The sequence below is a fragment of the Emys orbicularis genome, chromosome 2 (assembly GCF_028017835.1).
Source record: "Emys orbicularis isolate rEmyOrb1 chromosome 2, rEmyOrb1.hap1, whole genome shotgun sequence".
In the NCBI taxonomy this organism is placed as follows: Eukaryota; Metazoa; Chordata; order Testudines; family Emydidae; genus Emys; species Emys orbicularis.
This window is the reverse complement of record NC_088684.1, coordinates 211,286,658-211,565,990: the sequence shown is the minus strand read 5'-3', so window position 1 is coordinate 211,565,990 and position 279,333 is coordinate 211,286,658. Positions and strand designations below refer to the sequence as shown.

The window sequence follows — 279,333 nt, the reverse complement described above, 5'->3', positions numbered from 1 at the left end:
CTCTGTAAAATCAGGATGGAAAATAACTTTACAGGGTAATCAAACTTAAAGAGCCCAGAGGACCCCCCTCTAGCCTTAGGTTCAAAGTTACAGCAAACAGAGGTAAACACCCTAGTAAAAGGTACATTTACAAGGTGAGAAAACAAAGATAAAACTAACACGCCTTGCCTGGCTGTTTACTTACAAGTTTGAAATATGAGAGACTTGTTCAGAAAGATTTGGAGAGCCTGGATTGATGTCTGGTCCCTCTTAGTCCCAAGAGCGAACAACCACCAAAACAAAGAGCACAAACAAAAGCCTTCCCCCCCACACACACACACACACCAAGATTTGAAAGTATCTTGTCCCCTTATTGGTCCTTTGGGTCAGGTGTCAGCCAGGTTACCTGAGCTTCTTAACCCTTTACAGGTAAAAGGATTTTGGAGTCTCTGACCAGGAGGGATTTTATAGTATTGTACACAGGAGGGCTGTTACCCTTCCCTTTATAGTTATGACACTGCTATAAAATGAAATATACGGCAGAATGTGGGTAAAACAGAGCAGGAGACAAACAATTCTCCCCCAAGGTGTTCAGTCACAAATGTAATTAACACATTATTTTTTTAGCAAGTGTCATCAGCATGGAAGCATGTCCTCTGGAACGATGGCCGAAACATGAAGAGGCATATGAATCTTTAGCACATCTGGCACATAAATATCTTGCAACGCCAGCTACAACAGTGCCATGCAAATGCCCATTCTCACTTTCAGGTGACATTGTAAACAAGAAGCAGGCAGCATTATCTTCTGCAAATGTAAACAAACTTGTTTGTCTGAGCCATTGGCTGAACAAGAAGTAGGACTGATTGGACTTGTAGGCTCTAAAGTTTTACATTGTTTTGGTTTTGAGTGCAGTTATGTAACAGAAAAATCTAAATTTATAAGTTGCACTTTCATGATAAAGAGATTGCACTACAGTACTTGTATGAGGTGAATTGAAAAATACTATTTCTTTTGTTTATCATTTTTACAGTGCAAATATTTGTAATAAAAAATATAAAGTGAGCACTGTACACTTTGTATTCTGTGTTGCAGTTGAAAACGATATATTTGAAAATGTACAAAAACATCCACAAATATTTAATAAATTTCATTTGGTAATCTATTCTCTAACAGTGCGATTAATCGTGATTAATTTTTTAATCATGATTAATTTTTTTGAGTTAATGGTGTAAGTTAACTGTGATTAATCAACAGCCCTCATAGTTACCTCTTCCCAACACAGTTTAACACATCATCAGTTATCAGATAACCTTCTGATAACCTCTATCACATGCCTCTGCTTAGTTTCATCCAGAGTAACTCCAACACTATTTTGGGAGGTTGAACTCCCTGAGTAATAGATTTTGTAACCCTCCACCAGCATCTTGACATTGCAACCTTTCCATCTGGTTGTTTGTACACATGCCACATTTACTCTTCTCCTCCTTCAGACCTCACATAGCTCCAAGCTGCTTCCAGTCAGCCTTCCTGCATTCCAACCTGCAGATCTCAGCTTACTCAGCATAGTCACTCACTTCTTTAACTTTAGCAGCCCTTGGCCAGCTAGGTCAGGCAAGGCTGTTGCTTGTGGGGAATGCCGTGGCCCTCTGGGATACACTTTACCTGCACATCAGTTCACATGAGCATATCTACTGGATGAACTTTACAGGTCGGCTGTGCAAGCCTGACAAGTTTAGTTTGACACTGGAGTTTTCCTTCTCCTAAGAGAGCTTCTTGCCAAGGCTGACAAGCCCCACCTGCCCCAGAAAGGTTTATTTTAAGGCAGTCTTTATTTACCTTGACATCCTCGTCATAGGGCCTAAGTGGCATTTTATAGAAGTAGACGTGCCACCAACTACCCCACCACACCCTACTGAGAGATGTTGCCAGCTGGTCCACGACTGCTTATTGAATATTCACAGGTCCTGCGTATCTGCAGGACATTCCTTTATCCACCAGCGGGGATGATGGGAGTTAGTGGCTCCTACAGAAGTAAACATGCACATCAATAAGCCTATAAATTCTCCACAGCATGGATGGTTGAAACCATTCCCACAAAATAAGAACTGCCCTGAACCTTTGTCCATCCCTGAACTGAACCTTTAACTTTTTTCAGATTCAAAGCAGTTAGGAAAAGGGCTCCTGTAAAGGGATGAGCCACCCTCATGCACCCCCAACATGGCCAGGTGTGGCCCTGCAGGTACACCTTGCCTTACTTTACCCTGACTGGGTGTTAACAACTGTGCCACATTGCTTTGACCACAGCAATGAGATGCCAAACACCCTAACACATGTAAGTCTCTCTTTGATGAAGTCCCATAAAATGATCACTTGGGACAACAAGTTAAAGGCCCTTGTCTCAGAGCCCAGGTGCATTCTACCCAAAAGTTCCAAAACAAAAGTATTGGGGTCAGGTCAGACCAATCTTTAGGGAGCGGGGCCAAGGGTCACCATTCCATGCCAGCTGTACTGCTTCTAGTCTCCACACCTGTCATGCTCAGCTTCCTCTTCCTGTTTTAAATTTGGTAGTTCCCTGGTGGGTCAGGAGCTTCTTTGACTATGTTCAGGTGGTTCAGATTGCATTTCCTGGCTGGTCCTTGAAAGGTAATATGCTCTCCTTCACATCTCCCTGTGCATTTCTACCTTTACTGCTAAAGTTGTGAGGCCCAGAAACTATGGTCATGTCTTTGGTGGACCCCAGTTCTAGTCTGAATGGAGATAGCACATGCAATGATGCAATGCATCGTTGGGGTTTACTTGCTTATCTGGACTGCACCAGACCTTCCAAAAAAGATGGCAGAAAAGAGAAATTCTACATCCGACTTAAAGAATGAAGAGTGGAAGGATTGTGTCAGCTTTGAAGGGGAAGAACAGGTGGAGATGGACTCATAAGATCTTGTGATAAAGAGGAAAGACGAGGGAATGTGCAATAAGATGTGGGAGCAAGTGAGAAAAGAGGGACTATAATGTCATGCAGGAGTTGGAGAGGACTCTGTGAAAGTCCTTATAGGTCAGGAAGAATTCTAGGCTGAAGCCTTGCTAGCATGGCAGGATATGGAACAAGTAATGTTTCTGCAACAACAACAAAGAAATTAAAGCTAAACTGCCACAAATTGAATCAACACAGCCTATTCAAAGTGAAACTAATACAGAGAGAGACAGTCTCAGATCCAACTAAACCTGCCATTATAATGTAGAAGACATTCTAGAATTACAGACCATGTTGGTGACTCCACCAAAAAGGAAAAATTATGTTTTAGAAGTCTAGAATAGCAATTGAAAATGGATCAAAGACAGGATTTCCTGGGTCAGAAATCACAGATGGTCTGGTCTATGCAATCAGTCCAGGATTAAAGTTCAGAATTTACTTGTAGGCAGAGCTTAAATTCTCACTTTTCCCATTGCCCTGGGGCTCAGGTCTTCAGCCCCATGGGGCACACCAGGGCTTGCGGCTTCAGCCCCACAAGGCACGCTGGGGCTCCTGTGGGTTTGAAAATATTTACCAGAGCTCCTCTCCAGATGGCTCTGGCTGAATTTAAGCCCTGCTTCTAGGGCAAGGATCTCACATCGCCCAACTGATCCTTCAAATACATTATCAAAACAAAGGCCCAGAGCTCTACCAAAAACTCACAAAGGCAACTCAAAAACCTAGAGAGACTTCACAGGACTTCCTGTGGCATGCAATGTATATTCATCAATGAATTATCTTTGCATCAGAGAGGCAGATTCTGCATTAAAATACCAGCCTGAACTGGCTCCAAGTCAGCTTTTAGTCAGTTTTGACTGGCTTGCACAATGATAATGTTAGAGGAATCATAAAACTTTACTTCCATGATTTAAATGTAGCTGGGCACTGGGGAAGACTCAGTCTGCTACCAGCTCCCAAAGAAGGTCATAATTCCAAGAATAAATAGAGTTCTCCTTCAGAAATTAAGCCGTGTTGTAATAGAGGCTTAATAACCCACTACACAGAGTCATTATCACCATTACCTTGCAACCATTCTGAGAATACACAAATACTTCTCTGCCATTCACTAGGCTTGTAAAGGTTTCACCCTGTGTAAGAGGTCATTTGTTTCATTAACCCCCTCATTCCTGAATTTAATACAGATGAGTCTATATGGTTGCCAGCTAGAGTGGGAAATGTTACATGAGTGGGTGGGACATGGAAGGCCTAAGAAGAGGGACAGCAGCAATGGAGAAACAGGAGAAGGCGTATAAAGGGAGCCCTGAGCAGCAGCCTGCAGAGAAAGGAAGAGTAAAGATGCATAGAGCAAGAGATTCTAGCTGCAGGAGGCTCAGCCTGGGGGAAATGGAAGGGGCAGTTGGGTCTGGCCACTCTTGAGAGTCTGAGGAAAGGACAGCAGTGTTGGATGGAGTGGAAAATGTGAGAAATGTTGGATTCAATGAAGAAAGAAGATTGGCTGTGGTCTGGGCCTGTGTACAATGGAGCAGAACAGTGGGAGGAAAGGAAAAATCAAATGCACAAATACAAAATGAGAAATAATTGGACAGGCGGTAGTACTGCAGAAAAGGATCTGTGGGTTACAGTGGATCACAAACTGAATATGAGCCAACAATGTGATGAAGTTGCAAAAAAGACTAATATTATTCTAGGGTGTATTAACAGGAGTGCTGTGTGTAAAACAAAGGAGGTAATTGACCCATTCTACTTGGCACTGGAGAGGCCTCAGCTGAGGTACTGTGTCCGGTTCTGGATGCCCCACTTCTAGAAAGATGTGGACAAATTGGAGAGAGTCCAGAGGAGAACAACAAGAATAATAAAAGGTTTAGAAAACCTGACCACTGAGGATAGGTTAAAAAATCTGGGCATGTTTAGTCCTGAGAAAAGAAGACTGAGGGGAGAACCTGAGAACAGTTTTCAAATAGGATAAGGAGTGTTATAAAGAGGATGGTAATCAATTGTTCTCCATGTTCACTGAAGGTAGGACAAGAAGTAATGGGTTTATTCTGCAGCAAAGGAGATTTAGGTTAGATACTACGAACAACTTTCTAGCTAGAAGGGTAGCTAAGGTTAGGGTAGGGTAGAGTGGAAAAGGTTACCAAGGGAGGTTGTGGAATCCCTGTCATTGAAGGTCTTTAAGAACAGGTTAGGCAAACACCTGTCCAGATTTACTTGTTCCTGCCTCTCAGAGAGGATGGACTAGGGGACCTCTCAAGGTCCTTCCAGCCCTACATTTCTATGATTCTATGAATTAACTAGAGAGGGGTGAGCTAAAGCAAGGCTGCTGCCAGTGAGTAGAACATGGGAGATGGAGCCAGAAGAGGGAAACATGAAATGAATAAAAGCTGCTGGTTTGAGGGAGTGGAAGAAGTGGTGCAGCCTCAGAGCAGCAGAGAGGCCAGGGACTGACACTAATGTATCCCATCAAAAGCACCCTTTCGATCTAATGCTAAAGGTGTCACCCCTTCAGAGCCAAAGAGTTCAAGCCATTCCAGGATGCTCCAGCATTATAACCTACTTTCATTAATCTCACCTCATTCTTGAAGTTCATCTTGCTCATTTCATCACCCTTTGTTTCAAGTTTGCTCAAACCACATCTTTGCTGTGTTGAGGGTTCACCGTGGTCACCTCTAGTGCTGCTATTTTCTGTGCTTTTCCACAAGATGGTGCTGCTAAACTCCAGCAGCCCTGACTGTGTTGTTACCCGACTACTAATAGTAGTTAATAGTAATCCCTTAACAAACAGGACACCTGGATTTGGAGTGTCTTGTGATGAGAGTAATTTTTGCACAGCTTTATTATTTTTAAAAATATTTGTCTTTATACAAGTAGGAAGAATTAATCTATAAATCCCTCCAATGGAAGAAAAAAGTTGTTAGAAATACTAATTCAAGTACAATTGTAACAGAGCTTGTAATTTAAGTGGTCATTGTCATTCACTCATGTAGTCTTTGGTTACTAACCATGGCGAGAGGCTCACTATAGATGCCAGGTTGGATAGGTAGAAAATTTCTATTGTTCTGAAAATGACTGGGGAGTCCGCTTGCAGCTAATTTAGTACTTGAAAATTCCTAGGAATTACAAAAAAAATAAGTTGCATTAAAAGGCAACACATTCATACAAAGCATTTCCCTTTGTTCCTACCAGAATCCACAGTTATGCAATACTGTGTGGTTTGCTTCTTCTATAGTAAAGTGAAATAAATTGGTGTGCATATTATCTATCCCATTTTGACACCAGCAGAGCTCAGACTGAAATGATTTTTAGCATGTTATTTTATAGTAATTAGGTCTGCATTACCACAAAACAAAGGTCTGCATTACCACCAATAACTGGTATCACCAAGGTGATGCCCTGGGTTCCCCATCAGTTTTGATTCAGTACAAATATTCACATTAGTTACTTTTTTGAAGTCTTGGCTCAAGTCCCCACTGAACATCGTGTACATGGAGTTAATACAGACACCTATTGTGCAACTATTTAGAGCAGGGACTGTCTTTTTGCTATGTGTTTGTACAACGCCTAGCACTATCAGGTCCTGCTCCATGCCTAGGATTCCTACTCAATACTGCAAAATAATAATAATAAAAAAACCATACCTTGAGCCCCCACCTGCTCTTTTTTTTACACCAGCAGCCTATTGTATCCAAAATGTTTTCCGCTCCCCTCCTGACAAAGAATTAAACTCTTCTGTAGAAAGAGAGAAAGGAAACAGTGAATGAAGTAGACTGCCCTCAGACCTAAATAGTAAAGTAGCTTTTGGGCAGTGGCAGAAAAAAAGTGTGTATAGTGAGGGAAAAGGCCTGTATCTCAGGTGTTTATTGTCACTAGTTTGTCAGGGTGGGAGGTGGTGTAGCTTTTGTCTTCCTGTAGATACAGCCTCAGTAAGCAACCACAAATAAAGATCTTTATGCGGTTAATAGGTATTTCACAAGCGTACAGCTTGTGTTTTTGCATCAGTGAATTTGTATGTTTAGTAAAATTTGGCAAAAACAAACACTGTTTACATCTTGTGTAGGACATTATGTTTCAGGGGAGTTTGGCGGGGAGGGGTGTTTTGTTTTTTTGAAGAGCTCTCAGTACACACCCACAAGTTTATCATCTCTTATCAAAAGTCACCGACATCTTTATGGAGGATCTCCATATCTGGGTCAGTGCTCACACTCTACTTTTGCCACCTGACTTATCTTCCACATCCCAGTGGTGGCTCGTGCCAAAATAGGTGGTGGAACTGGGGCTGATGACAAGAGACCCTTCCCTCCTCCAACCCCCCACCCCACAGAAATTACATCTGACTCCACAGCCAACCAACTAAACAATTCTGGGGAAGTTCCAGAAGACAGGAAGAGTAGTAATGCGGTGCCAATGTTCTAAAAGGGCAAGTGGGATACAACAGGCCAGTTAGCCTGACATCAGTCCAGGACAAAATAATGGAAAAGCTGATATAGGATTCAATCCATAAAGTACTAAAGGATGGAAATATAACTAATGCCAGTCAACCTGGTTTTATGGAAAATAGGTCTTCTTGGACAACCCTGATTTCTTTCTTTGATGAGATTACAAGTTGGCTCACAAAGGCAACTGCGTAGATGTAATATACTTAATATTTGTAAGATAGTTGGCGTCAGTACCGCATGGCATTCTGATTAAAACATTAGTACTATAAAATAAAGCACATTAAATGGATTAAGAACTGGCTGACAGCTCAGAAAGGAGAATCAGCAATGAATGAATCTTGCTCCTGTATTTTTTACTTCATACATCTGATGAAGTGGGTATTAGCCCACGAAAGCTTAGGCCCAAATAAATTTGTTAATCTCTAAGGTGCCCCAAGCTCTCCTGGTTGGTTTTTGTTTGTTTGTTTGTTTGCTGATACAGACTAACACAGTTACAACTGAAACCCGGTACTAAGGGGCTCTTTTAATCTAGTGGGGGAAAGGCATAACAAGAAGGAGTGGGGCTGGAAGTTAAAGCCAGACAAATTTCAATTAGAAACAAAGCACAAATTTTTAGCAATAAGGATGATTAAGCACAGTACAAACTACTGATGGAAGTGATGGATTCTCCATCTCTTGCAGTCTTCACATAAAGACTGGATGTTATTGAGTTCACTAACTGGATGAAATTCTATGGCCTGTGTTATACAGGAGCTGTATCTAGATGATCTAATAGTCCCTTTTGCCCTTAAAAATCTATGAATCCCAGGCTCCACCCCTCCCCCAACAGCACCACCACCACCCCTTGGATCCTGAAAATGAGCAGGCAGTTTCCCCTTGCTGGGTCACGCAGACTAACCCTCCCTTTCACCCCCTTGCCACTCTACCAGGGTCATCCCTAGCCATTTGGGTACCCTATGCGGGTCTGGGAGGCAGGAGCTGGGGGGCACTTTTGGGGGCCCCACAGGCCCAGAGTGGCCCCGGGGATTAGCGGGGGGCCGGGAGCAGCCTGCTCCGCTTCCCTTGCCCCGGCCCCAGCCATGTCGCTCGGGGAAGGGGGCTTGGGGGAAGGGATCCCCCATTCACCAGCAGCGGCAGGAAGCGGAGCAGCCCAGCCCCAGCCCACTCTACTCCGCCAGCTCCCAGCCGTGGCACTCCGCTTCCCGCCGCCAGTGAGAGATGGGGGCTGTCCTTTCCCCAACCCAAGCAACATGGCTGGGGCCGGGGCAAGGGAAGCGGAGCGGGCTGGGGCCGCGTCTCTCCACTTCCCGCCACTGGTGAGTGCGGAGGGAGTTTCTTTCCCCACACTCACCGGCGGCGGGAAGCGGAGCACCACGGCTGGGAGCTGGCGGAGTAGAGCAGGCCGGGGCCAGGTTGCTCCGCTTCCCGCTGCTGCCGGTGAGTGCGGGGTCGCTGGGGGAAGAGATGGAATGGGGGTGGGCCAGGGGCGAAGTAGGAGGAAGGGTAAGAGGCAGGGCAGAGGGAGTTGTCCAGGGCCCCACACCCCCGTAGGGACGGCCCTGCCCCTTGCAGGGGGGGCAGGGCGAGGGATAGGGCTGGTCACCGGGGCTGGTGCGTATGCTGCGTATGTCTAAGGATGGCCCTGCACTCTACCACCCAATGTAATGATCTTGGGAGTCATTAAACAACAACCCCCCCAGCTTCCAGGGCACATCTCTAAATTCCTGTATTCATAATACTGTCCCTTTTGAGGGAGCGTCTCTAAATTATAATCTTCCACAAACATATCCTCCCTGTTAATAGAAAAACCAACTAGCTCTTATATACACACACATATACATATATATATAAACAGCTAACAAGTATCTAATAATACATACATGAAATTTTCAACCCATCCAGTACATTTCCGTAAACCCAATGTGTCAACTACCTAGAGAGCAGAGGTTATCAGCACATCACTCTGGAGTGAGGACTAGTCTATACTGGCAACGCTAAAGTGCTTTCACTTCTAATTTTCTTTCATCTTCTGTATGGTTTCATTGTCAGGAAATTTCAGCAAGTTACCAGTGATTGCTAAATTAGATCTGATCCTTCTGCCCATTAACAGCTGAGCTGGAGAAAAGCCCTTCTCCAGAAATGTACTTCAGTAAACCAATAAGGCCTTATACAAATCATGTCCCCTGTCATAAGTCTTTTTCATAAGGTTCTTTACTGGCCGAATAGACCTTTCCACAAGTCCATTTGATTGAGGATAATTTGGACTTGATGTTTTATGATGAAAATCCCAATCTATGGCAAATTGCCTAAAACAGTGTTTCTCAAACTGGGGTCGCCGCTTGTGTAGGGAAAGCCCCTGATGGGCCGGGCCGGTTTGTTTACCTGCCCCGTCCTCAGGTCTGGCCGATCGCGGCTCCCACTGGCCGCTGCAGGCCAATGGGGGCTGCTGGAAGCAGTGGCCAGTAAGTCCCTCGGCCTGCACCGCTTCCAGCAGCTCCCATTGGCCTGTAGCAGCAAACCGCGGCCAGTGGGAGCCGCGATCGGCCGGACCTGCGGACAGGGCAGGTAAATAAACTGGCCCGGCCCGCCAGGAGCTTTCCCCACACAAGCAGCGACCCCAGTTTGAGAAACATTGGCCTAAAATCTGCACTGGAAAATTGCGGCCCGCAATCACTAACGACTTCATCTGGAATTCCATGTCTGGAGAAGATTCCTTTCATGCTGGCTATCACTGACTTACTATTAGTTCTGTGCAGTGTGCAAACTTCTGGATACAGAAAATAGTAATCCTAAATACTAAATAATCCTTTGATTGCCAGATAAATAAGTCAGCACCTACCTTCTTGTAAGGCCTTTGTAGAATTGGATGAGGTCTCAGTGGCTCTGCCTGTTGGCATGGCTTGTATTTCAAGCATGAAAAGTAGTTTCCTACCACATTGGTAATGTCATGATTGATCCGCGGCCAATACCACACCTCTCATACTCGTTGTTTGCACTTCCCAATTCCTAAATGATCCTCATGGATCTTCTGGAGCATTTCTTTTTGGAGGTTCATTGAAATTACAACCTTGTTGCCCTTGAAAATCACCCTATTTATCACAGTAAGTTCATGTCTGCAGTTCCAATAGTCTCTTATACTTGGACAGCAACAGCTTATTTCTTCAGGCCACCCTTTAATTATCATTTCTTCAAGGATCCCCAATGATTCATCTGTCTTTGTTTCCCCTCTTATTTGTTTCTGTTTCCTGTTAGCTACAGGAATTGACTTAACATAGGCTTGCACCTCTATCTCTAAAGTCTTCTCTGGTTTCATAGTGGGAGTCACTGCTCTGGAAAGTGCCTCTGCAGTGAACATGAACTTACTGGGCGTGTAGGTCACAACCAAATCATACTTTTGCAGCTTTATCATAATTCTTTGAATCCTTAAGTTACAGTCATTGAGCAGTTTGCTAAATAACATTATAAGAGGCTTGCAGTCCATATCAGCTGCCATTCTCTGGCCATAAATATACTGACTGAATCTCTCACAGGCAAATATTCCCAAAAGCTCCTTCTCAATCTGTGAGTATCTGGTTTCTCCCTCAGTCAGTGATTTGGATGCATATGCTACTGGTTGCCAACAACCTCATGCTTCTATAAAATCACTGCACCTAACCCAGACTGTGAAGCATCTGCTGAGATTTTAATAGTCCTTCCTGGTGCATAGAACTTCAGCACTGGTTCTTGTATCAATTGTTGTTTTAAGCCTTCCCATGATTCCTCCTGTTCTGCACCCCAATACCATTCATTTTTATTCTCTACAAGTTTTCTCAAAGCCGCTGCTTTGGTAGATATATTGAGTATGAATTTTGCAAGCTAATTAACCATTCCCAGGGGAACTGTTGGACATCTTTCTTTGACTGGGGAGATGGCATTATTTCAATGGCTGAAATCTTCCTCTTATCAGGTTTTACACCTTCGTTGGAAACAACGCCCCCAACAAAAGTCAGTTCTATAACCCCTAACACACATTTCTTCCTATTTCGTTTGAGGTTTGCAGCTCTAGTTGCATCCAGGACTTCCCGAAGTCTACAATCACGCTCCTCTTTTGTTGAGCCCCAGATGATGATGTCATCCATTGTGGCATCAAAAACATTAATCATAGATCATATATATGGTTTTGTGGTACACTTCTGGTGCTAAAGCTATGCTGAAGGGTAAGCGTAATAATCTGTGCCTTCCATATGGTATCAAACGTGCATAGTTTTGTGCTTTCTTCAGTTAATTTTAGCTGCCCCAAAAACCCAAAGCTGCATCCAATTTATTAAAATATTGTGCATTTGCAAATTGAGCCATAATCTCTTCTCTGATTGGTATTTTGAAACATTATCTCTTTTTATAGCTGTTGAGGTCTCTCGGATCTAAGCATATGTGTAGCTGGCCATTACTTTTCTCCACAATGCTTAGGGAGCTCACCCATTCCTTTGGCTCCTCAAATTTTTGTATTACTTGCATCGCTTCCATCCTTGTAAACTCAGCCTTGAGTTTATCTCTGAGTGCATATGGCGCCTTTCTACATGGATGGATAACTGGAGGGACCTGCTTGTTTACCTGGATTGTATGTTCACCCTGCAAGCAACCCAACACTTGAAATAAATCATGATATTCCCAAATGAGTGCCTCATAGCCTCATTCAATATGACCTTGTAGTGAGATCACCTGTTTTACCAGACTGAGTTTTTCACACGCAGGCAGACAGGCCTAAAACTGGTGTCACCTCCTTTGGCACTATAATGAACAGGCGCCTGTATATAGTGTCTTTATGGTGGATGCTAGCAATGCACCTCCCCCTGACTGGTATATTTATTCCAGAATAACCAGTTACTTTTATTTTCGTTAGTCCCAGTTTTGGTCTTATTTTCAGTCTCTCCTAATCTTGTTCAGACAGAATATTAACCTGAGTTCCTGTGTCCAGTTTCAGTGGAATAATTGTTTCATTCACTTTCATGGGCAGTGTCATAACTATAAAGGGAAGGGTAACAGCTCTCCTGTGTACAATACTATAAAATCCCTCCTGGCCAGAGACAGCAAAATCCTTTTACCTGTAAAGGGTTATGAAGCTCAGGTAACCTGGCTAACACTTGGCCCAAAGGACCAATAAGGGGACAAGATACTTTCAAATCTTGGTGGGGGGAAGATTTATTTGTGCCCTTTGTTTTGGGGGTTGTTCGCTCTTGGGACTAAGAGGGACCGGACATCAATCCATGCTCTCCAAATCTTTCTGAACAAGTCTCTCATATTTCGAACTTGTAAGTAACAGCCAGGCAAGGCATGTTAGGTTCATCTTTGTTTTCTCAACTTGTAAATGTTTCTTTTGCTAGAGGGTTTACCTCTGTTTGCTGTAACTTTGAACCTAAGGCTAGAGGGGGTTCCTCTGGGCTCTTTAAATCTAATTTCCCTGTAAAGTTATTTTCCATCCTGATTTTACAGAGATGATTTTTACCTTTCTTTCTTTAATTAAAAGCCTTCTTTTTTAAGAACCTGATTGATTTTTCCTTGATTTAAGATCCAAGGGTGTTGGATCTTGTCTCACCAGGAATTGGTGAGGGGGAAAGAAGGGGGAATGGTTAATTTCTCCTTGTTTTAAGATCCAAGGGTTTGGATCAGTGTTCACCAGGAAATTGGTGGAGAAGTCTCTCAAGGCTACCCAGGGAAGGGTTATAGTACTTGGGGGGGGGATATCCTGGGGGGGAGGTAGACAGCGTTTTCCAAATAACTCATAAATAATTTGGGTGGTGGCAGCAAAAGCAGATCTAAGCTGGTAGTTAAGCTTAGAGATTTTCGTGCCGGTCCCCACCTCTGTACCCTAGAGTTCAGAGTGGGGAAGGAACCTTGACAGGCAGTATCCAGTCCCTGTCATCAGGACTGCTTGATCCTAGTACGTCTATGAAAAACTCCTCAGCCAGGTTGTCTTCAACTGAATGCACTTATCTTTTCTGCATTTGGGATCTGCAGCATTTTGCAAAATGAGTATTTCCCCCACATTTATGACAGAGTTTCCCAAAGGCACCACACTGTTTGGGGCCAGGCTATGATCCACACCTTCCACATAACTGTCTGTACCCAGTCTTCTCCCTAGCAGTTTTTTTCATAGCAAGTGGTTGGACTTTTTGATTTGACCCATTCTGACTATATTTTTTTGTACTCAGTACATTGATAAGCCCTTCTGGTGAATTCAGCTCTTTGGCTTGTGCTTTCAGAGTTTCTGCTGCCCTGCATGTCTGGAAAGTTTTTTTCTAAAATTTAATCTCCTTCACAGAGCAGTCTCTCTCTTAACATATTATCTTTAAGGCCACAAATGATTCTATCTCTAACCTGAGACGGCCAACTCCCAAAGTCACAGGTTTTACTGAGTTTCCTTAATTTTGAGACATATTATTCTATGGTGTCATCAGTTTTTTGCATGCATATAAAAAATTGTCTCTTTCAAAGATCTCATTCCTTTTTGGCATGCAATGTTCCTCAAATTTAGTCAGTATTTTACTTCATGCTTTCACCTTCTTCAACCTTAAAGTTGTTATAAATAGCCAATGCTTCCTCCCCAACAACATGCAAAGAGATTGATGATTTCACTTTATCATTTCTCTCCTCTGCCCCTATCGCTGCTAAATACAATTGAAATCTCTGTCTGAATTTTTTCCAGTTCTCTGCAGCATTGCCTGACAATTGAAGACTGGATGGAGGTTGCAACACAGCCATTTTTTTACTTGCTTCCCCTTCTTAAGCTAGTCAAGCTACTATTATGCTCAAAAAATACCTACAAAAGCTTTTGTTCTTCTCTGATTGCCGCTCCAGTGTGTCTCTGTTTGCTGCTCCACATGCTCCCCTTGCCTCTGCTTTCAGTTGCAAACACAGGAGTTAACTTCAAAATGACTGCAGTTTCCTTCTCATTCAGCACCTCTGACACTGTGCAATGATCTTGGGGTTCATTAAACAACAAACTAGTGAAGGAGAAAGGAATAAAACTTTAATAAAACAAACTAGAGCGCTTCTGTGGGGACTTGCTGTACACAGCTACCACACTGTATTCTCAACCCCCCCAGCTTCCAGGCACATCTCTAAATTCCTATATTCACAATACTGTCCCTTATGAGAAAGCATCTCTAAATTATCATCTTCCACAAACATCTCTATACACCCCATTTCTTTGAAAGCAGAGCGGCCAGCTTCTTCTCTCCCTGTGCCTTAGTTCTTTGCTGCCTGGACCCCTTGTGATGCTCCTTAGGTGGGGTGGAGCCCTGCACTCAGGCTAAATCTGTGCTCATAAATCTCATTCTGCCCCAAAGAGCACTGAAAAGGGAGTCTGTAAGTCTGCTCTGATCTCAACATCGCTTTATGGAGTCAATGGGGTGGGAGGATCTCAACAAGTCTGGTAATTGTGGCTCAAAATGAGGGGCCAATGGGCCAGTGAATTACCAATTCAATCCTCCCCTTCTTTAATGAAACAAAAACTGGGAAAAGAGTGTGTTCTTAACTTGTGCTAATTAACACATGGTAATGAACACATGGTAAAATCCTAGTGAAGGCAGTTTGTAGTTTTAATAAACTCCGCCATCCCTGGAACGGACAGCCAACTGCGACCAGACATCGTCATCATCAATGAGAACTGGAAGAAGATCATCACAGTGGACGCCACAGTGCCCTTCGAAAACAGGACCTGGGCTTTCCACGATGCCCGATCTCGAAAGGTGGAGATATACACCACTCTGGCCGAAACCTTGAGAGCTAAGGGTTACCAGGTTCAGACACACGCACTGATCGTCAGAGGCCTGGGCTCATGGGACCCTGGTAACGAGCAAGTGCTGAGAGAATGTGCAGTCAGTCAATGCTATGATCGGCTGATGCGGCAATTCATGGTGTAGGATGCCATCAGTTGGTCAAGGGACATCTACATAGAACACATCACCGGACAGTGGCAATACCAGGAGGGATGAGCTGGAATGCCGATGAGAAGCACAGTTGAGAAAGTAACTCAAATACTTTCCTGATGGATTGTATTTTCTAAATGGACAGCCTACCCTAAATTCTCAATTACTGAGGGACAATCTTCACTCATTGATATATGTGCTTTCCACAACCAACTCTCTGTATAACTTTTTTCATGAGTAATGTACCCGAATGCATGGATGCTAAATATCTAAACTGTATTCTTAAATTCATTCACCTAAATTTGGGTCATTGCTGATTATGCACTATATGTATCTTATGACTTTAAAAACAAACTTTGTATTTGTGGATGATCTAAGCACTATACCCAGATGTACAGACACTTTTTTCTCCACCTATGTATAATTTTTTTAACATTAGCTTTAATAAAAATTTTAAATATGAGTTACAAGGGGAATATAAACCCTAAACTCCTCCACAGTCTTCAACTTGATTTGTTAACTCGTGTGAAAACTACAAGTTGCCTTATCTTCTCTAGGACTTTACCTTGTGTTAAGCTTGTCCTCATTGCAAAGTTAGCTCAGGTTATAACTCAAGTGTTGCCCCTAACTTGAGTCCCATCCTCTTAACTCGAGTGTGGTATTGCTTTTAACTCAAGTTAGCTGACCCATCAGACCTACACTCTAAAGTTCAAATTAGCACAACTGATGGGTAGCTAACACAACCACTCTGTAGTGTGGACACAGGCTAGCTCCACAACTGGTGCTGCTAGTCTTCCAGTGCCTTCCCACAATTCCCTGGTGTGCCCAGAAAGGACAGAGAAGTTCCTTCATAATTTATTGGGAAATGAGTCATAGTGTAGTTCAGCTTACTGCAGTGCTAAGAATCATGGGGTGTGTCCCCAGAAGTCTTAGTGCCACACACGAGTGAGTTCAGTCACTGCCAGTGTGAACGCAGAAACCTGAGTGTTATGTCACAATATGGCCACTCTCAGTTATGCTGGACTGACTCGAGAGGAGTAACTCCAGTGTAGATCATTCTAGTTAACTTTGCAGCAAAGCTATACCCCTAGTTATATTAATCTAACTCGAGTTAAGAACAAACCATTTTTCCTAGTGAAGACACAGCCAGAGTATAATTGGAGTAGAAGGGATTGATGGCCTCCTGCTCCTAAAAGAGGTCCTCCCTTTTTGGGAAACTAAGCTCACTTTAGAGTGGAGTTTCCCAAACTGTAGTCCGTGGATCATTTGTTGGTAGTCTGTGGAGAGTTGGTTGGTCACACAATGCTTGTTCCTTCCTCATTTCCAGCAGAGAGAGAGAGAATATATTTTGCAGGGGAAGGGGGCGGGGGATGAAATGCAGAGCAATAGGAGACAGTGTTAACAACTTTTTTCAAAATGGTTTAGACACCTATCTCACATTCCAGAGTGCAATCAAGATGAGGGAGGGGTTGTGTGACCGCCTGTCCTGCAACCTTGGGTGCTTCATAATGCTTTGATGCTGTAGCATCCACCTGGGCTGCTCACAAACAGCCAAACAGCATCCAGGTCACACCCTGAGGGTATGTCTACACTACAAAATTAGGTTGATTTTATTTACGTCGACATTGAGCCTCCAATTTAAGCAAGTCGATTTTGCTTGACCCCACTATGCTCATCGTGTCAGTGGAGCGCATCCTCACAAGCAGAGATTGCATCAACCAATGGAGTGCTAGCCAGCGGGGGGAGGCTAGCCCCCAGCCCTGCCCCTTCTTCCTGAGGCCCCACCTCTTCCACCGCCTCCTGCCGGAGCCAAGCTCCCCTTCTGCCTCCCCAGAGCTGCCCCCGCACACACCGTGGCCACCGGCCCAATCTGGCGGCTCGCCCCCATCCCCAAAGGAGCACCGGAAAGGTGGGTGGCGGGTGGCCCCAGCCTCTCCAGCCTGGGGGAGGGCAGGTGGCCAGCCAGCCGCAGCCTCCCCAGCTCCAAAGCATGGGAGGGCGGGCGGCATGTGGCCCTATCCTCCCCAGCCCCAGGGTGCGGGCAGCCGCTGGCCACAGCCTGCCCAGCTCCGGAGCGCAGGAAGGCAAGCAGCACGCAGCCCCAGCAAACTCGGACCACTGGGGGGGCTGGAGTCGCAGGCATGGAGAGGTCAGGGGAGGGGGTGGGGTCAGGCCTGGCAGTTTAGGGAGCCAAGCCTCCCCCAGCCTATGTGACCCGCCGCCCATGGCTATCCCACAGTGCATGGAGCAGAGTGGAACGTTGCCAATCGTGATCCTGGGAGACCCAGCCTACCCCTTGCTCCCATGGCTCATGAAACCATACACAGGCAGCCTGGACAACATTAAGGAGCGGTTCAACCATAGGTTGAGTAAGTGTAGAATGGTGGTGGAATGTGCCTTTGGAAGTTTAAAAGCCCACTGGCGTAGTTTGCGTACTAGGTTAGACCTCAGTGAAAGCAATATGCCCATTGTTGTTGCTGCGTGCTCCATAATATCTGTGAAATAAAGGAAGAAAAGTTTCCTGCGGGGTGAGAGGTTGAGGCAAGTCGCCTGGCAGCCAATTTTGAGCAGCCAGACATCAGGGCAATAAGAAGAGCACATCGAGGCACACTGCATCTCCGTGAGACTTTGAAAACTAGTTTAATCAATGACCCACAGTAATGTGACATTTATCTGTGTTGTTCCTTACCAAGCTGTCCCCCTCTTTGCATGTACTCCCCTGTAAACTACACCCCTGGTAACCACAGTGTGCTGAATGAATAAAGAGCCTTTTCTCCTCAATCCACTTATTTTTATTATGCTCATAAACACGGAGAGACAGCAAAAAAAAGTAAGATAACCAGGGATAAGGGGCTGATAACACTGTAAGATAACAGTGGGGGCTAAGGGAGAAACAGGGACAGCTTGCTTATAATTGCACTGTACAGCTTGCTTATAATTGCACTATAAGTGTACCCTCCCCTGGAGTTGAGTGCAAGGGATACCTGACTTTCTCTCACGCATCCTAGGATGTCTGGGAGAGGAGGATGTGAAACTTGGTGATGATGGCAGCAGGTTCAGCATAGGCTGCAGCAGGACTCTAGCGTCCAGCTGCCTTTCTTGAACCTCAACCAGACGCCTCAACATGTCTGTTTGCTCCCTCATAATCCACACCATCTCATCGTGCGTGTCACGCTCATGTTCCCTGCTTGCTTTCCTGTCCTCGCGAACATTGTGCAGGCTGTCGGACAGTGCAATCCTCCATGCGCTGAGCTCTGTCTTGTTGCTCGCGGAGGCATGCACTAACTCATTGAACATGTCCTCACCAGTTTTCTTTTTCCACCTTCTAATCTGGCAAAGTCTCTGTCCCGGTGTGGAGGATGCACCTATGGACAAGGTTTTAGCTACAAAGAACACCAAGCACAAGGGTAGCATTGACAGTGCATACATTGTTTCTGGTGCAAGGTTACATTTTTTTTTTTTTAAATAAAAAACACCCCTCAATACACTTCCCTGCAAGCCACAACATAAGCAGAACCGCTGGCTACTGCAAGAGTCGGTTTGCTGCTACAGCCATGGTGAGTGAGGCCACGAGGCATGGGCAAGAGGTCCTGTGCTGCAGCTTTTGTTAAGCTATCCTTGGGATCAATGGTTCCAACCTCAGCACAATCCCCTTTCCCATAGCAACCTGAATGGTGCTTGAGGACAGGCACCAGCGTAAAGCCCTGAAAATAATTTGATTGTTACAAAAGCGGCACCGGGTTGGGGTGGAAGGGAGATGAACAGGAAGTGTCCCCCTCCTTCTTTAAATGCTGGCTGCAACACGGGGTGATCCCTTCCAACCACAACCAGGACATGCTTGGGAAAGCGTGGTTGTGTGACCCAGAATTCACCAAACAGGGGCGGATTACTTATCGAATTACTTGCGGTTTAAGGGCTGGCTTTTAAAACTTCCCCCTTTCCCCTAGGTGACTCTGCGATATCACTCTCCTGAGGGTAACAGAGGCCGAAAGGGCGCAGATGCTGCAAGCGTCTGGGTACAGACCTGGTCCTTATGTTGCAATTCTGTGTGCCGCAATGATGCCAGAAGAGTTAATACTGGAGTGGCGCCGGAATGTGTCCTACTGTGGTGGACAAAATAAGGCAGCCCTTCCCAGAAACCTTCTGCAAAGAATTGCAAAGTACCTCCATGAAAGCTTCCTAGAGATCTCAAGGGAGGATTCCCAGGCCACCCCCGGGCACATAAACAGTCTTTTTTGGTGAGCACCCTCGGCTGATTCCACCAGCAGAAGGTTGACTTTCTATTTTGGTGGTTCGGGTTCTGTAGTTTCCGAATTGGAGTGTTGCTCTTTTAAGATTTCCGAAAGCATGCTCCACACCTTGTCCCTCTCAGATTTTGGAAGGCACGTCAGATTTTTAAACTGTGGGTTGAGTGCTGTAGCTATCTTTAGAAATCTCACATTGGTACCTTCTTTGCGTTTTGTCCAATCTGCAGTGAAAGTGTTCTTAAAACGAACAACATATGCTGGGTCATCATCTGAAATGGCTGTAACATGAAATATATGGCAGAATGTGGGTAAAACACAGGGCAGAAGACATACAATTTTTCCCCAAGGAGTTCAGTCACAAATTTAATTAACACATTATTTTTTTTAAATGAGCGTCATCAGCATGGAAGCATGTCCTCTGGAATGGTGGCCGAAGCATGAAGGGACATATGAATCTTTAGCACATCTGGCACGTAAATATCTTGCGATGCCAGCTATAGTAGTGCCTTGCAAACCCGTTCTCACTTTCAGGTGACTTTGTAAACAAGAGGCGGGCAGCGTTATCTCCTGCACACGTAAACAAACTTGTTTCTCTGAGCATCTGGTGTCCGTGCCTTGTCATGGCGGGACAGCTTGCGTGCTCTAACGATCCCCAGAGTCTGTGTCAGCAGGGGCTTTTTGCTCCTGGTAGGTTCAATCATGCCAGATTGGTCTGTGGGGAACAGGCCAGACAAAACAGACACCCAGGTTGGGGGTTAGGTACATGGCTAACAACACTGTCTTGTAAAAAACAAAATATGTTACGGAAACAGTGATGGAGAAATCAACCTTTACCGTGTGAGATGGCCTTCAGGAGTCAATGACCTGTATGACTGCCAGTGGTGAAAGCCGAAAGGAAGCCACTGGCATGAAGACTGAAGTGCTCAACACCAAGACAAAAACCAAACTTGGTTTTTGGAAGTACGGACAATGTACGAAGCAGGGAAGCTAGCTCAGGTCACAGCAGAGATGAGACGCTACAGCTTACACATCCTGGGTGTCAGCGAGAGTAGATGGACAGGATCGGGAAAATTAACAATAGCCTCGGGAAAAACTTTGTGGTTTTCTGGACGGGATGATGGACAACACCATGAGAGTGTTGCCATCCTTTTGAAGAAGAGAGTGGAGCATTCCCTTCTTGAATGGAAATCCATCAGCAGCAGACTTATGAGATCCAGACTGAAAGGGAAACGTAATAATATCCTGATTCAGTGTTATGCTCCGACAAATGACAGTGATGACGAAGTAAGGGACAAATTCTACCTTACACTACAGGCGGAGTTAGAGAGAGTACCACGCCACGACCTAACTATCATCATGGGAGACCTGAACGCCAAGGTCGGTAAGGACAACACAAACAAGGACAGAGCAATAGGAAGACATGGGTGTGGCACTATGAATGAAAACGGAGAAAGGCTTATTGATTTCTGTAATATAAATGACCTAGTCGTCGGGGGAACCCTATTTGAACATCGTGAAATTTACAAGCTGACATGGTGTTCTCCAAATGGCAGAGATAAGAACCAGATTGACCATATCATGATCAATGGCAAATGGTGACGCTCACTGACAGATGTGAAAGTGAGAAGGGGTGCAGATGTTGGCAATGAATAGCACCTTGTAACAGCCTCCATCAAGCTAAAACTGAGAAGTGTGGGTCCACCAAACAAGGGACGTAGACGTTATGATATTGACAAGCTAAAGTCCATTGAAATATAGAAAGCCTTCATTCGGCAGTCAAAGAACAGGTCTCAAGCACTTGCAGACCTTGATGAAGAGGAGGGAATGCAGATGAGGAGATCAACAAGAAGTGGGACAAAGTAACAGCAATTTATAAACAGAGCAATGAAGCCTGTCTAGGCTACATGCAGAAGAGAAGGAAGGAGTGGATTACACCCGGCACATGGAACACCATAGAAACCAGATGAGCCCTGGAGAAAAAAGTTTTAGACATAAAATCCCAGAAGCTAAAGGACAAATACCATGAGCAGTATAGCAAGGCACACCGGTGTAGTAGTAGGATTTTATGTTTGTATTTTATATAATTTATAATGAAGGATAAAGAATAATAATGTAGCATGTATTAAATGTATTGGTGTATGATTTGACCATATCCTGCCAGCCACCATTTTTGAGAATAGCGGAAAGGAATGGCCTAATGAGCCATTTGGTAAAGATGCATCAGCCAGAATCTGTGTCTGAGCTGATTTCAAGGCAGAAACAGACCTTTGAGGGTCACCAATTTGTTGTAGGTTTAGCATTTTAAAATAAGTAAAAGAATGCCATGATTGTTTTCTTTTGCATTGCAATTTGATGTTCCTGCTCAAAATGTTCTGTGTAAATTAATTCTGTTTTGTATGTGAATGAGGAATGTGTGTGTTAAAAGATAAGTGTGAAGGTCATTGCTGAACCAGATGGTCTAGGGAGGAACCAAAGACAGATGCAAGGGCACCAGGAGGCTGCAACACACCCCTATTGAAATGTCAGAGGAGGGCAGATTGACGATTCTAAAGATGAGACAGGCACCTATCAATGGGGACAAGACAGCTGTGATCAAAACCAGCATGGGATAACTCCCTGAGAGACTTGATGAAAGAACAAGATAAAGGATGAGAAGGACAATTTAAGAAAACAAGCACTCGCCAAACAACAATTGATTACAACATGATGGTGCAAAACTCATTGGTCCCGATGAAGGAAAATCATTATATAAACAGGGTGCCTTGCCATGAAACTTTGGGTTCACCCTGCCAAGACTTCCCCAGAGCATCGTGTCGCAACCAACAGAACCCGGCTCCTATCTACCCATGATCAACCTAGCTGGCCACTAGATTGATCCAGACTCTGGACTGGTAACTATAACATCGACTGGCAGGACAGAGAGTGTGTGTGTGTGGTGTGATTGAATGCACATGCTAATTGTTGTATCTTCAATAAATGCGGCGTATTGCCTTTTCCCCTGAAAAAGATCCCGTGTGCTTCTTATAAGCATAACACTCGGAGGTCAAACACCTTGTGAGAGCGGACAAACGGCATTATAGTGATAATCTCGCAACACAAGCAGAGGATGCATCTGCTCGTGGTGAACAAGGAACCATCTACAAAATGACACGACTTATCAGTGGTAAACGGCAGACACCAACAAACACTCTCATCAGGAACAAAGGAAAAAGAATAAGAAATGTGCTGGACAGAGCATTTAAAAGAATTGCTGAACAGGGAGCCACCTAAAGAGGAAGAAAACATCTAGGAGGCAGAAGAAGATCTTGATATCAGCACAGACACCCCAACTAAGGAAGAGATCATTCAAGCCATCAAATCTTTAAAAAATGGGAAAGCTTCTGGCAAGGATAACTTGAATACAGAATTGTTCAAGGTAAACCCTAAATTAGCAGCATCTATCCAGGCCCCTCTATTTACATCAGTCTGGGAAAGGGAAAAGGTGCCAGATGAGTGGACCAATGGGATTATAGTGAAGATACCCAAAAAAAGGAACTTTCAGCGATTGTAATAACTGGCATGGTATCACACTTTTATCTGTGCCAAGCAAAGTATTGTGTAAGATCATAGTCCAGTGTATATCAGAGGCAGCTGATAGCGTTCTCAGAAAAGAGCAAGCTGGTTTTTGGAAAGGGCATGGATGCACAGACCAGATCTACGAAACATAATAGAACAGTGCTTAGAATGGCAACTGCAACTCTACAGAAGTTTCATAGACTTTGAGAAGCTTTTGATAGCATTCACAAGACCAGCTTATGGCGCATTCTGCGGGCATATGGAATTCTTTTCTGTATAATCAATGTCATCAAAAGCTTCGATTTCAACTTTATATGCAGTGTTGATCACAGTGAGCTCAGTTTTGAAGTCAAAACAGGAGTACGTCAGGGGTGTGTCATGTCTGCAACCCTCTTCAACATTGCCATCGACTGGGTAATGCGGCTGTGATGCTCTGTACCTTGTGGGAACACCCTATACCCCCATGTTCATCTTTATAAAATGATTGTGTGGTATCCAATGCAAAGTGTATCATGTTGGGTGTCTTCAGAAGGCTCATACTGCACTGAGCATGGTTGTTATAGTGATGTTATAGTAATTGTTACAGTAAGGTTATAGTAAGGTTATAGGTTATAATTTCATGCATATAGTTATGAGGCTGAAAATGTATCCTCGTGGCTTAAAGCAAGCCCATGCAAACACTCTCCAAGAAAAGAGAGCCAGTTCACACCTCATCAGGACATGGATGGGACAAACCCAGCCCAGCCTTACAGTAACAATGGACTCGAGGGAGTCACCCCCTTCCTTTGGTCAGTTTGGGACTGCGATGAGGTAATGCTCACCTGACTCTGAAGGGGGTGGGGCAAAGCCAAGAGGGAAGAAAGGACATGATAAAAGGGAGAGACATTTTGTCATGCTCTCTCTCTTCCACCTACATCTACAGACAACACCACCACCACGCAACTGAAACGCTGATAAAAGGGGAGAGCCTGACTGAAAAGTAACCAGCCAGCCTGTGGTGAGAAGCATCTACGTTTTTAAGGACATTTAAAGTGTTAAGATCAGCTTAGAATGCATTTTGCTTTTATTTCATTTGACCAAATCTGACTTGTTATGCTTTGACTTATAATCACTTAAAATCTATCTTTATAGTTAATAAATCTGTTTGTTTATTGTACCTGAAGCAATGCGTTTTGTCTGAAGAGTGTCAGAGGCCCCCCTTGGGCTAACAAGCCTGGTACATATCAATTTCTTTGTTAAATTGACGAACTCATATAAGCTTGCAGTGGGCATAACTGGACACTGCAAGATGGAGGTTCCTAGGCTTGTGTCTGGGACCGGAGATATTGGCTAGTGTCATTCGCTTGCAAGTCGCTGGGAGCAGCTTACATGCCAGAGGCTGTGCGTGAACAGCCCAGGAGTGGGGGTTCTCACAGCAGAGCAGGTTACGGCTGGCTCCCAGAGTCAAGGATTGGAGAGGCCTAGTAGATCACCAGTCCAGATAACACCAGATGGGAACGTCACAGCGGTGTACAACAGAAGACGTGCCAAGAAGCATTAAATGGACACTCTTCTCATCCCTTGAAGACCTGGACTTCGCAGATGATGTCACCCTCCTATCACATACCCAACACCATATTCAAGGAAAAACAACTCGACTCAACGCATTCAGCCAGCAAATTGGACTGAAAATCAATCGCAATAAGACAGATATCATGACCTTTAATATTGACTTACCATCATCTGTACGGAGAGAGGATTATGTTCTCACCAATGTAGAAACATTCACATACATGGGCAGCACCATCAGCCAGATCGGTGGAACAAGCCAGGACATCCGGAACAAAATCAATAAAGCCAGGAACACCTTCAGGAGCTTAAATACGGTCTGGATATGATCAAAATACAACACCAAAACCAAAGTCAAGATTTATCATAGCTGTGTACTTTCAACTCTACTTTATAGTGCAGAATGCTGGGGAAGGAGAAAGTATGACGTGTCCAAACTGTCTTCATTCCATACAACCTGCCTCAGAAAAATCCTCTGTATCTTTTGGCCCAGAACAATCTCAAACCAAGATCTATTGACACAGTGCAGCCTAGAGGATCTGAGCACCATCATTGCCAGGAGGTGTTGGAGATGGATCGGCCATGTGCTTCGGATGGAAACTGATTCCATCACCAGAATAGCAATAAGATGGACACCTGAAGGCAAGTGAAAACGAGGCCGCCCGAAAACAACATGGTGTATTGCTGCGGAAGCCAAGCTGAAAAACCTGGGGCACAGCTGGGGAACCATTGAAAGACTTGCCAGAAACAGACAGGAGTAGAGGAGCTTCGTCACTGCCCTAAATGCCAGAGGCATAATAGGAACATGATGATGATGACGACGTACATTTCACCATGATACTATTGACCAACAAGTCACTAATTTTCAAATGCTACCTCACAAGGCATATTTTGTACAAAGATCATTACAATAGTGAGTGGGGTGTGAATACAGGGGAGCATTCAGTCACAACGTATTACATTAAAGCCAGCTAGAAATACACAGTAATTTCTTGATATTATTTTCCATTTAAGCAATTCTTGCAGCTGCCAAAGGAATTAGATGTGTTTGTAAATGAGGGAAGTGGTCCGCACCACCATAAATAAGAGGGAGGCGATCCTTGCTTTTGCAATGCCATGCTAGGCGAACCGGAGACAATCTCCCTATTAAGACATTGTACACACATTGGAAAACCCCTGCTTTAGAGAATTATGTTAGAGCAAAATGTGGAAAGTCCAGGTGCAAAGATAAAACCAAACAGATTATTAAACAACTCGAAGAGTATATTATAGGCACTTTTCTCAGCTTTTAATTAACTCATCCTTCAGTCCCTTTTCATAGGTGTAATCCTCTTGGGGTCAATGTTACACTGGAGTCAATGAACTACTCACATCAGGAAGATCCCATAAATCTTTCATGACCTCTCGGGTCCTTGAGGAATAGCTGGGAGAAAAGAAAACAAAGGAGCAACTGTGTTCAAGTAAATTCAGAAAGAGACACAAGCAGAAGACCAATCACCAGTTGGAAATGGAGAAAGCTAGAAGGAATAAGACACACTAATCCCTGCCTCATGGCATTCGCAGGAAAGTGGTGGTTGTTTCAATATATATATTTTAAAGGCACATTATCATGAGAATTAAATGTCTCTGCTCTGGGACGGACTCCCCAACGAAAACCTTGTACTTCCTTTCAGATTATGCCACACCACATTCACAGCTACAGTGAGCAAGCTACCGACTTACCCAGAAAACAGGAGACTCTGCAATTTCAGGCAAAGGGTTTCTTCAGATCAACTGTGAAGGGGGAGAAAAGGTACAATTTACAAAATGCAATTCAGAAACAGTGATTTTGTATATTTTATACATTTGTTTTATATATATGATTATGCAGATATTCATGTACTTTAATGAGTTTTCTTTCTGCTATTGCTTCACTTTGAAATTGAACAATTTTCAAACATGGGCATAATCAAAATGTTCATGTTTAGTTTTTATTTTATTACAAAAGGGTAGAATTTGCATTTTAAAATTAACTAAAATGTCTGAATCTAGTTGCAGTGACTCCTAACTAATTCTTGTGAGTTGTTCAGTGTATATACTCTAGCACTAAAAGCAATTTCTAGACCACTGGCTTAAAGGTCCTTCTTTTTTTCCCCTATTGGTGTTTTATGTAATTTGTACTTCAGCTTAACAAATCAATATCTATCTGCAATATAACACAACTACAGGGTGGGAAGGAGTTCTCTCTTCTGACTGGAGCATAAAACTTGGAAACAGCCATTATAGATTCTGTCCCTGGTCCTAGCACGACCTTAGACAAGTCACTTAACCCTACTCAGTTTCATTTTCTCCTTTTCTACAAATGGGGATACTTACCAACCTCCAAAAATGTGGAGAGACTTAATTCACTTTGGCAAAAAGCTAGGAAATGCTTGGATGAATAATGCTATTGTTACCTACATTCACATGCAGTCTTTTTATGCTGTGTCCACCAACTGAGCAGCGTAGCCTTCTTAAAATAATGCCAATTAAAATACATCTACTAAAACAGAACATGCATATTAATGTGACAAATTCCTGTCACTCACTTGGCCACTGAAGAAAGAGACTACTGAAAATACAAATATATTTTCTGGACAGCAAGTTAAGTGCTGGTACTGTTAAGTAAGAGAGTCCTATTGCTGATATTCAGGAACTGCATGAACATTGCATTAAAAAGGAGTAGTGCTCTAAAAATGAGTCAGATGCTGCGGTCCTTGCTTATTTTTCACTTAGTCCTTAGTCAATGTTTGCTGGTATAAATACTGTGGGTGGAAGTCAATTGGAGTTTTATCATTTACTTCATTGGGACTAGGATTTCAGTTCTTATGATTTGGTTCCAAGGTTTGAAGGATTTCTGTCACTTATTTTACTAATTAAACTCCACCTTCCTCCCTCCCAGCTGCAGTTTCAACTGAAAACAAACAGCCCCACTGCATGCCCTAAACTTTTATGTAGCGTTGCATAGTGCTAGGAGTGTCCATTAACATATCAGGGAGTGGCCCCCATTTCTGTCCAGTATGGATTTGTAAATCTTTAATGCTAACTGAGATCTGGATCCACCAAAAACCTAGATTTTCAAACCTCAGATGAAACGTGCATTAGAACTGCAAAGACTTCATTCTTATTCAAGTTCCTTTCAAAGACTTCTTTGGTGATACGGTTTCAAAGTTGCCTCTATTTTAGGTAAAGATTTTTAACTCCCCCTTGAGCATCTATTAACATTTGTACCTGCTTCTTCTCAGGAAGTGGAAAATGAACAACCAAACCACAGAAATCTACGACTATTCGGCTCTATATGATGCCTATAGTTATGACGATTCTTCAAAACCTTGCCGTAAAGAAAGCATCAAGAAGTTTGGATCACACTTTCTGCCCACACTTTACTCTCTGGTATTCCTGCTTGGCTTGGTAGGGAACTCTCTAGTCATTTTGGTCCTGTTCAAATACAAGAGGCTGAAGAGCATGACCGACGTTTATCTGCTCAACCTTGCAATCTCAGATTTGCTGTTTGTTTTCTCCCTTCCCTTCTGGTCTTATTATGCAGCAGATCAGTGGGTTTTTGGGGACGGATTGTGTAAAATCATTTCTTGGATCTATCTGGTTGGGTTTTACAGTGGGATATTTTTTATTATGCTCATGAGCATTGATAGATACTTGGCAATAGTTCATGCTGTGTTTGCCTTGAGAGCAAGAACCGTCAACTATGGCATCTTTACCAGTCTTATTGTATGGTTAGTAGCCATTTCAGCCTCAGTTCCAGAGATGATATTTAGTGAATCCTATAAGGAACGCAATCATACCATCTGCAAACCACGGTACCCTGGTAATTCCACAAACTGGAGGATTTTCTCCTCTTTGGAAGTCAATATACTAGGGCTCATGATACCTTCAGTGGTTATGATTTTTTGCTACTCGATGATCATTAAAACCTTGCTGTACTGTAGAAGTGAGAAAAAGAATAAGGCTGTGAAGATGATCTTTGCTGTCATGATTGTGTTTTTTGTTTTTTGGACCCCTTACAACATTGTGCTTTTCTTACAATTGCTGGTAGGCCTGGGTATCATTACAAAGTGTGAAATCAGCAAAGATCTGGACTATGCAATGCAAGGGACAGAAACACTGGCTTTTTTCCACTGTTGTCTCAATCCCGTTATCTATTTCTTTATGGGGGAAAAATTCAAGAAGTACGTGAAGATGCTCTTTAAGAGCTGGGCGGTACCTAGAATGTTTTTTAAACGCTGTGGACTTCTCACCACTTACCACACCGAATCAACCAGTTCATTCCACACACAGTCTACTGGGGATCAAGACGCTCTGTAAAGATACTGCAGTGTCTACCACAGTTACAAGAAAAACTGACAGACATCACAACATTAAAAAGTGTCTCATTTAAGCTGAACAGATGTGCATTTAAAAATAAGCCAGCACCTTAAAATAAATGTACCATAAGCTTTCAGTCCTGCCTCTGGATTTTTTTGAATGTAATGAGAAAAAAAGAGAAAATGTTTGAGAAGTGAAACCTAGGCTAGGCTTTTGGAAATGTAAAATTAATTTTATATTACAGATCAGTGCCAACAACACCTGCATTTACAGTGCTATGCGGTGCCTTTTGTTCTTCATCAGCACCAACAGCGAGCCCCACTGGGGGGGGGGGGGGGGAAGAGGAAGGCGGGGGGGCGGAGATCAACAGTCATCACAAAATGCTTTGGAAATCTTAGCATATTCCAGTTATCGGCATAGGGTTTGTTAGATCAGAGTCCTAGTGTATAATAATTGTCTGTTTTAGCATGCTTTCTCGTTGAATATTTCCTAGATAATACATACTTTGTGTCTAAGAAAACTGAAACAAGATATATTTAAAATCTTGTTGTTCACCAAGATCTAAATTGTACAGTATGTTATACCACATATGTATGCTTTTTTATACAAGTCTTCACACATATATAGACATTTTGAATGAACCTGCCATCATGTTGTTACCTAGAATAGCAGTTTTACATAATAATTAACATGGACATTGGTAGAAATATTTTTAAATAAAAAATGAGTTTTTAAAAAAAAAAAAAAACCTACAATGCATCCTATGTGCATCATTTAAAACATTTTGTTCCTAGTCACGTTTTTAAGTGAAATTACTTTACTTAAACACCCTTTTTAAAAAACAAGACTAATAAGCCTTTGAAAAATGCCCCCTAACAAAATGACATTAAGCAACGAAAGTCTCCAGTTGGCAGGGGGAGAAGCTGCCAAAGCAGGAATCACTGCATTAGGTGTGAGGGAGAAAAAAGGGCCCAGCCAGGGCCATCCCTCCTCCCAACATCCCCCTGGACCCAGTACTGTGCAGGAGAGACCACCTCATTATGGGGGTACTAGGACCATGGGGATGCCTCTTCCTCTTTCTCCACTTTTGACTGGGCTTTCTCTGCCCTGTGCTGTTTGCTCCAACCCTTCCTCTCCCTCACAGTCTCTTCCCCTCAGCGTGACTTAGCTGATCCCCTGCTAACTAAACCTAACCATTTAAAAAATAGTGCCACTATCCTGGCGTTTGCTGCCATCACATGGGTCATTCTGCTGGCGTCCTAGAATCCTTTTCCTACCCTCTCTTTTCTGCTCTCTTTAGATTATAAGCTCTTTGGGGGCAGGGACCTTCCACTACTCTGCCTGCACAGTGCCTAGTCCTCTGGAGCTGCCCTTAGGCACTACTGTAATAAACATAATAAAATGACACAGGATAAGTGACCTGGAAGACCAAGTGAAATGTGCTGCAAGCTGCCTGTGGGAAGCAACAGCAGGGCAGTGCAGGAAGGGGCCACTGCTTTCCAGGAGAGGAGATTGAAGGTAAGGTGGGTCCTGTCTAGGGTGTGTATGTGACTCGAGCTGTTCAGGGGGCAGACGAACCTTTACATGCCCCCCCCCCCACTATCAAGCGATACAATTTGGGGGACAACGCCCATCCCTACTATCTACCCTCTCTCACGAGACAGGCTGTCATAGGATTACCACCTGGAAAGGCCTTCTTCTGGTGTGGGGGTGGTCTTGCAGGCATCCCACCGTCAGTTTCCCCTCTCAGGACCCCTCAAGAAACCTTCTCCAGCTCCAACAGGAACTTGCAACAGGTTAATTTATTAATTTGGACAGCTCAGATCACAAATTGAAGCTCAATACCGTGACTCAAACAATGGCGTAGCCAGGTCCTAAGTGCAGGGGGAGCAAACCTAAAAAAGGAGCCCCCCCTTGGCTCCTCCTCTGGCCACACCCACCCTGGCTCCTCCTTCCGCTCCGCGCCCCCCCCCCCCACTGGCTCCTCCAGCCATGCTGCGGCCATGCTGCGCCCCCCCCCCCCCCCCCTCAGAGGGGCTCGGTCCGGGGGGAAGGGGCTGGGGGCGGGCTGGCGGCGAGGGCTAGCTGGGGCTGGTGGCGAGGGCTAGCTGGGGCTGGCGGCTCCCCCCGGCGGAGCAGCAGGCACAGCCTTCGGGGAGGCCGGAGGGCTCCTCATGGCAGAGGTGGGGGGAGAGCTGCCTGGCTCCGGCCGCATTCCGGGAACCAGGGCCGCCGCCCTGGGGCCCAAGCCGGGCTGGAGCCGCTGGGGCCAGGGGTGCTCGGCCCGGGGCCCGGGACCGGGCCGGCACCCCAGGGCCCAAGCCGAGCCGGGCTGGAGCCGCTGGGGCCGGAGCCGCCGGGGCCGGGGGTGCTCGGCTGGCGCTGCTCGGCCAATTCCAGGACCGGGCCGGCGCGCTCAGCCAGAGCTGCTGGGGCCGGGGCCGGCGCCGAGCCGGGCCGGAGCCACCAGGGCCGGGACCAGGCCGGCGCGCTCGGCCAGAGCTGCTGGGGCTGGGGCCGGCGCCCCGGCGCCCAAGCCGGGCCGGTGCCGCTGGGGCCAGGGCCTGAGCCGGGACGGAACCACCGGGACCGGGCTGGCGCGCTCGGCTGGAACTGGGGCCGGCGTCCTGGGGCCCGAGCCGGGCCGGAGCCGCTGGGGCCGGCGCGCTCGGCCGGGGCCAGCGCCCCAGGTCCCGAGCCGAGTCGGCGCTGCTGGGGCCGGCCGGGGCTGGCGCTGCTTGGCCGGGGCCGGAGGGAGCCGCTCGGCAAGGGCCAGACTGGGCCACGTCGCGCCTCCCCGGAGCCCTCCTCCTCGCGTTCCCTCCCCCCCCCCCCCCGCCCCAGCTGCCGGCCTGCCCCTGCTTGTTTTCAGACTTCCCGCAAACATCTGATTCGCGGGAAGCAGCGGAGGGGGAGGAGCAGGGGGGTGGAGCGTTCAGGGGAGGAGAGGAGAGGGATGTGAGCTAGGGGAGGGGTGGACAGCTGCGGGGCCCTTTTAGGCGGGGCCGGCCCTGCTCAGGTGCCGCTTTTGAAAAATGTGATGAGGGGAAGCGGCTGCTTCCCCTGCACCCCACTAGCTACGCTACTACTCAAAGGATTCTGGCTCCACCGCCTTCTGTGACACCAGGCTCTTCATCAGACTCACTCGTCCTTTAGGCTGGAGGGCTCCCAGGGTTATCCACCAGTGTGCAAAGTTCAAACAAGCCACTAATGCAAACTCTGTCCTTGGGCATAATAGAAGTCTCACATCTCTCCTGGGATCTTTCCCAGCTCCCTGCCTTTGAGCAGGGCAGTGGCCTCTCTTGCTCCAGCGCTTTCTTCTCCCACTACCCAGGCTTCTGGCCTGTCTCCCTGTTCCCAGGGAGCAGCAGTGGGAGCCCCATGTCAGCAGTTCTCTATGCCCATTTCCTGTCTGACTCACCCATCTCTCCTCCCTCCAGGGCCCAGATGCCTGAGGCCTAATTGGAAGTCAGTTGACCTGTCACAGGCACTGGTCTCTTCCCCTTTAAAGGGCCAGTGACACCCTGTAGCACGGGGCCATTCAGTTAAATTCAACAGCAACAGATTTTAAACTGATTAAAAGACTTAAAAAAAAAAACACTTCAGAATTAACCTGTGATACCATCAGATATCACTGAAACCAAGATCTTCACATAAAGATTAGAATATTATATGGGCAATGAGAATTTCCATATAGTATGTTACTGCGCATTAAATATAATGTTTTTCCCGAAGAAAGGCTATAGCCCTTCATGCTTCAGTGCATTAGCAAACCACTGACTACTGGGTTAAGAAGAAACCTCCACTATGGGCAAGTTAATTCATAAGTGCTCAGCTTTAAGTTTCTTGCACATTCTTCTGAAGCATCTCATGCTGGCTACTGTCAAAGACAGCATACTGAGCTAGAAGGACCATGGGTCTGATCCAGTTGGGCAACTCCTATGTTCCTAAGCACACGCAAGACACCAATGATGTATTGGCTCCATGATATTAGCTCCACAGTAAATGCTGATACGCATACATTCATTTACCATTTTTGTAATAAGACTAGCCTGCAAGCAGGACTGCAAGATAGGATTATTCTCTCTGGACCAAACTCTGCAACCCTTATAATCAGGTGAAAAAAGGATGAGCATGCTCTTTTGAAAGGTAAATATTCTGGGACTGATAATGGAATTTGTTTATTGCTGAGAAAAATCATGCACTTGTTACCCTTCATAGTAAAATAGTCATTAGTGAAATCAATGGACTATAAGCAGATGTCAATGGCTGGTAAAACTCAGTTGATGTGGGATTATTATTCATACAGGCTGAAGTTCCTCCATCACTGTGCAATCATCAAATCAAAAGGTTTTGTGCCCAGAGCTCCACCAGGGAATGAAATCCAGGCTCTCACCAGCTGCTCTTCCAGCCTATGGACAGAATAGGGGCAACAGTCCCTCTGCACACACCTTTCTGGAGAGTTTGGAACACTGGATCCACACATATGTGGAATCAACAACCCTTTCCCTAGGCCTGCACCAACCTGCCATTTCAACACTGACTTGAGTAGAGCCTTTTCTTTCCAGAACTCAGAGGCAACCACTTCCATAGCAGTTTTGTCTGACACCTCACACACTCACTCATTTGGGGCATGACAGGGTTTAGCTGGCACAGACTGCTTTGTGTGCAATCTCCCTGCTGGGGTGAATGTCAGCCACAGTAATTAATGGACAGGTGCCAATGAAGTTGACAACCACCGAACTGTTCAGTGAAAAACTGATCCTAGAGAAACCTACATATGTCAAAGCTGGGCACTGTCAGTTTTTCTTGAGGATGGCTGGAGAGTGGTGAGGAGGGAAGGGCACCACTGAATTTGAGCAGAGTAAATTATTCACTGCACCAGCTGGATCAGCAGCCAGAATTCTGTACAGCTGAGGGAGTGGCCTAGTGGATAGAGCACTGAATTGGAATTCAGGCAACAGGAGTTCTATTTCATAGAATCATAGAATATCAGGGTTGAAAGGGACCTCAGGAGGTCATCTAGTCCAACCCCCTGCTCAAAGCAGGACCAATCCCCAGACAGATTTTTACCCCAGTTCCCTAAGTGGCCCCCTCAAGGATTGAACTCACAACCCTGGGTTTAGCAGGCCAATGCTCAAACCACTGAGCTATCCCTCCCCCCACCTGGCTCTGTCCCGGCTAGGTGATCATCCCTCCCATTGGCAAAATAGGGCTGATGATGGTGACCTTCCTCGTAAAGCACTTGGCAATCTGCTGCTGAAAAGCACCGTATAAGAGCTAGGTATTAAGAACAGTTCCAAAAATAAAGCATGGCTTTCAGTGTGTCTCTGTCACTAAGAGCATGAATGAAGAATCACTTTAGCTACACAATAGTTTCCAAGAAGTTCATTCTTTTGTGTCCAGACCTACTGAACCACGAAGGACCATAGCAGGCACTTGAGTGAGTCATTCTTAGACTGGTGTTTCCACATCTCAGTTCCACAGAACACCCATGTGGTGTTTTATGTAGTATTTAATCCTCTCTTCGGTTGACTTGAAGACCATGTGAAAAAGGTACAGAAAACTAAGTGCAGTGGTTTTAGAAACGGGGTTCTGATGCGGTTTTTCCAGAAGCTTGCGTCATTTCAGGCACTCTTTATACAGAAACCGAAGGAAAGTTACAACAATATAAATTTTATTCTGAACCACCAAATTACATTGTACTTGTCCCTTTTGATTTTGCGATGAAGCCCTTTAAGCATCCTAGCACGGGCTCCCTTATTCTCAGCCAGGGGAAATTCCAGCATTGGGAGCCAAGGTTTCCATCCAATTCTTTGTCCTAGATCGCTCAGTTTATACACATATTCTTGTCTCTGTCCTGTCATCTGTTTAGCATGGCTGCCTCAGCAACATCAGGGCTCCTCTGTCACCAGCAGGAGACCCATAACTGTGACACGCCCCAACTCCAGGACAAACATATTCCTTTTCTACCAGGACTCCTAATTCTTACGTTTAGAGCAGCATCTCCCCCCTCCACCATCCAGTTTATTAGCTTGAGTTTAAATATACAGTTATTTGTTCAAGCCATTATTGCTATAAATTAAAAGTTAGTTTTAAATGCTGTTGCCAAATATTGAGAAAAGCACTTAAAATGCATAAAAGCACCTCAATGATTTAATTAGGGAAAGACACGAAGGGCTGATTATAAGCACAAGACTGGAAAGGAATGGTTGATATAAGTATTATAAGATTGCAGGTGCAGAAAGTCTTGTCACCACATCAGAGCCATAGTAATGCGGACAGTCCTATTGTAACACAGCAAACAGTGAAAGCACATGCCACTGCCAGAAATGGAGGCAACCAAGAACACAACAGGGCATTGTTGATTCAGATCTGGACCCGGACTCCAAAGTGTGCTGATCAAGTCTCTTTCTATAACGCACCCGCACTGGTACCACAAATCTGAGCTTCCCTGAACTCGGAAGCCAAACTTTGTGGCTAGGGCCACTTTCTTGTGACATTTAACACACTTTTTTTTAAAGGCAGGTAAAAACCTGCCCCCTCCCATGGGTAAACCTACCTCCCACTAAAATCAGTGCTGAGTGTGTTGTAACTGTATTGCCTGACTTTATAATGTATAAGTAAGCCAGGGCTGGGATTGTTCCATGTATGTATATGGGGTAGAAATCATTTCATCCTCTGCAAAGTACTGAGCACCTGCCAATTCTTTTCTATGCACGAGTCAATTATCACACCTGATAAGCTCTTTCGTACTATCTCCTTATCATGGTTTTGTTTCAACTAATCTCGAAGAATCTGCTTGTGACGTTTCAACAGGTGTTAACTTTTTGCTTCAGAGCAATACAGAGGATGCAGTTTGTGTACAGTAACCACACATTTCAGTTTTTCACATGATTTCAGGTGGCCCAACCTCACCCCCCCCACACACACACACACACTCCCCAAAACTCCCAGGATACTGACATGTGCCCGTTTTTCATTTTATCAGAAATGACTGGGGGGTTTTGTTTGGTTGCTTGTTTGTTTTTTAAATAGAGAGCAAATTCTTCTCTTTGTAGCAATATATCTTAAATAGTTTGCAGTTGTTTACCAGGAACAGTCACTAGTGCAGCGAGTGCTTTCTGTCATTAGCAGGGAGGGACTGAAGTGAAGAGAAAAGCTGAATAAGTATAGACATTACCAAAGCTGCTTTTCTTGCTCAAAATGTATGTCAGTTACACCCGCTCAGCATTTCATGTTAAACTAAGTTACTGGAAGAAAACCCTCTCCACGCTGTGAAATTCACACATGTTGCTGCTGAGTCAGAAGCCAGGCAGTCAACACCTGCAGACATTTATGGCTTGGCTACACTTGCAAGTTAGAGCACATGAAATCAGCCTCGGGTGCCATAACTCCTGAGGTGTCCACACTGGCAAGGCACGTAGAGCGCCCGGACTCTGCGGCTGGAGCACCCCTGGTAATCCCCTTCCACAAGAAACATAGAGCTTGCTGCACCTGGGCCGGAGCGCCGTGGTACCAGTGTGGATGCCCTGATCAATTAATGCGCTCTGATCGGCCTCCAGGAAGTGTCCCATAATGCCTGTTCTAGCCACTCTGGTCATCACTTGGAATTCTACTGCCCTGCCTTCAGGTGACCAACCATCAGACCCGCCCTTTAAATTCTCTGGGAATTTTGAAAATCCCCTTCCTGTTTGCTCAGCCAGGCGTGGAGTGCTCTAAGCGCATCTTTCCAGGTGAACATTCCTCCACGCGCCAGGCGATCCCCGGTATGAAACAATGGTGAGGTGCAGGACCTCATCAGTGTTTGGGGGGAGGAAGCTGTCCAGTCCCAGCTGCACTCCAGCCGTAGGAATTACGATACCTATGGGCAGATATCAAGGGCCATGATAGAAAGGGGCCATGACCGGGACGCACAGCAGTGCAGGGTTAAAGTGAAGGAACTGCAGAATGCCTACCACAATGCGTGGGAGGCAAACCGCCGCTCCGATGCTGCCCCCATGACCTGCCAGTTCTACGAAGAGCTGGACGAGATACTTGGGGGCGACCCCACCTCCACTCCAAAGACCACTATGGACACTTCAGAGGCTGTGGCAGCCCAGAGTGCAACAAGGCCGGAGGAGGAAAGCGAGAGTGAGGGTGCTGAGGAGGAGAGGAGCCCAGAGCCAGAGGATGGCCCGGCATCCATAGATGCATGCAGCAAGGAGCTGTTATCAAGCCAGGAGGAAGGTAGCCAGTCGCAGCAGACAGTGCTTGGGGAAGAACAAACAGCAGAGGAGGTGCCCGGTAAGCAGCTTTTATTTTGAGAAGGGAGTTGGTGGGTGCGGGCTGTTGGGGCGAGGAGGTTTGCAGAAAGAAGGGTTAGGGCTACATGCATGCCTAGATGCGGAATAGGGCGTTGATGTGCTCTCTCACATCGCAGTAATCGGCCTCAGCGATCTCATCGAAGGTCGCATGCAGAAGCCGGGCAATCCGCTTGCGCAGGTTACTTAGCAGAGCTACCGTGCTCCTTGTCCCAGTAAGGCTAACATATCCGCGCCACTGTGCTTTGAGGGGCGGGGGGACCATTGCCCAAAACACAGGACCCCAGAAGACAGTATGGCCCTGGAACAATCAGTCCCTCCCGCCCCTGTGGTTACTCACCATTTCGGGGCTCTTGTGGGTTATGTGCGCTTGCCTTGGGACAGGCAGCGTGTGCTATTGTGTGAACTGTGCTTGTATTTAAGTTCGGCCGAATCATTCCTCTGTCTAGTGTTAACAATGCTGCCTCTGTTAAATGTTGCATTTTGGCTTTACAGATAAAACCTTGAGATCCCAGCCGTCCTTGTTATCAACAGCCGAAAGGCTGCAAAGAATCAGGAAGCGGCTGCAAAGAAGCAAGGAAGACCTTCTGCATGAAGTCATGCAGCAGTCCCCCTTTACTGAAAATCAAAAACTACAGGAGTGGTGGGAGACTGAAAGGAGGGTCTGCCAGGAGAATGTGGATCGCCAGCAACAAACCACAGAGCGGCTCCTAAGCATTATGGAGCGCCAAGCGGACTCGATGCAGGCGCTTGTAGCACTGCAGATGGAGCAGATCCGCACCCGCCCACCCCTGCAGTCCTTGTCCCAAAACTCTTTCCCTTGCACCCCCATGTCACCGCCAACCCAGTTTCCCCAACATCTGGTTTCTTATCACCACCAGCTGCCTCCAACACCTTTAGCTTTACCGCCCACCCCTGCAAACTACAACCCTCACCCACTGCACTCAACCCCCATCACCATGCATTTTAGCCAGCCTGCAGTGCAGCACTCATTGCATGGCACTCCAGACAGAAAGGCTGAATATAATAACAGGACATACGCAAATCTGTGATTGTTCCATTCCCCACCCCGCCCTGCCCCCTTCCCTCCTCCCACACAGTACAGATGTGTTTCTCTAGCAGTTGTGTTTCTTTTCAATAAATGATTTTTTTGGCTTTGGAAACATTCTTTATTGCATTAAGTAAAAGATAGCATAACCCAGACAAGCAACAGGCATTGCTAGTCAGCGCATCATACGTAGCCAACACAGATGCCTACAACATTGGAACCACTGCACTTCACTCCCATGCAGGGCACCAAACATTACTGGTGGCTTTCAGCATCGAATCACTCCCTCAAGGCATCCCTAATCCTTACAGCCCTGCGCTGTGCCCCGTTAATAGCCCTGCTCTCTGGCTGTTGAAATTCAGCCTCCAGAAATTGAACCTCAGCAGTCCATGCCTGAGTGAAGTTTTCACCCTTTCCTTCACAAATGTTACGGAGGGTACAGCACGTGGCTATAACCGTAGGGAAGTTGTTATCGGCCAGGTCCAGCTTCCCATACAGACAGCGCCAGCGGCCCTTTAAACGGCCAAAAGCACACTCCACAGTCATTCTGCACCGGCTCAGCCTGTTGTTGAATCGCTCCTTGCTGCTGTCAACCCTGTGTAAGGTTTCATGAGCCACAGCATTAAAGGGTAAGCGGGGTCTCCAAAGATCACAATGGGCATTTCAACTTCCCCTACCGTGATCTTCTGGTCCAAGAAGAAAGTCCCGGCTTGCAGCTTCCTGATGCTGTCTCCGAGGGCTGGTTTAACTCCTGGCACTCTACATTTGCAAGTGTAGCCATAGCCTTATAAAAGTATGTCACTCTCCTAGGGAGCAATGCTTGACTCTCAAAATATCTCCACAGAAACGTCCTGGGGCTTTTTGTTTGTTTTTTTGTTTCATTTTGAAAATATGCTCAGTCACCTTAAGTAAACACTGTGGAACCAACAAAGCAGAACTGGCTAGCTGAGCCTTTAGAGCAGAGGTTGGCAAACTACGACCCGTGAGCCGGATCCAGCCCGCCAGGGCTTTGGAGCCAGCCTGTGGATTGCCACCCATGGCACCATGGGCCCTGCGCCGCTCCCAGAAGCAGCTGGCACCACGTCCCTGTGGCCCCTGGGGGGAGGGGGTGGCAAAGGGCTCTGTGTGCTGCCCTCGCCTGTGGGTACCTCCCCCTCAGCTCCTATTGGCTGGGAACTGGGAACCGTGCCAATGGAGCTTCGGGGGAGGTACTCACAGGTGAGGGCAGCGTGCAGAGAACTCTGCCCCTCCCTCCCACAGAGGCCACAGGGATATGGTGCCGGCCACTTCTGGGAGCGGCGTGGGGCCAGGGCAGGCAGGCCGGGAGCCTGCCCTGGTCCCAGTGCGCGCTGCTGCCACCCCGGAGCTGCTCCAGGTCAGTGGCGCCGGGCTGGAGCCCGCACCCCGAACCCCTCCCGCACTCCAACCCCCTGCCCTGAGCCCCCTCCCACACCCTGCACTCCCTCCCACACCCCAACCCCCTGCCCCAGCCCTACATTCATGGCCCTGCATGCAATTTCCCCACCCAGATGTGGCCCTTGGGCCAAAAAGTTTGCCCACCCCTGCTTTAGAGAGACCTAGCCAAGATAAAGCCAGAGGTGGACACTTGTGCTTGGGCCTTTGAGTATGCTTGTGGCCAACTTTGAGCGTACAGCTGATAAACGTAACCTGCATACAAAGAAGAGTGGCTATTTTGCTACTAAAGCACCTGGGGAAGGAGCATGAGTATTGCGGGGAGGGGATAACTTTTCCTAATGCTTATGATCCATGTACTCACTGAAAGCAAATAGGGACTTAACACCACAGAGGGAGTACAGGAAAAGAAGAAATAAGGATGACAGACTGAAAGGAACAAGGATAACGAACTCTGTAGTCTCCTATAAGCATGACTGCTGGCACCCCAACGCTTAGCAAGAATTGCTTCATGTTCTGCAGCTTCCCTATCAGTGCAATCTCCCTTTCTGCATTTCTCAGAATAGAACAATCTTAGGGTAAAACAAAAAACACAATGATACGGCAAGAAATCCTCTCAACACTCCAAGCAGAAGATAACATGTTTTAGAAGGGGGGGGAGGTAAGGTAAGGGAGCACACATGCCAATATAACATTGACTTACATCCTTCTCTAGCAGCATTCCACAACTTATCAGTAGTGCCTTCTCTCTACAAGGCATCAGCCACTGGCCCTTAACCTTTTTTACTCAGAGTTAAAGCTGGTTGAAAAATCTGACAGAACAGTTTTCTGTAGGAAAACACAGTTTCATCAAAAACAAAGCATGTTGCAGGAACGTGCCAATTTTGGCCAAATTTTCAATGGGAGAAAGGTTAAAGAATCATTTCTAATTTCCTCTTTTGATAATGTCAAAACATTTAACTTGGCTATTGTTTTGATTAATTTGGTACCAATGTTATAATATTACATATTTCAATATATAATCAAATGTTAAATAAAATGTTGTGTCATCATGAAAACCAAATGTTTTGATGTTTCCCAGAATAATTGTTTTAGAGTTTCTGTTCTGCAGGAAATTTTGACTTTGTTCCAATTTAGAACAAAACAAATTTCAAGCATTGGAATTTCCTGCGGAATGGAAATTCCATTTTCTTACCAGCTCTACCCACAGTATGTTTACTATCATAGAATCATAGACAATTAGGGTTGGAAGGGACCTCAGGAGGTCATCTAGTCCAATCCCCTACTCAAAGCAGGACCAACCCCAACTAAATCATCCCAGCCAGGGCTTTGTCAAGCTGGGCCTTAAAAACCTCTAAGGATGGAGATTCCATTACCTCCCTAGGTAACCCGTTCCAGTGCTTCACCACCCTCCTAGTGAAACAGTGTTTCCTAATATCCAACCTAGACCTCCCGCACTGCAGCTTGAGACCACTGCTTCTTGTTTTGTCATCTGCCACCACTGAGAACAGCCTAGCTCCATCCTCTTTGGAACCCCCCTTCAGGTAGTTGAAGGCTGCTATCAAATCCCCCCTCACTCTTCTTTTCCGCAGACTAAATAAGCCCAGTTCCCCCAGCCCCCTAATTATTTTCATTTCCCTCTGCTGGACTCTCTCCAATTTGTCCACATCCTTTCTGTGGTGGGGGACCCAAAACTGGATGCAATCTCACAATAATGTTTACTAATGTTCATTCCAGGCTGTTTTGAGGGAAGATCAAAGAATAAAAATAGGCAAAGCAGGCAGTGCTGATGGCCTGAGGACCACATAAGTTGGATATGTTCTCAAAACGGATAGCTCTCTTCATGCCTACAGGGGAGCGGGGGGGGGGGGAGGGGAAATCACAAGTGAAACCCCTTCATTTAGGAAGGAGGGGAGCTGGAAACCTAGGAGGAAAAGATGCCAGGTTGGGGACTGAGGACAGTACTATGGTTAGAGGATTTTAGAGTTGCCAATTGCACATTAAATTCACTTTTAAAAATATGTAAAGAACATTAAAAAACCCAGTAGGTCTGACCCTAGAGGAATGGTTAAAAAAACAAAATTTTGGGAGGTTATGAAAAAATTAATGTCCCAATTATGTACCCAGCAAAACAGACAGAAAACAAATACTTAGCTATTTGGGTACCAATTATTTAATACTCAAACAAAACACATTCACCTGGGGAAAAAAACAGAACACCTGTCCAATTTTTTTAATATTAACATTTGGTAGAAATGCCTTATTTGATAAGAGAGTAATCAGAAGTTTTACTCATTTTACTTAAAATCAGCAGAAATAACATATCCGGGGTAGCACAGAGGCTCACTCAGCAATATGGTAAACCCTGTTAAACAGAGATGTCTGATGTATGTTAATGTAAAATGTTTCCACAAACCAAAGCTCGCTGTTACAGTGATTATCATTTTGTCTCTGATATTTACATGGCAATGATTTGTGAGCCTGTTAAAACTTTTAAATAAACAAATTTTAAAAAACATTTTTTCTTTTCTTTTCTTTTTTTAACAGAAATTATATTTTCATCGTTGCTATTCAATTTATACAGCAGTGGAATAATTTTACTGCATAAAACAATGAATGCATTAGCAGTCAGTTATATCTGCCTGCAACAATACAACAGCAGTTAGATGACTCATAGGATAAAAAAATTCTTTCGGACACATCTCTTTTTCAACTGAGAGATAGATTTTCGTGTGGGAGAGCTGAAGAACCAGCAGAGTCCCAGAGAGCAGATTTAGGATTGTTACGTTTTACCAAAAGCCACCCACTGTGTTTTTGTTCAGAAGAATCTGCCAAGCAAATTAACTTTGTTTGCTACTGCTCTGAAAAGTGTCCGCTTTGAAGATTATGTAAAAAATGTGCAGGAAATTTAAGTGATCTAAACCTCAAATTAACTTACATAAAAGATTAAAACATTAGATGGCTTGGCATTTAACAGGTGATTTTGTTAGAGCCTTAGAAAACAAACCACAATGTAAAATGTCAACAATCCCCATGTGATATTTCATTATTTACTGGATCAGCAATCTGATGCAGAATTTATTTTCCTGATATGAAATTTCTATTGCAGGAATGTCTTTGCACACGTACAGTGAAACCACAAACAATATTATAAACAGGATTTTGATAATTTTATTGTAAACCATTTAAAAATAAAATTATTGTTTTTGTCCATATTTGTACGGTAGCCCAACACTATGACTAAACATGGACTAGATTTCCAGTTAGGTATGTGAAAATATCTGCCGGATGTATGTACCTGAATGTCTGTTGGGTGTGTGTGATTTATACATGGGTATCAGATATCTGTGCACATACATTAAGTGCACAGAGATTTGCATGTGTATATCTGAAAATCTGGTCTAGCAAAATCAGAGACAAAGTTCAGTGTAACTAATGGAAAAGAAGGTTAAAAAAACAAAATCAAATGAGCAACATACTCTAGTCAGTAAAGAGGAGATAAGCAGGGCATATCAGCTGAAGGGAATCAATGCATCAGACATGGACATTTCAGTACTCCACTAGGGACCCTCTAATTTTTGTCTATGTTAGTACTTTTTACCTGCTTCTGTTACAATAGGTAACAGAAGAGGGTGAAGCTGAAGCAGCGCTGCAATTTAACTGCAAGTACAGACAGGACTAAGCAACATTTAGGATCTGCTGCACCCTCAAAAAAAGGAGAAAAGCTGAAATGAAAGCAGAAAACATTAAAAAAAAATTAAGATGTGGCACTAACAAGCCCAGTGCCAGTCACTACCTTCACCGCACTGCTTCTGTGCTGTGCAAATCTTTCCCCAGCCGTCATCTGTTGTGTTTTGGTTGTAACCTCTTTAGGGCAAGAACTGTATCTTCCTACATGTCTGTACAGTGCCCAGCACAATTTGGGTTCTACTATAACAGAAATAATAGCCATGACTCCAAATATACAGGGAGCACAGTTGGGAGCAGGAAGGTGCCATTTTTACACAGTCACTCTCTAGAGTGGAGCTGCACTTTGAGAAAAAGATTGCAGCACATTCACTTACATTCTTTTTACAGTCCTGGTCTAAAGTTCCTTTAAAAGGGCAAAATCTGTGTGCTCGGGGCTAGACTATCTCATTGGGGAGGGATAGTTCAGTGGTTTGAGCATTGGCCTGTTAAACCCAGGGTTGTGAGTTCAATCCTTGAGGGGGCCACTTAGGGATCTGGGGCAAAATCAGTACTTGGCCCTGCTAGTGGAGGCAGGGAGCTGGACTCGATGACCTTTCAAGGTCCCTTCCAGTTCTAGGAGATAAATTAAATTAAATTAATGGAGATATCCTATCCTATCACTACTTAGGCTACATCTACACTACAGGGGGGGGGGGGGGGTCGATTTAAGATACGCAAATTCAGCTACGCGAATAGCGTAGCTGAATTCGATGTATCAGATCTGACTTACCCTGTTGTGAGGACGGTGGCAAAATCGACTGCCGCGGCTCCCAGTCGACGGCGCTTACTCCCACCTCGGCTGGTGGAGTAAGCGCGTCGATTCGGGGATCGATTGTCGCGTCCTGACGAGATGCGATAAGTCGATCCCCAAGAGATCGATTTCTACCCGCCGATTCAGGCGGGTAGTGTAGACCTAGCCTCAGGAACATAGGGACGCTGCCATGCCAAGTCAGACCTGTGGTGCAGATTGTCATGAGTAGCACCAGATGCTTCAGAAGAAAGTGCAAGCAACTTCATCCTGGAGTATTACCAGTAGGGTGAACAGAGATCCCAATAATATTGGGACCATCCTGCTATTAGGGGTTTTGTCCTATATAAGCAACTATTACCCCCCCCCCAATCCCGATTATTCACACTTGCTATCTGGTCACCCTAACTATAAGAGCCTTCCCATTGAGGAAGTTTCTTCCTAACACCCCGCCCCCCCCCCCTTCCATCAGTTAATTGTTGGCTTGTGCACTGAAGCATGAAGGTCCATAACTGTTTTATCCTATCTAATGTAACTGTGGATGTTTTTAACATAAATATCTAATCCTCTTACCCCTACTTGCATGCTGTACTGCTCAATGTCTGACATTTGTAATCAGCAGGGGGTTTTGCCAATTTGCATGAACACACTAAACAGGTAATGGGGAAGAACTGAGTACTTACTAAGAACCTCAGGGTTCTCTCCCTTTGAATCAGGTCAGTGTCATTTTCACTGTGAAAACTCAAAAGCCACCAACACAGAAATGAGTGAAAGCCAAAATGCACTGGGTGACACAGCCCTTGGTTTTTAGAGAAATATTCAGGTTTTAAACCACTTGAGTACTGTATTCTATTCCTGAACAGGCCAGCTAGGGCTTTGCAATTGAACTCCTCACAGCTGAATCAGCAATGAAAGCTGAGTATCTTCCGCTGAATGATAGGTGAGAGCACTGAAAAACCCATTGAAGCTAGTGAGAACACAGACCCAGTACAGGATTTACCATGGCGCCGGGCCCATGCTCCGAAGGGGCCCCGGCCCGGCCCGCTCTTCTCCACCCCACGCTCTCTCCTGAGGGGGCAGAAGCTTGGTGCTGCTGGCTCCTGGGGCTCCTGCTGCAGCAGGGCAGGCTCTGCCAGCAGCCCAAGCTCCTCCCCCGCCTCTTCCCCCAGCATGCTGCGTTCCCGCCCCTCCCCCTCTCCCTCCCACCCATCAGCTGTTCGCCCACACAAGGGAGGGGGAGGAGAGGAGCCATTGCTCGGGGGAGGAGATGGAGAAGAGGCGGGGGCGGGGCCTTGGGAAAGGGGGGGGGGGCGGGACATACCTCCTCCAGCCCCGTGCCGTGAGCCGCTCAGGGCAGGGGGCTGGGAGCACCCCCACAACCCCAGCCCACACCCCCAGCCCTCTGCCTGACTCCTGCACACCCCCCACACATCCCCAGCCCCCTGCCCTGACTCCTGCACCCCCCACACATACCCAGTCCCCCCACCCCATGCCCTGATTCCTGCAACCTCTAGCCCCCTACCTTGACTCCTGCACCCCCCACACACCCATGACCCCAGCCCTGACTCCTGCACCCCCCACACATACCCAGGCCCCCCACACTCCAAGCCCTGATTCCTGCACCCCATCACAGATCCACAGACCCCAGTCCTGACTCCTGCACGCCCCCCCATCCCCACCCCCACCCTGAGCACCAAAAGGGAGCTCCTGCACCCTCCCCCCCCACATTCCCACCTGCACCCCTTGCACCAAATGGGAGCTGCCCCAGGTAAGCGCTCCACACCCCAACCTCCTGCCCCAACCCTGAGCCCCCCTCCCTTACCCGAGCTCCTGGCCAGACCCTGCACCCCAACTCCTTCCCAGACCCTGCACCCCAACTCCCTCCCAGACCCTGCACCCCCAGCCCTGTGCTCAGTGCACCCCCACCCTCAGCTCAGTGCAGAGAGAGACTAAGAGAATGGGCTAGAACCAGGGAGAAGGCAGGTACCCGCTCTATGTGGGCAGGGGCGGCGGGGATCCTGTTTACCTCCTCCCCAGCCCTGCTGCGCTTGCAGTTTACTCCTGACCCCTCCCTTGCTCCAGGGACCAACCCTAGCTCCTGCCCTGCTGTGCTTTTGCCCCTGGCCCCTGCCTCACTCCAGCTGGGGACCAATCCTTTCCCCCCCCATACCCCACTGTTCTCTTGCCCCTGGCCCCTGCCCAGGGCCACCCAGAGGGGGGGACAAGTGGGGCAATTTGCCCCAGGCCCCCACGAGTATGTCAGAGGCTCCCCCGCCTCCATCTTCCCCCATCCCCCGAGTCTCAGCTGGTAAGGGGGCGGGGCTGCGAGCTGAAGCCGAGCGGTGGGAACTCAGGCCCCGCTGGAGACACCACACCGCTGCAGCGCTGTCTGGGGCCACTCCTGGACGCAGTGCGCTAAGGCTCTGGGAGGGGGGGTAAGCGGCATGGTAAGGGGCCGGGGCAGGCACCCCCCTGCCCCCATCCTCCCCACAGCCCTGACCCCCAGCTCCGAGCCCAGCCCCTCTGAGCCAGGCACCCCCCCGACCCCATCTTCCCCACAGCCCTGACCCCCAGCTCCAAGCCCAGCCCCTCTGAGCCAGGCACCCCCCTGACCCTATCCCCCACACAGCCCTGACCCCCAGCTCCTAGCCCAGCCCTTCTGAGCCGGGCACCCCCCCGGCCCCATTACCCCCACAGCCCTGACCCCCAGCTCCGAGCCCAGCCCCTTTGAGCCAGACACCCCCCTGATCCCATCCCCCACAGCCCTGACCCCCAGCTCCGAGCCCAGCCCCTCTGAGCCGGGCACCCCCCAACCCCATCCCCCCACAGCCCTGACCCCCAGCTCCGAGCCCAGCCCCTCTGAGCCAGACACCCCCCGACCCCATCCTCCCCACAGCCCTGACCCCCAGCTCCGAGCCCAGCCCCTCTGAGCCGGGCACCCCCCAACCCAGAGCCCAGCTCCCCACCCAGCCCTGGGCAACAGCAGCACCACCCCCAGGCAGCGACAGCCCATTGGCACCAACCATCACCATCACCCAGCAACAGCCCATTAGGTAATTGCAAATGTATACATACCATTAAAGCATTTAATGTTTTTAAATAATGTATTTAGTGTATTTTCAAATTATTACAAATTAATTTTTGAATGTATTTCACTAGTTATTTTTTACATTTCCAAATACATGTTACTATAGTATTGCAACTTTTTTTTATGGAAGGGGCCCCCGAAATTGCTTTGCCCCAGGCCCCCTGAATCCTCTGGGTGGCCCTGCCCCTGCCTCGCTCCAGCTGGGGACCAATCCTCCCCCTCCCCCGTGCTCCGCTGTCAGGGTGGATAAAAATCAATGATTTTTTTTTTTAAATAAAAAAATCGGATTTTTTTTTTAAATCAGATTTTGGAGGAAAAAACCTATCTAAAGATAGTTTTAATTAAGATATATTATGTCTCATCATGGAATAGGGATTATAAATTCCAATTCTATAGTATGAGACAATATATTCATGCAATGTTTAAGAAAAGTTTTGTAAATGAGTTCTAATAGTTCATGGATTAGGGACCCAATCTTATGGGGTTCCACAGGCTTCGTATAGATTATTTAGGTTAATCTTTCTATCTACCCAATGGGACTCAGTGCTCAGTCTAGAACATACCATCAGAGACGCTGAGTTTTGCAGTTCTCAAACTCTGGATTTCTGTCTCCAGAGGTAACATGCTTGTTAACAGCAAAAATGTTTTTAAATAAATAAATAATATATAGAGGTGAGAAATAACAGACCTCAACTCTATTGTCCCTCTGCAAATTTGTGTACACAGAGTCAATCCCTTACCTCTCTTTAAAAGTCAAAAAGTTCAAAAAGATCAACGAATAGAAGATTGTTGGGGGCTGAACAGATCTGGACAAGCAGAAGAAGCCTGGAGATAAATGTGAGAAGCGAGGGACATATGCTTTTTGTTAAAATATTATGTTTGCTGTTGAAGAAAAAAATCCAGAATACTTAACGTTGTTGTTTTAGTTAAATAAAACAATTTAAATGTCTGTCTGGTGATGTTCTCCTCCTAATACAGCATGGCAAGAAAATCCTCCAAATATTAATGATTAACCTGTTGAATTGGAGATAGTTCACCTCCCAATGACTTCATAAATATCTGCTTCAATTACCTTTGGTAAATGAAATAAGCAAACAATCATTCATTTTCTGATATAGCTGTAAAGCTAATCTGAAAAGTTTTCAAAATAAATCACTGTTTAAAAATGTATAGTGTGTACCTTCTAAAAATGAAACCTACATCTATCTCTGAGTTGTGAATATGTATTAAAGTTATAACAACCAACAAGAATGCACTTTTATGTAGAAAATCATGATTAAATCGAATCTTCCTGACTAGTGATTTAAATCATGATTTAAAGCAAATCCACCCTGTCTGCTGTGCTCTTGCCCCTGACCCCTTCATTCCCCAGGGAGGCCCACAAATATGTTTGGCATCGGGCCCACAAAAAGTTAATCCGGCCCTGCACAGAGCGCCCACTGACTTCATCTAGAATTGTGAGTGCTTAGTATCTTTGAAAAACAAGCCTTTTTTCCCCTTCTAAGCATGCATGAGAGAACCACAGAAAATGCCAGTCAGCCCTCAAGGCTGAAGTCTGGCTTTCTTAGGGTTTAGTACTATCCCTCTTATCAATGGAGTATCTAGGTACTGAAGTCCTCTATCCAAACAGATACATGTGCAAGCAACCTCACACTCTTCTGTCAATGTGTCAGAACCTGACTTGGAATTACTGGAGAGAACAGTTCAGGCTCCACACCCGTTCAGTCTGTCTCCTCTCTAGCAAGACAACCAGTGATTCACCAGTTGTGGTTCTGATTTCTGATTAAGATACCCGCTGACTGGGTATTGGAGTGAGACCAACTCATTTTGATACAAGGCATCAGCCAGTCTAGCTAGTTTTTGAGCACCTAAAACCATGAAAGGCACATTCCCTGCACCAGAATTTACAGTACGGGTAAGCCAAGACCCAAGAGAAGTAGGATTATTACAGAGATAAGGTTCTCATGTCCACACACACATGCAGCTTATATACATTTTTAGTTTTGAATAAATGTCCCCAGCCCACATCCAGCCCACAGCCCTGAACTGTTCACCCCTAGCCCACTCCTCTTCTCTTAAGAGTCTTAGCCTGAATTCCCCCTTTCTGACCATGGAAATGTTATCAGAAGCAGCAGCCAAACAGCATGCACCCTCGACCTTTCACTTGTGTTCAGGGCCACCCCCAGGGAGTTGGGTAGAAGAAACTGGTTAAAAGATAGGAAACAAAGGGTAGGTATAAACGCTTACACTCCAAGTATGAGACTAGAGCCAACAGGTGGATGCAGGCAGATGGCAATGTCCGCAGCACAGGCTCATTTGTAAAATTACAGCAACTAATCTTTTGGAGAATCACCCATCATCGGCTTGTGCCTGTGCACTTGAATTACTGCCAGCTTCAAACCAAGTTTACCTCTTTTTCTACCTTTGATTCCACAAAATTTCCCATGACATAGTGTTTGGGTTTTATACTCTTTTCAGCACAAGGATAAAGGTGGTGGCATAAAAGGTAAGACAGTGCAACATGCCTGTCTATTAATAGTAGAGTTAGGAGCGCATGAAGTGAAACCAGATATTATAGGGATAACAGAAACATGGTGGAATAGTAGTCATGACTAGAGTACAGATAGTGAAGGGTATGTGCTGTTCAGGAAAGACAAAAATAAAGGTAAAGGTGGTGGAGTAGCACTGGATATTAATGATGAGGTAGACCATAAAGAAATTAGAAGTGATGGAATGGATCAGACAGAGTCTGCTTGGGCCAAAATCACTTTGGGGAAGAAAGCTACTAGAGGTTCCCCTGGGCTAGTGCTAAGGGATGCTATAGACCCCCAGGATCTGATTTGGATATGGATAGAGACCTCTTTAATATTTTTAAGGAAATAAATACTACTGGGAATTGAGACTTTAACTTCCCAGATATAGACTGGAGGATAAGTGCTAGTAATAATAATAGGGCTCAAATTTTCCTGGATGCAATAGCTGATGGATTCCTTCACCAAGTAGTTGCTGAACCAACAAGAGGGGATGCCATTTTAGATTTGGTTTTGGTGAGTAGTGAGGACCTCATAGAAGAAATGGTTGTAGGGGACAACCTTGGTTCGAGCTATCATGAGCTAATTCAGTTTAAACTAAATGGAAGGATAAACAAAAATAAGTCTGCAACTAGGGTCCTTGATTTCAAAAGGGCAAACTAAGGGAATTAGTTAGGAAAGTGGACTGGACTGAAGAACTCAAGGATCTGAATGTGGAGGAGGCTTGGAATTACTTTAAGTCAAAGTTGCAGAAAATATCTGAAGCCTGCATCCCAAGCAAGGGGGGAAACGTGTAGAGAAGGGTTGCAGACCAACCTGGATGAGCAGACATCTCAAACAGGTTATTAAGAGAAAGCAGAAAGCCTACAAGAAATGGAAGAGGGGATGGATCAGCAAGGAAAGCTACCTCTTGGAGGTCATAAAGTGGGAAATGCTAAAAGCCAAGCAGAGTTGGAACTTGCAAAGGGAATTAAAACCAATAGTAAAAGGTTCTATAGCCATATAAATAAAAAGAAAACAAGGAAAGAAGAAGTGGGACCTCTAGCCACTGAGGATGGGGTGGAGATTAAAGATAATCTAGGCACAGCCCAACATCTAAACAAATACTTTGCCTCAGTTTTTAATAAGGCTAATGAAGAGTTAGAGGTAGTGGCAGGATGGCTAATGGGAATGAGGATCTGGAGGTAGAAATTACCACATCTGAGGTGGAAATTAAACTCAAACAATTTAATGGGACTAAATCAGGGGGCCCAGATAATCTCCATCCAAGAATATTAAAGGAACTTGCACATGAAATTGCAAACTCAGTACCAAGGATTTTTAATTAATCTGTAAATTTGGGGCTCGTACCCTCTGACTGGAGAATTGCTAATATAGTTCCTATTTTTAAGAAAGGGGGAAAAGGTGATCCAAGAAAGTACAGGCCTGTAAGTTTGACCTCAATTGTATGCAAGGTCTTGGAACAAATTTTGAAAGAGAAAGTAATTGAGAACATAAGAACGGCCGTACTGGGTCAGACCAAAGGTCCATCTAGCCCAGTATCCTGTCTACCGACAGTGGCCAATGCCAGGTGCCCCAGAGGGAGTGAACCTAACAGGTAATGATCAAGTGATCTCTCTCCTGCCATCCATCTCCACCCTCTGACAAACAAAGGCTAGGGACACCATTCCTTACCCATCCTGGCTAATAGCCATTAATGGACTTAACCTCCATGAATTTATCCAGTTCTCTTTTAAACGCTGTTATAGTCCTAGCCTTCACAACCTCCTCAGGTAAGGAGTTCCACCAGTTGACTGTGCGTTATGTGAAGAAGAACTTCCTTTTATTTGTTTTAAACCTGCTGCCCATTAATTTCATTTGGTGGCCCCTAGTTCTTGTATTATGGGAATAAGTAAATAACTTTTCCTATCTACTTTCTCCACATCACTCATGATTTTATATACCTCTATCATATCCCCCCTTAGTCTCCTCTTTTCCAAGCTGAAAAGTCCTAGCCTCTTTAATCTCTCCTCATATGGGACCCGTTCCAAACCCCTAATCATTTTAGTTGCCCTTTTCTGAACCTTTTCTAGTGCCAGTATATCTTTTTTGAGATGAGGAGACCACATCTGTACACAGTATTCAAGATGTGGGCATACCATCGATTTATATAAGGGCAATAATATATTCTCCATCTTATTCTCTATCACCTTTTTAATGATTCCTAACATCCTGTTTGCTTTTTTGACTGCCTCTGCACACTGTGTGGACGTTTTCAGAGAACTATCCACGATGACTCCAAGATCTTTTTCCTGATTCATTGTAGCTAAATTAGCCCCCATCATATTGTATGTATAGTTGGGGTTATTTTTTCCAATGTGCATTACTTTACATTTATCCACATTAAATTTCATTTGCCATTTTGTTGTCCAATCACTTAGTTTTGTGAGATCTTTTTGAAGTTCTTCACAGTCTGCTTTGGTCTTAATTATCTTAAGCAGTTTAGTATCGTCTGCAAACTTTGCCACCTCACTTTTTACCCCTTTCTCCAGATCATTTATGAATAAGTTGAATAGGATTGGTCCTAGGACTGACCCTTGGGGAACACCACATAGGACATAGAGGTGAACAGTAATTGGGATAAAATACAACATGGTTTTACAAAAGTAGATCACGTCAGACCAACCTGATCTCCTTCTTTGAGAAGATAACTGATTTTTTAGACAAAGGAAATGCAGCAGATCTAATCTACCTGGATTTCAGTAAAGCAATTGACACAGTTCCACATGGGAAATTATTAGTTACATTGGAGAAGATGGGGATTAATATGAGAATTGAAAGTTGGGTAAGGAACTGGTTAAAGGGGAGACTACAACAGGTCATACTGAAAGGTGAACTATCAGACTGGAGGGAGTTTACTAGTGGAGTTCCTCGGGGATCAGTTTTGGGACCAATCTCATTTAACATTTTTATTACTAACCTTGACATAAAAAGTGGTTGTGTGCTAATAAAATTTGCAGATGACACAAAGTCAGGAAGTATTGCAGGATGGTGGAGGACCAGAATATCATACAAGATGTTCTGGACAACCTTGTAAACTAGAGTATAGAAATGGGATGAAATGTAATAGTGCAAAGTGCAAGGTCATGCATTTAGGGACTAACAAGAATTTTTGCTTTAAACTGGGGATGTATCAGTTGGAAGTGACAAAGGCGGAGAAAGACCTGGGTTTGTCAGTTGATCACAGGATGACTATGCACCTCCAATGTGACGCGGCTGTGAAAAAAAGCTGATGCCATCCTAGGATGCATCGGGGAAGGTATTTCCAGTAGAGATAGGGAAGTGTTAATACTGTTATATACTCTGGGGGGAATTCTGCAGCCAAAATTAAAAATTCTGTGCCAAAAAATTAAAAATTCTGTACACAATATTTAAAATTCTGCAAAATTTTGTATATTTTATGTGTCAAAATAATACAGTTTATTTCAAAATATCTGTCAGCAAGTATGTCAGTAACAATACAGACAACAAAAAAAGATTCAGGAAATATTTTTTGACAAATAGATTCCTTACTAGGCATATTAATACAGAACTTTATAATTCATTTAAACTACAATACAGAAACATATTTCCCACACCCCCAGAAGCATTGCAAAGGCTTGGGAGAGTCAGGGGTAATAGGAGGGGCTGAGGAGCCTGGGAGTGACCCTGGAGGGTTGTTGGCTGTGGGTGGGAGAAGTATGGAACAATTTTTTTGTGGGGAGAAGGATTGGGTTAGGGAGTTGGGAAACCTCCCCCATGCAGACCCTGGCTGACCCCTAGCTTTTCCCATTCAGTCAGGCACATATGCCCTGTCCCGATGTGGGCCTGCACCCCACTCAGCTGCCCCTGTCTCCATGTGTCCCTGCACCCTCACTCAGCCACCCGCTTCCCCCAGTCCCCATGTTCCCAGCACTCCCGCTCAGCCCCTGTCCCAGTCTGTCCCCCCCACTAGCCCGTCTGAACCTCAGCTTATGTGACCCACTGGCAGCCCCATGTGCCCTGCTCTGTCTCTCCCCACCCATTATCCTTTTCTTCCTCACCTGGCCCTGCAGGCAGGGTGCTGTGAGGAAAGAAGCCTCTCCTCCTCTTTATCGGTGCTGGTTTCTCCAGCCATCTCTGTTCTGGTACCACAGCAGCTCCTGAGTAGTAAAAAACATAATGGCAGCATCTCTCTGGCAGAATGTATTTTCTGTGGAGAAAAAAATTCTGTGGGGGACATGAATTCTGCATGTGCACAGTGGCACAGAATTCCCCCAGGAGTAATTATACAAGGCTCTGGTGAAACCTCATCTGGAATACTGAGTGCAATTTTGGTCTCCCATGATTAAGAAAGATTAATTCAAGCTGCAAAAGGTGCAGAGAAGGGTTACTAGGATGATCCCAGAAATGGAAACCTACCTTATGAGAGGAGACTCAAAGAGCTTGGCTTGCTTAGCCTAACCAAAAGACGGCTGAGGGGAAATATGATTGCTCTCTATAAACACATCAAAGGGATAAATGGGGGGGAGGGATAGCTCAGTGGTTTGAGCATTGGCCTGCTAAACCCAGGGTTGTGAGTTCAATCCTTGAGGGGGCCACTTAGGGATCTGGGGCAAAATCAAAATTGGTCCTGCTAGTGAAGGCAGGGGGCTGGACTTGATGACCTTTCAAGGTCCCTTCCAGTTCTAGGAGATGGGATATCTCCATTAATTTAATTTAAATTTTTAATTTATAAATACCAGGGAGAGAGGAATTATTTAATGTGGACACAAGAACAAATGGATATAAACTGGCCATCAACAAGTTTAGTTGAAATTAGATGATGGTTTCTGACCATCAGAGGAGTGAAGATCTGGAATAGCCTTCCAAGGAGAATGGGGGAGGGGGAAGGGGCGGGCGCAAAAAACCTAGCTGGCTTCAAGACTGAGCTGGATACGTGTATGGAGGGGATGGTATGATGAGACTGCCTACAATGGCATGTAGCTGATCTGCAACAGCTAGCAGCAAATATTGCCAATGGCCATTGATGAGACACTAGATGGGGAGGGCTCTGAGTTACTACAGAGAATTATTCTCCAGGTGTCTGGCTGGTGGGTCTTGCCACATGCTCAGGGTCTAACTGATCGCCATATTTGGGGTTGGGAAGGAATTTCCCCTCGGGTCAGATTGGCAGAGACCCTGGGGTTTTTTTTGCCTTCCTTGGCAGCATGGGGCACGGGCCACTTTCAGGTTTAAACTAGTGTAAATGGTGGATTCTCTATAACTTGAAGTCTTTAAATCATGCTTTGAGGACTTCAGTAACTCATACAGGGTATGTCTACACTACGAAATTAGTCGAATTTATAGAAGTCGATCTTTTAGAAATCGATTTTATACAGTCGATTGTGTGTGTCCCCACTTAAGACCATTAACTCGGCGGAGTGCATCCACAGTACCGAGGCTAGCATCGACTTCCGGAGCATTGCACTGTGGGTAGCTATCCCACAGTTCCCGCAGTCTCCGCCGCCCATTGGAATTCTGGGTTGAGCTCCCAATGCCTGATGGGGCAAAAACATTGTCACGGATGGTTCTGGGTAAATATCATCAGCCCCCCACCCCATGAAAGCAACAGCAATAAATCGTTTCTCGCCTTTTTTCCTGGGTTACCCATGCAGACGACATACCACAGCAAGCATGGAGCCTGCTCAGCTTACCGTATGTCTCCTGGGTGCTGCCAGACGTGGTACTGCATTGCTACACAGCAGCAGCTCATTGCCTTTTGGCAGCAGATGGTGCATTATGACTGGTAGCCATCGTCTTCTGGGTGCTCTTTTAGCCGACCTCGGTGAGGTCGGTCGGGGGCGCCTGGACATAAATGGGAGATGACGATGGCCAGCAGTCGTAGTACACCGTCTTCTGGCGAGCAGCCAGGAGACGACAATGGCTAGCAGTTGTACTGCACCGTCTGCTGCCAGCCTAAGATGTATAAGAGAGATGGAGTGGATCAAAACAATCAAGAGACCAGATTTGTTTTGTATTTATTTGCTCCCCCCTCTCTCCCTCCCTCCATGAATAGTGGGGGGAGGGATAATTCAGTGGTTTGAGCATTGGCCTGCTAAACCCAGGGTTGAGAGTTCAATCCTTGAGGGGGCCATTCTGTGTGACAACCCTGTAAGCCATGTTGTCAGTCCCTCCGTCAGAGCAACAGCAGACAATTGTTTTGTGCCTTTTTTCAGTGCAGACGCCATAGCACAGAGCCCACTCAGATCACCACCACAATTATGAGCACTGTAAACACCACGCGCATTATCCTGCAGTATATGCAGAACCAGAACCTGCAAAAGCAAAACCAGGCGAGGAGGCGACGGCAGCACGGTGACGAGAGTGATGAGGACATGGACACAGACTTCTCTCAAAGTACGGGCCCCGGCAATGTGGACATCATGGTGTTAATGGGGCAGGTTCATGAGATGGAACGCCGATTCTGGGCCCGGGAAACAAGCACAGACTGGTGAGACCGCATAGTGTTGCATGTCTGGGACGATTCCCAGTGGCTGCGAAACTTTCACATGCGTAAGGGCACTTTCATGGAATTTTGTGACTTGCTTTCCCCTGCCCTGAAGCGCCAGAATACCAGGATGAGAGCAGCCCTCACAGTTCACAAGCGAGTGGCGATAGCCCTGTGGAAGCTTGCAATGCCAGACAGCTACCGGTGGAGTGGGCAAATCTACTGTGGGGGCTGCTGTGATCCAAGTAGCCAACGCAATCAAAGAGCTGCTGATATCAAGGGTAGTGACTCTGGGAAATGTGCAGGTCATAGTGGATGGCTTTGCTGCAATGGGATTCCCTAACTGTGGTGGAGCGATAGACGGAACCCATATCCCTATCTTGGCACCGGAGCACCAAGCCAGTGAGTACATAAACCGAAAGGGATACTTTTCAATGGTGCTGCAAGCACTGGTGGATCACAAGGGGACGTTTCACCAACATCAACGTGGGATGGCCGGGAAAGGTACATGATGCTCGCATCTTCAGGAACTCTGGTCTGTTTCAAAAGCTGCAGACCAGAAAATAACCGTTGGGGATGTTGACATGCCTATAGTTATCCTTGGGGACCCAGCCTACCCCTTAATGCCATGGCTCATGAAGCCGTACACAGGCAGCCTGGACAGTAGTCAGGAGCTGTTCAACTATAGGCTGAGCAAGTGCAGAATGGTGGTAGAATGTGCATTTGGACGTTTAAAAGCGTGCTGGCACAGTTTACTGACTCGGATAGACCACAGCGAAACCAATATTCCCATTGTTATTACCACTTGCAATGCGCTCCACAATATCTGTGAGAGTAAGGGGGAAGATGTTTATGGCGGGGTGGGAGGTTGAGGCAAATCACCTGGCCACTGATTATGTGCAGCCAGACACGAGGGCGGTTAGCAGAGTACAGGAGGGCGCGGTGCGCATCAGAGAAGCTTTGAAAACCAGTTTCATGACTGGCCAGGCTACGGAGTGAAAGTTCTGTTTGTTTCTCCTTGATGACAATTCCCCCCCCCTTGGTTCACTCTACTTCCCTGTAAGCTAACCACCCTCCCCTCCCCCCTTCGATCACCGTTTGCAGAGGCAATAGAGTCATTGTTGCTTCACATTCATGCATTCTTTATTAATTCATCACACAAATAGGGGGATAACTGCCAAGGTAGCCCGGGAGGGATGGGGGAGGAGGGACGCACCGGGTGGGGTGGGGGAGGAGGGAAGGACAAGGCCACACTCCACTTTAAAACTTATTGAATGCCAGCTTTCTGTTGCTTGGGCAGTCCTCTGGGGTGGAGTGGTTGGGTGCCCGGAGCCACCTCCCCCCCTGCGTTCTTGGGCATCTGGGTGAGGAGACTATGGAACTTGGGGAGGAGGGCGGTTGGTTACACAGGGGCTGTAGTGGCGGTCTGTGCTCAAGCTGCCTTTCCTGCAGCTCAACCACACGCTGGAGCATATCAGTTTGTTCCTCAAGTAGCCTCAGCATTGCCTCTTGCCTTCTGTCACCAAGCTGACGCCACCTATCATCTTCAGCCCGCCACTTCTTATCTTCAGCCCGCCACCTGTCCTCACGTTCATATTGTGCTTCCTGGACTCTGACATTGTCTGCCTCCACACATTCTGCTGGGCTCTTTCAGTGTGCGAGGACTGCACAAGCTCAGAGAACATTTCATCGCGAGTGCGTTTTTTTCGCCTTCTAATCTTCGCTAGCCTCTGGGAAGGAGAAGATAGTGTGAGCGTTGAAACATTTGCAGCTGGTGGAGGAAAAAAAAGGGAGAGTGGTAGTTAAAAAGACACATTTTAGAGAACAGTGGGTAGACTCTTTCATGGTAAACCTTGCTGTTAACATTACATAGCACATGTGCTTTCGGTACAAGGTCGCATTTTGCCTCTTATTGAGGGTATGCCGGTTTGGTGGGCGAGATCTTTCACGCAGGGCCGGGCAACAGAATTTGGCTTGCAGGCTGCCATGGTAAGACACAGTCTTTTGGCTTCTTTAACCTTCATAACATGTGGGAATGGTTTCAAACAGCAGCGCCCTCATTTCCCATAACAACAGCCGTTGGGTTGGCCATTTAAAATGGGTTGGCCATTTAAAAGGAGGAGGGGCTGCGGTTTTTGGGTTAATGTGCAGCACAAACGCAACTAAATCCCCCTCCCCCCCACAATTCTCTGGGATGATCGCTTCATCCCTCCCCCCACTGCGTGGCTAACAGCGGGGAACATTTCTGTTCAGCCACAAGCAAACAGCCCAGCAGGAACAGGCACCTTTGAATGTCCCCTTAATAAAATCACCCTATTTCAACCAGGTGACCAGGAATGATATCGCTCTCCTGAGGATAACACAGAGAGATAAAGAACGGATGCTGTTTGAATGCCAGCAAACACTGAGACCATACGCTGCCATGCAATGATTCCAGACTACGTGCTACTGGCCTGGTGTGGTAAAGTGTCCTACTCTGGAGGACGGAATAAGGCTGCCCTCCCCAGAAACCTTTTGCAAAGGCTTTGGGAGTACATCCAGGAGAGCTTTATGGAGATGTCCCTGGAGGATTTCCACTCCATTCCCAGACACGTTAACAGACTTTTCCAGTAGCTGTACTGGCTGCGAATGCCAGGGCAAATTAATCATTAAACAAGCTTGCTTTTAAACCATGTATAATATTTACAAAAGGTACACTCACCAGAGGTCCCTTCTCCACCTGGCGGGTCCTGGAGGCAGCCTTGGGTGGGTTCAGGGGGTACTGACTCCATGTCCAGGGTGAGAAACAGTTCCTGGCTGTTGGGGAAAACGGTTTCTCTGCTTCCTTGCTGTGAGCTATCATCTTCCTCATCCCCCAAACCCGCATCCCTGTTGCATGCTACTCCATTGACGGAGTCAAAGCACAGGGGTGGGGTAGTGGTGGCTACACCACCAAGAATGGCATGCAGCTCATCATAGAAGTGGCATGTCTGGGGCTCTGACCCAGAATGGCCGTTTGCCTCTCTGGTTTTTTGATAGGCTTGCCTCAGCTCCTTAAGTTTCACGCAGCACTGCTGCAGGTCCCTGTTATAGGCTCTGTCCTTCATGCCCTTTGAGATTTTTTCAAATTTTTGGGCATTTCGTCTTTTGGAATGGAGTTCTGATAGCACAGATTCGTCTCCCCATACAGCGATCAGATCCTGTACCTCCTGTTCGGTCCATGCTGGAGCTCTTTTGCGATTCTGGGACTCCATCATGGTCACCTCTGCTGGTGAGATCTGCACTCACCTGCAGATCGCTACGCTGGCCAAACAGGAAATGAGATTCAAAAGTTCACGGGCCTTTTCCTGTCTACCTGGCCAGTGCATCGGAGTTGAGAGCGCTGTCCAGAGCGGTCACAATGGAGCACTCTCGGATAGCTCCTGGAGGCCAATACCGTCGAATTACGACCACACTACCCCAAATTTGACCCGGCAAGGTCGATTTCAGCGCTAATCCCCTCATCGGGGGAGTAGTACCGAAATCGATTTTAACAGCCCTTTAAGTCGAAAAATAACGGCTTCGTCGTGTGGACGGGTGCAGGGTTAAATCGATCTAACGCTGCTAAATTCGACCTAAACTCGTAGCGTAGACCAGGGCACAGAGATTAGGGGGTCTATTGCAATGTGCAGGAGGTCAGACTAGATGATCATAATGGACCCTTCTGACCTTAAAGTCTATGACAAGCAGTTGAAGGAGAAATGTAGGGTTGCTAGAACTGATCAGAAGAACCTTCAAATGAGGCTTTTTGCAATATTTCATCAATTTAGATGTGGAAAATGTTGCCATTCCTAGGAGTTTAAACCAAACTGAACAAACTTGGATGGGCAAAGTTAGGCACCTAAACAAGTGGCTGCCCCGACAGATGCCAAACAATTTCCATTGACCTCAGTAATTCTCAACATCAGGACATTTATTCGGGTGTCCAAATATGGCTTTAATTAAATGGTTTATATAACCTTGTCCTTCGTATTTGAAGTACATAGGGCTGTGGATCAAAAGTGCAAGAATAGCATCATAGGTAGGGATTGTTGCAGCAGAAACCCTTGGAGTAAAATTTCACCAGTAGAGCTAAATAGTGCAGAAAGTAGCATGCATGACTTGAGCTCTGGGTTCACATGCTTGGCTGTACCCATTGCTATCAGACTTGCATATTCATGAGAACTATAAACCACATACTAAAACTGAAAGGCCATTTTACAAAAAAGCTAGAAAGTCTGCAGTGGCCACCTACAGGCTGTTGAGGGTAGGATAATTCTCCAGTTCTGAACCAATGGCAGACTTTCCTGGTATAAAGGACAGGGCTGGCTCCAGGTTTTCTGCCATCCCAGTGGCGGGGGGGGGAGGGGGAAGGAAAAGGGGGGAAAAAGCCTATCGACGGCACTTCGGTGGCAGCTCAATTGCATCTGAAGAAGTGAGGTTCTTACCCACGAAAGCTTATGTTCCCAATACTTCTGTTAGTCTTAAAGGTGCCACAGGACCCTCTGTTGCTTTCTTAGCTTGATTCAGGCTACCATGAGGGAAGCGTCCCATAGTATCTAGCTCCAAATTTTCCATGCAGAGAGGAAAATAAGCAGAGAATTGTTGTTTAAGCTCAGTGATCCCATGTCCAGAAAGCTGAGGCATAGCATGAAGAGTGCTGAATGGTAAGCTAAAAGCACTTAGTTTTCCTCCTAATCAAGAAATGCCTCACAACTGTTCTGACTTTACGTTCCTGCCCCACGATAATCCTGCAATAAACATATTCCCCATCTTCACTATTCCCACCTCTGTTCAACACTTTCCACTTAGAGATTCCATACACCTTTGAATAACCCATTGCAAAGCTCTACAGCTTGGTTAGCCTTTTTACTAGGCTTAGGGAGTGAATTTTGTGTGCGCCAAGTTTGTATACCCCAAAGTAGAACCAGAGGCCAGCAAATGGCTAACAAACGTGGGACCTTACTTACCATGAGATCTCCAGGGGGAAGAGAAGTTGTGAGGATGCATATGAGGGCCTGAGAGCTGAGGGTGAAGGAAGGGGCCACAGGCATGCAGGAGTGAGGGAGAAAGGATCAAAGAGGTCTTTAGCCAACCAAATACAAACAGGTAGGGTACGGGTAGGCGCGGCTTCCATTTCAGTTCGTAGGACTGAAAAACTTTTAAAACAGTTTTATTTTTCTCAAAGCAGTTTTTTCATTCTCAAAAGCAATGGGAAGAATCAGTTTCTCTAAAGAGAAATGGGAAGAAGAGACCACCGGCAATTGATTCTTTCACTAATTTCATCCCTTTGCTTGGCATCTTACTTGGCATATTGATGTGCAATTTGTGCTCAGACCCTCTCTTTGCTCAGTTCCTCAGGAACCACTGTGAATTCTGAGCTAGATTTACTAGGAAGGTGGGAGATCTGAAAAGATGTTGAGTAAAAACGTATGGTACAGTTCAGGACTAAGGACCATTACAATGATTGTAAAGGTACTTAATAGAAATACATTAGAACCATGAGAAGGTCTTTGGCGGACATTAGCCAGATTGCCAGCGTCCATCAGACCCACTGTGCCTGATAAAGACCCTCTTTTTGGGGAAAGTCTAGATCAAATACAGTGAGGTCAAATTCATCCATGGTGTGACCACACCGATTCCAGGGATGACCTTGGTGCAACATACTTTGGCAGGGAACCAAATCATACCTGCAAGCCAACTGGAAAGTCAGACTTTTGACATGCAATTGTCAACATTCTCGTGAAATGTAAGGCAGTGATCACAGCAAGATACCCGCCCAGTGAACCAACTCTGAATACATGATGGTTATCTGGGCAGGGGGAAGTTGACACAAGTGACTTGTAACAGCAAAACCAAAAGAACAGCTGTTACAATCCTGCATGAGCTCCCTCGGGTTAACACTTGCTAACTTTGGGTCCCATGTGCTCTTGGCTTGCTGAGGCTGGGCAGAGTTTAGGCTCTGGGTCTCTAGGCACGCATTCCAAGTGCAGACCCTGTATCTGACACAGTTGTTGGCAGTGGGAACCCTGTGGTCCAATTGCCTGGGTCCTACAACTAGTGCCAGTTCTCCCAAACCTCCCTAGTAGCTGGGACATGCTCCCCAAATTCCACCAAAGCTGTGGACCCACTCGTTCACTGTTTCCCTCTTTGGGGACTGTGACACAATGAAAGCAAGTAATAGAGATTCTGGAAACAGATTTCTAAACACACACTTTAGTGAGATAAAGCATGAGAGCCTTACAGATGCAGGCAAAAATAAACAAATGTACATAAAACTCTTCCCTTCAGTGTCCTCACCACTCTAAGAGCCCTTTGAGATTTGGTCAGTCTTTTCAGAGTCCCAAGTCCCTCCTTTCCTCCTGCCTAGTCTTGCCTCCTTGTTCTGGTTGGTAAGAGATACCTACTAAGAGCAAGTCATGTCCTTTTATAACTTCCAGGCCCCTCTATCTTGGACCCCCTGGTGAGCCCCAAAGCTACTATCAGGTGATTCATTGCTTGGTTACCACCCACTTAAAGTCCAGACAAGAAAAACTGGATTCTTGCCCACCCTCTTTGGCAGAGTCATTATATTGCTAGGGAAAAGTCATGCATTGTTAGTGACCTTGATCACGCTGCATTATTCACCCTCTCTCAACATCTCATGGAATTCCAGTCAAAGGTGGACGCAAAAAGACATCAGACAAAGCCCAGGACAGTCTTACAACCAAAATGGTGCTCACAAAACAAAATGGAGTTTGCAGTTCAACATCAATACATGTAGACATACACTAAGTCACTAGCAAAGGAAAAAGTTATACATCACCATACACCAGTAAAGGAGAAAGTGAGAGCTCATGAATCAAGGCTTCTGTACCATCTTTGGCCTGGTATTTTTTTTTTTTTTTTAAATGATCTGTTGTAGTATTTTTAAGCAGTGATGGAGAGGGGAGGGCGAAGTGTGATTATGAAGCCACAGGACCAAAACAAACAAATACCACTTTCAAGTGCAATATCCGTTTTTGTGGGTAAAGAGAACTGTGCCTAGTGCAAGCACAAATCACCTACAGAGCATCTGATTAGCTTCCATCAGCACTGTACGCAGGCCATTTGCCCAAAATTTGGATCATGTACTCGGATTTAAACAGGGATAGATCTGGCTGCACTGGGCTCCAAAGGACAAAAAACATAATGTTCACATGGTACGTAACTGAGAATTGCTGACTTACCTCTGACACTTATGGTTTTGACATGAGTAAAACATTAAAATATGATAAGTTTCCAATATTCTAGCTGGTGATCTCTTTATACCAAAATGAGCTATCCCCTTTTCACATGGACTTGCCTATGCACAAATACTACTGGGTGAAGGAAAATATGTGTTTTCAGCTTTCCAGATGACCAGCCTTGGCAATACTGACATCATATGGCTTGGAACTTTTAATTGACAAAGATTATTGTTTTGGTGACAGCCATTCTCTAAGTATCCAAGCTGCCATTTGTCTGGACTGCAGTGATTACTGAGAAGTCCAGGGGCACCGGACTACAGGGGACCAGGGGCTATGGCTCCACCACTTTTTACTGGCTATAAGGCTGAGTGACAGGGGGAAAGAGGCGAAGAGGAACAAGCAGGGGGCAGAGTCTTGGGGGAAGAGGCGGGGGAAGAGGTGGGGCAGGGGTGGGGCTTCAGGGAGAAGGGACGGTGTGAGGGAAGGGCCACGTTTCGGGCACTGGTGGCCCCCCCTCACCTTTAAGGGAGTTTCTGTCACCCCTGGCCAAGTCAGGCGGTTTTTAAAAAGTTAAAGTTGTGGGCCTACTTGTGTGCACACTTGAAGATAAGGTTACTCACCCTGTGCAGTAACTGTCGTTCTTTGCTAGCAGTGTCCCTTTGGCCAGCACATGTGCCCTACACAGCCTAGTGCCCCGCACCAAGCCTATATAGGGCTGTGCAGGCAAGCCGCCCTTACTTTAGTCTCTACTGCAAAGTCCCACAAAGGAAGGTCCATAAGGAAGTTCTTTGGAACCAACTCCAGGACACAGCCCCAAGTTCAGAGCTGCCAGACCTCAACAGGGCGAACAGGGGACCGCACACAGGCGAGTGTGAGAGGGGGAGAAGGAGATCCCCCTGCTGAACGAACAAGGTGCGAGTACTAACTTTGGGGTGAGTGAGTTTGCTTGGCTGTTTGTTTTTCTCTCTCTTTCCGGTTATTTCAAAAACAACAAGGAGTTTGTTGTCAACTGTTGAGAATAGGTCACTTCCACCTTAATTGAATTGGCCTCATTAGCACTGACCCCCCCCCCACTTGGTAAGGCAACTCCCATCTTTTCATGTGCTGTAATATATAAACTGCTTACTGTATTTTTCACTTCATGCATCTGATGAAGTGGGTTTTAGCCCACAAAAGCTTATGCCCAAATACATTTGTTAGTCTCTAAGGTGCCACAAGGACTCCTCATTGTTTTTGCTGATACAGACTAACATGGCTATCACTCTGAGACCTGTCAGTTATTTCAGTTACTGGGTTAGTTGGGTATCAGAGGGGTAGCCGTGTTAGTCTGAATCTGTAAAAAGCAACAGAGGGTCCTGTGGCACCTTTAAGACTAACAGAAGTATTGGGAGCATAAGCTTTCGTGGGTAAGAACCTCACTTCTTCAGATCCTCACTTCTTGCATCTGAAGAAGTGAGGTTCTTACCCACGAAAGCTTATGCTCCCAATACTTCTGTTAGTCTTAAAGGTGCCACAGGACCCTCTGTTGCTTTTTGGGTTAGTTGGGATTGTGTGTCTGGGGACTGTTTGAGCTTTTGTTCCCTGGATCATCCTTGATCATCTTTGATCAGCCTCACAATCACCCTTCCCCTGTGTGATTAACGAGGGGGTAGGGCTGACCTAGGAGAGAAGGCCTTAAAAGCCAGAGGCTAAGTGACCAAGAGGAGCTAGCGAACAGGGGACCGCCAACAGGGGAGTTTGTAGGAGGGAATTGTAATATAATTGCTATGGTTAGGAAGGGCGCATCACCAGGGCCAATGCTGCTCCTGTCTCCTCCACCTGCGCCTGTATCCAGACAGACAACCTAACCATGGATACCTCTATCCAGATCCTGGTGTGGATTTGCAGAGACTGTGGCCTGCATTTCCCACTCTCAGAAAGCCAGGCTGGGGGGACCATCCAGTGTGAAAGGTGCCTGCTGGTGGAATCTCTCCGAAAGCAGGTGGGAGAGCTACAGGAGGAGGTGGCTAGGCTGAGGAGCATCCGTGCCCATCTCGTGCCTACTTCCTCGAGAGTATTCACATGGAGACATCCAAGGCTGAGGAAGCTATCCAGCTACAGAAGATTGCTGTCACCCCAACAGGGAAGGAGGATATGGCTCTTTTACAGACTTGTTGAAAGTCTCTGGGTAAGGATAAAAGGGGTTAAAAACAAGAGTGATGTCATGGTAGGGGTCTACTATAGACTGCCTAACCAGGAAGAAGAGGTGGATGAGACTTTTTTTAAACAACTAACAAAATCATCCAAAGCACAAGACTTGATGGTGATGGGGGACTTCAATTACTCTGACATCTGTTGGGAAAATAACACAGCAGGGCACAGATTATCCAACAAGTTCTTGGAATGTATTGGGGACAATTTTTTATTTCAGATGGTGGAGACAGCTACTAGGGGAGAGGCTGTTCTAGATGTGATTTTGACAAATAGGAGGAACTGGTTGAGAATTTGAAAGTGGAAGGCAGCTTGGGTGAAAGTGATCATGAAATGGTAGAGTTCATGATTCTAAGGAATGGTAGGAGGGAGAATAGCAAAATAAAGACAATGGAGGCAAACTTTAGCAAACTCAGGGAGTTGGTAGGTAAGATCCCATGGGAAGCAAGTCTAAGGGGAAAAACAATTGAAGACAGTTGGCAGCTTTTCAAAGAGACATTAGTAAGGGCACAAGAGCAAACTATCCCACTGCATAGGAAAGGTAGGAAGTATGGTAAGAGACCACCCTGGCTTAACCAGGAGATCTTCAATTATCTAAAAATCAAAGACGAATCCTACGAAAAGTGGAAACTAGGTCAAATTACAGAGGATGAATATAAACAAATAGCACAAGTACGTAGGGACAGAATTAGAAAGGCCAAGGCACAAAACGAGACCAAACTAGCTAGAGACATAAAGGGTAACAAGAAAACGTTCTACAAATACATTAGAAGCAAGAGGAAGACCAAGGACAGGGCAGGCCTGTTACTCAATGGGGAGGGAAGGGAGAAATAATAATAGAAAATGTGGAAATGGCAGATGCTTAATGACTTCTTTGTTTCGGTTTTTACCAAGAAGGTTGGTGGCTATTGGACGTCTAACATAGTGAATGCCAGTGAAAATGAGGTAGGATCAGAGGCTAAAACAGGGAAAGAACAAGTTAAAAATTACTTAGACAAGTTAGATGTCTTCAAGTCACCAGGGCCTTATGAAACGCATCCTAGAATACTCAAGGAGTTGACTGAGGAGATATCTGAGCCATTAGCAATTATCTTTGAAAAGTCATGGAAGACAGGAGAGATTCCAGAAGACCGGAAAAGGGTAAATATAGTGCCAATCTACAAAAAGGGAAATAAGGACAACCCGGGGAATTACAGATCAGTCAGCTTAAACTTCTGTACCCAGAAAGATAATGGAGCAAATAATTAAGCAATCAATTTGCAACCTAGATGGAGCTACTATAAGGTGGGTGCATAACTGGTTGGAAAACCGTTCCCAGAGAGTCGTTTTCAGTGGTTCACAGTCATGCTGGAAGGGCATAACGAGTGGGGTCCCACAGGGATCAGTTCTGGGTCCAGTTCTTTTCAATATCTTCAACAATGATTTAGATAATGGCATAGAGAGTACACTCAAAGTTTGCAGACGATACCAAGCTGGGAGGTGTTGTAAGTGCTTTGGAGGACAGGATTAAAATTCAAAATGATCTGGACAAACTGGAGAAATTATGTGAAGTAAATAGGATGAAATTCAATAAGGACAAATGCAAAGTACTCCACTTAGGAAAGAACAATCAGTTGCACACATACAAAATGGGAAATGACTGCCTAGGAAGGAGTACAGCAGAAAGGGATCTGGGGGTTATATAGTGGACCGCAAGCTAAATATGAGTCAACAATGTAAGACTATTGCAAAAAAAGCAAACCATTCTGGGATGTATTAGCTGGAGTGTTGCAAGCAAGACATGAGAAGTAATGCTTCCGCTCTACTCCACGCTGATTAGGCCTCAACTGGAGTAGTGTGTCCAGTTCTGGGTGCCACATTTCAGGAAAGATGTGGAGAAATTGGAGAAAGTCCACAGAACAACAACAAAAATGATTAAAGGTCTAGAAAACATGACCTATGAGGGAAGATTGAAAAAAATTAGGTTTGTTTAGTCTGGAAACGAGAAGACTGAGAGGGGACATGATAACAGTTTTCAAGTACATAAAGGGTTGTTACAAGGAGGAGGGAGAAGAATTGTCCTTCTTAACCTCTGAGGGTAGGACAAGAAGAAATGGGCTTAAATTGCAGCAAGGGAGGTTTAGGTTGGACATTAGGAAAAACTTCCTAATTGTCAGGAAGGTTAAGCACTGGAATAAGTTGCCTAGGGAAGTTGTGGAATCTCCATCATTGAAGATTTTTAAGAGCAGGTTAGACAAACACCTGTCAGGAATGGTCTAGATCAGGGGTCGGCAACGTTCGGCACGCGGCTTGCCAGGGTAAGCACCTGGCAAGCCGCGTTTATTTACCTGCTGACGCAGCAGGTTCGGCCGATCGCGGTCCCCACTCACTGCAGTTCGCCGTCCTGGGCCAATGGGGGCGGCGAGAAGCGGCGTGGACGAGCGATGTGCTGGCCGCGGCTTCACACCGCCCCCATTGGCCAGGGACGGCGAACCGTGGCCAGTGGGGGCCATGATCGGCCGAACCTGCCGCATCAGCAGGTAAATAAACTGGCCCGGCCCGCCAGGGTGCTTACCCTGGCGAGCCGCGTGCCAAACGTTGCCGACCCCTGGTCTAGATAATACTTAGTCCTGCCATGAGTGCATGGGACTGGACTAGATGATCTCTCGTGGTCCCTTCCAGTCCTATGATCCTATGATAACACTCTGCCAATTACACTGTGCAGAAGCTAGAGTCCCCAGAAAACCTGATCCTGATGGGCTGTCAGGAAAAGTTCATCTGTCTTATTGGGAATGGTGAGCATTGTATGCTTAGCATGTGGATTCTGTTTTGGTAACTGTTAATAAACAGAGAATAAAGATATTACCGTCTAAGGTTCTTTCACTGGTGAAAGATCCTGCAGAAGAGTATGCCCTGAGCCCAGGACGGTTAAGGGTGGGTGCCTTTCAGCTGGAGCCCATGGAAGGGAAAGGTAAATTGGGGTGCCTAAATCAATGGGGTTATGCCTTGAGCCCATGGAAGGGTAAAGGTGGGGTGTCCTAGAGTGTGCAGGTAACCCCATAGGGGGACATCTCTGGAAGAACCACAGTTACTGTTCAGGGTGAGTAACCTTATCTTCTTCTTCCCGTAGAGTCACACTTTGGGATGCAATTCAGACCCGTGGTAGGTTGCGTCACCTCTTGTACTATAACTAGATGCCCCAAAATGCTTCTGCTACTTGTGGCTCCCAGGCTAGGGGACACACAGTCAGCATACACTCGGTGTTCTGTGAGCGGTATAGCTCTGATTCAACAACTTTGAATCCAACAGTCTGCCAGCAGTTATCACAGACACACACTTGTCTTTATCAGACTTGGTTAATGTTAGCAGGTGACCCCAACACACCCGCAGTCCCGAACTTTCCCAAACCCACGTGCTCTGCAATGTTCACCTCTCTCTTGCAACATTCAGAGGAATAATAAGGTCCATTTGTTAATTTAAAGAGACAAAACCCAACATCTTGCCACATTAACTAGAATTAACATTCACTTTAATTCAAACACAGCACTACTGGTTTAGATTAAAAGTAAAAAGTTTATTAACAAAAGAAGCTAGGATTTTAAGCAAGTTCAAGTATAAAAGATAAAGTTAGAAATGGTTACAAGCAAATAAAAATGAAAACACGCATCTAAGAGTCTAAAACTTAATTTAGCAAGGTACAGGCTTTGTTCAAGATTACTTTTCTCACCCACAGTCCCTCAGCCAGATGGCTGACCACCCTCTCGGTCAGGATCCCCTCCAGAAGTCTAAAGTGCTGGTTCCTTTGTCTGCCTAGGTGAAAGAGAGAACTTGGGTTCTCTGCCCCTTTCTTTTATAGCTCAGTGAACCTTTGAAATGGATTCTTCTGAAGGTTACCCCTCAAAGTAAAGTTTATTCAAGCTGTGTAAATGGCTCTGCAGATCTCAGATAAAGAATGGGGAAGATTCAAATCCTGGATCAACTCCTCAAAACTCGCATTTTGATGCCAGCTGAGTATTTGGGCCAGGTGGGTGAGTGATTCTCTCTCTCTGGAATCTATGTTTCTTTCTGGGGGGTTCAGTAGGTCTTTGGAACCCAGAGAATTGAACCAGACAGGAATTTTCTTTTGTTTGTAGGGGTGTAAATTCCCAGATATCATAATGTAGCCATGGAGTCTTTCAAAGCATGCAGGGACATATCTGTTGCCTCTTAAGGCAACTTCAGACCATCAAAGGGTCCTCTACAGTGCTCTGGACCTCTCTGGGAAAGCCAGACAGTTGGAGTCAGGACACCCTGCACATAACTGCTGTTGCCATAGAGATGGAATATGCTAAGGTGTCTGCTGCATCTAGGGCTGCTTGAAGGGATTTCCTGGCCAGTGATTGTCCCTCAGCAATGATGGCCTGAAATTGCTCTCTTTGCACCAATGGAAGGTGCTCAATAAAAGCAGTAAATTTTGTCTAACTTGTGTAATTACATTTTGCCATGATCTCCTTGTAATTCACTCTCTGAAACTATAGTGTTACAGATGAGTAGGACTTCCATCCAAAAAGGTTCAAGTGCTCCTGGTCTTTGTCATACAGGGTCATCTTGGTGTGGGTTGCTTCCCTTATTCATCCACCACCAATGAATTAGGTGATGGGGGGAGAGGCTGTGAGAGAATAAAAATTTGGAGTCCTAGGTGGGGACATAATATTTTTATCTGCATGTTTATAAAAGACAGTTACCTTTTCCGTGTTCTTCGAGATGTGTTGCTCGTGTCTATTCTACAATAGGTGTGGGTGCTCGCCACGTGCACCAGTGCCGGAAGTTTTTCCCCTAGCAGTACCCATAGGGGAGCGCCTCAGCAACCCCTGGAGTGGTGCCTCCACGACGCGGTATAAGAGACACTGCGCACTCCCCCAACCCTCAGTTCCTTCTTGCCAGACAACTCCAACAGAGGGAAAGGAGGGCGGGATGTGGAATAGACATGAGCAACACATCTCGAAGAACACCAGTTACGGAAAAGGTAACTGTCTTTTCTTCTTCGAGTGATTGCTCATGTCTATTCCACAATAGGTGATTCCAAGCTATGTCTGTTGGAGGTGGGTAGGAGTTCACAAACTCTTGGGACGGAGCACAGTCCTGCCGAACCTGGCGTCATCCCTGGTCTGGGAGACGATCGCATAGTGTGAGGTGAACGTGTGAATTGAAGACCATGTGGCAGCCCTACAAATGTCCTGAATGGAGACATGGGCCAAAAAGGCAGCCAACGAGGCCTGCGCCCGAGTCAAGTGCACCTTCACAATTGGTGGTGGAGGGATTCCCGCCAGGTCATAACAGGTACGGATGCATGAGGTGATCCAGTTGGAGAGCTGCTGAGTGGAGATTGGCCGACCTTTCATGTGCTCGGCCGAAGCGATGAACAGTTGTGAGGACTTTCTGAACGGCTTAGTACGCTCCAGGAAGAAAGCCAGAGCCTGTCTCACATCCAGCGTGTGGAGGCAGCACTCCTCACTGGACGCATGAGGCTTGGGGCAAAGGACCAGCAGAAAAATGTCCCAACCCATGTGATAGGCGGAGACCACCTTCGGGAGGAACAAAGGGTGTGGGCGGAGCTTGACCTTATCTTTATGAAACACCATGTACGGGGGCTCAGAGGTAGGGCCCTGAGCTCCGAGACTCGCCTAGCCGACATGATCGCAACCAGGAAGGCCACCTTCCATGAGAGGTGTGACCAGGAGCACGTGGCTAGTGGCTCAAACGGGGGCCCCGTGAGACAGGCCAACACCAGGTTTAGGTCCCACTGCGGGACAAGGGGCCTAATATACGGGAAGAGATGATCCAACCCCTTAAGGAATCGGCCAGTCATAGCATGGGAGAATACCGCGTGGCCCTGCACCGGCAGATGGAAGGCCGATATGGCTGCCAGATGCACCTTGACTGACGAGGGCGCCAGGCCCTGGGCTCTAAAGTGAAGGAGGTAGTCCAGAATAAGCTGGATCAGGGCGACCCCCGGGGAAATGCCCCGCTCGTCTGCCCATCTGGAAAACCGAGACCACTTTGCCAAGTAGGCTCGGCGTGTGGAGGGCCGCCTGCTTTCTAGGAGGATGCACTGAACCCCTTCTGAGCACATCCTTTCCTCCCTACCTAACCATTGAGCAGCCATGCCGTGAGGTGGAGTGCCGCTAGGTTGGGGGGGGAGGCGATCCTGGGAAAGCAGGTCTGGACAGGGTGGCAACTGCCACGGTGGGGCGACCGCCAGGCCTGTGAGGGTCCCGTACCAATGGTGCCTGGACCATGCTGGTGCAAAGACGGGCCTTGTCTGTCTTTATCTTTTCCAGGACCTTGCCGATCAGCGAAAGGTCCTGGAAAGGGGGAAAGGCATAGAGAAACTGGCCTGACCAGGACAGGAGGAAGGCATCAGAGATAGCGCCCCATCCCAGCCCCCCCGGAGCAGAACCGGGGACAGTGACGGTTCTGCCGAGTTGTGAACAGGTCCACATGGGGAGTTCCCCACACTTGGAAAAGTCTGTGCACCACCTCTGGGTGGAGAGACTATTCGTGCTGAGAGGAGAAGTCCCTGCTCAAGCAATCTGCCCGCGCGTTCCAGGCGCCCAGCAGATGGAAGACCTGTAGGCAGATGTCGTGGGCTATACAAAAGTCCCACAGCCTGAGGGCTTCACAGCAGAGGGCAGAGGATTGGGCCCCGCCTTGCCTGGTGATGTAGAACATCGAGGCCGTGTTGTCCGTGAGGACCCTGACCACCCGGCCCGCCAGGTGCGAGCGGAAGGCCATGCACGTCAGCCGTACTGCCCTGAGCTCCTTGACGTTTATGTGGAGGGTCAGATCCTGAGACGACCACAGACCTTGGGTCTGAACGTTCCCCACATGTGCCCCCCATCCCAGGTCTGATGCATCGGACACCAGCTCCAGCGACGGGGCCCTGCCCCTGAACGGGACCCCTTGGAGCATGTTTCTCGGGGAGGACCACCACTGTAGGGAGATGACCACTGGCTCGGGTACCGTGAGGACTTTGTCCATCCTGTCCCTGGCCTGGGAGAACTCCGAGGCCAACCAGATCTGGAGAGCCCTCATCCTGAGTCTGGCGTGATGGACCACATATGTGCACGCTGACATGTGACCCAAGAGCTGGAAGCACGCTCTGGCTCTTGTCACCGGAAACCTTGTGACCGTGTCGATGAGCCCCTTCAGGGTCTCGAACCTGTCCAGTGGGAGGGAGGCTCTGGCCAACAAGGCATCCAGGACAACCCCGATAAACTCTATGCATTGAACTGGGACTAACGTGGACTTGGTGTTGTTTACCAACAGGCCCAAAGTGGTGCACGTGGACAGGAGCGCCACATGATCCCGCACCTGCCACCTGGAGCTGCCCTTGACCGACCAGTCATCCAGATAGGGGAAGATCTGGACCCCCCGGCGCCTGAGGTAGGCCGCTACCACCGACATACATTTCATTAATACCCTAGGGGCAGTGGACAGGCCAAACGGGAGGACCGTAAATTGGTAGTGTTCCTGCCCCACCGTGAAATGGACGAAGCGTCTGTGCCCCTCAAATATATGAATGTGGAAGTACATGTCCTGCAGATCGAGGGTGGCGTACCAGTCCCTGGGATCCAGGGAGGGGATGATGGAGGCCAGGGAGACCATGCGGAACTTGAGCTTCACCATGTATTGGTTCAGGCCTTGCAGGTCCAAGATGGGCCTGAGCTCCCCTTTGGCCTTCGGGATAAGGAAATAGCGGAAGTAGTACCCCTTGCATTTGAACTCCCCGGGTACCGCTTCCACCACTCCTAGGCTCAGGAGCCGCCCCACCTCCTGCTTGAGTAGAGCCTCATGCAAGGGGTCCCCCAGGAGAGATGGGGAGGGGGGTGGTTGGGCGGGGAGGAAGTAAACTGGAGGGTGTAGCCCCAGGAGATGGTGTTGAGGACCCATCGGTCTGAGGTCAGCCGCGACCACTCCAGGAGGAAAACACAAAACGGATTGGAGAAGAGAAGCTTTATTGAGGGTGGATCCCTGATGAGAACTGGCAGGGCGCTGCCAGGTGTCCTGTCAAAACCACCTTTTCCCCGCTTGCTTGCCCTTGGAGGACCCAGACTGTGGGGCAGGCTGAGACTGCCTCTGTGGGCACCTCTTATAGTCCCGTGACTTCTTATAAGCGGTCTCGTATTTTGAATGGGTGGCCTGAGCGGGAGTCTGCTGTGGCTTGAACTTAGGTTTAGCCGGAGCCGGAACATAGAGATCCAGAGTCTGGAGAGTCGTGCGGGAGTCTTTCAGGCCATGCAGCTTTATATCCGTTTGTTCCGCAAACAGAGCTTTGCCATCAAATGGGAGCTCCTGCGGGGAGGTCTGCGCCTCGCTGGACAGCCCAGAGAGCAGGAGCCATGACGCCCTTCTCATGGACATCGCTGAGGCCATGGACTGCGCGGCCGTGTCCGCTGCATCCGAAGCTGCCCGCAGGGTTGCTCTGGCAACCGCTGTGTCCTCCTCCACCAGCGCTTTGAACTCCTTCCTGTTGCGCTCCTGGAGGGAGCCCTCGAACTTGGGTAGGGAGCCTCACAGATTGAACTCATACCAGCCCAGGAGAGCCTGGTGGTTTGCCACCCATAACTGGAAGCTCAAGGACGAATACATTTTTCTTCCAAAAGAGTCCAGCCTCCTTGAATCTTTATTTTTCGGGGTAGGGGCTGGCTGGCCCTGCCGTGCCCTGTGGTTGACCAACTCGACCACCAGGGAGTTAGAAGCAGGGTGGGTGTATAAAGTATTCATGCCCCTGGGCGAGTACAAAATACTTGTGTTCTGCTCTCTTAGAGATGGAGGCCAATGAGGCCGGGGTTTGCCACAGGGCATTTGAAATTTTCGCCACCCATTTATGGAGAGGCAAGGCCACCCTACCCAGTGCCGAGGAGGACAGCACATTAAACAGGGAGCCCGAGAGCTCCTCCATCTCCTCTGCTTGGAGGTGGAGGTTTGATGCCACCCTTTTTAAGAGTTCATGATGGGCCCTAAAGTCCTCCTACAGGACGGAAGGAGGAGAGACCGTAATCACCTCACCCAGGGAGGGTGAGGAGGCCGGCGTGGTACTTTGTGTGTCCATCGGCACCAGAGGGTCGACCACCTTGTCAGTCTCCGAGCACAGTGCCGAGGATGTACATCCCACCGACTTCTTCCTCGGAGGTCTGGAGAGGGAGGCCGATGGTCCTTCTGAGGCTCTGGCCACCGAGCAAGCCCCCACCGGAGGCTGCGTCGGGGGCCATGGTGCCCACTGGTACTATTGGGCCGGCCACAGAGCCAGGTGCCACTGAATTGATGGACTACAAAGGGAGGCCAGGCTGACATATGACCTGCCACTGTCCCCAGACCGGGAGCGCCAACCATGGGACCGCGATCCCGATGTGGAGGACCGGTACCGTCAGTAACAGCTGCTCCGCGATTGGCTCTGGCGGGTGGACCCGCAACGGTGAGACGCTGGCGATTGATGCCCGGGGCTACGGAGGTGGTGCCGTGGCAGGGTCCTGGAGCAGGACGCCGAATGGCTGCAATAGCCCCTCCGAGACGAGGACCTTTGGCGACGTCTGCCTCGGTCCCGTCGGTGTTCACTCCTCGAGGTGGAGCGGTGCCGAGAGTCTCGGTCAGACGGAACCCAACCAGACAGCCTGGTGGGCATCAAGGGCAATCCACGTGGTCTTTGCCCTGAATGGTCGCTGGGCGGCAAACGGCATCGGGAACGTTCCCTCGACCGAGACCGGTACCTAGCCGGGGGTGACTACGGAGATCCCAGCAGCGGCTTGCCTCTGGAGTGCGGGGCCGACATCAGCGGTGCTCCTGGTATCAGCAGGGACATAACATCCCGGGCCGCCTGCAAGGCCTCCGGACATCCGGGGAGGCCTGCTCCAAATGGGCCGGGCTACTCCGCTCGACTTGAGTTGGAGGCCTAGAGGCCAGTGGGGATCGAGGACTGCCCAACATGGGTCTAGCCTCTGGTCCCAGGTTTCCTCCAATGCTGCGGTGAAGAAAGCCTCTTCCTAGCCTTCTTGGCATGCCCCATGGACGGGGAGCAGTGCCGACTAGTCGATGGCGCTGAAGGGTCGCTGCGCACTGACACTGCGGTGCCTGGTGCCGACTCGGAGCGGCACACTGGAGCTGGGGTCAGCACTGACTCCAGAACAGCCCGGAGCCTAACATCCCTTTCTCTCTTGGTCCGAGGTTTAAACGACTTGCAAATCTTGCAGCGATCGCTGAGATGGGTTTCCCCCAAACAGCGTATACAGTCCGTGTGCGGATCACTCACTGGCATAGATTGCCTACAAGTGTCGCACCACTTAAAACCCGGGTCACGGGGCATGCCCCGGCCCAGGCACTCTAGCTCAACGTAACTAGCTAAATGAAACGAACTAACTACAGGTACCATACACTGAATGAACAAGCAGTTTTGGGGCCCGAGCTACAGCAAAGCTGGAGCAAAGCAGTTCCGAAGCACCTTCACTGGCGGCAAGAAGGAACTGAGGGTGGGGGGGTTCGGCACGCAGCGCCCCTTATACCGCACCATGGAGGCGCCACTCCAGGGGTCGCTGGGGCACTCACCTACAGGTACTGCTAGGGGAAAAACTTCCGGCACCAGTGCACGTGGCGAGCATGCACAGCTATTGTGGAATACACATGAGCAATCACTCGAAGAAGAACTTAGCGGTATTGTTGTTGGGGTCTGCCAAAAATGGTCTTCGCTGGATCCAAAAGCACCTCATTGATAGGTAACACAACTCTGGTCCAGCAGCTTATGTTGTAATTCCTTGACCTCTTCAAGTGGTCCACTGATCGAAGGTGTATGGGGCACACGTGCACCTGAAGTGGAGCACACAGAGACAACCATTTCATTCAAAGATTGCACAAAGCTTTAAGACACATTAAGTAAACATCACAACACCACTGTGAGGTAGTTAGATAGGTATTTCTGTGTTACAGAAGGGTAACAAAAAGGCAGAGAGAGGCTACAAGGACTTGGACTAGGTCACATAGCAAGCCAGTGATGTAATTTTTGAGGTCTGTAATGTTTCAGTTATATGTGTGGACATAAGTATAGTTTCTGCATATAGGTTAAGAAAATGATTCTGACTTAAAGAGACATTAAAGCAGCTCCTAAAATCTGTTCTGAGCATATCACCAGAAAGGAGAACTGTACCACATCTGACAATAGGCATTTCATCATGGTCTAAGTCCTATATGTTCAGATTAATAAAACTTGTAATATTATCTGTAACAGTGCCATCTGATGTCTCCTAATAGGGCTATATGCAAGAGAAGTAGAAATAGAACCCAGGGCCCCCACTTTACAGTTCCCTTCTCTAACCCAATGGTCTCCAAAGTTTTTTGATCGCGCACCCCCTGCCGCCCCAAGCAAAAAATAAAACCCGCCCGAACTGCCAAAGCAGCGCTGCTCCGGCGACGCTCCTCCTGCCGTGCACCCCGAAGGATCCTCTTGCTCACCCCCTAGGATGCGCGCACCCCACTTTGGAGACCACTGCTCTAACCAACAAATCACAGTCCACACTGAAAACAGCAATGAGTGGGGCAGGTATATAGTTGAAATTATATCCATTTCCTACATGTAAAACATCATACCCTCCCTTGCACCTAATCCTTGTTTGTATCTGTCAATATTAGATTTTACGGTCATTGGGGCAAGGCCTTTGTGAGGCCACATGTTGAGTAGAGGCACAAGGTAATAGGTATTATATTATGCTTCACACACAGCGTAGAAAATGAAGCCAAATGATCTGAGAGATTTAACAGTATCTCCAGTGGCAACTGTTACAAGAGCTACGCGTTTGAATTTTTCACCGTTAACCTCCCAACATTTATGTCCCAGCACATATTTTCTTTCATGGCTGGGAATGATTTGCCATATGGCTGCCATATAGTTAAAGTGCTGAATCGCTATAAAAATATATTTAAATGGAAGTGCAATTCTGTGAACACTTGTACCCACAAAACCACAACCGGTGTGAAACTCATTCTGTTCCATTCCGTAGGCTCAAAACGTGGCTCTGATGTATTAATAACACTTAACCATTTATTTAACTCAGAGTACATGTTCCAAGACGTGTACAGACACAGGTGCCATGAAAAATACCGGGAACACTGTATCCCAAAAATTAAATACTCCAGGGGCCAACATGTGAAACAGTCCCTAAACCACTGGATTTTGCATATGAAGGACTGCACATAACAAAGGGGTTAACAACTTAATATGTTAACTTTAGGGGCTCTCTATCCAGCCCATCTTATCTGGAGCCTTCTGAACTTTGAAAGCAACAATGGCCAGAGTATCTGGAGGAAGGTCAACTGCTAGTGAAGGGGAAAAGACTGTTACAAAACCAGAACACTGAGGACTGAAGGACCTTCACTAGGAGAGGCATCACTCCATTCCTGTTCTCTCTTCACATGCATCTCTGGGCAGGGACGTGAGCACAGAGCCATTGACTAGAAAAAAGACAATAACTGAAATCAGTAGCCGTCACCACTAGGTGAGAGGGCATATAGTTGCATTTCTCCTGAGTTAGCCGCTCCAGACACAGCAACCATTCCTGGACCTCCGCAGCCCCGTCTGATTGTTCTGGTTTGCTTTAGACCAATCTTATAAATGCAGCTATTAATCAAAAATGTTCCTTGAGCACCTTATATTTAGATATACTAAACCTAGTTCCTCCCACACTACTCTAAGTGCCCTGTCACAGCTCTGATAGAGTTCCCCCAGCTGAACATTCACCAGGCTGCTGGGTGTTCCTAAGCTGCCCTTCGACTGAGTAGGCTATAGCACTGTATCTTTTCTTGGTCTCTCTGGCATGATTCCGAGGACCAGACTCTCTATTACCCCTTCAAAGAAACGGGACCCTGCAACCCAGTTGCCTTAGGTCTCCAGGACCACTGCTGACCCCCCCGATTCCCCAATAGTGTAAGCACACCATTTCCTCGAGTTCCAACCTTGTGGGTACTCTGCATTTACACTCCATCTCTTCCAGGACTCATGGTAGTGGAAGCAGACAGACACATATGCTTTGTAAGGCTTCCAAAATCCAATTGCTCTTTACTTTAGCTAGTGCACGAAATAGACAAACCAAGACAAAATAGTACAGCTGTATGCATTTCCCTGTCTCAGTTTCCTCACCGCTTGAGCATTCTTTGGTTTTAGGTCAGAGTCCTCTAAGGAATCCAGGATCCCTCCTCCTGCACATGGCTTCTTCTCTCAATCATGGAGCCTCTCTCTGCTGCAGTCAGGTTCCCTCTTCCTCAGATGGTCCTGCAGTTCAGGAGGACCCCTCTGCCATGAAAGCATGCCCCTCTGCTCCTGCCCAAGCTTCCTTGTCTCTGCGAGTCTCTCCACCCAAGTTGGCTTGGGGTACTTCTACACAGCAAAAGACCCCACCACTGTAGCACGTCTCAGAGCCTGGGTCAACTGACTCCCCTCATCAGGTTTTAGAGCCCAGGCTCTAGCCCAAGCCTGAATGGCTACACTGCTATATTTAGCCCTGCAGCTGGAGCCCAAGAGCACTGACCTTATATTTAGATATACTAAACCTAGTTCTTCCCACACTACATATTTTGTTCTGCTTGTGGGAAAATTCCACCGTTCCAAACCCTAGTTCCCACGCAGTGAGGTTGGAGAAAATTGGATTTACCTATGTGACCATCTCATCAAGGTTTAACAACTCTCCATTGTCCCTGATCCAGGGGATATGTGACACAGTCCGACACCATATGGCTGACTCCATATACACTGAGGGATTCAATGATACAGCAATTTCATCAGATCAACTAGAATTCATAAATTGTGAGATTACACAAGTCATCACGTCCTCATCTTCTTTCTCTTTGCTCTCAGCATGCCTATGGTTGAGGGAAAACTCCCTCTTTAAAGAAAGAGGCTTTACTCACTTTGGATAAATTCAAAGGAAACAAGTTGATAGTTTATTAAAACATTGTAATGTCACTATCTCAATCCTTTGTTCTTTAAGGCTCCTCCTTTCATACAGAGTTTGCAAGACTGAATTAAAACCAAAGAGGAGCAATAAGAGACAGAGACTGCTATAGAAAGCCAGCTTTCATTGACAGCAACAAGAAAAGATTCTGCATGGTTGCAAACAAAAATCAGGCACTTACACCATGATTAGTAATTAACTAGAACAGAATGGAAGATACCAACAAGTGATTTGTAATATGTTCCCAAAGTAAGAGTGAAAACTATTGGACGCAAAATCTTCATCTTCTATGGCATTAGATGACGGAAAATGGGAATCTTCCAGCCCATTTTAGAAAACATGATCACGTTTAAGGCCTATTTAAAAATTTCTCTCTTTAAATTTGCATTCAGTAGTCGGTTTCATCATGACAATGTGTCACATCACAGCTCCATGGATGTTCCATCTGGACAGCAAGGACACACTTAGGCCCTGATCTGATCTCACTTGCACTATTGTAAGTTAGAAGCAACTCCCTTAAAGTCAGTAGTGTTACACGGACATGAAACCAGCATAAATGATACCAGAAACAGGCCCGGAGGCTGTGTGCGCCCTGGAAAACTGAACCTATTTTTATTGACCAGCTTGCACTGGTTTAAGCATAAACAGTTTATTGAGTTCATACTAGCCATGCTTACTTGTGTTCTGAACCATTGCAGTTTTGCTTCATGCCCACTAAAACCACTTTAAAATGTTCTGTCTAAACATTTTTTGGAAAGAAAATGCCTTTTTGACTATGTGGATTCCCCCCCCGCTTTTGTCAACATTTTCAGGTTTATGTAAAAAAAATCAGTTTGGGGATTTACAAAGAAAAGTTAATTTTGTTTTTGTCAATTTTTCTCACAAGAAAAAGGTCATAATTTGCCAACGCGCTCCTAATGTCCACTGTACCTGAGTCAAGTAGCCTCTTTAAAAGCAGGCATCACTACCTCAGGGATTGGGAAGGTCATGTGGCTGGGGGGGGAGGAAGTGGGTCAGGTGACCAACTAGAACTGCATAAGAAACAATCTGGGGTTGACAGTATGGGGACAGTCATGGGTGGAGACAGGAGCAGGAAAAGGCTGTCTAGAGGCTGAAGCCAAGCTAGAAAAAACTGCAAAAGGCTGACTGACAAACCAGCTGAGACCCACAGAGACCAGGCTTTGGGAGAGAACCTGGGAGGGGGTCACCAACCCTAGTGGGCCAAGGAGGAGACCTAGAAAGAGAGAGACAGTGAGAGCAAATCCAGGAAAGGACAGTAGGAAAGACGTAGAGAGACAAGCCCAGGGAGATGAAGCAAGGCATGTAAGTGGACTTTCTCTACCTGTTGTACGGTCACCTAACTAGAACCCAGAGTAGAGAGAACAACTGGGTTCTCCTATGGCACCAACTGGAGGTGGCGTGGAAATTCCTCTTCAACTCCGCAGTGCCTCCAGGAGGAGGGCAAGTGGATATCCCTGTGGAAGGGATTACCAGGTCCAGGGAGGGGACTACTGAGCCCCAGCGAGCCCCAACTTTCGTAATTTTATCACAACTCTTGTGTTATTGGGTATTTTTCTAAGAACCTCCGCTCCTGGAGACTATTACATGAGGCTCAGGTTTCATTAAAAGATATCTAGCCCCCATGGTTGCAGAGAAAAGCTTGAGAACATGACTCAAGTGTACCTCAAAGACTCAAATACCAGAAGCCAAAATGGGGGGGAAAAGTTGTTTTTTCTTAAAGTCTCACGATTACACCAATACCATGATTTTTGAATGCTAAAGTCAGGCAAGACTGTAACGGGTTCAAAAACCCTGTTTGTGGATTTGTTTTGTTAATTCCAAAAGGAGTGGACTTTGTCACTTAGCCAAACGGCTAAATCATGCCAGTGCTGGGAGCTGGAGGAGAGTCAGTGAGTTAGCCCAAGGGGAAACTGAGGCAGACCTGTGACCAGAAGCTACTCACTAACATCCACATCAGTGCTGTTTCACCATTTCAGTTGCAATGCACTCTAGGTACCTACCCCATAATTCCTGTCACAGGTCCAAGAAGCAGCAGATTCTGGGAGAATTCTGAAGGTCACTGGGAAGGTTTCTAAAGGGGGGGAGAAGGCGGGGGAAGAGGACTGACCATGCTGGCAATAAGCTACTGCAGACTGAAACAGTAGCCACACTAACCAGGTATTTAAGCCTGGAGGAAAACAAGTCAAATCAAAATGGTACTTGGCACACACAAACCCTTTGGATACTTGTTTGTGGAGATTAAATGTTTATAAGCGTGGTAGTGGGGCCACTCAGTTCTTAGCAAGGTAAATTTCTCTAAGTTCACAAGAGATGGTAAAACGACTAGTTTAAGAGGTTCCTTTTCATGCACTCACAGTTCCCAAAGCTATCTGTTTACTAAGACTTTGATGTTAAATATTATCTTCCATCTAAGTCAAGTCTCATGCACAACAACTTACTCTAAGGCTAGAATCTTCACTTTTAAAGGAGACCCTGTATTTAGTATCTCTTGTTAGTAAACAGCTATTTTTTCAGTGCTTTGAAAAAATTTCCACAGTTAAACATACTAATCGATTTTTAACACTGATTTTCCCTGCGAAGAATGTAGGATTTGAGGGTGTGGGGTAGAAAAACAGGAGAAGGTAAGGGGACACATTCCTAAATAATCATAGAGGGTCCAGCCATAACTCTTTAGTGAACAGCTTCCGGGTGTTGTTTTCATACTGCAGTGTTGCATTGATATCAGGTTTGTCTACAAATTCTATGGCACATTTCTGAATGCCACAAGGAGACTGCTCCAGCTCCAACACTGTGATATTGTTCGGTGACGACGAAACGAGGATGTTGCTTGGAACAAATAGGGTCACTTGAGGACCACGAACTGGCCAGTAACGACCGAGGTTAAAGCCATTGATCCAAATTTGTCCCTGCCAAAAGACAAAAAAAAAAAGGTTTTAAGTCAAATAAAAATTATTAAATTAATAGCTTACTTAACCTCTACCATCCTGAGGACAGGAATTGAGCCTTCATGTTTCATACAATGAAACACTATATTTTCACACTATATATTGATCAGGCTAAAATATGCTGGGATTTAAATCCTGATCAAAACATACTTTAAAAACAGGCAAAACAATCATAGTTCCTTGATTAATTAAAAACCGTGTCAACATTTAAAAATGAGATGTTGGAAGAAAATATACCTTTACTAAAAAATGAAGACTTGCACGCCAAGAAAATAAATTAGTAGTATCCATAAAACACCAAGGAGACAGAGAACTACTGTGTCCCAGACCAGTCAATACTACTTGGGAAGCTTGAAAAAGTGACTCTTGGCAAGTTTAACTGGAGACATTTGGGAGCAACAGAATTTCTGGATGTTGCGTTTGTGTCTCACCTGAAGCCATTCTCTGTAGAGCTCTGTGAAGCTCAATATTTTAGTTGTCAGGAGCTTCTGGCAAACCTTCCTTTGGTTTTATTTCAAGAGGGAGCGACATCATGTCCACCCCTCTCCCAGCCCTGAATTTTGCTTTAAGTTTCAGGTTAAAACAAACCTGAAAACAAAATTATATTTGCTTAAAGGTAACTGGTAAAGGGGAGGGGAGGTGACTTGTTGAAAAAGTGCACTGAACAATGGTCTGAGAGTTTTTGTGCAAAAAAAGTAATTTATTCGCAGCTTGTTTCAGCTGTTTCCGACCCTCAAAGTCTCTATGGCAACAGGAGAACTTGATAAATAACATCACGAAAGAGAAACCTGAGCAACTGTGAAGAAAAAGGGACAGTTTAGCTAGACTGTTAAACTCTGTTTTCAGTGAGTTTTGTTGTTGTTTGGTTAAAGTCAGGTTCTAGTGACCACCAAGACTTAGGAGAAAAAATAATACTCTTGTTAAAGTTGAAAGACCCAGACCACGTCTGGTAATGTGAGATCTCACACAAGCATCTGAGACATCCAAGAAGCACTCTTGCAAAAAGAGGGATGACTTGACATTGTTGATGTTTCTAACGTAAAAAAAACAAGCTTAAGAAAGCCTTTCAAAAAATTGCATCTTTTAAACACATCATAAAGCAGCAAAAAACACCCCCAAGCTCATTATTTTTAGAAAAATCATCTTAGTCATCTTTAAAATGGTGACGTTTCATACCATTTCAGTGGAATTGTAAACGGACCCACATTCACTCAAAACTGAACCTCGGTTCATGAACGTTTTGACTGAACTGGGCTGTTTTGAGTTCATAACAAAAAGGAAAGTTCCACGTGTTTTTGAGGTTTAACATGCCACACAGCTCCAAACTCTCACGAACGCACTTTCTGTGTTAGTCAGCTACAGGCTCAGAACACTAGGACTTCAATGGACGAGAATTCAACAGGAGCAGGTGAATTAAAGCATCAATTTTTCCCCATATAAAATATCCTTAGCCGTTAAGACTAGGGGAAAAAAACTATGAGATGCATGGCACAAAGGCAGAATGATGACGAAATAAAAGGGTTTCTATAAGGCACTGGGAAGGTAGGACTTTAACAGCATCGTTGTGGCTTCCGAAAAACTTGGGGGACGTGAAATTGCAATTAAAAATGAAAGGTGAGGAAAATGTAGCAAAGTCTCTCAAACATAGATTAGTAGAGTATTAAAAAGAAAATAGTTATATTGCAGTTGTGTTTCTGTAAATTTATTTCAAATCTTTATAAATAAATTATGTCAAATTCATAATTTTTCTCCAAGAGACGGTAAATTCCCAAATGAGGGTGAGTTCAACTTTCCATTTGCCTCTGTGGCCTAGGATCCTATCTTGCTCTGTTTTGCCAAGGTGTTGTTAAACTTCAACCCCAAACATTTTTTTTAATCAAATTAATCTCGTTCTGTGGCTTGTTTTTGCGGTACGTAGGGGAAAAGAAAATATTTTGCCTCAGTGCTTTGCTTCTGTGATCTTTTAGGGTGAAAAATGGCATTAGAATTGCTGTAAGTTACTGTTCCACACACAAGATGAATTCATTACGGTAATGTGAAATATGCTCTAGCTCATTGAGAACTTGTGGGTTGGTGCAGGACTTAGTGGGGGAAATTCTAAGACCTATACAGAAGGTCAGATGAGATTAAAAAAAAATCATAATGGTCCCTTCTGGTCTTTAAGTCTGACAGTTTACTTCATACAATTTCTTGGAAAATATGAGCTCAAAGGTTAATTTGCAAGGAGCTGTTCTTAAGTTTACAGATCACGTATGCAGCATGGTTATGAAATCCTATGTCCATATATGCCCCCAAATCTACTAATTTATAACATCCATATAGACTAAATAACATGTTATACAAAATAAAAACAGAAGAACCAGCAATTAGAAACAGAAAACTTCCTTTATATGACAAGATAGTTGTTCACAACTCAGCAGTAGTTTCTAGTTCAATATCTAAACTCTGAAACCCCTTTTTTAAGCCATACCATTAAGTTCTGCAACAGACAGGAGCCTCTAAACCACGGTGGGTTTTTTAAAAAAAAAGATACAGCACACTTGATATGCTACAACACAGCAACAACTTAACTTTGCACTCAGTCAATTACAGCCTGTCCAATTTTTTAGGAGTAAATTCAGTACCACTGACAGGTGCTAGATTGACAGTCTTAGACTTTTTAAAAACTTTATCTTTATTATTTTTATATAAAATATTAAAACAATGAAACAAAACATATATAAATACAAGCACAAGATAGAAATAGCATATAAAGAACAAATACAACATTCATGATTTCTAAAATCTGGGGGGAAAAAACAAAAAACAACCTGTAGAGATCATGCAGGGCATCAATTATTAAAGTGACTAAATAGATAAATAAGTGAGAACATAACCTATGAGTATTGCGGACTAATATATACTAAACTGCAAAAAATATGCAATAGTTTCATGAGTAACCAGATATCCTCATATTTTTTTCCAAGCATTTCTATTAGACAGAGTAATTTTTTCCATTAATGCAGTAATAGAGAACTCACTAAGCCAATCTGTGTACGACTGAGGAATTGCAGAGCGCCATTTTCTCAAAACAACTCTTTTGGCCACTAATATAGTTACTGCAATCCATTTCTTAATGTTAGTCTTACACATTTAAAAAACAACAACAAATGTTCAAGAGTACTGTATGAAAGAAAAAGCCTGCCAGTGTAATGATGACCGACCATGCACAGTACGTTGCTATAGCGCAGAGTTGCAACTATCACTCATTTGGAGGGAGGTACTTTTATTTAGTCTTATTTTCATAGCAATTTTAAAATCTCACCTCATGATGAACGATTGCTACTTGTTTTCAATGAAGTTTTAAAACGTTACTCATTCAAACTAAGATTGCCCAATAATGGCTATGAAGTATGCAACAATTTCATAGCAGAAAACTATTTTCAACTTCTACCAATACTGTATTATTTTGAAGGCTCCTGTGGACTTGATAAAAATGTCAGAAAAACCCTTACAGTCCTTCATGAACACATTCACGGTTATGCATATATAGTGTACCATGACATTGTATAGGGCGGGTATGTGGAATCTTTGGCCATGATACTAATTCCACTGAATTTTCAGGAATCTCTCAAATCACATTAATGTCATTCATGGCAAATACAGAAAGGTTGTGGAACCTACCTAAGAAGCATTAGGTGTTGGAACAGAACCATTTAAAAGTGCCAAACAAAAACCCTGGATCTAAGTTCATCCAAAATTTGAGAGTTAGTAGGTTTTGGAATCCAAATCAGAATTTAGCAATTGGCCTGTGTTTCAATTTGTGGGATAAACAAAAGATCTGGAACCCGTGAATGGCCTGAACTTTGAAGAGTGAAAAATCAAGATCCACATTTTCTTTTATAAAGACACATCATTGTGGTCATTCTGCTTCCTTCTTTGAAAACAAATATCACCCTACATGTCCTTCTCTAGGTGCGAGATTAGCACCAAATCAGCAATCAGCAACTGGTGTACCTGCATCCCTGCAAACCCCAAGTGTTGCTAAGGAAAGCCATGACTTGCATCATTGCCTGTGTAACCCTCAATCCATGCAAATCACTGCTTTTCTTGACTACAGTTGGGGCTTGGGCTGGTGCAGCTACACAGGTTGCTATGGCTGAATCCCAAGATAGCTGGGGCTTATCCAGTTCAGCATTAGGCATCTCCACTGCTCCAGTTTCCCCTCTGAGTCACCCACAGGCTTGTAGGTTGCTGCAGTGCTCGCATGCAGGAGTCTTTACTGCATTGCAGCACTGAGGTGACTTAGCTCTCTGGCTAAGTCAGAGTTCACCACTTCCGGAGCATCAAAAATAAAGTCTAGTGGCAACACACAGTCTTCTGCCCTACACTCTTCCAGGTCACAGCAGTTCCCTCCGAGGGTCTTAGGCAATCTTCAGCCCTTCCACCAGGCTCAGCTTGCTGCCTCTAATTAATCTTCCCACATCCCACAGTAGCAGCATAGAAGGGGGCCAATGCCCACAGTCTCCTACAGGTTCCATCTTATAATTGGGCTATTTGCCCTTAGTCACTCAAGCTCTAGCCTTGTCCTTCAGTTTTCCCCAGGCCATAGTCCTCCATAAGCCTTCCTTCAGCTTCCCCTGTATATAAACCCGTTTCCCAGGTCTCTCAACTGAATCTTCTCCCAGCAGGCTTCTGCTCCCAGCAGTCTCGCTCCCCAGGCCCTCTGCCTGGGAACTAGGGGGAACCTTCACCCTGCACTTGCTTTCTCCCCACCTCCACTCTCAAAGTGGGCTATTGGCACTCCTTATGAACTTTGGATGGTTACTTGACTGCCACCCCCAGGGCTCATTCCCCTCAGCTAGGGAGAAATTCTGGTCTTGTCTACACACAAAACTTGTACTGCTTTAACTATACCAATATAGGTAAAGTGGTACAGAGCTTCGCAACCCAACAGGACCCGACTACAAGTGTGGGGTTCGGGTTGGGCTGGAAACCAGCCCACACTCTCAGGCTCAGGTCAGCTCTGATCACTTCCTCCTGCCTGCGGGGTTGGCACGGTGGCGGCTGCATGCTCTGCTCCTGCCAACCACTGCCACCTAACTGTTCTGTGTGCTGCCAGGGAAGAGGCGCTGCAACTCCTCATCACACTTACTCCGTAGCACACGCCACACAGTCAGGTGGCGGCCGGCAGGAGCAGGCCACGCAGCTGCTGCTGCGTCAACCCTAAGGGCAGGAGGTGGCTGGCGACAGATTGCAGGCCCAGGATGACGCCAAGCCCACACGACAGCACTGGCACAGGTTCGGAGCGGGATGGAGTAACTGTTGGGTTTGGGTCGGGGCTGAAAAGACTTAACCCTTTTGGATCAGGTTTGGCTTGGCTGTGCTTGGGTCGGGTTCAAGTCTGGGTCAGGCTTGAAAATTAGGCCTGGGCAGACGTCTAAGGTGGTACAACCCCTCTAGCGTGGATGCAGTTATAGTGGTATAAAGGTGATTATACCAGTATAGCTTATTCCCATAAGGGAAGGGGAATCAGCTGTATTGGTATAAGGCATCTTTATACAGCTACAGCTGCATCCATATTAGGGAGTTGGGTCTGATATAGCTACTTCGATAGTCTAAATATCATATCCAACAAATCGGTACAAAACAACCCAAACCAACTGTGCAGGCCAGGAAGGGCCAAGCCTTGGAACTGGCACACTGGGCCATTCATGTGTCCTGGGATCACTGAACTGCTGTTCCCAGGTACACACAAAGCCAGACTATCTGAAGAGTCCATTTTTTAAAGTGAGGAGCCTGGTCAGGGAGGGGGACATAAAATTGAACTAGGGAGGGAGGGCGAAGAGGATGCTAAACCAATCCAAGTGATTTCCTTGAGCAGATCGATAACTGCTGCATGCCACCAGCTCATATGCCGTTTCAGCTAGATGGGGATTTAAAATGGAGTTCTAAATCGCTATAGAAATTGGGGCTTGTAATCAAAACAAAAAGGGCCCAGCTACGCTATGGGTGCAATTTCCATAAGCACTTAGCATTGGCCTCTTGCACCCCCTGAAGTCAATGTAAATTCTACTACTGGCTTCAATAGAAGCAGAGAGAAGCCAACAGTGAGAGCTGTTGGAAATCCCACCCACTCAGGTTTAACCATGCCAATTTATTTATTTAGCATTTGTGTATTCGCCTAGCCAAGCATTCGCGTTCTTAGTGGCCAAGTGCAGCTCTCGGAGCCCACCACTGAATTTGGTTAGCAGGCACTCCTCGACAATGGGTATCATTGTTCAACCTGCACCGCAGCTTGGACTGTCTCAAAGACCCCAATGGAGCTGGTTGGTTGCACAGAGGCCTTGCCCAGTCTGGAATCAGTTAAGAAGGGCCTGACGACGTGGCAGGTTGAAGTTGGGCAGGCGAGCAGTAGGGTCTGTGATGAGAAACTGATTGGTGGTTGGTGTTAAGCACCAGTCTTCCCACCACAGGGACTCCGCTGTCACATCCTGGCGTGGCAGCCTTGACCACAGTGGGTGCTGTGATGAAAGATGTGTAGCTGGTGGGCTACAGAGGTCGCTGAACAAGGGAAAGCTTGGATCGGCATGTATCTTATCAAGCAGCTTGCTAGCTGCAATCGGCAACCTGATGTAAGGGGGAGCAATGTGGCTCAGAACTGGAAGCCAGGCCAATGTCCAGTTGTGAGACACGATTAGGCATTTTTGCATTCCAACGGGATTTTTTGTGGGTAGTGAAGGTGGGGCTACAGGTTTTAGAATCATTTAGGCAACCTTGTTACAAGTTAGGTCATGACTGTTCCTGCTGGGACCCTTCCTCTGAGCTAGCAAGTCTCATCTTCTGACTGTCAGAATTGTGTGCTTTGTTAATGAGCAATTTTTAATTTTTTTAAAAAAGCTAAAATCTCCATACAAAGACACTGGATAATTTTCTCCACTCCTCGGCATGAAGAGTTTTTCTAGCACCACTTCAGCAATTATGTCCTTTATTACTTCTGCTCAGCCAGCCTGACTCCACTCTGGCTCAAGAGGCCAACTTCTAGTACCTCACTTTCTCCAGAACAAGCAGCCTTTTAAAAGCCTGTATTCACTTCCCTTCTCCAGAGGGCAGCTCTCTCTCCATCCCCCCAAGAAAAAAAGACCAAAACTGAATGACATATTCTAAATAGGCCTGACCACACACATCTGTGTCTCCTACTCACTATATCTATAATAGCTGCATACTTACGTGGCACATCATTTGCCTAGCCAACGTCACTGAATGACTACTTAATATGAGCTTCCCTCAGCTTAGTTTACTATCCCCAGATTTATTCAAGATTTAGGTAAATTATATGATCCACAGACTAGTCACTTACAAGATCTCAACATCTCTGAATACCATTTGATATATGTGAGTGACCCTTCAAAACTACCTCACTGTTGTTACCTAGTCCTCTGCCCCTACTAGCGGGCTGTTCTTGACCTTTAACAACAATTTTAAGGTGACTTCAGAATCAGATTCAGGTTTTTTGGTAAACATCTTAGAAAAAGAAACCTACCTTTGTCCAGCCAGGAAACTTGATATAGGTGTCTTGGGGTAAATCGGGGATTCCACTGGGAATAGAAAATCTGCCAGTGTAAAAAGCAGGAGCTGCATATCTTGAGGGATTACCACCAGATGTTTTTGATTCATCACCTCTGCTATTTAGGCCATGGCCCACCACACTGTCTATGTCTAGGGGGTAGATCTCCCAGTCAATGAGTGTAACTTGGCCAAGAGATAAATTTGACACTAGACCCTGCAAAGAAATTAAAGATGTTAACAAAATCAATAATCTCATCTCATTACAGTTATTTATCTCCAACTGTCCTGAGTACAAAACAGGGAAGAGAAATAAAAACTTGGCTGAACTACAGTAGTCACCAGTATTGCCAACCCCAAGTGTTCAAAACTCATGTGTCAAGTCCCCCAAAATTAAGGATTAGTTTAAAAAAAGCAAAAACCAAACAAAAAAAACCTTGAAGAAACCCCTCATTTTTATTTGCTTTCTGGGTTTTGAGCCTTTAGGATACACTTGGGTCACATTTTCAAGCTTTTCTCTGCAACCACGGAGGCTAGAAAACTTAGTGTTAAAATCAAGCTGCAATTTTCACAATCACGGGATTCCAGGAATGGGCGCATTAAGGAAATCACAAGAGCTGGCAACACTGAGTCACTCTACATAGTAGTAGAGACAGCGTTATTTGCTTCCTACAGAACTACTGTAGCTCGTACACAGTATCACAAAGTCAGGGCTTCAAGGCTCACCCTGAGCCAGCAAAGTACTTATGTATGTGCTTAACTTTAAGCATAGTAGTCCATGTTACTTCAATGAGACTAATGTGCTTAATGTGAAGAATGTTAAGTATCATGCTGAAGTGGGACCTAAGTGAGGACACATTTCATACATCAGAGGTAGATTCAGACGTTTGCTTACAGAAATCAAATCCTCCCCTACCCACAAAAGTTGTTACAACAGTTTCTATTACAGTATTTGACACTTAGGTCACACCAATAAAACCTTCCCATGCAGACAAAGCCGCAGGGTTGAATTTAAATTGATATAGTGAGACAAGTATAACTCCTAACGAAGACACACTTATTCCAGCATAAGAATCGTCTCAGCATAGTTTAAACCCCTTCCCAAGCAACATAAGCTCAACTGAAAAAAAAGCCTCTCTTACACCAGAATAAGAGAGTGTCCACACAGGGGATTATACTGGTAAAGCTTTCCTACGTAGACAAGCCCTTACTCTAATAAACAGTCTGAATTCAAGTCATACGGTATATCTTTGGCCAGGTTTTCTGAACTTGCTTGCCTATATCCATGTTTAGGCACTTAGATAAGGAGTAGTCTGACTTTCAAATGGTGCTAAGATCCCGCAGCTCCTAATGAACATTTTGTCTTTTGTTTTTATCAGCGCCTTTCTAATATGCATTAAAATAGAGAAGCGAGTTTTCCAGGTAACGTACAGCAAAAGATGTAGGAAGCACATACAACCACACTAGATCTGCTTCCTTCCTTTGTTTCCTTCAGCAACAAGACATATATCAGCAAATGCAAAACAACAGATATTTTGAGCTACTTCCCCAAAATCTAGATACTTAATTCCATTTCACATTGTTAAACCTTAACCAAAAAAGGAAACACAAAAGCTACCTTATTTGCTTTAAAAATGTAGGCCTTTTTGCAAGGTTTGTGGCACAACTCCCTCAAGTTTAGCTTTGAGGACAAAGGTATTTTAAAAAAGACTAGACAGTTAATTTCTCTTAGTTTCCCCAACTGATATTGTATAATTGCCCCTAAACCCTTGCTTACCACAGCAGAGAGAGTCCCCTCTGCAAGAAACAGTATTACACATTTTCCATAGGTATCTGGAAAATCCTAATCTCTTCCCTATGCAAGGATCTCACTTTTCTGCAGCCTCTGGTGCACACACGGGTTTCTTTTCATACCATACATGTCTACTGAACCTGATTTCATTCCTAATATTTAAATGCTGAATCCCGGATTTTTGTGAAAAGCTCAACTCAACCATCACCTATGGAAGCACAACTGGCTCCTCCATAATTCATCTTCTAAACTCCATTTTGTTATCTTATAATCTAGTTCCCAGTAAAAAGGGGTACCCATCCCCCAGACTACCAGCACACTTGTTACCCTTCTTGGCAGTCGTGGGCTAAGCGACTCTCACACCCATCAGATAAAGGGTGACGCAAACTGGCAGGGTAGCACAGACGGAACTGGCTCTACTGTTGCCCATGCAACACCTGTTCAGTAGATAAAGAAAGGACTTCAGTCTGCAGGACTCTTAGTCCACCAGCTTCCACAAGCACCACAGATACACATGTGCACACATTTTGCCCAGGCTAGGATTTAAAGGTGTATTGTTAGCTCAATCTAACTAGCAACTTCTAAAACGCAAGACAGGACAAGTAAAATTGTACTTCGGCATGTGCTAAGCTGGTGAAAGCCTGGAGCCTAGGAAACTTGCCAGGCACTGAAGTACTGCTTCCTTTCTCCTAATTAGAGTTTTACCAAGGTTAGTTAGATTGGACTAGCTAACAGACTCCAGCACTACACCCTTAAACCACACAAACTTCCAAAACGTATCTCAGAACCGTAAGCACCTTAAGTAACTAGACTCCTTTAGAGGGCTCTTGAAACCAGAGTGGCTGAACTGGAGGAGCTAAAGGAGACAAAAAGAGGTCCATACACAAGACTTTCCAGGACACAGTGGAGTGGTCCCACCCACAGCCTGACATTCTCTGTGCTGTTGAGGACGACGAAAGTCTTGAGGAAGAACAATACCAAGCTGGAATGGAGGGAAATGATCCTATAGTTAGGACACTCCTTCCATATGATGTCATGTTATCCTCTCGTACTGAGGATAACCCTTTGGAGGAGGGGACTCCTGTTCCTAGGAACAGACAGGTAATAGTAAAGGGGGATTCAATTATTAGAAATATAGATAGTTGGGTATGTGATGACTGGGAGAATTGGTTGCTGGATGCAAAGGTTAAAGAACTCAAGACATCTAGACAGACTTATGTGCAGTGCTGGGGAACAGCTGGTGGTTGTAGTACATGTAGGTAGCAATGACATCCGGAAAGCTAGGAAAGAGGTCCTGGAAGGCAAATTTAGGTGTTAGGTAAGAGATTGAAGTCCAGGACCCGCATGGTAGCAGTCTCTGAAACGCTTCTAGTTCGACATGCAGGCCCAGTCAGACAGGCAGAAATGCATGATCTCAATACGTGAATGAGATGATAGTGTTCAGAGCAGGGATTAAGGTTTATTAGGAACTGGGAAACCTTTTGGGAAAGGAAGAGCTTGTACAGGAAGGATGGGCTCCACCTAAATCAAAATGGAACCAGATTGCTGGCATGTAAAATTTAAAGGTCACAGAGGAGTTTTTAAACTAAGAGGTGGGGGAAAGCCAACAGTTCGGACAGACACATCCTTTAGGGGAGGATCTATTAACAGGGATTCTCTATGTCCTAGTAAAGAGGAGAGGATAGAAGTTGATAAAGAACAAGTAGAAGATGAAGAGAAACAGTCAAACAAAAAGGAGTTCCATTCAATTACACCATAGGAAGGCAAACAACTAAATGCGGATACATTTTATACGTGCTTTTATACAAATACTAAAAGTCTAAATATTAAGACGTGTGAACTTGAGAGCCTGGTATTAAATGAGGATATTGACATAATAGGCATCACAGAAATATGGTGGAACGATGATAATCAATGGGACATGGTAATACCAGGCACAAATTATATAGGAATGATAGAGTAGGTCATGCTGGTGGGGGAGTGGCACTATAAGCGAAAGAAATCACAGAGTCAAATACTGTAAAAATCTTAAATGAATCAAACAGTACCATAGAATCTCTGTGATAGCTAGTCCATCCTTGAATAATAGGAGTAAAGCAGTATAAATATACTATCGACTATCTGGCCAGGATGGTGACAGTGATTGTGAAATACTCAGACAGATTAGAGAGGCTACAGAAATAGAAATCACAGTAGTATTGGGGGATTTCAGCTATCCCCATATTGACTGGGTAACATGTCACCTCAGCACAGGATGCAGAAATAAAATTTCTAGACACCATAAATGATTGCTTCTTGGAGCAGCTAGTCCTGGAACCCACAAGGGGAGAGAAAGTCCTTGATTTAGTCCTAAATGGAGCACAGGATCTGGTCCAAGAGGTGAATATAGCTGAACAGCTCAGTAATAGCGACCATAATGTAATTAAATTTAACGTCCTTGTAGGGAGCAAAATACCACAGAAACTCACCACAGTAGCTTTTAACTTCAGAAAGGGGAACTACACAAAAATGAGGAAGCTAGGTAAGTGGAAATTAAAAGGAACAGTCACAAAAGTGAAATGCCTGCAAGCTGCATGGAAACTTTTTAAAAACACCATCATAGCTATATGTATACCCCAAATTAAAAAAACAACAGCAGCAAGATGAACAAAAAAATGCCACCCTGGCTAAATAACAGAGCAAAAGAAGCAGTTAAAGACAAAAAGATGTCCTTTAAAAGTTGGAAGTCAAATCCTACTGAAGAAAATAGAAAGGAGCATAAACTCTGGCAAGTCAAGTGTAAAAGCATAATTACACAGGCCAAAAAAGAATTTGAAGAGCACTAGCAAAAGACACAAAAATTAACAACATTTTTTTTTTTAAGTACATCAGAAACAGGAAACCTCCCAATCAGTGGGGCCACTGGACAATTGAGGTGCTAAAGGAGCACACAAGGAGGATAAGGCCATTGACGAGAAGCTAAATGAATTCTTTGCATCAGTCTTCACTGCAGAGGATGTGAAGGAGATGCCTACAACTGAGCCCTTCTTTTTAGGTGACAAATCTGAGGAACTGTCCCAAATTGAGGTGTCAATAGAAAAAGTTTTGGAACAAAATGATAAATTAAACAGTAGTAAGTCACCAGGACAAGATTGTATTCATCCAAGAGTTTGGAAGGAACTCAGATATGAAACTGCAGAACTACTAATTGTGTTATGTAACCTCTCTCTTAAATCAGCCTCTGTACCATATGACTGGCAGATAACTAAAGTAATGCTGATTTTTAAAAAAGGCTCCAGAGGTGATCCTGGCAATTACAGGCAAGTAAATTTTACTTCAGTATCAGACAAATTGGTTGAAACTATAGTAAAGAACAGACTTATCAGACACATAGATAATAATATATGGAGAGATACCTATCTCATAGAACTGGAAGGGACCCTGAAAGGTCATTGAGTCCAGCCGCCTGCCTTCACTAGCAGGACCAAGTACTGATTTTGCCCCAGATCCCTAAGTGGCCCCTTCAAGGATTGAACTCACAACCCTGGGTTTAGCAGGCCAATGCTCAAACCACTGAGCTATCCCTCCCCCTGTCCCATGAAGATGATATGTCAGGGAAGAGTCAACACAGCTTTTGTAAAGGAAAATCATGCCTCACCAATCTATTAGAATTCTCTAAGGATGTCAACAATCTTGTGGACAAGGACGATCCTATTGATAAAGTGTACTTGGATTTTCAGAGAGCCTTTCACAAGGTCCCTCACCAAAGGCACTTAAGCAAAGGAAGCAATCATGGGATAAAAGGGAAGGTCCTCTCATGGTTCAGTAACTGGTTGAAAATAAGGAAACAAGGGGTAGGAATAAATGGTCAGTTTTCACAGTAGAGAAAGGTAAATAGCAGGATCCCCCAAGTACCTGTACTGGGACCAGTGTTGTTCAACATATTCATAATGATCTGGAAAAGGAGTAAATAGTGAAGTGGCAAAATTAGCAGATGATACAAAATGACGCAAGATAGTTACGTCCATAACTGACTGGGAAGAGTTACAAAGGGATCTCACAAAACTGGGTGACTGGGCAACAAAATGGGAGATGAAATTCAATGTGGATAAATGCAAAGGAATGCACATTGGAAAACACAATCCCAACTACACATATAAAATGATGGGGTCTATATTAGCTGTTACCACTCAAGAAAGACATCTGGGAGTTATTGTGGACAGTTATCTGAAAACATCCACTCAATGTGCAGTGCCAGTCAAAAAAACTAACAGAATGTTAAGGACCAAGATAGATAAGACAAGACAGAAAATATCGTAATGCCCACACCTTGAATACTGCATGTAGTTCTGATCATCACATCTCAAAAAATGTACATTAGAATTGGGAAAAGTACAGAGAAAGGCAACAGAAATTATAAGGGGTATGGAACAGCTTCCATACAAGGAGAGATTAATAAAACTGGGACTGTTCAGCTTAGAAAAGAGATGGCTAAGGAGGGATATGCTAGAGGTCTATAAAATTATGACTAGTGTGGATAGAGTGAATAAGGAAGTGTCATTTACTCCTTCCCATAACACAAGAACCCGGGGTCACCCAATTAAATTAACAAGCGTCAGGTTTAAAATAAACATAAGGAAGTACTTCTTCACAAAACACAGTCAGCCTATGCAACTTATTGCCAGGGGATGTTGTGAAGGTCAAAACTATAACTGGGTTCAGAAAAGAATTAGGCAAGTTCCTGGAAGATAGGTCTGTCAATAGCTATTAGCCAAAATAGTCAGGGATGCAACCTCATACTCTGACCGACCCTAAACCTCTGACTGCCAGATATTGGGACTGGACCACTCGATAATTGCCCTGTTCTGTTCATCCCCTCTAAAGCATCTGGCACCGGCCACTGTTGGAAGACAGGATACTGGGCTAGGTGATGACTGGTCTTACCCAGTATGGCCATTCTGATGTTCTTATGTTAAACCCAAATCTGGTTTAAATCCTTTTGCTCTGCATTATCACCATTATCAGATCATTCTTTCACTGTCTATCTAGGTTATTATAATTTGCATCTCACCATCCTGGAAGACAACATCAAACTCTTAGTCAGGATTCCATAAAATATCCACTGCCTAATATAACTGAAGACAGTGAGCAACATCCGCTAGATGCGGTACATTGACAAGTCTCAGATGTTCTTTGGATAGAGAGCGGTCTACCAAAGCAAGTCAAGAAAGACATTTTATTTTTATTTATTTTCATGTATTTAAAAAATCTACTTCCTCCTTCTGCACACATGCCTTTGTTGAGTAACCACGTAATCTCATTGCTGTGGCACCTTCTCTTCCTCTAGCCTTTCTCTAGCAGTTTGCTTTTGCCCTCACATCTAAATTGGGCTGTAAGTCTTTGCCAAAATCTTAACAGCACTGTGAGGTGCCTAGCTTACCTGTGGGGAGGGGCTGCAGAAAAGACAAGATCTTGATATAAATGGTCAGGATTACCTGATGCCACAAGTAGGGCTACGGAAACCCCATTTTAATGGCCAAATGGTCAACTCCTGAAGCAGACTTGAGATGAAATTAGTTTTCTTCCAAAAGTCATGCTCATGCCAGCGAAGCATCACTAATCTGACTGCAATTCGCCGTAATCCTGCCAAACAGCCGTGCAAGCCTCCACACAATGCAGCTCTTCTAAAGAACTTCCATCTTGGCTTGTAGCAGTCCCATTTCAGACCTTGGTCTCTCCCAAGTAGTGACGGCCAGTTGTGTCACACTGTACTATAGTTTTTTGGTATGGGTAAATATGCCACTAGGGAGCACCAAATTCAGACTCTTGAAACCCACTGTAATCTGCATTTGAACCTAGCTCTCCAGAAAAGGATTAAAGTCTGAACCACTGCACCTCCAAACCCAAGCTACCCACATTTTTGCATCTCCAATAGTTATTCTTGCAGTTTGAGCCACAGATTCCCTTCGACGGGCAAAGTGGGTTCCTGGCCACTGCTCCACTGTTATTTGTATTCCAGTAGTAACCAGAGACAATCAGTGATCAGGGCCCTATTGTGCTAAGCACAATACAAACATAAAGAAGGTAGTCCATTCAATACAGCACAAACATAACAAAAAGGTGGTCCTGTCACTACTTCTCCCCCATCTGTAACAGAAGTCAACACCAAGCTTGATACTCACCAAAAATTCATATGATAGCACTTCCCCCGGTTCATGTTAATACAATGTTGGGACATTACTAATGATGAATTACAGTTCAGAAGTGTGCTTTAGATAAGCACCCAGAGGTTCTGAGATTTATAACCAAGCCTTATCTCATCTGCTCAAACCTGGACTGGAAATTTGGCAAGATAAAGCATTTGCATGAGGGATCCTTTTTCCAGGGATGCTGAAAAATGCTGCAAGAGTGCAGCACTTGCAACTGAACCAAGACATGTATGGACATTCAAAAGTACTAATTTTATATATAAAATCTGAATTTGCAAACTCCAGTGAGCTTGAGTTCTAAATGACGTTTCAGCTGTTTTGAATTCATTTGAACTGGTTCATGCATCCTTAGATGATACATCAGAAGACTCAACACCTCTTGAGAGCCCTGTGGGTGATATAAAACCACCAAAAGTTAAAGGGTGTCTGCTTTTAATGCCACTTTGACTTCAATGAGAACAGGACTCATAAGAAAAGTATTAGTTGTATTCTGAGTTAGGTAGAGTTGCACCAGCATATTCCTGAACCCTTTGCTCTTACTATTGCATTAAGATTTTCTTCTACCAATAGAAGAAAAGCTGATCTCTGGTGTGCTTTGACAAGTTTAATTGTATAATCATTAGTGACCAAATTTACCTTTAAGTCATTGTTGTATCTACCATAGTTTACTCGACCCATGTTTTCTACCAACACATCCAGATTTGATCCAGCCTTCCCGGTTATATTTATCGTGTATGATTTGCCTCTTTCAAGGACTCCCTGAGGAACCTGTAAGCATAACACCAAAAGGAGAAAATAACATAAGGCTCAAACAGAGGACAAAACACAGGCTATTACACTGGATTACTCATTTTTGAGGCTTACCGGCTTGTACAGAGGAAAATATCCCCCTGCTGCCCTGCTCAACTCAACCCCCACAACTATCATTTAAATTGGTCAGTAAGATATTCAGCTAAGTAGTGTTTCAGTTATTCAAATAATGGAAAATTATCAGTTTCCTCAAAAGTGTGGTACACTTCGTTCACTAATTCTATTGGTTTTGAAATTTCAAAGCTCTGCAAGGCTTTTCATTCCTAAAAAACTCAACGAGTTGTGAAGGTCTGTTCAGATGACTGAAAACAGTTTGCACACTTTATAGGTGAAAATATGACTCATTCTCAGATTAAGCTCTGATGCTTTTTTTTTTTTGTAAAAACACTTTAAGATTCTGAATAGAGACTACTGTTGCCAATAGAGACTACTGTTTACTATACAATACATCCTTGATGTATTATATAGAAAACAGGGTTCGTTAAAGAAATATTAATGCAATATGTTGGAATAAAGAATGAAAGCTAGGCTTTGACAGTCCATAAATTGACTTTTCTCCTTATTGAGCAGGAACAAAGCTGTGCTGTACACAGTTCAAGGAGGAAAGCGGGGGAGGAATCTACATCCTGTAAAAAAAATTTTTTTAAATTTGTGGTCAATAACCCAATGTCACAAGAAAAGATGTAGACTCAAGTTTCCTGCAATAATCAATTGAAACAATCTGCAGGAGCTGATCAAATATAGTCAACTTCTGATTTGTATCAAACCAGTAGTAAGCGAGCCCAGCTTATAGATTTTTTTTCTACTCGTATGAAGACCCTAGACCAATTTTCAATTGTCTTGATACTAATGGTAAGACTTTCAAGCTGACCATAGAAATGGTGTGTACAGATTAGAATATTTCAAAAGCTTTAGTCAAGTGTAGAATGTACCAGCTGTATGATCCCTTTCTTTCTCTTTACATTTCATATTAAATTAAATAAACTAAACTGTATCTGTGTACATGGGGGAAAAAAGCCACAAAGTACACAATACAATTATTAATCATAGCTACCCAAAGAAGGCAAGTGACAGACATGGATATCAGTAGTTGTAAGGTCAATATTTACCCCATCTACAGAGACATAGGCACGGTCGTGGACTCCGTTTAAAGGCGAAAAGAGTGGTGTTGGCTCACTACAATTTTTTGGCAGGGTAGTCCTGTACAGCACAAACCCAAAATACTAGAAGAAAACAATTAGAGAACCAAGTTATTCTGAGGCTACACTTGAGGCCACACAATGGAAACCAGTAACCAGAATTTCTGCCTACACATTAGAAGAGTAATTTCAACTTTCATACCCTGTCTGGAGTGATAATCACAAATGATTTCAGATATCCTGGTTAAAATCTTGTCAAGTGATTTCCATCTTTAATACTCAATGTAAATTTCATAAAGTTTCCTACACATATTTACATAACCTTAAAGATAAAGGTCTCAGTTAAGATTTCTCCTCCTCTGCACCTCAATAAGATTAAAGGGTCATGAACTGAATCCACTGATTTTTATCCATTTTCAGTGAACTACTGACAATCGGAAAAAACGTAGCAACTGAAGCTTAGGTAACAAGCTAAAAGACTGCACCCTACAACCAAAAACTGATGCCAGTACTGCCTGTATAGGAGAACCAGCTGCTATGTTACTGGAACAATTAGGAATATTTTCATGTGAAATATTGCCATCAGGAGACAATAAGATCAGAGCTGCTGGATTTGTTCCTGTAACAAATGAAACAAACACATTGAAACCATTCTGTTTTTCCCCAGTAACATTAACATAACACCACAGTCTGACATGAATTGGATTTTAACTTGGTTCCCAGCCTCTGGGGCAAGAAGAGGTGGGAGCACGGCAGTTCCAGCTAGGGTGACCAGATGTCCTGATTTTATAGGGAGAGTCCCGACATTTGGGGCTTTTTCTTATATAGGTGCCTATTACCCATCACCCCCGAACCGATTTTTCACACTTGCTATCTGGTCACCCTACTTCCAGCCAGTCACATGTGACCACGAATGCATTCAACCAGCAGCACAGATGGTAGGAAAAAACAAAACAGAGGGAGGCTGTGACCATTATGGGCCGCCCCTTCTCCTGACATCTCTGAGGTCCCCATGAGACCAAGGCAGGTGACAGGGTGTAACAGCTGCAAAGACCAGCAGAGTGTGGAGAAGAGGAGCAATGCATAGAGGGTGAGCTGCTTGAAACATGACCCGATGAGCAGGGATGCTGAAACCAGGGGACTGAGTGGTCAGGGGCTCCTTTTAAACCGCCTGCCTAGTTTCTTTTCATAGGATCTTTCAGCAGCTGACTAGAGTGCCTGCTCTCTGCTCCCACAGAAGCACACAAGTAGCAGGACAGCTCCTGAGCCTCTCTCCCCCAGCTGGATCCTTCTGGTATGTGCAAGTAGAGGCAGAGAAGGAAAGCCATCCAGCTTACCGGCCGGTAGTTCTGGTTTGGCCAGGGCAGATCTGGGTTTTGAACCCAGCCCAGCTAACGTTCAGAATTGGGTTTTGAACCCATCCCATCCAGTGTCCTGGGACTATGGGGCAGGTAGCTGCTCAGCAGTCCCGCCCACCACACGTTTCCTAGTGGTTGCTTCTTTCAGCTGCAGGCAACTGGCTCCTAATCTGTACTTAGCTCAGCAGAGGGGGTGATCTGGGAGCCAGATGCATGCAGTGGAAAGGTGGGGCCACTGAGCAGCCAGGAGGGGAACAGAAAAGAAGTCGGGAGAAGGGGCAAAAGATGTGGGGAGAGGAGGAGGAGGAGGAGGAGGAGGAGGAAGCCACGGCAAGAAGAGGAAGATGGGAGCAAGATGCTTTTTCAAGGGGTATTTTTCTAAATCAGCCAGTGGTGTAGAGGCCCTTTGGTGGATGGGATGTGTGCACTCTGATGAGTTCTGGGTGACTACTCTCTACCTTCTTCTACCTACATTCTGAAGAGGAAAGGAAGTAAAAATAAACAAGATCCCCACAAAACATCAACCTTGTGACCCCCCACCCCCATCCCCACAGATCCCCTGCCCTGTTTATCAAGAGAATTGTCCCTGGCAGATGTTTTGACAAATCACCAACTATATACCAGAGAGAAAGAAAGAACAGACAGACCAAGGAGAAAGAGTGGGGAAAATCTGGAAAACAAGGAGGAACAAGGTGGAAGGGATCTTTGAAACCTAGTGCTTCACAGAGAGACTATAAAGGGGGAGAAAGAGCAAGAGAAATGGAGGAAGATAGTGAGGATGAATAAAAAATGGAAAGCAGAGATAACAAAAATACATAAAAAGGGAGAGAGAAAATGAGCCAAAAAACCCCGGGTGAGATTCAGCAGTGATGCCAAAAATATGGTGGCCGCAGGAACGGATGGCGTCACAAATGGGGAGGGGACTCCAACCCAAGGAACCTGGGAACAACTACTGTAAGTACAACACTGCAAGATTTAAAGGACCGAGTTCAGACATGGTTTAAGACCTTTCACCCCAATGCAGTGATATCAAGGCTGAATTTCATGTAAGATTTGGAAAATGATCACTTAGTAGTTACATGAGAAAGTCTTACCTGCTGCAGCTGAACAAAGGTTAAGGGGTAAGTGCTTCTTATTGGCCCAGAGGGTGACAGGTCATCAAGAAGCTCTGCTACTGTGCCTAGCTGCAATGCAGACAAAGCAGATTTAGACTGGTCATAAAATTCAATGTTTAATTAGTAGCTAAATAAGACAAGACAACAATATGGTCCAAATTCTGCTCTCAGTTACTCTGGTGTAAATCTGATGTAACTACTGACTTCCAATGAATTACTCCAAATTTATTATCTGAGTAGCTCGGAGCAGAATTTGGCTCTGTCAAATATCATCTAAGAGGACTTTTAAAATAACTGAACCCACATTTATTTTTGAAGCAGTAAGGCCCCAATCCAGCAAGATGTTTAGGCACAAGTTGAAATTTAAGCATGTAATCAGTCCACTGACTTTAGTAAGACAATGCACAAGCTTAAAGTTAAACATGTGCTTAAGTCCCTTTCTGAATCGGTCCAACAGGCACAAATATACTGCAGGTTAACATACCTATGATGCCCTCTGATCTCTTTTTGAGATGATAAAAGCTCTCTTTCAGACTATGTTTCTCTCTCAACATTTGCTGTGGATACTATGTATTAGTCAGGATGCACACAATATGCATAATACCCTCTATGGGCTCAAAGGTTCAAGTGTTTGGGGTTTTTTTAAATAAGAGCATCAGAATTTTAGTCTATTTTACATAAGTGTCTCCACGGGCCCAGCGTAAATTGTACATTGGTGATTCCAAATATTTTCTGAAGTCAGTATTTGCTTTCAAGTAATGTTGCAGAAAAGCCACTACAAAAAGTGGCACTTAAAATGCTGTAGAATTTGATATATATTTTATACACATTCACAGTAAAAAGAAAACAATGAAATGCTGGGTGTTTCAAAATAACAAAAGAGCAAGCTTTTGCACAGGCACATTCAAAAATGAGAAGTGCTGCAACATTAAAAACAAACATCAACATTATGTATGCAATCGTTTCTACACGTGCTTATAGGATAACATGAATCATCTATTCACATGCAATCATTGATTTTGTACATAAAAATAGAGTGACTACTCAAAGACAGTAGTCTGGATATAAGTAGGCTATTCATGCAATAATCTTTTAAAATTTACCAGTTCTATGGCATGCACATGACCATGGTAATGGAGTGCTTCCCAAAATTATCCAGTGTACACAAAGGAAGGTTATTTCTCTTCCCTCCAGCAAGCAGGGAGTGGACTCTTTTGGAGGAGGAGAGAAGTGGGAGGAACATGGCTTATTGTGGTACGGCCAGGTCAAAGTAGTGGGTTTTGTATTTTGCTTTGACCATGCTGAGGTTCATGGTCCATGCCAACCTCTTTGTGCAAGAAATCCAGATTAATGTATGTCACCTAGAAAGCTAGGTCTTCTGCACACGAGTTTGATTCTTGAGGTTGACAGTTCATCGTTCCAGTGGCAAGTAGCTGTTGTTGGAGATCATAATCAAGCAGAGAGATGATCCCTCAGGCAATCTGGGCTAATATACAGTATATGGATACAGCATGTGGAGTAACTGGCCAATTAAAAATCCTGTGGCCTGATTCTCAGAGATGCCATGGATCTGCACCTCCCATTTATGTCACCAGAAGCTGTGGATGTTAGGGATGTAAATATCGTTTAAAAAGTTAACCGGTTAAACGATTAAAATTATATTGTTTAACAGAGCACAGGGCTGGGACTGCTCCTGCGATCAGCGGGTGCGGCCCGGGGCCGCTGCTGGGGTCAGCGTGGCCTGGGGTCGCTGGTCCACCGGTGCGGCCGCTGCTCCCACCGGACGGGCTGGCATTGGCCAGCCAGCAGGCCATGGGGCTGCTCCGGCCAGCGAGGCTGGGGCTCGGGCTGCTCCAGCCCGCCCAGGATGTACACATAGCTATGTGTAATTTTACTCACTATCGAATATATACTTGCTCAGAGAAACCTTATAAGGCAGCCTCTCGGACCACCCAAAAGTATGCTTAGACAGAGGGGGCAGTTCTGCTTCACCTTGACTGGATAGTCATTTCTGTGAGAAATTTCACTTCTGCAGACCACTTGAGATGGATGACTTAAGACAGGCTGTGCTGCATTATCTGTTATCAGTACTGAATGTTGCAACACTTCATATGCCATAGCAAAATGGGTCAGGCTTATCAATCAAAAATGCTGTCTGCCCAAAACCAAAGAATTACAGAACACCATCCAAAACTTATGAATTATACTACATCCAACTTACCAACTCCCCCAAACAAACAAAAATGTCCTTTATGGCATATAGAGTATTTATTTGCAAAACACAGCACCTCCTCTCTTCCCGTCCTCCTCTTTCCTTTCAATCCACCAGCAGCTAAAGCAGCCTCATTAAACTTTTCTCTTCAGCAGGCTGTGAAATAAACCCCAAGGGCTTACCCAAACTTTGAGTTATCCAAAGGCTGGATAACTAGAGCTATACAAATATCACTCATTTTAGTGAGACATAGCACAGTGTATGTTATAAACATTGCATTTTATTTACAAGTCATGTACACTGACATATTTCCTTTTGGTGTAATAGGGTAAGGTAAATGTTAGTAATTGGTGGAGGTAATTTTGAGACCAGAGTCAAAATGCTTGTCAAACTGAATAAACCCCATTTTACACAGCTAATTTTGGCAAAGCAGTGTTAGTCCTATGGCTTAGCACTTCCATAGTGCTTTTCATCTGCAGATCTCAAAGAGGTTAACAAAATTATCATCCTCCCATTTTACAGAAGGGGAAACTGAGGTAGAGATTAACTGATTTACTCAAAGTCAGACAGCAAGAAAATGGCTGAGCCAGGAACAGAAGTCAGAACTCCTGTCACCTAGTCCCATGCCTATATCTGTCTCTCCTCAAGAGGGTTAAGAAGCCTTTTATCTCTGAGTTTCTATTCTCTCCTCTCTGCTCCTTTATATAGTGCCCGTAGATGGACATTCCAACTTTATAAAAACATTCCTTACAAAGAAACAAGTATACACGCACAGACAGACGTACAGGGTAACAAATGAACATTTACCTTCTCCATTGTCACTCGGCCATATGCATATTTGGGTGTTGTTGGAGGGATAGGGCCCTCAGGTAAGTGATTATACTAGGAAAGTAAGAGAGACCAAATGAAACTTTAATATGAAACACATTTTAACCAAATTCTCATCTAAGGGTACGTCTTCACTACCCACCGTATCGGCGGGTAGCAATCGATTTATCCGGGATCGATATATCGCGTCTCGTTAAGACACGATATATCGATCCCCGAACGCGCTCACCGTCGACTCCGGAACTCCACCAGAGCGAGCGGCGGTAGCGCAGTCGACGGGGGAGCCGCAGCCGTCGATCCCACGCCGTGTGGACCCCAGGTAATTCGATCTTAGATACTTCGACTTCAGCTACGCTATTCGCGTAGCTGAAGTTGCGTATCTTAGATCGATCCCCCCCCCCCCCCCCCCCCAGTGTAGACCAGCCCAAACATTTTGTAACTTAAGGGGAATAAAGAAAGACAGATTTGGCCAAAAGCAAAATTTTTCATAGAGCTGTAGGAATGTATTTGCAGTAGGTCTTAAAACAGAAGTGTTAAAATCCACCTGATTTGGTTACGTAATACACATGATTTTAACAGTAACTCAGAAATGGGAGCCTTCATAAGAACCTAGATAAATAGACAAACAGTTGCCTGAGACCGCGCTCTCTTCAAATCTCATGTAAACCATTCCCAGTTTGTGAAACCATCTGTTCTTCCGAGCAGGTTTTTGTACGTTCTGATACCTAGCCTGGGCCTGCCAACAGTCTCTATAAGCCTCTGCCTCATCCAATACACATCACACGTTCTGTCCACTAAGGGCCCAACTCCACGCTCAGTGCCATCAGACAAGATCTTATTTACTCCAGACAAGCCCAGTGGCTACTGCAAACAGACATTGTTCAAAAATAAGGCAGAGCTCTGCAGAACCCATTTTATTCACTTTGTATCCCTGCCCTGTTAATTGAACAAGATCCTGTCTGTGCACTGAAGAGGCAGAACTCCAGCAGAAGAGATGCATACTTACATGTGCACAAGGGGCGTCATTAAGATTGCCTGCACAGCCTGAAGCATTGCCGCACTTTGGAGTACTTAGTTTTGCATCTCTAAATCTCTTAACACCTTTTTTATTTTTATTTTAAGTTCCCTAGGTTTGTTTTTTTTCTTTTAAATAAAAAATTCTATCTTGCGAACCTATTTGCTATTCAGCACCAGGCTGTTATGTCTTGCACAAGATGCATGCTCAAAGCCCTGCTTCATCTCTTATGCACTTGCGGAGGTAAACATTCATTCAAATCATCTACTTCTGCATGCACAATACTAATAGATTGTTGGGAGATACTAAAATAGCTCATGGAATTTGAAAAACTCAGTAATAAGTGCACATGCACAAAGTGTTGGTATTAGGGCTGCCAACTTTCTACTCGCACAAAACCGAACACCCCCTGCCCCACCCTTCCTCAGAGACCCCGCACCTTCTCCGAGGCCCTGCCCCTGCTCACTCCATCTCCCCTCCCTCTGTCGCTTGCTCTTCCCACCCTCACTCGCTCATTTTCACCGGGCTGGCTCAGGGGGTTGGAGTGCAGGAGGGGGTGTGGGCTCCAGAAGGGGGTGCGGCCAGAAATGAGGAGTTCAGGGTATGGGAAGGGGCTCTGGGTTGAGGTCTAAAGTGGGTTGGGATGCCTGAGGGGGTGCGGGCTCCAACTGGGGGTGCAGGGCAGCTCTGGGCTGGGAGGTGGAGCCAAGGGGTTCAGAGTATGGGAGGGTGCTCTGGGCTGAGGCAGGGGGTTGTGGTGTGGGAGGGGGTACGGACTCTGGGCTGGGAGTACAGGTTCCAGGGTGAGGCCAGAAATGAGGGGTTCAAGGTGCAGGAGGGGGCTCCAGGCTGGGGAAGGGGGTTGGGGTACAGGGTGGATGAGGGCTCTGTCTGGGAATGCGGGCTCTGGTGTGAGGCTGGGGCTGAAGGGTTCGGAGTGCGAGAGGGTGCTCTGGGCTGGGGCGGAGGGGGGCGGGTGAGGACTCCGGTTGAGGGTGCAGGCTCTGGGATAGGGCTGGGGATGAGGGGTTTGGGGTGTAAGAGGGTGCTCCGGGCTGGGGCAGGGGCGAGGGGGGAGACGAGGGCTGCGGCTGGGGGTGCAGGCTCTGGGGTAGGGCTGGGGATGAGGGGTTTGGGGTGTAAGAGGGTGCTCCGGGCTGGGGCAGGGGCGAGGGGGGAGACGAGGGCTGCGGCTGGGGGTGCAGGCTCTGGGGTAGGGCTGGGGATGAGGGATTTGGGGTGGAGGGTGCTCCGGGCTGGGGCAGGGGCAGGGGCGAGGGGGGAGACGAGGGCTGCGGCTGGGGGTGCAGGCTCTGGGGTAGGGCTGGGGATGAGGGATTTGGGGTGGAGGGTGCTCCGGGCTGGGGCAGGGGCGAGGGGGGAGACGAGGGCTGCGGCTGGGGGTGCAGGCTCTGGGGTAGGGCTGGGGATGAGGGATTTGGGGTGGAGGGTGCTCCGGGCTGGAATCGAGGGCTTCGGAGGGCAGGAGGGGGATCAGGGCTGGGGCAGGGGGTTTGGATGCGGGGGTGGGGGGGGCGGCATCAGGGGTGCAGGCTCTGGGCAGCGCTTACCTCAGGCAGCCCCTGCCACTGCGCCTAGGAGCCAGAGGGGGGATATGCCGCTGCTTCCGGGAGCCGCAGGGAGACTGCCTTAGTCCTGCTGCGCTGCCGAGCGGACTTTTAAACGGCCCGGTCAGCAGTGCTGACCGGAGCCGCCAGGGTCCCTTTTCAAACGGGTGTTCCAGGTGAAAACCAGACACCAAGCAACCCTAGTTGGTATAGGGTGGGCATAAGAGGAAGTTACTCATCTTGTGCAGTAACGATGGTTCTTCGAGATGTGTCCCCCTATGGGTGCTCCACTATAGGTGTGTGTCCCTGCGCTTCTGATCAGAGATTTGTGTAGCAATGTCCGTTCGGCCCACACATACGCTCCCCCACCCCATGCTCTCCCTCGAGGCTAATTAGCATTGAACGGGTGACCCACCCTCAGTTCCTTCTCTATCACAAAGCCTCTGTTGAGAACTCCAAAAGTAGAGGGGAGGAGGGTGGGTTATGGAACACCTATAGGGACACACATCTTGAAGAACCATCGTTACTGCACAGTGTGAATAACTTCCTTTTCTTCTTCAAGTAGTGTCCAGAGAAGTGCTCCACTGTGGGTGACTCCCGAGCAGTGTCCCAGCTGGGAGGCTGGGGCTTTGGAATCAAGTCTGTTATGGAGGATAACACTGCGTAGCTGAAGTTAGCATTGGAAGCAGCGTTCCCAGGAACCATGTAGTGTTCTGCAGTGGTATGCACGGATGCCCAGGTGGTTGCTCTGCAGATTTCCGAGATAGGGACATTTTTGAGGAAGGCGACCGAGGAGGAAACCGACCTCGTGAAGTGTGCGCGGATTAAAGATGGAGGTACTACACTGCAAACCTCATAGTAGTGTTTGATACAGTTCGAGACCCATTTGGAGAGTCTTTGGGACGATATTGCTGCGCCTTTAGACCTATTTGGAATGGAAAGGAATAGCTTAGGAGATTTCCTAAAAGCATTCATCCTGTACAGGTAGAAGGCCAGAGCTCTCCTAACATCTAGAGTGTGAAGTCTGGCCTCTCCGTTATTGCAGCGAGGCTTAGGATAAAAGGTTGGGAGGTGAATCGGTTGGTTCATATGAAAAGATGAGGTCGCCTTGTATATGAACTTTGGGTGCACCCTGAGAGTAGCCCTGTTGTGAAAAAAGACTGTAAAAGGGGGGTGCGCCATCAATGCTGCTATCTCCCCATTTCTCCTCACCGAGGTGATGGTGATCAGAAATGCTGTCTTCATTGACAAGTGTGTAAGCGAACAAGTGGCCACAGGTTCAAAGGGTGGTCTAGTCAGGCTCTTTAAAACTAAGTTCAGGTCCCATGTTGAGATGGGATGTCTGGGTTGGGGAAAAGAGGTTTGCTATGCCCTGGAGGTATCTCTTTGTAGCTGGGCGTGAGAAAACGGAGTATCCCTCTATTGGTTGATGGAAAACCACTGTGGCTGCCAGGCATACTTTGAGCGAACTGAGAGATAGACTACATACTCAAGATGTCAGGGTTAACACCACAGGGAGAGTAACAGATGCCAGGATAATCTGCCTGGAATTGCACCAAACTTGAGACTGGTCCACTTTTTCAGGTAAGTACGACTGGCAGTCAATTTCTTACTGTATAGTAACACTTTCTGTACCTCAGAGCAGAAGCTCTCTATGTATTGGAACCATGAAGGAGCCAGGCCTTTAGCTGGAGAATCCGCAGGTTGGTATGGAGAGCGCATCCTTCATTCTGCAAGAGGCGGTAAGGAAGAGGGTTGAAGAGGGATTGGTGGACACGCCGGCAGCTGCGACAGCGATGGGTATCACATCAGTCTTGGCCAGTTGGAAGCAATCAGTATGACGTTTGCTTCTTCTCTTTTTATTTGTGACAGGATCTTCAGCAGCAGAAGGAATGAGAGGAAGGCATATAGAAGGCCCTCGTCCCTTGGAAGAAGGAGAGTGTCCAAGGCCAGCCCTGGAGCAGTGGCATGGGCATTTCTTGTTCCGGTAAGTGGCGAACAAGTATATCGTCAGTGTCCCCTATTGACTGAATATGCTGTGAAGTACTACTGGGTTCATATCCCACTCCTGGTCATGTGAGAACTTGCGACTAAGACTTTCTGCTGTTGTGTTCTGCACTCCCGGTAGACAGGCCACTGACAAAAGAACATTATGGGAAATGCACCAGTTCCAGAGCTTTAGCACTTCTGCGCAGAGGAGGACAATCTGGTGCCTCCCTGGCAATTTATATAGTACATGCACACGATGTTGTCCATCATGACTTTCCTGTGTGTACCTCTGATCAGTGGAAGAAAGTGAACATAAGCGTTCCTGACTGCTCTGAGTTCGAGGAGGTTGATGGGAGAGTTGCCTCCATGGGCGACCATTTTCCCCAAGTCATGAGGTTGTTGAGATGTGCAACCCAATCTATCAGGGATGCTTACGTAGTGAGTAGTAGTGTCGGGGGAGGACTGTGTGAGTGGGACCCCTGTGCAAACAGTTGTTGAGTCTTTCCACCAATCCAGGGAGCGTTTGACCCAGAAAGGCATTGAGAGAGGTTTGTCTAACCTGCCTTTTTTTGGCCTGTAAACTGAGCTGAACCGCATCTGCAGGCACCTCATGTGAAGTCTGGCAGGAGATATTACAAACATGCCCGCCACCACGTGCCCCAGAAGCTGGAGGCAATGTCTGGCCGATGTTTGAGGGCTAGTTTGCACTGTCTCTATAAGTGCGGACAGGCTGGGAAATCTGTGCTGTGGAAGGAGCACTCTCGTTTCCAGTGAGTCAAGATCGCCCCCTATAAATTCCAAGCATTGTACTGGAATTAGGGTCAATTTTTGGATGTTGACTTGTACGCCCAGTTTTGTGAATATGTCCATAGTTCCGTGGGTGGCCCGTAGGGCTTCTTCAAAGGAGCAGGCCTGAGGAGACAGTTGTCTAAGCATGGGTAGATCATGATCCCCAGGGTATGCAGGTGGGCTGCCACTATGGAGAGGACCTTGGAGAATACTCTGGGAGCCGACAAGAGGCCAAAAGGGAGTACTCTGTGCTGATGCTGCTCCTGACCCAGAGTAAATTGGAGGAATTGTCTGTGGGATGGCAGGATCAATATGGGGAAATACGTACTTGAGGGCCGAGAACAAATCTCCCTGTTCCAAAGATGGAATAATCGCCACTAGTGTGACACATCTTGACTTTTTGAGCCTTGATATATTTGTTCAGTGCTCTGAGATCCAGTAAAGGTCTCCAAGCTCCAGTTTTCTTGGGGATCAGGAAATATCAAGAGTAAAAACCTTTGCCTCAGAGATGCAGTGGGACAGGTTCTATGGCTTCTAGGCAGAGGAGTTGATCCAGTCGTAACAGTCTCTCATGAGAAGGGTCCCTGAAGAGGATTGAATACACATGGGAGATAATTTCCAAAACCCATCTGTTGGATGGATTCCCAGTTGGGACTGAACAGAGCAAGGCCATAACCAAAAGGATGAGAGAGGTTGGAAAGTGGCAGCTGTTGTCAAAGGCAGTGGTCTCTCAGGGCCTCGACCAAGGTGTCAAAACTGATGTTTTGAGGTGGAAGATTGCAATGTTGAGAATTGAGGTCCTGATGGTTTGCACCTCAGAAACGTGGACCTTTTCCCTCTGTGGCTCATAATAGAGTTGTGGGGGGAACTGCGGAGTATGTAGTTTGTGAGAAGACTGAGGGCTACATTCTTTTTTTTTGTCCGGGCGTCTTGATCCCCACTGACCAAAGTGTGGCTCTGGAGTCCTTAAGCGTGTGGAGCAATGCATTGGTCTTCTCAGGAAACAACTTAGAGCCTTCAAAGGGGAGGTCTTCGACAGATGTCTGAATCTCCTTTGGGAAACCCAAAAGATGCAACCACGAAGCTCACCGCAACACAACTGCCGTTGAGATGGAACCGGCCACTGTATCAACTGCATCAAGTGCTGTCTGCAGTGGTGTTTTGGCCACTAACTGCCCCTCATCGATAATGGCTCAGAATTGTTTCCGTTGTGACTCCGGTAGATGATCAATAAAGATGCTGAATTTGGCATAGTTCCTATAGTCGTGCTTTGCCCTTAAGGCCTAGTAGTTTGCAATTCTGAATTGCAAAGTAGCAGAAGAGTAGGCCTTCCTTCCAAATAAGTCAAGGCACTTCCAATCCCTATCATAAGGGGTGGATCTAGAACGATGTTGGTGGCCACAGGAGTTAACTGCTTATATCACAATGGAATTAGAGGGAGGGTGGGGGGGGGAAAATTCCGTATCTGTGGGGAGGGAGGTGTACATAGTACTTTTTAAATCGGCCCTTTTGCCTATTGGTGTGGCCAATGCTGGTGGTTGCCATATGAGCTTAGCTGGGTCCAAAAGCTATCCTCAAGGAGGAGGATGTACGTAAAATACCCAGCAGCTTATGGTGAGTCTCTATTATCTCCTCTAGAAGTATTAGTAAGGTATCTGCCACCCTCTTCGTAAGGTCTTGGAAGAGCTTAAAATCATCTGCCATAAATAGTGGAGGGAGCATAACTGTCTCTTCTGAAGGGGAGGAAGAGATGTTAGTATGTGGTTAACAACCCCCTCTAATCCAACCTCCTGCTCCTCCAGGATCTCTTCAGGAGGGTCTGAAGCCGTAGATGCGGTGGCTGTGGGAGAACGCCTCACTGCCTCTTGGTGTGTGACACTAGACGCCCAGGAGGGATGATGCCTATAGGCCACCCACAGATCCCAGTAGGGCCTTTGGGGTGGTGGGAAAGGCATGGGTGGCTGAGCCCCATGATTGGTCATACCATGGGGGTTGTCCAGAGCGAGGGTCTGATGGGGAAGGGCCAGCTGGTAGGGTGAGGGAGCATAGTGGGAGTGACAAAGAACCTCCCCGGAGAAAGAATCTCCTCCGGGACACTGTCTGAATCTCCACTGGAAAGTGGTGGAGCCAATGCTGGGGCCCTGGTACCAAGCAGAGGAGACTCTGGTGCCTCAGATACCGTGAGGTTCTTAGAGAATCTAAACTCCTGCAGTGCAGCAGAAACTGGTACCAACAGTGGTTGCCAGTGTTGAGTCGATGGTACCAAAGGGACCAGAAACCTTGGCCACATGAAACAGTCTGATGATGGTTGTCTTACAGTCATTGGTCCTGGTGCCGTCTGCCTGGAGGTGGTATGATCTAGGCTCCTGTCCCTGACCAGCAGTACCACTGCTTCAGTGCCTGTGCCCATAGGTTCTTTAGTAGGGTGACCAGACAGCAAATGTGAAAAATCGGGATGGGAGTAGGGGGTAATAGGAGCTTATATAAGAAAAAGACCAAAAATCGGGACTGTCCCTATAAATCGGGACATCTGGTCACCCTATTCTTTAGGCTTACCAGCGGCATCTGTAGCAGAGGGCCCACACAATCTGTGGGTACCGTGCTTAGACACCTTCAGTACCAAGGAGACTGAACATGCCAGGGATCTCCTCTGGCTGGTTCAGGGCTCACTCTGAGGGCTCAAAGTGCTCTTTTTAAGAGATCTTTCATAGGGAATCTGAGGATTTCTTCCTTGGTTCACCGTCCTTGGAAGTGGAAGGTTGCGGAGATGGCTCACATCACCTGGGAGAGACAGGCCGCGGGTCAGTCGCAGGCTAAAGAGCTCCCTCCATAAGGAGCAGTTTCAGTTTCCGTTTTTTTTCAGAATTTGGCCTTCTGCTGCTGACATGTCTGTGGAACATGGCCCTTGACAAGGCAAAAGACACAGGGAGAATGGCCATCCCATACTGGAATGGCCTCCCTGCAGGAGAGAGAATTCTTAAACCGGGCAGGCCTCTTACTGGGGGCAATCCCCAGTATAGTGGGGGGAAAGGGTTAAAGTAAAGAACTTATTTTAAATTTGTTTGTTTTTTTTAAATGGGGGACGGGAAAAAAAAACCTACGAGACTAAGAAAAGAACAAAAGCACTAAAAACCAGCTAAGAACGCATTTCTAAAGAAGTAAAGTATCCTTGAATAGACTGCTAATTGCTCTATCTCTAGCCAGGGGCAGTTGAGAAGGAACTGAGGGGGGGTTGCCTGCAAAATGATAACTAGCCTCGAGGCAGAGCATGGGGGGGAGGGTTTGGAGCACCTGTGCAGGCCAAAAAGACACTGCTACCAAAGATCTCTGATCAGAACCGCGGGGATGCACCTGCACATACACTTACCATGGAGGGACATTACTTGAAGAATTGCTGCCTTCCATTTAGGATAGTTGTAGTAAACAGTTAAATTCCTTTATGGAACCAGATGAATGAAACAACAGCGGCCTCCACCACAAGGGCACACCTCACCATCCAAAACAAAGGCACATGAAAGCAAAGAGGTTGCGCTGGCTGTGGTTCTGTGAAGGTCTGCGTGTCTCTGAAAGAGTGGGAGTAACGCCACAGAAGGAGACCAAAGTCTGGTCTCCTCTGAAAAGTTAGGTTGACATAACTACAGCACTCAGGCGTGTGAAACCGTCCTAACTCCCAATATAGATACACCTTATCATAAATATAAAGGGAAGGGTAACAACCTTTATGTATGCAGTAACATAAATCCTTCCTGACCAGACGTATAGAATCACTTACCTGTTAGGGGTTAATCAGTTCAATTAACCTAGTTGGCACCTGACCAGAAGGACCAAAGGGGAAAGAAGATATGTTCAAATCTGAGGGGGGATGGGGAGGGAGGTTTTGTTTGTGCTCTCTTTGTTGGTTCCCTCTTGGGACAAAGAAAGAGACCAAGCAGGTAACCCAGCTCCTAAAAAGATTCTGAACTGATAGATCTAAAAATTACAGAAATTGTAAGTAATAGCGAGGAAATGCATTAGATTATCTTTTGTTTTAGCTTGTGAATTTTCCCTATGCTAAGAGGGAGGTTTATTCCTGTTTTTGTAACTTTGAAGTTGAGCCTAGAGGGGAATCCTCTGTGTTTTAAATCTTTTCATTTACCCTGTAAAGTTATCTTCCATCCTGATTTTGCAGGTGTGATTCTTTTACATTTTTTTTTTTAAATAAAATTCTTCTTCTAAGAACCTGATTGATTTTCAGTGTCCTAAAAACCAGGGATTTGGTCTGTGCTCACTTTGTTAACCTATCGGTTGGTATATTATTGTCAAGCCCCACCAGGAAAGGGGGTGAAAGGGCATGGGGGGATATTTTGGGGGAAGATAGGGCTCCAAGTGGCCCCTCCCTGAATGTCTCTTTAAATCACTTGATAGCAGCAATACCGTCCAAGGACAAGGAAAGGAATTTGTGCCTTGGGGAAGTTTTAACCTAAGATGATGAAATATAAGCTTAGGGGGTCTTTCATGCGGGTCCCCACATCTGTACCCTAGAGTTCAGAGTCGGGAGGGAACCCTGACACACCTAGATTGACAAAAGAATGCTACTGGTACTCGAGGAGACAGAACTCCTACAGCGATGGAAAAACCCCTTCCGTCCACGCAGTCTGCAGCTACGCCATGTGGTTATGTAGTAGTAAGATTTTATGTTTGTATTTTGTATAATTTAGAATGAAGGATAAAGAATAATAATGTAGCATGTATTAAATGTATTGGTGTATGATTTGACCATATCCTGCCAGCCACCCTTTCTGAAAGCAGAAAGGAATGGCCAATGGGCCATTGGTAGAGATGCATTAGCCAGAATCCGTGGCTGTGCTGATTTCAAGGCAGTGACAGACCTTTTACGGTCACCACTTAGTTGGGCCTTGGCTACACTTGTGAATTACAGCACAATAAAGCCTCCCAGAGCGCTGTACCTCACTCTCCGTCCACACTGGCAAGGCACGTACAGCGCTGTATCTCTGTGGCTACAGCGCTGCTGGTACTCCACCTCCCAGAGAGGAATAACGTTTGCTGCGCCTTGGCTACAACTCCCGGGTATCAGTGTGAACGAGGAGTTAATTTACTGCTCTGTGATAATCCCCTTATCAAGTGGCCACTCTTCTCATTGTTGTGATGGGCTGCAGGAACGCGGAAGTGCCTTCAAAGCTCCATTTCAGAGAGAAAAAGCAAACATTTTTCTGTTTGCTTTGAGTGAGTGAGTGAGAGAGAAGCAGGGGGAGAGGGGAGTGTGAACTTACAAGATAGTGTGCTGACACACTCCAAAAACCCACTCTCTCTCCCCCCACACTCCACCACCACCCCTTTTTAAAGGCACGTTGCAGCCACTTGAATGCTGGGATAGCTGCCCATAATGCACTGCTCCCAATGCAGCTGCAAATGTGGCCACGACAGTGCGCTGGCAGCTGTCAGTGTGGACAGACTGCAGCGCTTTCCCTACTCAGCTGTACGAAGGCGGGTTTAACTCACAGCGCTGTACAGCTACAAGTGTAGCCATACCCTTAGTTGTAGGTTTAGCATTTTAAAATAAGTAAAAGAATGCAATGGTTGTTTTACTCTTGCATTGCAATTTGATGTTCCTGTTCAAATGTTCTGAGTAAATCAATTCCGTTTTGTGTGTGAAGGAGGTGTGTGTGTGTTAAAAGATAAGCGTGGAGGTCATCACCAGACCAAATGTTCTAGGGAGGAACCGAAGACAGACACAAGGGCACCAGGAGGTTGCAACACGTCCCTATTGAAATGTCAGAGGAGGGCAGATTGACAACTCTAAAGATGAGACAGGCACCTATCAATGGGGACAAGATAGCTGTAATCAAAACAAGCATGGGGTAACTCCCTAAGAAACTTGATGAAAGAACAAGATAAAGGATGAAAACAACAATTTAAGAAAACAACCACTTGTCAAACAACTGATTACAGCATGACGGTGCAAAACTCATTGGTCCCAATGAAGAAAAATCACTATCTAAACAGGGTGCCTTGCCATGAAACTTTGGGTTCATCCTGCCAAGACTTCCCCGGAGCATCATGTCAGGACCAACAGAACCCGGCTCCTCCCTACCTGTGATGAACCTTGCTGGCCACTACATTGATCCGGACTGGTGACTATAACCTTGACTGGCGGGACAGTGGTGTGGGTGTGGGTGTGGGTGTGGGTGAGAGAGAGAGAGAGAGAATATGCATATGCTAATTGTTGTATCTTCAATAAGCGGGCGTATTGCCTTTTCCCCTGAAAAAGATCCCGTGTGCTTCTTAGAAGCATAAAATTTTGCTGTACAGCTATGGTGCTGTAGCTATGCCACTATAGTCACCATAGTGTAGACATGGCCAGCGATGGTAGCAAAGAAGCACCAGAACAGACCAAGGGAATCAGGGGCAGAAAAGCCAGGAGGCAGTCAGAACAAGTAGCATATTTTTAAAAGCCAAACTGAAGCAGCTTGTCCACTGGACCATGACAAAGCAATCCCTACATCTGACATATCTCCCTGCCAAGTTTCAACCACTTCATTGGTAGAGCTGTTAAAAGAAAGAATAATTTACATCTCTAGATAATGGCATAACTCCACTTCTTCCTCTCTCTCTGTACTTGAAAATGGCTCAACCAATTCTGCTCAAGCTTTCATAAAATTCACTCCAAACAATTTTCACACTAGGGAAGAAACCAAACATGGATCGTTTAAGACCAAAAGCAGAAAGTTATAAGCAACTGAAAGAGGCCTATTAGGACAGGAAAACAGACAATGACCCCACACACACACCTCTCCGCCCTCCCTCCCCCCCAAAAAGCCTATAGGGGCTCACTACATGTATGCTTACAACAAATCTGTCATTTTGAAAGCAGATAAACAGGACAACTCTCTTTTTAAACGTAACTTTACCTCAAAATGTGATTGAGCAGATAGATTGTTATTGGTTGAGAACCCACAGCACAGACAGGAAGACTTTGTTTAGATACTATGGATATGCAGGGTAAAAGCTAAACAAACCACAGTGTAAAAGTTGCATACACCAGTCTGGCCTACCAAAATTGACAGTGCTTATGCCAACACTTCAGATCCTATCAAAACCAGCTCTCTGCATGAAGTCGTATCTCCCCCAGTTCACATGCATGCAAACACTAAAGATCACATTTCAGATAGGCACGCACTTTAATTAAGGAACTCAAGAGCAGTACTTTTTTTGTGACGTTCATTGGCAAGAGAAGCCACACAAAGATGTGAGACTGAGGTGAACTATACTCTAAGGGAGGCAATAGAAAGCTATCAAAATGTGAGGAGACTTGGCAAGTTAAGCTTGGGAAAAATACAGAAGGTTATGAGACTGTTCTACAGTAGCCTTTCAATGGAGACAAAAATAAACCCAACTTGACTTGTGCTTAAACACAGAGAGGGGCCCAAAGCAAATACTTGGATTGAACAGTCTTGAATTCTGGGGTGTTCAAAACCCAGATTCAAATTCCACAGCTCAGCCTCATCTCTTGTTTGTAAAGTTATGAAGGGAAAATCTGTTCATCAGAGTAAGCTTTCCCACTCTTAGAGACCCCAAACACCAGAGTGCACAACATAAAGTTTGGAAGCAGACTTTGGGTGATTTTTTACACAATAATCAAAGAACTCAATAGCAGCAGCGTATTTCAACACCTGAAGTGGATAATAAATAAGTTGGCAGAATTTTTTTTTATAATTTCAACAGATAACATCTACGTTTATTTTTAAGCATTTTTCCCCAATTTTTATCTATTTAAATTTTTCACAGTTGGGGGAATTATGGAGGAGTCAAACAATAACTATCTAAGGACAGCAGAGATTTAGATTCAAAAAGTTAAAGCTTTATAACCTCTAAATCACAGATTGTCAACATCATCTGTCAAAATATGCAAAGTAAACATCCTTAAATCAAAGTCTAAATAAGTGCTCAAGCAGCACTTTTCTAACTTTGCCTATCTGTACATTTCTGTTCTTATCTTTTTTCATTGGTTTGTGTGTGCTCAGTGAAATCGACATTTACTGATAAAAAACCTAAACCTTCCAAACCTAGTAATAAATCAGGAGGCAACCCACACCCATGCAAAACCAAGAGAGCTCACACAATAAGCTAGTGAGGTTTTAAAGAAACATTCTAAAAGCCATGTCTTTTATAAACACTCACCCTACCAATGACTTCTCTCAGAGCAAAATATTTGTCAGTGAGGTCCCCTGCTTCACTCAGTGGAGCGTCATAGTCATAACTAGTAGGCTGTGATGAATATGGCATGTTTGCCCCTGTGAAAATCAAAAATTAAGCAATTAAAAACAATTGATGGAGCTTCTCCAGTCCCCTCCCCAATGGGATAGTTTTTTAGACTTGTTTCTTTCCACCCACAAATTTCTTTGTTAATAGCAAGATCTCTAAGTCTAGTGGTTCAGCTTGGGTTCCCTTCAGGAAACCATCCCTATTCAGGACAGAACTTAAGCACTTGCTTACATTTCATTGAAGTCTGTCGGAGTTAAGCACATGCTTAAGGAACGCCCTGAATTGGAATGGATTTATGCATATGCTTAAGTGCGTTCCTGAATGAGGGCTTTGGATAATGAAGTGGTGATTAGCAGAGATGTAGTGCTGCTGAAGTATCGCTCCTGCACCTGAAATATAGGAGGTGATATGCTCCGGCACTTTTTAATTCAAGGACTCCTTGGCACTCAATCCTCCTTCCCCACTGGCATTTAAAATACTTATCTGTGTGTCTTAAGAAAATGAATATAGAATTGATTTAGGACATGGCGGACCTAGAGGCTGAAGGTTTAGACTGTGTGTAATTTGTAATATACTGTAAATGACAGGTGTAGGCCTCACCTGTAATTGGAAAGCAAGTCACTTTTTTCAAATTGTTCCTTACCATTCCAATAGGCAAAATTGGTTCCACCTATAAACATGTACCTAAAAAGAAAAACAAATAAAGCCAATCAAACCAGGCTTTGCTGACTGCCTCCTTACTCTCATTTTTCATTAAAAACAAATCCTCTCTTGAACATGCACTTACATGTTAACGTTAGCACCACGTGCCAGGATTTCATCAAGAGTTTTAGCTATCGTATTTGTTGGCACAACAGAATGAGGGTGACCCCAGTGATCCAGCCAGCCAGTGTAGAACTCAGAGTTTACCTGCCCAGGGTGAAATGTGGAGAGTTGGGGAGAGAACATGAAAAGCAGGGGAGGGGAGTGGGGGGAAAGAGTAATATAAAAAGGAAGCAATATCAGAATTGGAGGTTAAGTTATTTTAAGCTCAATTTATGTCACTAGCAATAAGAAAAAAAGCAGCTAAGTGCATTTGATTCATATTCAAATAATTACTGTAAATACAGTGAAATATGTTAAATGCCACAGGAGATGAGGTAGCCCTTTAGTTAAGATTAAGTCCTTCTCTCAGAGTGGCTAAGGCATCAAAATGGCTCCTAATCAGCTCACATCCCATTAACTTGTGTAAAAATCTATGCTAGTTAAAAACAGGATGCAGTTTTCTAACCTGCTCTATTAATTCTGCCTCTAACTTCCGCTCCCACACACACTTGACTCATTCATCTAAGCATCTCTACTGCTTTGTACATACTTTCCTAGGCTTGGAAAAATCAAGACAAATTGGGATCTTCTGAGGCCAAAAAAATACTCCACAGAACAGCAGTCAGGGATCACAGAGCAGCAGCATGGAACAGACATGTACAGAGAAACTGTCCCCAACCTCTGCCTCACCATGAAACAAGAGTTCCAATGTCCCATGAACCCAGGCACCCCAAGCAGCACAAACAACAAGCACTGCTGCTGTCAACCCCTCGGTTTTCATTACTATCATAAAATTAAGAACATATGGAAATTAAAAAAAAAAAAAAAAAAAAAAAACATACCAAGGGGCCTCTGGGTTCACTGCCTCTTTGAGTTAAAAATGCTGCTGTGACATTACCACCTGCAAATAAAAAACAAAACTGAGCTGCAATATCCATGCTATTTCAGTGCTTTGCCTTCAGGAGCAGAAACTGGGATGCTGTACCTCTCTCCCCTGTATCAGCAACAACCTAGGTGGAAATCTGGGCCTAAATTTTCAGAAGAGGCTAGTGATTTTGGGTGCCCAACTTGAGGCAACAGAAATGGGCCTACTTATCTGAGTGTGGGTGCTCAGTGCTTTCTGAAAACCAAGCCCCTTTCAGAAGCCTCAAGCTGAACACCAGAACTAAGGCACCCAAAAATCACTTGATATTTTTAAAAATGTAGGCCTTAGTTTAAAGTAGATTTATTTGTGGGAAGTGTAAAAAAGTCAGGGACTTGGCAAATCAGATTTGGAGTTTCACCTCTAAGTCACTGGTCTGAAAGCCAAGAGTGACTGAAAGTCATTACTATTTGATGGATGACCTCCAGGAAATGGGAGGTGTGAGAGATGTGGATTTTTTCAATTAATAAATGGACTGAGACTACAAACATACCTTACCACAAAGGACAATTCACAAGGGAGGTCCCAAGTTGAAGGCACTTGGAAACTGAACTACATTCACATTGGACTGAGGCCCAGGAAACCTCCCACACTGCCAAGGCTGTACAGTTTCTAGGGATGACAAAGTCTCCTGTTCGGACTGGGCACTTTTCACAAGCATAACACTCACTTAATTCTGCATGCTTACAATACCACAGATTGGGGCAATGTGTCCCATTTTAACTATGTTCTGCAGCACTAGATTTTCTTCAGAGGAACGCAAGGTGATAATCTGATGGAGCTGAAATTTGGGCTGGACTAAGAGCCCTTGGAAAAACTGCTGAGCATTGCTATATTTTTTCAGTAGGTTTGCATTGTAAAGAGACCAGACTGGTCCCAGAGGAGAAGCCCTCGTGAATCGTACCAGCTGGCTCCCTCTATATGTTTAAGAATATATCAAATGGCAATATGTAGATCACCACTTAAACCCAGGAGTCAGGGAGATCATCAACTTAGCTACAAGCGAACAAACATTGGCCTAGTTATCTTGCTACAAACAGCTGCCACTAACCTGGTGCAAAGTCCACCGTTGCATAAAGACCCTGCAGAGCTCCACATCTCAAGTAATGTTTGCTTGCCCCATCTGTTGTAAACAGTACCACCTCATCTCCAAGATGGTGATGGAAGAGCTTCTGAAGGTAACGAAGGTAATCGTAATCACAGGCAAAGTAGCTTCCATATTCATTTTCAACCTATGCAATAAAAATAATAGATCAGCAGCAAAGCTGACATTTGATAACCAGGCCTGCACCCTTCACGGGGAGACAACTTTTCATATTGAAAATAGAAAAGCCACTCAATGCGACACCATGAAAGCCTGACCTGGATTGCCTCCTCCTTGCAGAGAGACAATGAAAGCCCAACAGAAACTCCAGAGAAGATGCATGGGATGAGGGGAGAAGATGCCACACCGGCAGCATCGTTCTTCTCACCTCTCAGAAGCCTGTCTTGCAGGAGCTCCACAGCTATCTGGAGAGGGGTTGTATCCCAAAGCATCAACCTCCCAATTCTACAAGAATGCTCTGGCTTAGTTAATGCTGGCTTAAACAACGTTAGTCTAAGCGCTGTCTCACTCGTAAACGGTGTGCCCCAAGTACAACAGACAAAGCTCTATTGTAGCTCTGCTAACATGGGGATGGGAAGAGATGTGTTAATTTTGATGGAATAAATGGGCCTACAGAGTCAAAGAAGTTAACACGATCCTGTCACTGCACAACACTAGACAGTTAAACATGGTTCGGGGGTTCAAGTACAGAGATCTCGGCCTTCTTAGTCCTGTGGCAAATGCACCAGTATTAAAAAAATCTTTAAACCTTTTACTAAAGATACTGAAAAGGAAAAAAGGTAATAGCATTTGAAATGCCCAAATTAAAGCCTTACTTAATACTTTACAATATCCCTTATTCCCTGTAGAGAGCTTTTATAGGGGAAAAAACCCATTTGCCAGTTTTTAGATGGTAGCAACTATTCTTTTTGAGGAACAGAGAAGCATGTTGAGATGAACTGGAGCTGTTGTTATTGCTGCTGTTGCTGAAGTCCGACCCTGTTTAAGTAAAGCGAAAACAAGGCTCACATGCAAAATGGGAGTGAAAGGAACAGCAAAGGTAGAAAATGCAACTTCTGTCTCTGGTGCTGATTTTCATTTGCAATCCCACTGCTGGAGAAACACAGGCCCAGCACACAGTCATTCCAAGACCTGGAAAACTTGTAGCAGCAGTGGGTTGTTTAAGGCATTGCTTTTGGTTGCCTTACTGGGCACAGGCTCATAGCATTGTTGCAAGAGATGCTGTCTTGTTTGGCTAAGCCAAACTCTTAGTAAACAGAAGGCAAAGGAAGAGAGAGAGGAAAAAGAAGAAATGAGGTGGGGAAGGAGGACACATGGAGCGCAGTGACAGCAGAAACCAAAGTTCCATATGCCAGGTAGCATTAGGGATTTAGCCAGAGGTGGTGGTGTCATCTGGGTCCCTCTCTCTGGCCTGGACTGGTCAGGACCTCTCTCAGAATCAGGATGGTGAAGGTCTAACAGAATCATGGCACATTCCAGGGTCCCTGGAGATGGTGGGGTTGGCAGTCATGATAACAAAGCTCGCTCCTTTCAGTCAACCCATCTTCTAGCCTATTTGAGCCTCCCCAAAGTCTCTTTTTAAGTACTCCAAAAGGGAATAAAGGGTGGAGTAACCCATCCCCTCATTATTTTGTTCACCAATTAGGCCTAATTTCCAACATACCAGTTTTAGTTAATTCATTTCTGGTTCCATTCGCCTCTTGTTTACCAATCGTGATATTAACACAGTCCTTGGGTGGTATTATTAGACCTTTTTGCTTAGTCTAACCCAGTATTTTTGTCTCCCTTTTATATTTTTTTATAAAAACAACGGTAACAAAAATTCAACTCAAACTGTTATAAAGAGTTGTTTTTATGGACATATCCATGTAATGTTATAGGCCTAGTGTGGATGAAGCGTACTTGATGTGAGTTGCATGTTGACAACCGAAGCAAGAATTTGAGGTTTTAAGCAGTCAAGAGTTGTTTGTGAAAAATAACTTTATTATGAGAAAGATAAGGAAATATTGGGGGCGTTGCCATGCCAATATATCTGCTGCAATTGTAAACCAGAACTGGGGAAAGAGGAACATCTTGGGCCTGGGACTGTTTCTAAACATCTTGGGTTTTGGCAATTTGCCCAGGACTGTCTCTTTAAAATTGCCCACACAACTGATGACATGACGGAGTGGATTATAAATGATGTTCGATACACTCACAATTTGGAGTCATTCGTGGATCCAGAGCCCTGTTTAGTTTAAGATGTGGTGCACAACAACAGAGCTCTAGAGGAGTTCTGGAGCCAGTGCAGGGAGGCCAGAGTTTCCATGGGGATGGCTAGGGACTGCACTTCCCCAAGGATTTTGGCAGCTGTATAACTTTTGGCAAGTAGGATCCTCAGCTAGATCCACAGGAAGGAACCCCTTGTCCTGCCCCTAAGCCAAGGAAACAATGCCAGGGAAACGCTTCAAAGGAAACTTCTGAATTTCCAATTATTCCTGCACAGAGGGCAATTTGGCCCAAAATGTTTTATTGAATACACATACACCGTACATAAAGTAACTTGAAGATTGTGTTTTATTACACATTTTGCCTGAGTGATGGGGCGTCTGCCCCACACTGGTGGAGAAAGGATTAAAAGCAGCCCTGGGAGGCTGCGCAGCAGACAGCCTATCAGTGAGGGGCTGCAAGGAGCAGCCAATCAGGGCAGAGAAGGCTCATATATAAAGACAGCTACAGGGCAGAGGAGTCAGTTCCCTCTTGGGAGCCCAGGCAGAAAGGACTGGGTCCCTGAAGGGCTGAGGGAACCGCCAGCACCCTGAATAGAGCAGGGCTGGGTTAGGGGAGCAAGAGGGAGCTCCAGCCTGACTGGCTTAAAGACTGAAGCCCGGATACAGGGGCAGAGAAGGTGCTAGGGCTACGGGGAAGTGGCCCAGGGAAATGGATGGTGGGGGGTTAAGGGAGACGCAGTGCATGGCTGCCACCTAGAGGGTCCCTGGGTCGGGACCTGGAGTAGAGGGTGGGCCCGGGTCTCCCCCCCTCCGCCCCCCACTTGCCACTGAGGGGAGTGGCCAGTGAAGGGCTGCAGTTTGCCAATGAGGCAAGTGGCTGGATAGAGGACTGCTGCTCCCCCGGAAGTGCGGGGGGGGGGAATGGAATGGGGCACGGCCGGAGGGCTGTGTCCTGAAGAGGACGTCGCAATCCTTGAGGCGACGTGGGTCCGGAGCAGAAGTGATGGCAGGCGAGACACCACCGGAGGAGGGCGCCCTGCGATAAGACTGAGCTAATTCCCAGAACTACCAGCAGGAGGCCACAATGACAGCCTGTAGGCATAATAACTCCACCCTTGCTGATGTGTCAGAGTGGCCTCCCATCCCGTCGCACAAGAGTCAGGGAGTTTCAAATAACCTGTGCTCAGCTACATTTTCCACGTTGCGCTCTTAAAGAGTTTAGGAAAGTAAGCGACTTGCATGCATGCATAGTAAGGTATTTTCAAGTGTTTCTAACTAAGTACTACTAAACCAAGTTTCCTCAGAAACTTGACAGAGGCACCACTCTCCATTGCCTACACCAAGACTGAGGATTAAGAGTCAGCTTGAATGATTTCTTATTATTAGAATTACTGTTTGTATTGTGGTGAAGGCTAAAGCCCTCAGCCGCGGTCATGGCTGCACTGTGTTAGCACACTGTAAGATCTTCAGGACTAGGGACTGTCTAAATGTAGAAGAGGAAAGGTGTCTCTCAGGCTTACCTGAATCAATTACCAAAGTCTGAACAGAAAAATAAAATTAAGAAAATAACCCTCTGGCCAAGACTGTGAAATTTCAACCCCAAAAGGTAGCCAGGAGGCAATTCAGGCGGGGCACGTTGTTCTGATTGTTAATCACATAAAAGCAGCTCTGTAAGCACTTCTACTTGATTGTTCTCACCTGCCTCCGCTTCACTTCCTTCACCTAGGGCTGAAGCTCCAGTTGAATTCTGCCCTTCTTAAAGGGGCCCAGCTGACACTGCAGGCTTTTTAATTAAAAAGAGCAAGTCTATCATTTGCAGTGCAAGCTTCCCCATGTTAAGCCATCCATTGGCCTCAGCCATGTTCTGGAGAGTCCATCTGAAGTCAGGAAGGTAATAAGTTCTCGAAAGGCAAAGGCATGAATTGGTAGGGGGACTGAGCAACGATGCCATTTGTGATGAAGACACTACTAGGGACCTGACTGAGATGAGGAACTCATTTGTCATAGATCCCTGAACAGCTTTCAGCTGATAATATGTTTCTCTCACTACTAATTCATTTATTGATAGGCCTTGGTATAGCCGCCAGCATCACAGAACTGGAGTGATTTTTGACTAGCTATCAACAGACTTTCTCAAGCTATTTCAGAGTCCGGTATATGGATACCTGGTTAAAACTGCTAACTTTTGCCTTTAGCAGATGATTTGTCTTAGCTTTGACTCTATATCCCCTAAGTGTAGTCATAAATAGTGAGTTTGGGGCTCTTGCAAATTATCTCAGCCAGTTTCTTAAAATGTAAATATATAATAAGTTGCAAAAGCTTTCTTTAACAACAAAAGTATAATTCATAAAGTGCTAATGTGGTTATGAAAATAAAGCAGTTCATAATATTGAAGTATCAGGGGGTAGCCGTGTTAGTCTGTATCTACAAAAACAACAAGGAGTCTGGTGGCACCTTAAAGACTAACGGATTTACTTGGGCATAAGCTTTCGTGGGTAAAAACCTCACTTCTTCGGACCTGACTCCAGACTCCATAATATTGAAGAGATTTAATATTGAGATCCAGTTAAATTGTTCTATGCATGAAACTCCAATCGCAGTTAATAACAATACTGTACTTTTATCCTAGCATCCATCTAGCAATATCAAAGTACTTTCAAAAAATGGGTAAGCACTGTTATCCCAGTTTGACAAAGGAAGTCACAGAGGGGTTAAGGCTTCGCAGTGAGTCAGAAGCAAAGTTGGGTCAAACCCAAATCTCTTTACTTGCAATATCCTGTTCTGACAAACAATCACCATCCTAGCCAGTAGATCCATGGCTAAATTAGTGGGAAATGTTTATATGGGCCTCATCCCACTGTCTAATTTTGCAAACAAGACACAGGACATACTTTCTTAACTAATTGTTTTGTAGCTGAGTCCCTATCATATGCATACATGACTAACTGCAGGCATAAAAGTGAGCAGGGTAGATAAAAACTGATGATTTAAAAAAAATTGGATTTTTTTAATTTAAATCAGGTTTTTTATTATTTAATTATAAACAGTTTTTCTTTTTAAAAATAAACCTGTTTAAAATTAAGTCTGAATATAATACAAAATATGTTAAGGGGTAAACTAATCTTAATTTGTAGTAAATGTGAAACCTGTTTTGATAAGCGAAGTTTATATATCCAAATCACTTAAAGTGTTTTGGTTAATAAAAATAAATTTAATATGCTGTTTTGTGTGTTTAATTAAATTCCAGTTACCAACCTAATGCGGTTTAACACAAATTATGAGCAAAAAGTTAATCATCATTCACTATTTTCTAACATACTAAAAATGTACAGTTAATAAGAATCTGAAAATGTTAAGCTACATAACTACATAAATAAATATATAGAGTTATAGTGTACCCACAAAAAGATGGACCAAATCTAGTGTAAAGGCTCTATTTAGTTGTAAATCAACATGTTTTAATGTTATATCAACCAATAAAAATGCACCTTTCTTTAGAAAATAACTGAAGTAGAAATTGAAAATTGATTAAAATGGATGATTTAAATCGAGGTTTTCCACTGGGTGAATTAAATCATGCTTTAAATCGCTGATTTAAATCAATCCACCCTGAAAGTGCGTCTTTGAAACCTTCTTTCAAAATCCGAACCTTAATGCTTAATTTGTTCACTGTAATAACCAGTGGAAGCACCAGGGCCAAATATTTAAGGTATTTTATCTTTCTTTCATTCCTAGCTATAGTAGGTCTTGTCAGGCTAGATACTCTAGAGCAGTGGTTCTCAACCTATTTATCATTGTGGGCTGCAGATGTGGCCCACAAAGCGTTAGCTGGGCTGCAAATTGAGAACCACGGTGCTGCCCCACCTAACGCCCACACACACACACAAACCCCTATACCCAGCGCCCTCCATCCAGAGACCCCTCCACAGAGTGGGGCTAGGAGTGGAGAGCTGGGCATGGGGCAGGGACCCTGACTCCAGACCCTTCTGCGTGGGGACCCTGACCCCCACCGTGTGGAGCCGGGCAGCAGCCGGCTGCCTGGACCCCAAGCCCCACCGTGAGGCAGCCAGCTGCCCAAACCCCAGGCCCCAGACCCCACTGGGACACCAAAATCCACCGGGAGCTTGGAGCCCGCTGCGTGGCAGGGCAGCCAGGAGCCCGCGGCAAGGCATCCGGGAGCCCAGAACCTACAACCTTTAGCACACAGCTGATCTGGGCTGCAGCTGTGTGCTAATTGGCCCGCATGCAGCCCGTGGCTTGAGAACTGCTGCTCTAGAGCTTTATCAAGCTAAGTAAAGAGAACATTCCATTTAACAGCAATCAAAAGCACTGAACTGTGTCATGGCATAGCTTTCAGCCTCTTTTTTTGAGTAACTTGTGGTGCTTGGGCGACTGAAACAGATGGCACTGGTTAGAGCCCAGCATTGTGGGGGATTATCCTATGCATGTCTCCCCACACAGCTTTACCAGAGCACTCTAAGGCCAGGTCTACACTACCGCGGTAGTTCGACAGCTGGCAATCGAAGTTCCGGGTTCGATTTATCGCGTCTGGTCTGGACGCGATATATCGATCCCGGAAGCGCTCGCCGTCGACTGCGGTACTCCAGCTCGGCGAGAGGAGTACCGCGGAGTCGACGGGGAGCCTGCCTGCCGCGTGTGGACCGCGTCTGAACCGCGGTAAGTTCGAACTAAGGTATGTCGACTTCAGCTACGTTATTCACGTAGCTGAAGTTGCGTACCTTAGTTCGAATTTGGGGGTTAGTGTAGACCAGGCCTAAGGCAGGCTTGCTGTACTCCTGACTCCTGTTCTAAACAGGGACTGCCAATTCTTGCAAACAATGTCAAAGTCATGCAGGGAGGGATGGGAGGAAGCAAGGGAATAAGTGATGGGAGGGTGGCAGGAGGCAAAGGAAGAGGAAAGGGAAGGGCAGCTGTGGTTTAGTCTTCTCTGTGAAGCCACTTAGCAAAGTTGTAGATACTACAAGATGAGGAGAAACAAACAAACAAACAAACAAACCCAACAACAGTGGACTGATCAAAAAGCTGGGAGATTTGGGATCTACTAGTACTCTGCTACTCACTCTCTGGGCCTCATCTACCTGTAGAATGGTGATAATACTACTAACGCAGCTTTGTAAAGTGACTTAAGATAAAGGGACGGCAAGTGCACAGAAGATTTAGCAAGAAAATCTCCAACAAATCTCAGGAAAAAGACCTGGGGTGAAATCTTGGTTCCATTGATGTGAATGGCAAAACTCCCATTGACTTCAACAGAGCCAGCATTTCATACTTTTGGTGGGGAGTTGCAGGGAAGCCCTGCAGGTGATTCTGTACGTAATAAGGAAAAGGGGAGCAAGGAGAGGGAGAAGCAGAAGAGACGTTAAGAAATTAGTTTGATTCAAGAGTCCCTGAGTCTCAGGAAGTGCTGGCTTTCGCTGAGCTGCTTCAACATGAGCTATGTATCAACAATATAGGCAAGCAGGCTGGCTAGTAATACATCACTTGTGTGAGTGAGTGGCCATGCTCACCACATCCTCACGTGCAGTCTCTTTCCAAGTGGTAAAGAGACATCTACACTAAGGACTAAAAGCCGACCCTCAAAACTTCACTTGTTAAAATGTTGGAGATGCAAGGATAACATACTAAAATATTATCAGACACCAGACCCTTTTGTTTGTGATACAGTTTAAACTAATTTTAATCCCAGTTGTCATGGAGAGCAAATATTATTTAAATTTTAAAGAGCACCCATGTACATTACTGGAAACATACCTGTGGAAGCACTGTTAATAATTCAATAATGGTGACCAAAAGGCCTTTTGCATTCACATAGTTAGTGTTCCCATTTGATTTTTGAAATGGATTACCTGCACCATAATAACTGGCCCTCCATTCTGATAGAGATGAGGCTTCATTTTGGGTAACAAGACACCCATCCACCTTTCTACAGCTGCCAAGTAATCTGGAATATACAAAGAGAAAGTTGTGGGTAGACCAGAGTTCATCTACTTTAAAACAAAAACAAACTACAAATGGGATATTTTTGTAACCAATACCCTAAATACCAAGGGTATGCACAACATGTACAAGAGCAACAAATAATGAACTGATGACATCCTGTACTTGCTCATAACTTCAGCCTCTCAGTACGTAAGGAAGTCAAGTGGCTTCAAGGACCACACCCGAATCATTCCAATATAGTACAGTCTAAAAACAGGTGGTAATGTCCCCACAAAACAGAAAAATATCCAGTTACCTTAAAGAACATTATCCTTTACAATTTAAGGGTCCAACCCTGCAAATCCTTACACAAGTAGTCTTGCTGTTTTCCACCCTGTTCCTACCTTATTCTTTCCATACATTTATGCACAGTGCAAAAGTATTCAGCGAGTATGAAAACCTTATTCAGAGAGCATTCACATTTCTTATTCCCCAACTTTTAGTAGAAACAGTAACACAATACCATATTTGAAAATACTGCCTGACCCTAGAGCAGGGGTAGGCAACCTATGGCACGTGTGCCGAAAGCGGCATGCGAGCTGATTTTCAGTGGCACTCACACTGCCTAGGTCCTGTGTCCAAGGGGCTCTGCATTTTAATTTAATTTTAAATGAAGCTTCTTAAACATTTTAAAAACCTTATTTACTTTACATACAACAATAGTTTAGTTATATATTATAGACTTATAGAAAGAGACCTTCTAAAAACGTTAAAATGTATTACTAGCACGTGAAACCTTAAATTAGAGTGAATAAATGAAGACTCGGCACACCACTTCTGAAAGGTTGCCAACCCCTGCCCTAGAGTTTGGTCACCAAGTCTGCTTGCCATTGAAACATTTTTATAAATCTTTTTGAGCTCCTTACCTAAATCAGAAGATCGGAGAACAATAGATTCTTTCTCTAATAACCATGCTGGAAGACCCCCCTGTGAAGGGAAAGGAAACCATTTCAATGACCATTTTCAGGAGTTACAAGGATAAGTTTAACTAGCTATCCCATAACTATATAGCTATTACCAAGTAAGTACTAGTCATTGGGGACTTCTATAGTACCCAAGACCATATTAAGGACCAACGCGCCTGAGGCTATAGGAAGTCACTTAAGCAGAACTTGAACCTACAACTTTTAGTATTCTAGATGAAGAATCCTGCCTTGGGCCATATGTTCAGTGGTAGGGAATCCTTTTACTACTGTAACCCCCTCACCCCCCCCACCCCCACCAAAAGGAAGGACACATATTAGAGAAATCAGATGTTAATTCTGCCTAGAAATTAGGAAGTTTAAATACAAATTTACCATGTCCCATTCTGCGCAGATATAAGGTCCAGCTCTTAGTATTACCAACAAGCCAATTTCATTAGCTAGCTGCAGGAAATATTCTATATCTCGGTCACCAGAGAAGTTATATACTCCTGGTTTGAATTCATGGTAGTTCCATGGCACGTACCTGTGAAGAAAACACCATCCATAAGAAGTGACTTAGACTAGAATGAAAAAGGAATGCCAAATAATGACTTAATCTAATGCCAAGGAAACAAACTATTTGCACCTCAACTTTACAGTTCTGTAAAGATGTATTTACTTCCAGACTAATGGAATACAAGAATGAATTTAGGACCTAGCTCCTGTAAGGCACTTCTAGAAGCTGAAGATGCTAAGGTTAGCACCAAGTATGATCAGGAACTTAGAAGGGAAACAGATGTCTCTATTTTTTCATGTAGTCAGTATTTTTTGCACATACTCTTCCTTTCTAACAGTATCAATGTCATAAAATATATTAAAAGCAAAAATAATTCATTGTGCATCCTCATCTAGCTTCAAAACTCTGAAAAGTCATTGTGAAACAGAAGTGGTGGGTAGTCAAGCAGAAAGCCTCTCACACAGCACTTCTAGGATTTTTTTTTTTTTTTTTTTAAAGGTAAAAGTTTTTATGTTTTGTAAAAAAAAAGCCAAGAGAACAATGCAGTCCCAATACTACCTTTTGTCGATAGAGGAAAAACAAGAACCAGTACATGCGTGGATTACATAAATGTATGTATTTAAAAGTTATATACTACTTACAAATCTGAGAATTTCTGATATTTTGTAACACAAGGGAGGAATCTGCCCAATTTTCTGTGCAGCCAAGATGCATCCTTTCAGCTTTGCAAGTAATTTTAATTGCCTTCCCAACCTATCTAAAATGTTTCCAATATCCTTATTACTTGGCTCTTCTATAGCCAAGGATTTGAATAGGAATGGAAGCACGTTAAATGTCAGTTTTGTTTTCTTGCCTGGATTTGAAAGGCTAATGAGGGGCAAGCTGACTGCTTCCATTTAAGATAGGATCATTAAAGCTGACAAAATAAATAAATAAAAAGCTACACCCTTACTTTTAAAACACATTCATCGTCCCACAAGTTAAAGCCACTGAAAGAACACATATACCACCATCACTATCGTGATGAATCAGTGTTTTTTTCATCGTTTACCAGGTCACTACTACTGCTGAAAAGGGTTCTTTTGCTTTCTACATTAAAACACTTTGCCGTTGCTTAGACTATATTCTTTATGAAGTGGAGAACAGCAGCACATCCCAGGTTGCTGAATCGGCCACATAATATCTGTTCTGTGTTCTCTCTTCAGTTGCCTACATAGTGGGGGAGTCACTTTAAAAACCAACAGAGTAACATTAAAGCCCTTAAAAAGATTCCAGGAGTTTTGTAAAAAACCTTGTATTATTTTATTTTAAGAACTAATATCTACATTAAAAAAAAAAAGTACTGAAACTTCAAGTACCTAGAGGCAGCTGTTTCTTGGAGAATGAGTTTCCTAAAGGTATAAATGTATCTGCCACCAGCTAACAAAATTAAAAACAAACAGACTATGATGTTCAAACATCCTTCATATAAATTCAGAGCAGCCAACAGTATCCGTTGGTTCTTCAAAGAAGCCCTTTTGCTACTAATTTCTCCTGTGTTGTAAATATCTGGCTCCATCTAGTGGTTAGTTACTTAACTGCATCTTTCGAAAAATCACCTGTAGTCTCAGCCAGGGATTTTCAAACTCCTGTTTTTTATAGTGCAAACAACACTGTAAGAGAGATTGTCTTATGTACCAATATTTCTCCAATGCATGAATACACATGCTATCTCTCCAATTCATGATCATCTAACAACCCTTTGGCAACTACACCAACAGTTTACACAGAAAGGCAATGTCAGGAAAGTATTTATTTTTAGCTGTCTGAATACAGCAATTGCAATCTCCACGGAATACTGAAGTTCCAAGAGTCAAGCTGCAGCCATTCATCCCATGAAACATGGAAGCTCTGCTGGGCATGCAAGGAGTTCCTTGAGACACAGCTACTCCCCTCAGAATTTGAGCTTCCATAAAAATAACTCTCCACAGTCTATATTGTTAACTAAATCAGTAAAGTACTTACTTAATGGTAAAACTAGAAGCAAGCACTAATTTTCACAGGGGGACAGTTTGTAAAATCCGTTTGAAGTTTACTCATCTTAGCCAAGTTTTATTAGTGAAGAAAAAAAGAAATCCACTCAATCTTCCTCCCCACCCTCCCATTAACTAAAAATCCACACAAGCCACATCCAAGTTTTCTTTTGTCAGTGTGAAAAGTTACCATTAAGTCCCATTAATCAAAATTTGCTTGCCTGGCTACCTGCAAAGTTTCTGATTATATATATATATATAAACACACACACACGGCAGCAATAGAGTTCCTGGGACTTACCTCAGACATCCTCCAACCTGAAAGGGAGCAGCCCCACCCACCTGAGGCTAGTCCAAGGAAAGCATATGGAAAAGAACAGTAATGGTAGTGAAGAAAATTATGTGACTCCTTACACACCGACTCCATGGGTGCTTCAGGGCTCAAGCACCCAACGAAAAAAAAAATAGGGGGTGCTCAGCACCTGCAGAGCTGGATTAATATTTTGTGGACTGCAGTGCCTGGACCATGGCCCCACCAACTTCTTTTTCTGCTTGGCCTCTTCCCTCCAAGGCCCCACCCCTGCTTGGCCTCTTCACCTTGAGGCCCCGCCCACTGCTTGCACTGGGGAGGGGAGAGGAGTGAGCAGAGAGGAGCACCCACTGGCAAAAACAAAAGTCAGCACCTGTGCGTGACCCCACATCCCACTGTAAATGTGCTCCTGCGGCACAGGTAAGAAAAGTACTTTAAGAAGGTACCTATCAGTCATCCCTGAACTAGTAGCAACCGCTACATACTCAGGGAATACCTCTGCAGCCCTACTTTCCTTTCTTTGCAAGAGCACATGCCTCATAGAGCCACCAATGGACACTAGCACTCCAAGCATCCTGTGTAGCCTTTTGCTAAGTGAGGGAAAAGGGAGGGATGGGAGCCACAAAACAAGAAAGCAGTGAAAACAAACAACACGCAGAGAAATTTTAAAAAGATGAGTAGGGAAAAAGAACAGGGAAGAAAGAGAAAATAGCAGGATAAAAATGCAATAATTTTGCCAGGACACAGCTTGAGGAGAGGTATGAAGGAGCCACCCATCTGCCAGTCCATCACACAAAGGAAGATCCATCAGAAAAACCAATGACCTATTGTACAGAATAATAGAGAGAAGATAAAGGATCTCAAAGGAACAGGAAAGAGAAAGCATTTGAAATAGCAGGAAAGGAACAAAAAGGTTTAAAGGAAAGAAACAGAGCAGAAAAGTGAGAGAGAATCAGAGGGAAACATATAAGAAACTCTGGAGATCATGAGCCATAGAGGCAGTGCATACTATTACACCTAGGTTGGTAGTCAAGGTTAGGAAACAGAGGAAAAGAAGAGCAATCAGACCAACTGTTGACACTGTGTAGATTCATTTAACAATTTGGGATTATTGTTATTGCAATTTATAACCAAATTTAAAAGTAACTATTCGTACACCTTGAAGCAACATCTTCAGGAGCCACCCAGCAAATACTCTACTAATGGCTCTTTTTTGGTATGACAGGAGTCATTGGCTACTGGCTTAGATTAATAAAAGAGCAGCAGTCCAACAGCTCTAGAAATACAAGTATGTTTTTGTAACTCACTAAATAAAGATGGACTCAACCCCCAAGGAGACAGTCTGGAACCATCAAACAAATCCCCTCTTTTCTCATCCACTCACCCACACTCACTCATCCATCCCCCTCACAGGGCTCCTTAGAAAACAGACAAGCTGTATGGTGTCAGATGGGAGGGAGTAAGTTCCAAACATGCAGGCACTCCCCACTGAGCAAACCATGCCTGCTCATGAACATATACGTGGGCTAGTGTGTCATAATTTATCTCAACTGCCAAGTTGTAATACAAGGAGAGAAGCAGTTTAAGATACAGGATCCAAATCATAAAAAGCTTTGTAGATTAGATTAGGCGTAGCAAGTAGAGAGCTATAACTTGTTTCAGTTTGAAGTGGAGCATTTGTCAGCTCAGCTACATATTTGCAGCGCTCCTGGATTCTCTAGGGTGTCGTCAGCTATAATCTAAAAGAGGTTGCCTTGTACATTTAGCTTGCCTACCTCTCCCTCGTTGTTCTGGTTTAAGACTGCTCCCAAAAGTCAATAGTTACTTACGTTTGAATAGCATCAAGCCCCGCCATCTTCATCTTCAACAGACGGTCTTTCCAATAGTACCGGGGCACACGGGAGTAATGAATGCTGCCCGAGATGTAGCGGAATGGTTTCCCATCCTTGAGGAAGTAGTTCTTGTCATAATCGATCCCAAAACTCCTCTGGGGTGCATTCTGTGTATCAAGAAGATTACCAGGTGTGAACTTCAACCTCCATGAAAAGAACAACAGTTTTCTGTTAAAATATCCTGCTTATTAAACTCTTCAGTACACTAGGTATCTGGGATGTTTCGAAGCACGACCTGCAGTGATATTATATTGACAATGCAAGTTCCCGTCCACCCCACCCTTGCTAAAAAAAAAAGTCCACCTTCACCTAGTAGGCCACGCCTGTTAGGGCGCATGTGTTGCAGAGATCAGGAATGGGAGGGGATCGGGCAATCCTGGGTCTTCATTTCTGGGGCGCATTTTTGGACTGCTTGCCTCATTTGGTGCAATTTGATCTACTCCAAAAAGGCAAGATGTTGCTCTTCAGTGGGACATGATTTTAAGACCTTTCAGTGGTAAGTCAAGTACTATTTCAAAGGACTGCTTCAGAGGCTGATAAACCCTCCCACTCCTCTCTTCCAGTTGGCAGCAGAATTTTAATATGAAGCTCCCCAGAGTTGCTTCCAGCACATGCCAAATGAGCTGAGCTAAGCAAGATCAAAGGAACCACAGCAGACATGTAGGCCAAGCAGTGATGGCAATATTTAATGCTGCATTGAAGTGGCTTGGTTCTCCACTGCCTTTCACCTTGGATAGTCTTTCGTCTGCGTCAAGCAGATGTAAAGCATCATCACTCTGTGCTGGTAGCATCACTTTGCACAGGTCTACCGGACTACACAAGGTACAGGACAGTGAGAGTCAGGAACAAGGAACCTGAACTGATTCAGAGACTTCTAAAGACTCGTTCAACACATCAAGTCACTGATCAATTCATTCACACTTTGGAAAGGGAATGAATTGCAATGACCCTTCTCCTGCTAAATTTCACATTGAGAACTAAAAGGCGCAACCAGCCCTGAGTACTGACACAGACATGTCACAAACTCCATGTGCAAGATTATGTTATCTGAAGGGTTTAAGAGCTTAGTTTCTAATAAGTGGGGGGCTGTTCAGTTGCCCATACTCTTAAATTTTCATTAGTCTCTAAATTAAACAATTTTATCAATTTTCAGGAGAGGTGAAGGAAGGAGAATTGTTCAGACACGGCCAAAAAAAGACAGCAAACTTCTGCCAAATAAAATACATTATCTATGAAGTTAAAAAGACAAAGCAATGTATATTGCAACCAAACCCCTACATTATAATCTAAGACAATTACCAATAAATTTCCACTAGCAGTCCATGTAATACTGGGTACTTCTGTAGCCCCTTTCAGCGGAGGATCTCAAAGCAATTTACAAGCAGTGAGCTTAGCCTCATCACACCCTTGTATGATTAATATCTCCATCTAGCAGATGGAAAAACTAGAGCAGAGAGTTAAGGGCCAGATTCTGATATCTTAACTCCATAAATATAGGTTCACTCCTCAAGGGCTTCCATTGACTTTAGTGAGGTGCTACCCAGCATCAGTACGGGTACTAGAATCTGACCTTAAGTGACTTGGCAAAGACTGATTACACAGGAAGTCATTGGCAGAGCCAGGAACAGAATCCAGATTGTTCTACAGTCCTACTTCTGTGTTTTTAAAGGGACACTGCACTTTACATTTTGTAATTTTGAGGGGGGGGGAAAATCAATTAAAAGTATTTTTAAAACTATCAACCCCTTCACTTTGCCTCCCCACAGTGTCTGAAACCCTGCAGTGCTGGGAACTTGAAAGAGAAACTGATCGCACACACAAAAATGATACTGACTTTATTTTCATTCTCTAAACAGAGAGAAGAGAATAACAAACTGACCAATGAACTGGACTTTTATAATTTTCAGTTTTAATAATCTAAGCTGTTGTTAGCACCAAGATACAGATATTTGTTTACAACATATTACTTTTGAGTTAACAGTACACTTCAACCACTAGACAGATGCTTTCCTGTTCCCACGTACACCTATTTCCTTGTTTCAACCAGATTTCTTGCATGCGGGTATTGTTTTTAGGTCATTCACCTTCAAGCATGACCTTTCCACATTTCCGCGCACACACACACACACACACACACATTATCATCTTCATGTAGCATCAGGTGGTAGGTCAGAAGTCAAAACACAAAATGGACAAAGAAGCAGCATACTTGTCCAATTGAAACAGACCTTTTAAATTGAGTGAATTTAATGCAGCTGAAAGGCAATGGCCTACTTTAATTCTGGAAGGGTGGGCCTAGAGTCAACATAGGACAAAACGTTCACACCCTCAACTGAGGGAGGGGCCACAGACCCCAGAAAATAGATTCAGTGGAAAAACAAATGGTAAATCAGGAAAGCTGGGGGATGAAATTAAAAACAAGGATACTGGATGCGGGGCACCAAGTAGCGAACCCTGAACACCACCAACTGCTCCGCAAAGGAGTCAGTGGAAACCACCCAGAGGAATTCTGCCCAGATGTGAGAGACAATTAGGGAACACTAGGCCCCACAGCAACAGAAAACCTCCCCACTGAGCGTCCACCTCCTGGCCAGATGGATAGCCATCCCAGCCAATGCCAGGAGAAGGTGAATGAGGGGGTCCCATGACTGTGTGGCTACGGACAAGGAATCCATAGAAGAAAAGATGTGGGGAAGTGCAGCCAGCACCTCAGCAGGTGGTTTTGCAGGAGGTGGAACAAGGGTCTAGTGCAGGTTGGCGTGTGCTAAGGTTGTCCCTGTGCTGCAAAACAGGGCAATTGCCCCTGAGGACTTCACAAAAACAGTGTCAACACCATTGCTTGACATCTGTGATAACTAAAATGCATTTGGTGTGAATATCTGATGGATTCTTAACCTTTGCAGGCTTCTCAAGTTACTGCTGTCTTCTCCCTGTTGGCATTTGGCTCTAGAGTTCCTCAACAAGCAAACTCTCTCCAATCAAGAGCAGTACCAATTTCTTTTTAACTGTAGTTTGTGTTTTAAAATTCTCTACTGCAGCTATCAGGAAATGAGGGGCCATATTACCTAAATAAAAAATTCCTGAAGTGTATCTTGAGAGAAGATTTTAGCCAGAATTGAAGGAAATAAGAAGGAAAAGGGAGTTGGGGGGTAGGGGAAGGGAAGAGAGACAGCATCAAATGAAATCTAGTACACTGGAGGAGGAGAAGAAAGGGAATGAGTCAAATAAGTACACTCAGTGGGCAGGAGTAACCTGGAAACAGAGCTGCTGAGAGACTATGGTGATGGAAGCACTAGAGAAAGAAACCCAGGAACTGGGCCAGTTCTAGGATCCCATTATTGGGGGTGCAAGCAGTTACTTTGGGACCCATGCATGTCACTATTTAAAAAACAACCAACCTTCCACCCTAGACAGTGGGTGGGATAATAACAGCTAATTCAATGTGTATTTGCAATGCAACATGACAGCAAAAGGAGCCAATGCGATTTTAGGCTGTCTACACACACAGCATGTCACAGACCAACAAGGTAACAGTTAACATGGCTCTGGGAGGACAGCACCTGGAGTATGTTCAGGGCTGGGCACAATATTACTAGAAAGAAAGAAAAGAGCCTAGCCACCCTTAAAGTTAACGTGGATTAAGGTAGGGTGTGAATTTACAGTGCAATGGCTCTTCCTAGATCACTCCAGACAAAGAGTGCCCACCAATGGCATTAAGAGTGCGTCATTCCCATTTCGTTTAACCCACTTTCAACGTTAATCAGGAACAACTCCATGTTGTAGATGAGCTGAAGTGCAACAGAGTAACAAAGACAAAGTGGAAGGAGCTCAGAGGAGCAACAAGAACTCTCAGAATGCTACAGGGAAAGATTGAGAGGCAAACACACAGTTCAAGAGTACCACTTAGGGAGAGGGAAATGGGATAAGAGTGCAAACTCCAAGGGTGGGGGAGGTATTTAGTGAGGTGCAGTTAGGATAAAAGGGTGCAGATAAGGAAAACCTAAAATGAACTTGAGGAAAAACATCCTGGCAGCACTTCAGAACAAGGCCATGTCTACACTACAAACTGTGGTTGATGAAAGTTACCTTGATGTACAGCCACTGAAGTTTGTACATCGCTGGCACAGGTGCAAACTTTGCTGCTTGTGTTGCTGCTGCGCGTACTCACCAGGAGTGCTTGTGTTGATGTAAAGTGGGGTGCACTATGGGTAGGTATTTCAGTGTGACACACACTGTCATCCAGTGCAATGCCTTTTGGGAAATTTTCACAATATATTGTGGGATAGAAATGACTCACTCAGGGATCTCTGGGAGCTAGGGAGTCAAGTTTCCAGCATGTGAGACAAAGGGGGATAAGCTGCTGCTAGGGTGGAGGACAGACATGAAGCAGCTGACTGCTGAGTTTGAACAGCCAGATTCAAGGGCTATTACAAGAGCTCAACATGGCGCTATGGAGTGAAGGAGGCTTTGAAAGAGCCCTTTAGCAGTCAGCCACAGTAGTGTTCTATGATGTAGTGTTCTCTGGGCCTGGAACTTCAGGTGCTACTCAGAATTGTGTAGTGCTTGCTATATATTCATAAATATGACTGGGTGTTTTCCTGGAGCTATGAATACTATGGTGCTTGCTGTACATTTACAAGGACTGTTTGCTTTGAATACCGCTATGCGTTCTGCAATATTTGTTGTGAACTAATAAAAATCATTTGATTCTCCAAAAACATTTAAGTGGGAAAAACTGTACAAAAAAGTCAATGTACAAAAACCCCCACAAGCAATGCAATACAAATGTGTAACATAACGAGGTGAAAACAAATGTTTACTTCCTTTCTAATTTTATGTCCGTTTGAATGCACAAATGTAGTCCATTGTGGAAACACACATACCAGTCGTGGTCCTCATAGGTCAGTGTATGTGAAGCTATGTTTTTCTTTGCTACCCCACCTCCCTCCTTCCCCGCGTGGAATGATAGAGGCAACGATCCGCCCCATGATGCCATGTGGTATGTTGTGGGGTGTAGGAACAGTGACCATGAAATTCTCCAAATAGTGTAAAAGATGGAGAATCCAAGATTTTGGGACCTGCAGGACAACCAGCAGCATTTGAATCTGCTGTCTGAGAAGACCAATAATGTCCTAACGCTTTTCCCACTCCTTATCCTGCTTGGACTCCTGGGCCTTTTTCCTGTCCCCTCTGTCTTTCTCCATGCTGTTGGTCGTACAGGCTCTCCGAGCCCTTTGTTCATGGTCCAATGCAGCACTGGCTGGCAGGATCTTGTAGAATACGTCTTCCTCAGTCCTCTTCTTTCTCCTCCTCATCAGGATCAGGCGTTCTGCAGGTGTGGAGGGGGAACTCCTCAAGGCGGCCACCCTAGAAGGTGCTGATAAAAGCAGACAGATGTACCATTGGATTTACAGACACAAGGGAAAGGGAAAGATAAGATAAAGATAAGTTTCCCTTATTCCCATAAACATTTTTAAAAGACATGCTTATTGGTCCTTCTGCTTTGGAGCAACTCTGCACAGCACCACTCTCCAATCCCAGACATGGTGAGTACGGCGTGCCAGGGGTGGGGGATGTTCCGTCGTATGAAGCTATATAATTTTGGTCCCTAATCCATAAGTAGTATAGGGCACTGAGCACTGGCACTATTTTCCACAGGCAGTGGTGCTTTAAGCTGATGTCTCACTCTGGCAGATATCAAAGGCACAGAGAGCACAGCTACTACTGGCTTCCTGAAGCAACCCAGACCCATATGTTGCTAGCCTGTTTACTGCAATGGTGCCAGCTAAAGTCATCACGGAATGGCATGGGGAAATGTCCTGCCACGGAGGAAGAAATAAGGCTGCCATCCCTAGCAATCATTGGGAAAGGATTGCAGAGTACCTCCATGAAAGTTTCATCAAGATCTCTCGGGAGGATAAAAGGGACATCCCTATGCACAACACCAAGATGCTGCACATGTCATTACCCTGTAGGGTTAGGCTGGGGACAAGTAGATAACTCTACCTATGTTTTTTGTACCACTACTTCCTCTTGTATGAGCAAATGAAAAGTCGATACCCGTCTCTTGTTAACTTGGGGTTGGGCCAGGTTCCATCTTTAAATTTAAAGAACGTACAGAAAAATGCATGTACACACTTAACCGAGTTCCCTTCCCCTTCATCAGGCTCATCAATGCTCACCTGGTGGCACTGGCTAAACTGTGTTAGTCTCACACAGGTCTTGGCTTGCTGCATGACTGGAATCCCCAGCCGTGTCTCCCCCACACTCCTTCCTCCTCGCTGTACAGGTCTCTGTCTTGGGCTCCTCGGAGGTATCCACAGTGGTCCGCGGGGTGCTGGTGGGGTCTCCGCCAAGTATGCCATGCAGTAACTTGTAGAAGCAGCAGGTTTGAGGCGCAGCACCAGATCTATTGTGGCGCTCCCTGACCTTGTGGCATCCTGTGAAGTTCCTTCACTTTCATGCGGCACAATCTCTTCTCCCCACAGGCCCAGGAGATCCAAAGCACCTGTCTACTCCAGCCTGGAGCACATCCAATACCTCTCTGTCTGTGTGGGGCCAGCACAGTTGGCTGGGCAGTTGCGCACAAGAAGGGAGAGCTGCTAGGTGCGTTTACCAACATCTGTACTTAGGAAAAGGCATCTCAACATGTGAGGGGGAGGGAGGATGTTGAAAGGTGGGGGTGGCTTCTGGTCTCTGTGACCCCTAGGCAGTGGAGTTTAAAATTGTAACCAGAGTGGTCACTGTTGCAGAGAATGGGACATTGTGGGACAGATACTGAAAGTCTGTTAGAGTTGACACAGGTCATGCAGTGTCTACACTCGCACTGCATTGACCTCAGTAGGACAACCATGGTTCCACACCATTTGGGGAGGTGGTTCGACTGTGTTGACATAACAAGGCACTTACATCATAAGAATGGCCCTACTGGGTCAGACCAAAGGTCCATCTAGTCCAATAACCTGTCTTCTGACAGTGGCCAGTGCCAGGTGCCCCAGAGGGAATGAGCAGAACAGGTAATCATCAAGTGATCCAGCCCCTGTCGCTCATTCCCAGCTTCTAGCAAACAGAAGCTAGGGACACCATTCCTGCCCATCCTGGCTAAAAGCCATTGATGGACCGATCCTCCATGAATTTATCTGGTTCTTTTTTGAACCCAGTTATGGTCTTGGCCTTCACAACATCCTCTGGCAAGGAGTTCCACGGGTTGACTGTGCATTGCATCAAGAAATACTTCCTTTTGTTTGTTTTAAACCTGCTGCCTATTAATTTCATTTGGTGAGCCCTAGTTCTTGTATTACATCGACTGGAGACAAATTGGAGTGTAGACACATGCACAAATAATGTGATACAAGGTAACTTATGTCAACCTAACTTTGCAGTGTAGACCAGGCTTTAGAACAGCCTCCCAAGGGAAGTAGCTGAAGCCCCATCACTTGTGGGAGATTTAAAACTAGACAGGCTAAAGTGATCCTGTATTGACCGGGAACTGGAACAGACGATCAAATAGGTCTTTTTTTCCAATCTAACTCCTATAAATCAAAAACCCATCCATAGGATGTGAACAGAATCTGGTCCAATAAGAGATATTACCTCACCCACCTCATCTCCCTCTAAAGCAAGACTACAGACAAGGAGGCAATGAATAGCTGGATAATGGAAGCTATTTAGGCCCTGATCCTGTAAACATTTAAGCACATGCTTAACCTTATTCACGTGAGCTGTTCCATAGAAGTCAAAGGAGCTACTTGTATGAGTTAACACACATGCTAAAGCGTTTTCAGGATCAGGGCCTTAGACAGCTGAAGGGTAAAGCAGCGGATCACCAAGTATTTTAGAACAAAAGTAACTCAAAAAGCCTGGAGTCTTATCCTAGGAGTTACTTTTCTATAAGCAGTCCCCCTCCTAGCTGTACTACCTCCCAAATACTGAATCTCAAGCCATCAGAGAATGCCCAAGTAAGTGCCAGATTGATGATTTTTATTTTAAGTCTGAGTGGAATGATGCAGCTGTTCATTTGCAATCTCCACCTCAAGTCACAGAGATCCTTCCACTGTACATGAATGGAAACACAGTGTATGTTCCATGGGGAAAACATTCATAAGCACCACCACCAGTAAACAGAAGGTGTTGCACATTCTGGTCATGCCTCAAATGCAAGTTCAGTGCCACTGCTGGAGCAACAGTTTCAGAATTACCATCATCATTAAACTAGGGCTTAGAACCTGGGCACAGTAACAGTGTTTCACTATCCTATTAATAAAATTACAAACAACAGCAAACAACTATGTTAAAAGAACATTAAGGTTCCAAAGTCAAGCACGAAAAAACTAGAAAGTGCCAGAACTAAGGTTGCTCCTTATCTAAGAAACCTTAATTTGACCCTTGTGCATACACATGATGATACAGTCTTCAATTACAGGACCACAGAGTGGATAAAAATCAATTTTAAAAAAAAATTAAAATCGTTTTTAAAATCAGATTTTTTGATAAAATGCTTTTTAAGGAAACCACCTATCTAAAGGTAGTTTAATTAAGATATATTATAGATATCTTTGAGCTAATCATGGAACAGGGATTATAAATTCTAATTCTATAGTACGAGACAGTATATTCATGTAATGTTTAAGAAAAGTTTTGTAAAGGAGTTCTAATAGTTCATGGATTAGGGACCCAATCTTATGGGGTTCCACAGACTTCGTATAGATTATTTAGGTTAATCTTTCTATCTACCCAATGGGACTCAGTGCTCAGTCTAGAAGATACCATCAGAGATGCTTAGTTTTGCAGTTCTCAAACTGTGGATTTCTGTCTCCAGAGGTAACATGCTTGTTAACAGCAAAAATGGTTTTAAATAAATAAATATATAGAGAGACGTGAGAAATAACAGATCTCAACTCTATTGTCCCTCTGCAAATTTCTGTACACAGAGTCAATCCCTTGACTCTCTCTCTAAAAGTGCAGAATTTCAAAAAGTTCAATAAATAGAAGATTGTTGGAGGCGGAACAGATCTGGACAAGGAGAAGTCTGGAGATAAATGTGAGAAGTGAGGGACATATGCTTGTTTTGTTAAAATATTATATGTTTGCTGTTGAAGAAAAAAATCCAAAATACTTAATGCTGTTTTAGTTAAAACAATTTAAATGTCTGTCTGGTGATGATCTCCTCCTAATACAGCCTGGCAAGGAAATCCTCCAAATATTAATGATTAACCTGTTGAATTGGAGATAGTTCACCTCTCAATGACTTCATAAATATCTGCTTCAATTACCTTTGGTAAATGAAATAACCAAACAATCATTCATTTTCTGATATAGCTGTAAAACTAATCTGAAAAGTTTTCAAAATAAATCACTGTTTAAAAACATATAGTGTGTAGTTTCTAAAAATGAAACCTACATCTATCTGAGTTGTGAAAAATATGTATTAAGATAACAACCAACAAGAATGCACTTTTATGTAGAAAACCATGATTAAATCGAGTCTTCCTGACTGATGATTTAAATCAAATCCACCCTGCAGGATCATATAATATTTTTCCACAGGACTTCTGCCTCATTTAACAGTTTGTTTGTACTTTAAGTTTTTAAAAACACAAAAATTTGATCGTACAGAACCATACTGACCACCACCCCATTTTATCTGCAGGGTTGGGACTTTTAGAGTCACAGACAGACCTCTATCACTTGAGCTAATGGATTAATTGGTACTAGTAGAAAGCTGTTATTTTCTATGTGGTCCTGCCACTAGATGGGTTGGAGACACATTCCGCCAGTAGATTTCACAGCCTGTTACATAGCAAAGGAATGTTGAAACTCTGAAATAATGGGGGTCCAATTTCAGGTTCTTTAGGAAGTAGCGCTCTAAACCCTTCTGCCCCAATCCTCCCCCCCACCCCCAGCTGATTCACCTGTCTCCTCCCCCACTGCAATCCCCTCATCCCCTGCCTCCTGTCCCCTCCTTGCTCCCCTGCCTGCCCCAGGCAACCTTCCCCACACCCTGTTCTTCACTCCTCTTCATGAGTCAGAGGCTCTCTCTTTCTCTTCCTCCCTGCTTAAGTGCCAAGCAGGGGGAGCACTGAGCAGACAGGAGAGGCAGTCTCTCTGCTCTCAGTTCTGGTGCCTGGCATCACAGTTTAAGAGCTGCTCAGATCCTGGGGTGGAGCATCATACTCAGTGTGGATGGAATCGTCAGAGAATTTAACGGACAAACCTCACAGGTCTCTACTGAGCATGTGCAAACAAAAGGCACATTGCTGGCACCAGGGTAACGCCCCTGTCAAATTTCAAGACCCTGTTCCACAGCATGGAGTTGCAAGAGCTTCTCAGTTGTACAGTCATACCATTTTTTTAAACATGTGTAAAACATTTTCCCCAACCTCATTCCCAGACATGTTTGAGCTGAAGTTTTCTCAAAAAATTCAGCCTGAGGCACATCAAAGCAGTGTCAGGCAATCTTAACTATTGGTGGCACCACCCATGCCATGGGGAATTAATTGCAGTCAAGTCTGTGTGCTTAATGGGGACCCACTACTTAGGTACTGATCCTATAGTCCTTACATAGGCATAGCTCCCATTTAAGTCCATGGAATTTTTCCTGCAGGATATGGCCCCTACCATATAAACAAACATGTCCATGTTTATCTGCCTCTCCTACTGTTCTGTTTAACCCTCGGAGGTGTGGTAAGAGGATGCAGCCATCTTTTTTATGACCATCATAAAACATACGATCCAACTCCAGGCACAACACATTAAATCCCCTCCTTAACAATAGACAGACTCCCCCTCAGCCTGTCACCACCACCACCACCACTCAAATATAAAACCCAACTAAGAACCACTCATACATTCTGCTCTCCCTCCCCTTCATCTTTAATATTCCTCATCTCCATCCCTGCAATCACATTACATGACTCATCTCCCCAGCCTGATAACACTGGACTCACTGTTCCCAGCCTGGATGTTCCATGTTACACACAGGTTTAATACAGTGACATTTCCTTTTCACTTGCACTCAGGAATATAAAAAAAATCAAATTGAATGATCATTACAAAAGACACTTGTCTCCACCTGTGAACAATATTAACTTTTTATTAATTGCTTGGAACAGTAACAATCTTAGTGTTCAATGCATTCATTATATCAGTACTATGATTTATAAATATGCATATTGATTCTCCAATGTATATGGTTTATTTTCACAAAAAGTGATCGTAGGATTTGGCTGCAATGGCGCTCCGAGTAGCCTTTTCAATAATTTTGCATTCTAGTAGAAATCAAGAACAACAAAAATATTTAATTAAACCCCAAAGAAATATAGTCACAATTAAAGACAACAAAAATAGATGAAAAATGGTCAAAATATTCACAGAACAATTTAAAATCACCTGCTTATTTGTGGTAGGAGTCAATTCTCCATACTGATTTTTGTGCACATTTGTGTTTTCTTGGGAAGGGCAAGAGAGGAATAGAGATAAACTGACATTTCCATGCTCACTGAGAAACTAACACTGAAGCAAACCACAGTGCCCACCTCCCATGGAAGGTAATTAGCTAGACAATTAGCTGCATAACATAGCAATAATCCTCATAAGTAATTTAATGATGAGAAAAAAAGTGGCCAAGAGAGAATGCTTTGCACTACCAAGTGGGAGACATGGATTTTAACTCAGGTCTTTCACTGACACATCACTGGGGGCTATCTACACAACTCAAGCTGGTCAGGTAGCAGCAACACTAAGTCAACCAGGGAAAGAGCAGTCAGAGAAACATAAGGCATCATACACTTTGTGTGTGTATATGTATGGGGGTCAAGTTATGTTTTGGGATCCTCAAATGAAAGGTGCTCCATAAATACAAAGCATTTTGTGAAAGTGCCGTGTAATATCACGGTTTTAGACATTGGGAAACTGGGGAGAAGTGGTCCAGTGGTTAGGGGGTTAGCTTGGGACTTGGATTCGATTCCTCATCTCTGCCACAAGTTTCCTCTGTCTCTGTTTCTCATCTGCTAGAACATCTCTACTCTCACAGGGTTGATGTGAGGAAGATTGTGAGTTGTTTCAGATACCCCAATAACGGGGGCCATCTGAGTTAGACAGAGGCACAGGAAGATTTAATAAAGATGTTGATTTGCCCAGAGCCAATTGTCAAGAACAAGAGGGTGCACAGTTTTGGTGGGTGGGAACAGTGCAGAGAAACAGCTAGACAGTGTTTATATGAGGAGAGAGAATCCTGTATCAGGTTAAAGAGTTAAAGGGACACTGCCAGATTAAAAAATTAAAAATCCCATAGCCATAACTAATAGCATCTCAGATTAGTACACCTGGGGAAAGAGTGAAAAAAAGAGTTATTTATTTTTGCACTTCAGTCAGCTTGGACAGCAAGTACAAATTAATTCCACTTCAATTTTTGATTCTCATGCCCTAGAACAATGTGAGAGAACCAAAACAATCTGATTTAATTTATATTAAAAACCCAAACAATTATTAATTTAGCTATATTAAATTGCACTAAGAAACATACCAGACTGAAGTACGGATTCAAACGCTAGATAGTGCTCTTTAAAGAGATGCACAAAATGAAGGCCATCTTTTTTCTAAGCAGAACAATTAGAGGTCAGGGCACTAGGAAGTCTATACACAAACAGAAGTTACAGTAGAACCTCAGTTATAAACACCAAAGTTATGAACTGACCAGTCAACCACACACCTCATTTTGGAACTGGAAGTACACAAGCAGGCAGCAGCAGAGACAAAACATAAAAATAAAAAGCAAATACCATACGTACTGTGTTAAATGTAAACTACTAAAAAAAAAATAAAAAGGGAAAGTTTAAAAAAAGATTTGACAAGGTAAGAAAACGGTTTCTGTGCTTGTTTCATTTAAAACATGTTAAAAACAGCATTTTTCTTCTGCATAGTATTAAAAGTTGTATTAAGTCAATGTTCAGTTGTAAACTTTTGAAAGAACAACCAGAATGTTTTGTTCAGAGTTAGGAACATTTCAGAGTTTGAACAACCTCCATTCCCGAGGTTTTCGTAACTCGTAGGTTCTACTGTACTTGCTATCTAATCTAGTTCTGGTCAAGGGAAAATATTAATTTACAATCTAAGTACCTTTTCTTTTGAGTCACAGCTGCTTTGTTTTTAAATTCGCTCTCTCCCCAGTTGCTGGGTAAAAAATACCTACACAAAACAGAAAGGAGAAACTAACTATATACAATGGAAAGAAGCTAACTAAACCTACCCAAATAATACAACTGGGGAAAAAAGTTTTTCCACTCCAATTCTTTCAATTGTAGATTTTAAGGCTAAATCTACACTAGAGACCTGCAGCAGTACAGCTGTGCACTGTAAGGTCTCCTGTGTAGCCGCTCAATGCCGACGGGAGAGAGCTCTCCCATCAGCTTAATTAAACCACCCCTAACAAGCAGTGGTAGCTACGTCAGCAGAAGAGCATCTCCCGCCGACATAGAGCTGTCCACACCCAGCGCTTCGGTCAGTGACACTTATGTTGGTCGGGGGTATTTTTTTCCTACACCCCTGGCTGACAAAAGTTTTACCGACAAAAGGGCTAGTGTAAACAGAGCGTAAGTGTTGCTCATACCAACAGTAAAGTACTGAACACTCACATTGAAGTGGGAGTGTTAAGTTAACAATGTCCCTTTATAATACCTTTATTAGATACTCACTGGATGACTGGTTACATTTAGGCAAAACAAGGAAGCTATTTCCACCCTTCCCCACTATAAAAGTCTCTCCAATTCTTATGATTTAGGTTTTTATGTAGATTTTAAAGGAGCAGATGCATAGGGCCTAAGGTTGCCAACCCTCCAGGATTGTCCTGGAGTCTCCAGGAATTAAAAATGAATCTTTAATTAAAGATTATGTCATGTGATGAAACCTCCAGGAATACATCCAACCAAAACTGGCAACCCTAGCATGGGCACCTTACTTTACTTGTCATTTTGCACAAGCACCTACAGGTCCCAACTGAGATAAAGGCCCCCCATAAAAAATTTAAACAGAATCCTTGCTATCACCTGCAAATACCCCATTCATTTCCCATAGTAGGACTCGATAGACCTCAATGAAGACTTTGTAGAGTACTCTGCAAAATTTGCATCCACAGTTTCACCACACTTCTCAGTGGGTGAACTGTACGTCATCATGAGTTAGGTGGCACTCCATCAGATGCCAACAAACAAGTGAAAAATGGAATGTGAACTAATGACCGATTACAGATATTAAACATACACAGTAAGCACATTTAAAACCAAACACTGATCTCATGGTGATATCTTTAAAATGCAACATATCAATAGCACAAATAATAAATCAATCAGATGAGTTCATCACTTCCACTCATCTGCGATGGGTGTTTGATAAGCTTACTATGTGGCAGAAGAAGTAGTGCTTTCTGCACAAAGAGCAGAATCAGACTTACAGAACCAAGTCCATCACTCTTCTAACTTCACTGACTTCCCCGGAGTTACATCAGGGATGGACTTGGCTTGGGGACTTGTGACTCAAACCGTCAGTTCTACTGGCTGATAGAGGAGACAGAATTTGTAAGCTGGCAGACCATTCAGGGAGAGCGCAGGATGATCTCCGTTATTTCAGCTCTGCTGCCCAGCCTCATTGGAATTCCATAATACATAGTCCCCGGGCTGACATATACGAAAGTGCTCTGCCCAACTTTATACAAGCCAACAAAGAAGGGATTCAGCAAATAGGCACCAGCATTCAGAGGGAATATTTGCCCACCGTGAGTGTGGCCAGAAAGGATCAAATTTATGTCTGGCCGATCTTGGAGAGCCCATTTTGCAGCCAGTGGTTGATGAGCCAGAAGTACTATTGCATGATCAGCACTGCAGTCAACTAGGGCTTTTTTTAAATCCATGCCATGCCCAGAATAGCGCCACACCTGAGCCTCAATATCATCAACCCCAGCCAGACAGAACCAATCATTGCTGCTCCTTGGAGAAGAGATCTTCACATTCTCATTGTGGAGTGGATGAATGTTAAATGACTTCAGTAATTCAAACCAGCTGTTGACATCAGAAGTATAATACTCATGGTTTCCAGTGACAAAAAAATTTCCCAATGGGGAATTAAGCTCACTAAGAGGTTCGACAGCAGGTCGGATGGCCATCACTTCAGAATCTGACAGATCACCTACAATCACAGTGATATCGGGTTTTAAAGCTTTGACCATCTGCACAACCATTGCAAGTTTAGTCTTCCCTACAGTGGGTCCCAGATGAATATCTGATAGCAACACCACCTTCAGGCCGTCCATGGACAAAGGCAGTTTGTGAAGAGGAATCACCACTGAGGTCACTGCAGGAGGCTGGGAAGCATTCAACAACCCAACAGCAGTCAGTGCAACTGTCACCATAACAACCAAAACAGGTTTCATGACAGCTTTATTACTCTTATTGATACCACTTGTCTTAACACCTCTGCTGACCAAGAGTTTATAAACTTGCTCTACAGAGCCCAGAGTGAAGAGAAAGAAAATAAGGATTATATAGGCTCCTAGACATGTGTAAGAAGCTAAGGAAAAGAAATAGGGCTCTTCTGCAACAAGAAACAGCAATGTAAAAAAGCTAGAGTGTGCCAAACCTAGAAACATTAGCACAGCTATTTTCCATGGCATGAAACAATAGGAGTTAGCAGCTGAAAGCCTGTAGAATGTGGTCACTATACATCTCCAGATGTAAAGAGAACCTATGAGCATCAGCGCATTAACAAACAATGCCATCTGTAATCTCCGCAGCCACCTCCGTGTGCCAAACTCAAGTTGCTCTGCCAGGAAGGTCCGGGATATCATCATGGAGAAGAAGACAACTCCAGCAGCCACTGCAGCCTTTGCTTCAAGTGGCAATTGCTTGAAGGAAATCATCTCTACCGACTGAAAGTCCCTGCACCTTCCTGTTTTATATGAGTTTCCAGTAGGTTAGAATGTGGTTGTGAAGGGACTTCTTGGTCAACTTGGCCTGCAACCAGGAACCAGCATCAGCTTTTTGATATTAAGACGTACAATCTCCCCTGCCCAGTCTAGAAAACAGAGAGAGGTATTATTTGGCACCCACCGCCCAGGACACCAAGGTCGGTGGAGACACTACTATCACTATCAAGGATAGCTATAGAAGGTTTATTAACTTAGAATAAAAATTATCTAGAACTCTGACAACACAGTCCTGATCTCTATAGTCTCCCATCGATAAGTTATCACAAAAACCTGTGAATGCTAAACCAGTAATAAGAATTCTCCTCACAATTTTGGGATATTGTCTCACAAATCATACAGTGATGACTACTTTCCAATAACTAATAAAATATTACCAGACCCTGCTTACTCCGTCGAAGAAACACAGCTATAGGTTAACACTTTGCACTCACTACCTAATCTGCTTCCCTCGCACAACACCATCTCCATTCCAACACTACACCATTACATGATAGTAGGTGTCCCTGGTACATAATGTTGCGGTCTCAAGAACCCAAGAAAAAAATCATTGACCTATGATGGTGTCTACATTCACCTCAGAATAATGACATAGCCATCAATTATTCAATTCCAGCCTTCATCCATTCAGGATCACTGGAGCACAAACATAAAGCATGCAAACCACTTCCCACATCTCACCCCTTATTGCTGCTCTTCAGAGGAACCATAGGGGAAAAAAATGAGACATGCACATGCACAAAAATCCCTTTAAGGCAGCCTGGTAAAGTTGTTGTGAACATTTGCCAGCCCAGGCTGAAAAATATACAGGCCTGCACTTCTCAAGATGATAAGTTTACTCATTATGGTAAGCAGAATTTTGAAAGCTAGTTTAAAGGAATATTATATATTTAGTGTATATATATTCAGTCCCTTCCACACCTGCATATTCTAGGCCAGGATTTATGGAGACTCTGTATCAATCTGAGTTTTGGTCTGGGAGCTAAAGAACCATTGAGGCCTAGACCAGTGGTTCTCAAACTTTTGTACTGGTGACCCCTTTCACATAGCAAGCCTCTGAATTATAAATGCTGGAGGCAAAGTGGGGTTTGGGGTGGAGGCTGACAGCTCACGACCCCTCATGTAATAACCTCGCAACCCCCTGAGGGGTCCCAACCCCCAGTTTGAGAACCCCTGAGCTAGACCATCCTTGTCTATACCCTGCAGCCTCAATAAACCCCTTTTATATGCATTCTGACATCATTCTGTCTCCCCGCCCCCCCCCGCCTTTTATTTTTAAGCCAAGAGGCCACGATACTGATTTAAAATTTAAAACTGTGTTTGCTTTTTCAAAATAATTAAAAAGACCAGGTACTGTGTTACGAGCTGCTGTCAGTTTAAACCAAAACTCCCCATGGAGTTACTCTGCTTTTTACTGTGTGTTAACATTCTTTAGAATATGTATACAACATTAAAACAGATGACTATTAAAATAATGCTAAGGATTTACTTCAAACGCACAAACCCAGAGGAAATGCTGCATTAGAACTCCCACAGTACTCTTCACTCAGGCCTTAAGCCTAAATATTGCAACTCATATAGGCCTTTAGCAAGACTGTGTAACATTGGATGCAATCTGATGCAAATCTATATAGAAAGAGCAAGTAGCATGATAAAGCACATTAAAAATGGCAGAGAAAAGACAGATACACTTCCCCGTTCTCAGCCCACGCTAGGAAATTAATGTTTTCTACCTGGTGCGTTGTCTGATGGTGCCAGAGCCCTGACAAGTGCAGAACAGCACAAAAACAAATTCAAGACAATTAAAGACCTAAAGTCATCTAATGTATAACTTGTCAAGATAGATTCTGAATAATAAAGGCTAAAAATAGGCCTATCAAGAGGCTGGGGGCTTTTTTAAATGACAATTCATGGCTTTCAGGATATCCTGGATTTTCTCTCTATTGTGGATGAGAGTTCAGAAAGCAATGAGCAAAACTAAGGCCTTGTCTACACTGGCAAGTTACTACGCAGCGAAGCAGCTTTCTGCAGTGGAACTCCCAAGGTGTAAACACGCCACTTTGTATGCAGAAAGTCCTCAGTTGCAGCGCTGCAAAAAAAAAAAAAAAAAAAACCACCTTGACGAGAATTGTAAGCCTTAAGGCTCAGAGGCTCCAGCACTGTATTAGCAATGTAAACACATTACAGCGCACAAAGCAATCAATTGGCCTCCGGAAGCGTTGTGGCTGCTCTGTTCACTGTTTTGAACTCCGCTGGAGACCTGCGCCCCTCCCGAGCTGGGGAGGGAGGCGGAGGCTGATATCGGGGTTTCTCCCTGCCTCAAGACTGGTTGCTTCCTGCCGCTGTCTGCTGACACGCTCTCCCCCCACCTCTGTACACACACACCCTCCCTATCAAACACTCTGCCCACGCCTCCCTTCAGTTGAAAAGCAACTGGCAATGCAGTAAGATGTCCATGGAACAACGGGATCTGGAAACCTGCATCATGTGACGCTGTGCCTGCCCCATGAGGCATTGCAAACCATTCCCAAAGCACCCCATGGACCAGTTGCACAGTGGAATAGTTACCACAATGCACTGCTCTCTTTGCAGTTGCAAGAGCTGTTAATGTGGATGTGCTCCACCATCACAAGGAGCACAGGGTGGACACGCAACATCAGTTTAATACCAGCCCTTTAATAAAAATGGGCTAACTTGTTGTGCAGAAACTTGCCAGTGTAGACATACCCTAAGTGTCTCACTAAGCCAGGTAGTACAAAATCTGTTTGCTGTAAGAAGAAAAATTGTAAACATGACCTCAAAAAAAGTCAGAATCAAAGCTCCATAACCAAGCGGGGAGGAAAGTGGGCAGGATTCTACTAAGAAAGGTAACAGTATTTAAGGATATGTCTTCACTAGCAATGCTAAAGCGCTGCCGTGGCAGCACTTTAACATGGCTGTGTAATCACAGCACCCAGTGCTGGGGGGGAAAAAAAAAAAAAAAAAAAGCCACTCCCATGAGGGGAGTAGCTCCCAGCACTGGTGCACTGTCTACATTGCCACTTTACAGCACTGAAACTTGCAGTGCTCAGTGGGGTGTTTTTTCACACCACTGAGCGAGAAAGTTGCAGCGCTGTAAAGTGGCAGTGTAGACAAGGCCAAAGGCCTTGGCTACACTCGCGGATTCACAGGCAGCGCTGTGAAGCGCAAGTGTAGTTGCGCCGCCAGCACTGCGAGCTGTCTCGCAGCGCTGCAAGTACTCCACCTCTCCGACGGGGGGAGCGTGCAGCGCTGCAGGCGCTGATTACACTGGCACTTTACAGCGCTGCACTCGCTGCACTCAGGGGGGGTGTTTTTTCACACCCCTGAGCACAGCAAGTGCAGCGCTGTGAATTGCCAGTGTAGCCAAGTAACCTGCATCTGTCCCGTCCACCAACCAAGCTGAATAAAGGAGCAGTAGGCTCCTGCAATCTCCTCAGGCATCAGGTCCTTATTGGAGAGTTAGAGAGCCCCTTTGCACATTAGCACAGCTTGAGAAGCGGGAAGAGACAGACACACCTGTCCTCGGAAAATACAGCTGAAAACACAGATGTGGTTGCCCCTGGACTACCCTGCTCCACATGCTTTGCACCCTCTACCCAGCCCACCAGGTATAACATTGAATCTGTGCACAGAGAACAGTGCAGACAGCATGAGTGCTTGCTATGCATCCAACTCATGCACCCCACCTCCTGGGAGTCAGCCCTGAGAAGGGAATGAGGGAAGACAACTGTACCGAGACCCCAGTCACCCCCCATCCCCGCCTCCATATTTGCAATGTGTGTAAATAAAATGAAATGGGAGAGGATGGGGGCCCCAAGTTCCTCCCCAGTGGGTGCTTTCCCCCCGCACATGATCCCTGCACAGTCACTGACGCCCTTAGGGGAGCTCGGGGCCCGCAGGGATCCCTCCACCTGCCCCAGCGCAAGAGGACGCCGCAGGCCATTCCCCACTTCCGCATGAGCCCAGCCAGGGAGGGGAGCCCCCAGCAAGGCAGCTCTCCGCGCTCGCTCCCCGGGGAAACACTTACAGCTGCCCGGAGCCCCACGGGAAGCAGCGCTAGCAGCCCGGCCGCTCGGAGCAGAAGGCGAAGCATGGCCGGCCCGAGCTGCAGGAGACACCGCCCGCTGTGACCGCCGCACCCGCCCGAGCCGCGTCTCATGACTCTACGGAGTCAGCTGATGGTCTTACAGCTTCCCCCCCCCAGCTCCCCGCCGCGCACACAGCGCAGGACTTCAACGCCCCGGTCCGCACGCACAGCACGGGGCGGGCCCATCATCACCTCCCAGGTTTTTCCAATAGGGCCGCCCTCGCCCCCAGCCCAGGGGGAGCTGCAGCTACTTATCGCAGGGAGATGAAAGCGGGAGTAGCACACAGAACCACGTTTCAAACAAAGGCCTCGCTTCCCGTCCCATAACAGGTATTGCTAAAGCCCTCCCTTTCCAGCCAAGAAAGAAAGCAAAAGTAAACAGAAATAAAGAAAAGACTAATTAATTTTAAACACTGACAGTAAAGGGTACAACACCCGGGAAACCCAGATCGTCTCCAGCCTAGGTATAAAACAGAGCAACTAGGCGACAATTCCAAGCTCTGGAATGTTTCTAGCCAGTTTCCCATCCAAATACTAACCAGGCCTGATACTACTTTGCTTCTGAGCATCAAATGCACCACACCGCACCTAAGCCTCCTCCCTATCCCCACACAATACACCATTGCCCCCGCCTTCCACCCCAAACACTCTCTCCTGAGACGGGACACTCACAAATCCGCCAAACCCACCCACCACACAAAACCCCGCGCACAGCCACCCCCAGGCGTGGCGCAACCACGGCCGGCTTTAGGCCGATTCCTGCAATTCCCCGGAATCGGGCCCCGTGGGTAAGAGGGCCCCGCGCCCGTGCCTAAGAGGGCCCCGTACCTTAGGCTCTCACCCGGTGGTGGTCCGCTCCGGAGGCATTTCAGGGGCGGCGGCGGAGGGGGAGGGTTTCCGCTCCGGGGTCTTCGGTCGCGGGGATAGGGGGCGCTCCGGGGTCTTCGGCAGCATTTCGGCGGCGGGGGGTTCTTCTGTGCCGCGGAACACATGGAGCGGACCCCCCTCCCCCGCCGCCGAAGTGCCGCCGCAGACACGGACCGCAGAATCGGGCCTCGCACGTGCAAAAGCCGGCCCTGGTCGCAACGCACCGCCCAGGACGCAGCTGCCCCCCGCACACCCGCTGCACCCGCCACACCCACCCACCACACAAAACCCCGCGCACCGCCACACCCAGGCGCGGCTGCCCCCCCGCACACCCGCTGCCGCTCTGCTCTGCTCACACCTCCTGCTGCTCGCCACACCTCACGCCTCCCTGGCGACGCCCTCCCGCACTTGGCCTGCCTTTTGCTCGCTCCGGGAAACCCGGGACGCGCGGCCCGGAGGCCTCGCCCGCGCCCTGCCCCGTCTCCCGCTTCGCAAGGCCCCGGGGGACGCAGGATGGCCCACCGCCTCCGCCTCCCTCTTCCTCCTCCTCCTCCTCCTCCTCAGGGGGATCAGCCCAGAGGCGACCAGCACCCATCTTCCCACTTACTGGCCCCGAGCCGAGGCAGGGACTGCTCCAGGCCCGCAGGCAGCCTTCCCGGGCAAAAGGGCCCCCTTAGGGCAGCAGCTGCCTCTCTCTCCTCCCACGTTTAAAGGGCCAGCTGCCAAGGAGGCGTGCTGCCAAAGGGCTTCCCTAAAGCAGCCACCCCCAAAGGCCCGGGCTGCGCCTTGCGGCTTTCCTTTCTCCCAGCCTCCCGCTCCCAGCGGCGGAGCTGAAGCGGCTGGCAGGGAGCGCGAGCACAGGCAGGCCTTGGGGCGCCTGCCGCCGCTGCGGCCAGCTGGCCTCCCACCCACACCTGCTGCCGACGGGGGGCAAGAGCACCGGCTGGTAAAAAAAAGAAACGGGCCACGGGGCCGGGTGCCCAAAGCCCTCGCCCTCGGCAGCGGTGGGCGAGGCGGCGAGGGCCTGGGAGACCTTAGCGGAAGCAAGCCAGGAGGAGGCGGCAAAAGCGCGTGCCCGAGGGAGACCTGCAGGCGGGGAGCGGCAGGGAGCGTGGCGAGGGCAGGCAAAAAGCCTACAGCACCCAGTATTCCCAGGAGGTCTCCCATCCAAGTACTAACCAGGCCCGACCCTGCTTAGCTTCCGAGATCAGACGAGATCAGGCGTGTTCAGGGTGGTATGGCCGTAGACACTGTTGCCTGCTGCTTTGCCTGCCTTTAAGCAAGCCCGCAGACGAGCCCGGCTTGCTCCGTTCTGCCGATTCCCTCCTCCCCGCCGGCGCAACGCACGCGACAACAGCCTCCGGCCTCGCACCCCTCCCTCGCCACACCAACGCTCCCGCCCCGCACGATGATCCGCGGACCCCGACCCCTGGCCCGCACACACCACGCCTAAGCCTCCGCCCCACCCCCACGCACTCTCTCCTCAGACGGGACCCACACAAACCCGCCACACCACACAAAACCCCGCGCACCGCCACACCCAGGCGCGGCTGCCCCCCCGCACACCCGCTGCCGCTCTGCTCTGCTCACACCTCCTGCTGCTCGCCACACCTCACGCCTCCCTGGCGACGCCCTCCCGCACTTGGCCTGCCTTTTGCTCGCTCCGGGAAACCCGGGACGCGCGGCCCGGAGGCCTCGCCCGCGCCCTGCCCCGTCTCCCGCTTCGCAAGGCCCCGGGGGACGCAGGATAGCCCACCGCCTCCGCCTCCCTCTTCCTCCTCCTCCTCCTCCTCCTCCTCAGGGGGATCAGCCCAGAGGCGACCAGCACCCATCTTCCCACTTACTGGCCCCGAGCCGAGGCAGGGACTGCTCCAGGCCCGCAGGCAGCCTTCCCGGGCAAAAGGGCCACCTTAGGGCAGCAGCTGCCTCTCTCTCCTCCCACGTTTAAAGGGCCAGCTGCCAAGGAGGCGTGCTGCCAAAGGGCTTCCCTAAAGCAGCCACCCCCAAAGGCCCGGGCTGCGCCTTGCGGCTTTCCTTTCTCCCAGCCTCCCGCTCCCAGCGGCGGAGCTGAAGCGGCTGGCAGGGAGCGCGAGCGCAGGCAGGCCTTGGGGCGCCTGCCGCCGCTGCGGCCAGCTGGCCTCCCACCCACACCTGCTGCCGACGGGGGGCAAGAGCACCGGCTGGTAAAAAAAAGAAACGGGCCACGGGGCCGGGTGCCCAAAGCCCTCGCCCTCGGCAGCGGTGGGCGAGGCGGCGAGGGCCTGGGAGACCTTAGCGGAAGCAAGCCAGGAGGAGGCGGCAAAAGCGCGTGCCCGAGGGAGACCTGCAGGCGGGGAGCGGCAGGGAGCGTGGCGAGGGCAGGCAAAAAGCCTACAGCACCCAGTATTCCCAGGAGGTCTCCCATCCAAGTACTAACCAGGCCCGACCCTGCTTAGCTTCCGAGATCAGACGAGATCGGGCGTGTTCAGGGTGGTATGGCCGTAGACGCTGTTGCCTGCCGCTTTGCCTGCCTTTAAGCAAGCCCGCAGACGAGCCCTGCTTGCTCCGTTCTGCCGATTCCCTCCTCCCCGCCGGCGCAACGCACGCGACAACAGCCTCCGGCCTCGCACCCCTCCCTCGCCACACCAACGCTCCCGCCCCGCACGACGATCCGCGGACCCCGACCCCTGGCCCGCACACACCACGCCTAAGCCTCCTCCCCACCCCCACGCACTCTCTCCTCAGACGGGACCCACACAAACCCGCCACACCACACAAAACCCCGCGCACCGCCACACCCAGGCGCGGCTGCCCCCCCGCACACCCGCTGCCGCTCTGCTCTGTTCACACCTCCTGCTGCTCGCCACACCTCACGCCTCCCTGGCGACGCCCTCCCGCACTTGGCCTGCCTTTTGCTCGCTCCGGGAAACCCGGGACGCGCGGCCCGGAGGCCTCGCCCGCGCCCTGCCCCGTCTCCCGCTTCGCAAGGCCCCGGGGGACGCAGGATGGCCCACCGCCTCCGCCTCCCTCTTCCTCCTCCTCCTCCTCCTCCTCCTCAGGGGGATCAGCCCAGAGGCGACCAGCACCCATCTTCCCACTTACTGGCCCCGAGCCGAGGCAGGGACTGCTCCAGGCCCGCAGGCAGCCTTCCCGGGCAAAAGGGCCACCTTAGGGCAGCAGCTGCCTCTCTCTCCTCCCACGTTTAAAGGGCCAGCTGCCAAGGAGGCGTGCTGCCAAAGGGCTTCCCTAAAGCAGCCACCCCCAAAGGCCCGGGCTGCGCCTTGCGGCTTTCCTTTCTCCCAGCCTCCCGCTCCCAGCGGCGGAGCTGAAGCGGCTGGCAGGGAGCGCGAGCGCAGGCAGGCCTTGGGGCGCCTGCCGCCGCTGCGGCCAGCTGGCCTCCCACCCACACCTGCTGCCGACGGGGGGCAAGAGCACCGGCTGGTAAAAAAAAGAAACGCGCCACGGGGCGGGTGCCCAAAGCCCTCGCCCTCGGCAGCGGTGGGCGAGGCGGCGAGGGCCTGGGAGACCTTAGCGGAAGCAAGCCAGGAGGAGGCGGCAAAAGCGCGTGCCCGAGGGAGACCTGCAGGCGGGGAGCGGCAGGGAGCGTGGCGAGGGCAGGCAAAAAGCCTACAGCACCCAGTATTCCCAGGAGGTCTCCCATCCAAGTACTAACCAGGCCCGACCCTGCTTAGCTTCCGAGATCAGACGAGATCGGGCGTGTTCAGGGTGGTATGGCCGTAGATGCTGTTGCCTGCCGCTTTGCCTGCCTTTAAGCAAGCCCGCAGACGAGCCCTGCTTGCTCCGTTCTGCCGATTCCCTCCTCCCCGCCGGCGCAACGCACGCGACAACAGCCTCCGGCCTCGCACCCCTCCCTCGCCACACCAACGCTCCCGCCCCGCACGACGATCCGCGGACCCCGACCCCTGGCCCGCACACACCACGCCTAAGCCTCCTCCCCACCCCCACGCACTCTCTCCTCAGACGGGACCCACACAAACCCGCCACACCACACAAAACCCCGCGCACCGCCACACCCAGGCGCGGCTGCCCCCCCGCACACCCGCTGCCGCTCTGCTCTGCTCACACCTCCTGCTGCTCGCCACACCTCACGCCTCCCTGGCGACGCCCTCCCGCACTTGGCCTGCCTTTTGCTCGCTCCGGGAAACCCGGGACGCGCGGCCCGGAGGCCTCGCCCGCGCCCTGCCCCGTCTCCCGCTTCGCAAGGCCCCGGGGGACGCAGGATGGCCCACCGCCTCCGCCTCCCTCTTCCTCCTCCTCCTCCTCCTCCTCCTCAGGGGGATCAGCCCAGAGGCGACCAGCACCCATCTTCCCACTTACTGGCCCCGAGCCGAGGCAGGGACTGCTCCAGGCCCGCAGGCAGCCTTCCCGGGCAAAAGGGCCACCTTAGGGCAGCAGCTGCCTCTCTCTCCTCCCACGTTTAAAGGGCCAGCTGCCAAGGAGGCGTGCTGCCAAAGGGCTTCCCTAAAGCAGCCACCCCCAAAGGCCCGGGCTGCGCCTTGCGGCTTTCCTTTCTCCCAGCCTCCCGCTCCCAGCGGCGGAGCTGAAGCGGCTGGCAGGGAGCGCGAGCGCAGGCAGGCCTTGGGGCGCCTGCCGCCGCTGCGGCCAGCTGGCCTCCCACCCACACCTGCTGCCGACGGGGGGCAAGAGCACCGGCTGGTAAAAAAAAGAAACGGGCCACGGGGCCGGGTGCCCAAAGCCCTCGCCCTCGGCAGCGGTGGGCGAGGCGGCGAGGGCCTGGGAGACCTTAGCGGAAGCAAGCCAGGAGGAGGCGGCAAAAGCGCGTGCCCGAGGGAGACCTGCAGGCGGGGAGCGGCAGGGAGCGTGGCGAGGGCAGGCAAAAAGCCTACAGCACCCAGTATTCCCAGGAGGTCTCCCATCCAAGTACTAACCAGGCCCGACCCTGCTTAGCTTCCGAGATCAGACGAGATCAGGCGTGTTCAGGGTGGTATGGCCGTAGACACTGTTGCCTGCCGCTTTGCCTGCCTTTAAGCAAGCCCGCAGACGAGCCCGGCTTGCTCCGTTCTGCCGATTCCCTCCTCCCCGCCGGCGCAACGCACGCGACAACAGCCTCCGGCCTCGCACCCCTCCCTCGCCACACCAACGCTCCCGCCCCGCACGATGATCCGCGGACCCCGACCCCTGGCCCGCACACACCACGCCTAAGCCTCCGCCCCACCCCCACGCACTCTCTCCTCAGACGGGACCCACACAAACCCGCCACACCACACAAAACCCCGCGCACCGCCACACCCAGGCGCGGCTGCCCCCCCGCACACCCGCTGCCGCTCTGCTCTGCTCACACCTCCTGCTGCTCGCCACACCTCACGCCTCCCTGGCGACGCCCTCCCGCACTTGGCCTGCCTTTTGCTCGCTCCGGGAAACCCGGGACGCGCGGCCCGGAGGCCTCGCCCGCGCCCTGCCCCGTCTCCCGCTTCGCAAGGCCCCGGGGGACGCAGGATGGCCCACCGCCTCCGCCTCCCTCTTCCTCCTCCTCCTCCTCCTCCTCCTCAGGGGGATCAGCCCAGAGGCGACCAGCACCCATCTTCCCACTTACTGGCCCCGAGCCGAGGCAGGGACTGCTCCAGGCCCGCAGGCAGCCTTCCCGGGCAAAAGGGCCACCTTAGGGCAGCAGCTGCCTCTCTCTCCTCCCACGTTTAAAGGGCCAGCTGCCAAGGAGGCGTGCTGCCAAAGGGCTTCCCTAAAGCAGCCACCCCCAAAGGCCCGGGCTGCGCCTTGCGGCTTTCCTTTCTCCCAGCCTCCCGCTCCCAGCGGCGGAGCTGAAGCGGCTGGCAGGGAGCGCGAGCGCAGGCATGCCTTGGGGCGCCTGCCGCCGCTGCGGCCAGCTGGCCTCCCACCCACACCTGCTGCCGACGGGGGGCAAGAGCACCGGCTGGTAAAAAAAAGAAACGGGCCACGGGGCCGGGTGCCCAAAGCCCTCGCCCTCGGCAGCGGTGGGCGAGGCGGCGAGGGCCTGGGAGACCTTAGCGGAAGCAAGCCAGGAGGAGGCGGCAAAAGCGCGTGCCCGAGGGAGACCTGCAGGCGGGGAGCGGCAGGGAGCGTGGCGAGGGCAGGCAAAAAGCCTACAGCACCCAGTATTCCCAGGAGGTCTCCCATCCAAGTACTAACCAGGCCCGACCCTGCTTAGCTTCCGAGATCAGACGAGATCAGGCGTGTTCAGGGTGGTATGGCCGTAGACACTGTTGCCTGCTGCTTTGCCTGCCTTTAAGCAAGCCCGCAGACGAGCCCGGCTTGCTCCGTTCTGCCGATTCCCTCCTCCCCGCCGGCGCAACGCACGCGACAACAGCCTCCGGCCTCGCACCCCTCCCTCGCCACACCAACGCTCCCGCCCCGCACGATGATCCGCGGACCCCGACCCCTGGCCCGCACACACCACGCCTAAGCCTCCGCCCCACCCCCACGCACTCTCTCCTCAGACGGGACCCACACAAACCCGCCACACCACACAAAACCCCGCGCACCGCCACACCCAGGCGCGGCTGCCCCCCCGCACACCCGCTGCCGCTCTGCTCTGCTCACACCTCCTGCTGCTCGCCACACCTCACGCCTCCCTGGCGACGCCCTCCCGCACTTGGCCTGCCTTTTGCTCGCTCCGGGAAACCCGGGACGCGCGGCCCGGAGGCCTCGCCCGCGCCCTGCCCCGTCTCCCGCTTCGCAAGGCCCCGGGGGACGCAGGATAGCCCACCGCCTCCGCCTCCCTCTTCCTCCTCCTCCTCCTCCTCCTCCTCAGGGGGATCAGCCCAGAGGCGACCAGCACCCATCTTCCCACTTACTGGCCCCGAGCCGAGGCAGGGACTGCTCCAGGCCCGCAGGCAGCCTTCCCGGGCAAAAGGGCCACCTTAGGGCAGCAGCTGCCTCTCTCTCCTCCCACGTTTAAAGGGCCAGCTGCCAAGGAGGCGTGCTGCCAAAGGGCTTCCCTAAAGCAGCCACCCCCAAAGGCCCGGGCTGCGCCTTGCGGCTTTCCTTTCTCCCAGCCTCCCGCTCCCAGCGGCGGAGCTGAAGCGGCTGGCAGGGAGCGCGAGCGCAGGCAGGCCTTGGGGCGCCTGCCGCCGCTGCGGCCAGCTGGCCTCCCACCCACACCTGCTGCCGACGGGGGGCAAGAGCACCGGCTGGTAAAAAAAAGAAACGGGCCACGGGGCCGGGTGCCCAAAGCCCTCGCCCTCGGCAGCGGTGGGCGAGGCGGCGAGGGCCTGGGAGACCTTAGCGGAAGCAAGCCAGGAGGAGGCGGCAAAAGCGCGTGCCCGAGGGAGACCTGCAGGCGGGGAGCGGCAGGGAGCGTGGCGAGGGCAGGCAAAAAGCCTACAGCACCCAGTATTCCCAGGAGGTCTCCCATCCAAGTACTAACCAGGCCCGACCCTGCTTAGCTTCCGAGATCAGACGAGATCGGGCGTGTTCAGGGTGGTATGGCCGTAGACGCTGTTGCCTGCCGCTTTGCCTGCCTTTAAGCAAGCCCGCAGACGAGCCCTGCTTGCTCCGTTCTGCCGATTCCCTCCTCCCCGCCGGCGCAACGCACGCGACAACAGCCTCCGGCCTCGCACCCCTCCCTCCCCACACCAACGCTCCCGCCCCGCACGACGATCCGCGGACCCCGACCCCTGGCCCGCACACACCACGCCTAAGCCTCCTCCCCACCCCCACGCACTCTCTCCTCAGACGGGACCCACACAAACCCGCCACACCACACAAAACCCCGCGCACCGCCACACCCAGGCGCGGCTGCCCCCCCGCACACCCGCTGCCGCTCTGCTCTGTTCACACCTCCTGCTGCTCGCCACACCTCACGCCTCCCTGGCGACGCCCTCCCGCACTTGGCCTGCCTTTTGCTCGCTCCGGGAAACCCGGGACGCGCGGCCCGGAGGCCTCGCCCGCGCCCTGCCCCGTCTCCCGCTTCGCAAGGCCCCGGGGGACGCAGGATGGCCCACCGCCTCCGCCTCCCTCTTCCTCCTCCTCCTCCTCCTCCTCCTCAGGGGGATCAGCCCAGAGGCGACCAGCACCCATCTTCCCACTTACTGGCCCCGAGCCGAGGCAGGGACTGCTCCAGGCCCGCAGGCAGCCTTCCCGGGCAAAAGGGCCACCTTAGGGCAGCAGCTGCCTCTCTCTCCTCCCACGTTTAAAGGGCCAGCTGCCAAGGAGGCGTGCTGCCAAAGGGCTTCCCTAAAGCAGCCACCCCCAAAGGCCCGGGCTGCGCCTTGCGGCTTTCCTTTCTCCCAGCCTCCCGCTCCCAGCGGCGGAGCTGAAGCGGCTGGCAGGGAGCGCGAGCGCAGGCAGGCCTTGGGGCGCCTGCCGCCGCTGCGGCCAGCTGGCCTCCCACCCACACCTGCTGCCGACGGGGGGCAAGAGCACCGGCTGGTAAAAAAAAGAAACGGGCCACGGGGCCGGGTGCCCAAAGCCCTCGCCCTCGGCAGCGGTGGGCGAGGCGGCGAGGGCCTGGGAGACCTTAGCGGAAGCAAGCCAGGAGGAGGCGGCAAAAGCGCGTGCCCGAGGGAGACCTGCAGGCGGGGAGCGGCAGGGAGCGTGGCGAGGGCAGGCAAAAAGCCTACAGCACCCAGTATTCCCAGGAGGTCTCCCATCCAAGTACTAACCAGGCCCGACCCTGCTTAGCTTCCGAGATCAGACGAGATCGGGCGTGTTCAGGGTGGTATGGCCGTAGACGCTGTTGCCTGCCGCTTTGCCTGCCTTTAAGCAAGCCCGCAGACGAGCCCTGCTTGCTCCGTTCTGCCGATTCCCTCCTCCCCGCCGGCGCAACGCACGCGACAACAGCCTCCGGCCTCGCACCCCTCCCTCGCCACACCAACGCTCCCGCCCCGCACGACGATCCGCGGACCCCGACCCCTGGCCCGCACACACCACGCCTAAGCCTCCTCCCCACCCCCACGCACTCTCTCCTCAGACGGGACCCACACAAACCCGCCACACCACACAAAACCCCGCGCACCGCCACACCCAGGCGCGGCTGCCCCCCCGCACACCCGCTGCCGCTCTGCTCTGCTCACACCTCCTGCTGCTCGCCACACCTCACGCCTCCCTGGCGACGCCCTCCCGCACTTGGCCTGCCTTTTGCTCGCTCCGGGAAACCCGGGACGCGCGGCCCGGAGGCCTCGCCCGCGCCCTGCCCCGTCTCCCGCTTCGCAAGGCCCCGGGGGACGCAGGATGGCCCACCGCCTCCACCTCCCTCTTCCTCCTCCTCCTCCTCCTCCTCAGGGGGATCAGCCCAGAGGCGACCAGCACCCATCTTCCCACTTACTGGCCCCGAGCCGAGGCAGGGACTGCTCCAGGCCCGCAGGCAGCCTTCCCGGGCAAAAGGGCCACCTTAGGGCAGCAGCTGCCTCTCTCTCCTCCCACGTTTAAAGGGCCAGCTGCCAAGGAGGCGTGCTGCCAAAGGGCTTCCCTAAAGCAGCCACCCCCAAAGGCCCGGGCTGCGCCTTGCGGCTTTCCTTTCTCCCAGCCTCCCGCTCCCAGCGGCGGAGCTGAAGCGGCTGGCAGGGAGCGCGAGCGCAGGCAGGCCTTGGGGCGCCTGCCGCCGCTGCGGCCAGCTGGCCTCCCACCCACACCTGCTGCCGACGGGGGGCAAGAGCACCGGCTGGTAAAAAAAAGAAACGGGCCACGGGGCCGGGTGCCCAAAGCCCTCGCCCTCGGCAGCGGTGGGCGAGGCGGCGAGGGCCTGGGAGACCTTAGCGGAAGCAAGCCAGGAGGAGGCGGCAAAAGCGCGTGCCCGAGGGAGACCTGCAGGCGGGGAGCGGCAGGGAGCGTGGCGAGGGCAGGCAAAAAGCCTACAGCACCCAGTATTCCCAGGAGGTCTCCCATCCAAGTACTAACCAGGCCCGACCCTGCTTAGCTTCCGAGATCAGACGAGATCGGGCGTGTTCAGGGTGGTATGGCCGTAGACGCTGTTGCCTGCCGCTTTGCCTGCCTTTAAGCAAGCCCGCAGACGAGCCCTGCTTGCTCCGTTCTGCCGATTCCCTCCTCCCCGCCGGCGCAACGCACGCGACAACAGCCTCCGGCCTCGCACCCCTCCCTCGCCACACCAACGCTCCCGCCCCGCACGACGATCCGCGGACCCCGACCCCTGGCCCGCACACACCACGCCTAAGCCTCCTCCCCACCCCCACGCACTCTCTCCTCAGACGGGACCCACACAAACCCGCCACACCACACAAAACCCCGCGCACCGCCACACCCAGGCGCGGCTGCCCCCCCGCACACCCGCTGCCGCTCTGCTCTGCTCACACCTCCTGCTGCTCGCCACACCTCACGCCTCCCTGGCGACGCCCTCCCGCACTTGGCCTGCCTTTTGCTCGCTCCGGGAAACCCGGGACGCGCGGCCCGGAGGCCTCGCCCGCGCCCTGCCCCGTCTCCCGCTTCGCAAGGCCCCGGGGGACGCAGGATGGCCCACCGCCTCCGCCTCCCTCTTCCTCCTCCTCCTCCTCCTCCTCCTCAGGGGGATCAGCCCAGAGGCGACCAGCACCCATCTTCCCACTTACTGGCCCCGAGCCGAGGCAGGGACTGCTCCAGGCCCGCAGGCAGCCTTCCCGGGCAAAAGGGCCACCTTAGGGCAGCAGCTGCCTCTCTCTCCTCCCACGTTTAAAGGGCCAGCTGCCAAGGAGGCGTGCTGCCAAAGGGCTTCCCTAAAGCAGCCACCCCCAAAGGCCCGGGCTGCGCCTTGCGGCTTTCCTTTCTCCCAGCCTCCCGCTCCCAGCGGCGGAGCTGAAGCGGCTGGCAGGGAGCGCGAGCGCAGGCAGGCCTTGGGGCGCCTGCCGCCGCTGCGGCCAGCTGGCCTCCCACCCACACCTGCTGCCGACGGGGGGCAAGAGCACCGGCTGGTAAAAAAAAGAAACGGGCCACGGGGCCGGGTGCCCAAAGCCCTCGCCCTCGGCAGCGGTGGGCGAGGCGGCGAGGGCCTGGGAGACCTTAGCGGAAGCAAGCCAGGAGGAGGCGGCAAAAGCGCGTGCCCGAGGGAGACCTGCAGGCGGGGAGCGGCAGGGAGCGTGGCGAGGGCAGGCAAAAAGCCTACAGCACCCAGTATTCCCAGGAGGTCTCCCATCCAAGTACTAACCAGGCCCGACCCTGCTTAGCTTCCGAGATCAGACGAGATCGGGCGTGTTCAGGGTGGTATGGCCGTAGATGCTGTTGCCTGCCGCTTTGCCTGCCTTTAAGCAAGCCCGCAGACGAGCCCTGCTTGCTCCGTTCTGCCGATTCCCTCCTCCCCGCCGGCGCAACGCACGCGACAACAGCCTCCGGCCTCGCACCCCTCCCTCGCCACACCAACGCTCCCGCCCCGCACGACGATCCGCGGACCCCGACCCCTGGCCCGCACACACCACGCCTAAGCCTCCTCCCCACCCCCACGCACTCTCTCCTCAGACGGGACCCACACAAACCCGCCACACCACACAAAACCCCGCGCACCGCCACACCCAGGCGCGGCTGCCCCCCCGCACACCCGCTGCCGCTCTGCTCTGCTCACACCTCCTGCTGCTCGCCACACCTCACGCCTCCCTGGCGACGCCCTCCCGCACTTGGCCTGCCTTTTGCTCGCTCCGGGAAACCCGGGACGCGCGGCCCGGAGGCCTCGCCCGCGCCCTGCCCCGTCTCCCGCTTCGCAAGGCCCCGGGGGACGCAGGATGGCCCACCGCCTCCGCCTCCCTCTTCCTCCTCCTCCTCCTCCTCCTCCTCAGGGGGATCAGCCCAGAGGCGACCAGCACCCATCTTCCCACTTACTGGCCCCGAGCCGAGGCAGGGACTGCTCCAGGCCCGCAGGCAGCCTTCCCGGGCAAAAGGGCCACCTTAGGGCAGCAGCTGCCTCTCTCTCCTCCCACGTTTAAAGGGCCAGCTGCCAAGGAGGCGTGCTGCCAAAGGGCTTCCCTAAAGCAGCCACCCCCAAAGGCCCGGGCTGCGCCTTGCGGCTTTCCTTTCTCCCAGCCTCCCGCTCCCAGCGGCGGAGCTGAAGCGGCTGGCAGGGAGCGCGAGCGCAGGCAGGCCTTGGGGCGCCTGCCGCCGCTGCGGCCAGCTGGCCTCCCACCCACACCTGCTGCCGACGGGGGGCAAGAGCACCGGCTGGTAAAAAAAAGAAACGGGCCACGGGGCCGGGTGCCCAAAGCCCTCGCCCTCGGCAGCGGTGGGCGAGGCGGCGAGGGCCTGGGAGACCTTAGCGGAAGCAAGCCAGGAGGAGGCGGCAAAAGCGCGTGCCCGAGGGAGACCTGCAGGCGGGGAGCGGCAGGGAGCGTGGCGAGGGCAGGCAAAAAGCCTACAGCACCCAGTATTCCCAGGAGGTCTCCCATCCAAGTACTAACCAGGCCCGACCCTGCTTAGCTTCCGAGATCAGACGAGATCGGGCGTGTTCAGGGTGGTATGGCCGTAGACGCTGTTGCCTGCCGCTTTGCCTGCCTTTAAGCAAGCCCGCAGACGAGCCCTGCTTGCTCCGTTCTGCCGATTCCCTCCTCCCCGCCGGCGCAACGCACGCGACAACAGCCTCCGGCCTCGCACCCCTCCCTCGCCACACCAACGCTCCCGCCCCGCACGACGATCCGCGGACCCCGACCCCTGGCCCGCACACACCACGCCTAAGCCTCCTCCCCACCCCCACGCACTCTCTCCTCAGACGGGACCCACACAAACCCGCCACACCACACAAAACCCCGCGCACCGCCACACCCAGGCGCGGATGCCCCCCCGCACACCCGCTGCCGCTCTGCTCTGCTCACACCTCCTGCTGCTCGCCACACCTCACGCCTCCCTGGCGACGCCCTCCCGCACTTGGCCTGCCTTTTGCTCGCTCCGGGAAACCCGGGACGCGCGGCCCGGAGGCCTCGCCCGCGCCCTGCCCCGTCTCCCGCTTCGCAAGGCCCCGGGGGACGCAGGATGGCCCACCGCCTCCGCCTCCCTCTTCCTCCTCCTCCTCCTCCTCCTCCTCAGGGGGATCAGCCCAGAGGCGACCAGCACCCATCTTCCCACTTACTGGCCCCGAGCCGAGGCAGGGACTGCTCCAGGCCCGCAGGCAGCCTTCCCGGGCAAAAGGGCCACCTTAGGGCAGCAGCTGCCTCTCTCTCCTCCCACGTTTAAAGGGCCAGCTGCCAAGGAGGCGTGCTGCCAAAGGGCTTCCCTAAAGCAGCCACCCCCAAAGGCCCAGGCTGCGCCTTGCGGCTTTCCTTTCTCCCAGCCTCCCGCTCCCAGCGGCGGAGCTGAAGCGGCTGGCAGGGAGCGCGAGCGCAGGCAGGCCTTGGGGCGCCTGCCGCCGCTGCGGCCAGCTGGCCTCCCACCCACACCTGCTGCCGACGGGGGGCAAGAGCACCGGCTGGTAAAAAAAAGAAACGGGCCACGGGGCCGGGTGCCCAAAGCCCTCGCCCTCGGCAGCGGTGGGCGAGGCGGCGAGGGCCTGGGAGACCTTAGCGGAAGCAAGCCAGGAGGAGGCGGCAAAAGCGCGTGCCCGAGGGAGACCTGCAGGCGGGGAGCGGCAGGGAGCGTGGCGAGGGCAGGCAAAAAGCCTACAGCACCCAGTATTCCCAGGAGGTCTCCCATCCAAGTACTAACCAGGCCCGACCCTGCTTAGCTTCCGAGATCAGACGAGATCGGGCGTGTTCAGGGTGGTATGGCCGTAGACGCTGTTGCCTGCCGCTTTGCCTGCCTTTAAGCAAGCCCGCAGACGAGCCCTGCTTGCTCCGTTCTGCCGATTCCCTCCTCCCCGCCGGCGCAACGCACGCGACAACAGCCTCCGGCCTCGCACCCCTCCCTCGCCACACCAACGCTCCCGCCCCGCACGACGATCCGCGGACCCCGACCCCTGGCCCGCACACACCACGCCTAAGCCTCCTCCCCACCCCCACGCACTCTCTCCTCAGACGGGACCCACACAAACCCGCCACACCACACAAAACCCCGCGCACCGCCACACCCAGGCGCGGATGCCCCCCCGCACACCCGCTGCCGCTCTGCTCTGCTCACACCTCCTGCTGCTCGCCACACCTCACGCCTCCCTGGCGACGCCCTCCCGCACTTGGCCTGCCTTTTGCTCGCTCCGGGAAACCCGGGACGCGCGGCCCGGAGGCCTCGCCCGCGCCCTGCCCCGTCTCCCGCTTCGCAAGGCCCCGGGGGACGCAGGATGGCCCACCGCCTCCGCCTCCCTCTTCCTCCTCCTCCTCCTCCTCCTCCTCAGGGGGATCAGCCCAGAGGCGACCAGCACCCATCTTCCCACTTACTGGCCCCGAGCCGAGGCAGGGACTGCTCCAGGCCCGCAGGCAGCCTTCCCGGGCAAAAGGGCCACCTTAGGGCAGCAGCTGCCTCTCTCTCCTCCCACGTTTAAAGGGCCAGCTGCCAAGGAGGCGTGCTGCCAAAGGGCTTCCCTAAAGCAGCCACCCCCAAAGGCCCAGGCTGCGCCTTGCGGCTTTCCTTTCTCCCAGCCTCCCGCTCCCAGCGGCGGAGCTGAAGCGGCTGGCAGGGAGCGCGAGCGCAGGCAGGCCTTGGGGCGCCTGCCGCCGCTGCGGCCAGCTGGCCTCCCACCCACACCTGCTGCCGACGGGGGGCAAGAGCACCGGCTGGTAAAAAAAAGAAACGCGCCACGGGGCCGGGTGCCCAAAGCCCTCGCCCTCGGCAGCGGTGGGCGAGGCGGCGAGGGCCTGGGAGACCTTAGCGGAAGCAAGCCAGGAGGAGGCGGCAAAAGCGCGTGCCCGAGGGAGACCTGCAGGCGGGGAGCGGCAGGGAGCGTGGCGAGGGCAGGCAAAAAGCCTACAGCACCCAGTATTCCCAGGAGGTCTCCCATCCAAGTACTAACCAGGCCCGACCCTGCTTAGCTTCCGAGATCAGACGAGATCGGGCGTGTTCAGGGTGGTATGGCCGTAGACGCTGTTGCCTGCCGCTTTGCCTGCCTTTAAGCAAGCCCGCAGACGAGCCCTGCTTGCTCCGTTCTGCCAATTCCGTCCTCCCCGCCGGCGCAACGCACGCGACAACAGCCTCCGGCCTCGCACCCCTCCCTCGCCACACCAACGCTCCCGCCCCGCACGACGATCCGCGGACCCCGACCCCTGGCCCGCACACACCACGCCTAAGCCTCCTCCCCACCCCCACGCACTCTCTCCTCAGACGGGACCCACACAAACCCGCCACACCACACAAAACCCCGCGCACCGCCACACCCAGGCGCGGATGCCCCCCCGCACACCCGCTGCCGCTCTGCTCTGCTCACACCTCCTGCTGCTCGCCACACCTCACGCCTCCCTGGCGACGCCCTCCCGCACTTGGCCTGCCTTTTGCTCGCTCCGGGAAACCCGGGACGCGCGGCCCGGAGGCCTCGCCCGCGCCCTGCCCCGTCTCCCGCTTCGCAAGGCCCCGGGGGACGCAGGATGGCCCACCGCCTCCGCCTCCCTCTTCCTCCTCCTCCTCCTCCTCCTCCTCAGGGGGATCAGCCCAGAGGCGACCAGCACCCATCTTCCCACTTACTGGCCCCGAGCCGAGGCAGGGACTGCTCCAGGCCCGCAGGCAGCCTTCCCGGGCAAAAGGGCCACCTTAGGGCAGCAGCTGCCTCTCTCTCCTCCCACGTTTAAAGGGCCAGCTGCCAAGGAGGCGTGCTGCCAAAGGGCTTCCCTAAAGCAGCCACCCCCAAAGGCCCGGGCTGCGCCTTGCGGCTTTCCTTTCTCCCAGCCTCCCGCTCCCAGCGGCGGAGCTGAAGCGGCTGGCAGGGAGCGCGAGCGCAGGCAGGCCTTGGGGCGCCTGCCGCCGCTGCGGCCAGCTGGCCTCCCACCCACACCTGCTGCCGACGGGGGGCAAGAGCACCGGCTGGTAAAAAAAAGAAACGGGCCACGGGGCCGGGTGCCCAAAGCCCTCGCCCTCGGCAGCGGTGGGCGAGGCGGCGAGGGCCTGGGAGACCTTAGCGGAAGCAAGCCAGGAGGAGGCGGCAAAAGCGCGTGCCCGAGGGAGACCTGCAGGCGGGGAGCGGCAGGGAGCGTGGCGAGGGCAGGCAAAAAGCCTACAGCACCCAGTATTCCCAGGAGGTCTCCCATCCAAGTACTAACCAGGCCCGACCCTGCTTAGCTTCCGAGATCAGACGAGATCGGGCGTGTTCAGGGTGGTATGGCCGTAGACGCTGTTACCTGCCGCTTTGCCTGCCTTTAAGCAAGCCCGCAGACGAGCCCTGCTTGCTCCGTTCTGCCGATTCCCTCCTCCCCGCCGGCGCAACGCACGCGACAACAGCCTCCGGCCTCGCACCCCTCCCTCGCCACACCAACGCTCCCGCCCCGCACGACGATCCGCGGACCCCGACCCCTGGCCCGCACACACCACGCCTAAGCCTCCTCCCCACCTCCACGCACTCTCTCCTCAGACGGGACCCACACAAACCCGCCACACCACACAAAACCCCGCGCACCGCCACACCCAGGCGCGGATGCCCCCCCGCACACCCGCTGCCGCTCTGCTCTGCTCACACCTCCTGCTGCTCGCCACACCTCACGCCTCCCTGGCGACGCCCTCCCGCACTTGGCCTGCCTTTTGCTCGCTCCGGGAAACCCGGGACGCGCGGCCCGGAGGCCTCGCCCGCGCCCTGCCCCGTCTCCCGCTTCGCAAGGCCCCGGGGGACGCAGGATGGCCCACCGCCTCCGCCTCCCTCTTCCTCCTCCTCCTCCTCCTCAGGGGGATCAGCCCAGAGGCGACCAGCACCCATCTTCCCACTTACTGGCCCCGAGCCGAGGCAGGGACTGCTCCAGGCCCGCAGGCAGCCTTCCCGGACAAAAGGGCCACCTTAGGGCAGCAGCTGCCTCTCTCTCCTCCCACGTTTAAAGGGCCAGCTGCCAAGGAGGCGTGCTGCCAAAGGGCTTCCCTAAAGCAGCCACCCCCAAAGGCCCGGGCTGCGCCTTGCGGCTTTCCTTTCTCCCAGCCTCCCGCTCCCAGCGGCGGAGCTGAAGCGGCTGGCAGGGAGCGCGAGCGCAGGCAGGCCTTGGGGCGCCTGCCGCCGCTGCGGCCAGCTGGCCTCCCACCCACACCTGCTGCCGACGGGGGGCAAGAGCACCGGCTGGTAAAAAAAAGAAACGGGCCACGGGGCCGGGTGCCTAAAGCCCTCGCCCTCGGCAGCGGTGGGCGAGGCGGCGAGGGCCTGGGAGACCTTAGCGGAAGCAAGCCAGGAGGAGGCGGCAAAAGCGCGTGCCCGAGGGAGACCTGCAGGCGGGGAGCGGCAGGGAGCGTGGCGAGGGCAGGCAAAAAGCCTACAGCACCCAGTATGTCTCCCATCCAAGTACTAACCAGGCCCGACCCTGCTTAGCTTCTGAGATCAGACGAGATCGGACGTGTTCAGGGTGGTATGGCCGTAGACGCTGCCGCTTTGCCTGCCTTTAAGCAAGCCCGCAGACGAGCCCTGCTTGCTCCGTTCTGCCGATTCCCTCCTCCCCGCCGGCGCAACGCACGCGACAACAGCCTCCGGCCTCGCACCCCTCCCTCGCCACACCAACGCTCCCGCCCCGCACGACGATCCGCGGACCCCGACCCCTGGCCCGCACACACCACGCCTAAGCCTCCTCCCCACCCCCACGCACTCTCTCCTCAGACGGGACCCACACAAACCCGCCACACCACACAAAACCCCGCGCACCGCCACACCCAGGCGCGGCTGCCCCCCCGCACACCCGCTGCCGCTCTGCTCTGCTCACACCTCCTGCTGCTCGCCACACCTCACGCCTCCCTGGCGACGCCCTCCCGCACTTGGCCTGCCTTTTGCTCGCTCCGGGAAACCCGGGACGCGCGGCCCAGAGGCCTCGCCCGCGCCCTGCCCCGTCTCCCGCTTCGCAAGGCCCCGGGGGACGCAGGATGGCCCACCGCCTCCGCCTCCCTCTTCCTCCTCCTCCTCCTCCTCCTCCTCAGGGGGATCAGCCCAGAGGCGACCAGCACCCATCTTCCCACTTACTGGCCCCGAGCCGAGGCAGGGACTGCTCCAGGCCCGCAGGCAGCCTTCCCGGGCAAAAGGGCCACCTTAGGGCAGCAGCTGCCTCTCTCTCCTCCCACGTTTAAAGGGCCAGCTGCCAAGGAGGCGTGCTGCCAAAGGGCTTCCCTAAAGCAGCCACCCCCAAAGGCCCGGGCTGCGCCTTGCGGCTTTCCTTTCTCCCAGCCTCCCGCTCCCAGCGGCGGAGCTGAAGCGGCTGGCAGGGAGCGCGAGCGCAGGCAGGCCTTGGGGCGCCTGCCGCCGCTGCGGCCAGCTGGCCTCCCACCCACACCTGCTGCCGACGGGGGGCAAGAGCACCGGCTGGTAAAAAAAAGAAACGGGCCACGGGGCCGGGTGCCCAAAGCCCTCGCCCTCGGCAGCGGTGGGCGAGGCGGCGAGGGCCTGGGAGACCTTAGCGGAAGCAAGCCAGGAGGAGGCGGCAAAAGCGCGTGCCCGAGGGAGACCTGCAGGCGGGGAGCGGCAGGGAGCGTGGCGAGGGCAGGCAAAAAGCCTACAGCACCCAGTATGTCTCCCATCCAAGTACTAACCAGGCCCGACCCTGCTTAGCTTCCGAGATCAGACGAGATCGGGCGTGTTCAGGGTGGTATGGCCGTAGATGCTGCCGCTTTGCCTGCCTTTAAGCAAGCCCGCAGACGAGCCCTGCTTGCTCCGTTCTGCCGATTCCCTCCTCCCCGCCGGCGCAACGCACGCGACAACAGCCTCCGGCCTCGCACCCCTCCCTCGCCACACCAACGCTCCCGCCCCGCACGACGATCCGCGGACCCCGACCCCTGGCCCGCACACACCACGCCTAAGCCTCCTCCCCACCCCCACGCACTCTCTCCTCAGACGGGACCCACACAAACCCGCCACACCACACAAAACCCCGCGCACCGCCACACCCAGGCGCGGATGCCCCCCCGCACACCCGCTGCCGCTCTGCTCTGCTCACACCTCCTGCTGCTCGCCACACCTCACGCCTCCCTGGCGACGCCCTCCCGCACTTGGCCTGCCTTTTGCTCGCTCCGGGAAACCCGGGACGCGCGGCCCGGAGGCCTCGCCCGCGCCCTGCCCCGTCTCCCGCTTCGCAAGGCCCCGGGGGACGCAGGATGGCCCACCGCCTCCGCCTCCCTCTTCCTCCTCCTCCTCCTCCTCCTCCTCAGGGGGATCAGCCCAGAGGCGACCAGCACCCATCTTCCCACTTACTGGCCCCGAGCCGAGGCAGGGACTGCTCCAGGCCCGCAGGCAGCCTTCCCGGGCAAAAGGGCCACCTTAGGGCAGCAGCTGCCTCTCTCTCCTCCCACGTTTAAAGGGCCAGCTGCCAAGGAGGCGTGCTGCCAAAGGGCTTCCCTAAAGCAGCCACCCCCAAAGGCCCGGGCTGCGCCTTGCGGCTTTCCTTTCTCCCAGCCTCCCGCTCCCAGCGGCGGAGCTGAAGCGGCTGGCAGGGAGCGCGAGCGCAGGCAGGCCTTGGGGCGCCTGCCGCCGCTGCGGCCAGCTGGCCTCCCACCCACACCTGCTGCCGACGGGGGGCAAGAGCACCGGCTGGTAAAAAAAAGAAACGGGCCACGGGGCCGGGTGCCCAAAGCCCTCGCCCTCGGGAGCGGTGGGCGAGGCGGCGAGGGCCTGGGAGACCTTAGCGGAAGCAAGCCAGGAGGAGGCGGCAAAAGCGCGTGCCCGAGGGAGACCTGCAGGCGGGGAGCGGCAGGGAGCGTGGCGAGGGCAGGCAAAAAGCCTACAGCACCCAGTATTCCCAGGAGGTCTCCCATCCAAGTACTAACCAGGCCCGACCCTGCTTAGCTTCCGAGATCAGACGAGATCGGGCGTGTTCAGGGTGGTATGGCCGTAGACGCTGTTGCTTGCCGCTTTGCCTGCCTTTAAGCAAGCCCGCAGACGAGCCCTGCTTGCTCCGTTCTGCCGATTCCCTCCTCCCCGCCGGCGCAACGCACGCGACAACAGCCTCCGGCCTCGCACCCCTCCCTCGCCACACCAACGCTCCCGCCCCGCACGACGATCCGCGGACCCCGACCCCTGGCCCGCACACACCACGCCTAAGCCTCCTCCCCACCCCCACGCACTCTCTCCTCAGACGGGACCCACACAAACCCGCCACACCACACAAAACCCCGCGCACCGCCACACCCAGGCGCGGATGCCCCCCCGCACACCCGCTGCCGCTCTGCTCTGCTCACACCTCCTGCTGCTCGCCACACCTCACGCCTCCCTGGCGACGCCCTCCCGCACTTGGCCTGCCTTTTGCTCGCTCCGGGAAACCCGGGACGCGCGGCCCGGAGGCCTCGCCCGCGCCCTGCCCCGTCTCCCGCTTCGCAAGGCCCCGGGGGACGCAGGATGGCCCACCGCCTCCGCCTCCCTCTTCCTCCTCCTCCTCCTCCTCCTCCTCAGGGGGATCAGCCCAGAGGCGACCAGCACCCATCTTCCCACTTACTGGCCCCGAGCCGAGGCAGGGACTGCTCCAGGCCCGCAGGCAGCCTTCCCGGGCAAAAGGGCCACCTTAGGGCAGCAGCTGCCTCTCTCTCCTCCCACGTTTAAAGGGCCAGCTGCCAAGGAGGCGTGCTGCCAAAGGGCTTCCCTAAAGCAGCCACCCCCAAAGGCCCGGGCTGCGCCTTGCGGCTTTCCTTTCTCCCAGCCTCCCGCTCCCAGCGGCGGAGCTGAAGCGGCTGGCAGGGAGCGCGAGCGCAGGCAGGCCTTGGGGCGCCTGCCGCCGCTGCGGCCAGCTGGCCTCCCACCCACACCTGCTGCCGACGGGGGGCAAGAGCACCGGCTGGTAAAAAAAAGAAACGGGCCACGGGGCCGGGTGCCCAAAGCCCTCGCCCTCGGCAGCGGTGGGCGAGGCGGCGAGGGCCTGGGAGACCTTAGCGGAAGCAAGCCAGGAGGAGGCGGCAAAAGCGCGTGCCCGAGGGAGACCTGCAGGCGGGGAGCGGCAGGGAGCGTGGCGAGGGCAGGCAAAAAGCCTACAGCACCCAGTATTCCCAGGAGGTCTCCCATCCAAGTACTAACCAGGCCCGACCCTGCTTAGCTTCCGAGATCAGACGAGATCGGGCGTGTTCAGGGTGGTATGGCCGTAGACGCTATTGCCTGCCGCTTTGCCTGCCTTTAAGCAAGCCCGCAGACGAGCCCTGCTTGCTCCGTTCTGCCGATTCCCTCCTCCCCGCCGGCGCAACGCACGCGACAACAGCCTCCGGCCTCGCACCCCTCCCTCGCCACACCAACGCTCCCGCCCCGCACGACGATCCGCGGACCCCGACCCCTGGCCCGCACACACCACGCCTAAGCCTCCTCCCCACCCCCACGCACTCTCTCCTCAGACGGGACCCACACAAACCCGCCACACCACACAAAACCCCGCGCACCGCCACACCCAGGCGCGGCTGCCCCCCCGCACACCCGCTGCCGCTCTGCTCTGCTCACACCTCCTGCTGCTCGCCACACCTCACGCCTCCCTGGCGACGCCCTCCCGCACTTGGCCTGCCTTTTGCTCGCTCCGGGAAACCCGGGACGCGCGGCCCGGAGGCCTCGCCCGCGCCCTGCCCCGTCTCCCGCTTCGCAAGGCCCCGGGGGACGCAGGATGGCCCACCGCCTCCGCCTCCCTCTTCCTCCTCCTCCTCCTCCTCCTCCTCAGGGGGATCAGCCCAGAGGCGACCAGCACCCATCTTCCCACTTACTGGCCCCGAGCCGAGGCAGGGACTGCTCCAGGCCCGCAGGCAGCCTTCCCGGGCAAAAGGGCCACCTTAGGGCAGCAGCTGCCTCTCTCTCCTCCCACGTTTAAAGGGCCAGCTGCCAAGGAGGCGTGCTGCCAAAGGGCTTCCCTAAAGCAGCCACCCCCAAAGGCCCGGGCTGCGCCTTGCGGCTTTCCTTTCTCCCAGCCTCCCGCTCCCAGCGGCGGAGCTGAAGCGGCTGGCAGGGAGCGCGAGCGCAGGCAGGCCTTGGGGCGCCTGCCGCCGCTGCGGCCAGCTGGCCTCCCACCCACACCTGCTGCCGACGGGGGGCAAGAGCACCGGCTGGTAAAAAAAAGAAACGGGCCACGGGGCCGGGTGCCCAAAGCCCTCGCCCTCGGCAGCGGTGGGCGAGGCGGCGAGGGCCTGGGAGACCTTAGCGGAAGCAAGCCAGGAGGAGGCGGCAAAAGCGCGTGCCCGAGGGAGACCTGCAGGCGGGGAGCGGCAGGGAGCGTGGCGAGGGCAGGCAAAAAGCCTACAGCACCCAGTATTCCCAGGAGGTCTCCCATCCAAGTACTAACCAGGCCCGACCCTGCTTAGCTTCCGAGATCAGACGAGATCGGGCGTGTTCAGGGTGGTATGGCCGTAGACGCTGTTACCTGCCGCTTTGCCTGCCTTTAAGCAAGCCCGCAGACGAGCCCTGCTTGCTCCGTTCTGCCGATTCCCTCCTCCCCGCCGGCGCAACGCACGCGACAACAGCCTCCGGCCTCGCACCCCTCCCTCGCCACACCAACGCTCCCGCCCCACACGACGATCCGCGGACCCCGACCCCTGGCCCGCACACACCACGCCTAAGCCTCCTCCCCACCTCCACGCACTCTCTCCTCAGACGGGACCCACACAAACCCGCCACACCACACAAAACCCCGCGCACCGCCACACCCAGGCGCGGATGCCCCCCCGCACACCCGCTGCCGCTCTGCTCTGCTCACACCTCCTGCTGCTCGCCACACCTCACGCCTCCCTGGCGACGCCCTCCCGCACTTGGCCTGCCTTTTGCTCGCTCCGGGAAACCCGGGACGCGCGGCCCGGAGGCCTCGCCCGCGCCCTGCCCCGTCTCCCGCTTCGCAAGGCCCCGGGGGACGCAGGATGGCCCACCGCCTCCGCCTCCCTCTTCCTCCTCCTCCTCCTCCTCAGGGGGATCAGCCCAGAGGCGACCAGCACCCATCTTCCCACTTACTGGCCCCGAGCCGAGGCAGGGACTGCTCCAGGCCCGCAGGCAGCCTTCCCGGACAAAAGGGCCACCTTAGGGCAGCAGCTGCCTCTCTCTCCTCCCACGTTTAAAGGGCCAGCTGCCAAGGAGGCGTGCTGCCAAAGGGCTTCCCTAAAGCAGCCACCCCCAAAGGCCCGGGCTGCGCCTTGCGGCTTTCCTTTCTCCCAGCCTCCCGCTCCCAGCGGCGGAGCTGAAGCGGCTGGCAGGGAGCGCGAGCGCAGGCAGGCCTTGGGGCGCCTGCCGCCGCTGCGGCCAGCTGGCCTCCCACCCACACCTGCTGCCGACGGGGGGCAAGAGCACCGGCTGGTAAAAAAAAGAAACGGGCCACGGGGCCGGGTGCCTAAAGCCCTCGCCCTCGGCAGCGGTGGGCGAGGCGGCGAGGGCCTGGGAGACCTTAGCGGAAGCAAGCCAGGAGGAGGCGGCAAAAGCGCGTGCCCAAGGGAGACCTGCAGGCGGGGAGCGGCAGGGAGCGTGGCGAGGGCAGGCAAAAAGCCTACAGCACCCAGTATGTCTCCCATCCAAGTACTAACCAGGCCCGACCCTGCTTAGCTTCCGAGATCAGACGAGATCGGACGTGTTCAGGGTGGTATGGCCGTAGACGCTGCCGCTTTGCCTGCCTTTAAGCAAGCCCGCAGACGAGCCCTGCTTGCTCCGTTCTGCCGATTCCCTCCTCCCCGCCGGCGCAACGCACGCGACAACAGCCTCCGGCCTCGCACCCCTCCCTCGCCACACCAACGCTCCCGCCCCGCACGACGATCCGCGGACCCCGACCCCTGGCCCGCACACACCACGCCTAAGCCTCCTCCCCACCCCCACGCACTCTCTCCTCAGACGGGACCCACACAAACCCGCCACACCACACAAAACCCCGCGCACCGCCACACCCAGGCGCGGCTGCCCCCCCGCACACCCGCTGCCGCTCTGCTCTGCTCACACCTCCTGCTGCTCGCCACACCTCACGCCTCCCTGGCGACGCCCTCCCGCACTTGGCCTGCCTTTTGCTCGCTCCGGGAAACCCGGGACGCGCGGCCCAGAGGCCTCGCCCGCGCCCTGCCCCGTCTCCCGCTTCGCAAGGCCCCGGGGGACGCAGGATGGCCCACCGCCTCCGCCTCCCTCTTCCTCCTCCTCCTCCTCCTCCTCCTCAGGGGGATCAGCCCAGAGGCGACCAGCACCCATCTTCCCACTTACTGGCCCCGAGCCGAGGCAGGGACTGCTCCAGGCCCGCAGGCAGCCTTCCCGGGCAAAAGGGCCACCTTAGGGCAGCAGCTGCCTCTCTCTCCTCCCACGTTTAAAGGGCCAGCTGCCAAGGAGGCGTGCTGCCAAAGGGCTTCCCTAAAGCAGCCACCCCCAAAGGCCCGGGCTGCGCCTTGCGGCTTTCCTTTCTCCCAGCCTCCCGCTCCCAGCGGCGGAGCTGAAGCGGCTGGCAGGGAGCGCGAGCGCAGGCAGGCCTTGGGGCGCCTGCCGCCGCTGCGGCCAGCTGGCCTCCCACCCACACCTGCTGCCGACGGGGGGCAAGAGCACCGGCTGGTAAAAAAAAGAAACGGGCCACGGGGCCGGGTGCCCAAAGCCCTCGCCCTCGGCAGCGGTGGGCGAGGCGGCGAGGGCCTGGGAGACCTTAGCGGAAGCAAGCCAGGAGGAGGCGGCAAAAGCGCGTGCCCGAGGGAGACCTGCAGGCGGGGAGCGGCAGGGAGCGTGGCGAGGGCAGGCAAAAAGCCTACAGCACCCAGTATGTCTCCCATCCAAGTACTAACCAGGCCCGACCCTGCTTAGCTTCCGAGATCAGACGAGATCGGGCGTGTTCAGGGTGGTATGGCCGTAGATGCTGCCGCTTTGCCTGCCTTTAAGCAAGCCCGCAGACGAGCCCTGCTTGCTCCGTTCTGCCGATTCCCTCCTCCCCGCCGGCGCAACGCACGCGACAACAGCCTCCGGCCTCGCACCCCTCCCTCGCCACACCAACGCTCCCGCCCCGCACGACGATCCGCGGACCCCGACCCCTGGCCCGCACACACCACGCCTAAGCCTCCTCCCCACCCCCACGCACTCTCTCCTCAGACGGGACCCACACAAACCCGCCACACCACACAAAACCCCGCGCACCGCCACACCCAGGCGCGGATGCCCCCCCGCACACCCGCTGCCGCTCTGCTCTGCTCACACCTCCTGCTGCTCGCCACACCTCACGCCTCCCTGGCGACGCCCTCCCGCACTTGGCCTGCCTTTTGCTCGCTCCGGGAAACCCGGGACGCGCGGCCCGGAGGCCTCGCCCGCGCCCTGCCCCGTCTCCCGCTTCGCAAGGCCCCGGGGGACGCAGGATGGCCCACCGCCTCCGCCTCCCTCTTCCTCCTCCTCCTCCTCCTCCTCCTCAGGGGGATCAGCCCAGAGGCGACCAGCACCCATCTTCCCACTTACTGGCCCCGAGCCGAGGCAGGGACTGCTCCAGGCCCGCAGGCAGCCTTCCCGGGCAAAAGGGCCACCTTAGGGCAGCAGCTGCCTCTCTCTCCTCCCACGTTTAAAGGGCCAGCTGCCAAGGAGGCGTGCTGCCAAAGGGCTTCCCTAAAGCAGCCACCCCCAAAGGCCCGGGCTGCGCCTTGCGGCTTTCCTTTCTCCCAGCCTCCCGCTCCCAGCGGCGGAGCTGAAGCGGCTGGCAGGGAGCGCGAGCGCAGGCAGGCCTTGGGGCGCCTGCCGCCGCTGCGGCCAGCTGGCCTCCCACCCACACCTGCTGCCGACGGGGGGCAAGAGCACCGGCTGGTAAAAAAAAGAAACGGGCCACGGGGCCGGGTGCCCAAAGCCCTCGCCCTCGGGAGCGGTGGGCGAGGCGGCGAGGGCCTGGGAGACCTTAGCGGAAGCAAGCCAGGAGGAGGCGGCAAAAGCGCGTGCCCGAGGGAGACCTGCAGGCGGGGAGCGGCAGGGAGCGTGGCGAGGGCAGGCAAAAAGCCTACAGCACCCAGTATTCCCAGTATGTCTCCCATCCAAGTACTAACCAGGCCCGACCCTGCTTAGCTTCCGAGATCAGACGAGATCGGGCGTGTTCAGGGTGGTATGGCCGTAGACGCTGTTGCTTGCCGCTTTGCCTGCCTTTAAGCAAGCCCGCAGACGAGCCCTGCTTGCTCCGTTCTGCCGATTCCCTCCTCCCCGCCGGCGCAACGCACGCGACAACAGCCTCCGGCCTCGCACCCCTCCCTCGCCACACCAACGCTCCCGCCCCGCACGACGATCCGCGGACCCCGACCCCTGGCCCGCACACACCACGCCTAAGCCTCCTCCCCACCCCCACGCACTCTCTCCTCAGACGGGACCCACACAAACCCGCCACACCACACAAAACCCCGCGCACCGCCACACCCAGGCGCGGATGCCCCCCCGCACACCCGCTGCCGCTCTGCTCTGCTCACACCTCCTGCTGCTCGCCACACCTCACGCCTCCCTGGCGACGCCCTCCCGCACTTGGCCTGCCTTTTGCTCGCTCCGGGAAACCCGGGACGCGCGGCCCGGAGGCCTCGCCCGCGCCCTGCCCCGTCTCCCGCTTCGCAAGGCCCCGGGGGACGCAGGATGGCCCACCGCCTCCGCCTCCCTCTTCCTCCTCCTCCTCCTCCTCCTCCTCAGGGGGATCAGCCCAGAGGCGACCAGCACCCATCTTCCCACTTACTGGCCCCGAGCCGAGGCAGGGACTGCTCCAGGCCCGCAGGCAGCCTTCCCGGGCAAAAGGGCCACCTTAGGGCAGCAGCTGCCTCTCTCTCCTCCCACGTTTAAAGGGCCAGCTGCCAAGGAGGCGTGCTGCCAAAGGGCTTCCCTAAAGCAGCCACCCCCAAAGGCCCGGGCTGCGCCTTGCGGCTTTCCTTTCTCCCAGCCTCCCGCTCCCAGCGGCGGAGCTGAAGCGGCTGGCAGGGAGCGCGAGCGCAGGCAGGCCTTGGGGCGCCTGCCGCCGCTGCGGCCAGCTGGCCTCCCACCCACACCTGCTGCCGACGGGGGGCAAGAGCACCGGCTGGTAAAAAAAAGAAACGGGCCACGGGGCCGGGTGCCCAAAGCCCTCGCCCTCGGCAGCGGTGGGCGAGGCGGCGAGGGCCTGGGAGACCTTAGCGGAAGCAAGCCAGGAGGAGGCGGCAAAAGCGCGTGCCCGAGGGAGACCTGCAGGCGGGGAGCGGCAGGGAGCGTGGCGAGGGCAGGCAAAAAGCCTACAGCACCCAGTATTCCCAGGAGGTCTCCCATCCAAGTACTAACCAGGCCCGACCCTGCTTAGCTTCCGAGATCAGACGAGATCGGGCGTGTTCAGGGTGGTATGGCCGTAGACGCTATTGCCTGCCGCTTTGCCTGCCTTTAAGCAAGCCCGCAGACGAGCCCTGCTTGCTCCGTTCTGCCGATTCCCTCCTCCCCGCCGGCGCAACGCACGCGACAACAGCCTCCGGCCTCGCACCCCTCCCTCGCCACACCAACGCTCCCGCCCCGCACGACGATCCGCGGACCCCGACCCCTGGCCCGCACACACCACGCCTAAGCCTCCTCCCCACCCCCACGCACTCTCTCCTCAGACGGGACCCACACAAACCCGCCACACCACACAAAACCCCGCGCACCGCCACACCCAGGCGCGGCTGCCCCCCCGCACACCCGCTGCCGCTCTGCTCTGCTCACACCTCCTGCTGCTCGCCACACCTCACGCCTCCCTGGCGACGCCCTCCCACACTTGGCCTGCCTTTTGCTCGCTCCGGGAAACCCGGGACGCGCGGCCCGGAGGCCTCGCCCGCGCCCTGCCCCGTCTCCCGCTTCGCAAGGCCCCGGGGGACGCAGGATGGCCCACCGCCTCCGCCTCCCTCTTCCTCCTCCTCCTCCTCCTCCTCCTCAGGGGGATCAGCCCAGAGGCGACCAGCACCCATCTTCCCACTTACTGGCCCCGAGCCGAGGCAGGGACTGCTCCAGGCCCGCAGGCAGCCTTCCCGGGCAAAAGGGCCACCTTAGGGCAGCAGCTGCCTCTCTCTCCTCCCACGTTTAAAGGGCCAGCTGCCAAGGAGGCGTGCTGCCAAAGGGCTTCCCTAAAGCAGCCACCCCCAAAGGCCCGGGCTGCGCCTTGCGGCTTTCCTTTCTCCCAGCCTCCCGCTCCCAGCGGCGGAGCTGAAGCGGCTGGCAGGGAGCGCGAGCGCAGGCAGGCCTTGGGGCGCCTGCCGCCGCTGCGGCCAGCTGGCCTCCCACCCACACCTGCTGCCGACGGGGGGCAAGAGCACCGGCTGGTAAAAAAAAGAAACGGGCCACGGGGCCGGGTGCCCAAAGCCCTCGCCCTCGGCAGCGGTGGGCGAGGCGGCGAGGGCCTGGGAGACCTTAGCGGAAGCAAGCCAGGAGGAGGCGGCAAAAGCGCGTGCCCGAGGGAGACCTGCAGGCGGGGAGCGGCAGGGAGCGTGGCGAGGGCAGGCAAAAAGCCTACAGCACCCAGTATTCCCAGGAGGTCTCCCATCCAAGTACTAACCAGGCCCGACCCTGCTTAGCTTCCGAGATCAGACGAGATCGGGCGTGTTCAGGGTGGTATGGCCGTAGACGCTGTTGCCTGCCGCTTTGCCTGCCTTTAAGCAAGCCCGCAGACGAGCCCTGCTTGCTCCGTTCTGCCGATTCCCTCCTCCCCGCCGGCGCAACGCACGCGACAACAGCCTCCGGCCTCGCACCCCTCCCTCGCCACACCAACGCTCCCGCCCCGCACGACGATCCGCGGACCCCGACCCCTGGCCCGCACACACCACGCCTAAGCCTCCTCCCCACCCCCACGCACTCTCTCCTCAGACGGGACCCACACAAACCCGCCACACCACACAAAACCCCGCGCACCGCCACACCCAGGCGCGGATGCCCCCCCGCACACCCGCTGCCGCTCTGCTCTGCTCACACCTCCTGCTGCTCGCCACACCTCACGCCTCCCTGGCGACGCCCTCCCGCACTTGGCCTGCCTTTTGCTCGCTCCGGGAAACCCGGAACGCGCGGCCCGGAGGCCTCGCCCGCGCCCTGCCCCGTCTCCCGCTTCGCAAGGCCCCGGGGGACGCAGGATGGCCCACCGCCTCCGCCTCCCTCTTCCTCCTCCTCCTCCTCCTCCTCAGGGGGATCAGCCCAGAGGCGACCAGCACCCATCTTCCCACTTACTGGCCCCGAGCCGAGGCAGGGACTGCTCCAGGCCCGCAGGCAGCCTTCCCGGGCAAAAGGGCCACCTTAGGGCAGCAGCTGCCTCTCTCTCCTCCCACGTTTAAAGGGCCAGCTGCCAAGGAGGCGTGCTGCCAAAGGGCTTCCCTAAAGCAGCCACCCCCAAAGGCCCGGGCTGCGCCTTGCGGCTTTCCTTTCTCCCAGCCTCCCGCTCCCAGCGGCGGAGCTGAAGCGGCTGGCAGGGAGCGCGAGCGCAGGCAGGCCTTGGGGCGCCTGCCGCCGCTGCGGCCAGCTGGCCTCCCACCCACACCTGCTGCCGACGGGGGGCAAGAGCACCGGCTGGTAAAAAAAAGAAACGGGCCACGGGGCCGGGTGCCCAAAGCCCTCGCCCTCGGCAGCGGTGGGTGAGGCGGCGAGGGCCTGGGAGACCTTAGCGGAAGCAAGCCAGGAGGAGGCGGCAAAAGCGCGTGCCCGAGGGAGACCTGCAGGCGGGGAGCGGCAGGGAGCGTGGCGAGGGCAGGCAAAAAGCCTACAGCACCCAGTATTCCCAGGAGGTCTCCCATCCAAGTACTAACCAGGCCCGACCCTGCTTAGCTTCCGAGATCAGACGAGATCGGGCGTGTTCAGGGTGGTATGGCCGTAGACGCTGTTGCCTGCCGCTTTGCCTGCCTTTAAGCAAGCCCGCAGACGAGCCCTGCTTGCTCCGTTCTGCCGATTCCCTCCTCCCCGCCGGCGCAACGCACGCGACAACAGCCTCCGGCCTCGCACCCCTCCCTCGCCACACCAACGCTCCCGCCCCGCACGACGATCCGCGGACCCCGACCCCTGGCCCGCACACACCACGCCTAAGCCTCCTCCCCACCCCCACGCACTCTCTCCTCAGACGGGACCCACACAAACCCGCCACACCACACAAAACCCCGCGCACCGCCACACCCAGGCGCGGCTGCCCCCCCGCACACCCGCTGCCGCTCTGCTCTGTTCACACCTCCTGCTGCTCGCCACACCTCACGCCTCCCTGGCGACGCCCTCCCGCACTTGGCCTGCCTTTTGCTCGCTCCGGGAAACCCGGGACGCGCGGCCCGGAGGCCTCGCCCGCGCCCTGCCCCGTCTCCCGCTTCGCAAGGCCCCGGGGGACGCAGGATGGCCCACCGCCTCCGCCTCCCTCTTCCTCCTCCTCCTCCTCCTCCTCCTCAGGGGGATCAGCCCAGAGGCGACCAGCACCCATCTTCCCACTTACTGGCCCCGAGCCGAGGCAGGGACTGCTCCAGGCCCGCAGGCAGCCTTCCCGGGCAAAAGGGCCACCTTAGGGCAGCAGCTGCCTCTCTCTCCTCCCACGTTTAAAGGGCCAGCTGCCAAGGAGGCGTGCTGCCAAAGGGCTTCCCTAAAGCAGCCACCCCCAAAGGCCCGGGCTGCGCCTTGCGGCTTTCCTTTCTCCCAGCCTCCCGCTCCCAGCGGCGGAGCTGAAGCGGCTGGCAGGGAGCGCGAGCGCAGGCAGGCCTTGGGGCGCCTGCCGCCGCTGCGGCCAGCTGGCCTCCCACCCACACCTGCTGCCGACGGGGGGCAAGAGCACCGGCTGGTAAAAAAAAGAAACGGGCCACGGGGCCGGGTGCCCAAAGCCCTCGCCCTCGGCAGCGGTGGGCGAGGCGGCGAGGGCCTGGGAGACCTTAGCGGAAGCAAGCCAGGAGGAGGCGGCAAAAGCGCGTGCCCGAGGGAGACCTGCAGGCGGGGAGCGGCAGGGAGCGTGGCGAGGGCAGGCAAAAAGCCTACAGCACCCAGTATTCCCAGGAGGTCTCCCATCCAAGTACTAACCAGGCCCGACCCTGCTTAGCTTCCGAGATCAGACGAGATCGGGCGTGTTCAGGGTGGTATGGCCGTAGACGCTGTTGCTTGCCGCTTTGCCTGCCTTTAAGCAAGCCCGCAGACGAGCCCTGCTTGCTCCGTTCTGCCGATTCCCTCCTCCCCGCCGGCGCAACGCACGCGACAACAGCCTCCGGCCTCGCACCCCTCCCTCGCCACACCAACGCTCCCGCCCCGCACGACGATCCGCGGACCCCGACCCCTGGCCCGCACACACCACGCCTAAGCCTCCTCCCCACCCCCACGCACTCTCTCCTCAGACGGGACCCACACAAACCCGCCACACCACACAAAACCCCGCGCACCGCCACACCCAGGCGCGGATGCCCCCCCGCACACCCGCTGCCGCTCTGCTCTGCTCACACCTCCTGCTGCTCGCCACACCTCACGCCTCCCTGGCGACGCCCTCCCGCACTTGGCCTGCCTTTTGCTCGCTCCGGGAAACCCGGGACGCGCGGCCCGGAGGCCTCGCCCGCGCCCTGCCCCGTCTCCCGCTTCGCAAGGCCCCGGGGGACGCAGGATGGCCCACCGCCTCCGCCTCCCTCTTCCTCCTCCTCCTCCTCCTCCTCCTCAGGGGGATCAGCCCAGAGGCGACCAGCACCCATCTTCCCACTTACTGGCCCCGAGCCGAGGCAGGGACTGCTCCAGGCCCGCAGGCAGCCTTCCCGGGCAAAAGGGCCACCTTAGGGCAGCAGCTGCCTCTCTCTCCTCCCACGTTTAAAGGGCCAGCTGCCAAGGAGGCGTGCTGCCAAAGGGCTTCCCTAAAGCAGCCACCCCCAAAGGCCCGGGCTGCGCCTTGCGGCTTTCCTTTCTCCCAGCCTCCCGCTCCCAGCGGCGGAGCTGAAGCGGCTGGCAGGGAGCGCGAGCGCAGGCAGGCCTTGGGGCGCCTGCCGCCGCTGCGGCCAGCTGGCCTCCCACCCACACCTGCTGCCGACGGGGGGCAAGAGCACCGGCTGGTAAAAAAAAGAAACGGGCCACGGGGCCGGGTGCCCAAAGCCCTCGCCCTCGGCAGCGGTGGGCGAGGCGGCGAGGGCCTGGGAGACCTTAGCGGAAGCAAGCCAGGAGGAGGCGGCAAAAGCGCGTGCCCGAGGGAGACCTGCAGGCGGGGAGCGGCAGGGAGCGTGGCGAGGGCAGGCAAAAAGCCTACAGCACCCAGTATTCCCAGGAGGTCTCCCATCCAAGTACTAACCAGGCCCGACCCTGCTTAGCTTCCGAGATCAGACGAGATCGGGCGTGTTCAGGGTGGTATGGCCGTAGACGCTATTGCCTGCCGCTTTGCCTGCCTTTAAGCAAGCCCGCAGACGAGCCCTGCTTGCTCCGTTCTGCCGATTCCCTCCTCCCCGCCGGCGCAACGCACGCGACAACAGCCTCCGGCCTCGCACCCCTCCCTCGCCACACCAACGCTCCCGCCCCGCACGACGATCCGCGGACCCCGACCCCTGGCCCGCACACACCACGCCTAAGCCTCCTCCCCACCCCCACGCACTCTCTCCTCAGACGGGACCCACACAAACCCGCCACACCACACAAAACCCCGCGCACCGCCACACCCAGGCGCGGCTGCCCCCCCGCACACCCGCTGCCGCTCTGCTCTGCTCACACCTCCTGCTGCTCGCCACACCTCACGCCTCCCTGGCGACGCCCTCCCACACTTGGCCTGCCTTTTGCTCGCTCCGGGAAACCCGGGACGCGCGGCCCGGAGGCCTCGCCCGCGCCCTGCCCCGTCTCCCGCTTCGCAAGGCCCCGGGGGACGCAGGATGGCCCACCGCCTCCGCCTCCCTCTTCCTCCTCCTCCTCCTCCTCCTCCTCAGGGGGATCAGCCCAGAGGCGACCAGCACCCATCTTCCCACTTACTGGCCCCGAGCCGAGGCAGGGACTGCTCCAGGCCCGCAGGCAGCCTTCCCGGGCAAAAGGGCCACCTTAGGGCAGCAGCTGCCTCTCTCTCCTCCCACGTTTAAAGGGCCAGCTGCCAAGGAGGCGTGCTGCCAAAGGGCTTCCCTAAAGCAGCCACCCCCAAAGGCCCGGGCTGCGCCTTGCGGCTTTCCTTTCTCCCAGCCTCCCGCTCCCAGCGGCGGAGCTGAAGCGGCTGGCAGGGAGCGCGAGCGCAGGCAGGCCTTGGGGCGCCTGCCGCCGCTGCGGCCAGCTGGCCTCCCACCCACACCTGCTGCCGACGGGGGGCAAGAGCACCGGCTGGTAAAAAAAAGAAACGGGCCACGGGGCCGGGTGCCCAAAGCCCTCGCCCTCGGCAGCGGTGGGCGAGGCGGCGAGGGCCTGGGAGACCTTAGCGGAAGCAAGCCAGGAGGAGGCGGCAAAAGCGCGTGCCCGAGGGAGACCTGCAGGCGGGGAGCGGCAGGGAGCGTGGCGAGGGCAGGCAAAAAGCCTACAGCACCCAGTATTCCCAGGAGGTCTCCCATCCAAGTACTAACCAGGCCCGACCCTGCTTAGCTTCCGAGATCAGACGAGATCGGGCGTGTTCAGGGTGGTATGGCCGTAGACGCTGTTGCCTGCCGCTTTGCCTGCCTTTAAGCAAGCCCGCAGACGAGCCCTGCTTGCTCCGTTCTGCCGATTCCCTCCTCCCCGCCGGCGCAACGCACGCGACAACAGCCTCCGGCCTCGCACCCCTCCCTCGCCACACCAACGCTCCCGCCCCGCACGACGATCCGCGGACCCCGACCCCTGGCCCGCACACACCACGCCTAAGCCTCCTCCCCACCCCCACGCACTCTCTCCTCAGACGGGACCCACACAAACCCGCCACACCACACAAAACCCCGCGCACCGCCACACCCAGGCGCGGATGCCCCCCCGCACACCCGCTGCCGCTCTGCTCTGCTCACACCTCCTGCTGCTCGCCACACCTCACGCCTCCCTGGCGACGCCCTCCCGCACTTGGCCTGCCTTTTGCTCGCTCCGGGAAACCCGGAACGCGCGGCCCGGAGGCCTCGCCCGCGCCCTGCCCCGTCTCCCGCTTCGCAAGGCCCCGGGGGACGCAGGATGGCCCACCGCCTCCGCCTCCCTCTTCCTCCTCCTCCTCCTCCTCCTCAGGGGGATCAGCCCAGAGGCGACCAGCACCCATCTTCCCACTTACTGGCCCCGAGCCGAGGCAGGGACTGCTCCAGGCCCGCAGGCAGCCTTCCCGGGCAAAAGGGCCACCTTAGGGCAGCAGCTGCCTCTCTCTCCTCCCACGTTTAAAGGGCCAGCTGCCAAGGAGGCGTGCTGCCAAAGGGCTTCCCTAAAGCAGCCACCCCCAAAGGCCCGGGCTGCGCCTTGCGGCTTTCCTTTCTCCCAGCCTCCCGCTCCCAGCGGCGGAGCTGAAGCGGCTGGCAGGGAGCGCGAGCGCAGGCAGGCCTTGGGGCGCCTGCCGCCGCTGCGGCCAGCTGGCCTCCCACCCACACCTGCTGCCGACGGGGGGCAAGAGCACCGGCTGGTAAAAAAAAGAAACGGGCCACGGGGCCGGGTGCCCAAAGCCCTCGCCCTCGGCAGCGGTGGGCGAGGCGGCGAGGGCCTGGGAGACCTTAGCGGAAGCAAGCCAGGAGGAGGCGGCAAAAGCGCGTGCCCGAGGGAGACCTGCAGGCGGGGAGCGGCAGGGAGCGTGGCGAGGGCAGGCAAAAAGCCTACAGCACCCAGTATTCCCAGGAGGTCTCCCATCCAAGTACTAACCAGGCCCGACCCTGCTTAGCTTCCGAGATCAGACGAGATCGGGCGTGTTCAGGGTGGTATGGCCGTAGACGCTGTTGCCTGCCGCTTTGCCTGCCTTTAAGCAAGCCCGCAGACGAGCCCTGCTTGCTCCGTTCTGCCGATTCCCTCCTCCCCGCCGGCGCAACGCACGCGACAACAGCCTCCGGCCTCGCACCCCTCCCTCGCCACACCAACGCTCCCGCCCCGCACGACGATCCGCGGACCCCGACCCCTGGCCCGCACACACCACGCCTAAGCCTCCTCCCCACCCCCACGCACTCTCTCCTCAGACGGGACCCACACAAACCCGCCACACCACACAAAACCCCGCGCACCGCCACACCCAGGCGCGGCTGCCCCCCCGCACACCCGCTGCCGCTCTGCTCTGTTCACACCTCCTGCTGCTCGCCACACCTCACGCCTCCCTGGCGACGCCCTCCCGCACTTGGCCTGCCTTTTGCTCGCTCCGGGAAACCCGGGACGCGCGGCCCGGAGGCCTCGCCCGCGCCCTGCCCCGTCTCCCGCTTCGCAAGGCCCCGGGGGACGCAGGATGGCCCACCGCCTCCGCCTCCCTCTTCCTCCTCCTCCTCCTCCTCCTCCTCAGGGGGATCAGCCCAGAGGCGACCAGCACCCATCTTCCCACTTACTGGCCCCGAGCCGAGGCAGGGACTGCTCCAGGCCCGCAGGCAGCCTTCCCGGGCAAAAGGGCCACCTTAGGGCAGCAGCTGCCTCTCTCTCCTCCCACGTTTAAAGGGCCAGCTGCCAAGGAGGCGTGCTGCCAAAGGGCTTCCCTAAAGCAGCCACCCCCAAAGGCCCGGGCTGCGCCTTGCGGCTTTCCTTTCTCCCAGCCTCCCGCTCCCAGCGGCGGAGCTGAAGCGGCTGGCAGGGAGCGCGAGCGCAGGCAGGCCTTGGGGCGCCTGCCGCCGCTGCGGCCAGCTGGCCTCCCACCCACACCTGCTGCCGACGGGGGGCAAGAGCACCGGCTGGTAAAAAAAAGAAACGGGCCACGGGGCCGGGTGCCCAAAGCCCTCGCCCTCGGCAGCGGTGGGCGAGGCGGCGAGGGCCTGGGAGACCTTAGCGGAAGCAAGCCAGGAGGAGGCGGCAAAAGCGCGTGCCCGAGGGAGACCTGCAGGCGGGGAGCGGCAGGGAGCGTGGCGAGGGCAGGCAAAAAGCCTACAGCACCCAGTATTCCCAGGAGGTCTCCCATCCAAGTACTAACCAGGCCCGACCCTGCTTAGCTTCCGAGATCAGACGAGATCGGGCGTGTTCAGGGTGGTATGGCCGTAGACGCTATTGCCTGCCGCTTTGCGTGCCTTTAAGCAAGCCCGCAGACGAGCCCTGCTTGCTCCGTTCTGCCGATTCCCTCCTCCCCGCCGGCGCAACGCACGCGACAACAGCCTCCGGCCTCGCACCCCTCCCTCGCCACACCAACGCTCCCGCCCCGCACGACGATCCGCGGACCCCGACCCCTGGCCCGCACACACCACGCCTAAGCCTCCTCCCCACCCCCACGCACTCTCTCCTCAGACGGGACCCACACAAACCCGCCACACCACACAAAACCCCGCGCACCGCCACACCCAGGCGCGGATGCCCCCCCGCACACCCGCTGCCGCTCTGCTCTGCTCACACCTCCTGCTGCTCGCCACACCTCACGCCTCCCTGGCGACGCCCTCCCGCACTTGGCCTGCCTTTTGCTCGCTCCGGGAAACCCGGGACGCGCGGCCCGGAGGCCTCGCCCGCGCCCTGCCCCGTCTCCCGCTTCGCAAGGCCCCGGGGGACGCAGGATGGCCCACCGCCTCCGCCTCCCTCTTCCTCCTCCTCCTCCTCCTCCTCCTCAGGGGGATCAGCCCAGAGGCGACCAGCACCCATCTTCCCACTTACTGGCCCCGAGCCGAGGCAGGGACTGCTCCAGGCCCGCAGGCAGCCTTCCCGGGCAAAAGGGCCACCTTAGGGCAGCAGCTGCCTCTCTCTCCTCCCACGTTTAAAGGGCCAGCTGCCAAGGAGGCGTGCTGCCAAAGGGCTTCCCTAAAGCAGCCACCCCCAAAGGCCCGGGCTGCGCCTTGCGGCTTTCCTTTCTCCCAGCCTCCCGCTCCCAGCGGCGGAGCTGAAGCGGCTGGCAGGGAGCGCGAGCGCAGGCAGGCCTTGGGGCGCCTGCCGCCGCTGCGGCCAGCTGGCCTCCCACCCACACCTGCTGCCGACGGGGGGCAAGAGCACCGGCTGGTAAAAAAAAGAAACGGGCCACGGGGCCGGGTGCCCAAAGCCCTCGCCCTCGGCAGCGGTGGGCGAGGCGGCGAGGGCCTGGGAGACCTTAGCGGAAGCAAGCCAGGAGGAGGCGGCAAAAGCGCGTGCCCGAGGGAGACCTGCAGGCGGGGAGCGGCAGGGAGCGTGGCGAGGGCAGGCAAAAAGCCTACAGCACCCAGTATTCCCAGGAGGTCTCCCATCCAAGTACTAACCAGGCCCGACCCTGCTTAGTTTCCGAGATCAGACGAGATCGGGCGTGTTCAGGGTGGTATGGCCGTAGACGCTGTTGCCTGCCGCTTTGCCTGCCTTTAAGCAAGCCCGCAGACGAGCCCTGCTTGCTCCGTTCTGCCGATTCCCTCCTCCCCGCCGGCGCAACGCACGCGACAACAGCCTCCGGCCTCGCACCCCTCCCTCGCCACACCAACGCTCCCGCCCCGCACGACGATCCGCGGACCCCGACCCCTGGCCCGCACACACCACGCCTAAGCCTCCTCCCCACCCCCACGCACTCTCTCCTCAGACGGGACCCACACAAACCCGCCACACCACACAAAACCCCGCGCACCGCCACACCCAGGCGCGGCTGCCCCCCCGCACACCCGCTGCCGCTCTGCTCTGCTCACACCTCCTGCTGCTCGCCACACCTCACGCCTCCCTGGCGACGCCCTCCCGCACTTGGCCTGCCTTTTGCTCGCTCCGGGAAACCCGGGACGCGCGGCCCGGAGGCCTCGCCCGCGCCCTGCCCCGTCTCCCGCTTCGCAAGGCCCCGGGGGACGCAGGATGGCCCACCGCCTCCGCCTCCCTCTTCCTCCTCCTCCTCCTCCTCAGGGGGATCAGCCCAGAGGCGACCAGCACCCATCTTCCCACTTACTGGCCCCGAGCCGAGGCAGGGACTGCTCCAGGCCCGCAGGCAGCCTTCCCGGGCAAAAGGGCCACCTTAGGGCAGCAGCTGCCTCTCTCTCCTCCCACGTTTAAAGGGCCAGCTGCCAAGGAGGCGTGCTGCCAAAGGGCTTCCCTAAAGCAGCCACCCCCAAAGGCCCGGGCTGCGCCTTGCGGCTTTCCTTTCTCCCAGCCTCCCGCTCCCAGCGGCGGAGCTGAAGCGGCTGGCAGGGAGCGCGAGCGCAGGCAGGCCTTGGGGCGCCTGCCGCCGCTGCGGCCAGCTGGCCTCCCACCCACACCTGCTGCCGACGGGGGGCAAGAGCACCGGCTGGTAAAAAAAAGAAACGGGCCACGGGGCCGGGTGCCCAAAGCCCTCGCCCTCGGCAGCGGTGGGCGAGGCGGCGAGGGCCTGGGAGACCTTAGCGGAAGCAAGCCAGGAGGAGGCGGCAAAAGCGCGTGCCCGAGGGAGACCTGCAGGCGGGGAGCGGCAGGGAGCGTGGCGAGGGCAGGCAAAAAGCCTACAGCACCCAGTATTCCCAGGAGGTCTCCCATCCAAGTACTAACCAGGCCCGACCCTGCTTAGCTTCCGAGATCAGACGAGATCGGGCGTGTTCAGGGTGGTATGGCCGTAGACGCTGTTGCCTGCCGCTTTGCCTGCCTTTAAGCAAGCCCGCAGACGAGCCCTGCTTGCTCCGTTCTGCCGATTCCCTCCTCCCCGCCGGCGCAACGCACGCGACAACAGCCTCCGGCCTCGCACCCCTCCCTCGCCACACCAACGCTCCCGCCCCGCACGACGATCCGCGGACCCCGACCCCTGGCCCGCACACACCACGCCTAAGCCTCCTCCCCACCCCCACGCACTCTCTCCTCAGACGGGACCCACACAAACCCGCCACACCACACAAAACCCCGCGCACCGCCACACCCAGGCGCGGCTGCCCCCCCGCACACCCGCTGCCGCTCTGCTCTGCTCACACCTCCTGCTGCTCGCCACACCTCACGCCTCCCTGGCGACGCCCTCCCGCACTTGGCCTGCCTTTTGCTCGCTCCGGGAAACCCGGGACGCGCGGCCCGGAGGCCTCGCCCGCGCCCTGCCCCGTCTCCCGCTTCGCAAGGCCCCGGGGGACGCAGGATGGCCCACCGCCTCCGCCTCCCTCTTCCTCCTCCTCCTCCTCCTCAGGGGGATCAGCCCAGAGGCGACCAGCACCCATCTTCCCACTTACTGGCCCCGAGCCGAGGCAGGGACTGCTCCAGGCCCGCAGGCAGCCTTCCCGGGCAAAAGGGCCACCTTAGGGCAGCAGCTGCCTCTCTCTCCTCCCACGTTTAAAGGGCCAGCTGCCAAGGAGGCGTGCTGCCAAAGGGCTTCCCTAAAGCAGCCACCCCCAAAGGCCCGGGCTGCGCCTTGCGGCTTTCCTTTCTCCCAGCCTCCCGCTCCCAGCGGCGGAGCTGAAGCGGCTGGCAGGGAGCGCGAGCGCAGGCAGGCCTTGGGGCGCCTGCCGCCGCTGCGGCCAGCTGGCCTCCCACCCACACCTGCTGCCGACGGGGGGCAAGAGCACCGGCTGGTAAAAAAAAGAAACGGGCCACGGGGCCGGGTGCCCAAAGCCCTCGCCCTCGGCAGCGGTGGGCGAGGCGGCGAGGGCCTGGGAGACCTTAGCGGAAGCAAGCCAGGAGGAGGCGGCAAAAGCGCGTGCCCGAGGGAGACCTGCAGGCGGGGAGCGGCAGGGAGCGTGGCGAGGGCAGGCAAAAAGCCTACAGCACCCAGTATTCCCAGGAGGTCTCCCATCCAAGTACTAACCAGGCCCGACCCTGCTTAGCTTCCGAGATCAGACGAGATCGGGCGTGTTCAGGGTGGTATGGCCGTAGACGCTGTTGCCTGCCGCTTTGCCTGCCTTTAAGCAAGCCCGCAGACGAGCCCTGCTTGCTCCGTTCTGCCGATTCCCTCCTCCCCGCCGGCGCAACGCACGCGACAACAGCCTCCGGCCTCGCACCCCTCCCTCGCCACACCAACGCTCCCGCCCCGCACGACGATCCGCGGACCCCGACCCCTGGCCCGCACACACCACGCCTAAGCCTCCTCCCCACCCCCACGCACTCTCTCCTCAGACGGGACCCACACAAACCCGCCACACCACACAAAACCCCGCGCACCGCCACACCCAGGCGCGGCTGCCCCCCCGCACACCCGCTGCCGCTCTGCTCTGCTCACACCTCCTGCTGCTCGCCACACCTCACGCCTCCCTGGCGACGCCCTCCCGCACTTGGCCTGCCTTTTGCTCGCTCCGGGAAACCCGGGACGCGCGGCCCGGAGGCCTCGCCCGCGCCCTGCCCCGTCTCCCGCTTCGCAAGGCCCCGGGGGACGCAGGATGGCCCACCGCCTCCGCCTCCCTCTTCCTCCTCCTCCTCCTCCTCAGGGGGATCAGCCCAGAGGCGACCAGCACCCATCTTCCCACTTACTGGCCCCGAGCCGAGGCAGGGACTGCTCCAGGCCCGCAGGCAGCCTTCCCGGGCAAAAGGGCCACCTTAGGGCAGCAGCTGCCTCTCTCTCCTCCCACGTTTAAAGGGCCAGCTGCCAAGGAGGCGTGCTGCCAAAGGGCTTCCCTAAAGCAGCCACCCCCAAAGGCCCGGGCTGCGCCTTGCGGCTTTCCTTTCTCCCAGCCTCCCGCTCCCAGCGGCGGAGCTGAAGCGGCTGGCAGGGAGCGCGAGCGCAGGCAGGCCTTGGGGCGCCTGCCGCCGCTGCGGCCAGCTGGCCTCCCACCCACACCTGCTGCCGACGGGGGGCAAGAGCACCGGCTGGTAAAAAAAAGAAACGGGCCACGGGGCCGGGTGCCCAAAGCCCTCGCCCTCGGCAGCGGTGGGCGAGGCGGCGAGGGCCTGGGAGACCTTAGCGGAAGCAAGCCAGGAGGAGGCGGCAAAAGCGCGTGCCCGAGGGAGACCTGCAGGCGGGGAGCGGCAGGGAGCGTGGCGAGGGCAGGCAAAAAGCCTACAGCACCCAGTATTCCCAGGAGGTCTCCCATCCAAGTACTAACCAGGCCCGACCCTGCTTAGCTTCCGAGATCAGACGAGATCGGGCGTGTTCAGGGTGGTATGGCCGTAGACGCTGTTGCCTGCCGCTTTGCCTGCCTTTAAGCAAGCCCGCAGACGAGCCCTGCTTGCTCCGTTCTGCCGATTCCCTCCTCCCCGCCGGCGCAACGCACGCGACAACAGCCTCCGGCCTCGCACCCCTCCCTCGCCACACCAACGCTCCCGCCCCGCACGACGATCCGCGGACCCCGACCCCTGGCCCGCACACACCACGCCTAAGCCTCCTCCCCACCCCCACGCACTCTCTCCTCAGACGGGACCCACACAAACCCGCCACACCACACAAAACCCCGCGCACCGCCACACCCAGGCGCGGCTGCCCCCCCGCACACCCGCTGCCGCTCTGCTCTGCTCACACCTCCTGCTGCTCGCCACACCTCACGCCTCCCTGGCGACGCCCTCCCGCACTTGGCCTGCCTTTTGCTCGCTCCGGGAAACCCGGGACGCGCGGCCCGGAGGCCTCGCCCGCGCCCTGCCCCGTCTCCCGCTTCGCAAGGCCCCGGGGGACGCAGGATGGCCCACCGCCTCCGCCTCCCTCTTCCTCCTCCTCCTCCTCCTCCTCCTCAGGGGGATCAGCCCAGAGGCGACCAGCACCCATCTTCCCACTTACTGGCCCCGAGCCGAGGCAGGGACTGCTCCAGGCCCGCAGGCAGCCTTCCCGGGCAAAAGGGCCACCTTAGGGCAGCAGCTGCCTCTCTCTCCTCCCACGTTTAAAGGGCCAGCTGCCAAGGAGGCGTGCTGCCAAAGGGCTTCCCTAAAGCAGCCACCCCCAAAGGCCCGGGCTGCGCCTTGCGGCTTTCCTTTCTCCCAGCCTCCCGCTCCCAGCGGCGGAGCTGAAGCGGCTGGCAGGGAGCGCGAGCGCAGGCAGGCCTTGGGGCGCCTGCCGCCGCTGCGGCCAGCTGGCCTCCCACCCACACCTGCTGCCGACGGGGGGCAAGAGCACCGGCTGGTAAAAAAAAGAAACGGGCCACGGGGCCGGGTGCCCAAAGCCCTCGCCCTCGGCAGCGGTGGGCGAGGCGGCGAGGGCCTGGGAGACCTTAGCGGAAGCAAGCCAGGAGGAGGCGGCAAAAGCGCGTGCCCGAGGGAGACCTGCAGGCGGGGAGCGGCAGGGAGCGTGGCGAGGGCAGGCAAAAAGCCTACAGCACCCAGTATTCCCAGGAGGTCTCCCATCCAAGTACTAACCAGGCCCGACCCTGCTTAGCTTCCGAGATCAGACGAGATCGGGCGTGTTCAGGGTGGTATGGCCGTAGACGCTGTTGCCTGCCGCTTTGCCTGCCTTTAAGCAAGCCCGCAGACGAGCCCTGCTTGCTCCGTTCTGCCGATTCCCTCCTCCCCGCCGGCGCAACGCACGCGACAACAGCCTCCGGCCTCGCACCCCTCCCTCGCCACACCAACGCTCCCGCCCCGCACGACGATCCGCGGACCCCGACCCCTGGCCCGCACACACCACGCCTAAGCCTCCTCCCCACCCCCACGCACTCTCTCCTCAGACGGGACCCACACAAACCCGCCACACCACACAAAACCCCGCGCACCGCCACACCCAGGCGCGGCTGCCCCCCCGCACACCCGCTGCCGCTCTGCTCTGCTCACACCTCCTGCTGCTCGCCACACCTCACGCCTCCCTGGCGACGCCCTCCCGCACTTGGCCTGCCTTTTGCTCGCTCCGGGAAACCCGGGACGCGCGGCCCGGAGGCCTCGCCCGCGCCCTGCCCCGTCTCCCGCTTCGCAAGGCCCCGGGGGACGCAGGATGGCCCACCGCCTCCGCCTCCCTCTTCCTCCTCCTCCTCCTCCTCCTCCTCAGGGGGATCAGCCCAGAGGCGACCAGCACCCATCTTCCCACTTACTGGCCCCGAGCCGAGGCAGGGACTGCTCCAGGCCCGCAGGCAGCCTTCCCGGGCAAAAGGGCCACCTTAGGGCAGCAGCTGCCTCTCTCTCCTCCCACGTTTAAAGGGCCAGCTGCCAAGGAGGCGTGCTGCCAAAGGGCTTCCCTAAAGCAGCCACCCCCAAAGGCCCGGGCTGCGCCTTGCGGCTTTCCTTTCTCCCAGCCTCCCGCTCCCAGCGGCGGAGCTGAAGCGGCTGGCAGGGAGCGCGAGCGCAGGCAGGCCTTGGGGCGCCTGCCGCCGCTGCGGCCAGCTGGCCTCCCACCCACACCTGCTGCCGACGGGGGGCAAGAGCACCGGCTGGTAAAAAAAAGAAACGGGCCACGGGGCCGGGTGCCCAAAGCCCTCGCCCTCGGCAGCGGTGGGCGAGGCGGCGAGGGCCTGGGAGACCTTAGCGGAAGCAAGCCAGGAGGAGGCGGCAAAAGCGCGTGCCCGAGGGAGACCTGCAGGCGGGGAGCGGCAGGGAGCGTGGCGAGGGCAGGCAAAAAGCCTACAGCACCCAGTATTCCCAGGAGGTCTCCCATCCAAGTACTAACCAGGCCCGACCCTGCTTAGCTTCCGAGATCAGACGAGATCGGGCGTGTTCAGGGTGGTATGGCCGTAGACGCTGTTGCCTGCCGCTTTGCCTGCCTTTAAGCAAGCCCGCAGACGAGCCCTGCTTGCTCCGTTCTGCCAATTCCGTCCTCCCCGCCGGCGCAACGCACGCGACAACAGCCTCCGGCCTCGCACCCCTCCCTCGCCACACCAACGCTCCCGCCCCGCACGACGATCCGCGGACCCCGACCCCTGGCCCGCACACACCACGCCTAAGCCTCCTCCCCACCCCCACGCACTCTCTCCTCAGACGGGACCCACACAAACCCGCCACACCACACAAAACCCCGCGCACCGCCACACCCAGGCGCGGATGCCCCCCCGCACACCCGCTGCCGCTCTGCTCTGCTCACACCTCCTGCTGCTCGCCACACCTCACGCCTCCCTGGCGACGCCCTCCCGCACTTGGCCTGCCTTTTGCTCGCTCCGGGAAACCCGGGACGCGCGGCCCGGAGGCCTCGCCCGCGCCCTGCCCCGTCTCCCGCTTCGCAAGGCCCCGGGGGACGCAGGATGGCCCACCGCCTCCGCCTCCCTCTTCCTCCTCCTCCTCCTCCTCCTCCTCAGGGGGATCAGCCCAGAGGCGACCAGCACCCATCTTCCCACTTACTGGCCCCGAGCCGAGGCAGGGACTGCTCCAGGCCCGCAGGCAGCCTTCCCGGGCAAAAGGGCCACCTTAGGGCAGCAGCTGCCTCTCTCTCCTCCCACGTTTAAAGGGCCAGCTGCCAAGGAGGCGTGCTGCCAAAGGGCTTCCCTAAAGCAGCCACCCCCAAAGGCCCGGGCTGCGCCTTGCGGCTTTCCTTTCTCCCAGCCTCCCGCTCCCAGCGGCGGAGCTGAAGCGGCTGGCAGGGAGCGCGAGCGCAGGCAGGCCTTGGGGCGCCTGCCGCCGCTGCGGCCAGCTGGCCTCCCACCCACACCTGCTGCCGACGGGGGGCAAGAGCACCGGCTGGTAAAAAAAAGAAACGGGCCACGGGGCCGGGTGCCCAAAGCCCTCGCCCTCGGCAGCGGTGGGCGAGGCGGCGAGGGCCTGGGAGACCTTAGCGGAAGCAAGCCAGGAGGAGGCGGCAAAAGCGCGTGCCCGAGGGAGACCTGCAGGCGGGGAGCGGCAGGGAGCGTGGCGAGGGCAGGCAAAAAGCCTACAGCACCCAGTATTCCCAGGAGGTCTCCCATCCAAGTACTAACCAGGCCCGACCCTGCTTAGCTTCCGAGATCAGACGAGATCGGGCGTGTTCAGGGTGGTATGGCCGTAGACGCTGTTGCCTGCCGCTTTGCCTGCCTTTAAGCAAGCCCGCAGACGAGCCCTGCTTGCTCCGTTCTGCCGATTCCCTCCTCCCCGCCGGCGCAACGCACGCGACAACAGCCTCCGGCCTCGCACCCCTCCCTCGCCACACCAACGCTCCCGCCCCGCACGACGATCCGCGGACCCCGACCCCTGGCCCGCACACACCACGCCTAAGCCTCCTCCCCACCTCCACGCACTCTCTCCTCAGACGGGACCCACACAAACCCGCCACACCACACAAAACCCCGCGCACCGCCACACCCAGGCGCGGATGCCCCCCCGCACACCCGCTGCCGCTCTGCTCTGCTCACACCTCCTGCTGCTCGCCACACCTCACGCCTCCCTGGCGACGCCCTCCCGCACTTGGCCTGCCTTTTGCTCGCTCCGGGAAACCCGGGACGCGCGGCCCGGAGGCCTCGCCCGCGCCCTGCCCCGTCTCCCGCTTCGCAAGGCCCCGGGGGACGCAGGATGGCCCACCGCCTCCGCCTCCCTCTTCCTCCTCCTCCTCCTCCTCCTCCTCAGGGGGATCAGCCCAGAGGCGACCAGCACCCATCTTCCCACTTACTGGCCCCGAGCCGAGGCAGGGACTGCTCCAGGCCCGCAGGCAGCCTTCCCGGACAAAAGGGCCACCTTAGGGCAGCAGCTGCCTCTCTCTCCTCCCACGTTTAAAGGGCCAGCTGCCAAGGAGGCGTGCTGCCAAAGGGCTTCCCTAAAGCAGCCACCCCCAAAGGCCCGGGCTGCGCCTTGCGGCTTTCCTTTCTCCCAGCCTCCCGCTCCCAGCGGCGGAGCTGAAGCGGCTGGCAGGGAGCGCGAGCGCAGGCAGGCCTTGGGGCGCCTGCCGCCGCTGCGGCCAGCTGGCCTCCCACCCACACCTGCTGCCGACGGGGGGCAAGAGCACCGGCTGGTAAAAAAAAGAAACGGGCCACGGGGCCGGGTGCCTAAAGCCCTCGCCCTCGGCAGCGGTGGGCGAGGCGGCGAGGGCCTGGGAGACCTTAGCGGAAGCAAGCCAGGAGGAGGCGGCAAAAGCGCGTGCCCGAGGGAGACCTGCAGGCGGGGAGCGGCAGGGAGCGTGGCGAGGGCAGGCAAAAAGCCTACAGCACCCAGTATGTCTCCCATCCAAGTACTAACCAGGCCCGACCCTGCTTAGCTTCAGAGATTAGACGAGATCGGACGTGTTCAGGGTGGTATGGCCGTAGACGCTGCCGCTTTGCCTGCCTTTAAGCAAGCCCGCAGACGAGCCCTGCTTGCTCCGTTCTGCCGATTCCCTCCTCCCCGCCGGCGCAACGCACGCGACAACAGCCTCCGGCCTCGCACCCCTCCCTCGCCACACCAACGCTCCCGCCCCGCACGACGATCCGCGGACCCCGACCCCTGGCCCGCACACACCACGCCTAAGCCTCCTCCCCACCCCCACGCACTCTCTCCTCAGACGGGACCCACACAAACCCGCCACACCACACAAAACCCCGCGCACCGCCACACCCAGGCGCGGCTGCCCCCCCGCACACCCGCTGCCGCTCTGCTCTGCTCACACCTCCTGCTGCTCGCCACACCTCACGCCTCCCTGGCGACGCCCTCCCGCACTTGGCCTGCCTTTTGCTCGCTCCGGGAAACCCGGGACGCGCGGCCCAGAGGCCTCGCCCGCGCCCTGCCCCGTCTCCCGCTTCGCAAGGCCCCGGGGGACGCAGGATGGCCCACCGCCTCCGCCTCCCTCTTCCTCCTCCTCCTCCTCCTCCTCCTCCTCCTCAGGGGGATCAGCCCAGAGGCGACCAGCACCCATCTTCCCACTTACTGGCCCCGAGCCGAGGCAGGGACTGCTCCAGGCCCGCAGGCAGCCTTCCCGGGCAAAAGGGCCACCTTAGGGCAGCAGCTGCCTCTCTCTCCTCCCACGTTTAAAGGGCCAGCTGCCAAGGAGGCGTGCTGCCAAAGGGCTTCCCTAAAGCAGCCACCCCCAAAGGCCCGGGCTGCGCCTTGCGGCTTTCCTTTCTCCCAGCCTCCCGCTCCCAGCGGCGGAGCTGAAGCGGCTGGCAGGGAGCGCGAGCGCAGGCAGGCCTTGGGGCGCCTGCCGCCGCTGCGGCCAGCTGGCCTCCCACCCACACCTGCTGCCGACGGGGGGCAAGAGCACCGGCTGGTAAAAAAAAGAAACGGGCCACGGGGCCGGGTGCCCAAAGCCCTCGCCCTCGGCAGCGGTGGGCGAGGCGGCGAGGGCCTGGGAGACCTTAGCGGAAGCAAGCCAGGAGGAGGCGGCAAAAGCGCGTGCCCGAGGGAGACCTGCAGGCGGGGAGCGGCAGGGAGCGTGGCGAGGGCAGGCAAAAAGCCTACAGCACCCAGTATTCCCAGGAGGTCTCCCATCCAAGTACTAACCAGGCCCGACCCTGCTTAGCTTCCGAGATCAGACGAGATCGGGCGTGTTCAGGGTGGTATGGCCGTAGACGCTGTTGCCTGCCGCTTTGCCTGCCTTTAAGCAAGCCCGCAGACGAGCCCTGCTTGCTCCGTTCTGCCGATTCCCTCCTCCCCGCCGGCGCAACGCACGCGACAACAGCCTCCGGCCTCGCACCCCTCCCTCGCCACACCAACGCTCCCGCCCCGCACGACGATCCGCGGACCCCGACCCCTGGCCCGCACACACCACGCCTAAGCCTCCTCCCCACCCCCACGCACTCTCTCCTCAGACGGGACCCACACAAACCCGCCACACCACACAAAACCCCGCGCACCGCCACACCCAGGCGCGGCTGCCCCCCCGCACACCCGCTGCCGCTCTGCTCTGCTCACACCTCCTGCTGCTCGCCACACCTCACGCCTCCCTGGCGACGCCCTCCCGCACTTGGCCTGCCTTTTGCTCGCTCCGGGAAACCCGGGACGCGCGGCCCGGAGGCCTCGCCCGCGCCCTGCCCCGTCTCCCGCTTCGCAAGGCCCCGGGGGACGCAGGATGGCCCACCGCCTCCGCCTCCCTCTTCCTCCTCCTCCTCCTCCTCCTCCTCAGGGGGATCAGCCCAGAGGCGACCAGCACCCATCTTCCCACTTACTGGCCCCGAGCCGAGGCAGGGACTGCTCCAGGCCCGCAGGCAGCCTTCCCGGGCAAAAGGGCCACCTTAGGGCAGCAGCTGCCTCTCTCTCCTCCCACGTTTAAAGGGCCAGCTGCCAAGGAGGCGTGCTGCCAAAGGGCTTCCCTAAAGCAGCCACCCCCAAAGGCCCGGGCTGCGCCTTGCGGCTTTCCTTTCTCCCAGCCTCCCGCTCCCAGCGGCGGAGCTGAAGCGGCTGGCAGGGAGCGCGAGCGCAGGCAGGCCTTGGGGCGCCTGCCGCCGCTGCGGCCAGCTGGCCTCCCACCCACACCTGCTGCCGACGGGGGGCAAGAGCACCGGCTGGTAAAAAAAAGAAACGGGCCACGGGGCCGGGTGCCCAAAGCCCTCGCCCTCGGCAGCGGTGGGCGAGGCGGCGAGGGCCTGGGAGACCTTAGCGGAAGCAAGCCAGGAGGAGGCGGCAAAAGCGCGTGCCCGAGGGAGACCTGCAGGCGGGGAGCGGCAGGGAGCGTGGCGAGGGCAGGCAAAAAGCCTACAGCACCCAGTATTCCCAGGAGGTCTCCCATCCAAGTACTAACCAGGCCCGACCCTGCTTAGCTTCCGAGATCAGACGAGATCGGGCGTGTTCAGGGTGGTATGGCCGTAGACGCTGCCGCTTTGCCTGCCTTTAAGCAAGCCCGCAGACGAGCCCGGCTTGCTCCGTTCTGCCGATTCCCTCCTCCCCGCCGGCGCAACGCACGCGACAACAGCCTCCGGCCTCGCACCCCTCCCTCGCCACACCAACGCTCCCGCCCCGCACGACGATCCGCGGACCCCGACCCCTGGCCCGCACACACCACGCCTAAGCCTCCTCCCCACCCCCACGCACTCTCTCCTCAGACGGGACCCACACAAACCCGCCACACCACACAAAACCCCGCGCACCGCCACACCCAGGCGCGGCTGCCCCCCCGCACACCCGCTGCCGCTCTGCTCTGCTCACACCTCCTGCTGCTCGCCACACCTCACGCCTCCCTGGCGACGCCCTCCCGCACTTGGCCTGCCTTTTGCTCGCTCCGGGAAACCCGGGACGCGCGGCCCGGAGGCCTCGCCCGCGCCCTGCCCCGTCTCCCGCTTCGCAAGGCCCCGGGGGACGCAGGATGGCCCACCGCCTCCGCCTCCCTCTTCCTCCTCCTCCTCCTCCTCCTCCTCAGGGGGATCAGCCCAGAGGCGACCAGCACCCATCTTCCCACTTACTGGCCCCGAGCCGAGGCAGGGACTGCTCCAGGCCCGCAGGCAGCCTTCCCGGGCAAAAGGGCCACCTTAGGGCAGCAGCTGCCTCTCTCTCCTCCCACGTTTAAAGGGCCAGCTGCCAAGGAGGCGTGCTGCCAAAGGGCTTCCCTAAAGCAGCCACCCCCAAAGGCCCGGGCTGCGCCTTGCGGCTTTCCTTTCTCCCAGCCTCCCGCTCCCAGCGGCGGAGCTGAAGCGGCTGGCAGGGAGCGCGAGCGCAGGCAGGCCTTGGGGCGCCTGCCGCCGCTGCGGCCAGCTGGCCTCCCACCCACACCTGCTGCCGACGGGGGGCAAGAGCACCGGCTGGTAAAAAAAAGAAACGGGCCACGGGGCCGGGTGCCCAAAGCCCTCGCCCTCGGCAGCGGTGGACGAGGCGGCGAGGGCCTGGGAGACCTTAGCGGAAGCAAGCCAGGAGGAGGCGGCAAAAGCGCGTGCCCGAGGGAGACCTGCAGGCGGGGAGCGGCAGGGAGCGTGGCGAGGGCAGGCAAAAAGCCTACAGCACCCAGTATTCCCAGGAGGTCTCCCATCCAAGTACTAACCAGGCCCGACCCTGCTTAGCTTCCGAGATCAGACGAGATCGGGCGTGTTCAGGGTGGTATGGCCGTAGACGCTGTTGCCTGCCGCTTTGCCTGCCTTTAAGCAAGCCCGCAGACGAGCCCTGCTTGCTCCGTTCTGCCGATTCCCTCCTCCCCGCCGGCGCAACGCACGCGACAACAGCCTCCGGCCTCGCACCCCTCCCTCGCCACACCAACGCTCCCGCCCCGCACGACGATCCGCGGACCCCGACCCCTGGCCCGCACACACCACGCCTAAGCCTCCTCCCCACCCCCACGCACTCTCTCCTCAGACGGGACCCACACAAACCCGCCACACCACACAAAACCCCGCGCACCGCCACACCCAGGCGCGGATGCCCCCCCGCACACCCGCTGCCGCTCTGCTCTGCTCACACCTCCTGCTGCTCGCCACACCTCACGCCTCCCTGGCGACGCCCTCCCGCACTTGGCCTGCCTTTTGCTCGCTCCGGGAAACCCGGGACGCGCGGCCCGGAGGCCTCGCCCGCGCCCTGCCCCGTCTCCCGCTTCGCAAGGCCCCGGGGGACGCAGGATGGCCCACCGCCTCCGCCTCCCTCTTCCTCCTCCTCCTCCTCCTCCTCCTCAGGGGGATCAGCCCAGAGGCGACCAGCACCCATCTTCCCACTTACTGGCCCCGAGCCGAGGCAGGGACTGCTCCAGGCCCGCAGGCAGCCTTCCCGGACAAAAGGGCCACCTTAGGGCAGCAGCTGCCTCTCTCTCCTCCCACGTTTAAAGGGCCAGCTGCCAAGGAGGCGTGCTGCCAAAGGGCTTCCCTAAAGCAGCCACCCCCAAAGGCCCGGGCTGCGCCTTGCGGCTTTCCTTTCTCCCAGCCTCCCGCTCCCAGCGGCGGAGCTGAAGCGGCTGGCAGGGAGCGCGAGCGCAGGCAGGCCTTGGGGCGCCTGCCGCCGCTGCGGCCAGCTGGCCTCCCACCCACACCTGCTGCCGACGGGGGGCAAGAGCACCGGCTGGTAAAAAAAAGAAACGGGCCACGGGGCCGGGTGCCCAAAGCCCTCGCCCTCGGCAGCGGTGGGCGAGGCGGCGAGGGCCTGGGAGACCTTAGCGGAAGCAAGCCAGGAGGAGGCGGCAAAAGCGCGTGCCCGAGGGAGACCTGCAGGCGGGGAGCGGCAGGGAGCGTGGCGAGGGCAGGCAAAAAGCCTACAGCACCCAGTATTCCCAGGAGGTCTCCCATCCAAGTACTAACCAGGCCCGACCCTGCTTAGCTTCCGAGATCAGACGAGATCGGGCGTGTTCAGGGTGGTATGGCCGTAGACGCTGTTGCCTGCCGCTTTGCCTGCCTTTAAGCAAGCCCGCAGACGAGCCCTGCTTGCTCCGTTCTGCCGATTCCCTCCTCCCCGCCGGCGCAACGCACGCGACAACAGCCTCCGGCCTCGCACCCCTCCCTCGCCACACCAACGCTCCCGCCCCGCACGACGATCCGCGGACCCCGACCCCTGGCCCGCACACACCACGCCTAAGCCTCCTCCCCACCCCCACGCACTCTCTCCTCAGACGGGACCCACACAAACCCGCCACACCACACAAAACCCCGCGCACCGCCACACCCAGGCGCGGATGCCCCCCCGCACACCCGCTGCCGCTCTGCTCTGCTCACACCTCCTGCTGCTCGCCACACCTCACGCCTCCCTGGCGACGCCCTCCCGCACTTGGCCTGCCTTTTGCTCGCTCCGGGAAACCCGGGACGCGCGGCCCGGAGGCCTCGCCCGCGCCCTGCCCCGTCTCCCGCTTCGCAAGGCCCCGGGGGACGCAGGATGGCCCACCGCCTCCGCCTCCCTCTTCCTCCTCCTCCTCCTCCTCCTCCTCAGGGGGATCAGCCCAGAGGCGACCAGCACCCATCTTCCCACTTACTGGCCCCGAGCCGAGGCAGGGACTGCTCCAGGCCCGCAGGCAGCCTTCCCGGACAAAAGGGCCACCTTAGGGCAGCAGCTGCCTCTCTCTCCTCCCACGTTTAAAGGGCCAGCTGCCAAGGAGGCGTGCTGCCAAAGGGCTTCCCTAAAGCAGCCACCCCCAAAGGCCCGGGCTGCGCCTTGCGGCTTTCCTTTCTCCCAGCCTCCCGCTCCCAGCGGCGGAGCTGAAGCGGCTGGCAGGGAGCGCGAGCGCAGGCAGGCCTTGGGGCGCCTGCCGCCGCTGCGGCCAGCTGGCCTCCCACCCACACCTGCTGCCGACGGGGGGCAAGAGCACCGGCTGGTAAAAAAAAGAAACGGGCCACGGGGCCGGGTGCCTAAAGCCCTCGCCCTCGGCAGCGGTGGGCGAGGCGGCGAGGGCCTGGGAGACCTTAGCGGAAGCAAGCCAGGAGGAGGCGGCAAAAGCGCGTGCCCGAGGGAGACCTGCAGGCGGGGAGCGGCAGGGAGCGTGGCGAGGGCAGGCAAAAAGCCTACAGCACCCAGTATGTCTCCCATCCAAGTACTAACCAGGCCCGACCCTGCTTAGCTTCCGAGATTAGACGAGATCGGACGTGTTCAGGGTGGTATGGCCGTAGACGCTGCCGCTTTGCCTGCCTTTAAGCAAGCCCGCAGACGAGCCCTGCTTGCTCCGTTCTGCCGATTCCCTCCTCCCCGCCGGCGCAACGCACGCGACAACAGCCTCCGGCCTCGCACCCCTCCCTCGCCACACCAACGCTCCCGCCCCGCACGACGATCCGCGGACCCCGACCCCTGGCCCGCACACACCACGCCTAAGCCTCCTCCCCACCCCCACGCACTCTCTCCTCAGACGGGACCCACACAAACCCGCCACACCACACAAAACCCCGCGCACCGCCACACCCAGGCGCGGCTGCCCCCCCGCACACCCGCTGCCGCTCTGCTCTGCTCACACCTCCTGCTGCTCGCCACACCTCACGCCTCCCTGGCGACGCCCTCCCGCACTTGGCCTGCCTTTTGCTCGCTCCGGGAAACCCGGGACGCGCGGCCCAGAGGCCTCGCCCGCGCCCTGCCCCGTCTCCCGCTTCGCAAGGCCCCGGGGGACGCAGGATGGCCCACCGCCTCCGCCTCCCTCTTCCTCCTCCTCCTCCTCCTCCTCCTCCTCCTCAGGGGGATCAGCCCAGAGGCGACCAGCACCCATCTTCCCACTTACTGGCCCCGAGCCGAGGCAGGGACTGCTCCAGGCCCGCAGGCAGCCTTCCCGGGCAAAAGGGCCACCTTAGGGCAGCAGCTGCCTCTCTCTCCTCCCACGTTTAAAGGGCCAGCTGCCAAGGAGGCGTGCTGCCAAAGGGCTTCCCTAAAGCAGCCACCCCCAAAGGCCCGGGCTGCGCCTTGCGGCTTTCCTTTCTCCCAGCCTCCCGCTCCCAGCGGCGGAGCTGAAGCGGCTGGCAGGGAGCGCGAGCGCAGGCAGGCCTTGGGGCGCCTGCCGCCGCTGCGGCCAGCTGGCCTCCCACCCACACCTGCTGCCGACGGGGGGCAAGAGCACCGGCTGGTAAAAAAAAGAAACGGGCCACGGGGCCGGGTGCCCAAAGCCCTCGCCCTCGGCAGCGGTGGGCGAGGCGGCGAGGGCCTGGGAGACCTTAGCGGAAGCAAGCCAGGAGGAGGCGGCAAAAGCGCGTGCCCGAGGGAGACCTGCAGGCGGGGAGCGGCAGGGAGCGTGGCGAGGGCAGGCAAAAAGCCTACAGCACCCAGTATTCCCAGGAGGTCTCCCATCCAAGTACTAACCAGGCCCGACCCTGCTTAGCTTCCGAGATCAGACGAGATCGGGCGTGTTCAGGGTGGTATGGCCGTAGACGCTGTTGCCTGCCGCTTTGCCTGCCTTTAAGCAAGCCCGCAGACGAGCCCTGCTTGCTCCGTTCTGCCGATTCCCTCCTCCCCGCCGGCGCAACGCACGCGACAACAGCCTCCGGCCTCGCACCCCTCCCTCGCCACACCAACGCTCCCGCCCCGCACGACGATCCGCGGACCCCGACCCCTGGCCCGCACACACCACGCCTAAGCCTCCTCCCCACCCCCACGCACTCTCTCCTCAGACGGGACCCACACAAACCCGCCACACCACACAAAACCCCGCGCACCGCCACACCCAGGCGCGGCTGCCCCCCCGCACACCCGCTGCCGCTCTGCTCTGCTCACACCTCCTGCTGCTCGCCACACCTCACGCCTCCCTGGCGACGCCCTCCCGCACTTGGCCTGCCTTTTGCTCGCTCCGGGAAACCCGGGACGCGCGGCCCGGAGGCCTCGCCCGCGCCCTGCCCCGTCTCCCGCTTCGCAAGGCCCCGGGGGACGCAGGATGGCCCACCGCCTCCGCCTCCCTCTTCCTCCTCCTCCTCCTCCTCCTCCTCAGGGGGATCAGCCCAGAGGCGACCAGCACCCATCTTCCCACTTACTGGCCCCGAGCCGAGGCAGGGACTGCTCCAGGCCCGCAGGCAGCCTTCCCGGGCAAAAGGGCCACCTTAGGGCAGCAGCTGCCTCTCTCTCCTCCCACGTTTAAAGGGCCAGCTGCCAAGGAGGCGTGCTGCCAAAGGGCTTCCCTAAAGCAGCCACCCCCAAAGGCCCGGGCTGCGCCTTGCGGCTTTCCTTTCTCCCAGCCTCCCGCTCCCAGCGGCGGAGCTGAAGCGGCTGGCAGGGAGCGCGAGCGCAGGCAGGCCTTGGGGCGCCTGCCGCCGCTGCGGCCAGCTGGCCTCCCACCCACACCTGCTGCCGACGGGGGGCAAGAGCACCGGCTGGTAAAAAAAAGAAACGGGCCACGGGGCCGGGTGCCCAAAGCCCTCGCCCTCGGCAGCGGTGGGCGAGGCGGCGAGGGCCTGGGAGACCTTAGCGGAAGCAAGCCAGGAGGAGGCGGCAAAAGCGCGTGCCCGAGGGAGACCTGCAGGCGGGGAGCGGCAGGGAGCGTGGCGAGGGCAGGCAAAAAGCCTACAGCACCCAGTATTCCCAGGAGGTCTCCCATCCAACTACTAACCAGGCCCGACCCTGCTTAGCTTCCGAGATCAGACGAGATCGGGCGTGTTCAGGGTGGTATGGCCGTAGACGCTGTTGCCTGCCGCTTTGCCTGCCTTTAAGCAAGCCCGCAGACGAGCCCTGCTTGCTCCGTTCTGCCGATTCCCTCCTCCCCGCCGGCGCAACGCACGCGACAACAGCCTCCGGCCTCGCACCCCTCCCTCGCCACACCAACGCTCCCGCCCCGCACGACGATCCGCGGACCCCGACCCCTGGCCCGCACACACCACGCCTAAGCCTCCTCCCCACCCCCACGCACTCTCTCCTCAGACGGGACCCACACAAACCCGCCACACCACACAAAACCCCGCGCACCGCCACACCCAGGCGCGGATGCCCCCCCGCACACCCGCTGCCGCTCTGCTCTGCTCACACCTCCTGCTGCTCGCCACACCTCACGCCTCCCTGGCGACGCCCTCCCGCACTTGGCCTGCCTTTTGCTCGCTCCGGGAAACCCGGGACGCGCGGCCCGGAGGCCTCGCCCGCGCCCTGCCCCGTCTCCCGCTTCGCAAGGCCCCGGGGGACGCAGGATGGCCCACCGCCTCCGCCTCCCTCTTCCTCCTCCTCCTCCTCCTCCTCCTCAGGGGGATCAGCCCAGAGGCGACCAGCACCCATCTTCCCACTTACTGGCCCCGAGCCGAGGCAGGGACTGCTCCAGGCCCGCAGGCAGCCTTCCCGGACAAAAGGGCCACCTTAGGGCAGCAGCTGCCTCTCTCTCCTCCCACGTTTAAAGGGCCAGCTGCCAAGGAGGCGTGCTGCCAAAGGGCTTCCCTAAAGCAGCCACCCCCAAAGGCCCGGGCTGCGCCTTGCGGCTTTCCTTTCTCCCAGCCTCCCGCTCCCAGCGGCGGAGCTGAAGCGGCTGGCAGGGAGCGCGAGCGCAGGCAGGCCTTGGGGCGCCTGCCGCCGCTGCGGCCAGCTGGCCTCCCACCCACACCTGCTGCCGACGGGGGGCAAGAGCACCGGCTGGTAAAAAAAAGAAACGGGCCACGGGGCCGGGTGCCTAAAGCCCTCGCCCTCGGCAGCGGTGGGCGAGGCGGCGAGGGCCTGGGAGACCTTAGCGGAAGCAAGCCAGGAGGAGGCGGCAAAAGCGCGTGCCCGAGGGAGACCTGCAGGCGGGGAGCGGCAGGGAGCGTGGCGAGGGCAGGCAAAAAGCCTACAGCACCCAGTATGTCTCCCATCCAAGTACTAACCAGGCCCGACCCTGCTTAGCTTCCGAGATTAGACGAGATCGGACGTGTTCAGGGTGGTATGGCCGTAGACGCTGCCGCTTTGCCTGCCTTTAAGCAAGCCCGCAGACGAGCCCTGCTTGCTCCGTTCTGCCGATTCCCTCCTCCCCGCCGGCGCAACGCACGCGACAACAGCCTCCGGCCTCGCACCCCTCCCTCGCCACACCAACGCTCCCGCCCCGCACGACGATCCGCGGACCCCGACCCCTGGCCCGCACACACCACGCCTAAGCCTCCTCCCCACCCCCACGCACTCTCTCCTCAGACGGGACCCACACAAACCCGCCACACCACACAAAACCCCGCGCACCGCCACACCCAGGCGCGGCTGCCCCCCCGCACACCCGCTGCCGCTCTGCTCTGCTCACACCTCCTGCTGCTCGCCACACCTCACGCCTCCCTGGCGATGCCCTCCCGCACTTGGCCTGCCTTTTGCTCGCTCCGGGAAACCCGGGACGCGCGGCCCAGAGGCCTCGCCCGCGCCCTGCCCCGTCTCCCGCTTCGCAAGGCCCCGGGGGACGCAGGATGGCCCACCGCCTCCGCCTCCCTCTTCCTCCTCCTCCTCCTCCTCCTCCTCAGGGGGATCAGCCCAGAGGCGACCAGCACCCATCTTCCCACTTACTGGCCCCGAGCCGAGGCAGGGACTGCTCCAGGCCCGCAGGCAGCCTTCCCGGGCAAAAGGGCCACCTTAGGGCAGCAGCTGCCTCTCTCTCCTCCCACGTTTAAAGGGCCAGCTGCCAAGGAGGCGTGCTGCCAAAGGGCTTCCCTAAAGCAGCCACCCCCAAAGGCCCGGGCTGCGCCTTGCGGCTTTCCTTTCTCCCAGCCTCCCGCTCCCAGCGGCGGAGCTGAAGCGGCTGGCAGGGAGCGCGAGCGCAGGCAGGCCTTGGGGCGCCTGCCGCCGCTGCGGCCAGCTGGCCTCCCACCCACACCTGCTGCCGACGGGGGGCAAGAGCACCGGCTGGTAAAAAAAAGAAACGGGCCACGGGGCCGGGTGCCCAAAGCCCTCGCCCTCGGCAGCGGTGGGCGAGGCGGCGAGGGCCTGGGAGACCTTAGCGGAAGCAAGCCAGGAGGAGGCGGCAAAAGCGCGTGCCCGAGGGAGACCTGCAGGCGGGGAGCGGCAGGGAGCGTGGCGAGGGCAGGCAAAAAGCCTACAGCACCCAGTATTCCCAGGAGGTCTCCCATCCAAGTACTAACCAGGCCCGACCCTGCTTAGCTTCCGAGATCAGACGAGATCGGGCGTGTTCAGGGTGGTATGGCCGTAGACGCTGTTGCCTGCCGCTTTGCCTGCCTTTAAGCAAGCCCGCAGACGAGCCCTGCTTGCTCCGTTCTGCCGATTCCCTCCTCCCCGCCGGCGCAACGCACGCGACAACAGCCTCCGGCCTCGCACCCCTCCCTCGCCACACCAACGCTCCCGCCCCGCACGACGATCCGCGGACCCCGACCCCTGGCCCGCACACACCACGCCTAAGCCTCCTCCCCACCCCCACGCACTCTCTCCTCAGACGGGACCCACACAAACCCGCCACACCACACAAAACCCCGCGCACCGCCACACCCAGGCGCGGCTGCCCCCCCGCACACCCGCTGCCGCTCTGCTCTGCTCACACCTCCTGCTGCTCGCCACACCTCACGCCTCCCTGGCGACGCCCTCCCGCACTTGGCCTGCCTTTTGCTCGCTCCGGGAAACCCGGGACGCGCGGCCCGGAGGCCTCGCCCGCGCCCTGCCCCGTCTCCCGCTTCGCAAGGCCCCGGGGGACGCAGGATGGCCCACCGCCTCCGCCTCCCTCTTCCTCCTCCTCCTCCTCCTCCTCCTCAGGGGGATCAGCCCAGAGGCGACCAGCACCCATCTTCCCACTTACTGGCCCCGAGCCGAGGCAGGGACTGCTCCAGGCCCGCAGGCAGCCTTCCCGGGCAAAAGGGCCACCTTAGGGCAGCAGCTGCCTCTCTCTCCTCCCACGTTTAAAGGGCCAGCTGCCAAGGAGGCGTGCTGCCAAAGGGCTTCCCTAAAGCAGCCACCCCCAAAGGCCCGGGCTGCGCCTTGCGGCTTTCCTTTCTCCCAGCCTCCCGCTCCCAGCGGCGGAGCTGAAGCGGCTGGCAGGGAGCGCGAGCGCAGGCAGGCCTTGGGGCGCCTGCCGCCGCTGCGGCCAGCTGGCCTCCCACCCACACCTGCTGCCGACGGGGGGCAAGAGCACCGGCTGGTAAAAAAAAGAAACGGGCCACGGGGCCGGGTGCCCAAAGCCCTCGCCCTCGGCAGCGGTGGGCGAGGCGGCGAGGGCCTGGGAGACCTTAGCGGAAGCAAGCCAGGAGGAGGCGGCAAAAGCGCGTGCCCGAGGGAGACCTGCAGGCGGGGAGCGGCAGGGAGCGTGGCGAGGGCAGGCAAAAAGCCTACAGCACCCAGTATTCCCAGGAGGTCTCCCATCCAACTACTAACCAGGCCCGACCCTGCTTAGCTTCCGAGATCAGACGAGATCGGGCGTGTTCAGGGTGGTATGGCCGTAGACGCTGTTGCCTGCCGCTTTGCCTGCCTTTAAGCAAGCCCGCAGACGAGCCCTGCTTGCTCCGTTCTGCCGATTCCCTCCTCCCCGCCGGCGCAACGCACGCGACAACAGCCTCCGGCCTCGCACCCCTCCCTCGCCACACCAACGCTCCCGCCCCGCACGACGATCCGCGGACCCCGACCCCTGGCCCGCACACACCACGCCTAAGCCTCCTCCCCACCCCCACGCACTCTCTCCTCAGACGGGACCCACACAAACCCGCCACACCACACAAAACCCCGCGCACCGCCACACCCAGGCGCGGATGCCCCCCCGCACACCCGCTGCCGCTCTGCTCTGCTCACACCTCCTGCTGCTCGCCACACCTCACGCCTCCCTGGCGACGCCCTCCCGCACTTGGCCTGCCTTTTGCTCGCTCCGGGAAACCCGGGACGCGCGGCCCGGAGGCCTCGCCCGCGCCCTGCCCCGTCTCCCGCTTCGCAAGGCCCCGGGGGACGCAGGATGGCCCACCGCCTCCGCCTCCCTCTTCCTCCTCCTCCTCCTCCTCCTCCTCAGGGGGATCAGCCCAGAGGCGACCAGCACCCATCTTCCCACTTACTGGCCCCGAGCCGAGGCAGGGACTGCTCCAGGCCCGCAGGCAGCCTTCCCGGGCAAAAGGGCCACCTTAGGGCAGCAGCTGCCTCTCTCTCCTCCCACGTTTAAAGGGCCAGCTGCCAAGGAGGCGTGCTGCCAAAGGGCTTCCCTAAAGCAGCCACCCCCAAAGGCCCGGGCTGCGCCTTGCGGCTTTCCTTTCTCCCAGCCTCCCGCTCCCAGCGGCGGAGCTGAAGCGGCTGGCAGGGAGCGCGAGCGCAGGCAGGCCTTGGGGCGCCTGCCGCCGCTGCGGCCAGCTGGCCTCCCACCCACACCTGCTGCCGACGGGGGGCAAGAGCACCGGCTGGTAAAAAAAAGAAACGGGCCACGGGGCCGGGTGCCCAAAGCCCTCGCCCTCGGCAGCGGTGGGCGAGGCGGCGAGGGCCTGGGAGACCTTAGCGGAAGCAAGCCAGGAGGAGGCGGCAAAAGCGCGTGCCCGAGGGAGACCTGCAGGCGGGGAGCGGCAGGGAGCGTGGCGAGGGCAGGCAAAAAGCCTACAGCACCCAGTATTCCCAGGAGGTCTCCCATCCAAGTACTAACCAGGCCCGACCCTGCTTAGCTTCCGAGATCAGACGAGATCGGGCGTGTTCAGGGTGGTATGGCTGTAGACGCTGCCGCTTTGCCTGCCTTTAAGCAAGCCCGCAGACGAGCCCGGCTTGCTCCGTTCTGCCGATTCCCTCCTCCCCGCCGGCGCAACGCACGCGACAACAGCCTCCGGCCTCGCACCCCTCCCTCGCCACACCAACGCTCCCGCCCCGCACGACGATCCGCGGACCCCGACCCCTGGCCCGCACACACCACGCCTAAGCCTCCTCCCCACCCCCACGCACTCTCTCCTCAGACGGGACCCACACAAACCCGCCACACCACACAAAACCCCGCGCACCGCCACACCCAGGCGCGGCTGCCCCCCCGCACACCCGCTGCCGCTCTGCTCTGCTCACACCTCCTGCTGCTCGCCACACCTCACGCCTCCCTGGCGACGCCCTCCCGCACTTGGCCTGCCTTTTGCTCGCTCCGGGAAACCCGGGACGCGCGGCCCGGAGGCCTCGCCCGCGCCCTGCCCCGTCTCCCGCTTCGCAAGGCCCCGGGGGACGCAGGATGGCCCACCGCCTCCGCCTCCCTCTTCCTCCTCCTCCTCCTCCTCCTCCTCAGGGGGATCAGCCCAGAGGCGACCAGCACCCATCTTCCCACTTACTGGCCCCGAGCCGAGGCAGGGACTGCTCCAGGCCCGCAGGCAGCCTTCCCGGGCAAAAGGGCCACCTTAGGGCAGCAGCTGCCTCTCTCTCCTCCCACGTTTAAAGGGCCAGCTGCCAAGGAGGCGTGCTGCCAAAGGGCTTCCCTAAAGCAGCCACCCCCAAAGGCCCGGGCTGCGCCTTGCGGCTTTCCTTTCTCCCAGCCTCCCGCTCCCAGCGGCGGAGCTGAAGCGGCTGGCAGGGAGCGCGAGCGCAGGCAGGCCTTGGGGCGCCTGCCGCCGCTGCGGCCAGCTGGCCTCCCACCCACACCTGCTGCCGACGGGGGGCAAGAGCACCGGCTGGTAAAAAAAAGAAACGCGCCACGGGGCCGGGTGCCCAAAGCCCTCGCCCTCGGCAGCGGTGGGCGAGGCGGCGAGGGCCTGGGAGACCTTAGCGGAAGCAAGCCAGGAGGAGGCGGCAAAAGCGCGTGCCCGAGGGAGACCTGCAGGCGGGGAGCGGCAGGGAGCGTGGCGAGGGCAGGCAAAAAGCCTACAGCACCCAGTATTCCCAGGAGGTCTCCCATCCAAGTACTAACCAGGCCCGACCCTGCTTAGCTTCCGAGATCAGACGAGATCGGGCGTGTTCAGGGTGGTATGGCCGTAGACGCTGTTGCCTGCCGCTTTGCCTGCCTTTAAGCAAGCCCGCAGACGAGCCCTGCTTGCTCCGTTCTGCCGATTCCCTCCTCCCCGCCGGCGCAACGCACGCGACAACAGCCTCCGGCCTCGCACCCCTCCCTCGCCACACCAACGCTCCCGCCCCGCACGACGATCCGCGGACCCCGACCCCTGGCCCGCACACACCACGCCTAAGCCTCCTCCCCACCCCCACGCACTCTCTCCTCAGACGGGACCCACACAAACCCGCCACACCACACAAAACCCCGCGCACCGCCACACCCAGGCGCGGATGCCCCCCCGCACACCCGCTGCCGCTCTGCTCTGCTCACACCTCCTGCTGCTCGCCACACCTCACGCCTCCCTGGCGACGCCCTCCCGCACTTGGCCTGCCTTTTGCTCGCTCCGGGAAACCCGGGACGCGCGGCCCGGAGGCCTCGCCCGCGCCCTGCCCCGTCTCCCGCTTCGCAAGGCCCCGGGGGACGCAGGATGGCCCACCGCCTCCGCCTCCCTCTTCCTCCTCCTCCTCCTCCTCCTCCTCAGGGGGATCAGCCCAGAGGCGACCAGCACCCATCTTCCCACTTACTGGCCCCGAGCCGAGGCAGGGACTGCTCCAGGCCCGCAGGCAGCCTTCCCGGGCAAAAGGGCCACCTTAGGGCAGCAGCTGCCTCTCTCTCCTCCCACGTTTAAAGGGCCAGCTGCCAAGGAGGCGTGCTGCCAAAGGGCTTCCCTAAAGCAGCCACCCCCAAAGGCCCGGGCTGCGCCTTGCGGCTTTCCTTTCTCCCAGCCTCCCGCTCCCAGCGGCGGAGCTGAAGCGGCTGGCAGGGAGCGCGAGCGCAGGCAGGCCTTGGGGCGCCTGCCGCCGCTGCGGCCAGCTGGCCTCCCACCCACACCTGCTGCCGACGGGGGGCAAGAGCACCGGCTGGTAAAAAAAAGAAACGCGCCACGGGGCCGGGTGCCCAAAGCCCTCGCCCTCGGCAGCGGTGGGCGAGGCGGCGAGGGCCTGGGAGACCTTAGCGGAAGCAAGCCAGGAGGAGGCGGCAAAAGCGCGTGCCCGAGGGAGACCTGCAGGCGGGGAGCGGCAGGGAGCGTGGCGAGGGCAGGCAAAAAGCCTACAGCACCCAGTATTCCCAGGAGGTCTCCCATCCAAGTACTAACCAGGCCCGACCCTGCTTAGCTTCCGAGATCAGACGAGATCGGGCGTGTTCAGGGTGGTATGGCCGTAGACGCTGTTGCCTGCCGCTTTGCCTGCCTTTAAGCAAGCCCGCAGACGAGCCCTGCTTGCTCCGTTCTGCCGATTCCCTCCTCCCTGCCGGCGCAACGCACGCGACAACAGCCTCCGGCCTCGCACCCCTCCCTCGCCACACCAACGCTCCCGCCCCGCACGACGATCCGCGGACCCCGACCCCTGGCCCGCACACACCACGCCTAAGCCTCCTCCCCACCTCCACGCACTCTCTCCTCAGACGGGACCCACACAAACCCGCCACACCACACAAAACCCCGCGCACCGCCACACCCAGGCGCGGATGCCCCCCCGCACACCCGCTGCCGCTCTGCTCTGCTCACACCTCCTGCTGCTCGCCACACCTCACGCCTCCCTGGCGACGCCCTCCCGCACTTGGCCTGCCTTTTGCTCGCTCCGGGAAACCCGGGACGCGCGGCCCGGAGGCCTCGCCCGCGCCCTGCCCCGTCTCCCGCTTCGCAAGGCCCCGGGGGACGCAGGATGGCCCACCGCCTCCGCCTCCCTCTTCCTCCTCCTCCTCCTCCTCCTCCTCAGGGGGATCAGCCCAGAGGCGACCAGCACCCATCTTCCCACTTACTGGCCCCGAGCCGAGGCAGGGACTGCTCCAGGCCCGCAGGCAGCCTTCCCGGACAAAAGGGCCACCTTAGGGCAGCAGCTGCCTCTCTCTCCTCCCACGTTTAAAGGGCCAGCTGCCAAGGAGGCGTGCTGCCAAAGGGCTTCCCTAAAGCAGCCACCCCCAAAGGCCCGGGCTGCGCCTTGCGGCTTTCCTTTCTCCCAGCCTCCCGCTCCCAGCGGCGGAGCTGAAGCGGCTGGCAGGGAGCGCGAGCGCAGGCAGGCCTTGGGGCGCCTGCCGCCGCTGCGGCCAGCTGGCCTCCCACCCACACCTGCTGCCGACGGGGGGCAAGAGCACCGGCTGGTAAAAAAAAGAAACGGGCCACGGGGCCGGGTGCCTAAAGCCCTCGCCCTCGGCAGCGGTGGGCGAGGCGGCGAGGGCCTGGGAGACCTTAGCGGAAGCAAGCCAGGAGGAGGCGGCAAAAGCGCGTGCCCGAGGGAGACCTGCAGGCGGGGAGCGGCAGGGAGCGTGGCGAGGGCAGGCAAAAAGCCTACAGCACCCAGTATGTCTCCCATCCAAGTACTAACCAGGCCCGACCCTGCTTAGCTTCCGAGATCAGACGAGATCGGGCGTGTTCAGGGTGGTATGGCCGTAGACGCTGCCGCTTTGCCTGCCTTTAAGCAAGCCCGCAGACGAGCCCGGCTTGCTCCGTTCTGCCGATTCCCTCCTCCCTGCCGGCGCAACGCACGCGACAACAGCCTCCGGCCTCGCACCCCTCCCTCGCCACACCAACGCTCCCGCCCCGCACGACGATCCGCGGACCCCGACCCCTGGCCCGCACACACCACGCCTAAGCCTCCTCCCCACCCCCACGCACTCTCTCCTCAGACGGGACCCACACAAACCCGCCACACCACACAAAACCCCGCGCACCGCCACACCCAGGCGCGGCTGCCCCCCCGCACACCCGCTGCCGCTCTGCTCTGCTCACACCTCCTGCTGCTCGCCACACCTCACGCCTCCCTGGCGACGCCCTCCCGCACTTGGCCTGCCTTTTGCTCGCTCCGGGAAACCCGGGACGCGCGGCCCGGAGGCCTCGCCCGCGCCCTGCCCCGTCTCCCGCTTCGCAAGGCCCCGGGGGACGCAGGATGGCCCACCGCCTCCGCCTCCCTCTTCCTCCTCCTCCTCCTCCTCCTCCTCAGGGGGATCAGCCCAGAGGCGACCAGCACCCATCTTCCCACTTACTGGCCCCGAGCCGAGGCAGGGACTGCTCCAGGCCCGCAGGCAGCCTTCCCGGACAAAAGGGCCACCTTAGGGCAGCAGCTGCCTCTCTCTCCTCCCACGTTTAAAGGGCCAGCTGCCAAGGAGGCGTGCTGCCAAAGGGCTTCCCTAAAGCAGCCACCCCCAAAGGCCCGGGCTGCGCCTTGCGGCTTTCCTTTCTCCCAGCCTCCCGCTCCCAGCGGCGGAGCTGAAGCGGCTGGCAGGGAGCGCGAGCGCAGGCAGGCCTTGGGGCGCCTGCCGCCGCTGCGGCCAGCTGGCCTCCCACCCACACCTGCTGCCGACGGGGGGCAAGAGCACCGGCTGGTAAAAAAAAGAAACGGGCCACGGGGCCGGGTGCCTAAAGCCCTCGCCCTCGGCAGCGGTGGGCGAGGCGGCGAGGGCCTGGGAGACCTTAGCGGAAGCAAGCCAGGAGGAGGCGGCAAAAGCGCGTGCCCGAGGGAGACCTGCAGGCGGGGAGCGGCAGGGAGCGTGGCGAGGGCAGGCAAAAAGCCTACAGCACCCAGTATGTCTCCCATCCAAGTACTAACCAGGCCCGACCCTGCTTAGCTTCCGAGATCAGACGAGATCGGGCGTGTTCAGGGTGGTATGGCCGTAGACGCTGCCGCTTTGCCTGCCTTTAAGCAAGCCCGCAGACGAGCCCGGCTTGCTCCGTTCTGCCGATTCCCTCCTCCCTGCCGGCGCAACGCACGCGACAACAGCCTCCGGCCTCGCACCCCTCCCTCGCCACACCAACGCTCCCGCCCCGCACGACGATCCGCGGACCCCGACCCCTGGCCCGCACACACCACGCCTAAGCCTCCTCCCCACCCCCACGCACTCTCTCCTCAGACGGGACCCACACAAACCCGCCACACCACACAAAACCCCGCGCACCGCCACACCCAGGCGCGGCTGCCCCCCCGCACACCCGCTGCCGCTCTGCTCTGCTCACACCTCCTGCTGCTCGCCACACCTCACGCCTCCCTGGCGACGCCCTCCCGCACTTGGCCTGCCTTTTGCTCGCTCCGGGAAACCCGGGACGCGCGGCCCGGAGGCCTCGCCCGCGCCCTGCCCCGTCTCCCGCTTCGCAAGGCCCCGGGGGACGCAGGATGGCCCACCGCCTCCGCCTCCCTCTTCCTCCTCCTCCTCCTCCTCCTCCTCAGGGGGATCAGCCCAGAGGCGACCAGCACCCATCTTCCCACTTACTGGCCCCGAGCCGAGGCAGGGACTGCTCCAGGCCCGCAGGCAGCCTTCCCGGGCAAAAGGGCCACCTTAGGGCAGCAGCTGCCTCTCTCTCCTCCCACGTTTAAAGGGCCAGCTGCCAAGGAGGCGTGCTGCCAAAGGGCTTCCCTAAAGCAGCCACCCCCAAAGGCCCGGGCTGCGCCTTGCGGCTTTCCTTTCTCCCAGCCTCCCGCTCCCAGCGGCGGAGCTGAAGCGGCTGGCAGGGAGCGCGAGCGCAGGCAGGCCTTGGGGCGCCTGCCGCCGCTGCGGCCAGCTGGCCTCCCACCCACACCTGCTGCCGACGGGGGGCAAGAGCACCGGCTGGTAAAAAAAAGAAACGGGCCACGGGGCCGGGTGCCCAAAGCCCTCGCCCTCGGCAGCGGTGGGCGAGGCGGCGAGGGCCTGGGAGACCTTAGCGGAAGCAAGCCAGGAGGAGGCGGCAAAAGCGCGTGCCCGAGGGAGACCTGCAGGCGGGGAGCGGCAGGGAGCGTGGCGAGGGCAGGCAAAAAGCCTACAGCACCCAGTATTCCCAGGAGGTCTCCCATCCAAGTACTAACCAGGCCCGACCCTGCTTAGCTTCCGAGATCAGACGAGATCGGGCGTGTTCAGGGTGGTATGGCCGTAGATGCTGTTGCCTGCCGCTTTGCCTGCCTTTAAGCAAGCCCGCAGACGAGCCCTGCTTGCTCCGTTCTGCCGATTCCCTCCTCCCCGCCGGCGCAACGCACGCGACAACAGCCTCCGGCCTCGCACCCCTCCCTCGCCACACCAACGCTCCCGCCCCGCACGACGATCCGCGGACCCCGACCCCTGGCCCGCACACACCACGCCTAAGCCTCCTCCCCACCCCCACGCACTCTCTCCTCAGACGGGACCCACACAAACCCGCCACACCACACAAAACCCCGCGCACCGCCACACCCAGGCGCGGATGCCCCCCCGCACACCCGCTGCCGCTCTGCTCTGCTCACACCTCCTGCTGCTCGCCACACCTCACGCCTCCCTGGCGACGCCCTCCCGCACTTGGCCTGCCTTTTGCTCGCTCCGGGAAACCCGGGACGCGCGGCCCGGAGGCCTCGCCCGCGCCCTGCCCCGTCTCCCGCTTCGCAAGGCCCCGGGGGACGCAGGATGGCCCACCGCCTCCGCCTCCCTCTTCCTCCTCCTCCTCCTCCTCCTCCTCAGGGGGATCAGCCCAGAGGCGACCAGCACCCATCTTCCCACTTACTGGCCCCGAGCCGAGGCAGGGACTGCTCCAGGCCCGCAGGCAGCCTTCCCGGGCAAAAGGGCCACCTTAGGGCAGCAGCTGCCTCTCTCTCCTCCCACGTTTAAAGGGCCAGCTGCCAAGGAGGCGTGCTGCCAAAGGGCTTCCCTAAAGCAGCCACCCCCAAAGGCCCGGGCTGCGCCTTGCGGCTTTCCTTTCTCCCAGCCTCCCGCTCCCAGCGGCGGAGCTGAAGCGGCTGGCAGGGAGCGCGAGCGCAGGCAGGCCTTGGGGCGCCTGCCGCCGCTGCGGCCAGCTGGCCTCCCACCCACACCTGCTGCCGACGGGGGGCAAGAGCACCGGCTGGTAAAAAAAAGAAACAGGCCACGGGGCCGGGTGCCCAAAGCCCTCGCCCTCGGCAGCGGTGGGCGAGGCGGCGAGGGCCTGGGAGACCTTAGCGGAAGCAAGCCAGGAGGAGGCGGCAAAAGCGCGTGCCCGAGGGAGACCTGCAGGCGGGGAGCGGCAGGGAGCGTGGCGAGGGCAGGCAAAAAGCCTACAGCACCCAGTATTCCCAGGAGGTCTCCCATCCAAGTACTAACCAGGCCCGACCCTGCTTAGCTTCCGAGATCAGACGAGATCGGGCGTGTTCAGGGTGGTGTGGCCGTAGACGCTGTTGCCTGCCGCTTTGCCTGCCTTTAAGCAAGCCCGCAGACGAGCCCTGCTTGCTCCGTTCTGCCGATTCCCTCCTCCCCGCCGGCGCAACGCACGCGACAACAGCCTCCGGCCTCGCACCCCTCCCTCGCCACACCAACGCTCCCGCCCCGCACGACGATCCGCGGACCCCGACCCCTGGCCCGCACACACCACGCCTAAGCCTCCTCCCCACCCCCACGCACTCTCTCCTCAGACGGGACCCACACAAACCCGCCACACCACACAAAACCCCGCGCACCGCCACACCCAGGCGCGGATGCCCCCCCGCACACCCGCTGCCGCTCTGCTCTGCTCACACCTCCTGCTGCTCGCCACACCTCACGCCTCCCTGGCGACGCCCTCCCGCACTTGGCCTGCCTTTTGCTCGCTCCGGGAAACCCGGGACGCGCGGCCCGGAGGCCTCGCCCGCGCCCTGCCCCGTCTCCCGCTTCGCAAGGCCCCGGGGGACGCAGGATGGCCCACCGCCTCCGCCTCCCTCTTCCTCCTCCTCCTCCTCCTCCTCCTCAGGGGGATCAGCCCAGAGGCGACCAGCACCCATCTTCCCACTTACTGGCCCCGAGCCGAGGCAGGGACTGCTCCAGGCCCGCAGGCAGCCTTCCCGGGCAAAAGGGCCACCTTAGGGCAGCAGCTGCCTCTCTCTCCTCCCACGTTTAAAGGGCCAGCTGCCAAGGAGGCGTGCTGCCAAAGGGCTTCCCTAAAGCAGCCACCCCCAAAGGCCCGGGCTGCGCCTTGCGGCTTTCCTTTCTCCCAGCCTCCCGCTCCCAGCGGCGGAGCTGAAGCGGCTGGCAGGGAGCGCGAGCGCAGGCAGGCCTTGGGGCGCCTGCCGCCGCTGCGGCCAGCTGGCCTCCCACCCACACCTGCTGCCGACGGGGGGCAAGAGCACCGGCTGGTAAAAAAAAGAAACGGGCCACGGGGCCGGGTGCCCAAAGCCCTCGCCCTCGGCAGCGGTGGGCGAGGCGGCGAGGGCCTGGGAGACCTTAGCGGAAGCAAGCCAGGAGGAGGCGGCAAAAGCGCGTGCCCGAGGGAGACCTGCAGGCGGGGAGCGGCAGGGAGCGTGGCGAGGGCAGGCAAAAAGCCTACAGCACCCAGTATTCCCAGGAGGTCTCCCATCCAAGTACTAACCAGGCCCGACCCTGCTTAGCTTCCGAGATCAGACGAGATCGGGCGTGTTCAGGGTGGTATGGCCGTAGACGCTGCCGCTTTGCCTGCCTTTAAGCAAGCCCGCAGACGAGCCCGGCTTGCTCCGTTCTGCCGATTCCCTCCTCCCCGCCGGCGCAACGCACGCGACAACAGCCTCCGGCCTCGCACCCCTCCCTCGCCACACCAACGCTCCCGCCCCGCACGACGATCCGCGGACCCCGACCCCTGGCCCGCACACACCACGCCTAAGCCTCCTCCCCACCCCCACGCACTCTCTCCTCAGACGGGACCCACACAAACCCGCCACACCACACAAAACCCCGCGCACCGCCACACCAAGGCGCGGCTGCCCCCCCGCACACCCGCTGCCGCTCTGCTCTGCTCACACCTCCTGCTGCTCGCCACACCTCACGCCTCCCTGGCGACGCCCTCCCGCACTTGGCCTGCCTTTTGCTCGCTCCGGGAAACCCGGGACGCGCGGCCCGGAGGCCTCGCCCGCGCCCTGCCCCGTCTCCCGCTTCGCAAGGCCCCGGGGGACGCAGGATGGCCCACCGCCTCCGCCTCCCTCTTCCTCCTCCTCCTCCTCCTCCTCCTCAGGGGGATCAGCCCAGAGGCGACCAGCACCCATCTTCCCACTTACTGGCCCCGAGCCGAGGCAGGGACTGCTCCAGGCCCGCAGGCAGCCTTCCCGGGCAAAAGGGCCACCTTAGGGCAGCAGCTGCCTCTCTCTCCTCCCACGTTTAAAGGGCCAGCTGCCAAGGAGGCGTGCTGCCAAAGGGCTTCCCTAAAGCAGCCACCCCCAAAGGCCCGGGCTGCGCCTTGCGGCTTTCCTTTCTCCCAGCCTCCCGCTCCCAGCGGCGGAGCTGAAGCGGCTGGCAGGGAGCGCGAGCGCAGGCAGGCCTTGGGGCGCCTGCCGCCGCTGCGGCCAGCTGGCCTCCCACCCACACCTGCTGCCGACGGGGGGCAAGAGCACCGGCTGGTAAAAAAAAGAAACGGGCCACGGGGCCGGGTGCCCAAAGCCCTCGCCCTCGGCAGCGGTGGGCGAGGCGGCGAGGGCCTGGGAGACCTTAGCGGAAGCAAGCCAGGAGGAGGCGGCAAAAGCGCGTGCCCGAGGGAGACCTGCAGGCGGGGAGCGGCAGGGAGCGTGGCGAGGGCAGGCAAAAAGCCTACAGCACCCAGTATTCCCAGGAGGTCTCCCATCCAAGTACTAACCAGGCCCGACCCTGCTTAGCTTCCGAGATCAGACGAGATCGGGCGTGTTCAGGGTGGTATGGCCGTAGACGCTGCCGCTTTGCCTGCCTTTAAGCAAGCCCGCAGACGAGCCCGGCTTGCTCCGTTCTGCCGATTCCCTCCTCCCCGCCGGCGCAACGCACGCGACAACAGCCTCCGGCCTCGCACCCCTCCCTCGCCACACCAACGCTCCCGCCCCGCACGACGATCCGCGGACCCCGACCCCTGGCCCGCACACACCACGCCTAAGCCTCCTCCCCACCCCCACGCACTCTCTCCTCAGACGGGACCCACACAAACCCGCCACACCACACAAAACCCCGCGCACCGCCACACCCAGGCGCGGCTGCCCCCCCGCACACCCGCTGCCGCTCTGCTCTGCTCACACCTCCTGCTGCTCGCCACACCTCACGCCTCCCTGGCGACGCCCTCCCGCACTTGGCCTGCCTTTTGCTCGCTCCGGGAAACCCGGGACGCGCGGCCCGGAGGCCTCGCCCGCGCCCTGCCCCGTCTCCCGCTTCGCAAGGCCCCGGGGGACGCAGGATGGCCCACCGCCTCCGCCTCCCTCTTCCTCCTCCTCCTCCTCCTCCTCCTCAGGGGGATCAGCCCAGAGGCGACCAGCACCCATCTTCCCACTTACTGGCCCCGAGCCGAGGCAGGGACTGCTCCAGGCCCGCAGGCAGCCTTCCCGGGCAAAAGGGCCACCTTAGGGCAGCAGCTGCCTCTCTCTCCTCCCACGTTTAAAGGGCCAGCTGCCAAGGAGGCGTGCTGCCAAAGGGCTTCCCTAAAGCAGCCACCCCCAAAGGCCCGGGCTGCGCCTTGCGGCTTTCCTTTCTCCCAGCCTCCCGCTCCCAGCGGCGGAGCTGAAGCGGCTGGCAGGGAGCGCGAGCGCAGGCAGGCCTTGGGGCGCCTGCCGCCGCTGCGGCCAGCTGGCCTCCCACCCACACCTGCTGCCGACGGGGGGCAAGAGCACCGGCTGGTAAAAAAAAGAAACGGGCCACGGGGCCGGGTGCCCAAAGCCCTCGCCCTCGGCAGCGGTGGGCGAGGCGGCGAGGGCCTGGGAGACCTTAGCGGAAGCAAGCCAGGAGGAGGCGGCAAAAGCGCGTGCCCGAGGGAGACCTGCAGGCGGGGAGCGGCAGGGAGCGTGGCGAGGGCAGGCAAAAAGCCTACAGCACCCAGTATTCCCAGGAGGTCTCCCATCCAAGTACTAACCAGGCCCGACCCTGCTTAGCTTCCGAGATCAGACGAGATCGGGCGTGTTCAGGGTGGTATGGCCGTAGACGCTGCCGCTTTGCCTGCCTTTAAGCAAGCCCGCAGACGAGCCCTGCTTGCTCCGTTCTGCCGATTCCCTCCTCCCCGCCGGCGCAACGCACGCGACAACAGCCTCCGGCCTCGCACCCCTCCCTCGCCACACCAACGCTCCCGCCCCGCACGACGATCCGCGGACCCCGACCCCTGGCCCGCACACACCACGCCTAAGCCTCCTCCCCACCCCCACGCACTCTCTCCTCAGACGGGACCCACACAAACCCGCCACACCACACAAAACCCCGCGCACCGCCACACCCAGGCGCGGATGCCCCCCCGCACACCCGCTGCCGCTCTGCTCTGCTCACACCTCCTGCTGCTCGCCACACCTCACGCCTCCCTGGCGACGCCCTCCCGCACTTGGCCTGCCTTTTGCTCGCTCCGGGAAACCCGGGACGCGCGGCCCGGAGGCCTCGCCCGCGCCCTGCCCCGTCTCCCGCTTCGCAAGGCCCCGGGGGACGCAGGATGGCCCACCGCCTCCGCCTCCCTCTTCCTCCTCCTCCTCCTCCTCCTCCTCAGGGGGATCAGCCCAGAGGCGACCAGCACCCATCTTCCCACTTACTGGCCCCGAGCCGAGGCAGGGACTGCTCCAGGCCCGCAGGCAGCCTTCCCGGGCAAAAGGGCCACCTTAGGGCAGCAGCTGCCTCTCTCTCCTCCCACGTTTAAAGGGCCAGCTGCCAAGGAGGCGTGCTGCCAAAGGGCTTCCCTAAAGCAGCCACCCCCAAAGGCCCGGGCTGCGCCTTGCGGCTTTCCTTTCTCCCAGCCTCCCGCTCCCAGCGGCGGAGCTGAAGCGGCTGGCAGGGAGCGCGAGCGCAGGCAGGCCTTGGGGCGCCTGCCGCCGCTGCGGCCAGCTGGCCTCCCACCCACACCTGCTGCCGACGGGGGGCAAGAGCACCGGCTGGTAAAAAAAAGAAACGGGCCACGGGGCCGGGTGCCCAAAGCCCTCGCCCTCGGCAGCGGTGGGCGAGGCGGCGAGGGCCTGGGAGACCTTAGCGGAAGCAAGCCAGGAGGAGGCGGCAAAAGCGCGTGCCCGAGGGAGACCTGCAGGCGGGGAGCGGCAGGGAGCGTGGCGAGGGCAGGCAAAAAGCCTACAGCACCCAGTATTCCCAGGAGGTCTCCCATCCAAGTACTAACCAGGCCCGACCCTGCTTAGCTTCCGAGATCAGACGAGATCGGGCGTGTTCAGGGTGGTATGGCCGTAGACGCTGTTGCCTGCCGCTTTGCCTGCCTTTAAGCAAGCCCGCAGACGAGCCCTGCTTGCTCCGTTCTGCCGATTCCCTCCTCCCCGCCGGCGCAACGCACGCGACAACAGCCTCCGGCCTCGCACCCCTCCCTCGCCACACCAACGCTCCCGCCCCGCACGACGATCCGCGGACCCCGACCCCTGGCCCGCACACACCACGCCTAAGCCTCCTCCCCACCTCCACGCACTCTCTCCTCAGACGGGACCCACACAAACCCGCCACACCACACAAAACCCCGCGCACCGCCACACCCAGGCGCGGCTGCCCCCCCGCACACCCGCTGCCGCTCTGCTCTGCTCACACCTCCTGCTGCTCGCCACACCTCACGCCTCCCTGGCGACGCCCTCCCGCACTTGGCCTGCCTTTTGCTCGCTCCGGGAACCCCGGGACGCGCGGCCCGGAGGCCTCGCCCGCGCCCTGCCCCGTCTCCCGCTTCGCAAGGCCCCGGGGGACGCAGGATGGCCCACCGCCTCCGCCTCCCTCTTCCTCCTCCTCCTCCTCCTCCTCCTCAGGGGGATCAGCCCAGAGGCGTCCAGCACCCATCTTCCCACTTACTGGCCCCGAGCCGAGGCAGGGACTGCTCCAGGCCCGCAGGCAGCCTTCCCGGGCAAAAGGGCCACCTTAGGGCAGCAGCTGCCTCTCTCTCCTCCCACGTTTAAAGGGCCAGCTGCCAAGGAGGCGTGCTGCCAAAGGGCTTCCCTAAAGCAGCCACCCCCAAAGGCCCGGGCTGCGCCTTGCGGCTTTCCTTTCTCCCAGCCTCCCGCTCCCAGCGGCGGAGCTGAAGCGGCTGGCAGGGAGCGCGAGCGCAGGCAGGCCTTGGGGCGCCTGCCGCCGCTGCGGCCAGCTGGCCTCCCACCCACACCTGCTGCCGACGGGGGGCAAGAGCACCGGCTGGTAAAAAAAAGAAACGGGCCACGGGGCCGGGTGCCCAAAGCCCTCGCCCTCGGCAGCGGTGGGCGAGGCGGCGAGGGCCTGGGAGACCTTAGCGGAAGCAAGCCAGGAGGAGGCGGCAAAAGCGCGTGCCCGAGGGAGACCTGCAGGCGGGGAGCGGCAGGGAGCGTGGCGAGGGCAGGCAAAAAGCCTACAGCACCCAGTATTCCCAGAAGGTCTCCCATCCAAGTACTAACCAGGCCCGACCCTGCTTAGCTTCCGAGATCAGACGAGATCGGGCGTGTTCAGGGTGGTATGGCCGTAGACGCTGCCGCTTTGCCTGCCTTTAAGCAAGCCCGCAGACGAGCCCTGCTTGCTCCGTTCTGCCGATTCCCTCCTCCCCGCCGGCGCAACGCACGCGACAACAGCCTCCGGCCTCGCACCCCTCCCTCGCCACACCAACGCTCCCGCCCCGCACGACGATCCGCGGACCCCGACCCCTGGCCCGCACACACCACGCCTAAGCCTCCTCCCCACCCCCACGCACTCTCTCCTCAGACGGGACCCACACAAACCCGCCACACCACACAAAACCCCGCGCACCGCCACACCCAGGCGCGGATGCCCCCCCGCACACCCGCTGCCGCTCTGCTCTGCTCACACCTCCTGCTGCTCGCCACACCTCACGCCTCCCTGGCGACGCCCTCCCGCACTTGGCCTGCCTTTTGCTCGCTCCGGGAAACCCGGGACGCGCGGCCCGGAGGCCTCGCCCGCGCCCTGCCCCGTCTCCCGCTTCGCAAGGCCCCGGGGGACGCAGGATGGCCCACCGCCTCCGCCTCCCTCTTCCTCCTCCTCCTCCTCCTCCTCCTCAGGGGGATCAGCCCAGAGGCGACCAGCACCCATCTTCCCACTTACTGGCCCCGAGCCGAGGCAGGGACTGCTCCAGGCCCGCAGGCAGCCTTCCCGGGCAAAAGGGCCACCTTAGGGCAGCAGCTGCCTCTCTCTCCTCCCACGTTTAAAGGGCCAGCTGCCAAGGAGGCGTGCTGCCAAAGGGCTTCCCTAAAGCAGCCACCCCCAAAGGCCCGGGCTGCGCCTTGCGGCTTTCCTTTCTCCCAGCCTCCCGCTCCCAGCGGCGGAGCTGAAGCGGCTGGCAGGGAGCGCGAGCGCAGGCAGGCCTTGGGGCGCCTGCCGCCGCTGCGGCCAGCTGGCCTCCCACCCACACCTGCTGCCGACGGGGGGCAAGAGCACCGGCTGGTAAAAAAAAGAAACGGGCCACGGGGCCGGGTGCCCAAAGCCCTCGCCCTCGGCAGCGGTGGGCGAGGCGGCGAGGGCCTGGGAGACCTTAGCGGAAGCAAGCCAGGAGGAGGCGGCAAAAGCGCGTGCCCGAGGGAGACCTGCAGGCGGGGAGCGGCAGGGAGCGTGGCGAGGGCAGGCAAAAAGCCTACAGCACCCAGTATTCCCAGGAGGTCTCCCATCCAAGTACTAACCAGGCCCGACCCTGCTTAGCTTCCGAGATCAGACAAGATCGGGCGTGTTCAGGGTGGTATGGCCGTAGACGCTGTTGCCTGCCGCTTTGCCTGCCTTTAAGCAAGCCCGCAGACGAGCCCGGCTTGCTCCGTTCTGCCGATTCCCTCCTCCCCGCCGGCGCAACGCATGCGACAACAGCCTCCGGCCTCGCACCCCTCCCTCGCCACACCAACGCTCCCGCCCCGCACGACGATCCGCGGACCCCGACCCCTGGCCCGCACACACCACGCCTAAGCCTCCTCCCCACCCCCACGCACTCTCTCCTCAGACGGGACCCACACAAACCCGCCACACCACACAAAACCCCGCGCACCGCCACACCCAGGCGCGGATGCCCCCCCGCACACCCGCTGCCGCTCTGCTCTGCTCACACCTCCTGCTGCTCGCCACACCTCACGCCTCCCTGGCGACGCCCTCCCGCACTTGGCCTGCCTTTTGCTCGCTCCTGGAAACCCGGGACGCGCGGCCCGGAGGCCTCGCCCGCGCCCTGCCCCGTCTCCCGCTTCGCAAGGCCCCGGGGGACGCAGGATGGCCCACCGCCTCCGCCTCCCTCTTCCTCCTCCTCCTCCTCCGGGGGATCAGCCCAGAGGCGACCAGCACCCATCTTCCCACTTACTGGCCCCGAGCCGAGGCAGGGACTGCTCCAGGCCCGCAGGCAGCCTTCCCGGGCAAAAGGGCCACCTTAGGGCAGCAGCTGCCTCTCTCTCCTCCAACGTTTAAAGGGCCAGCTGCCAAGGAGGCGTGCTGCCAAAGGGCTTCCCTAAAGCAGCCACCCCCAAAGGCCCGGGCTGCGCCTTGCGGCTTTCCTTTCTCCCAGCCTCCCGCTCCCAGCGGCGGAGCTGAAGCGGCTGGCAGGGAGCGCGAGCGCAGGCAGGCCTTGGGGCGCCTGCCGCCGCTGCGGCCAGCTGGCCTCCCACCCACACCTGCTGCCGACGGGGGGCAAGAGCACCGGCTGGTAAAAAAAAGAAACGCGCCACGGGGCCGGGTGCCCAAAGCCCTCGCCCTCGGCAGCGGTGGGCGAGGCGGCGAGGGCCTGGGAGACCTTAGCGGAAGCAAGCCAGGAGGAGGCGGCAAAAGCGCGTGCCCGAGGGAGACCTGCAGGCGGGGAGCGGCAGGGAGCGTGGCGAGGGCAGGCAAAAAGCCTACAGCACCCAGTATTCCCAGGAGGTCTCCCATCCAAGTACTAACCAGGCCCGACCCTGCTTAGCAGCCGAGATCAGACGAGATCGGGCGTGTTCAGGGTGGTATGGCCGTAGACGCTGTTGCCTGCCGCTTTGCCTGCCTTTAAGCAAGCCCGCAGACGAGCCCGGCTTGCTCCGTTCTGCCGATTCCCTCCTCCCCGCCGGCGCAACGCACGCGACAACAGCCTCCGGCCTCGCACCCCTCCCTCGCCACACCAACGCTCCCGCCCCGCACGACGATCCGCGGACCCCGACCCCTGGCCCGCACACACCACGCCTAAGCCTCCTCCCCACCCCCACGCACTCTCTCCTCAGACGGGACCCACACAAACCCGCCACACCACACAAAACCCCGCGCACCGCCACACCCAGGCGCGGCTGCCCCCCCGCACACCCGCTGCCGCTCTGCTCTGCTCACACCTCCTGCTGCTCGCCACACCTCACGCCTCCCTGGCGACGCCCTCCCGCACTTGGCCTGCCTTTTGCTCGCTCCGGGAAACCCGGGACGCGCGGCCCGGAGGCCTCGCCCGCGCCCTGCCCCGTCTCCCGCTTCGCAAGGCCCCGGGGGACGCAGGATGGCCCACCGCCTCCGCCTCCCTCTTCCTCCTCCTCCTCCTCCTCCTCCTCAGGGGGATCAGCCCAGAGGCGACCAGCACCCATCTTCCCACTTACTGGCCCCGAGCCGAGGCAGGGACTGCTCCAGGCCCGCAGGCAGCCTTCCCGGGCAAAAGGGCCACCTTAGGGCAGCAGCTGCCTCTCTCTCCTCCCACGTTTAAAGGGCCAGCTGCCAAGGAGGCGTGCTGCCAAAGGGCTTCCCTAAAGCAGCCACCCCCAAAGGCCCGGGCTGCGCCTTGCGGCTTTCCTTTCTCCCAGCCTCCCGCTCCCAGCGGCGGAGCTGAAGCGGCTGGCAGGGAGCGCGAGCGCAGGCAGGCCTTGGGGCGCCTGCCGCCGCTGCGGCCAGCTGGCCTCCCACCCACACCTGCTGCCGACGGGGGGCAAGAGCACCGGCTGGTAAAAAAAAGAAACGGGCCACGGGGCCGGGTGCCCAAAGCCCTCGCCCTCGGCAGCGGTGGGCGAGGCGGCGAGGGCCTGGGAGACCTTAGCGGAAGCAAGCCAGGAGGAGGCGGCAAAAGCGCGTGCCCGAGGGAGACCTGCAGGCGGGGAGCGGCAGGGAGCGTGGCGAGGGCAGGCAAAAAGCCTACAGCACCCAGTATTCCCAGGAGGTCTCCCATCCAAGTACTAACCAGGCCCGACCCTGCTTAGCTTCCGAGATCAGACGAGATCGGGCGTGTTCAGGGTGGTATGGCCGTAGACGCTGTTGCCTGCCGCTTTGCCTGCCTTTAAGCAAGCCCGCAGACGAGCCCGGCTTGCTCCGTTCTGCCGATTCCCTCCTCCCCGCCGGCGCAACGCATGCGACAACAGCCTCCGGCCTCGCACCCCTCCCTCGCCACACCAACGCTCCCGCCCCGCACGACGATCCGCGGACCCCGACCCCTGGCCCGCACACACCACGCCTAAGCCTCCTCCCCACCCCCACGCACTCTCTCCTCAGACGGGACCCACACAAACCCGCCACACCACACAAAACCCCCGCGCACCGCCACACCCAGGCGCGGATGCCCCCCCGCACACCCGCTGCCGCTCTGCTCTGCTCACACCTCCTGCTGCTCGCCACACCTCACGCCTCCCTGGCGACGCCCTCCCGCACTTGGCCTGCCTTTTGCTCGCTCCTGGAAACCCGGGACGCGCGGCCCGGAGGCCTCGCCCGCGCCCTGCCCCGTCTCCCGCTTCGCAAGGCCCCGGGGGACGCAGGATGGCCCACCGCCTCCGCCTCCCTCTTCCTCCTCCTCCTCCTCCTCCGGGGGATCAGCCCAGAGGCGACCAGCACCCATCTTCCCACTTACTGGCCCCGAGCCGAGGCAGGGACTGCTCCAGGCCCGCAGGCAGCCTTCCCGGGCAAAAGGGCCACCTTAGGGCAGCAGCTGCCTCTCTCTCCTCCAACGTTTAAAGGGCCAGCTGCCAAGGAGGCGTGCTGCCAAAGGGCTTCCCTAAAGCAGCCACCCCCAAAGGCCCGGGCTGCGCCTTGCGGCTTTCCTTTCTCCCAGCCTCCCGCTCCCAGCGGCGGAGCTGAAGCGGCTGGCAGGGAGCGCGAGCGCAGGCAGGCCTTGGGGCGCCTGCCGCCGCTGCGGCCAGCTGGCCTCCCACCCACACCTGCTGCCGACGGGGGGCAAGAGCACCGGCTGGTAAAAAAAAGAAACGCGCCACGGGGCCGGGTGCCCAAAGCCCTCGCCCTCGGCAGCGGTGGGCGAGGCGGCGAGGGCCTGGGAGACCTTAGCGGAAGCAAGCCAGGAGGAGGCGGCAAAAGCGCGTGCCCGAGGGAGACCTGCAGGCGGGGAGCGGCAGGGAGCGTGGCGAGGGCAGGCAAAAAGCCTACAGCACCCAGTATTCCCAGGAGGTCTCCCATCCAAGTACTAACCAGGCCCGACCCTGCTTAGCAGCCGAGATCAGACGAGATCGGGCGTGTTCAGGGTGGTATGGCCGTAGACGCTGTTGCCTGCCGCTTTGCCTGCCTTTAAGCAAGCCCGCAGACGAGCCCGGCTTGCTCCGTTCTGCCGATTCCCTCCTCCCCGCCGGCGCAACGCACGCGACAACAGCCTCCGGCCTCGCACCCCTCCCTCGCCACACCAACGCTCCCGCCCCGCACGACGATCCGCGGACCCCGACCCCTGGCCCGCACACACCACGCCTAAGCCTCCTCCCCACCCCCACGCACTCTCTCCTCAGACGGGACCCACACAAACCCGCCACACCACACAAAACCCCGCACACCGCCACACCCAGGCGCAGCTGCCCCCCCGCACACCCGCTGCCGCTCTGCTCTGCTCACACCTCCTGCTGCTCGCCACACCTCACGCCTCCCTGGCACGCGACAACAGCCTCCGGCCTCGCACCCCTCCCTCGCCACACCAACGCTCCCGCCCCGCACGACGATCCGCGGACCCCGACCCCTGGCCCGCACAACCACGCCTAAGCCTCCTCCCCACCTGTGACAATGCGGTTCTGGCGGGACCCAACTGAGAGTGCCAACTCAGGACAAATTGCTTAAACAGGGCAGTTACAGCCCAAGCCTGCAGTTTTTCCACCTCTAAGGCAAACCAAACCAGCCAGACTAAGAGGACTTCGTTCTCACCCCACTGGCTAACCACAAGTCTCACAAGCAATTTCCTTAGACACTCCAGTTTCCCAGTATCACCACCAGTGCCACTCGTTTTGGGGACAAATGGTTATGAAAACCAATACCCCAATAAAAGAAAAAAGGTTCTCCTGATCCCAAAGGTTCAAGCCCCAGACCCAGGTCAATATACAAATCAGATCTTACCCACAAATCACGCTGTTGCCAATCCCTTAGAATCTAAAATCTAAAGGTTTATTGATAAAAGAAAAAAGATAGAGATGAGTTAGAATTGGTTAAATGGAATCAATTACATCCAGCAATGGCAAAGTTCTTGGTTCAGGCTTGCATCAGCGATAGAATAAACTGCAGGTTCAAATTAAGTCTCTGGAATACATCCCCCGCTGGGATGGGTCCTCAGTCCTTTGTTCAAAGCTTCAGCTTGTAGCAAAGTCCTTCCAGAGGTATGAAGCAAGATTGAAGACAAAATGGAGATGAGGCATCAGCCTTATATAGTCTTTTCCAGGTGTAAGAAGACCTCTTTGTTCTTACTGTGGAAAATTACAGCAAAATGGAGTCTGGCGTCACATGGGCCAATTCCTGCATACTTTGCTGAGTCTGAAGGCATATTTGCCTTCTCTCAATGGGTCCATTGTATAGCTGATGGTCCTTAATGGGCCATCAAGCAGGCTAGGCAGAGCTAATCCCAGCTTGTCTGGGATGTCACCCAGAAGCATAGCATAAGTTTGCCATACAGACAGTATAGAGCCAATATTCATAACTTCAAATACAAAACTGATACACACATATAGACAGCATAATCATAACCAGTAAACCATAACCTTGTCTTAGACACCCCATTTGACCCCTTTTATACAAGATTTGGGTGCCACTACAGGACCTTGGTTGCAACAATGATCTATATGGTCCCAGTTTATGTCAATAACGTCACACCACCCCCACGCACTCTCTCCTCAGACGGGACCCTCACAAACCCGCCACACCCACCCACCACACAAAATCCCGCGCACCGCCACACCCAGGTGCGGCTGCCCCCCCTCTGCTTTGCTCACAGCTCCTGCTGCTTGCCACACCTCACACCTCCCTGGCGACGCCCTCCCGCACCTGGCCTGCCTTTTGCTCGCTCCGGGAAACCCGGGACGCGCGGCCCGGAGGCCTCGCCCACGCCCTGCCCCGTCTCCCGCTTCGCAAGGCCCCGGGGGACGCAGGATGGCCCACCGCCTCCGCCTCCTCCTCCTCCTCAGGGGGATCAGCCCAGAGGCAACCAGCACCCATCTTCCCACTTACTGGCCCCGAGCCGAGGCAGGGACTGCTCCAGGCCCGCAGGCAGCCTTCCCGGGCAAAAGGGCCACCTTAAGGCAGCAGCTGCCTCTCTCTCCTCCCACGTTTAAAGGGCCAGCTGCCAAGGAGGCGTGCTGCCAAAGGGCTTCCCTAAAGCAGCCACCCCCAAAGGCCCGGGCTGCACCTTGCGGCTTTCCTTTCTCCCAGCCTCCTGCTCCCAGCGGCGGAGCTGAAGCGGCTGGCAGGGAACACGAGCGCAGGCAGGCCTTGGGGCGCCTGCCACCGCTGCGGCCAGCTGGCCTCCCACCCACACCCGCTGCCAACGGGGCAAGAATACCAGCTGGTAAAAAAAAGAAACGTGCCCCCGACCCCTGGCCCGCACACACCACGCCTAAGCCTCCTCCCCACCCCTCACAAATACACCCCTCTCCCCCCACCCCCACGCACTCTCTCCTGAGACGGGACCCTCACAAACCCGCCACACCCACCCACCACACAAAACCCCGCACACCACCACCCCGAGGCGCGGCGCAAGACACCGCCCAGGACGCGGCTGCAAGAGCACCAGCTGGTAAAAATAAGAAACACGCCACGGGGCCGGGTGCCCAAAGCCCTCACCCTCGGCAGTGGTGGGCGAGGCAGCTACAACCTGGGAGACCTTAGCGGAAGCAAGCCAGGACGAGGCGGCAAAAGCGTGTGCCAGATGCACAGTGGCTAACCCATGCCTTTGCTTCCAGAATGCTCCTTCCCCCCAGGATGAGCCCATGCCACACCACACATCGCCCCCCGCCCAGCTTCCCAACTCCCTATGGCTAGAGCCCTTCCAGACCCACCATGCCCCACGAGGCCCCCAGATGCCCTCACAAATGCACAGCACCCTTCACAACTCCACCCCTACCCAGCGTGCCCACAGCCCCACCACAACTGCACAGCACTCCCCAAAAAAACACCACTCCCTAGTGCCCCAATACACAGAGTTCTTCCCCACCCCCTCACAGCCCAGCACCCCCCCCCCATTCTCCCACACCCTGCCTCCCAGCCACAACCACCGGCCCTGCTGGGAGGCAACTGTGTCTGCAGGTTTGAGCCAGCAGCTTAGCCAGGGGTGGTCCCGGGGCCAGGAATCGATCCAGCCGGTTGGGAGTGGCCCAATCAGACAGGCCAGGGTCTGCCTGGGCTGGGCTCCCTGAAGACACAGTTGCCTGGAGGGGCCCAGCCAAGCCCCCTTACTGTCTCCAGCCCCAGCCCCACCCCCACCTGGCTGAGCCTGGCCAGGCTTCTGCACCAGTCCCAGGCAGCTCAACTCTGGGGAGACAGCAGGTGGTGCCCCACAGTGGGTAGGAAGCAGAGACTGCCCAGAGCCAGAGGTCCAGCGAGGGGGCAGAGAGGAGCAGGGGTGTGTGGCCAGGCTGAGAGGAGCAAGTGCCAGGGTGAGCCAGCAGGGTCTCAGGGCACAGTGCAAGTGGAGCAGGCCAGGGCCCCTTCTGAGCATAGGCTGGGCTCCAGGGAGCCACTAGTGCCATTGTAAACCCGGCATTGGGGTGTCTCTTGGTATGTAGGAGCAGCAGTGAGGCTGCCTGACAGTTCCCCTCCCTTCCCCTATATTTGGCTCTGACACCTCATGTGCTGGGCGGGCAGGCGCAGTGCTTCTTTCCCCTCCCCTGCTGCATGCCGGCTTGGGGCCCGTCTCCTCCCCCCGTGCAAAGGGGCCGGCCGGCCCATTGTCCATTTTTCCTAGGTTCCGCCTCGCCCGCTCTTCGTGCTTCCGCCGGGCTGGTAGCTGTCCCGTGGTGCCGGGTCGGGGTGCAGCGCTGGCGGCGGGCAGGATGGGCTGCGAGCGGCCGGGAGCTATGGGGCTGGGGCTGGGGCTGCTGGGGCTGCTGCTGGCCGGGGCGCGGGCGCAGTACGAGCGCTACAGCTTCAAGAGCTTTCCCCGGGACGAGCTGATGCCGCTGGAGTCCGCCTATCGCTACGGCCTGGACCAGTACAGCAGCGAGAACTGGCCCGAGAGCGTCAGCTACTTGGAGGTGAGCATGCGGCTGCACCGCCTGCTGCGGGACAGTGAGGCCTTCTGCCACCTCAACTGCAGCGCCGCCCGCCTGCCGCCGCGCGGCTCCCCGGCCCGCTTCGCCGGCTTCCCGGAGCTGCGCCTCTTCGCGGACGTGCTGCAGCGGGCGCAGTGCCTCAAGCGCTGCAAGCAGGGGCTGCCCGCCTTCCGCCAGTCCCAGCCCAGCCGCGAGGTGCTCGACGAGTTCCAGAGGCGAGAGCCCTACAAGTTCCTGCAGTACGCCTACTACAAGGTAAGGCCGCCCTGCCTTACCATACCCCCCCCCCCAGTGCCCCACTGCCCTGTCATACACCCAGTGCCCCACTGCCACACCATACCCCATAGTGCCCCACTGCCCTGTCATACACCCAGTGCCCCACTGCCACACCATACCCCATAGTGCCCCACTGCCCTGTCATACACCCAGTGCCCCACTGCCTCCCACTGCCACACCATACCCCATAGTGCCCCACTGCCCTGTCATACACCCAGTGCCCCACTGCCTCCCACTGCCACACCATACCCCATAGTGCCCCACTGCCCTGTCATACACCCAGTGCCCACTGCCCTGCCATACACCCAGTGCCCCACTGCCTTACCATACCCCATAGTGCCCCACTGCCCTGTCATACACCCAGTGCCCCACTGCCTCCCACTGACACACCATACCCCATAGTGCCCCACTGCCCTGTCATACACCCAGTGCCCCACTGCCTCCCACTGACACACCATACCCCATAGTGCCCCACTGCCCTGTCATACACCCAGTGCCGCACTGCCTCCCACTGCCACACCATACCCCATAGTGCCCCACTGCCCTGTCATACACTCAGTGCCCACTGCCCTGCCATACACCCAGTGCCCCACTGCCTTACCATACCCCATAGTGCCCACTGCCCTGTCATACACCCAGTGCAGCACTGCCTCCCACTGCCACACCATACCCCATAGTGCCTCACTGCCCTGTCATATACCCAGTGCTCCACTGCCCCCAGTGCCCACTGCCCTGTCATACACCCAGTGCCCCACTGTCCCCAGTGCCCCATTACCCTAGCATAAACCCAGCGCCCCACTGCCAATCCATACCCCAATGCCCCAGCATACACACAATGCCCCACACACTTTCTGCCTCCATTACATCCCTGTGCACCCGGAGTGCCCACTGCCCTATCATACACCCACCATCCCCGTTGCACCTCCATGGCCCCCACACCTGCTGCCCCATGACACTCCAGTGTTCCCTCTGCCCCTCACTGCCCCATTACACCCAGTGTCCTGACACACTTACTGCCCCCTCTGCCCCATCACACATACTGTGCCCCCACCTGAGTGCCCATCTCACCCATGGTGCCTCCACTGCCCCCCACCCCTCTCAGACCGACTACCCCCCGTGACCACTGCCCCATCATATTTTCAGTGCTGCTCATCACCTTATCATACTGCCACAATACACACACCATGCTCGCTGCTGTGTCATGCACTCACCACCCTATCACCCAGCTAGTGTCCCCACTGCCCCCACCCCACCCAACTTTGTGCCCATTGCCTCCCCACCTTGTCATACACCCCAGTGCTTCCTGGCCCTGCACCCCACTACCTCCCCCATCCCTATACCACAGTCTCATTTTGCAGTGTAATGTCTTCTACACCCTCCTCCACACACATACTCTCTGCTTGCACTCACATCCCTCCCACTCTGTATTTCAGTGTAATGCTGCACCCGCCCCCCATACGTTCCCTCTCCCAGGATGTCCAACCGCCTCAGCGCACACCTCAATGTGCACCTGCATGCACACCCCCACACACCCCTCCCTGTACTTGGGTTGCTTCCTCCCTATTGCCTGTCCCCCTCACCCAATCACCTTCTTCAAGGTAATAGTGCACCCCCTGCCCATTATCTCCCTTCATATATCCTACTACTGGCTTCTTGTACACCCCATGCCCAGGATGTATACCAACTATCCTACCAATTATGCCCCAACCTCAGCCAACTACCTTTGCCAGGACATCCCATCCTACAGTCTATTGCATCATCTCATTCTTCGCTGCCTTCACCCAGGCCATCCCATTCCAATTTGCACTGCCTCCCCCAGGCCAACTGAACTTCAAATAACTTAGTCTACTCTCTCATACATTCCCCCTCCCCCCGCATTTCAGATTATCCCACCCCAATCCCCACAATTCTCTTCTTCCACAGGTTATCCTGCTCCATTTCTCACTGCCTCATCTACATGTTAGCTCCCCACTGGCTCCCCCAGGCCATCCTACCCCTTGCCCCCACTCTCTGACTTCCCTGTGCTATCTCACCCCCAAATCCTGTAGCCCACTCCTACCATATGCTCCCATCTCATGCCCCTATAATATAATGCAGCTCTGATCACAACTCCATATTTTCTCAGTCTTCCCCCAAATCATCCCACCTACTTGCCTGAATTACACCACTCAGCTCTTCTCTCACCAACTGCCTTACTCCTGCTGGAATTCTGCACCACTGCACAATGCAGAATTTGCGCAGAATTCATGTTCCTCACAGAATTTTTTTTTTTCATGCAGAATTTTTGATTTCCCACCCCCTTGGGCATCCCTGTCCCCGTCACTCCTCAACCCAAGCTAGGCAGCATAGCAGGCCCAGGGCCCAAGCGGGGCAGGGGAATGGCTTTCCAAGTTCTCATTCCCTTGGCTGAATACAGCGAGAGACAGGACGCTCTCATTCTGCCCTGTGCTGGGCAAGATGCGGCCATTTCACATTTCCTATTTCAAGGAAACGGGACAACAATATCAAAAAGAAGAGGAACTTATTTTTCAGAGACATCACCCTATAATGTTTTATTCAGCAGGGTCACTTGTATTACATTATATGATTTTTTTTGTGGTTGCTGCTTGAAAGCATATTCTTTATTGATAAAGTGCTTTTTAGGCTTCTTCTGCATGGGAAATTTCTATCATTTACACCAATATAACACCCTGTGTGCACACTCTTATTCCATTATAAGAGTGGCTTCTTCTAGTATAAGCTAAACCCCTTGTGAAGTAACATAATCTAAACCAGAAATCTTCCCAGTTGTCATGAAATAAACTGGGGAAAAAACGCTTATGCAAGAATAAGAGTGTTCACACAGGGGTGGGGAGTTATTTTGACATAACTAGGTTGATTTAAATTCACACCTAATACAAACAAACAAAAATTACCATGTAGATCAGTAACTCCTTATTAGATACAAGTTGCAGGACATGAGGTACCAAATACATCTCTTTAAAAATGAATGGGCAGTAACTCTACCCTCAACTCATATTCACTCTCCTAATTCCCAAACCAATATATACCTGACCATACCAGCCCTAATTTATCCTCCTGTCCCCACCACCTGTCTTCACCACCTGTTCCCTTTACAGAGCATGCAGTCTTTACAAAGTACTTATGATCACGATAGCAAGCATGCCTGATACATAAAATGTTTATGCGTAAAGTATTCAGTAAAAATTCCTAGCAAACACGACAGTGCCTTAACTCAAGCAACAACAAAAGTATATGAGAGATCATTTGCAGAATATATTATAATTTGCAATTTGATTCAATCATCAGATTTAAGAGCTTTACGTGGCTTCTGCATTCTAGGTATCTTGCAGCTATAAATCACTGCAGGCCCCACAAACCGTTTCTTGGCTGACGGGTTTTGTTAAGGAAGGAATGTTTGTCATTTATTTTCTCCATAACACCACTGTCAGGGGAAACTTTGGATGAAATTTTTCAGGTGACTTAGTATTTACTCATGTGAGTGTAGAGGAGAAACTTTGCCACGTCTCAGATCTTGGGAGCAGATATTCTTATTCCTGCATTTGCTCCTTTGAAGGGTCAGGTTTGTCTTTCTCATTTCTGCCAAGTTTACTTTCTTCAATATGTATACAACTTTTTTTTTTTAATGTAACACACTGAGATTACAAATAAATCATGGACTAAGCAGAAGAGAAATAAATATCAACCTAACCAGCAAACAGGTTTGAAGAATAAAGCACAAGACAGGAAGCAGAACTGGACATTTGACGAAAGTGCAGCTGAGTTATTCTTGGCCTTTGCTATGTCTGGCCTGATTACAGATATAATATGTGGAGACGACTAGTAAATGCTATTGGCAACATTCCAGTTCCTTGACAGTTATAGCTTCACAGCAGCCAGGCTATACTTAAGGGTGGGATTGGCAATTTTGTGCCCTTTCTCCTCTTGATTTAGCCAGTGGGAATGAAATTTTTCCTTCTATAAGCAAAATGTTGGGGTTTTGTGCATGTTTGTTTTGAGTTTTTTGTTCATAAGTATATTTGCGTAAGCTATTTCAGACATTGTGAAGAGCCCACTGGATTGTGTTGGCCAGAGTCTTAGCTTATCATAGCATGGGGAGAAAATGTTTTAGCACTTCCAGAAATGTCAGATGGTTCCCTTCCCCTCCCCTCTGCTACCCTCTCCCCCTCCAGCTAAGTTGGCATGTAAATAGTTCTGGGTACCAAATGCATACTTTGCTAAATATCTCTAATGTGGCTCAAAGGGACAATGTCAGTTTGAAATCAGGTCAATTAAATAAATGACCAGGTAGAGTATTGGCCTATCCGTCCACCATCCACTTGTTGTGGTTTTATAACAGCATTTTCCCAGGTGTTTATATATATATATTTGTCCCCTGTTGCTGTGTGAATGATTACATAAACAGCAGAGGAAGCTGGGAGACTGAGCCCAATTCATCATCCATTTATGCACAAAGGTGGTGCAGGATTGGGCCCTATGCAAAGGAAACTGTAAATTTTGTGCATTGACCGTTATATGAATTGGGAGGGGGGGAAAATAAAAATTGCTGGTCTCTTTGATTTATAATAATCATAGCTGTTATTTGTAACAATAGGTGGTAAACATTAAGACAAAATGAACAGTTCAGAACTGTGTTGGTAGCAGTAAAACTAACCAGAATCATGTCAATTTTACTCTGCTGATGCTTGGGAATGCTTTTGAGTGGCAGAACGGACCCACTGGAGCTGTGACCTCACTAATTGCCCTCCTTTCACGCCACTATCATTTGTTCTCTGCATAGTGGGTGTCTGATAAAATTCTTTATGTCCCAAAATGTAGCACCTTACTGCAGTTTTTTTAGATTGTAAGCTCCTTAGCTCACAGACAGTGCTTTTTCTGGGTCTTGTACAGTAGATTGTAGAGCAGATTATCAGTGGTTAAGAAATAAAAAGTAAGACACCAGAGCAAATGTAATACTTGAATTACAAAATGGCATCCAGAAATCTAACGATCTGCAGTACGTGGCTTTTAGGCAGTCAAACAGTGGAGTGATTTATTGTAATTGAGCAATATGGTATGTCCTAGTGCCTTGCGACACTCAGTGTGTGAATTCATGGTAAATACACTTTTTTTTTTTTTCTTTTCTGCAGTTTATGCCAGGAATCGGTCACTTTTTTTTATTTAATAGTGTAACTCCACACCACATAGTTTTGTTGAAAAAGAACATGGGGGACGATTCCTCTTCAGACCTGCAAAGAAAATGTTTAATGTGTGTTTTATTCTGCTTATTTCAGAGTTGAATTCAGTTCTCTTTATTTAAATAAATAAATAAATCTTTTCGTTCGATGTTCACCACTAAATCTACCCTCTGGTTCTCGTAGCCGGACAGTTATATGAACTTGCTGATTCTGGAGCTGTAGTGAAAAGTCTCCAGAGGTCATTCATTGATTCTGCAAAGTGGAAATAAATGTGTACAATGACATGGAAGGAAAGTTTGCTGGCAAAAATCAGATAACTTAAAAAAGCAGCTTTTCCATTAAGTGTATTCTTGTTTAGGCTAATAACTTTCCAAAAGCCATTGCAGCAGCTCATACATTTCTGCTGAAGCACCCAAATGACGAGATGATGCAGAGGAATATGGCTTATTACAAGAGCATGCCTGATGCCGAGGAACATATTAAAGACTTGGAGACAAAGCCATATGAGGTAAGTTCTCTACCTGCAGTCTGCTCTCCTTGAATACCTCCATTGACTTTCTCTCTCAATGCATTAGATTCAAGGTTCTCATTCTTCTTATAATCTTGCTCTGAACTCTATCCCTATTTTCCATCCCATTCCTTCTCAGCTTCTCAATCACCTGTTTGCTACTTTCTGTTTCTCACATCCTGTTACATTACCCTTTGTGCTCGGGGCAGTCTCCTTTTTTCCATCTGCCAACAATCTTCTCTCTCCTCTGTCAAATCCCTTCTTAAACCTCATCTCAAGATCGCTCTCTTGTATCCTCTCCTCATTACAGTAAATATAGCTACAACACTAGCACACTGATTTGAAAGCTTACTCCTTTTGACCTGGAACTTTATGCCTGTAGGTATGTCATCCAGCTAGTTTATAGTAAACGATGAAGTCAAAGCAGCCTTTATATAATAGTGTCCAAGCTGAGGGCCAGATCCTGCTAAGATTTAACCACCATTTAATTTTGTGCATGCGAGTAATGAAATCAACAGGACTAGGCAAGTATGCAAAGTTATTCAGGTATGTAAGTGCAGGATCAAGGCCTAAAACAACTAGGAAATACATCTACGCTGCAAAGAAAACCCACAGCACCGAGTCTCAGAGCCGAGGTCAATTGATTTGGGCATGGGTTGCGGGGCTAAAAACAGCAGTGTAGATGGTCCCGCTTGGGCTGAAGCTGGGGCTCCAAGACCCTCCCCCCCCTTGCCAGGTTTCAGAGTCCAAGTTCCAGCCCAAGCAGGAACTCCATACTGATGTTTTTAGCCCTGAAGCCTGAGCCCTGCAAGTAGGAGTCAGTTGACCTGGGCTCTGAGACACAGTGACGCAGGTTTTTCTTTGCAGTGTAGACATATCCTAGAACTCTCATTAGGTCATTTGGACCTTGTTGAAAAAATATATTTTTAAAATTTGATTGTGGCTCAGGGTCACACTGAAATCTCTCTTCCACAAACTTATCTATCAGCTATCTGAAATAGGATCATGTCCCCCACTCTCTAGTAAAGACCTTGAAATCTCTCTTGATTATCTAAATTTACTTACTTATTCCCACGTGATACTTGAGTAAATGAGGTTGTATTAAGATTGAGAAATAAATGGCATTCATTGTATTTGAATCCCCTTAATTCAACATTTTATTTTTATTCACTGGAGCCCATAGTGCCACTACTTTTTCCACAGATTAAAAACTGCTACTTCTCACTCCTGCTTGTTTTTCAGACTCTCTTTGTCAGGGCTGTGAGGGCATACAATGGGGATAACTGGAGGACCTCCATCTCTGATATGGAGCTGGCACTTCCCGATTTCTTCAAAGCCTATGATGACTGCCTTGCAGCCTGTGAAGGCTCCCGGGAGATCAAAGATTTTAAAGATTTTTATCTTTCAGTAGCAGGTTGGTGTTCGGCAGCACCTTAGCTCTAGGACAGGGATGGGCAAACTTTTTGGCCCAAGGGCCACATCTGGGAATAGAAATTGTATGGCAGGCCATGAATACTCACAAAATTGGGGTTGGGGTGCAGGAGGGGGTGAGGGCTCTGGCTGGGGCCAGAAATGAGGAGTTCAGGATGTGGGAGGGGGCTCCAGGCTGGGGCAGGTGGGGTGCGGGCTCTGGGGTGGGATTGGGGATGAGGGGTTTGGGGTGCAGGAGAGTGCTCCGGGCTGGGATCAAGGGATTTAGAAGGCAGGAGGGGACCAGGGCTGGGGCAGGGAGTTGGGGCGTGGGGGGAGGCTCAGAGTTGCAGGCTCTGGGCTACACTTACCTCAAGCGGCTCCCGGAAGCAGCGGCATGTCCCTTGTCCGGCTCCTACGCAGAGGCGTGGCCAGGTGGCTCTGCACGCTGCCCTGTCCGTAGACGCCACCCCTGCAGCTCCCCTTGTCCACGGTTCCCAGCCAATGGGAGCTTCGGGGGGTGGTGCTTGGGGCAGGGGCAGCGTGTGGAGCGGAGCCCCCTGGCTGCTCCTATGTGTAGGAGCCGAAGGGGGGGCCATGCCGCTGCTCCCAGGAGCCGCGTGGAGTGGCCCCTGACCCTGTTTCCTAGTTGGAGCACTGGAGCTGGGCAAGCCCCAGACCCTGCTCCCCAGTGGGAGCTGGCAGGCAAGATCTGGCCTGCGGGCCATAGTTTGTCCACCCCTGCTCTAGGATAAGGAGTCTTGAATACGTATTTTAGTTTCTAAATGAGTGTTGTTGGTGTGTGCTTTTCATGCTCCTCGTTCCGCATGGTGACTTGCATGATGCTTCATCAATGCCAGATTGGGGCCCATGTTAAAGAAGAGTTATAGTTGGCCTCATCAATAGCTATCTTGTCCTTGGAAAACATAGGTACTATAGGAAATCCATAATGGAGGGTGTTCATATAGAGAAAACTATTAAAGTGAAATGTGTTGGTGTTTCTAAATATCTGAGTAGCCTTCTAGGAAATGGTAAGAATTTCTCCATCTAATTAGCAGTATTAATCCAGACCCATTTCTCACCAGTAACTTTGTTTGCTATTGAGCCTCTGTCACACTGTCTGGTACGGCTTACAACTCAGAGTGCCAGTCTCAGGTCAGACTGTCAGGAAACAGGGCAGACACCCCAAACTGGTGGTACACCTCTACCTCGATATAACGCTGTCCTGAACTTGCTTTGATCCACCGGAGTGCGCAGCCCCGCCCCCCCCGGAGCACTGCTTTACCGCGTTATATCCGAATTCGTGTTATATCGGGTAGCATTATATCGAGGTAGAGGTGTATATTCTATAATTAGATTTTACCAAGCCAGTAACAAATGTGCACTTATGGATCACTATATTAGTTTTACCATGGAGCCACAGACAGTCCCCTTACCACTAGACTTTGTGTTGAAATAAAATCACCTCACTTTAGGTTATTTCCAACCCCAAGGGGTTGGTTACTTACCTCAGGTCAATGGATACTCTGGATCTCACACCAAAGACAACACGGACAGCCAATTTCTCTAGTAAACTAACTAAAGATTTATTAGCTATGGAAAAGAAATTAGAGTTATTGAGAGGTTAAAGCAGATAAAATACATTAATAGGTGAATCCAAGTTTGTAAATTCAAAGTGATAGCAGAGATGTAGTAATCTGCTAATTTTCTATACGTCTCTCAGGCTTACCCAAAGTTATTTTGGGTAAGCCTGAGAATCTCTGTCCAGTCATTCAGTATTCCACCCTGTCAGAATCCATCAGTCCAGAGATACAGTATCATTCCCTCAAACCAGTATTTATAGATCCTCCTCACAGAAGACCATCTGAACAGTTCTTCACCCAAGTGGGTTTTGATGAGTAGCAATTGCAGATTGAGCCTGTGAATTTCCATTATTCAAAGCAAGGGTCATTGTGTTCAAGTCAGCATTCTATTTCCTGGCATTCACAAGTAATTTAGTTAGGCTATGTCTATACTACGGACCTGACAGCAGCACAGCTGTACCGCTAAAGCTATGCCACTGTAAGGTCTCCCATGTAGCCGCTCTTTAATTAAACCACCCACAATGAGTGGCATTAACTATGTTGGCAGGAGAGCCTCTCCTGCTAACATTAGTGCTGTCCACACCAGCACTTTTGTCAGTGAAATTTATGTTGGTCGGGGGTGTATTTTTCCCCACCCCGATTGACAGAAGTTTTAAGTGTAGACAAAGCCATACGGTGATATAATAATGCCGTTGCCTGCCATTACATTATAATAGGGATAGATAAGTGAAACAATACAAGTGTCTATCGTTCATTAGCATTCATGAAGTTCTAACACCTGAATACACACACACTTTAATCGGGGTTATTTAATTACAGGGGCATACATAATGTAATGCGTCAACCGGTTTATAGATAAGTGAAGACAATGCTATTAACATTCCCTTTCAACTCAGCTAACAAGTGAATTGGCCTTTGGCTCTGATTTGAGCTGGCAACCTACTAGACAGCATCACAGCCTCAACATTTGACCTGGCAAATTTCTCCTCTCCAGCCTGTATTGTGAATCTCTGTTGCATGCTCTGCAGTAGAGGTATGCACTGTTGTTTGAGGAGAAATATTTTTCCTTATATAACTTTTAAAAAAATTTAAATGCTGCATCGCAAAGGATATAATTAGAAAAGCCACAGTTTTTGTGTTATCAAAATGGCATGTGTAAGTTTTCCTTGCTCCTCAGTAACAATGACAATAAGTATCATCCCCAGAGCTATGTCAACCTCAGTAAAGGGGTTGCAGAGACGCTTCTTTTCAAAGGTAGGTGTCTGGTAACACAGCACTAGAAATGCAGCAGAATTTCTAAATTGCCTAAAGGACGGCTAGCTTGACCTTGTATCCTGAAATGTCTCAGCACCACCAGTGAAGATAACTTTTTTTAAATTGAATTATAATTGACTGCAAGTATGGGGAAATGGGTTCCTAATTTTATTAGTAACACTTTTATATTTGAGGGTCCTGAATTATGGATAATACTTTTATACAGATATCAGTCCCAGAAATACTTTTGCTGTTTGCCTCATGTCATTTAGATAAGACATAACACCAAATTGCTAATTGCTGCGTTCAGGGATTCCATATCTCTTGTGAAAGTAGGAGTGATAAGCCCTGATGTCCTAATCAATTTCCGATGTGGGTAATTACGTTCTGCCTTCCCATGTTCACCCTGCATTTTCAATGGATATAGTAGTCTTCACTTCTGGGAGGAAAGGGGGCTTAGTAGATAGAGAAAAGGAATGGAGGGGCGGAGTTCTTGATCTTTTACTGTCTCTGTTGATGACTCAGTGCATTACCTGTCAGTTCCATTTTGTTGACAAAGGAACTGAAGCGCCAATATCTACTTTACCTGGGTGTTGAGTTTTAAAGAGTTATTAATGTTCAGGACTTTGAGATCCTTTAAAAGGCCTGTAAGAAGTATATCTCAAAATTATTTATTACTTCTGGTTCTAGCCTGTTTTGAGCTGTTGGGTGGTTTGTAAATGAGTTTGTGAACTTGAATTTAGGATCTTATAGGATGAAAGACATTCTGTGAATAAGTTATATTTGCATCTATTTTTTTGAGACCATATACCGGAGAAAGGCAAAAAGCTACAATCTGTAAGATTGTTTTAGAATACCTTTTACCTTTCTCCTTGGCACGACAATATCCAGTAGTATCAGCTTTTATTTTGTGACAAAACAATTAAATAAGACTGCAAAGGTATCAACTACTTAAAAAAAAACTCTATTAAGGTCACAGGTAGAAATACAGCAGTACTCCATTTCAATCATTTAATAGATAGAAATATCACTGTATATAAAATGTGTCAACACAGGCTGCCTTTAGGTGTCTGTAAAACATAACATAGCTGTTTCCTGTGACTGAAACTTTTGGTCTGAAGTCACTGGGGCCTGATTTCCAGAAGTGCTGAGCATTAACACTTTTCATTGACTTCAGCTGGAATTGTGAGGGCTAAGGATCTCTGAACATCAGGCAGGACCTTGGTGCCTACGACCCAGGGGAGCAGTATGGAGCCATAGTGTATAGGGGAGCTGGCTGCAGGAGTACTTCTGAAACAGCTAACTGTGTTCTATCCAGTTCTATCTCTGTTTTCCTTTAGATCACTACATTGAGGTCCTTGAATGCAAACTGCAGTGTGAAATCAACCTGACGCCGGTCATAGGAGGCTTTGTTGTGGAGAAGTTTGTGGCAACCATGTACCATTACTTACAGTTTGCCTATTATAAATGTAAGTAGTGTGTTGTGTTTTTTAAATAAGCTTGGGGTGGTGCTGGCAAGCCTCCTTCAGTGCCCTTCACCTCTAGTGACAATGGTTTAGAATATTTTATTTATAGCATCTTGAAATTGCAGTTAATCTATTTTGGACCTAAAAGTCTGAGATGTCTAGTTTCCTTTCTCCCTGGGCATGTGTAAGTGCTGTTGATATCTATGGGAGACAAACATATGTGAGGAGAGGTGAATAGCCCCCATATGAAAGTGATATGGGACAAAAGCATTTTATGGCCTGATCCTGCCAAGTGCTGAGCCCCCCTCAACTGCCACTGAAGTGACAGAAGTTGTAGGAGGTGCTTTTGCTGTTAATGGTCTCTAATCAGGTTTCTATTAGAGAAATGAAGACTTGCATCTTAGACAATTACAGAATAAGCGTGATTTTATTTGTCACATTCTGCTGCATTCCTTTATCTCCTGTTGGTACAATCTACTGGTCCTTCTCAGCACTTGTCTCCACTAGGGACTTTTTTTGTTATACAAGGACGTCCAACTGTTTCAGCTAGGAAGAAGAGAAATTATGACCTAGAGGCAGTGCATCAAATATAATGCAAACCATTGAAAATTAATTTTACAAGTAGTATTTTTTCCATCACAAAGGACTGCAAACTGTTTCATACATTTGTTTCTTTTCATAGTAGGACCTCATTCATCTGACTAGAACTGGGGACATGCATAAAGAGGGAACCTATTATTGCAAACTCTCTCAGGAATGATAATTCTTATAAAGGGGTTTGGGCAAACGAGGTATTCGTAGGGTGTACTTGGTATGGGAACTGCTGATATGGCTACAATTGTGTATGGAAGCTTCCTTGCAGACTTTCTATGATATTTTTTCATTTGTCTTTGGCTGCCTCTGTGAACACCCCTCAATTATTAAAGTGCAGTTGTACTCTTAAAAGTGACTTTGTAAACATTGCCCCTGCTTTCTCAGCAGATCTGCTTCTTGCATGTATTCAGAATCACATCTGCTGACTGCAGTGATTAGAAGAATTTTCCCTGCTTTTTTCCCTAAACTTTTTAAACTTCTGCAGAGACAATACAGCTGAGAGACAGAGCTGGGTTCTGTTCCTTGTTCAGAAAATAATTGTTTACTAATTTCCAATCAATTACACCTTTGCAGCCCTCTGAAGGCAGGTGTAACAAAAGCCTAATTTGACCAGCTGAACTTTTATTGCTGTGGATATGTGAAAAGGTGTAGAAGGGTTGACTTACTGTGCACCCATTCATGGCTGGACATGGCACAGCAGACACCACCTCTAGCGCTTATTGCCGACAGCCACTCTGGCCTTGTAGTAGTCTACCTCTTCTTGTGACAGCCCTCCGGCCAGGTTATGCTTTAGTTCCACCATTTCCAGAGTAACAAACAAAGTCCAATGGAAAAAGTCTAGCATCCTTACAAAAGGGCTTTGCCCCCAATGGGCCCCTGTAGTCCTTACCACCCTTTTCTTGGGGTGGTCAAGGGCCTCTCATTACCCTCCCCAGAAGCTGGTAGAGGAACCTAGGCCTTCCCACTACACTGAGTTTCATTCCAGGGACCCTGTAACCAGCAACCAAGGTCTGCTCTATCAGATTCCTTGCTGCTGCCTCATTGGACTTCTTCCTGCCATAGCCTGTCAGCAGGCTTCTCCACATTTACCCTTCTCTCAGGGCCAGGACTCTCTCCCACCCCAGAATCCCCCAACAAAATCCCCAAGCTAAGAGTACCAACTTAAACCAACTTCTGCCCTCTTCAGGTGTGACTTTCCATCCCTCTTTGCTCCTCAGTGGGACACCTTGCAGGGCTCTCTGTGAAAGTTCAGATCCTGCCTTATTATCAGGCCTCTTCACCAGAGCGTGTGCCAGCCCGATGTCTGCTCTGTATTTTTCCTGGCCTCTTGCTAGACTTTGCTACTCAGAAGAGAAGGTGCTGGGCCAACTCTTCCCTTGGCCTTCATCTGTGATCTTGCTGATCTCTCCATTCTCTAATACCAAGAAAAGGATGACAGTCTCCTTATAAGATGTGCTTCCTCTCTTTATAGTCACCGTGACTAGCTCCTTCCCTAGCTGAGCTTCATCTTTAATTAAGCCAGGCCCATCTTCAGGTGCAACCAGGTAGTATAATTGGCTTCTCAGGCCCACATTAATCCATTCCTTATCTGTGTGGGGGTACATACCCCATGGCAAAAGGAAAGACTCTGGCTTGACTTTCCAAGACCACATTGAGGTTGAAGGGCTGGTAGTTAGAAGGAACACATTTGATAAGAAGATCATTGAGAATTTTAGTCTCTTTTTAGGTGTAGACCTGCATTTTAAGAGCCAAATTCTGCCTTTGGATGCATGCCTAGCTCCTGCTGACTCCTATCAGAGGGTAAAATTCAGGCTTGGGTTGGGGTCTTTTGTGCCTCTTGTGTGTGCTATTTGATTATCCACCTCCCTGTTTGCTTTTCCCTCACCCTCTTAACTCAGTTTTACCATAGAAAAGGTCACAGAATGGGGGAAGATGACCGAACTGTGCCAATACTGCCCTGGTTGTTGGAATGCAAGGAAGAGTTTTTGGTTATGTTTTTTGTTTTTTTATAAGATTATCTCTTTCATTTTTATGGTGAGAGAATTGCAGATCTTTCAAACAATCTCCACAGTTAAGAAGTGGGCTCTTTGGAGCATGTCTGGCATATTGTCACCTTATAAAATAACCTCTGAGTAGTACACATCATTCATCCTGTTACTTGAGCAAAGTTGTAGCCAGGTAATGTTCTGTCCAAGCTTTTCAGAGTAGGCCAGGATGGGGATATTTTGTTTTTGTTTTTTAAGTATGTCCTTGCTGGGGGGTTATTTATTTTATACAGTTAAGAGGGAAGAATTTAGGAGGAATACTGCGCCTGTTGTCACCTGAATTTCCTGAGTTTGGATAGTAAAGGGAAATGTGGGCTGTTGCTCATTTACCTTCTCTGCAGGCTTATGTTTGTTTTATTAATTCAGTGAATGACATGAAGAATGCAGCCCCTTGTGTTGCTAGCTACATGCTCTTCGACCAGAAAGATGAAGTGATGAAACAGAACATGGTCTACTATCAATACCATAAAGACAAATGGGGACTCACAGAGGAAGATTTCCAGCCCAGACCAGTAAGTTGAGTGGGTAAATTGCTTGCAAGATGTCCCCTAATATTACCCCTGAATCCAACAGAGTGGAAGTTATGGCAGAGAAGGATTGTTTAAAGGTTTTTTTGTCAAACACAATTCACTTACTAGAATCAGAGAGTTGTGGAAAATATCTGTATAGTGTGTTGTCCTACATGTGTAGAGAAGGGATTTTACAATTCTTCCCTCTCTGCTGGAGCATGCTGATGCACACATTAATTCACTGAGATATCAAACATGCCTGTTTACCACCTTATCTACACTTGTTTATTTTATCTGCCTGCAAGGGCTACCTAACCAGTCACTGAAGTCTGGAAGTCTCTAGATCTAAGTGGCACCACAATAGCATTGGGACTCTTGTTGGTCACTTACTGTTTGTCAACAAATCACTCCCAGGTCATGACGGCTGCCTTTTTTTTTTTTCTAAGTTCTGTAAGCACTGGAACGTAGCTATGTTTGATAACCATATTTACACCATTTTCCACAAACGATTTCAGAACACATTTGGTTGCTGTGGACAGGAACAACCACATTAAAAAGGTTTTTGAGAAAGCAGTTTTATAGCCAGGGTGGCTAGGATATACCTATGCTGTATTACACCTAGCCACCTAACCTAGAATGCCTTCTGAAAAACCTTTTAACATGGCTTTCTTCCAAACAGGCCAGCCAAGCCATGTTATAAACCAGTTTAGCAAGGAACCAAGATAAAGTGCGGCTATACTTTGAAATGTGACTCTGTAAAAATGGTATAATGGGGCTCTGTGTTGTTAGCTTCAGCTTGACTTCCAGATCCAATGTTCCCAGTTTACAAGTAAAAAAAACTTTTTTTTTTTTTTCACTTTTACTTGTAAACTGCTTGCTCTGCAAACTTAGCCTGGGAACCAAGAATGAAGCTTGGTTCTTTCTCGTGCCTTCTTGCCAGTACTATGGTTCTGCAGGCAAAATATGTCATTAGTGACACATGCACAACCCCATCAGCTTCAGTGGGTTTGCACATGTGTAACTGACTGGAATTTAGTTAACATTTCTGTTGATGATGGATGATCCAGAATAGAATCTGGCTCACACTCACTTAGGGTCTGTCTTCATTGCACAGTTAATTTGGGTTAGCCTAGCTGGAGTGAGAGCAGCCACACTGTGAAATAACACTCAAGGTGCTGTATCCACACTGGGGCCGCACTCATTCATGTGTGGCACTTAGACGTGTAGGTGCATGTCATATGATTCTTAATACTGCAATAACGTGAACCGCTCCGTGAATTGTAGGAGAATTTGTCTGTCCTTTCTGGGCACTTAGGGGAGAATTGTGGGAAGGCATTGGAGGACAAGCAGCATTCAAATGACACTAGCCTGAATCCACACTGTAGAGTGATCATGTTAGCAGCTGACAAGTTGTGTTCACTTGAACTTTGAGCCTATATCCCCTCTCAGGTCAACAAACTCAAGTTAAAAGCACGACTACTCGAGTTTAAGGGTTTTGTGTGTGGATGAGACTTGAATTGGAGCAACACGCGAGTTATTCTTTGATTTAACTTTGTAGTTAAGACAAGCCCTGAACTGTGCTGGCTTTGCAGGGCTAACAGGAGCAAAATGCAGTAAAATCTCATTGTCTCGACAGCCAGCAGATATGAGTCTGAGCTCACACAGGGAACAGATGTGGTGTGTGAGACGGTGCCATTTTTATGTAGTCCCCTTTCAAAGTAGAAGTGAACTTCAACATTGGTCTTCAACATGGCTGCGAGATCCATAGGGAGTGACTTACGTAATGGCCATAAATGTAAAATTTCTAAGAAATTAGCCATCTGCAAATACATTTGGGATGTGGAATGCAGAGAAAGAAGCACAGACACCCATACTTTGACACTGTAGGATTCATTGACTACTTTCCAGGAGCTCAAAGCCTGCATCACCTGTATGTTTATGTACTATTTTAAATGCATACAACTACATTGTGCTTATACTTTGATCCTCCAAAAATGATTAGAAATTGCTTGTTGTTTGAGTTGCCCAGCAGAAAATCCCACAGTTGACCTGCTTTGCATTCCCCTAGCAGTTACACAGGGTTAAGTTGGCCAGGGGCTGCATTTTGACCGTACGCTATGCTTTGGACACCCTTGTGAAAGAGGAGGAGGAGTCCTTTCTCCTGTTACCCTCCCCGAAAGAGTTATATGGGACAAACATTGCAGATGGTGGTAATACCACCAAACATAGCAACTGTTTACTATAAGATAAATTGTGATGTTCAGCCACCACTCTGGGTAGAGGGCAATGCACTATATCTCAACATGCATAGGCACAGGAACTAGGGGTGCGGCAGGTGCTGCAGCACCCCCAGGTTTCACCGTGAAAAGTTTACTGGTGCTGTCAGAACAAAGCTAGCATTATTTAAAAAAACAAAACAAAAAACAGGAGTACTTGTGGCACCTTAGAGACTAACACATTTATTTGAGCATAACCTCTCAAAAACCAGTAGGAGAACACTTCAACCTCTCTGGTCACTCAGTTAGAGACTTAAAGGTGGCAATTTTGCAACAGAAAAGCTTCAAAAACAGACTCCAACGAGAAACTGCTGAACTGAAACTCTATGCAAACTAGATACCATTAATTTAGGCTTGAATAGAGACTGGGAATGGCTGAGTCATTACACAGATTGAATCTATTTCCCCATGTTAAGTATCCTCACACCTCTTGTCAACTGTCTGAAATGGGCCATCTTGATTATCACTACAAAAGTTTTTTTTTTTTTTTTTTTTCTCCTGCTGATTATAGCTCATCTTACTTAATTAGCCTCCTAGAGTTGATATGACTACTTCCACCTTTTCATGTTCTGTATGTGTATATATATCTCCTTACTATATGTTCCATTCTATGCATCTGAAGAAGTGGGCGGTAGCCCACAAAAGCTTATGCTCAAATAAATTTGTTAGTCTCTAAGGTGCCACAAGTATTCCTGTTCTTTTTGCGAATACAGACTAACACGGCTGCTACTCTGAAATCTAGCATTATTTTGTGATTCTTGAGAATCCCAGAGCTGTGCTGCACCCGTGTGGTATGAGCGGGAATTGTGCTTTTTCACATTGCTTTTGAACACACATGGTTTGCAGCTTCATTAGCTGGCTTTCAGCACACCCACTATAAAAAGTGCTCCAGAGCCACTGTCCGCATGCATCTCACTCCATGGCTGGCCAACTCCATAGAATGGTGTGGAAGGAGACCTGGGCTCCATCAAGCACACTAACCACTCACTTTGTGCCTCTTCATGAACACGTACACTAAGGCCAGGTATGGTTTGACCCTATAGCTGCTTACTTTGGGATCTCGTTCATTTAGTCTCAAACTGGCTAATTTTTAAGACATCAAGAAGATTCAAAAGGATGACACAATTGGAAGGATTCACTGAAAATATTAGATATTCTGCTTAGCGTATTTGTTTATTCATTACTTCCATCTTCCTTTCGCAAATATGGGGCAATCTTGAAATTGACCCAGAATAGTGCTGAGTTTGGAACTGGGTTTGCTAGAATAGTCACAGGTGATATCTGATGCCTTGGGAGAAATTCAGAAATGTGTTCACAATGTCTTATTGGCCTAAAAAATAATCTGGAAATTTTGTTGTTGTTCTGATAGGAAGCAGTTCGATATTATAACATAACCACACTTCAGACGGAAATGTATGAATTTGCAAAGCAGCATATAATGGATGATGATGAGGTGAGTTTTTGAGAGCTGAGGGTATAGTAATATATACCACTAGTGACACTAAAATAAATGTGATATGTGACATATTTATAAGGTATCATAAATATAATCCTGTGGCATGTATAGAATATGACAAAATGCTCTTTTGTAAAGAAAATAATAATCTAGATTATCACAGTGTTCTTTGATAAGTGAAAATAGAAAAAAACCCAGAAAATCTAGTGTATATATGTACCTTTTTAAATAATATGGGACAGTAGCACTGTTGACACAAATGTAGAAGTTATATGTGTTCAGCAAACAAAAATGACTTTATAAGATCTTCTGCTCTGCAAAACAGGAGCACCAGGGGGCACAAAAGTGGTGCTTATATATCTAAACTTGAAATTTTCTTAATTTTTAAATCTAGTTTTAAGTAGATTAAAAGACTATTATTCTAATTTTTGTCTAGAAATAACCACTTTAAAAAATTTAACTCTTCTTCAGCAGATAGTCCTGTTATCTTTGCTAATTCTTATTACAACATTAAATTTTGGTCATCGTCTTATTTCTTAATTGCTTAAAATTCATGAACAAATGATACATAATTGATTACTATGAGGTATGAAATTATTTATGTATTTTCATCAGTGCAGGAAAAATGGCTAAATTGCTGAGAGACCAATTTTTTTCTTCCCCGCAGCTGGAATTAAAGTATAAATCATGTGTTTAAAGAAAATACCTTTCAGGCAGAAAGGGTTTGTTTGTTTTAATTTTCTGTTAAAGTTAGGGAACGGCCCACTGGTGGCATCAAAATAACATTTGGCCTAGGACTAGGATAAATATTCCTTGCAATGACCACTGTTAGGCTGTGCCCTAGTTAGAACTGAAAATGGAGGGAAGGTGTACCATTTTATAAAATGAAATTGTTACCTTGTGATTTTTGACTCTGTGTGACACGAAGGAACGGATACATATTTTACATCTTAGAAGCAATGCCACCTATATGAGCGACCTAAACCTGTACTAGAAGTAAAGCTCCATTCCAAGATTAGACTCTAGAAAGTTTGAAAAGACACACCCCCCCCCAGAAGATGTCTTTTGTGATCTAACTCTGTGATGTGTTCTTGGTAAGGCTCTCTATAGGGTTAAGTTTAGGTAAGGTTTAGAGATCTTGCTTGGTTAATACCTTTTGAAATGTTTTTTTTTTCAAGTACCCATAGAGTGTTTTTGGTTTTCTCAGAGATTGCAAACATTTGGGCACTTTTTATGTTCCCCAGTTGACTTGTAAAATATTAGCTCATGAAGTTTAATGTTAGACATAAGAATACATTTCTTTTGTAATTTTTTTTCTCACTTTGCATCTGCTGTTATAACTGAAAGGAAGGGTAATGAAGAATGTGGGGAAACATTCCACTGTGATGACCTTCAACATGTGTTTTTAGAACCGAGATTATAGAGACAAACTATAGCGCTGGGCACGGTACATAGAATAAATGGGAGTGAATAGCTATTGACTGTTATTCCTTGAATTCGTTCAGTAATGTAATATATTCATTACATTTTCCCCTAAAACTTCATGCTTTAAAAGGGCCAATTTCACAAAACTGGATAAACAATTGTGAGGTAAATCAGCTGGGAGGAAGAATATGAGCAGAAAAATGTGAGTGATAATTGGAAATTGATTAAGAGCACTTTACTAGATGCTCAAAAATCCCCAATAAAGGAAGAAGGCCATATTAGAAAACCAGCCTTGTTTAGAGGAGAAGTGAAGGCAGCTATTTAAAAAAAATGGAAGAAAGGGGAAGTTGATAGTAATGAATATAAAACAAGCTAGGAATTATAGAAAATTGATAATGGATGCAAAAGGACACAAGGAGAAATCTATGGCCAGCAGAGTAAAAGACAATAAGGAGGAGTTTTTAAAGTATATCAGGAACAAAAAGAATCCACATAGTAGTTTTGGCCATTGCTAGATGGAAATGGTAGAATTATCAATAATAATGCAGAAAAGGCAGAAGAGTTCAGTAAATATTTACAAAACCAACAAGGAGTCCGGTGGCACCTTAAAGACTAACAGATTTTTATAAAAAAGTGTGTGGCACAGTCTCTCACGATAGTCGGTGTAGTATGTCGAATGCAATGGATTTTTTTTATCTTCAGTCCATTTGGTATGATGTCCATCTGTTTGCACTTGGAGAGGAAGATGTCTGTCTGTATCTGTGCGAGTTATATTAATATTTGTTTACTATTTGGGGAAAAAATAGATGATGCAGTCATATGACTGATGATGGTAACACTTTCCATTCAGGAAGATGTTGAACAGCAATCAATAAATTTAGACATTTTAAAATCAGCAGGTCCATATAACTTGCAGCCAAGGGTTTTAAAAGAGCTGACTGAGGAGCTCGCTGGATCATTAATGTTGATTTGCAATAAGTCTTCGACATTGGGGAAGTTCCAGAAGACTGGAAAAATGCTAATGTTGTGCCAGTATTTAAAGAGGGTAGACCCTGGTAATTATAGGCGTGTCAGTCTGACATTGATCTTGGGCAGGATAATGGAGCAGCTAATATGGGAATCGATTGATTAAGAATTAAAGAAGGGTAATATAATTAATGTCCATCAATATGAGTTTATGGAAAATGCATCTTGTCAAACTAATTTGAAATCTGAAATTGCAAGTTTGGTTGATAAAGGCAAGTGTTGATTTAATATACTGAGACTTCTGAAAGCCATTTGACTTTTATCGCACAACATTTTGATTAAAAAAACTAGAACAATATAAAATTAACGTGGCACACAGTAAATGGATTACTGGTTGATAGTTTTCAAAATGTAATTATAAATAGGGAATCCTCATCAAGCAGGTGCATTTCTAGTGGGGTCCAATAGGGATCAGCCCTACACTATTTAACATTTTTATCAATGTCAGAAGAAAACATAAAAATAATCACTGATAAAGTTTGTCAGGTGACCCAAAAATTGGGGGAGAGGTAAATAACGTAGAGGACAGGTCACTGATTCAGAGGGATATGGATCTCTTGAGAAGCTGGCAGAAGCAAATGGTGTTTTGATATCAGTAAATGTAAATGTATACATTTGGGAACAAAGAATGTAGGTCATATTACAGGATGGGAGACTCCTGGGAAGCCGGACTCTGAAAAAGATTTGAGGGTCATAGTGGATAATCAGCTGAACATGTGACACTATGGCCAAAAGGGCTAATGCGACCCCAGGATGCATAAACAGGGGAATCTCGAGTAGGAGTAGGTAGGTTATTTTACCCCTCTGTATTTGGCACTGTGTACAGTTCTGATGCCCACAGTTCAAGAGGGACACTGATAAATTGGAGAGGTTTCAGAGAAGAGCCAGGAGAATGATTGAAGAATTATAAAACATGCCTTCTAGTGATAGACTTGAGGAGCTCAATCTATTTATCTTAAAGAAAAAGTTAAGACTTGATCACAGATTCTATGAACCAACATGGGGAACAATAGTCAATAATGGGCTTGTCAATGTAGGAGAGAAAGATATAACATGATCCTGTGGCTGGAAGTTGAACTAGACAAATTCAGACTGGAAATAATGGGTACATTTTTAACAGTAAGGTAATTAACCATTGGAACAACTTATCAAGGGTCATCTTGGATTCTTCATCACTGGCAATTTTTAAATCAAGATTGGATGTTTTTCTAAAATATTTGCTCTAGGAGCTTACTTTGGGGATGTTCTATTACCTGTGCTATACTAGATGATCAAAATGGTCCCTTCTGGCCCTGGCACCTATGAATCCAAAACCAGCGAATGACCTTTTTCTAGTTGCATTTGGGTTCTGCAGAACGTGGTCAGGCCAATCTTTGTTGGCAGGTGCAGTAGGATCTTAGTTTAAACTCTGAGCAGGCATTACATTTTGGGTAAAAACCAGCACTATCAAGGGCCATGTGATCTCTGAAGATCACTTAAAAATATCTTCCCCTGCTATCCCCAAATAAATAAATACATCCTCATTGTACAATATGGGGCATCACTCCCCTCCTTCCAGGTTGACCGGGAAACTCTGCAGTTTTTTCCCTTACAGATCTTGAGGAACCTACAGGGGACCAAGGCCATCCACATGGAGTCCATGTGCCTTTGCATTGGTTCTGGCCTCTACTGGTTTACCCCTTATGTCCCTGGCTACCAGGAGCTCTCCCTGGCCACTGCTGCTTCTGAGGTCCCCAGAAGGGATCATATGGAAAAGATAAAACAGCATTTCTGCTTGTCAGGGGGAGGGTTATGTTTTCTCCCAACCCCTCCAGTCACCACTTCTCCCCCTACACAGATTCTGGGTACAGAGGCTGCCCTTGCAAGGTCTAGAGGAAGAGATGGTGCAGTACAGGTGACTGAACCCACCTTCCATTCCAGGAGGAGTTGATTTGCATGTGGGGAGTCCCCTCTACGCACAGATCTCTGGGAGGATCCAGGCCAAAGAGTTTGTTTGCAAACAGTCTGTTTTTAAAGAAAATATCTGGTCAGGACAAATGCAAGGCCTGTGGTGCTCCATGTCTTGCCCACCTGATTAAGGATGGCTGGGATGGGAGTGAGGAAGTCCTAACAAAAGAGAACTTGGAAACAAGCAGGCTGGGAAAATTCAAAAACTTCACCCAGAATTGACAGGACAGTTTATTCTGTCTGTAAACTGACAGAGCTTTATTAGCTCTGACTGTAATGGAGCTACACTAATTTACAACGGCTGAGGATCTGACCCATAATTCTGTGTTTTGTTGGAGGTGGGGGGTTTAGGGATATTTTTACTTGGCCATTGTAAATTGTGCAACATCCACAAGTATTTGGCTGAGATGATCGTATAACATGTCTCTTTTTTTTTTTTTTTTTTTTTTTGTACCAAATCAGTAGATGGAAAAATTGTTGGCGGCTTTGACTTTTTTTGTCCCAGTCTTTCTATTTGTATAGAAAAATAAATAAATAAAATGGCTGAGGTTCAAATACAAACTTCCTGTGTGTGTAGTGCAAAGGAGAACAATTGCAAATACTGACCAAATGTGGCTGCTGCATGGAGGAGAGATGGCACAGCATCGGTCAAATTATTATTTGCAAATAATAATCTCAGTTTAGCCAAAACAAATTTCTGTTTGCAAATTGTTAGCAAACAGATTTTGAGTTTTTATAAGCTTACTTGTTATTTCTAGTTGTTCAAAAGTTTGTGCAGACTAATGTGTTGTTTAAAAGCCACCTGTTCGCTTTGACTGTGTACTAGTCACTGTTATTGGTGTGCAGTTGGTCATGGAAGTCGCATAGTATTGTTTCTACTCCCTGTTTGGGTGACAATTTTTTAAAAAGAATAGGAATTACTTGTTTGTTTGCAAATACATATGAAGAGCAGTCTTTCTCCAGGTATTTGTACAAAAAAACACTTGTGAATGTTTGTAAATAGTGACTAGAGTGAGCATGAACATGGTCTAATTGATTAAGCTTTTGGAATTTGAATCAATGTTTGCAAGCAATGTTCTTGCAGTATTCAGCCAGAGATATGATGTACCATGCTAGTCCCTCCCACTGCGTAATGTGGGGGGAGTGTTACAAACACTGCTTTCAATGCAAAAAAAAAAAGGGGGGGGGGATGTTTACATTGAGAGCTATCCCAATGTAAAATCCTAGTGGAGACAAGATACAGATTGCTTTTTCTGTGATGTAGCTAATCAAGGTTAACCCTATACCCCCTGCCCTGGATTGACCTTGTCTCCACTAGGATTTTGCATCAAGATAGGCTACGTTGTTACATCAGGAAAAACTATGTGGCTTGCTCCATTAAGAAACGTGCTGGGGATTTTTTTGTTGATTATTTTTGTGTGTGTTTATTTATCAGTGGAAGCTAATACTGATTAAAGCAGCATTAATTTGTTGTCTGTACTCTGTAAGCCATATCCAAGGGAGTGTCCCTGAACTAGGGATGTAAAAGGTTAACCGGTAAGCATTAGGCTTACCGTTAACTGGACCTTAACCATTAACCCCCACAGCTGGCTGTGCCAGGTCAGCCAAATGGTGGGGCCACGGCAGGCCAGCGGGACCCCAGCTGTGCTGGGCTGGACCAGGAGGGCTGGAGCGGCCTCGGCCGCACCCCAGTGGGAGCACCTGTAATTGGAGCACCTGTAGTCAATTAAGACCCTGTCAGGAACCTAATAAAAAAACCCTGCTTCAGGCAGACAGGATGGTGCGAGGAAGGAGAGAGGACTAGAGTTGGGAGGTGTGTTGCCGAGAATTGAAAGACCAGAGAACTGGAGGAAGGGAGACCCTGCCCCAGCAGGGCAGGGAGACTCCCTCCCGCAGCATCAAGGACCGAGGGTAACCCTACCCAAGGGGGAAGAGGGTAAGAAACCCACAGGGGTTGAGAGGGGCTGAGGCTCAGAGTAAGGAGCAAACCCAGACCCCTTCCCCGCTTCCCTCCTCTACCACCTTCCCGGGCCACTAGCGGGGCCCTTGGCACCCCAAGACCAGGGGCAAGGGGTGGCATCCTAGCCCCACTCCACCAGCCCGCCAAGAAAAGCGTGGGACCCACCATACCAACATCGGCCATTTTGCCGAATCATACTAATGCATTATTTTAATATTCTGTGATACTGCTGTGCAACCAAACAGGCTTCATGACAGTCTGTATGAAATTCCTGTACAAAATGCTGTCAATGATCTGTATGGAAAGTATGGGTTATTACAGAAAAGTTGTTTTCCCCAGAGTCTTTCCAGTCCACAATAAGAAATGTTAAAGCAGATTATATTTAGAGGCAGTAACATAAAAGGGTGACTATTTGCCATGCAGAAGCTGGTGTTCATTTTTGGCAGCCAAAGGATAAGCATCTGCCCTGTGTGCCTAATGGGCCTGCAAGAGGGTGGGGGGATAAAAGTGCTAATGGTCACTATTACAATGTTTAAGTGCACTGTACTGGCCAAAGAAAAGTTAGTGCTGGACCATCAGCCCCAAATGGACTGTGACAGCCATATTGACAGTTTTTTGGTTTTTTTCCTCTATCCTGTTCATTTGAATAGCTGGCTGTTTCTCCTAAAAGGTTGTATTTTATTTCTTTCTCTCCTTGTGTTGTAGGTGTAATATTTAATACTATTGTATTGGAAATGGACAGCAGTGACACATGGATATGGGGTAAAACTTCAAACCCAGTGTATTACCCTATCCTTTGCAGATTCTGGGTTTTAGCTCACGAAAACTTATGCCCAAATAAATTTATTAGTCTCTAAGGTGCCACAAGTACTCCTCGTTCTTTTTGCTTCTACAGACTAACACAGCTACCACTCTGAAACCAAAGGGATCTGTATCTTTTTTTATTTTTATTTGTTTTAAACACTGGCCACACTTATCATGCCAGTAAGTCTCATCAAATTGGATTAGATTGTGCAGAGACACTAAGCAATGAGGTTTATTTAAAATCCAACTACTCACATTTCCCATTTTGAGAATTTCATGGACAACTTGTGTTTGGTACTGTCAAGATATGTGGTGTGGCCCCAATATTTCCTCAGTCTTTTATTCTACCATTTAGCAGTTGATTAGGAATCTGGATAGCATGTTTGTTGATTTAAGCACCATATTTGTGTAACCCACATTAATACAGTGTGACTTTGTCCCCACTACAAAGTGGGTAGACTACAGACAGAGGTTTATGAGTTTGCTGTTGCCTCTGCATCAATGGGCTTAATCCTTTTAGCTGAATCAGTAGAGGCTCACAGACAACCTGACTAAGGGTGTCATTACATTTATTGTCTTACTATTATTATTTATGTTCTATTAGTATCCAGAAGGCATAGAGAGCATTGGGAATTGAGGGCATCCAGCATCTTGCTGCAGGTATTAAATATTTTGCTGCATCCAGGCCCTTGGACTCCAGGCCAGTAGGAAGCTATTAGAGCTCTGTTGACAAGCAACTTTCCCAGGAATTAACACCTGTGAAGTATTTGCTGACCTCAGTAATTTAAAATGCCTTTTTATTTCAGCTCTGCATTCCCAACAAAGGGATGATGCCCTGTCATGAGGGTGCTAATGGGACAAGGATAGTGATCTGTCTATTCATAGCTTTAACATGACAATCTAATTAAATCTTCTGACATACCATTGTAGCCTAGATAGACTTTTAATGTGGATGCAATCCACAGACCATAATATGCACAACATATAAATGTTTTACATTATGAGGGTGGGGCAGACAAAGAGTTTAGGTACAGCTTTTAGTCTTCTTCAAACATAATCTAGAGTTGCTGCTTTCTCAAAAGAAAAATTAAACCAGTCTTCTATTGCACTGCAGCAGATTTTTCTGGGTATTTATTTTTACATGTTGGGCCAAATCTTGTTCTCCATTCCAGCCCTTTAACTCTGTTAGAGCCTATGGATTTGCATTCGCATAATGGGGGGATAAAATGTCTTTTTTTGTTGTTGTTGGTTTTTTTTTAGTTGTTGCTTTTTCTTGGATATTCAGAGTCTGTGAAAAGAAACTTCAGATAATTTGGGATTTTAGTCAAACTTATTTCATCCCTTTTTTCAGGTTTAAGTAATACTCATTTTTACATGAGATTGGCAGACTTTCAAGTACAAAGGACAAGGGCTAAACTTTGTTTGGGCCATCAATGTCTTTGGAGTGTACTGCATTAATGGCGAGTGTGTGAGCAAAATTCTAGAAATGCAATATAATATATGTAGTCAGGATTTATTTCTCGGGGGTAGTGGAGGCTGAGTTATTAAAATCATAGTAGTGACGATCACTGTGTCTTCACTCTGAACTAGGCTCTCATTGGAAATAATGCTGTCAGACTTTTATGTCCCGTCCCCCCACCTCCTTCCGCCCAAAATAACCTACCTTTTAAAGGTTCCCTTTCTTTGCAGATTTACTGAAAAGATAAAAATTTCCTTTTGTCATCCTGTTTTAGCATTTTATTAAAATGTAATATTGAGCCATAGAAAAAGCAGTCTCAGTTAGATCAGGGACACCCCTAGAGCATGATTTTCAGAAGTGCTGAATACCCAAAATCCCAATCAAAGGCAATGGGAGTTGCAGAAAGATAGCCTCTAAATTTGGGTGCCTATACTTGAAAATTTGGGCCTTAACTTCTCTGTGCCTCAGTTTTCATATCGAGGATGATAATACTCACCCCATAAGGGTGTTGTGGGGCTTTATTCATTCACATTTATAAAGTATCTTGAGGTCCACAAATGGTAGGCTCTACAGAAGTGCAAATTATTATTTTTAACAAAGAATAACCAGTTCCTTGCTATGCAGAGATGTTTTTAATACCCTTTTCCATAACCCCAAACTGCTTGCCTACAGAAAGACAAATAGAGAATATAAAAGAACTGGTGATGTTTGTTTCTTGCACCTTTATTGACTTGGATACTTATATGTTTCAAGTGAGCGAAACGCAAAATAAACAGTCATCCTTCAGAAGCTGCTGAAACCACTTCACAGTTTGCTTAAACTCCAACAAAGCTGTAAGAAGGAACTGTGAATTTGGGAATAGGAGCAGCAGTTATTCCAGCCAGCTGCCATCCCACTTTTGGAGGGTTTTTTTGTCCTTACTAATTCACACTTCTGAAGAACTCGATATTATTTTTTTTAATCCTGGCCACAGTGACTATTGCATTAAAAATAAACAGAGCCTCTCTCTGCTTTAAATTCCTTTCACTGACCGCAGAGGATATAATACCCTTTTCCCATCTGTACGGAAGATTGCAGCAATATCCAGGCTCAGAAACTGCAGAAATAAACTTGGGTGTGCTGTATGCCCGATGAATAAATTCCCAGACAGAAACTTGGTTAAAATCTAGTTAAAGTTTTAAACTATTATTTTGTAGTACCATAATTTAGCATGATACTTCACAGAGAGAAGGAAAAACAGTCCCTGCCCCAAACAGTTTGCAGTTTACATGTGACAAACTAGAAAATGAACATAGTGGACAAAGAATGGGAGTACAAAAAAGAGAGAGGAGAATTCAAATAAATGTGTTGAAAACAAAGCTTATAAATTCTGATTTTTAAAAACCAAGAACAAGGCACAGCTGGTCAGAATTTTTCCAGTGCATTGTTTTTCTGTTGGAAAATGTCATTAATCAAAACCACCATGTTCCACAGGAATGTGTAACTTTCAACAAAATTTCATTTTGGGGGGGAAAGGGTGGAAATCGAAACTAAATGTTTCAACCTGATCAGAACAAAGTGTTTGGATTTTTCATTTCAAAACAACATTTTGTTTAGAAAGTTATTTTATTTTTTGATTTTGTATTTAAAATTTTAAATACATCAAAATCAAATTGTTTTAATTGTCCCAAATTATATTTTTATTTATTGGAATTTTAATTTTATGGGAAATTTCAACTTTTTCATTCTGATTAGGAATATTTTTTTCCTAGAAAAAAGTTGGAATTTCCCACCTAACAGAAATTCCAATTTTGGACCAGCTCTAGAATGAAGGTAGGTAAAAAGAAGAGTAGGTAGTGCAGGAACAAAGGTCAGTGGTGGAAAACTAGGCAAGAGAAGTAGGGGAGGAGGAGCAGCATATGAGAATCCTTGATGCATCTGTCTTAATTTAATGGATATTTTAATGCAACCTTAAAGTACATTCTGCTGCATTTTTAATCTGGGTTTCCTTAGCGTGTGTCTGCACTGCTGCTGGGATGCTTTCCAGTGCAGGTAGAGACAGACAGACTAGCTCTGTTCAAGGAAGTGCACTAAAAATAGCCGTCCAGCAGCAGCTTAGAGTAGCCACCTGAGTATAAACTCACCTGGACCCCTTGAATACCCACTCAGGAAGCTGGTCCAAACCACCCCCCGTGTTACACTGCTTTCACTGCTATTTGTAGCATGCTAGCTTGAGCAGAGCTAGCGCCTGACTGTCAGCCTGTGCTGGGAAGCACCCTCTCAGCGGCTGTGTAGACGTATCCCAGGTGTGTTGCACTACAAAAAACTGTGTATGAAAACTTGCTGTGAACTGTAATATTTTCTTCTGATAAGGTCTATATTTTGCTGTAATTCTAGACCAAGTGTCAAAACAACATATGTTAAATGAAAAACAAGGCAGTATAGTATTCTAATCAATGATTTAACGTGGAGGGGTTTGTAACCTTTCTGAACCCAAACTAGGCTTTTGAAATTTGTTACCTCTGCCAAGATCTGAGTTTTTTTCTAAAGTCCAAAGGTTGATATAACTGTAAAACTAACTACCCATTTTTCCAAAAACTATTAAGCATATGCCTAACTTTAGTCACGTGAGTAGTTCTGTTGAAGTCAGTGGAATTACTCATACTTAAAATTAAGTTTTATGCTTTAGTATTTTGCTCAATCAGGACCTTAATGAGTAAACTAATCTGGATGTGTCAGTGGACTACTCAGGGTCCTGAGTTAGTAAAATCTGGCACATAACTATGGAGTCATTGCTGCAGCCACGTGCTCTACACTTAAATAGGCTATCTCATTACTTTTGAAGGCTCTTTGCACTATCTTGAGCAAACGAAAGGTGCTATATAAAATCAGTCTGTTCTTGACAACTTCAGCTACAGCCTAGTTCTAGGATAAAATGTAAAGCCTTTTCCATCCATTCCACTGTAAGTAATTAACGTGTGTCCTGCTATCTTTTAATCTCTCTTTAGGGTGAAGTTGTGGAATTCCTTGATGAACTCCTTGAAGTGGATGAAAACAGTGAATCCTGATGAACAAAAACAAGGCATAGTTTTTTTTTAAAAAATAAAGACCCACTGTTGTGCCTTCATATCATCATTTGTAGCTCAGGTTAGAGATACTTCGAAGCTGTGCCTTTAACTTCAGTCAAATGTCATGAATCTTTCCTGTGCGATCACTGCCACACTGCACTGAACTTTTCATGAGTGTGGTTTTTCACTGTGTGCTCTCAAAGTTGAGCCATATGGGGTATAATCTTGTGTTTGATTTCTTTAAAATGGTACTTTAAAAAAAGAAAGCTATTCAGATGCTCTCACCTGTCACTGAGCCTCCTTCAGTCTGCTCAGCTAAATTGTAATAGCTTGGCTAAATTATGAAGAAGTTTTGCCAGAATATGGACCAAGTAATTGAATAGGGCATATCAATTCTCCAGACTTTCTGAGGCATGTAATGGTATTTTGTATATGGCTTTCCCCATGATGAGTAACAAACTTACACTAAATTTCAGTGCATCAAAAGATGCTAATGCATCAAACAGACTGCTCCATAATTTAGATTGTAAACTTTTTGGGCAAAGACTCTTCTATTGTTCTGTTTCCACAATCCCTAGGAGAGTGGGGTCCTGGTCCATACCTAGCGTTCCCAGGCATTATGGTAATAATAAAAAAAAAACTGAAATGTGCTTTGTTTAACTGACTTAGCTAGTTAGAGAGACAAGGTGGGTGAGGTAGTATTTTTTTTCATTTTATTTTAATAAAATATATTACCTCACCCACCTTGTCTGTAATATCCTGGGACTGACAGGGCTACAACTACACTGACTTAACTAATGGCCTTTTAAAAACTGCTCTGAGAAATTGCTTCTGTCAGCAATTTTGATCTGTCTTGAAAATTGTACAAGGTTCAATAGCATGAAGCAGGAGATCAGTCAGAATTAATGCAATAAGTAGTTAAATTTCTCTCTCTCTCTCTCAATTTTTGCTCCTTTTGGGCCCAATCCTGCATACCTCTTCTCTCACAAGTAGTTCTTGTCCATGTGAGTAGTTTCACTTATGTGAGTAAGAGCTAATCAGGTAAAAAGTATGGTTTGTGTATTCTCTCATCTAGATAAGGGTTTTCAGGCTCTTTAGTCTGATGGGCAATCTGCATATTTTCATATCCAAAAGGAAGTAGAGATAAAGCTATCTGTTTTGAAGAACGATTTATCTTAATAAAGAGCAAACTTGAGATGTAATCATAATCTCTGTACCCATTGTTGATGGTAGATAGGATGTAATCATGAAGAATACATCTATACCAACTTTTGACCAGAGGTGGGAGGACTATTTGGGAGATTGAACTCCTACCTTTTTCACTAGTGTATTTTCCTTGTTATATGATCCTGCCCTATAAACAAGTATTTTGAAGACCATGAAAAATATTGTATTTAAAGATAATAGGTGAAATCCTGGCCCCATTGAAGTCAATGACAAAAGTCCTATTGACTTCAGTGAAGCCAGGATATCAGGTCTTTCTTTAAGAGCTAGAACCTGCAAGTGCTTGAGGTCTACTCACTTCAATGGGAGGCAAGGGCATTCAGCCCCTTTCATGGCTGAGCCCTAACTCCGCTATGGAGTTCCAGTATGTGCAAGTAAATTTGGAGAAGCATGGTCAGTAAAAATAACTTGAACCCTGCTATTTTGCTTACACATTTACCAGCTATACGCTAGCTCCAAGCTGTATCAGAGAATAAGAAAGGAAATCCACAGTTGAGGAATCATTTTTAGATTTCAGAGTAGCAGCCGTGTTAGTCTGTATCCGCAAAAAGAACAGGAGTACTTGTGGCACCTTAGAGACTATCAAATTTATTTGAGCAAATAAATGTGTTAGTCTCTAAGGTGCCACAAGTACTCCTGTTCATTTTTAGATTGTCCTGCAATCCCTAGTCATAAAAAAACAAAAAAACCCAAACCCTTAAAATATAACCAAAGATGTACAGGGTCAGATTCTGTCTGCTGTTTCTCTTGCTTTTCTACCAGAACATTTAGTTTGCTGCAAGCTGGGGAGTGAATCCCCATACTAATCTGCTGCAGGTTAATTGTCATTTGGACCCTGCTGACCTGCATTAACAGTTAGCTAATGCACTTTGATGTAGTCTCATTTCAAAGAGGACTAGATCAATGTGGATCAGAAGGATCCACAGGAACAGTTAGTTCACAGCAGGCTGGCGTAGTAGATTCATACCCCAGTTGGCTGCTAAATGTTCTTGCAAGCAATCCCTTAATCCCAATTTAATCCATTGACTTCAATGGATTAAGTTCTCTTTTGTGTTACACAGTTGTATATCCCCATTAATTTCAGTGCAGCTACCCTTGTAATGGGAGCAGAATTTGGCCCACTCTCTGCCTTGGTGCTTTAGCATATGTGGCATGTTGTTGTGCTTCACATTAGGGTTTATTTATTGTATGTTTATGCATGAATTTAACTCTGCTTTTAAAATGTGTAGCAGCTTATTATAAGCTAGTTTTCATTCCATACTAAAATATACCCCTCATCATGGTATATGAGTGCCTACTGGGATATTTTATCTCCTAGAGAATTTATGTATGCTTAGTACAAGAGCTCGAGGAGAGGCTGCTACTCTGGAGTTATCTCCTCTATCCCCTGGCTCTCAAAGATGTATGGAAGGACAGTTTCCAATCTCTCCTATCAGAAACTTGACATCCAAGGTTAAGTCATCTGCCCAAATGTCTTCTCCTCAGTGAGATTCTCAGCCTCTCCTTCAGAAATCACATGTGAGTGATATGGGGCTGTTCTGGGAAAGATACTTCCTTGCATGTTGTCTTGTTCTTGTTAATTATGTTTTCAATTCTTCTGCCCCTTCTTGTTGTTGTCTTTTCGTAAACCTACATTGTGAGGTCAGTGGCGCATGGACTGTCTTCCTGTTACTTGTTTGTACGGTGCCTGGCACAATGAGCCTTAATCTCTGAGTGGAGCCTGTAGGTGCTACTGTAATACAAAAATAAATAAATAATAAAGTGCCTTAAAGACCTCTTCAGGAATGGATGCCCACGATTTGACTTACTGGGACTGATTTTTCCAGTTTACGTGCATCTAAGTGATCATTTTGGTCTTTTTTGCTTTAGCTTTCCCCACAATTTGTTTCTGATGTACATCTTTAGTTATATCTATGAGTAGGGCTACGATTATGTCATGGAATCCGTGACTTCCAGAGACCTCCGTGATATTTTCTGCCCTGGAGCTGGACTGCTGACGGCAGGCAATGGCTCTCTCAGAGGCCCCCAGCAGCTCCCACTCACTGCGGGAGGCTGGGCTCCCTATAGCTGCCCAGCCACAGCAGGTGGTAGGAGTCCCCCTCTCCCCCCCAGCTGCCCAGTCGTGGCGGGCAGCAGGGAACCCTGCAGCAGCCCAGCCACTGTGGGGGACCCCTCCACTGCAACTCAGCCGCAGCAGGCGGTGGGGGAGGGCGGGCGGACCCCACAGCAGCCCAGCTGCGCGCGGCGGGTGGGGATTGGACCCTCTCCCTCCCCATTTTGTCAGGGTTATTTTTAGTAAAAATCAGGGACAGGTCACAAGCTTCCATGAATTCATTTTTTATTGCCTGTGACCTGTCTGTGATTTTTACTAAAAATATCCATGCCAAATCTGAGCCTTGTCTATTAGTGTGGTTCTATACTGTAAACTATTTATGTAAAAATCCATGTACCCTTCTAAAATGGCAGTGATCTGTTATCATTTTGTTCATGTGCCTTGTGGATTTTTATGACTTTTCTAATTTCCACTACATATGGTCCCAAGCCAGTTCAATTTTAACAAGTGCAGGGAGTTCTCAAGCTCCAGCTCTTTTCTAATGAGAAATAGCTGCTCTTCTAGTCCTTTAGTATTTAATGCAGCTTTTTTCAGCATTCTCATGTTCTTTCAAGTGATTTTTCTTCTGCTGCTATTGGTAAATGCCAACACTGTGTGTTACTGCAATAAATCTGTGTCCTTCCTGCCATTTCTTCTTGGGGTCAGGAGGTGGGAAGGGCAGTGCCCCCCCCCCCCCCAAAAAAAAATCCTGCAACACCTTCGTCCTAGCAGCTTCTGCCTAGTTGGTGAGATTTTGATGTTACATCTTCATTTTCTTTTAATATTTATTCAAGGCTTATTTTATGCTCCGTTCCTTCTCTTGTACTGCATCTCGTTCAAGCTACTGTGTACATGTGGCAGTTTTGACAGAAGTGTGTTCCGTACCACTTTAACATGTGGCATTGGTGCACATAGCCATCTTGCACCTCATCCTACCGTTCATGTGTGGGTATAACTCAACTGACCTCAGTGGTGGTCTTGCCTATGATAGAACTGTAGTATCGAGCCTTTTATAATTGCTTACTTTTCTAATAATCCAGCAAGATATTTGGATAACTGCTCTTAGTCTCTCTGAGCCGCCTCCTGCTGCCCACAAGCAGTTATGTAATAGCCTGTTGCAGATTACACAAATAATAATGTTGTCAGCATTACTGGTGAACACTGAATGAAATTCATCCCAGAGGGTATGGTTAGCACCAGGGCTTCTGCCCCACTTAAGCTTATGTTGGACAGAGGGTTTTGCACAGGCCTTTTGTAGGATAGTGAATTTCCTGGAAGTTTTAGCTTGAACTGGATCACAGACTTTGGCTGTAACAGTCTAGTTCCCAATGGGTATTTGTCCACACGTCTAAACTATCAGACAGTTGGGTATAGTGACCATCTCTATTGATCTGTAGACTGTGAATCAGGACTGGATTATTAGCAGTATTGCAAGTTGGGAGTGAGTTTATTTGGCAGAGCTGTATTGAGTATTCTAACATGGACTCTTTCTAGCTACTACAGTGCCTCACTTGCTTCTAACTCACTTTCATAAGCTTCAACATTCATTCAAATAAAATAGATAATAAGAGGGGGGGTGGTTTCGTGTATTGTTCAAACATTAGAGTAGTTATGTTCTGAAAAGCTACTATACAATGGCATAATGGATTCCATATTTACTGTGTCTCAACGATTTCTATATTAAATATGTTCAGTTTAGAAGGAAAAAATCTTTTTCTAAGTGTCAGTTCCTGCAAATTCAACCTGGAATCTGAAAGTTAAGCTGGGTTCTTTCTCTCACACTGCCAGCAATAAAGATTTTGCCATGAAACCTTAATCAATAATTCTGTTGCCAATTCATAAGGCAAAACAGAATCCAGTTGTCTCTCCCTTTCTCTCTCCCCTTGAGCTGTATTGCTTTGCAATGCTACCAAGACACACACACAAATTTTTTAATTAATCATTAAAGCAGATGTGATTCTGAATATCTCTGGGGAAATACTTCTGAGTAAGAAGGTGCCATTTTTACATACATATTTTGCAGTATAGAACCATGCTCATAGATGTAACTCAAGATGTACCTCAGAAACAAACTATTCCTTTATTCCTTCTAAAACCATATTAGAACGTTCTGCTTTATATGGGTTTTTCTTACCCCACTGCTGTAGCTAACCTCCATTGCATGTCCCTGCATTCAAGAAAGCTAATATTGGTGGATATTGACAGCAAAGGCAAACACAGGAAATCTGCCCCTTTAAAGGGGTTCCATTAAAAAGTGATTTTTAGTAACCTGCACTTCTTACAGCTCTAAATACTGAGTTGCAAATAGACAAAGATGTGTTGGATTGTAAATGTACTCATATTTATTATGGCTGCAATTGAGGGTAAACAGTTGCCTGCATATGCCAGCTACTATGGAAATATGTTTAAGTTCTAATGTGGGCTGTAAACCAAAACTACTTCAGTTCAGAAAAAAATTCAATACTTAAACTGTGGAGAGGAGTACTGATGCCAGAGAAAACATACTCCTTTAATAATGTTTGAACATAGAGCTGTGATGCAGTTTGCAGCAGGGCAGTGAGAAAAACCCACAACTAATCCTTCATTGCTGCTGTCTGAACTTTTGGTTGTCTGCCATCCTTTAAACAGCGACTTCTTTTTTCTGGTGACTCAATGCGTGAATGACTTAGTGTGGAGAGTTTAAGCTACATACAAAAAGAGATATTAGTAAGAAATAGCCTGATTTACAAAAGTTTTGGCTATACACACCAGCAGATCAGGTTTTTGTATCTTAACTCCTCTTCAGTGCCTAGAGAAAAATGTAATAAATGGAGACCTTTTTTTTGTAAGGAAATATTCAGTTGCTTAGACTCTCCTCTTCTCCCTCCCCCCCCCCCCCCCAAAAAAAAAAGCATTTGGTGATGTATGGAAACAAAATTCTATTGAGTTCTCGGTTTTTAAAGTTTATAAATGGTAACCTTTGGGTAGAAGTTTCTTTGATTATTTTTAACCTCTTCCCCCCCCTCCCCCCCCCCCCCCCCGCCGCCTTGAATATAGTTTTTGGATAGGTGTGTTTAAATGGCATTAAGTAGTTAATATGATTCATTTTTACATTTGCAAAGCAATGGAATTTTTACCCATTTTAAAATAATGGGATTATGGGAGTCAGAGCTGTAACTGCATATAACTGTTTTAAAATTAGCTTTGTCCCTGTGTCCATCTCTCTCTCTCTCTCTCTCTCTCTCTCTCCCATTTATGTGCAAAAAGTGTTTGGGACATTTATTTACTCTCTCTGGAGCATAATCCTGTAAAACAGAGGTGGGCAAACTACGGCCCGCGGGACCCTCCTGCCCGGCCCCTGAGCTCCTGGCCCGGGAAGCAAGCCCCCAGCCCCTCCCCTAGTTTTCCCCTGCAGCCTCAGCTCACTGCGCCGCCAGCACAATGCTCTGGGCAGCAAGCTCCTGGGGCAGCGCAGCTGCAGAGCCGCAGCCTGACTCTGCTGTGCGGTGGCGTGGCTGGCTCTAGCCGGGTGGCAAGGCTGCCTGTCCTGGTGCTCTGGGCGGCGCGGCTGTAGCACCGCCAGCCACCAGTGCTCCAGGCAGCACGGTAAGGGAGGTTGGATAGAGGGCACGGGAGTTCGGGGTGGTGGTGTGGATAGGGGTTGAGGCAGTCAGAGCCAGAGAACATGGGGAGCAGGGGTCATGGAGGGGCAGTCAGGAATGAGAGGAGGGGTTGGATGGGGCAGGGGATCTGGGGGCGGTCAGGGAGAAGGGGTTTTCCCTGTCTTAATTTCAGCCCATTGCTGCTAGTTTATTAATTAACTAATGGAGATATCTCCATCTCCTAGAGCTGGAAGGGACCTTGAAAGGTCATCGAGTCCAGCCCCCTGCCTTCACTAGCAGGACCAAGTACTGATTTTGCCCCAGATCCCTAAGTGGCCCCCTCAAGGATTGAACTCACAACCCTGGATTTAGCAGGCCAATGCTCAAATCACTGAGCTATCCCTAGTTATACCCTTTTACTATGTTAAGTAATTCCTCCCCTCACTTTTGCCTTTTTTCATCCTTCCAGTATTTGTATTTATCATGCTCTCCACACCCTGCCTTAGTTGATCAGCCAAGCTACACATGAGAGGAGAGTTTGATTTCCCCTTCTCCTCCCCTTCCCCTCAACTATTTTGGTCAGTGTCTCTGGTTATTAAGTGCCCACAAGTGCAAACAGCATTCTAGTTCGGGATGTAAATTTCAGGAGGAAAAAACATTCTGCTGAATAGAATCGGGCTGATGACCTGGATTTAACACTTTTTGACTAATTCTAATATCAAAAGCAACAAGGAGTCCGGTGGCACCTTATTTCTGTATCCACAAAAACAACAGGGAGTATATCTGCTCCAAGAAATCCCTGATGGAGAGACCAGTATTTCCTCTACAAACAAATTTGTTTAGTCAGTTATTTGAACAAGAACACCCCTCTCCTCCCTGCCTTTGTAGATACCTCAGAGTACTATGTTAATGTACATTTTGTTCCTTTTCATGAATAACAAGCATCTGTGAGTCTCACAAGAGCCCCATGCAGTTTGCATTTGTAACTTTATTTGTGTATGATTTTTTCATCATGTACGTTTCCTGACACTAACAGTACTGACTTTGTTTACTTAGCTTGTTGAGCTGTACTTCATTCAAATAACACTATGCAGAACTGTAACACTGATTTGGTGCTTTAAGATTAAAAAAAAGTTTTTAAATTGATGGTTTTTGCATTTATTTTGCAGTATATTTCCACACAGATAACAGTGTTTTAGTTGAGTTAACAGACTCCATAAAGTTACTTAGTGCTAAATCCATTGTTTAAAAAAAATTACCTCATAAAAATATTTTACAACTGTAATCCTAGGTTATTTCATATTCTAGAACACATTAAAGTCATGCAGTATAACAGGAAACACACTATTTACAAATCTGCACTGTTTCTATTCTTGCTGTCTATATCCAGGCAACAATACTCAACTCCTCTTGCTCACTATAAAGTCATATTCTTTCACAAAATGTGTAGCTATATTTTTAAAATCCTGTTTTTAATTTTTGTTAGCCCTATATGGGGATTGAGTTACACAAAATGGGGCCAAAGTTACTCAAAATATACACCACTGTAACTGAAGACAGAATTTGGTCCTATATGATCTCCACTGATTCCTCTTTCAATATTTCACCTTTTTCCCCCTTCATGCTTTGATCTATTGAATAATTTGAGTATTTTGGCTGAGACTGCACTGTAAGGAGTAGAAGACGAGCTCATTTCTGACCTGTAGATTTATTCATAGTTATGAGTACTACTTTTGTCATTAGGACAGGTAAGAACAAATAGTAAGATTTTTCATTCCTAAATAAGCAAAATTATTCCAGTGATGACAGAAGACACCTTTTATATCTCTCTCTCCCATATTTATTCTTAACAATTCTAAATAGGATGTTATATTGGAAGAGCCTCCAACGTCTTCCTTGCTTAGGTTTGTTTTTATACTTCAAACCAAAATAAGCAGTTTTTATGAACTTATGTATCTCCCACTGTTCCACATCATATCTTTGACCACTTTCTACTCCCCTTTAGTTCATCAGAGAATAAGAACATAAGAATGGCCATACTGGGTCAGACCAGTGGTCCATCTAGCCCAGCATCCTGTCTTCTGTCAGTGGCCAGTGCTGGATGTTTCAGAGGGAATGAACAGAACAGGGCAATTATTGAGTTGTCCAGTCCTAGCTATTGGCAGTCAGGGGTTTAGGGACACCTAAAGCACAGGGTTGCATCCCTGACCATCTTGGCTAATAGCCATTGATGGACCTATTCTCCATGAACTTCTCATTCTTTTTTGAACACAGTTATTCTTTTGGTCTCCACAATATCACCTGGCAATGAGTTCCATAGGTTGACTGTGCATTGTGCAAAGAAGTACTCTGCTATTAATTTAATTGGGGAGATCCCTGGTTTTCGTGTTATGTAAAGGGGTAAAAAATCACTTACTTTGTCCACAACATTCATGATTTTATAGACCTCTAACATCTCCCACCTTACTCCTCTATTTTCTAAGCTGACCAGTGCTTGTCTTTTTAATCTCTCCTCATCTGGAAGCTGTTCCATACTCCTAATTTTTGTTGCCCTTCTCCATGCTTTTTCCAATTTTAATATTTTTTTTTTTTTGAGATGGGGTACCCAGAACTGCACGCAGTATTCTAGGTATTGGAGTACCTATATATCATGGAGTAGATTTATATCATGACATTATTTTTCTGTCTTATTATCTATCCCTTTCCTAATGGTTCCTAACATTGTTAGGTTTTTTGACTGCTGCTGCACGTTGAACAGAAGTTTTTCAGAGAACCATCTGACCCCAAGATCTATTTTTTTAAAAACATATTTGAGTATACAAGTGTACTTCAGTCATCCCATAGAATAATGTGGCAAATATATTTTACATAACATTTTTAATTCATACATTATAGGCTGTGTATTTAAATTCAACATCTTCATCAGTTGGTCTTAAAGCACTATTACTCAGAAGAACAAATTACTTTAGATGTATTTTCCTGCCAAGGTCTTTATTCCTGTCTGGCTCCTTGATGAGTAAGGGACTACTTATAGCACCTGAAAGGAGGAATGCACTGACTACCACAGTGCTTGCTTACTTTTAAAGGAAGAATGGAGTTTTCTAGTATTTGTATTATCTCAATTCCAGTGAGAAAGCATTACTTCCACAAAAAATATTAATACCAAAAAAGGCATTTCTTTCCTAAGGTTAAAACAACACCCCCTAACCCCAAAATATCCTAATGTCCTACATGTTTGGTTAACGTGCTTCAAGAAAATTTCACAACATTGAAGAAAAGTACCTTAGTGATCATCTCTCCAAATGCAAAATCACCCATTACATTAACATGCTGTACCAAATATTTTTCCTCACATGATATGCCATGTAATCATTGGTTTTGGTCTACCCTGACAAATTTGGTTAGTTCTAAAAGAAATAACAAACACCAACATATGTGGTAGCTCAAAGAGAGACTTTTGCCCCGCATCTCTTTGTCTGGCTCACTGAGAGTAAAGCAGAAAGGTCTGACCAGTCCTGCCATTGGCTTGTCGTAGACAAAGAATTTGCTTTTATTAATTAATATGAGCAAAATGTAAATGCTGGATGATCTCCAGTTGCGCTACCAAACACATTATTTTTTGCTGAGAT

The 279,333-nt window shown here is 51.7% G+C and overlaps 4 protein-coding genes, 54 non-coding genes and 8 pseudogenes across 58 annotated transcripts; 2 read left to right on the top strand and 64 right to left on the bottom strand.

The window, feature by feature from the left end:
• Nucleotides 1-26,322: 26,322 nt before the first annotated feature.
• Nucleotides 26,323-29,142, top strand: CCR4 (C-C motif chemokine receptor 4). The gene is made up of 2 exons (XM_065398196.1): nt 26,323-26,432; nt 27,904-29,142. The coding sequence occupies exon 2, from the start codon at nt 27,914-27,916 to the stop codon at nt 28,979-28,981; it is 1,068 nt and encodes a 355-aa protein (XP_065254268.1). The 5' UTR covers nt 26,323-26,432; nt 27,904-27,913; the 3' UTR covers nt 28,982-29,142.
• Nucleotides 29,143-79,640: 50,498 nt separating this feature from the next.
• On the bottom strand, nt 79,641-156,081 carry GLB1 (galactosidase beta 1). Its single transcript, XM_065398033.1, has 16 exons — nt 155,950-156,081; nt 135,866-136,035; nt 131,591-131,741; nt 131,159-131,219; nt 130,160-130,254; nt 122,029-122,209; nt 120,898-120,956; nt 120,039-120,160; nt 119,895-119,935; nt 119,168-119,280; nt 105,608-105,682; nt 102,568-102,657; nt 100,086-100,199; nt 98,803-98,934; nt 90,164-90,403; nt 79,641-82,602 (listed from the first exon to the last, which is right to left on the bottom strand). Exons 1-16 carry the CDS (start codon nt 156,079-156,081, stop codon nt 82,342-82,344), a joined length of 2,037 nt encoding a protein of 678 aa, XP_065254105.1. The 3' UTR covers nt 79,641-82,341.
• On the bottom strand, nt 150,516-151,835 carry TMPPE (transmembrane protein with metallophosphoesterase domain). Its single transcript, XM_065400172.1, has one exon. It carries the CDS (start codon nt 151,833-151,835, stop codon nt 150,516-150,518), a length of 1,320 nt encoding a protein of 439 aa, XP_065256244.1.
• A 1,925-nt stretch (nt 156,082-158,006) lies between the features above and the next one.
• On the bottom strand, nt 158,007-158,125 carry LOC135875393 (5S ribosomal RNA). Its single transcript, XR_010561264.1, has one exon. It is a non-coding gene; the product is annotated as a 5S ribosomal RNA (ribosomal RNA).
• A 1,118-nt stretch (nt 158,126-159,243) lies between these two features.
• On the bottom strand, nt 159,244-159,362 carry LOC135875388 (5S ribosomal RNA). Its single transcript, XR_010561259.1, has one exon. It is a non-coding gene; the product is annotated as a 5S ribosomal RNA (ribosomal RNA).
• A 1,117-nt stretch (nt 159,363-160,479) lies between these two features.
• On the bottom strand, nt 160,480-160,598 carry LOC135875399 (5S ribosomal RNA). Its single transcript, XR_010561269.1, has one exon. It is a non-coding gene; the product is annotated as a 5S ribosomal RNA (ribosomal RNA).
• A 1,118-nt stretch (nt 160,599-161,716) lies between these two features.
• LOC135875392 (5S ribosomal RNA) lies at nt 161,717-161,835 on the bottom strand. Its single transcript, XR_010561263.1, has one exon. It is a non-coding gene; the product is annotated as a 5S ribosomal RNA (ribosomal RNA).
• A 1,118-nt stretch (nt 161,836-162,953) lies between these two features.
• On the bottom strand, nt 162,954-163,072 carry LOC135875391 (5S ribosomal RNA). The gene has a single exon (XR_010561262.1). It is a non-coding gene; the product is annotated as a 5S ribosomal RNA (ribosomal RNA).
• A 1,118-nt stretch (nt 163,073-164,190) lies between these two features.
• Nucleotides 164,191-164,309, bottom strand: LOC135875387 (5S ribosomal RNA). The gene has a single exon (XR_010561258.1). It is a non-coding gene; the product is annotated as a 5S ribosomal RNA (ribosomal RNA).
• A 1,118-nt stretch (nt 164,310-165,427) lies between these two features.
• LOC135875386 (5S ribosomal RNA) lies at nt 165,428-165,546 on the bottom strand. The gene has a single exon (XR_010561257.1). It is a non-coding gene; the product is annotated as a 5S ribosomal RNA (ribosomal RNA).
• A 1,115-nt stretch (nt 165,547-166,661) lies between these two features.
• On the bottom strand, nt 166,662-166,780 carry LOC135875384 (5S ribosomal RNA). The gene has a single exon (XR_010561255.1). It is a non-coding gene; the product is annotated as a 5S ribosomal RNA (ribosomal RNA).
• A 1,118-nt stretch (nt 166,781-167,898) lies between these two features.
• LOC135875398 (5S ribosomal RNA) lies at nt 167,899-168,017 on the bottom strand. The gene has a single exon (XR_010561268.1). It is a non-coding gene; the product is annotated as a 5S ribosomal RNA (ribosomal RNA).
• A 1,118-nt stretch (nt 168,018-169,135) lies between these two features.
• On the bottom strand, nt 169,136-169,254 carry LOC135875383 (5S ribosomal RNA). Its single transcript, XR_010561254.1, has one exon. It is a non-coding gene; the product is annotated as a 5S ribosomal RNA (ribosomal RNA).
• Nucleotides 169,255-170,372: 1,118 nt separating this feature from the next.
• LOC135875382 (5S ribosomal RNA) lies at nt 170,373-170,491 on the bottom strand. The gene has a single exon (XR_010561253.1). It is a non-coding gene; the product is annotated as a 5S ribosomal RNA (ribosomal RNA).
• Nucleotides 170,492-171,609: 1,118 nt separating this feature from the next.
• On the bottom strand, nt 171,610-171,728 carry LOC135875380 (5S ribosomal RNA). Its single transcript, XR_010561252.1, has one exon. It is a non-coding gene; the product is annotated as a 5S ribosomal RNA (ribosomal RNA).
• Nucleotides 171,729-172,846: 1,118 nt separating this feature from the next.
• Nucleotides 172,847-172,965, bottom strand: LOC135875379 (5S ribosomal RNA). The gene has a single exon (XR_010561251.1). It is a non-coding gene; the product is annotated as a 5S ribosomal RNA (ribosomal RNA).
• A 1,112-nt stretch (nt 172,966-174,077) lies between these two features.
• Nucleotides 174,078-174,187, bottom strand: LOC135875270 (5S ribosomal RNA; annotated as a pseudogene).
• A 1,111-nt stretch (nt 174,188-175,298) lies between these two features.
• LOC135875267 (5S ribosomal RNA) lies at nt 175,299-175,408 on the bottom strand (annotated as a pseudogene).
• Nucleotides 175,409-176,519: 1,111 nt separating this feature from the next.
• LOC135875378 (5S ribosomal RNA) lies at nt 176,520-176,638 on the bottom strand. The gene has a single exon (XR_010561250.1). It is a non-coding gene; the product is annotated as a 5S ribosomal RNA (ribosomal RNA).
• A 1,118-nt stretch (nt 176,639-177,756) lies between these two features.
• LOC135875377 (5S ribosomal RNA) lies at nt 177,757-177,875 on the bottom strand. The gene has a single exon (XR_010561249.1). It is a non-coding gene; the product is annotated as a 5S ribosomal RNA (ribosomal RNA).
• Nucleotides 177,876-178,993: 1,118 nt separating this feature from the next.
• On the bottom strand, nt 178,994-179,112 carry LOC135875376 (5S ribosomal RNA). The gene has a single exon (XR_010561248.1). It is a non-coding gene; the product is annotated as a 5S ribosomal RNA (ribosomal RNA).
• A 1,112-nt stretch (nt 179,113-180,224) lies between these two features.
• On the bottom strand, nt 180,225-180,334 carry LOC135875269 (5S ribosomal RNA; annotated as a pseudogene).
• A 1,111-nt stretch (nt 180,335-181,445) lies between these two features.
• Nucleotides 181,446-181,555, bottom strand: LOC135875266 (5S ribosomal RNA; annotated as a pseudogene).
• Nucleotides 181,556-182,666: 1,111 nt separating this feature from the next.
• Nucleotides 182,667-182,785, bottom strand: LOC135875262 (5S ribosomal RNA). The gene has a single exon (XR_010561171.1). It is a non-coding gene; the product is annotated as a 5S ribosomal RNA (ribosomal RNA).
• A 1,118-nt stretch (nt 182,786-183,903) lies between these two features.
• Nucleotides 183,904-184,022, bottom strand: LOC135875375 (5S ribosomal RNA). The gene has a single exon (XR_010561247.1). It is a non-coding gene; the product is annotated as a 5S ribosomal RNA (ribosomal RNA).
• A 1,118-nt stretch (nt 184,023-185,140) lies between these two features.
• On the bottom strand, nt 185,141-185,259 carry LOC135875374 (5S ribosomal RNA). Its single transcript, XR_010561246.1, has one exon. It is a non-coding gene; the product is annotated as a 5S ribosomal RNA (ribosomal RNA).
• Nucleotides 185,260-186,374: 1,115 nt separating this feature from the next.
• On the bottom strand, nt 186,375-186,493 carry LOC135875372 (5S ribosomal RNA). Its single transcript, XR_010561244.1, has one exon. It is a non-coding gene; the product is annotated as a 5S ribosomal RNA (ribosomal RNA).
• Nucleotides 186,494-187,611: 1,118 nt separating this feature from the next.
• LOC135875371 (5S ribosomal RNA) lies at nt 187,612-187,730 on the bottom strand. The gene has a single exon (XR_010561243.1). It is a non-coding gene; the product is annotated as a 5S ribosomal RNA (ribosomal RNA).
• A 1,118-nt stretch (nt 187,731-188,848) lies between these two features.
• Nucleotides 188,849-188,967, bottom strand: LOC135875370 (5S ribosomal RNA). The gene has a single exon (XR_010561242.1). It is a non-coding gene; the product is annotated as a 5S ribosomal RNA (ribosomal RNA).
• A 1,118-nt stretch (nt 188,968-190,085) lies between these two features.
• On the bottom strand, nt 190,086-190,204 carry LOC135875369 (5S ribosomal RNA). Its single transcript, XR_010561241.1, has one exon. It is a non-coding gene; the product is annotated as a 5S ribosomal RNA (ribosomal RNA).
• A 1,115-nt stretch (nt 190,205-191,319) lies between these two features.
• Nucleotides 191,320-191,438, bottom strand: LOC135875368 (5S ribosomal RNA). The gene has a single exon (XR_010561240.1). It is a non-coding gene; the product is annotated as a 5S ribosomal RNA (ribosomal RNA).
• Nucleotides 191,439-192,556: 1,118 nt separating this feature from the next.
• LOC135875367 (5S ribosomal RNA) lies at nt 192,557-192,675 on the bottom strand. The gene has a single exon (XR_010561239.1). It is a non-coding gene; the product is annotated as a 5S ribosomal RNA (ribosomal RNA).
• A 1,118-nt stretch (nt 192,676-193,793) lies between these two features.
• Nucleotides 193,794-193,912, bottom strand: LOC135875259 (5S ribosomal RNA). Its single transcript, XR_010561168.1, has one exon. It is a non-coding gene; the product is annotated as a 5S ribosomal RNA (ribosomal RNA).
• Nucleotides 193,913-195,024: 1,112 nt separating this feature from the next.
• LOC135875366 (5S ribosomal RNA) lies at nt 195,025-195,143 on the bottom strand. The gene has a single exon (XR_010561238.1). It is a non-coding gene; the product is annotated as a 5S ribosomal RNA (ribosomal RNA).
• Nucleotides 195,144-196,255: 1,112 nt separating this feature from the next.
• LOC135875364 (5S ribosomal RNA) lies at nt 196,256-196,374 on the bottom strand. The gene has a single exon (XR_010561237.1). It is a non-coding gene; the product is annotated as a 5S ribosomal RNA (ribosomal RNA).
• Nucleotides 196,375-197,486: 1,112 nt separating this feature from the next.
• Nucleotides 197,487-197,605, bottom strand: LOC135875363 (5S ribosomal RNA). The gene has a single exon (XR_010561236.1). It is a non-coding gene; the product is annotated as a 5S ribosomal RNA (ribosomal RNA).
• A 1,118-nt stretch (nt 197,606-198,723) lies between these two features.
• LOC135875362 (5S ribosomal RNA) lies at nt 198,724-198,842 on the bottom strand. Its single transcript, XR_010561235.1, has one exon. It is a non-coding gene; the product is annotated as a 5S ribosomal RNA (ribosomal RNA).
• Nucleotides 198,843-199,960: 1,118 nt separating this feature from the next.
• Nucleotides 199,961-200,079, bottom strand: LOC135875360 (5S ribosomal RNA). Its single transcript, XR_010561233.1, has one exon. It is a non-coding gene; the product is annotated as a 5S ribosomal RNA (ribosomal RNA).
• Nucleotides 200,080-201,197: 1,118 nt separating this feature from the next.
• LOC135875351 (5S ribosomal RNA) lies at nt 201,198-201,316 on the bottom strand. The gene has a single exon (XR_010561224.1). It is a non-coding gene; the product is annotated as a 5S ribosomal RNA (ribosomal RNA).
• A 2,345-nt stretch (nt 201,317-203,661) lies between these two features.
• Nucleotides 203,662-203,780, bottom strand: LOC135875339 (5S ribosomal RNA). The gene has a single exon (XR_010561213.1). It is a non-coding gene; the product is annotated as a 5S ribosomal RNA (ribosomal RNA).
• Nucleotides 203,781-204,898: 1,118 nt separating this feature from the next.
• On the bottom strand, nt 204,899-205,017 carry LOC135875326 (5S ribosomal RNA). The gene has a single exon (XR_010561205.1). It is a non-coding gene; the product is annotated as a 5S ribosomal RNA (ribosomal RNA).
• A 1,111-nt stretch (nt 205,018-206,128) lies between these two features.
• On the bottom strand, nt 206,129-206,247 carry LOC135875314 (5S ribosomal RNA). Its single transcript, XR_010561199.1, has one exon. It is a non-coding gene; the product is annotated as a 5S ribosomal RNA (ribosomal RNA).
• A 1,118-nt stretch (nt 206,248-207,365) lies between these two features.
• On the bottom strand, nt 207,366-207,484 carry LOC135875303 (5S ribosomal RNA). The gene has a single exon (XR_010561190.1). It is a non-coding gene; the product is annotated as a 5S ribosomal RNA (ribosomal RNA).
• A 1,118-nt stretch (nt 207,485-208,602) lies between these two features.
• Nucleotides 208,603-208,712, bottom strand: LOC135875272 (5S ribosomal RNA; annotated as a pseudogene).
• A 1,117-nt stretch (nt 208,713-209,829) lies between these two features.
• On the bottom strand, nt 209,830-209,948 carry LOC135875291 (5S ribosomal RNA). The gene has a single exon (XR_010561183.1). It is a non-coding gene; the product is annotated as a 5S ribosomal RNA (ribosomal RNA).
• A 1,118-nt stretch (nt 209,949-211,066) lies between these two features.
• On the bottom strand, nt 211,067-211,185 carry LOC135875401 (5S ribosomal RNA). The gene has a single exon (XR_010561271.1). It is a non-coding gene; the product is annotated as a 5S ribosomal RNA (ribosomal RNA).
• Nucleotides 211,186-212,303: 1,118 nt separating this feature from the next.
• LOC135875271 (5S ribosomal RNA) lies at nt 212,304-212,413 on the bottom strand (annotated as a pseudogene).
• Nucleotides 212,414-213,524: 1,111 nt separating this feature from the next.
• Nucleotides 213,525-213,643, bottom strand: LOC135875279 (5S ribosomal RNA). The gene has a single exon (XR_010561178.1). It is a non-coding gene; the product is annotated as a 5S ribosomal RNA (ribosomal RNA).
• A 1,118-nt stretch (nt 213,644-214,761) lies between these two features.
• LOC135875400 (5S ribosomal RNA) lies at nt 214,762-214,880 on the bottom strand. Its single transcript, XR_010561270.1, has one exon. It is a non-coding gene; the product is annotated as a 5S ribosomal RNA (ribosomal RNA).
• A 1,118-nt stretch (nt 214,881-215,998) lies between these two features.
• LOC135875389 (5S ribosomal RNA) lies at nt 215,999-216,117 on the bottom strand. The gene has a single exon (XR_010561260.1). It is a non-coding gene; the product is annotated as a 5S ribosomal RNA (ribosomal RNA).
• Nucleotides 216,118-217,228: 1,111 nt separating this feature from the next.
• LOC135875273 (5S ribosomal RNA) lies at nt 217,229-217,347 on the bottom strand. The gene has a single exon (XR_010561173.1). It is a non-coding gene; the product is annotated as a 5S ribosomal RNA (ribosomal RNA).
• Nucleotides 217,348-218,465: 1,118 nt separating this feature from the next.
• On the bottom strand, nt 218,466-218,584 carry LOC135875264 (5S ribosomal RNA). The gene has a single exon (XR_010561172.1). It is a non-coding gene; the product is annotated as a 5S ribosomal RNA (ribosomal RNA).
• A 1,118-nt stretch (nt 218,585-219,702) lies between these two features.
• Nucleotides 219,703-219,812, bottom strand: LOC135875265 (5S ribosomal RNA; annotated as a pseudogene).
• Nucleotides 219,813-220,923: 1,111 nt separating this feature from the next.
• Nucleotides 220,924-221,033, bottom strand: LOC135875263 (5S ribosomal RNA; annotated as a pseudogene).
• Nucleotides 221,034-222,144: 1,111 nt separating this feature from the next.
• On the bottom strand, nt 222,145-222,263 carry LOC135875395 (5S ribosomal RNA). The gene has a single exon (XR_010561266.1). It is a non-coding gene; the product is annotated as a 5S ribosomal RNA (ribosomal RNA).
• A 1,118-nt stretch (nt 222,264-223,381) lies between these two features.
• LOC135875394 (5S ribosomal RNA) lies at nt 223,382-223,500 on the bottom strand. The gene has a single exon (XR_010561265.1). It is a non-coding gene; the product is annotated as a 5S ribosomal RNA (ribosomal RNA).
• A 1,118-nt stretch (nt 223,501-224,618) lies between these two features.
• On the bottom strand, nt 224,619-224,737 carry LOC135875396 (5S ribosomal RNA). The gene has a single exon (XR_010561267.1). It is a non-coding gene; the product is annotated as a 5S ribosomal RNA (ribosomal RNA).
• Nucleotides 224,738-225,848: 1,111 nt separating this feature from the next.
• Nucleotides 225,849-225,967, bottom strand: LOC135875385 (5S ribosomal RNA). The gene has a single exon (XR_010561256.1). It is a non-coding gene; the product is annotated as a 5S ribosomal RNA (ribosomal RNA).
• A 1,111-nt stretch (nt 225,968-227,078) lies between these two features.
• LOC135875373 (5S ribosomal RNA) lies at nt 227,079-227,197 on the bottom strand. The gene has a single exon (XR_010561245.1). It is a non-coding gene; the product is annotated as a 5S ribosomal RNA (ribosomal RNA).
• Nucleotides 227,198-228,308: 1,111 nt separating this feature from the next.
• LOC135875361 (5S ribosomal RNA) lies at nt 228,309-228,427 on the bottom strand. Its single transcript, XR_010561234.1, has one exon. It is a non-coding gene; the product is annotated as a 5S ribosomal RNA (ribosomal RNA).
• Nucleotides 228,428-229,545: 1,118 nt separating this feature from the next.
• LOC135875390 (5S ribosomal RNA) lies at nt 229,546-229,664 on the bottom strand. Its single transcript, XR_010561261.1, has one exon. It is a non-coding gene; the product is annotated as a 5S ribosomal RNA (ribosomal RNA).
• Nucleotides 229,665-230,775: 1,111 nt separating this feature from the next.
• Nucleotides 230,776-230,894, bottom strand: LOC135875402 (5S ribosomal RNA). Its single transcript, XR_010561272.1, has one exon. It is a non-coding gene; the product is annotated as a 5S ribosomal RNA (ribosomal RNA).
• Nucleotides 230,895-232,003: 1,109 nt separating this feature from the next.
• On the bottom strand, nt 232,004-232,122 carry LOC135875261 (5S ribosomal RNA). The gene has a single exon (XR_010561170.1). It is a non-coding gene; the product is annotated as a 5S ribosomal RNA (ribosomal RNA).
• Nucleotides 232,123-233,240: 1,118 nt separating this feature from the next.
• Nucleotides 233,241-233,359, bottom strand: LOC135875258 (5S ribosomal RNA). The gene has a single exon (XR_010561167.1). It is a non-coding gene; the product is annotated as a 5S ribosomal RNA (ribosomal RNA).
• A 1,113-nt stretch (nt 233,360-234,472) lies between these two features.
• On the bottom strand, nt 234,473-234,591 carry LOC135875260 (5S ribosomal RNA). The gene has a single exon (XR_010561169.1). It is a non-coding gene; the product is annotated as a 5S ribosomal RNA (ribosomal RNA).
• A 3,549-nt stretch (nt 234,592-238,140) lies between these two features.
• CRTAP (cartilage associated protein) lies at nt 238,141-268,860 on the top strand. The gene is given in 8 exon segments (XM_065399445.1): nt 238,141-238,248; nt 238,250-238,819; nt 244,397-244,546; nt 245,789-245,960; nt 250,134-250,262; nt 253,265-253,410; nt 257,053-257,136; nt 268,748-268,860. Coding segments are annotated over 8 exon segments (1,419 nt in total). The 3' UTR covers nt 268,808-268,860.
• The last annotated feature ends 10,473 nt before the right edge of the window (nt 268,861-279,333 follow it).

Bases quoted from the DNA above. Each gene is read 5' to 3' on its own strand.
- TMPPE (XM_065400172.1), bottom strand. From the start codon at position 151,835: ATGATTTCCTTCAAGCAATTGCCACTTGAAGCAAAGGCTGCAGTGGCT.
- CCR4 (XM_065398196.1), top strand. From the start codon at position 27,914: ATGAACAACCAAACCACAGAAATCTACGACTATTCGGCTCTATATGAT.
- GLB1 (XM_065398033.1), bottom strand. From the start codon at position 156,081: ATGAGACGCGGCTCGGGCGGGTGCGGCGGTCACAGCGGGCGGTGTCTC. The intron at 131,220-131,590 runs GTAAATTTGTAT...TTCCCTTCACAG, and splicing joins TCTGCGCAGAATGGGACATG to GGGGGTCTTCCAGCATGGTT. The intron at 100,200-102,567 runs GTAAGACTTTCT...GTTTTCTTCTAG, and splicing joins CCTTTGTTCAGCTGCAGCAG to TATTTTGGGTTTGTGCTGTA.